The sequence below is a fragment of the Misgurnus anguillicaudatus genome, chromosome 3, assembly GCF_027580225.2.
Source record: "Misgurnus anguillicaudatus chromosome 3, ASM2758022v2, whole genome shotgun sequence".
NCBI lineage: Eukaryota > Metazoa > Chordata > Actinopteri > Cypriniformes > Cobitidae > Misgurnus > Misgurnus anguillicaudatus.
This window is the reverse complement of record NC_073339.2, coordinates 47,021,544-47,290,720: the sequence shown is the minus strand read 5'-3', so window position 1 is coordinate 47,290,720 and position 269,177 is coordinate 47,021,544. Positions and strand designations below refer to the sequence as shown.

General features: G+C 38.1%; 7 protein-coding genes, 1 long non-coding RNA gene and 1 other non-coding gene across 29 annotated transcripts; 6 read left to right on the top strand and 3 right to left on the bottom strand.

Moving 5' to 3' along the window:
• Nucleotides 1–12,340: 12,340 nt before the first annotated feature.
• LOC129445535 (2-oxoglutarate receptor 1-like) lies at nt 12,341–13,945 on the bottom strand. The gene has a single exon (XM_055206722.2). The coding sequence runs from the start codon at nt 13,784–13,786 to the stop codon at nt 12,866–12,868; it is 921 nt and encodes a 306-aa protein (XP_055062697.2). The 5' UTR covers nt 13,787–13,945; the 3' UTR covers nt 12,341–12,865.
• A 22,106-nt stretch (nt 13,946–36,051) lies between these two features.
• LOC129445089 (uncharacterized) lies at nt 36,052–37,259 on the bottom strand. Its single transcript, XR_008644707.2, has 2 exons — nt 37,123–37,259; nt 36,052–36,963 (listed from the first exon to the last, which is right to left on the bottom strand). It is a non-coding gene; the product is annotated as an uncharacterized lncRNA (long non-coding RNA).
• On the top strand, nt 37,194–104,037 carry mbnl2 (muscleblind-like splicing regulator 2). 15 transcript variants are annotated; one of them, XM_055206199.2, is made up of 10 exons: nt 37,194–37,394; nt 52,210–52,914; nt 81,362–81,526; nt 82,129–82,329; nt 84,820–85,074; nt 89,673–89,726; nt 90,102–90,252; nt 91,979–92,014; nt 92,866–92,918; nt 100,505–104,037. In XM_055206199.2, the coding sequence occupies exons 2-10, from the start codon at nt 52,741–52,743 to the stop codon at nt 100,517–100,519; spliced, it is 1,104 nt and encodes a 367-aa protein (XP_055062174.1). In that variant the 5' UTR covers nt 37,194–37,394; nt 52,210–52,740; the 3' UTR covers nt 100,520–104,037. The 15 variants fall into 15 exon arrangements, with proteins under 15 accessions (XP_055062174.1, XP_055062163.1, XP_055062169.1 ...); XM_055206194.2 differs by having other exon boundaries at nt 37,195–37,394; nt 92,827–92,918; XM_055206188.2 differs by lacking the exon at nt 92,866–92,918.
• Nucleotides 104,038–106,225: 2,188 nt separating this feature from the next.
• rap2ab (RAP2A, member of RAS oncogene family b) lies at nt 106,226–118,326 on the top strand. Its single transcript, XM_055206187.2, has 2 exons — nt 106,226–107,135; nt 116,618–118,326. The coding sequence occupies exons 1-2, from the start codon at nt 106,822–106,824 to the stop codon at nt 116,853–116,855; spliced, it is 552 nt and encodes a 183-aa protein (XP_055062162.1). The 5' UTR covers nt 106,226–106,821; the 3' UTR covers nt 116,856–118,326.
• A 3,959-nt stretch (nt 118,327–122,285) lies between these two features.
• kpnb3 (karyopherin (importin) beta 3) lies at nt 122,286–140,296 on the top strand. The gene is made up of 25 exons (XM_073866263.1): nt 122,286–122,445; nt 125,826–125,906; nt 127,564–127,756; nt 127,836–127,939; nt 128,083–128,178; nt 128,271–128,375; nt 129,384–129,506; nt 129,792–129,912; nt 131,045–131,132; nt 131,343–131,449; nt 131,855–131,979; nt 132,060–132,323; nt 132,697–132,915; nt 132,988–133,071; nt 133,148–133,280; nt 133,363–133,484; nt 135,972–136,068; nt 136,480–136,656; nt 136,752–136,859; nt 137,061–137,116; nt 137,198–137,320; nt 138,099–138,318; nt 138,857–139,085; nt 139,156–139,297; nt 139,380–140,296. Exons 1-25 carry the CDS (start codon nt 122,368–122,370, stop codon nt 139,464–139,466), a joined length of 3,282 nt encoding a protein of 1,093 aa, XP_073722364.1. The 5' UTR covers nt 122,286–122,367; the 3' UTR covers nt 139,467–140,296.
• Nucleotides 129,554–129,692, top strand: LOC129445555 (small nucleolar RNA SNORA84). The gene has a single exon (XR_008644823.2). It is a non-coding gene; the product is annotated as a small nucleolar RNA SNORA84 (small nucleolar RNA).
• A 2,580-nt stretch (nt 140,297–142,876) lies between the features above and the next one.
• Nucleotides 142,877–222,344, top strand: farp1 (FERM, RhoGEF (ARHGEF) and pleckstrin domain protein 1 (chondrocyte-derived)). Of its 6 annotated transcripts, none has more exons than XM_073866258.1 (27): nt 142,877–143,063; nt 155,389–155,578; nt 187,923–188,027; nt 189,115–189,157; nt 189,246–189,324; nt 193,478–193,575; nt 194,909–195,023; nt 195,204–195,351; nt 195,439–195,531; nt 196,577–196,743; nt 197,015–197,083; nt 197,319–197,394; nt 197,508–197,703; nt 202,791–202,954; nt 203,650–203,739; nt 206,217–206,350; nt 209,731–209,812; nt 210,450–210,687; nt 210,773–210,901; nt 211,169–211,236; nt 212,139–212,228; nt 212,855–212,937; nt 213,325–213,437; nt 215,028–215,191; nt 217,836–217,943; nt 218,032–218,183; nt 221,029–222,344. In XM_073866258.1, the coding sequence occupies exons 2-27, from the start codon at nt 155,405–155,407 to the stop codon at nt 221,105–221,107; spliced, it is 3,057 nt and encodes a 1,018-aa protein (XP_073722359.1). In that variant the 5' UTR covers nt 142,877–143,063; nt 155,389–155,404; the 3' UTR covers nt 221,108–222,344. The 6 variants fall into 6 exon arrangements, with proteins under 6 accessions (XP_073722359.1, XP_073722360.1, XP_073722356.1 ...); XM_073866259.1 differs by lacking the exon at nt 215,028–215,191 and adding an exon at nt 215,619–215,755 and having other exon boundaries at nt 202,791–202,966; XM_073866255.1 differs by having other exon boundaries at nt 202,791–202,966.
• On the top strand, nt 197,709–202,087 carry LOC141354546 (uncharacterized; the record flags this gene model as incomplete). The annotated part of the gene is made up of 1 exon (XM_073860040.1): nt 197,709–202,087. A coding segment is annotated over one exon (1,053 nt), but the record flags the coding sequence as incomplete, so codon positions are not given.
• A 45-nt stretch (nt 222,345–222,389) lies between the features above and the next one.
• Nucleotides 222,390–224,461, bottom strand: LOC129445085 (gamma-glutamylaminecyclotransferase C). Of its 2 annotated transcripts, XM_055206183.2 has the most exons (3): nt 224,298–224,461; nt 223,188–223,647; nt 222,390–222,708 (listed from the first exon to the last, which is right to left on the bottom strand). In XM_055206183.2, exons 2-3 carry the CDS (start codon nt 223,626–223,628, stop codon nt 222,667–222,669), a joined length of 483 nt encoding a protein of 160 aa, XP_055062158.2. In that variant the 5' UTR covers nt 223,629–223,647; nt 224,298–224,461; the 3' UTR covers nt 222,390–222,666. The 2 variants fall into 2 exon arrangements, with proteins under 2 accessions (XP_055062158.2, XP_055062159.2); XM_055206184.2 differs by having other exon boundaries at nt 222,390–223,647; nt 224,298–224,459.
• Nucleotides 224,462–269,177: the final 44,716 nt, after the last annotated feature.

Below are 269,177 nucleotides of genomic sequence, written 5' to 3'. Positions count from 1 at the left end.
TTTACAAATGTAGTTATACAGTAATGTCATGTAGATCACTGGGGTGGTGATGGCGCAGTGGATAAGAGACATGCCTTTGGTGTGAGAGACCCGGGTTCAAATCCACTGTGATACACCATGGTGTCCCTGAGCAAGATACTTAACTCCTAGTTGCTCCAGAGGTGGGCGACCGACACATGTAGCAATTGTAAGTTGCTTTGGATAAAAGCGTCAGCTAAATTAGTAAATGGAATAAATGTAGATCTCAGCATTTGTATCTGTACAGCATTTGGGCACACACTACTTGTTTTTAAATGTGCTATATAAATAAACTGACCTTGAAAAAGTTACACGAGACATTTAGAGATGGTGGCTACTTTTATTCAAACCAGTAAGCACAAATATCACCCAGAAACCCCATATGCTGAAAACCGTCCCTGATGTCAGTCTTTTACTGTCAGGTTATCTTATGCTTTCTGTTATAACAAAATAGAGTCATGTGAAGTAATAATACATTTATTAAATTGTTGGCATGTGATTCGGCAGTGTTGTGGAATTTTTACCTTGTTAAATGTCACGGCTAGGGGCTGGCTACTAAACCCTAAGCCACGCCCCTTCTCAATTTCCACCTCGAGGAGGTCCCCAAAGCCACACCCAATGACCAGACAACACGAGAGCAGGTAAGTATTAAAACAAATTTTATTTAAATATTTAAAATAACTGGGGGAAATGGGGAAAGGGGCAATTAAAACTAACTCCTCTCTGCCTTCCAGACAGGCCACAGCACGGGAGAGGGGCAGAAAGGGGGAAAGAACGACGGGGGCTCCGGGGACTGGTGACCCAAGTGTAGGGGGAAGGGGACGGGGGAACACAGGCTCCTGCCAATCCCACTATCCGTGGCGCCCTCCTCTTCTCTCCTGGAGGCAAAAGACAAGCAGTATGAATTTTGGGGTTGTATCTCTTTCTCTCTATTGTGATACCTGCGCCACGTCGAGCCGATACTCCTCCGCTCACTCCACTGGGTGTTTCTCTCCACAGGGTTTGACTGGGACGTGAAGACTCGTCCAACCTGGGCTAGGGTCGCCTTCGCCGGTTGGCCTGCTGGTAACTCGTGGTAAGTATGGTCTTCCTTCCACCGGTCACTCTCCTGACCTTCGCTCTCGCCTTGTCTCTTTCCTCACAGGTCACTTAGACACAAGGACACAGTTAGTGCAACTTAATTACTTCTCACCTCTCTGCAGTTTACAGCTCAGGCTTGTGTGTCTGCCCACAGTTCGTTCTACTGACGTTCACTCTTGTTCTCTCTTCCTTTGCAGGCAGCTTGGATGCGATAACACAGTTAGTGCAACTTGGGTACTTCTCACCTCTCTGCTGTTTACAGCTCAGGCGTGTGTGACTGTCCACAGTTCGTTCTACTGACGTTCACTCTTGTTCTCTCTTCCTTTACAGGCAGCTTGAATACAATAACACAGTTAGTGCAACTTGGGTTCTTCTCACCTCTCTGCTGTTTACAGCTCAGGCGTGTGTGACTGTCCACAGTTCGTTCTACTGACGTTCACTCTTGTTCTCTCTTCCTTTACAGGCAGCTTGAATACAATAACACAGTTAGTGCAACTTGGGTACTTCTCACCTCTCTGCTGTTTACAACTCAGGGTAGCGCAGCTTTTCCTCAGCCCGCTATACAGTGTTTTGGTCGACAGTACTCAGGGCGGCTTACGACAACTGGCATACACAGAAGGCAAACGGCGACGAGCTTCCTAAGGGGGCGCCGGGGGCAAAAACCCTCTCGGCGAATCCACTGGTCCGCAGGGGGGCGAATCGTCACACCGTCTCACCGGGCCGAGCGCTGCCCTGTCCTCAATGCCCGTAGGCCGATCGAATACCAGACAGGGGCGCCCCTTTGTAGAGACCACGGGGCGGCGGAGCTTCTTCGCCCTTCACTCTGCCACAGATGGAACACACAGGTAAAGTAGTAATATACAGGTACGTGTTTGTACTCACACACACACACTGCCAGCTTCCAGGTTTCCACCGCCGCACTCTGCAACTGTCAACACACCGACGGGGCGACTTCCACGGCCCGCACCTCACTGTTCACTTAAATCGCACACAGCATACAATAGTTAGTGTTCACCAGCCGTCAGCCCCTCCGTCTCTTCCTCAGTGGAGGGGATGATGCGGGGTACGTCTGACAAGACACACAGCACTTGCACAGCAACCCACAGCAAATTCACAGCACCACTTCAACGTGAAAGGTTTTCAAAAGGACATAAACTCACCCACCACTCTACAGGTGCACACACGCTACGCCCAGCGTCTTCCACTTCGCTAAGGGCCGATGGGGGCGATGACACTACGGCCGGAGCTTTTAGGTCTGCTGCTATGGCGATATAATCCACTTGTTCCTGCGGCTCGCCCACCACGCTCGATCGGGGGTAGGGCCGCTTTTCCTCTTCCTAGAGCGTTCAATAACACAGAAGTTGGCAGCTATGGCTTCAGATCAAAACTAGAGTCGATACTCACAGCGATCTCCTTGGTAAACAGTTTACAACCAGTTTCGTTTCCTTAATCCTTGGTTACTCCAAACGTGTCACATTTACCGTTGTCTTCTTCTACCCACAGGGTTTCTGCTTACGGTAACATCCACTGAGAACTATGAGAGGGAAAGAGAGAAAGTGCAACCAACTGCCAATACGTAACGGACGAGCACAGCTCCGTACTTCAACTCAACACTAACACACAAACTGTGGTTTACACTGTCCTAATATACTCCTCTGTAGGCTGTAATCCTCCAATCAACCGGCGATTTCCTTAAACGCCCACAGCTGCGCTCCATTTCGCTGATTACAGCCCTTGTGATGCTACCGGATGTCCGGTGTTTCCTCTTCCCGGTCTGGGCGGAAACATCCGGGCGGAACCAAAGTTTCCCGACTTTCGGTTCCGCCCAAAAGATCGTCACCTTGTGACATTAAACACATGAATAATTATAATAAGAACCCAATACAGGTTAACATTATTTTAATATCTTGCAAGAGGCACTTCCGTCTGCACAATTCAGATGTGCAGAGAAAGGGCAAACCAGCTCTACACCTATATGTTTTATATTCAGCTGCTTCCGTTTTGCTAAACACATATACATCCTGTTTATTGGCAGCTCTTTCTATTTTTACCTCTATACAGAACATTAAGTCTGAACACTAAGAGAGCCATATTACATCGCTATATATCACGTCCTAAAATTAAAGGTCAAGACAGAAAAATTTAGCTTTGTTAACTTATGCAGCTTATACCATAAAACTCTTAACAAATGGAGGGGTTACTTGAGTGTAACCTTGTTCCCTGGAAAAGCTACTCTCGATGCTGCACTTTTATTTCTTTATTTGTTGACCAGCTGAATAAAGTGTGTAAACACGTCAATGGAATTGACCCGGAGGTATATAGCCTTGGTTGATGACGACATCCTTTGTTTGAAGACCTGCTGGGACATCTACTGTAGGGCAAGACAGTGCAGCATCTCGTTCCGCTTTTTCAGGGAACAAGGTTATACTCAAGTAACCCCTCCGTTCCCTATCAAAAGCTTTACTCGATGCTGCGCTGCTAAGCACTATGGGGAATGACAATACCCACGATGCCGTGCTTGGAGATGTCTGTACGCCTTACGGATGTGTAAGTGTGTGCACAAGGACCGCAAGGAAATCTCAGACATAAATATCCAAGCTAAAAATAGTGGATGTGTGTGGAAAGGATGCTCCTACCGCCTCACAGACACCTATAAGCAGGCACCCCTCACTAATAGTAGCAGTGGGGGATACCCCTTTGTGGAACAAATGGTTTAGACATCAGCTTGAGATGTTGACTCGAGGACATGAGATCCTGAAGTGACATGAGCATCCAAGCTATAAAATCGTATGAATGTATTACAAACGCTCTGTAAGGAGGCCCCTTTTACTAAAGCTATAGAGGAGGCTACTCCCCTGGTGGAGTGAGCTCTCAGACCTGCTGGCGAGACTTGACTGCGCGCCTCATAGGCAAGAGCAATAGCATCCCTAACCCAATGTGATAAGGACTTCCCAAAACAGACAAACAATTGCTCTGACTTACGCCACTGGCTAGTGCAGTAGACATAAGCCTGAAGAGCACGGACTGGACACAATCTGTGGCTTAACTCCTGCTCCGGCGTGCCGAACGGCGGAGGGCAGAAAATCTCAAGAATGACTGGATGTGCAGTCGAAAAGTGAACCTTAGGCAAGTAATCAGGATAAGGATGCAGAATCACCTTCACCATTCCTGGGGCAATATCTAGACAGGATGGCAAGACCGCCAGAGCCTGCATATCCCCAATTCTTTTTAAAGAAGTTATCACCATTAGAAAAAACATCTTTAGTGTCAGAAGTCTATCAGACGCTGACTCTAGAGGTTCAAAGGGGGTCTGAACCAGACCCCCAAGGACTATAGCTAGGTCTAAGAACTAAGAAGGAATCTTAGTTCTTGCTGGGGGCCTCAATTGTTTTGCCCCACGAATAAAGCGAGCAAGCAGAGGATGGCTCCCAAGCGGCTCCCCCTCCACCAAAGCGTGGCAAGCCGAAAGAGCGGTTACGTTAGACCCAAGGCAAGAAACCGGGGTGTTATCCACATTGGCAGAAGTTTCCACGCTGCCAGACTCTCTGGTAATGGTATTTATTTTGTTATTTTCTCTTGGGGGAATGTTCAAAAACCCTGCACCCTGAATGACAGCAGGAAGACGGGGGGGCCTTTAACATTCCGCTGGAAACCACCGCCCCCCGCAAGCCCAGAGGCGGTGGAGGTGGAGAGGCTTCGTAAAAGGCAGCAGGACAGAGCAATCTGATGTAATATGATATGCCCCGCCCTTCCGGCGAGACCTACTGTAAAGAGTGGAACCGTCAGGATTGTTACTTTCTATAAATGAAAGTGCTGAGGTCCGCACTTGGGGCTGCTGAATGTGACGAGTCGATCCCCAAGCTCTTCGCGGAGGAGCACGATTCGCTACGCTATCCTTTTTAATGTTCTTTGGCTTTAAAGGACCAGGAAGAGGTCAGGTGACCGCGCGTGACAGCCCCTCCCCTTGCGTGTGGCGAGGCAAAAACTGTGTGAATGTTTCCTCATACTGTTTAACTTCAGTCAATTTCATGACAATGGAGTCAACTGCATCACCAAATAAACCCAATGGGGAAACAGGGGCAACTAAAAGTTAAGTTTTATCCTTCTCATTTATGCCTGACAGATTTAGCCATAAATGCCTCTCTGTGCTTACCAGAGCAGACATAGATCGGCCAATAGCGCGAGCAGTTTGTTTAATGGCACGGAGAGACAGATCTGTAGCCCTATGCACCTCGTCAAATGTCTTTTTGTCTATCGTCTCCCCTGCACTCAAATCCTTTAACAGATCAGCCTGGTATGCCTGTAATATCGCCATAGCTTGATAAGCTTTGCCCACGAGAGCTGACGTTATTTCACACAGCTTCGTGGGCAGGGTAGGCTTCTTTAATGAGGATGCCAAGCCAGGCAAGAGATAACTCGCGAGCGTCTCTTCCACCTGTGGCATTTCGATATATCCGCGCATCTTCGCACCCATGATAATCGAATAAATTGACGCCGTAGGCATGAAAACACGCAATGAGTATGGTCTTTCCTATGATTTATTTAATTCCCCATGGAGATCCTCAAAGAAGGGGAGAGGCTCATGTTTCGTCCTATCCCCTAGTCTGCTTTGTTTGGGGTTCTCTGGCTCGCGAGGCCAGTCAACCTGCAACCTGGCCACCGCGGTTGTTACCACCTTGATAAGCTTCTCGACCGACTTTTGATCGTGAGAGGAACACTCGGAGGCTAATTTATCAAAGTCCGCAGAATCGAAAGGGATATCATCATGTCATCATTATAATTATCCCCCACATGACCCGAAGAAACACCGGAGTGAGCTTCGGGATCACGCAAAGAAACATATCTTAAGTTTGACGGTGCGGCCAGAAAATAGTCACGGCGAGCACGAAGCACTTTTATTGTGAATGATTCACAATGCTTGCATTCATCAGACTGTACACGAGATGTGTTTATTTGAGAGTATGTAATGCGCGTTTGTTTTACATGCAGATATAGACTCTGTAAAGCAGCAGTGCTTTGGTGATATGGTGCGTTGGGCTAAGCGCTGTATTGTGCATTTTCTTTCTACGTATCTACTACATGTAGGCTTGGATGATGTATTGGGTAGGTGGCATTCATGATGTAAAGTGTGTTTGTATGAGCTGGCAAAGGACCCAATAAGGGCCTGTAAGAACTTACTCCGCTATGCAGATGATATCATACTTTTTGTTAATAGCAAGAGCGGAGAAAATAACTAAGACACTGTAAGCTTCGGCAAATGACTGTTACGAAGCTACCTTTCCAATGTAATGGATGGGAATTTAGGTAATTTAATGCTTGCCATTTTTTATAATTATTTTTGTATGGAAGTGTTTATATAATAAAAAAGGATGTTTTAAATGCAGTGTATTAATTATGTAAAAGTGTGTTTGACACAGTAACTTGTTTATCAGTATTAATCTTGTGAAATTGTTTGGCAGAGCTAACTTGCTTATCAGTATTAATCATGTGAAATTGTGTTTGACAGAGCTAACTTGCTTACCAGTGCTAACCATGTGACATAGTGTTTGGCAGAGCTAACTCGCTTGCCAGCTTGTAATGAAATGACCAATAATCCTGATGTATTCTTTCTAAAATTAAGGTCAAGAGAGAAACATTTAACTTTGTTATCTTATGCAGCTTATACCATAAAACTCTTAACAAACAACAATAAATGCTCAAGTTAGAAATTAGTAAAGATAAAATAAGTAAAGATAAAATTTTCCATGACAGTAGCCATGTGGTTCAACTGAGTCGGTTCGCGGTTCAGTTTGAGTCATTCTAACAGTGCATGCACAATTTAAATGGTTTGCAGCGTTTTCTCCCTCATTAAAGCAATAACTGAAAGGAAATGCAATACTGATACTTAATATATTAAAAAGAAGTCTGCAGATACCTGTCGTTTGTCAGCCATGAAGATCATCTTTAAGTCATTTAATGGAACACAGAAGCATTTTTTCTTTTTTTGCTGAAAAATGTCATAAAATGTTTGATACAATATTATAACATATACCGTATAATGGCCATGCAAATACATTGAATTTAGTAATTAGCATAGCATGGTATTTCTGTAGCTTATTTTTGCAATGTCAGCACAGTCGTCTCGTCTGCTTCAGTATGTCAGCTCCATTGCAAAGTTTAGCTAGCACTGCAGTAGCCTACTTAGTTTATTAACACCAGAAGTATATACTTTTTTGAAATGGTGCTTTATGCCCAGCTGCACTACTTCCTGAACTTCAGCCAGCTCCTTGTTTCCTGTCTGCCATTATTGGACAAACTGATTAATCCAAGTGTGCCTGACCTCAGTAGTCACAACAACAATAATCAGACACACCTGGATTAATCAGTTTGTCCAATAATGGCAGACAGGAAACAAGGAGCTGGCTGAAGTTCAGGAAGTAGTGAAGCTGGGCATAAAGCCTATTGAGTCAGATTACAGCATATATATTTCCACGGCTTTCTGTTTACCAAGCGGGGTTTGCTGCCCTCTAAAGGTCCATGGTGGTACTATAGGGTGGGGTTGTGATATGAATGTCCATTTTAAATGTTTAAAATCTAGTTTATTTAAAAGATGAACAACACAGATTCATACAATGAAAATATATGAATTTAAAATATATATATATTATACAAAGGTCCCGTTTTATTTATAAAAGGTCTTGCTTCAGGACCCAAATTGTGAAGACTAACCAAACACAGTATAAGTATATATTTATTTACTTATTAAATGTCCTTAAAATTTAAGCGCAGTTCTATATTGGTGAGTGATCTCCGCTTCAGAGTGGATATTTAATGAGCTCCCTGATCTCTGATTTAATCCAGTTTGCAGTTATGCATTTAAAACCCCCGTTTTGAGGAACTGAACGATATATCTTGTTGGGATGACGCGCGGGCATTTTTGTTTATTATAAGTTATTATTTTATGCTGCTGAATGATCTCCGCTTCAGCGCGGTAAGTGGCGAGCTAACTTACCTGATATCTGCTTCAGTCCAGTTTGCTGACATTTCTCATCATGAATGTTGATCTGCATGTAAATCCCTGATTTTAAAGAGTTGAACTAACTTAATGGGGTGGTTTCCCGGACAGAGATTAGCTTAAGCCAGGACTAGACTTCAGTTTAATTAGGAAATCTAACTAGTTTTAACAAACATGCCTTACTAAAAACATTACTTGTGTGCAGTTTTAGGCAAAACAAAGGGCATCGATGTATTTTAAGATATGTTAGTGCAAGCTGTTTTCAGTTTGGACAGCTCTTACATTTATTTTAGTCTAGGACTAGTCTAATCCCTGTCTGGGAAACCGCCCCAATGTGTTGGTTTGACAGACAATGCTTACGGTTAGTCCTAGATTGAAACACATGTTTGAGCTGTCTCAACTGAAAATAACCTGCACTGACAGATTTTAAAATATGCCATTCGTCTCAAGATACGCACAATTAAAGCGTTTTTTCAATAAACATGTTAATTTATTTAAAGCATAGTGCTGGCTTTATCTAAGCCTTTTCTATGAAACCAGGATTTTATGTAATGTAGTTTGCAATGCAGAAACATCATTCAGTTCATTCATTGTTTTTTTTTTGTATGTGGAATGATAATAAACATGAAAATGAAAATCATTCAACTTCAGTTTCCCACAGTTTAAATCCTACACTTTTAGGAAGTTACTCACTTTCATTTTGTTTTCTAGGTTAATTCAACTTTTTTTACACTTTAAATGAATATGCAGAAGTATTTTCTTCCTTCTCGTTCAGGCTCAATAGTAAGTAATAGCTTCCTTGAGAAGAAATGTTTTGCTGAGAAAATTTACATTCAGAAGTTATCATGATGTGCATTGCTTGAGAGACTTAATGCTGTTTTACATGCTGTTGAAACTTTCTTTTAAACTTTTTAAACTTTATTTTTATGAAAATATGTTAATTTTCAAGCTAATTTGATTCTTACCGTTTTGGAATCCAGAGATAAAGAGTTTAGCTGATCTCCGGGTCTGGCGCTAGCACTTTTAGCATAGCTTAACACAATCCATTGAATCTGATAAGACCATTAGTATCGCGCTAAAAAATAACCAAAGAGTTTCGATATTTTCCTATTTAAAACTTGACTCTCTTCTGTAGTCATCGTGTACTAAGACGGACGGAAAATTAAAATTTGTGATTTTCTAGGCAGATATGGCTAGGAACTATACTCTCATTTTGGTGTAATAATCAAGGACTTTGCTGCCGTAACGTGGCTGCAGCAGGCGCAATGATATTACGCAGCTCCCGGAAATAGTCCCTCTGGTAACTATCAATAGCAGGAGACTATTTTCGGGCACATATATGAAACTTTTTGCAGTCAATTTGACCCCAAACATTAAAATTGTTGGTAAAATTTGAACATACTGCAACAGTAGGGTTAAAATGGGCATTAAAGCGTGTTAAATTGAAGAATGAATGTATATTTGGTATGAAATAAAGGGCGTGGTAACTTTAATTATCTTCTCAGTTTTACATTTATTGAAGATTCACACAAGTTTAGCAATTTTTCAAACATTATCGTTTAATATAATTTTATCTTTTTACTAATGTACAGCAGTGTAAGTCATTAATCTTCACTAACAGTTTAATAAGAAAATAAACTTTACACTAAACATTTGGATGGCATATCAGCGAAGCCTCATAGATTAACATCAGACTATGATGAAAGAGCTGTCACTTAATGCCTCTATTTATTTTTATTTATGTATTTTATTAATGGATAACCCCTTAAGATGCAGCATCTAATTTTCAAGAGGGCCCAAATACACATAGACATACAACAACAACAACATCAAAAAAGTGCTCAAAAGAGTTGAGCTACTAGACAGCCTACACCAATACCCCAAACCACACAACATATGCCTGACATGTTTTAACTGTCACAAAAAGCACATCACCTTTACCACAATACACAATTGGAACCCATATTATATGAAATATTAATAAGATGTTTAACTTCTTCATTCAGACAGCTGTAAGAACAACAGATTCAGGCAGGTGTGACCAAAATAAAATTTTGATTTGTACGTTATTACACAGTACAGTCTTTACACAGTCCACTGCAATTCTATCTTAAATTGTTACACATTTTTATACACAAATTATTTGATCATTTAGGTCTTAGTGTATAAAGCAAAGATACAAACAAAAAGTGCATGTGAGTATTTTTTAAACAACTTTATAAATATTACTATTTTATGCATTTCAACAGTTTTGCTTAGCAAAAAGCCACATTTCGTATATGAAAGCATGTATATTTTTTGTTTTGTTTTGCTTAATCAACTCAGATCAAGTCATTTTAACTTACTAGAATATTTATATTGACAAGAGATGAGTTGTTATAACATAAAATATAGTTGAAATAAGTTAAATTATTATTTTTTAAAACTCATCTCGTCAAGATAAATAGTAAGTTGACTTGATCTGAGTTCACTCTATAGGCCCTATTTTAACGATCTAAGTGCATTGTCTAAAGCGCACAGCGCGCAGTCTAACGGGCATGTCCGATTCCACTTTTGCTATTTAACGACAGGAAAAATGGTTCATGTGCCAAGCGCACGGCCTAAAGGGTTGTTCCTATTCTCATAATGAGTAATGGGTTGTTTTGGACATAACGTGCAATAAACCAGTGAGAGTCTCAGCTCTCATCCTCTTTAAAAGCCAGTGCCATGCCCAATCCCTATTTTTTTGTTTCAGTCATAGACTTAAAAATAGCAGGCTTTTAATTGCTGTAAATCTATTGATATCCTACATAACATAATCATTGTAATCTCATAATATATTTTGCAAATATACAAAAAAAGGTTTGTAATCTAAAAACACTTCACTGAAAAAAATGATTCATTCAATTTACTCAATTTGTTTAAGGTAAGTGGTCGCAATCAATTTATTTAAGCTACATTTAAACAAAACAAATTAGAAATGTATTAGTAAAATTAGTAAATTTAATTAATAATTTTTTTCAGTGTTGTAGCAAACAAGAGATAAAGAATTTACAAATGTGCGGAGAGCTGTTTCAGCAGTCGGACAGCGCCATGGGTTTTTAAAAAAGCATTACTTAAAAATGTTTTTCATCTCACCATGGGTAGCATTTAAAAAAACATTTAAAAATAGATGCATTTGTTTGAAGCAAATCATTACTTACCAGACTACAGGTGAAGCAGCTCTTTACACCTTCTAACTCATAATCTCATAATCATTCCTTATTTATGTCCAAGAGACTCAATAATAATCTTTTACATTTTAATCCGTTTTTGTGCTGCTGCGCATTCATGTATGTGATAAGCAAACCCGTGTTGTCACTCGTCCCGTTTATAGGCGCATATTACTAACGTGCTCTTTAAATAACAAAAAGAATATTGTGGCATTGACTTCAAACCAGATTTTTGTTGCTCAATGTTGCATTAAAATAGCAACATGCCAAATCCAAATGGGTGCAAATGCATTTGCTATTAAAACAACGTGGTGCTAAACGTGAAAATTATCATTGCGTCGAGTTGAAACTAGCAAAAGACACTTGCGTCATGCATTGCGCTGTGCGGCGCTGGGTGTATGTTAGTTAGAGCCCTATGTGTTACAACAACACATCAGTGCACAACTTGTGTTTTATTTTTGACCAAAAATCAACACAAAATGAATCATTTTTGTGTTCATCCTTACAGCCTACACTGTAAAAAATTGTCAAATCAAGAGTTTGGTTCCAAAACGCGATTAACGTCATTTTTTATGGATTTATTGCATTTTGTGGAAAAAATAATTAGTTTTTATAATAAATATTTGAAAATCAAGTTATGGATTTGAATTTTTTATGTTTTTATAATCTAAAGATGCTATGTGACAGTTTGTAACAGAAAATAGTTGTTTTCATCTTGTCACTTTCTTGGTATAGAAAACAAGTTTTTACCGAAATTTGTCAAAATGGATTTATTGTGTTTTGGAACCAAACTCTTCATATATTTTTTACGTTACTTTAACTTAATAAATTTATTTAATCAATTTCAACTTATTTTTTAAGTTATGTCAACTTATCAAAAAATGACTTTCTTACTTACAAATACAAATATCAAAAAATTCTTGAATTAAGATGCATTTTCTTGATGAACAAGATGACCAAAGAAAATAAATCTAGCTTTAAAAATATATATATAAAATTTAAGTCAATTTGTGCATAAAAAATTGTGCCCAGTGGATAAGGATAACTTTTTTCTTCAATAGTTCATTCAAGAAAAATGTAAGAAAAATTAGCTTATTTTCTTAGGTCAAGAATTTTTTGATATTTGTACTGAAAAAAGACTTGACTACTAAGTAAGGAAATCATTTTTGCAGTGAAATGGTAGATTGAATTGACTTGCAAAACCAAGGTTATTTTTACAGTGTAGATTAAAGAGTGAATGATGATTGGTCATTTTACTGTCTTTCAAATGTTGGCTTTAGTGAGTGACTTTTCATTACCAACAGCTCATTTAAGGAAATATTTATGCCGATAATTAAATATAAAAACATATATATGCATTTGGTTTTAGGAACATGAACATTTCACTTCTTTTAATCATACACTTTAAAAACAAGTCAATTTAACCTGTTTTAAGTTTTGGCTTTTGTTGACATAACTTATAAATTCAAGTTAAAATTATTTAACTTCAAATGATGTGACGTTTTTACAGTGTACGCTACTCTAAGTCGGATGAGGATTTGTTGATCACAGCCACCTTAAAAATCTCTTCTTTTCCTTAAATCTATTTCAACTTGTAGAAATCCATGAAGGCCTGTTTAAAGGAATCCCCAGACAATGTGTACAGCATCATGTTAAAAACTGTGTTAGAAACAGCGATCGGTCTTGATACTGTATATGCAGCTTGCACACCGTGGTCCAACCTGCAGGTGACTTTCGGCATGATCCTTGTGTAAATTCTCAAAGCTCGTAGTACGTGAAAAGGCAAGTAACACACAAAAAAGCAGGTCCATATCAACACAATAACTCTTCTTGCCTTTATTCTTGCCCTGCTCTTTGTGTGAGCACCCTTTCCTAACTTTCTCATGATACGCCAGTAACACAAACAGATCACGATTAGAGGCGATATATATCCCACTATAGTCATCACCCAGCTAAACGGCCAGATGAAGTCTATATTACTGCTGGCGAGGTCCGGACATACGGTTTTGTTGTTTTGGAATTTTAATTCAAAGTTATTAAAGATTGGAGATATCATGGCCACCACATCAACCCAGACTAACACACAGGCCAGCAAACCCCAGTGCACCTTCTTAATTTGCTCCTCCTGCGACGGATGAACGACTCCAATGTAGCGGAAGATGGACAGACAGGTGAGGAAGAGGATGCTGCCGTATAAGTTAAAATGATAAATGAAGCGTGTGAAGCGACACATTCCAAGTCCCAGCGTCCAGGTGTCATTGAGAGTATAGTAGTAAACTAAGAAGGGCAGGGAGGACATGAGTAGGAGGTCACTGACGAGAAGATTTACCATGATGATGGTCGTGTTGGTCCAAGGCCGTACTTTAAACAAGTACACCACCAGAGCTGAGATGTTCCCCACCGTACCCACGATAAAGATGACGCTGTACATAACCGGCAGATAGTAGCGCTTTACAAAATTTTCCACATGGACGCAGTTGTCTGTTGAACTGTTCTGCGACATGATTCTCACTGCAGAAATAGAAAAGGAAATGGAGAACACAGATAAAGGGTTAAATCCAAATTATATTACAAAAATGGTTCTGGGTCACATGAATCACAGAGATAGCTTTTAGTTGTAACTGATTTCATGCAATAATTCCTTTCTCAATTCAGACAGTCATTAACCTGCATCCAGTCTTCAGTCCATATTAAAATCATTTTGTCCCCGATATCACTTGAGGGATAATATAATATTATCCTATTATTTTATACACTTTTGTTTTACTAAATATGTTAATATTCATGAAAAAATACCATATCGAGAGTAGTCACTATATCACATTTATTTTGTAAACATAAATGTATTTTTAAAATTCAAAACTTATTAAACATAACGTCTCGGTTACGTATGGAACCCTCGAAGGGAACGGAGACGTCACGTCGTGACCGCGTCTTGCGGGACCAATCTACTTCGAGAAACTACTAACACACCAATGAACTTGGCATGCAGATATTTGCATCTGATAGCGCCGGACCGCCGCTCAGGTTTTTAAACAAGGATCAGGTGCAAAATCATTAGCTTGATTTTTCGCTGAGAAAGCTGGCAACAGTGCATGGCCTAATTCAGCAATGGAACAGAACTGTGGCGACGGGACGTGACGTCTCTGTTCCCTTCCTTCAGGGAACATATTCATGAAAAAATTTTGTTCCCTTCCTTCAGGGAACAAGGGTTACATTTCGTTCCCTTTCAGTCGGTCACTACGACGCCAAAATAGAGGCTGCAAGCCGACACGAGCCGACCTAGTGGTCTTTACTGATTAGAAGAAAGAACCCGGGAGGATACCGGCTCAACACGAACACTGTAAAACCTGAACGTGTAGGGTCGCCCAGCCAGCAGCTCTGCAGATGTCTGTTAGCGAGGAACCACGAGCCAATGCCCAAGATGATGCCACACTTCTTGTAAAATTTGCACGCAGATTAAACGGGTGTCCACAATCCATTGGGACATCCTCTGCTTGGTGACACCATTCCCTTTCTGCTGACCACGGTAACAGACAAAGAGCTGTTCTGAGGTTCTAAAGCTTTGAGTCCGAGTTACATACACAGGTAGCGCATGCACCGGACATAATAAAGCCATGGCTGGGTCTGCCTCCTCCGAGGGCAGCGCTTGCAAGTTCACCACTTGGTCTCTGAAAGGAGTAGTGGGAACTTTGGGCACATAGCCGGCCAGGGTCTCAGTGTTACGCTGGATTCAGGGGGCTTGAACTGTAGGCACGAATCGTTCACCGAAAATGCATGAAGATCTCCTATCCTCTTAACCGAAGCCAAAGCAAGGAGTGTTAAAGTTTTCAAAGTGTGAAACTTTACACTCACAGAATGCAGAGGATTGAAAAGGAGCGTCCTGTAAGGCTTTCAGCACCCAGACAGGTCCCAAGGAGGAATAGAGGGAGGATGAGAAGGATGCAGCTGCGATATAATGGTAGAGGGAGACAGCCTTCTGTCCAAGGGATGTTGGAGATAAATAAGCACAACTCTGATTGAGCATTCTCGGGGGTCTTCTCGTTAAAAAGCACACCAGTCAACAAACAGATTCCATTTTAGCGTGTAGACTCGCGCTGCAGAGATGGTGTTAGATACCAAGTGTGGTAAATCACCTAGAACCTCTGCGCCCCGTCCAGAGACCACACATGGAGTTTCCACAGATCGGGGCGCGGGTGCCTGTTCCTTTCTCAGGGGAATAAGCCAGGGAGGGGCTGTCATGAGGAGAGTGAGCTCTGGAAAACAATTCCTGGTTGTCCAGTACGGCGCAACTAATAGAATGCGCTCCTCATCCTCCCTGACTTTGCACAGTGTCTGCGCAATAAGGCTTACTGGGGGAAAACCCTGCGGCCAGCTGTGTGCCAGTGCATCCACGCCGAGGGTTTCCACAGTTCCCTAGGTTGTCTCTGGAGAAGCAAACAGATCTAACTGTGCTCTGCCGAAACGTTTCCAAATCAGCTGAACCGACGGGGGGTGGAGTAGCCACTCACCGGGGCGCACTGCTCGTGTGAGCGCCTCTGCCGTTGTGTTCAGCGCCCCCGAGATGTGAATGGCACGAAGAGACCTCAGATTCTTCGGACTCCAAAGGAGTAGATGACGGGCGAGATTCGACAGGTGACGAGAGCCCAGACCACCTTGGCGATTGATATAAGCTACAGCTGCAGTGTTGTCGGTGCGCACTAATACTCTGAGCTCAGTGCCTTAGCCTGGCGGACCTGACGCGAACCGTGTCAACCAACATGCACCTCGGGAATGAAAGGCACAGAAGGTTGTGGCTGTTCTTGCAGTCCTGAAGTACCAATCATCTAGGCGGGACAGTGTGGGTGGGGGAGGAGTTCTCCACTCCACACAGACCGTCTTTGCGGCCCGAGCGTACATGGCCCTCACTCTTGGTCGAGCACGGGAGCCCCTATCCGAAGACGGGAGTGGGTCCAAGTCGGCCACCGAATAGACGACCCCCTCTCCGATGCTGTGACAGACATAGAATCCTCGTGAGGACTGAAAGAGGATGAGAGCGCGTAGAACACGTGCCACCCGTCTCTAATGGCACCTCTGGCTGTGGATGGGGGTGCTGAGAGTTACTGGACGAACCAGCTAACTGATTCAGCACTTTATATACGAAGATAAGACTTCCGGAGTTTTGCCACCGCACCTTAAAAGGGGCTCCGCAACGGAAAGGGGGAGTGACGTACCCGGAGGTACGAAACCTGTCTCCGCCATCCAAGAGGGTCACGCTCTCTTAGGAGTATCAACCCTCCACGAACGCAGCCTCAGCATGCACTCCTGCGCACGAGAGAGAACGATCGGGGCCACCCGGGGACCCATACATTTGCCGCATCCAGAAACACGGACGGAAAGAAAAAATGGTGTAATTTATTCAGGGACTACTACATAAACAATAAACTTTAATAAATCTACATGCACAAAATGGTCACGTGGAAAAGTGACGGCAATGCATAAGGGGCATATATGGGGAGTGTCTACCTCTACAATGCCAGTCTTGCTACTTTTGACCTTATAAAAGATTTTAAGGTTAAAAAAATCGTGGTAAGCATATGCTTAATAACTTTTATAATATGCGGGGGTCCTTGAAAGGGTTCTCCCCTGTAAGTAGTCCCTGACACCAAATAGTTTGAGAACCACTGGTTTAGACTACTGGGACGAAAATATAAGTCATAAACTCATAATACAGTTAGTACACAGTTTAATAGGCCTAGTTAATACTAAGTGTGAAATACATACAAGCTGTGTGCATACAACCACAGGGTTTGACGATCCATCTTTCGGGAAGATCTCCTGTTTAACCACTAGAGGGCGGAAAACTCATATTCAATTGTATTTTCTTAAAGGAAAAGCACTTTATTGGCTTGTTTGTGTTTGGTTACAATATTGCTAAATCACTATACATAACACAAATTATAAGAAATATACATTAAAATGTTAAAATTAAAGAACATTCTTGGTAAAGAATAAAAAACTTAAATATTTTGAATAAAAAAAAATTGTGAGCAACTACAAGAGACAGACAGGCAGATGGATGGATAGGTAGTCAGGACAGACCGACAAGACAAAACAAAACAGAAAATTGAGATAAATTATAGAAAATACATTCTTTAAAAACATCAGAAACCAAAACTCTTTGCACACTCCTGCAGTCATAAAATTGTACTTTCAACTTTTTCTAAAAATCATTTGTAAAATTCAGACCTTGTATTGAATAATTCAGGCGTTTCGCTTTGATTGATAGATTCTTAGCGGTCTGACGCACATCCGCAGACAGTATAGTATAAAATATGTCCATTGTCAGACTGAAAATCAAGTCATCCCTAAATCTAAATCCTCAGGGTCTGATGGAGAGTCTGTGCCTTTGACTAAAATTGGATCTGATGGCCTAATTTAGTGGATTGAAATGAGAGCAGATTCAAAAGCAGGCCAGACTGAAGGCCGGGCAGGCGTGGCACATTAGAGGACTGCAGATCTATATATCTGATCTCAGATCAGAATGAATCCTCTCGGTTGTAAACTGTGATGCTGGCTGGTTGATTTACTCGGCTCAGGAGGAACTCGTATTAGCGCTGCATGCCGCTCGCTTTGAGTTTTTAGATTTTCACACGCAGACAGAAGGTGGAGACGCAACGAACGATGAAGCTCGCTCTAAACAGCACTTATCTTGGCATGGCAACATATCATCATCTTGCTGTGATCTTCCACCCACAGATAGTGTGTGTGGCTACCTGCTGTCCAGCTGGCCCTTTTGTGCCCTGCATCCACAAACAATGATAAACCATTGGTAAACTGTATTTGGGGTTATTTCAGCTCCTAGTACCATCTGAATAATACATGCTCAAAATACATAAATACAGAATATGAATGTAAAAGGTAAATGTGTAAAGACCCGTTCACACCAAGGATGATATAATGAAAACTTACATTTGACAAATGCTTTTATCCAAAGTGACTAACAATGCATTCAATCTATACGTTTCATCACTATGTGTGTTCTTGGGATCGAACCCTCAAGGCTTTGTGCTGCTAACCAATCAAGCTGTTAATTCAGCTTCATCAGCTATTAAGGTTGCAAAATAATTTAAAAACAAATAATTTCCATAAATTCCCATTAAGTTTTCAATTTGGAATATTTCCAAAATTCCCCAGATTCAGTTCCTATGGAAAGTTTACCTACAACTTTCCGCCCCTTTGCAACCATATCAGATAAAAGCATTAAGTTCAAACTTGTGAAACTGTATCGTGCAAGCTTCAAATAAACATAACACTGTCTGTTGGTTTAGACTCAAGGTATTTTATTAACTTAGTTTACCTAGTTCCCTTTCGAGGGAACTTCAACGCTGCATCAGAGCTGACGCTGCGTCTTTCTGTGTGTCAGCTCTGACCCAGCGTCTCGTTCCCTTCTCAGGGAACAAGGGTTACATACGTAACTTGAGACGTTCCCTTTCGAGGGAACTTTAACACTGCGTCAGAGCTGACGCTATAGGGAGACGCAGCATTTCGTTCCCTTCTCAGGGAACAAGGGTTACATAAGTAACCTGAGACATTCCCTTTCGAGGGAACTTCAACGCTGCGTCAGAACTGACGCTATAGACGTTCCCCATAGCGTCAGAGCTGACGCTGCGTCTTTCTATGTGTCAGCTCTGGCCCAGTGTCTCTTTCCCTTCTCAGGGAACAAGGGTTACATACGTAATCTGAGACATTCCATTTCAAGGGAACTTTAACACTGCGTCAGAGCTGATGCTTTAGGGAGACACAGCGTCTCGTTCCCTTCTCAGGGAACAAGGGTTACATAAGTAACCTGAGACATTCCCTTTCGAGGGAACTTCAACGCTGCGTCAGAGCTGACGCTATAGACGTTCCCCATAGCGTCAGAGCTGACGCTGCGTCTTTCTATGTGTCAGCTCTGACCCAGTGTCTCTTTCCCTTCTCAGGGAACAAGGGTTACATACGTAATCTGAGACATTCCATTTCAAGGGAACTTTAACACTGCGTCAGAGCTGACGCTATAGGGAGACGCAGCGTCTCGTTCCCTTCTCAGGGAACAAAGGTTACATAAGTAACCTGAGACATTCCCTTTCGAGGGAACTTCAACGCTGCGTCAGAGCTGACGCTATAGACGTTCCCCATAGCGTCAGAGCTGACGCTGCGTCTTTCTATGTGTCAGCTCTGACCCAGTGTCTCTTTCCCTTCTCAGGGAACAAGGGTTACATACGTAATCTGAGACATTCCATTTCAAGGGAACTTTAACACTGCGTCAGAGCTGACGCTATAGGGAGACGCAGCGTCTTGTTTCCTTCTCAGGGAACAAGGGTTACATAAGTAACCTGAGACATTCCCTTTCGAGGGAACTTCAACGCTGCGTCAGAGCTGACGCTATAGACGTTCCCCATAGCGTCAGAGCTGACGCTGCGTCTTTCTATGTGTCAGCTCTGACCCAGTGTCTCTTTCCCTTCTCAGGGAACAAGGGTTACATACGTAATCTGAGACATTCCATTTCAAGGGAACTTTAACACTGCGTCAGAGCTGACGCTATAGGGAGACACAGCGTCTCGTTCCCTTCTCAGGGAACAAAGGTTACATAAGTAACCTGAGACATTCCCTTTCGAGGGAACTTCAACGCTGCGTCAGAACTGACGCTATAGACGTTCCCCATAGCGTCAGAGCTGACGCTGCGTCTTTCTATGTGTCAGCTCTGGCCCAGTGTCTCTTTCCCTTCTCAGGGAACAAGGGTTACATACGTAACCTGAGACGTTCCCTTTCAAGGGAACTTCAACGCTGCGTCAGAGCTGACACTATAGGGAGACGCAACATTTCGTTCCCTTCTCAGGGAACAAGGGTTACATGAATAGACATTCCCTTTCCAGGGAACTTCAACACTGCGTCAGAGCTGACGCTATAGACGTTCCCCATAGCGTCAGAGCTGACGCTGCATCTTTCTATGTGTCAGCTCTGACCCAGTGTCTCTTTCTCTTCTCAGGGAACAAGGGTTACATACGTAACCTGAGACGTTCCCTTTTGAGAGATCGAGACGCTGCGTCAGAGCTGAAGCTATAGGCCTTCCCCATACTGTCAGAGCTGATGCTGCGTCTTTCTATACCATCAGCTATGACGCAGCGTCTCGTTCCCTTATCAGGGAACCAGGGTTAGATACGTAACCTGAGACATTTTCTTTCAAGGGAACTTTAACACTGCGTCAGAGCTGATGCTTTAGGGAGACACAGCGTCTTGTTTCCTTCTCAGGGAACAAGGGTTACATACGTAACCTGAGACATTCCCTTTTGAGGGAACTTCAACGCTGCGTCAGAGCTGACGCTATAGGGAGCCACAGCGTTTCGTTCCCTTCTCAGGGAACAAGGGTTACATACGTAACCTGAGACATTCCCTTTCGAGGGAACTTCATCGCTGCGTCAGAGCTGACGCTATAGGGAGACGCAGCGTTTCGTTCCCTTCTCAGGGAACAAGGGTTACATATGTAACCTGAGACGTTCCCTTTCGAGGGATCGAGAAGCTGCCTCAGAGCTGACGCTATAGGCCTTCCCCATACTGTCAGAGCTGACGCTGCATCTTTCTATACCATCAGCTCTGACGCAGCGTCTCGTTCCCTTATCAGGGAACAAGGGTTACATATGTAACCTGAGACATTCCCCCTCAAGGGAACTTCAACGCTGCGCCAGAGCTGACGCTATAGGGAGACGCAGCGTCTCGTTCCCTTCTCAGGGAACAAGGGTTACATACGTAACCTGAGACATTCCCTTTCGAGGGAACTTCAACGCTGCGTCAGAGCTGACGCTATAGGGAGACGCAGCGTTTCGTTCCCTTCTCAGGGAACAAGGGTTACATATGTAACCTGAGACGTTCCCTTTCGAGGGATCGAGATGCTGTGTCAGAGCTGACGCTATAGGGAGCCACAGCTTTTCGTTCCCTTCTCAGGGAACAAGGGTTACATATGTAACCTGAGACGTTCCCTTTTGAGGGATCGAGGCGCTGCGTCAGAGCTGAAGCTATAGGCCTTCCCCATACTGTCAGAGCTGACGCTGCGTCTTTCTATACCATCAGCTCTGACACAGCGTCTCGTTCCCTTATCAGGGAACAAGGGTTAGATACTTAACCTGAGACATTCCCTTTCAAGGGAACTTCAACGCTGCGCCAGATCTGACGCTATAGGGAGACACAGTGTCTCGTTCCCTTCTCAGGGAACAAGGGTTACATACGTAACCTGAGACATTCCCTTTCGAGGGAACTTCAACGCTGCGTCAGAGCTGACGCTATAGGGAGACACAGTGTCTCGTTCCCTTCTCAGGGAACAAGGGTTACATACGTAACCTGAGACATTCCCTTTCGAGGGAACTTCAACGCTGCGTCAGAGCTGACGCTATAGGGAGACGCAGCGTTTCGTTCCCTTCTCAGGGAACAAGGGTTACATATGTAACCTGAGACGTTCCCTTTCGAGGGATCGAGACGCTGTGTCAGAGCTGACGCTATAGGGAGACGCAGCGTTTCATTCCCTTCTCAGGGAACAAGGGTTACATATGTAACCTGAGACATTCCCTTTTGAGGGAACTTCAACGCTGCGTCAGAGCTGACGCTATAGGGAGACGCAGCGTTTCGTTCCCTTCTCAGGGAACAAGGGTTACATATGTAACCTGAGACATTCCCTTTCGAGGGAACTTCAATGCTGCGTCAGAGCTGACGCTATAGGGAGACGCAGCGTTTCGTTCCCTTCTCAGGGAACAAGGGTTACATATGTAACCTGAGACCTTCCCTTTCGAGGGATCGAGACGCTGCGTCAGAGCTGACGCTATAGGGAGACACAGCGTCTCGTTCCCTTCTCAGGGAACAAGGGTTACATACGTAACCTGAGACATTCCCTTTCGAGGGAACTTCAACGCTGCGTCGGAGCTGGTGCTGTAGGGAGACGCAGCGTATCGTTCCCTTCTCAGGCAACAAGGGTTACATATGTAACCTGAGACATTCCCTTTTCGAGGGAACTTCAACGCTGCGTCAGAGCTGACGCTATAGGGAGACACAGCGTTTCATTCCCTTCTCAGGGAACAAGGGTTACATACGTAACCTGAGACATTCCCTTTCGAGGGATCGAGACGCTGCGTCAGAGCTGACGCTATAGGGAGACACAGCGTCTCGTTCCCTTCTCAGGGAACAAGGGTTACAAACGTAACCTGAGACATTCCCTTTCGAGGGAACTTCAACGCTGCGTCAGAGCTGACGCTATAGGGAGACGCAGCGTTTCGTTCCCTTCTCAGGGAACAAGGGTTACATATGTAACCTGAGACATTCCCTTTCGAGGGATCGAGACGCTGCGTCAGAGCTGATGCTATAGGGAGACACAGCGTTTTGCTCCCTTCTCAGGCAACAAGGGTTACATATGTAACCTGAGACGTTCCCTTTTGAGGGATCGAGACACTGCGTCAGAGCTGACGCTATAGGCCTTCCCCATACTGTCAGAGCTGACGCTGCGTCTTTCTATACCGTCAGCTCTGACGCAGCGTCTCGTTCCCTTATCAGGGAACAAGGGTTAGATACGTAACCTGAGACATTCCCTTTCGAGGGAACTTCAACACTGCGTCAGAGACACTATAGTGGGTGATAAAATTAAACGGTCGGTCTTTAAGTTGATAAATACAGTAGCTTGATGATTTGTGGTTTGTAGCTTTACAGGTTTATTGCTTAAAAACATTATTTATAATTATATTTATAATTTATAATTACTATTTATAAGATAAGCAGGGGGTTTACACCAAATATCCATAAGCAGAATTGATGCTGTGATCTATACATTTTTTAATAAGTTCATAGACATATAAAAATAACTACAGTTTCTTTTAGGTTTGTTTGCGTGACATTAAGTGCGTTAGATTTACAATAATGTGTTTTGTATCTTTGTGCTGTTAGTATTAATATGTAAGTGGCTCTTTCTCGATGTGCCGATATTCATGGTTTATATATGCATTTGTCTTGTAGGAGATGTAGGTGTTGCGTGGGCTGGCTTGCCATTGGCTTTTCTCCCCATTTCACTAAGTCTCTTTCTCTCTTTTTTTCATTCTCACGCCCTCGCTGTTGCCAACCACAGGAAAATATCTTCTGTTAACCATCTCCATTTACCTTTAACTGTGTGTTCTGTTCATGTTTGTGCTTTTCTGTGTTTTATTCTCTTCCTGTCACGTAAGGGTCAGACACTTTACATGCATTATTGTACTGCGTATGCAGGAGTCCACTCACATTCATACCTGTAGTGTTTCATTTATTTAAATCGTGCTGGTAAAATCCTGTGGACAACATATTTATCCATATGTGCATTGTCTGTATACATATTTTGTGAATGTTTCGCTGGAAATAAACAAAAACAATCAGATTTATCAAATATTAAAGATTTGAAACAATTACCATAGCAACAGCAGGGAAATGATGTGAGATAGCAATGAATGATGACTTGTATATTATATAAAAATGTATAATATTTAGTACTGTTTTAAGTGTAGATGTATATGAATGTCAGAGTAACCTCTGTAACCTTACATTGCAGCTACTATATTGTAACATTTTTGTACTTAAAGTAATAAAATCATATTTTCTAGGCATTGAGTTTATTGAATATAGCTGAATGATCTTTACTGCATGTATGTATGTATGTATGTATGCAGTTACACACATGTATGCAGATATAACAGATATGTGTCTGTCTGTGTTTCTGCAGTAAACTGCATTAATATTTCGCACAGACACTACCGAGCTCACGCTGGACTTTAAAGACACTCATATTCTCACATCCAGACACATAAATGGTTCAGGGTTCTGAATTTAGGACATGCACATTCATTTGAAATCGTTTTCAAACGCTAAATTCATGCTTTCCGTCGACGTTATATTCATGTCCAAAAGATAGTTTTGCAATGACCAATGACCTTTAAATTCAGTGATTTGTTGTCTCTATTGCAGAAGTGGGGCATGGGTTGATATGTGTTTTGGGTGTCTCTGAGGGATTTATAGATTTCTTAATATTTGTTTATCAGTCACTGGCATTTGAAGCCTTTAAAGTCTATTGAATTATACTCTTCAAAGATATAAACACAAAGGGCTAATGAGCAAGTATACTGTGGTCCGAATCCACTTTTGCTAATTTAATGACGGGAAAATGGTTTGTGCGCCTGGCCCACAGTCTAAAAGAGTTGTTCCTATTCTTATAATGAGTAATGGGTGTGTTTTGGGCGTAATGTGCAATTATCTCCCATCCCCTTTCAAAGCCAGTAGCGCTCATGCCATGCAGAATAAAGTAAAAAATATATATTTAATTTTAACCTTATTAAAACTGTTATGTTACAGGTTCGTAACAAGTTTTTTGTCCAATGCAACATGAATATATTTCCTTGGATTTAAATATTTGGAGGTCTAAATATATTTTTAATGCTTTAAAATGTATTTATTTCAAAATATAAAAAATGGCCAAAAGATATTGGTAAAAATATTTTATATTTTTATTTTCAGCAAATATATTTTTTGGCCATTTTTTGTATATTTTAAAATATATTTAAAAAAGTATATTTTTTCTACATGGGCTGTGTATTAAGGGGTGTCGCCCATTTATAGCTCTTTAAATAACAAAAACAATATTGTGCCATTGACTTTAGACCAGGTTTTAGTTGGTCAATGGCGTAGTCTATTTTAGTTGCCTTAAAATAACAACGTGCCAACAATGCACCTGAACACACCTGGTTTTCAGCACGCCCTTGCATTTGCTATTTAAACATGGCGCTGTATGTGAAAATGATAACTGCGTCATGTTAAAACTAGCAAAAAACACTTTCGTCGCACCTTGCGCCGGGTGTATGATAGGGCCCAAAGTGTTTTATAATGGTGTAATGCATTACCGTTGTGGTTGAAATGATTTTTGAATAGATATAATTTGCATCCGTTCTGGATCCTGCCTCCATCAGATGACCCAACACATATGGAAAGATGGAATAATCACCATATATAATTATGTCTCAGTCTCTCTATTACCAGCAAATAGAGGAAATTTGTATGCAGTATTAATAAACAGAATAAATATAAGCTAAAGTGTGATCTCCTCTTACACTTGATCAATAGTAGGAACCGGCAATCTAAATGAAATCAAATCCTAATTTCTAATTCTAATCAAATAACTTCAGACTCCTTAAAAGAGTTCAAGATGTCTTTAGTACCAAGAGAGATCAGACTAAACACTGACTTTTACATGAAGGAGACACTTTGTTCTGAAAATTGGTCAATTTGTGTTCATATTTTCTGTTGGTATCGTTATAATCCCATTGATTCCGATGAAAGCATTATGAGTAAATCCGTGATTTCCACCTCTGTGTGCTCAACAATTCTGCAATATTGCATTGAAAGTCTGTTAAGTGTTAATCCGGTTGAAACAGGCCATTGACAGTAACGGGAAATACTACCATCCATCAGCAAATGGGTGATTGTAATACTCCAGGGAGGAGAAACACAGGGGTTAAATGCACAGGTGGAGCATTTTCAATCAATCTAATCGACTCATCTGACATACACTATAAAGCTTCACTATCCCTCATTTACTGGTCATTTTCTATTACTAGGTTAACAGTTTGCCTTTAGTCAGTGACCCTCATGTATGACATTAATGACATGATGTACAACATCAATGTTTAATCATACACTGTATTAATACATTAAGCTACCAACAAATGTTTATAAATAATTTGAGGTTCACAGAATATTAAATCAATGATAATAATAGATTGATTTTATTGTATTTCTAATAAATAACTATGTATTAAGTTACACTATATCTTTTTTTGACATATTCTTAACATCGCATTAAAGATCTAGAGGTCTCTTCCCAGCATCTCCGTTCAACACTGTCACATGATCCTGTCCTGTATTATGTTTCATATAATAATATAAAGTCTCCATTCATGTTGGACGGAAACAAATAATCACTGTAAAAATTAAGTTTCATTGGCTTGTCAGAGGATAGTTGAATTAGAGACTGTAAATGTAGAAAGCGGAAATCTGTCAATTTCATCTCTTCCTAACTTTACAATACATACAGTATACACATACTGATGTGATCCACAGTGTGAAATATTTAGAGGCAAGATTTGTCCATCCGCAAATAATGCACATCATTAAAACTAAACACATCTGACCTAAAGGATGCATATTTACTGTCAGCGTGCGTGGGTTAAGGCATTGCAGTAGTTCTGGTTTTAAGGCTGTTGAAATGGTTTTGTTTATAACGCTCACAGCTAGATCTGAATGTTCAAGCTGCTATTCCCAAAGTAGTTGAAATCAAGAATATTTATGATTTAGCAATGCTCTTTTTAATGGCTGCAATCCACAACTGCCAATCTACTTTTCAGATTTAAAAGTCATTATCAATCAGTTATCTTTATATTGCTTCAGCATACAGTACCTGTATATATATTGGATGAACTGCTCCTTTTATGTTTTACTTGAATCTTTCTCCGTTCACTTTCACTTCTGCAGGCCTATCGATTTGTTCGTCTCATGAGATTCAACCCTGAGTCAGCCTGCAGATGACGCTCATTAAACCTTTAGTGATAAGTGCGTTTTACGTTCAGAGAGTTTTTGTGTCTTTCAGCTAGTAACACACCCAACAGAAATCCAGAAAGTATATTGGCATGATGTTTAAGTTCTTATTTTAATGAATACCATTCAGGGTATCAGTTATTTGGAGAGCTTCATGTCGACACTGCAGTGATGTTGTGCCATTTTTTCTTGGATGCGTTCGGGTGTCGTTGTGCCACGAGAGGTTATATAGAGATTACACACAGCCTCTCTCGTCTGTTCCTTCTCTTTCCCATGAATTATACAACACAAACAATAAAGTTTATTGCATTTTGTACCCTAATGGGTTGAATGTATTCAAAGACTTTCCGTAAATCCATTCCCTGAAATAAACATTTTCCTAACATGATTTCCATCTCATTAGAGTCAAATTGATAGGTAAACATAACTCAGGTGTTGTTTGTATTTAATATTGTTGATTTGGCTAACAATGTAAATTTATATCATTATGCTGCGTTTACACGCCGCGGTAGAGGGGTCAAGCGCAAGTGATTTCAATGTTAAGTCAATGTGAAGACGCGTTGACGCGCGTCTGGAGGTCTCGCGGTGCGAATGAGGCATTTAGTGAGGCGCGGTAGACGCCATTCTGCCTCATTAGTGCGTCTAGTTAGCGTGAATTGCGCGTTGTGAAAAAATTGAACTTTGGCGGAAAAACGTGCCGCGTTAACCAATCAGGAGCTTGCTTTAGTAGTGACGTGATTACAGAAAGCGAGCGGAGTCTCGATGACTAGAATTTCACGCACGGCTTTAACAAGCGAATGAAGAGAGTACACTCAAACTGTTTAAGCTACAAACTAGGCGCGGTAGACGTGATGTTGACGCCTAAAACGCGGCTGGTGTAAACTAACGTTTATGCTGCGTTTACACCAACTGCGTTTGAGGTGTCAAAATCGCGTCCACTGCGCCTAGTTTGCTGCTTGAACAGTTTGAATACTTTCGCGTGTCTACAGCAAGGTAGAAGCGCGGAAAAAGCAAGCATTTGACACGCACGGATAGAGGGAAAATAGTTAAAAAACGGCGGGAATGCCGCGGGTCGTAAACATCACGTGACTCAAAAGTGAAATCTGTAAAACTTACCAGGTTGCCCAATGTCCTCAATGACACTCTTCCAAGCGAGGTCCTTTTTATTCCTGTCTTCTCTATAGAAATAAGAACTTGTGTCGTATAGCTCCTGGTGACTGCTCACGGACAATATCAAGCATTTCTTCAGGTTGAATGAGTGACGCCAGGCGAGGCTGCCGCCACAGCAGCAAGCAGGCTCCTGATTGGTTAACGCGGCGCGAAAATCCACCAAAGTTCGGCAGCCGCAAATTAGTGTCAAACGCAAAAATCACAATTCACACATACCGCGACAGACACTCAATTCGCGGCATTTGCACGAACTACATGAGCAAATGAAGCGGAACCACGTCCACCACGCCAAACACCTCATTCTCGTCGCGAGACATCCACGTCTCACATTGACTTAGCATTAATATCACTCACGCTTGACGCCTCTACCGCGGCTGGTGTAAACGCAGCATTAGGCCTACTTAAAGGTGCTGTGTGTAGATTTCATGGACATCTAGTGGTGAGATTGCGAATTGCAACTAACGGCTCAGTCCACCACTCACCCCTCTTTTTTTAAATGCATAGAGAAGCTACGGGAGCTGCCACAAGACAAACATGTCGTCATCTGAGACAAAAGTTTGGCTAAATATGGCTCATTCTATGGAAATAAAAGCAATACAGCTCATTTTGTAAGATCTTCACTGATAATATAATTATGTATATTATATTGCATTTCTGTGAAGAGATCCTTCTAAAAGTCCCACAAATAAAGAAAATGAAATGACTGAAGAAATTATGTTTTTTGGGGAAAACATTCCAGGATTTTTCTTATTTAAAGGACCTTTATGGATCCCAACACCTCTTGACGTGATGACATATTACATGAGGTCGCGCTGGCGCGTCACATGATCGGAGATATACGAAAAGTTGTGGTTTAAAAAATGACAATCGTTTAGCTAGATAAGACCCTTATGCCTTGTTTGGGATCGTTTAGAGTCCTTTGAAACTCAGTTAAAACTGCGATTTTAAAAATTAAGTTTCTGCATTAAAACGGTTCACGTATGCGAAACTACGCCCCAGTGTTTACAAATGTGGAGAAAGAGGACTGTTCCGACGTTGTTGTATGTGGAATGATACTAATTCATGTCTTTGTGTCAGTTTATTGTTTAAAATGGTCCGCGAATGTGCGTTTCATATATGTAACACGTGACCTTTCCACGGCATTACGCAATTACGTAAGGTCACAGGACTGGAGATAGACGAGAAGTTGTGGTTTAAAAGTGCATTTTTTTTTTTCTTGTCAAAAATGACAATCGTTTCACTAGATAGGACCCTTGTGCCTCGTTTGGGATCGTTTAGAGTCCTTTAAAGCTGCAATTTTAAACTGCATTAAAACTGTTAAATGTTGGTGTCCATTAAAGTCCATTATAATGAGAAACATCCTGGAATGTTTTCCTCAAAAAACATAATTTCTTCTTGACTGAACAAAGAAAGACATCAACAGTTTGGATAACATGGTGGTGAGTAAATTATCTTGAAATTTTTAAAGAAAATTGACTAATCCTTTAAAGATAAACATATTTGCGCTAAATGCTGCACAAAATGCTTCCACTAGAAAACAGAGCTGCGACTATTATGAAAGTCTTTCTATAAAAGATTTCTAAAGGCTTTCAGAGAGCATTAATAGACAGGTGGATTTACATTCACATACAGGTTATAGTTGATATTTTATAAATCTGTGTGCTTGTGTGTGTTTTTGGGGTTGTATGGTATCACGAAAGCTGACCTTTCCACAGCAGAGCTCAACCAGTGGCTCTTTGTCTTTCTCTCCAGCCGTGAACCTTTGACTCACATCAAAACGATCCTCAAAATGGCGGTTTGAATACGATTCCCAATTTGTCACAGACGGATATTTATTCTGAGATGTTTTTCTACTCGTCTGTGCTGGCTTCAAATTGAACGGAGATTAAATTTAGAGGCCGATGTTATTCAAGGTGGGGCGTCTCATGTCGTGATGATGTAAAAGTCTGGAATTAGCAGTTGTCTCCGGAGGTCTATTTAGGCGGTTACTCAACATAATAGGTCGCAGTACATTTCTCTCCACCTTCACGAACAACACTATTTCACATGACTGTGTGAGACCACACTTATGTCATTATAGGCACATTCAACAGCTCTATACCACCACTGGGGTAAATAGCAGGAATGTTTTGATGGGAAATCTACACAGCAATGCTTTTCTTTGTAAAATGGTTTCTTTTCGGCCAGTCACGATGTACATAACATCGTCTCAGAGGCACAGCTGCGTAACCTGTGTTGTTTGTTCTTATGTAATGCATTTAATCCCCGAGGAGATCTGTTTGTGGAGGACTGGTGAACTCTGGGGAGGGTTTGGGAGGACGTCTCACTCAGCACTTATGGCTTTGAGGAATGCTGATTGAAATCTTTTTGGCATTGCGCTGCTTTTGTTGCACAAGTTTAAAATAAGCATTGACATATTTACACCCAACACTCCAGAATAACGTGCTAATTGCGCAGATGTTATGAAATATTGGAGGCTTGACATAAATTGAAGATCCTCCCTTGTTGAGAACATGCAGGGTATTTTAACCATCCACAAGTTTGTACCTAACTATATAAAGGAATTAATTTCAGTGTTGGGCAACTAAATATCACATATTGTACCTAATTATGTACCTAAAATGTACCTATAACACATTATTTATCTAAAAAAGCAGCTATAACACATTATGTACCTAAAAAATGTAGGCCTACCTACAGTATAACCAGGGCCGAACGGAATCCGCGCCCGCAGAATTTAATCCCCGTGATTGACAAGCACCCATACCGCGCGCTTGAGCGCGTGTTTAGTGACCAGTAACCGTCATTAGCAACAATTGTGAGCGGCATTGACAAGTACATAAAACTTGCGCGTGCTGTTTGATGTGATTGATTTTAATGATAGAGAGCACGAACCATTTGATAGGCTATTTGAGATGAAATAATAAAACTTACCGCTGAATTAAGCAGATCTTACCTGTCTCTGTCGTCTATGTCAGGGGTCCCCAACCTTTTTTTTTTTTTTTACCCCGCGGACCGGCTTCACCTTTTGGGGTTGGGTGTTGATTGCTGAGTTGCTGTTCAAACCAAGTGCTGAAAAACCTCCTTTTCGAAATGTAGCCTATAACGGTTTAAAAGGGAGGCAAAGAACCATGCGTGAGGAAAATTAATAACGGCTTTAATTTAATAGACGTGTAAAACTATATTTTGGCGGATTACTTTTTATTGTTTAACAAAATGGCTCGCCCAATTTAGTCTTAATAATTAACAGTAAATTAACGTCACTTGCTATTCTAGAAGACAGCTCGAACCTTAGGTCAGGCTCGTGCCAAAAGTTCAAGTAACAGAATAGACGAAAAAAATGAGCACTTATAAGGAGAAGATGAGAAGGAGGAGGGATGCCAGAAGAATCCCAGCAAACACAGAACGTTACCCTAACGTTGGTTTTTGGTTATCTTTTGGTTATTTTTTGGGGACCCAAATAATAACGATGCGGGAACGTTCTCTTTAGGCAGTTTTGGACAGTGAAGTAAATGAAATTCGTTACTGTACTTAAGTCGTTTTTTTTCGTATCTGTACTTTACTCAAGTACTTTTATTTTGGGAGACTTTTACTTTACTACATTTTAAAGTCAAATATTTTACTTTTTACTCTACAACATTTTGAAAAATCGACCGTTTCTTTTTATTTATCACTGGATAAAAAGTTTACTGGGCAAACTCAGAGCCATTAGAGATAGATAGATGGCTCTGGGCAAACTAAGATGACGTGTCAAACCACCAATCAGGGTACTACACGCGCTTCGTTTTGAACTTGTTTTGGTTGCTGCTGGGGGTTCAAGTAAGTTAAGAGACACAAGTGCAGCAGCCAGACGAAACTGCATTCATAAACAACGGAGGAAATAACTCGCCACAATAACAATGGCCTTATTTATACGAGTTTTTAAAGTCCTTGAATAAAAAGAACGAGTCCTTCGTGTCTTCTCTGTCTGCATTGAAACTGTGCTATTTCTTTTTACAAGAATACTCCTTCAAATCTAAGGAAACATGTACAGGTAAGACATTTTTATTCTGGTGATATTTTAAATGAGTAATCTTAACAGTAGCTTGCATAAAACTGTTTCATTGTGTTGCTAAAAAAATATATAGCCTACATATGACATGCTAAAGCACATTAAATGTTTCTTAAATTATATTCTGTAAGGCTTGTTGTATTTTTTTTAATGAAGGGAGATTGATTTCTAGATCTTTTCTTTTGCAGAGAAAGCATGGTAGCCAACATTAAAAGGTAGGTTGCTGTAACATCATGAAGGAAAGGAAACAAGAGACGAGGCTCCATCAACCTCCAGATAGTAAAAGAAAATTCCTATGAATCTGTGCCTTAAGTTTTTACTACACTTAAACTGTTAAATTATTTAACAAATAAATCTTGAAATGAGACTAACTGCTCTCAAATCCTGTTATTTCATTTGGTGTAAAAGGAATTTTTTTGGCTTTAAGGTTTTATGCTTATGATAATTTTAATAGACATCAGTGTCTGATTAATTAATGTCCTTCTATGAATAGATTGGTGAGCCAATCGAATTATGATACAGACATAAATCACAGTACTTTTTAAGTACATTTTGAGGCAAATACTTTTACTCAAGTAAAAATTTTAAGCAAGTAGGCCTACTTCTACTTTTACTGGAGTAATATTTTGTATCTTTACTTTTACTCAAGTACAATATATTTTAATGATTTCCATGAAGAAATGTGATGCTAGAAGCTTTTGATTGTTGTAAAAAAAAACTGAGAGCTATTCGGCTAACGTTAAACTGATCTGTTAACCTAAAGTGAATGAAATGTTTATTTATTTGTCCAATAGGTTTAACCGCAGTCTCACAGTTATTCTAGAGGTTTCTATTTTCTTTCTTCACTTAGTAACTTATATGTGAGAATTTAAATATATTTTAGTGATTTCCGTCTATATGAAGAGATGATGTTATTAATTGTTGTAACTTAATAATGGAATAATAGAAATATCAGTTATAAGTCGTCTTTATTGTGTTGAACTCATTTGTTATTTATATATTTGATAAAATACAATGTTATCTAAATACAATGTCTGATGTGTTGAGGTATTTTTATTTAAAATAACCTGTGTTATAATACATTCATATAATATTTCAATAGGCAATTTTTCCAGTAATAAAATAATTTAATTATTATAGATTTTGTTATTAATATATTGTTTTATTCCTCCTTATATAGAAATGTGTTTTACTTATTTTAGATTGATATGATAGATAAAAACACAACATGGAATGTAGCCACTAATAGACGTGCCGTACTTTAGTAATCCATACTTCACTGCAGCTGGAGGCTTGAGCTCTGCGCGCTCTTTTAGTGCGTGCACGGAGCCACGGCAACGCGCACTGTCCTGTAGATCATTGAACTGTTTTTTTCCATGTCAACTGTGCATATCAAAGCAAACAATTTTTGGTTCCCAAAACGTCCCCCTAACGTTAGAATAACGTTAGTTTTAGGTTCCAGGATATTCTTTGTTTTTGTTTAGCCAGGAAAGTTACGGTAACGTTAGAATAACGTTGGGGAACGTTATTTTTAGGTTAGTTTAACGTTCCCCTAAGGTTAGAAAAACGTTAAACTAACCTAAAAATAACGTTCTATTTCTGTAAAGAAAACTTCCCTGGCTTTTAAATTGTATTGTTTTCATTTTTACTAAAATTGTTATTTTTGGATTAAAACTTTTAAATGCGGTTTTCTTTCAGACATAGAAGTAAAAATAGCAGGCTTTTAATTGCTGTAATTGTATCGATATCCTACATAATCATTGTAATCTCATAAAATAATGAGCAGTTATAAGTTTGTACTCTAAAAATACTTTTATTTGTAACAAACAAGAGATAAAGAATTTACAAACGTGCGGAGAGCCATTTCAGCACTCGGACAGCACCATGTTTTTTTAAAAAAGCATTACTTAAACATGTTTCTCATCTAACCATATCCACAGGTACAAAGTCATCATATACAATAAATCCGTGAGGTAGCATTTAAAAAGACATTTAAAAATAGATGCATTTGTTCAAAGCAAAACATTTATTTACTTACCAAGCTGTGAAGCAGCTCTTTACGCCTTCTAACGTCTCATAATCGGTCTTCATTTATGTCCAAGAGACTCAATAATCTTTTACATTTCAATCCTTTAGTTTTTCATATTTAAAAGCGTTTTAGTGCTGCTGCGCATCCATGTATGTGATAAGCAAACCCGCGTTGTCATCCGGTTTATAGGCGCATATTACTAACGTGCTCTTTAAATAACAAAAACACTATTGCACCATAGACTTTAGACCAGGTTTTAGTTGGTCAATGACGTTGTCAATTTTAGTTGCCTAAGCAGGTACATATAACACATCACATTATGTACCTATAACACATTATGTACCCAAGAATGTACCTATAACACATTATGTTCCTAAAAATGTACATATAACACATCACATAATGTACCTATAACACATTATGTAGCTAACAATGTACACATTATGTACACTATAACACATTATGTACCCAAGAATGTACCTATAACACATTATGTACCTAAAAATGTACCTATAACACATTATGTACCTAAAAATATACCTATAACACATTATGTACCTAAAAATGTCCCTATAACACATTATATAGCAAAAATGCAACACATTCTATACCTATAACACATTATGTACCTATAACACATTATGTACCTAAGAATGTACATATAACACATTACATTATGTACCTATAACACATTATGTACCTAAGAATGTACCTATAACACATTATATAGCAAAAATGCAACACATTCTGTACCTATAAAACATTATGTACCTATAACACATTATGTACCTAAGAATGTACATATAACACATCACATAATGTACCTATAACACATTATGTAGCTAACAATGTACACATTATGTACACTATAACACATTATGTACCTAAAATGTACCTATAACACATTATATAGCAAAAACGCAATACATTATGTACCTATAACACATTATGTACTTAAGAATGTACATATAAAACATCACATTATGTACCTATAACACATTATGTACCTAAGAATGTACATATAACACATCACATTATGTACCTATAACACATTATGTACCCAAGAATGTACCTATAACAGCTATAGCTATAAGACAACACACTAAATTTGTAAAAAAAAATAGTTTTATTTTGATATAGCTTGCCGCAAATTCCTGAAATGGCATAATTTGTAAGTCTTTAACACTGATAGTATTTACATACTTCACATTACTAATTGGAATTTAAGAATCAGCTTATTGTTTGTGATACAACATAAGAGTCATCTGATCTCGCAAACATGGAGCCACACTGTAAAAAGTGAAAGACTGTACAGTACAGTATATAAGGTCAAGGTTGAAGTAATTCAATGTTGTGATTTTAAATAATCGAAGAGGTCACTCATTGCACGGGCAGTGCATTAACAATATTATCATTAAACTCTAGGTAATTTTAGGAATGTTTTGACAAACTCCCACAAACATTTTTATATCAACCATCTTCAGACTTACATCTAGAAATGGGATTTAAACATGCTTTCAAGACGAATAACAGTTGTTGAGTTTCATTATAGGTTATTTGATGCATTTACTGTACATATTTGATATAAGGTTATAATGGTCTTTATAACAAACTACTATCCTTAAAAGACCTATTAGTATATATTGGGAATTATATATTTCTTTAAAGTACTTATTTAATCACCTTTAGGTCAATGTTAATTGATGATCTGCTAGCCTAATGAGTTCCCTTAGGAACGAGAATGCTGACACATCGATTTTTCTGGAGAAAGTCTGGATTAAAGGGTTATCCGTAGGTTAATACATCACAATTCCTCATACAAATGCCTTGTTGCATGACATCATATTCATTATGTATGTTTTTCTTAATTTTTTTTGTTTTTTCATGCTAACCTAGATTACTTTTTCAATACACACAAAATCTGTTTCATCAAAAGCAAAATCTTGGACAGTGATAAAGTCTTGCTCTCGCAGGCATTGTATTGTTCTGTCATAACTCTAATCAAAGTAACCACAAACATTTGCCCTCATCTCAAAGTGTAACAGAGCGAATTGCAAAAGAAAAACAAAGACACAGAGCAGGAGAAAATGTTAAAGGATTTGGATGCTCGGTAGGCAATCGTTGTAACAAGCCTCTTGATAACCCGTGATGTATCATATTTGCCTAGCTTGCATCTATTTTCACTATCCAACAGGGAATGTGAACAGTACACAAGGCTGTTTGTAATATGCAGTCACCATATTCATTAATGATGTTATTATCTTTCCCTAGTACTTTCATATGAGACTATACAGTACCATTTACAGCATTGCCTTCTTTTTTTACAGTGTAACTTAAATGTGAAATGTTTTATTACTATTTCTTTTTACAGCAGTATAAAACATTTTATTAAAGTGCAAGTAGTTATGTATGTTTTATTTCTTAAATATTACTTTCTGTTATGTATTTTTATATTACTTTTGTGTGACAATGTGTGTGTTACAAAACCTGTATCTGTATTTGTATACATTTACCTGTGCCCGTAACAAATCTTCCCAAACAAATATTAACTAGCCTACAGTGAAAAGTCATGACAACATAACCCCTACACCTTATCTCTTTCTCTAGCTATGATGGGTACAGTGGTGCCACTCAGCTAACTCGACATGTAAACTGTTGCTGGTTAAGCCATCACTAGTGTATCTATGATGTACATCATGTTGATTTACCAGCACTGTAGCCCACATCCATTGTGCCCGCGGGAGATTCACTGTTGTTTCCACGGCAACAAGCAGACCCTTGCCCTTCCCAGGGCTCCTGACATTCATTTGGACCGTACCACCTCACACTGTAAACAGGGGGTTTATAAAACGAGTGTCATGGCAAAATGTTTTACTACATTAAACTGACATATCAATAACATCGTTTTAACGTGTTAAATACGTATATGTGATTAAAATAAAGGAAAATATACGTTAAAAGATGCATTTAAACATTAGTACATAACCGCCCCCCCGGCCCTGTCACATGACTTGGTCCCTCCTCCCACGAGCTGTCAGAGCAGCTTGTTGCACGACCAGCTTCTTGGTAAACTAACTTGAGTTGGGTGTAAAATCTAAACCAGTCGCCTGACCAGTGGACCGACGAGAATGTTCGCTTCGCTTAGAAAACAAACGTCAACTCATCTGACCTAACGCGTCGTTCGCGCCGGATTTTCATCGGGAATTTGCGCTGGCTGCGCGATTTGGTCAAGAAGCAGAAGCAGGTCACGTTTACCAGGTAAGCTGCATGAACACTAGTCATTTAACCTTTCAAAAAAAGCTGACCAGGCTTTGCCCGGTTTAAAATGACCGTGTCATTGCACGCGGAAAGCGCGTTAAGAAATCGTCGCTCTGTGATGTCGACATGGCTCCAGTAAACCGAGCGAGAGCGAAAGAAGTGCGCGACAACTTTCCACGTTTGCGCGGATTGCCCGCGATCCCGGCCGCCCTATAAATCACCGTTAACGTGACAGAGGATGGTGAAGTTGACGCAGCGTTCGTGTATAACTAGCTGAAATAACCTAACGTATGATGTTTGTTTGTTTTGAGTGTTTAAGTTGAAGATGATTGCCTGTTTTTTTTCCGCGTCATGTCTTCGTGAAGAGAATTAAACAGATTTCTGCGTGCTTCTGTCAGAAAGGAGCAGCGCTGCGATTTCTGTCAAGTTCAAGTTGAGTAGGAGTTTATATTTTGACGGAAAAACATGTGTACATGTAAACGGAGTGGGTGAGTCGCTCAAAATCGTACTTAGTCTGTATTAGTTTAAGTTAGTGACGCCTTTTCCCCGCGTCATCCCTCCGTGAGGAGAATTTAACGGAATAAATCACGTCAGTGTATAAATCTCGCGCGATTAGTCAGTGTAATCTTTCCTGTCAAATATATGAGTTTGTGTCTGAGTATGCAGTCTGAGGAAGCTTATTTATGTAAATGTTGACATAAGTTACATATTGTGTGGTTTAAAACGCACAGTTTATATTTTAGGTTTAGACGCGTGTTTAGAATAAATCCCGTCACTTTATACATCGCATCTGGTAAATGCAGTAATGTCTTCATAATACCCAAACATTTACATTCAAGACTCGGGTCACACGCCGTTCCCCAAACTAGTCCGGTCACGAAACCGCTCCCAAATCCCGCGCCACACCCTGTGCGCGCGCCGAGCGCGTGAGACCCATAACAACCAGTGCATTAAAGAGATAGTTCACCCAAAAATTTAAATTCTGTCATAATTTAGTCACTTTCATGTTGTTACAAACCTGTATAGATTTCTTTGTTCTGATGACCACAAAATAAGACATTAAGGAATGTTTGTAACCAAACCGATCATGAGCCCCATTCACTTCCATAGTATTCTTTTATCCTACTATGGAAGTCAGGGGGCTTCATGATCGTTTGGTTTCAAACATTCCTCATAATAGCTTTCTTTTTGGTCACCTGAACAAATAAATGTATACAGGTTTGTAACAACATGAGGGTGAGTATATGAAGACAGAATTTTTATTTTGGGGTGAACTATCCCTTTAACACACTGTTATCATCACCACCGTTTCCAACACAAGCAACGGGCGTGTGATACCGTCTACCCGGGATGCAATCGACGCCAGATGTCCATAACGCTTCACGTGGCAGTCTACGCGTCGAATCATGGTGGATCTAGTTGTAGATGGGACTTGACCCAAAAGTGCTGCGTTGTGTACCACGATATGCTGATGGTATCAGATAGTAATACCATGGGACTTTGATAAGCATATCCGAGTTAGCTTAAAGAAGAACCTGAAAATGATCTGATAATAAATATGGTTTTACTACAGTAACTAACCATAGTTTAACTGTATAATTTGTGGTAACCATAAAAGTTTGTTTTAACTAGCCACAGTTTATTTGTAGTTAAACTATAATGGTACAAATATTTCAAAACACCTTTACTATAATAAGACCATTGTTAATAACCCTAAGGGGTGAGTTACTTGAGAAACTGCTGAGAGAGATGTGATATATGCTAAGATGCTTTTCTTAATCTCAATAAGCATAATGCAGGTATGACCTGAATCGGAATCTAATTCCATGATCTCATTTTAATTTGCCCTCGCAGCAGGTATTGCAACTTTCTTGTTAAGTGATTTAAATGTTAGTTTTGTATTTAAATTAGGATCTAATAGGCATTTCACTTGGGGGTGTAAATCGGACAGTTCATTGCGATATGATACAATGTCGACAACATTTACGTTACTTTTTTAAAAACTTACGGATGCAATTAAAATATATAACATGAACGTTTCACTAAAAAGGCACAATCTCTGGCCCAATTGGGACATTAATAACAACAAACTAAGAAAAAATACACTTTTTTTAAATATAGAAAAAAAATGATAAGGGAAAAATGTCATAAAATTAAGCTTATGATGGCAACAGTCAAAGTCTTTAGCGTTTCAGCTGGTGCTAACAAAGGTTTTTTGCCAATCTGTGTTTCCAATCAATTTTTCAAATACAAAATATTTCCAAACCCACAATTTGCGTCTAATAGCAGTCATCGCGTCTTCTGCGTCTTTCGCTGTGTTTTCGCTGCTTCAACCGCTTTGTTGCTGGATTGCATTCACTTGCTGACACTAGCACACGAAAATAAATGAAAACGTGCGCGTTAGCGGAAATGCGTGGATGGACGTTAGGTCAAGGAAAGTGTCAAAATAAAGATACCTCATATCGATATTTTATGTGTGGCATCAATGCATCGATCCATATCTAATTTTACTGCAGTAATATCTTACAGAAGCGTCTGTTTTAAATTGTTTTTGCTTGTCAGTGTCATGGAGTTTATATCTAGCAGTTGTCATTGGATCAGTCCTCTCTCATGCAAATACGTTTTCTTATTGAAGTATCCAATTCTGAATGTTACGCTAACCAATCAGAAATAGGTCGCATAATGTGTCTTTCAATTTCCATTTATTTACATTAATTCGTTTAGCAGAGGCTTTTATTCTTATTCACCCAAAAGCACTTTACAAGGAAAAATACAAATAGAAGTGATTCATTGTAAAGAGGCATTACATGGTGCACTGTTGCAAATCATAATAATAGTTTGAGGATGTACGCAGAAATCTTTATTTACTCGAGTCACTTTTAACATAAGGTGATCTTGATGGATCTGCATGCTGCTAAGAATCGATTACAGTCTGAAACAGAAAACTTGGAGGTGGTTTACATTTCTGTAGAACATTAACAATATAACACATTCGATAAAGTAATCATTAACCTATGCTCCACGAGAACTTATAATTGATGTTTGTAATATAATAGCTCTGTTAGTCAGAGCAATTAAACACGGAAAAGCAAGAACCTGGAAGTAAAATATTTAGACTTGATGTCTCTGTCAATAAATGATTTGGTGTCTAAAAGGATGAGTCAGATTCCATGCATTATATTGAAGATTAAATCATTTATCTTAGACAGCAAGGGATGCCGAACCCCAGTGGTGGCCGGTAACTTGAAAATATGTGTTTGGAGTGTCGTGTGTTGCTCGTCATGTCAAAATATGTGTTATTTGAGTAATGTGAACCTATGTGCATCATTTGTCTTGTCAAAATACGTGCCTGCTGCACACGCGTCGAAAGGGTTTATGATAAGACATACGCTCACGTTCACAAGATACTCGCAAGACACTCACTTAACACTAAACTCTGATTACACATGAGATTAAACGAGTATCTGGTAAACGCCAGCGTGTTTTTATCATAAACCACTTAGAAGCGTCTGCAGCAGGCTCGTATTTTGACATGACGCGTGATGAACATAAGTTAACATGACGTACCGAACACATATTTTGACATGATGAGCCACACACGACGGGCCAAATACATGTTGTGACGAGCTTCGCATCATGAGCCCTCGAAAAAAGTCACCGGCCGCCACTGACGACCCCTAAATTAATTTCGTATTAAAACATTGTACGTGTTATTTTCTTCAACAAAAGTTGCATGCATGCACATGCACTAAAATGCATGTTTAGCTTAGTTAATTTCTTAAAGGTATAGTTCGGGTAAAAATTATGTTAAACTCATACATTTTTTACTCACCCCTAGGCCGTCCGAGATGCATATGTCCATCATTTTTCAGACGAACACATTTTCAGTTATTTTAGAAAATGTCTTATAAACAGTAAAGTAATGGGGTCCAGCTCCTTTAAGTCCAAAAAATGTGCATATATCCTTCCCCAAAGAAATCCAAACGGCTCCAGGATGATCAACAAAGGTCTTCTGAGGCTAATCTGCGCGGTGTTGTTGTAGAAATATCCATATTTAAAACTTTATAAAACAACTAGCTTTCGTTAGCGCCGCCATCTTAGACTCCTCTGTATTCAGGAGAGACTATTAGCGTAGTGTACGCACTTTTCTTAGTGACGTATGACAAATGCGGAGGGCGTGGAAACCTCCGTAAACTGCGTATGCTCTCATCTTGAATGCGGACGCGACTAAGATGGCGGCGCTACTGGAAGCTAGTTTTTTTTCGTTTATAAAGTTTTTAAATTTGGATATTTCTACAACAAAATAGCGCGGATTACCCTCAGAACGCCTTTGTTTATTATCCTGGAGCCGTTTGGATTTATTTTGTGAAGGATGGATGCATATTTTTTGGACTTGAAGGATGTGGACCTCGTAACTTTACATTTAATTAACTGAAAGATCTAAAACATTTTGTAAAATAACTGAAAATGTGTACGTCTGAAAAATGATGGACATATGCATCTCGGACGCTTCGGGGTGAGTAAATCATGGGTTTAATATCGTTTTTGGCCGAACTATCCCTTTAAGCCAGATGCAAATGTTTTTCAAAGCATGCAGTATATGACCTCATTTTTATATGTTAAATCATCTCAATATTCGCAATTTCTTAGTAAATTTAAGTAAACCAACTTAATCAAATTGATAGTTGACAGTCGGGTTACCACCAGGGTTACTCGGCAGTCGCATTAGTGAGTGAGTGTCTCACTCCATTGACGTCTAAGCAGCGCATTGTTTTAACATCATTTGCCGTAGCTTTTGTAAAAGCACTTTGGCTGTCACATAATTGCAGTGCGGCTGCAGGATTGAGAGCCCCTGAAAGCAGGAGGCTACAGCTGTTGTATTGATTTCCATAGAAACATCGTGAAGCGGGTCTGACTCATCACTTCTTCCCCACTGCATCATCCCTCACGTGACGCCAAGAGGCTTCCTGTCACGAAGGTAGGGGAGGAGATGTGTCCTCGTTGCCCTACGGTAACGATGCTCATTGTCATAGCGATGGGTTGCCAGGGGATGCAGAGACCTTGGAGGGAGGCAGAGATGCTGGGTTCGATGGAGGTGTTAGACTTAATAATTTAGTCGCTGTGTGATTATACAAACACTGCCTTGAGGGCGAATGTATTGCTTTCTGTTTATAAGGCAGTTTCATGTGTAATTGAGTACAGTTGATAATAAAAAAATAACAAAACTGCAGAATTAAGATGTGACGTCTGAAGTTGCCATTTGTAATATCTAAAGCTTTCCGCATCTGGCACCATAATGCAATGTCATTATCATATTGATATGTGATTCATTTGTTAGTGTCTTGTAACACCAAATTTATTTTTAAAAGATAAAAGGCTTTTTTGTGATAGATTTCACATCTCAAAAACGCAGTATGTGATTCGGGGAGACTTTAAATTCTCTGTTGCTATGCTGCAAAATCGGGGAAATACCTTTTAAGATCAGCATTTAGAAATGTGTGAGGAGGCGGTCGTCTGAAGCTCTGAGGTCAGCCTGCCAGTTGAGGGAAACTCGTCCAACAACAGAGCCTTAGACAGGGAATGCGGAATGCTATTGGCTGGATCACGGATGGGCGGCCCGTAGCCGGAGGCAGTCTGGCAGGAGGAGGGGGGTGGGAATGGCTGGAAATGTTTCAGCCAGATAGTTCAGCAGCAGGACGTGCTGGTGCTTTCTGCACTGTATCCCCGTCTCGGCATGGGCCTTCAGCTCACGACTGCACACGGGCAATGACAGAGATTCACGAGGCCGTTATATCTGGAGAGGGTGAAGTGAATGAGTCCGATCGTCGCACCAGGTGCCTCTTTGCGTAAACCAAGAGAGGAAACGCGGAGGAGGCTCAGTTATTCCGACAAGGTGGGAGGACTCTTTCTCTTTTAATTTCGTTTTTTTTCCCACCATAAGGAATTTTGCTGCAATATGCTGCATGCAGGCAGGGGTGTGTGTGTGTGTGGTGGGGAGGGGGGTTAGGACGAGGTGTGGAGTTGTGTCAGTAAGTTGTCCTATTCCTGTCTTTGTCCCATGTGTATCCCATTTCCCATGCCTTTCCGGTTTGTTTTCAGTATTGTAGTTTTGATTTTAGTAATGCTTTCCATATTCTGTAGTTGGAGTGACTAATTGGTTTGCATTCGACCGCAAACCAAATGCATGTTTGTGTGAAGGTTTGAAGTTTTGTTTTCTTTGGCAAACGTTTTTTATCGCACTTGAAATCAATCCAAAGTTTTCTGCTTTAGTGCTGGGCAAGCACGTCTGTAAAATAGTCTAATCTGTGGATTTTATTTCAACGTTATAAACTTCATATACGCAAGCTCAAATCCGACTAGTCATGCAGTACAGACTTTAGAGAGCAGGACTTGCGCCGTGGCAGGAAAAGGCCGCATTTGTGTCGAACAGTTGGCAAATGTTTTAGGAGGAAGAACGTGTTTTTTTTATAGTCAGACTGACTCTGCCCTTCCCGTTTAAAAAAAAAAAAACTCATGAAAACAGTCCAGACAGCCACTGACTCTATATTTGCAGTGAGAGAAGCAGCAGTCTTCTAAATCGATCTGAAATGCGTTGAGACATACATGGAAAGGTAATTAGGTCTCACCTTTTAACGCTTAACAGCTGCTAGGCATTTTTCGTGAACAAATTACCCTTTCTTATGAGCTGATTTTAGTCGGGCTGTCGTATTGCGCACTTAAGAAGAGAAGCCTGACTTCGTGCCAACATTTTCCTAGCGTACTGTCAACATTTATGTTATGTCAAATGAATGTTTATTTTAGACTGAAGGGAATATTTGAACATAGGTTGTGATTTTATAAAGGGGGCAGAAATATGTCTACCTGTCAAACCTTTATTTAAAAGTAAGTTGGCAGTCTCGTTTTTCTAAGTAAAACCTGCTTTTATCATGCAATAGCTTTTTGAAAGACGGTGCATAATGTCTGTCTTTTGCCAAGTACTGTAGATCAGATTAGTGCCTAAATGATCTTCTTAATTAAATTGTACATCAGTTTCACACAGCCTGAGGATAGGAGCGCAGTACCAGCACGACACGTCTGTCGTTCACACGGCTATAAATATCTGGAGACGATGATCTGGGGGATAAAAGTGGCCTTGGCGTTATGAAGATAATAACTTAGGTCACCCAGATTTAGTTTTAGATTAAGGCTATTATCTTATGACACACCTGGTTTTGCTGACCACATCGAATAAGTGCTGTGTGTACCTCTATAGCATTAGATTTTGTCTTTATATACTGCGTTGGATTCAGTACCAACATTGTGTCAGTTCTGTTTTGGGAAATTAGAAATTTTAACTATGTTTGATGCATTGGTAGATAGTAAGGCATTAAGGGCGATTTATAGTCGTGCGTAGATCCTACGTAGCCTGACGCGCACCTCACAAAATTTTTAACAGTGCGTCAGATCTACGCGGACCGCAAGCGCTGTGATTGGTCCACCAGAACCCCTTCCGTCAGGTAAAAAAAACTGCGTCATACTGTAGGTATTTCCGTTTGTGACGGTGAAAACAAAGATGAGCCAAGTTGAGGAGTGATTTAACTCAAACTACATCAAAAATCGCTGTTTATTTACTTCCATCATTGCTGGTCTTCTCAAATTATACACAAAAAGTTGCTGTTTCTTCTTCGTTTGCGGGTTAACTTGCTTAGCTTCTTCTTCTGTGACTTCTTCTGCTGCTACTGTGGTTACACGCGTGGATACTGCCTACCAGCGGTCGCGCGTGTGTTTGCACGTCGACGTGGACGACGACGCAAAAGTATAAATGAAAACCGACACGGAACCTACGCCGTCACTGCTACGCCGTAGGACCTACGCACGACTATAACGAGCCCTTAAGTCAAGGAGGACCGGATTGTTTTAAATTTGGCATTTATTCTCTCTTTATAGTTTTCATAATGATTATTGTAGTATGTGGACATGAATGATGCCCAGAGTGTGCTGCTTGCTAGTGGGTGAAAGATGTCTTTCAAGTTCATGTGAACGCAAATGGCCTGCAGACTCGGATTTAGTGCGCTATTTGCAAGGGGAGGCAACTGATATCAGTGATGACCCGCAGGCTTGGGGGCGGAACAATGAGCCAAGATATTCTCTCTTGGTCAACGTTGTGAAAAAATATCAATCTGCGTTACCAGTACACCATCTACGCATTTATTGGAAGACTGGAAACATTATAATCCAAAACAGGTTCCTAAATTGAACCGTGTGTTGTTTCACGGATGGAAGTGCTACAATAAACACGAACATAGGGCATCGTTCCCGTTGGATCTCCAGGGGTCGGCTCGAGCAAGATGACCAAGCACATCTGTTCAATAATTTTAATAAAATACACTTTTGAAATTTGGGAGTCTCTCTGATTGGTAGATCTCACGAGTTGCAATATCTGCAGTGCTTGGATAAATTCAGATTTTGCATCTAAAACCATGCCGAAAACGTGACTGTGCCACTTTATTCCTTCTTTTCCAAGTACTTGTGCTCTCCAGAGCGTCTGCCATTGCTAAGTTACCTGAGCATTGCTTGATGTTGTGACGAGCACCCGCTAGCGAAAATAAATCGCTGCCTATGAACATGCATGTTTGTTAAGATACAAATATCTGATTCTCATTTACATTTTATATTTCAAAATATATGTATGCCCACACGCACACATTCTATAACCACCGCCCCAACCATGAATTGATGCATTACTATCGCGGTGGTAAAATACTGCCAAAAAATACATTCAGTCTATAGGCCTGCACAAGAATAACCAAAACAACAGTGGTGGTCTGCAGCACTGTATTTCGTGCTGCTCAAGATACTGAGTTTGTTAACATTTCCCCAACAAAGTTAACTACATTTTGTCACTTTATAGTCCAGGGTCACTTGTAGTAATAAATCTACCTCACTGTCCATTTAAACCAAGCTGCTTGATGCTGTTGCCATCTTGATGGTTTGTATTTATCGCTATGTAGAAGACTGTGCGCAGGCATGTAGGATTTCTTTGCGTGGTAACATCGCCATCTACTGGCCTGGCACGCATAATACAGCGTTCTAAGTTGTCCTTAAGGGCTCGTTATAGTTGTGCGTTGGTCCTACGGCGTAGGTTCTGCGTTGGTTTTCATTTATACTTTTGCATCGTTGTCCTCGTCAAAGTGCAAACACAAGCGCAGAACGCTTGTAGGCAGTATCCACGCCTGTAAGATCAGTTTTTTTTTACCTGACGGGAGGGGTTCTGGTGGACCAATCACAGCGCTTGCGGTCCGCGTAGAACTGACATGCTGTTAAAAATTTTGCGAGGTGCATGTCATGCTACGCAGAGCTACACACAGGCTACGGATAACTTACGGCCTAGAGCTTATGCACGACTATAAATCAGGCTTTACGGATTATCAGAAGTTCTTGTTGTTTTTGTTGTTGTTCATTTAGATCTTAAGAGATCCATTGGTTAGTCTGCAGACACCTTTAATAAAGAGGTCGGATGATCTCCTCAAGGGAATCTCACTGACTCGATCTGTTGTTGGTTCAGCTCTGCTTGGGATTGAAGCTAAAATGTTTGTATTAGCAGCTTAGCTACTTTGCCAAAGCAACTTACAAATGGGAAAGCATCAAACAACATAACAATAAGCTACATTTGGGTTAAGGTGCACTCTCAGAGAAATGGTACGAGAAGGTACAAAAGTTGTCACTGGGACAGTACCTTTTCAAAAGGTCCTAGTATGTACCATTTTGGCACAGATATGTACCTTTGAGGTACCAATATTCACCATTTGGGTACAAAGGAGTACTTTTTAAAAAAGGTACCACCCCAGGGCTAGGATATGTCTTTTAGGTGAATTTAAAGAGTGCTTGTCTGGTCTTGGTTTAGGTGTTCTTGACTTATCATTATATGGAGGACAGAGCACACAGACACTGCTAATTTCTGCAGGTCGCAACAAGAAACAATTGCAGACACCTTCCTTCCATGCACATTATCTGTCTGTCAATGCAATAAGTTAACTATTACAGTCATTTCAGTAACGGTCACCAAGTGATCATACATATGACCCGAACCAATTTAAACATGCATCATTCACAAAATCTTACAGCTTCTCAACTCTTTGTTTATTTGGTTATGATTTTATTTACAGCTTTTATTTTATGTCTTGCAGTCTTGTGGCCACTCTTGTATAAACATAAGTTGTCACTGAACGCCCTAACCAGATATTATCATGTCATGTGGAGTTAACCAGCCCTCGTCTTTGCTCAATGCTGTCCTCAGTTGAACGGTCAGCTGATGTGGAGCCATTTGCATCGATTTGCCTGGAACGGCGGTAGCTCCAACGAATAAAGCAAATGTTGGTTCGCAGCTGTGCTTTCATGGTTCGTCTTTTACTGCTGTTTCGTTTTAACTTCAACGTTCTGGGTTGATTTTAACCAATACCGTATGTTTGCCGGGTGAACTTGTGGTTGCTTCATTGTAGAGATGCACCGATTGCAAATTTCTTGCCGATTTTCCTGTAGGTGTGACCTGCTGATTCAGATTTTTTCTAAAAGGCCCAAAAACTTTATTTTTATCATGAAATGAAAAATGAAACATTGCACTTTCACCCAAACTGCATTAAATTACAGGATCTTTTGAGCAGATCTCAATGGATCACTGACAATATGTTAGATGTTCAAATATCAGGGTCTTAAACCCAAGACCATTTCGACTTGTTTTCGTACTGAAAGGCAAGTGTTTTTAAAAGTCTTATTTGTGTTAACAGTCTGAAGGTTTGTAATTATGGTGCGATTTGTGGGGGCGGTCCGTCTTTGTCAAACGAATCACTTTTCCAGGTACGGAATTAAATTAATGCTGCTGTTGGATAACGGGTCGGATGCTGCTTCCACTGCGAGTGTGACGTTATTGCTTGGGTCACTGGCAACAAAAGGACCGATCGGAATCGGAATGTCGTGGGAATGACTGACCGGATCATCGGCCATTTAAGGTCTCTGGTCGGATGATCAATGCATATATATACTTCATTGCACCTTGAACGGAGAGCTGATAGTAACGGTCCTCACTTTTTGGTGGTCTATTATGTCAGTTTACAAGCTTTAAGCACTTCTAGCTGACAGATTGTATTACCAAAGAACCCTTTAACTGTCATTCACCTCATAAATTAGACCATCGGGTTTCTGACTTCTAAAAATACATGAGGATTAATTGCACGAGGTCACATCTGACATGGTTTCTATCCCATTTTTTATGGGTGACTCTCCGGGGGTAAGGCTATGAAATTAAATCTTTCCGTAGAGACCGTGTGCGTGACGAGTATTGCAGGCCGTTTCATTTAATGATGGAAAGATTGAAATGAATGCGACAATGGAGCGTAGATTGAAAAATTAAAAATTCTGTCATCCAACACTGGGATTTTTTTTCATTTTAAGGCTATCTGCCCTTTTCCTATGAAGTCTCCTTTAAAGTTTTGCCAAGGTGAAAGCTTTGCTAATGTGTTTTCAAGAGCTCAAATGATGTTTCACACAAGAATCTCACGTTACAGCTGTACCAGAAAGCTTTGTATAATGAAGAAATAGCTAGTTGACAGTTTGAACCTCAGTTGTTTGACTTGTCATCTTGACTTATCTTAAAGTGACTGAGCTTTAGCTTTTGCTGTCTTATAACTCACAAAGCTCACGCATGTTGTTTTGGTAAAGCACGTGTTTATTTTAATGTCGTGTTTCGTCATTGCATAACGCTTTCTGGGTTGTGCACATCTGCTCGTGTTTCTGTTGCGCTACACCTGTTGTACTTTTTTGAAAGGGTCGATTTCTCTCATTACAGCTCAATTAGATTTTCTTTGAGTCTGCGATCTTGTGGTTGCTAGGCATTATGGGAAATAGATGGAGGAAAAAGACCCTTGGCAACAAGAGTGGAAAATGAAAGACACACTCGAGTTCATTAGATTTGTCTGATGCTCGATTTGTGTTATTGGTGAAAGACAAAAAATGGATCTGGATTACTACGAGCGAAATAATGAAGTGAATCAATCCTAGTGGCTATGACAGGAATGGAATACTACACTGCATAGTGCACACTGAACACCATATGATTAATAGGACCTACTTATTTTTTAAGTAGGTGAGTGGTGCATAGTATGCAACAATAAATCTCCATGTTGCTTGGTTGTGTCCATGACATTTCAACATTATTCATCATTTTTTATTTTAATATCTGTAAACATGTCTCAAATTTTGTCAGCCATAGCAAATTAAAGGGTTGTTATTGATTTATTCAGTACAATAAACAAGGAATGGAAAGGTCCGTCAAAATGTAGAAAACCATGTATCATTGTGCTCAATTGTATGCACCATTTTTGGCAATGTATGTCAAGTATTTTACACTTACAATCTGCATATCACAAAATGAGTATGAGTACTACTAAATACTACTGAATTTAGATCAAACCAAGTTTAAACAGGTTTTATGCATACTAAACCTCACCACAATAATTGTATTCTACCTAATCTGAAGGTTTGGGCAGGTGTTTGGTTGTCTGTTGGGTTTGGAATAAGCGTTGGGGATGTGTCTGTCATTACACGGCAAACAGTTTCTTAAGGGGCAGCTATGGGTTTTACAGCCCCGTTTCATCTGACTTCACCACCCCCTCCTGTTCTCCTCTCCCTTAGTTTGCACAAGAAAATATTTCCAGATGTTCCGAGAAAAGCGCTTTATTTCAGGTTCATGCGTCATGCCAGAGCCGGTGTGTTTTGGAGTCTAGGTATGCTTTTTCAAAATCTGCCAAAAATGATTTGGGGTTGATAGTTTCCTCCTGATAGTTTGATATGTGTCTGTCTGGGTTTGTATTTCTCTCTCCCTATGTCTGTGTATTTTTGGTGGCACAGTGTTTGAACCGTGTTGTTGGGTGGAGGTCTTGTGGCACACATTGGCTGCGGTCGTCGCGGCTGGGATACGCATCTGTTTTACTTGTTTTCATGCAGTTGGGTGGCTGCCAGGAACATTGCGACGCTGCGTGTTTTCTGTTGGCTAAATGATCAGTGTGCATTACTCAACAGGTTAGGCAGTCTTTAAAACTTTGTTTGGGTGGGTTGGTGCTACTGTGTACCTGGGTTCGTGCCAGTTACTAGACTTTACCACATGTTCTGTTCTTCTGTGATCTGATGGTTACCATGGAGCTAGTTTGAGATTCGAGTTTAAGTTACAGCAATGGTTTAAGAAAATACATGTTAATTATATTTCTTTTAAGTGTATATTGCTCTGTGCTGTTGAACTATCTGACTGCATCGGAACTGAAAATTTAGTCCAACATTGTGTGGTCTTTTACTATCGTACTAGGGCTATGCAACACTATTATCACATTATTAAAAAAAATCATTTGGTCTATAAAGTAGTGATGCACCGATATATATGCCTATGATTGATATCGGCAGATTAAAGCATTTTTCCCAGATAGTGTTGCAAAGGGGTGGAATGTTTCCAATACATTTCTGGAAACTTTACATAGGAACTTAATCTGGGGAATTTTTAAAAATCCGCTCCCCTTCTCCCTCTCATAATGAGGGAGAGTGTTACTGAGTCGAAGTACTCCCAAAAGTGCTATACAATATTACCCTTTTAAATCCGCTTAGAAAAGCGCCACGTTTTATTTTGTGCCACCATACTTGCTCGTATAACTACTAGACTATTCCTTTAAACAAAATTATGCTTCAAGATTTTTTTATAAAATACATTTAAATAGGCTTTATGCCCAGCTGCACTACTTCCTGAACTTCAGCCAGCTTCTTGTTTCCTGTCTGCCATTATTGGACAAACTGATTGATCCAGGTGTGTCTGATTATTGTTGTTGTGACTACTGAGGTCAGGCACACCTGGATTAATCAGTTTGTCCAACAATGGCAGACAAGAAACAAGGAGCTGGCCGAAGTTCAGGAAGCAGTGCAGCTGGGCACAAAGCCTATTCCATGTTATAGACACCTTTGCAATTTTTTTCAAATTCCCAGTTTATTCCATAGACTGTAAAAAAAAGATGGACCACGCCCGTTCACTCTCTTCCATTGGTGAAAAGTGAAGAAGTGGAGTTTGTATACTCTTCCCTTCTACGATTTCTAACAAGAAGTAGGCTAAAGCTAGTAGTATAGTTCTGTTTTTACGCATACGCGAGGGTCGGCGTACAGTGCAGGTACACCGCCAGACTTTGTATGTGCAGCTCACATATGCACGTAAAGGATAATGCATTACGCAGCCAGAAGATGCATTGCGTTTTGTTGCAATACGCATGCGTCGAATGTCTGTGTACATAGAAGTAGTTTTTTAAAACGTAGAACGTAAAAACTATGCTTGACAAGGCTTTGCGCATACATTCTTGTACACGTAAAAAACAAACTATACTCTGGACTTCAGTATCTATAGGAAAACTATCAGTATCGATATGTCAATGTAAGTAATCGAATATTGGTATCGGCACATACATTTTGTATCGGTGCATCCCTAATATAAAAATGTAATCTCCACATAAATATTTATATATATCATGATAAAATTTTGTTTAAAAAAATTATGAATAGCAGCGATTTTGTACAAAAGAGCCACAAATAACCTTTTGGAGACTAAATATAGAAGCTAAATATAAATGCATAGTTAATCCAGATGTGTTGTCCTGAAATGATTCATTCATTTTGATTGCTTCAGCGTCCACATATGACAGTACAAAGGCTTGTTGGAAAGCTTTCTGCTGTTTAATCAATACTTTTAGTCATATTTATGTAAGCGTCTGAATGACCTGAATCAAACTTTCCTCTGTGCTCTTTTATTTTCCAGATCCCGGACAGAAGTGCCTTCTATGACGATGTTTCTACTTGAAGCTGCTCACATCCCACACTGTAAACAACACTAGCTTAGCCTCCGTCTCGTCCGACCCTATGTAGTGTCAACACGGCGAAAAGATCTCATTTCCTCCGTCTTGCCAAAGCACAAGGAAACGTCACGCTTCATTCATTTACAGACCGTCATTAGATATTATTCCAAGGAGAGTCATTGCCTTCAAATAGCATTATCCACATCTCGCAGAAAAAAAGGACATCAGTGCTGCGAATGTCCCGGAGCATGTTCTTATTGTTGCGTCCATGTTGTGCACCTGGGACTAAGTGACTGATGAGCGACTCGGCAGAGATTGACAGCTTTCCTGGTAGCGGCCATCTCCAATGCTATTGCTACAGGGGCTTTCAATGTGACATCTCTTTTTAAAGGCCCCAGCAAGAAATAAAAACAACATACTGTACAGGTAGATTCTGACTGCTCGAAACTATCCCTGACACCTTTCACCAAAGCGGCCGAAGGTTCAGTTTTGCCATGGCGTTAAACATCGCTTCAATAAGAGACACAAAATGGCTGACGCTGGAGGTGTGCCGGCAGTTTCAGAGAGGCACGTGCTCGCGTAGCGACGAGGAATGCAAATTCGCGCATCCGCCCAAGAGCTGCCAGGTGGAGAATGGAAGGGTGATCGCCTGCTTTGACTCACTGAAGGTAAGTCACACCTAACGTCATGTTTTCGGGGTGTATGTAAATCTGGCACGATGAACGCTTTACAATGTCTTAATTGTTGTTGGGCGTAACCATTGTCAAACTTGTTTTATAAAACAATAGCAAAAGCAAGGTAATAAAAAGGTTTTGCGAACAATTTCTAGAAATTGTACTGATGCAAACCAAATTTAAAATAGATTTTACATGTAAGTGCACTTTTGTTCATATAAACATCAAATAAATAACATTAATCATTGCACATTTGTTAATCTAGTTCAGATAAGACACAAGTGAGTATATCATATTTTCTCATAAACACAAGACAAATCAGCATGTCATCTGTCTGTGTATGTTGTGAGAAATCAGGTGATCTGTATGACCCAGGAGTAAACTACACGACACCTGCGCTCACCAATCACATAAGAAACAAACAGAGCTTTAAACCCATCAGATCGCATCATTTAATGGAAAATGAATAGAAAAGATGGATCTGTCTAAAGAAATATTAAGCAAACATGTAACAGTTCAACTAGAGTTCCTTAAATGTGAATATTTTTTGGATGTAAATTCAGTCATTACAAACATGAGAGCAGAAATGAATGAATGTGTTTGTCTCACTTTATTGCTTAAAATGGTTGATGCTGGCAAGAGTTTTCAAACTGTGACATTGGTATGAGTAAACGGTTCTTAAATAATGACGCGGTAATACTAACCGTAGGACATTTTTATTGCGGTTAACCATTAAACCGGTAATTGTTACATCTCTAAAAGACACTATTGTTCAATAAATTAACCCTTTATTTAATAACAGTAGACTCTAAAAAAAACAAACAAACGGTGCTATATTGCACCAAAACTGTTGCTTTGGATCGTAATCATAGAAGAACCGTTTTTGGTGCCATATAGCACCGGTGGGGCGCCTGTGTGGAACCATATAGAGGCCGTATAGCACCACTATAGCACCACATATGGTTCTACAGGGCACTATATGGTTCTGCACAGGTGCTTCACTGGTGCTTCACTGGTGCTTCACCGGGGCCACATGGCACCAAAAACGGTTCTTCTATGATTACGATCCAAAGCAACAGTTTTGGTGCTATATAGCACCGTTTGTTTTTTTAGAGTGTATTCATTAAAGACATGTTTTCCACCAAATAGTATAGGTCAGTAGTAGTCTGAAAGGAACTGTATGTAAGAAATTTATATCAATTAATCATATATGTCCCTAGACATTAAAATAATTTTCATTTCAAATACTTATATCACTGACAACAGTGGTCTGGTCAGGATATTGTCATTTAAAAAGTGAAGTTGCAGCCCTCAACTGATGTTTATGTTGTCATTTTGTGTATTGGCCACCAGTTGTGTGATTGCAGTACCAGTTTTGGCCACAAAACTGTTCCTACATACTGTTCCTTTAACTTTTTGGTTGCCAAGGTAAAGCACAACATGTACGACTTTTTTAAAAGTACGAAGATGGTTACGCCATTTTAAAATCAAAAACAAATAAAGTGAATTGAACTCAAAAATGCACAACATGATCCAAATTTTTGAGATTCTCGTAAATGAAAGAAGAGTTGAAAAAGTTGGATTCAAGGATTCATAGCTTGTCATAATAACTCGTGTCTAGTCACTCTATTTCTTCCGTGTAATGTTTAATTTCACATCGATCATTGTGGAAGAAGACGTTTATGACTGCTGTCGCGATACAATACAATACGTTGCATGTTGCGATACAGTGCAATACTTTTTCTTTTTTTAATCAAAAATGTAAAAAAAAGAGCTGATTTTTTTTTTATGCCGAAGTGCTTCCACACGTCGGCTTCGAAAGCTGCAGGCGTTTTTAAATTTTCTGCCGTTTTCTCACTCCCGCTAACTTCTGAGACATTAGACAAATGGTCGTATATGACAGACTACTGGACTGCGACAACTACAGCAGCGGCGGAGGAGGTCGTCTGACACACAGAGGGATTTGATCGATTTTTTTATCGATATTTTAATATTACGTGCCTAGTTAAGCAGTTACATTTTTAATAACTCACAAATGCAACCAAAATATATAACAACAATGTTTAATTAAACTCTTTAAAAAGGCACAATCTCTGCCCCAATTGGGACATTTACTGTCTGTTTGTTCAATCCATTTTCCAAATTCAAAATATTTCCAAACCCACGATTTGCGTCCGATAGCGGTCACAACTTTCTCTGCTACAACCGCTTTGTTGCTGCATTGCATTCACTTGCTGACACTAGCAGATGAAAATAAATGAAAATGTGCACTTTGGTGTAAATGTGTAAATGGACGTTACGTCAAGGAATGGGGACGCGGACAGTGTCAAAATAAAGGTACCTCATACCGATATTTTATGTGTGGCACATGGATCCACATCGATGTATTGTTATCCCCTTAATAATTATGCATGTAGGACTTTCGAGCTTTCAAGACTCTGTAATTGACTAAGTGAATTGGTGCATCAACAGATTTTTGAAGATACGTTTTGTGTTGCAAGCAAATAGGTTGTGTTAGTGCAGCGCTCTTAAATTAGAGTGCATGCGTCAGCTCAGCCACCCTGCATACTGCACACTTCAAATACAGCTGACCTATAGACAGATCACGCGTCTGTCCAGCTTTATATCTTACCATCTAACGTTACCATGCCATTTATTTTTGCAATCAAATTCTGTTCTGTTTTTGGACGGGTGAGAAACCTTGACCACGTTCAAAATGAATAACACTGAGATTAATGCAGTAAATCATAGTTAAAGCTTGGGTGTACTGTGTTATACACTTGTGACTAGACATCAGATGAATATTACATGAATACTAAATCTCTTAGTTTAATCTAACGAGGCCTTTTTAATAAACATTGCTGTCGTTTATTATATTGCTGTTGCTAATGTTTTATAAAAGCAATAAGCTGAATTGCAATTATTTTACCGGAGTTATGTATTAACCCAAGTAAAATGTGACTACTTCCATGTTGTTTTAATCCAACGATGCCGTAACGCAAACACAAAGGTGTTTCTGTTCGATTCATCTGGGTCACCTGATGTATCCCGACACAGATGGTGGTAGAGACGTGAGCGATACTGCAGCATGCATGCGTCCTGCAAATGCAGCTTTGGTGACATTGACAAATGCGCCGTAAAACTGGAGCAGCTCGCTTCTCGCATGGGAATAAAAGACTTGAGATGGTTTTTACCTGCAGTCAGAGTCTACAAAAAGCTCTTGAACCGCTCGGACGGGTCTTTATCTGTGTGTTTATCTCACACGTTAGGCAAGGTCACTATGTAGGTCACTCTTTTAGGAGGCCGAGTGATATTAATACAGTAAAGCTGCGAGACGTTGTCACTGTAGAAGTTGTCATAAAGCTAAATATATAAAAATAAAGCTAAAACTATTGTAAGTGCACTGAATTGGATGACTGCCGATGTTTGTTAGTTTACCGCAGGGCAAGTGTGATGTTTGACAGTTTTGGAGGATTTGCCATAGCAGTCTAACTTGTTTTATCTGTATTTGAATAGACGAAGACTTCTTAAATCATATTAACTCATGGCATGACTCAGGCTTTCATTGTTGTTTATTTATTTTGGTAATGTGCTACAAAACTATTTTTGGCATGATGATGTTTCTGTTAAACGGTAAGGAGGTGTGCTTCAGTCAAAGGTTGACAGATTTACTGCAATTATACAGCAGTATGGTTTTGTCAGAGCTATAAACTCCCTGATGGTTAACAGTTGCCTCCGGTTTGTAGTGATTGTCTCTTATGGTCAGCCAGAAGAACATTGACCCGTCCATCTTTGTCAGGTCTTCATCTGCTAACATGTTTACCCTGCTGCCAAAGTACCGAATGAGATCAATCCTACAGCTTAAACCTAAATTATCACCTTTATGTTTTGCAGCTTTAAAAACAGAAGCCTTTGAGAGTATCTATAAATATAATATTACCAATAAACTAAATAAAAATAACATTTGTGCCATTTGCAAGCTGTCAATTTTGGCGTCTCTTATAAACGTTCCCAAACCCACCACCATACTGTTTATACGGTCCTTTCAAACACAAGTAGGATAGCAGATTAAACTAAACACATAATAAATCTTCAGGATGTCGTGTCGTGTTGTTATACAGGTCTTATCTCAAACACAGCACCCATTGAGTTGTTGTTTTTGTCCCATGGGATACTACAGTCATGAGATTTTCTTGCTTGTGAGGGAACCTGAGCTGCCCGAGGTTTTGCATGGACCCGTGAGTCGCCCTGACTGCGATGACCTTGCGAAGATGCACAAAAGCCCGTGTTGTTTTTTCAATCAGCCATGCGCTCTGCATTAAAAGATAATGAATATGGTCAGCGGCCTCATTTGTAATGTTCACTGTTTCATTGTGCCATAGTGCTGCTCTCAGCGTTTGCACGCCGTCCGCGAGCTTCTGCTGTTTGTCCTTTTAAATGCAGGTGTGTGCTGCATTGTGCTGCACTTCCTGTCCAGACCTGCAGAAAGAGATGCAGCGAGTAAAGCACAGACAGTTTCTGACTGCTCGACTGCAGTGAGAGTTGTTAAACGCTGTGACATCTACTAAAGTAGGGCTGTCACAATTATGAAATTTGGCTGACGGTTAATTGTCTAATTAATTGTGATGATCATGAGGATTTATTGCCTGTTTTAGGGCTTTGACCTTTAATTCTCATAGATTTTTTTGTTTGTTCATGAAAACATTTTTAACCATTGTTTTAATTATTTAAATTAAATCTTTTGCAAAGTTTGCAATTCATACTGCTTATCAAAGTTTTGCAGCATTACTTTAAATGCTGTTTTCCACTGTATTAAATGGCTTTGCAATATATTGCTTTACACTGTCAGTCAAGGAGCGGCATTATATACTGTCTCGTTTATGCAGGCACTGCAGCTCCCCCTTGTGTTTTTATAGAGATATGCAATCATTGCGGTGATCTGAAATCATTGCGATGACGTCAAACAATCGCAATGAGATGATTATTTAATAAATGTGACAGCTCTAATCTAAAGAAGTACCATTTGTTTATTTTAAACAAACTAAAAGCGCACTTTTTTACTTAACTTTAAAGTGTTCACATGCAAATAAATCTTTCTTAAATTGTTAGTGCTGAATAATATGGTTGTGATTAGGGTAAGTATAAGAAACGTGTGTTTTTTTTATTTTGCATAATTAGTTAAATGTGTAATGTGTTAATGTAATAGAGCCATAATAGTTAAAATCCTTGTTGTTTGTGTGAAATAAACATCGCTGTGCTTATTAAATAAATGATAAAATATTTTTATAATGTAGGGCTGTAAAATGATTAATCGCGACTAATCGTTTGCAGAATAAAAGTTTGCAGAATAAACATTTCTGTTTACATCATGTGTGTGTACTACGTATAATAATTATATATAAATAAATAAATAAACGCAGATGCAACTATATATTTAAGAAATATTTATGTGTATGTTTATATTTATATATTTATGTATAATTTATATTATATATAATTATAAATACTTGATATATAGACCGTTTCATCGGGCGCACGTGCAGTGATGCGATAAGTGTCTGGTCCAAACTTTATTTCCGGTTTCTGTTTGTTTAATGATCTGACTAGTTGCTGAAACTGAACTCTTGAAAATAATTTTTTTTGCGTTCCTGTCTATGTATTGTTTATTTTGCTTGTTTTATAAATAAACTATTTTAAAAAGACTTTGTTGTTAGTTATTCTTCGCAGAGTTTACCGGAAGTTACGTGATGACCACGAAAGCCGCGTGTTTATGTTGTTACTGCTGAAACCGTCTATAAGTAGATTTTTCTTAAAATTATACATGCATGTGTGTGTGTATATACATATATATATAATTATGATACACAGTACACACACAGATATATTATGTAAACAAAAACTTTTATTCTGTAAGCGACTAGTCGCGATTAATCGTTTTGCAGCCCTACAATAATAGCAAGATTAAACTTTAATAGTTAACTACTTTCCGTTAGTAACTCGCAGTGTAGCGAATGATATTTCAGATGGAAAACCTTGGTTTCTGTTTAGCGTTTCTAAATATTTTGTCGCTTGGCACGCTAAGGTTCAACCATCTCAATTCTGTGCTCATAACCTAGTTAGTCGTAAGCTGGTTAAACAGCAGCTATTGACAGAGGGCAGGAAGCACACGCAGAGGTTTGGGGGAGGGAAAGTAGAAACGTTTCTGTCTTCCCAGATAATGTACAAATAACAGAGTCATGTGGTGTGGCTGACACTGAATAGCCCTCTGTGTTTCTGTCACCCTGTCTCGGCTCTTAAGTGATGCCTGCGCTTGACAAGCCACTATGACTTTCACCCATCGCAGCCGTCAGCTAGACTGCACATGCAGAAATCAACAGCATACGTTTGTCAGCTTACACATAGAGGCTTTGTCTAGTCAGCTGCCTAGCTGGTTTTGTCAGTTTTGTCCCTGAATAATAAACAGCATTGGTTGTGTCTCTTGCATGATCATTGCTATATCTGCATCTAGGCTCATTCACTCATACAAGAGATTTGTAAATTATGCTATTTTTTGGACAAACATGAATTCATTTTTCCAATTGCATGAGCTTAGTTAGTGTTTGAAGCACAGCAGTCTGAATCCGGAAGGGAAAATCACATTTATTTTTATCGTTAACTTGGAAACCTCTGAAGACCGACCTGCTGTGAGCTATGTGGTTATTAATCAATGGCATTTTCTTTTGATGAAGGCATCAGTATTGTCAATCAAATTTACCATCTGACAATGAAGTCGAGTCTCCCTACATTAATTTATTTGATTTGACCTTAAATATATTGTTTCTATACTAATAATTACCAACTTCATAATTAATGTTGTATTTCCTTATTGTTTTTAAATTGTTTACATCATTTGCTGTGCTTCATGGGATTTGTTAATTTTCTTATTGAAGACGTCCAATTGTGCGTGCACACTGCCAGAAACTTTGTCTCTAGCTGTGTCCAAAATTCGAAGGCTGCGAACTCCGAAGGCTGCAAGATAATGGGGCGTACACACCAAACACAAATTTAACGATTTGCGCAAGTAGATTACATAGAAACTCAATGCAAAGACATGAATAGACACAAATTTTCCCCAGGGGCAATGCGAAGTACCAAATTGGATGGCGCACTTGATGCGAAAACATGCGCTATTCACCTCAAATGCGTTTTCGCGCAAGTTGACATTTTTTAATTTAAGCAAAAATTTGCCTGAAACAAAGTTACATTTTGTGAGTAGTCTGGAGCGAGGAACGCGATGCTTCGCGACAGGCACGGTGGGCGCGTAATGCAAGTGGCGCAAATTATTGATCCTTTGAAGGCTAGATCAATTTATTTCAGTCCTCTTCGTAGGCTTCAGAGGCTGTGACCTTCAAAGACCCATCCTGGCCTTTAAAGGATGCGTCCTTCAAAGATTCTAGCATTCGAATTGGGACACAGCTATCGTGTGTCACTCTTCTTTTTTAATGAGGCCGTTAAGAGGCATTCCTACTTCTGGTTGTCTTAGTAAAAAAAAAAAAAATGAGTAACCGTCCTCTCATAAATGACGAAAGACGGATGACGTGAAATACACTGCTTTACTCTCATTGGTTGTCGCTTCTGAAAGTGTCTTGTCATTTGCATAAAGTTAAACTGTTCTGAACCTTGTTGTGTAGCTGGACACACCCACTTCCTGTTACCAATGGTCGCTGTCGTTCGTGTAGGCAGAAATCACCAAACTTCCATTTTTTTAAAATCCTTGTTGAAAATTAAATTGGTATAATACTTTTGAAACCTAAATATTGCCAAGACACAGAAAACGCTTTTATTCTTGCCTCAAGGCCGATGAAACTGTCGCTTGTAAGCTGCTAGCAAAAAATCCTTTCATTTAGAAAAGTGATGTTTCCCGCACCTGTCCACAAATTCACTTCTGTTTGAAGGATATTTTTAAAAATATAATGTAATATAGAAATGTGCAGGTCTTTCTGTACTTTTGTCTTACATTTATCTATATGTACAGTTTGAATATATGTGCTACTGTGACAGTACTGAAATAAAATTCTAGTGCCAACCTAAAATAAAACCTATTCATAGACAATATTTACTGTACACTCAATAATATGATGTTTATTTGTTTTCTATTGTTTAATGATGCAATTTTAATCACAGAGCTGCAAAGGATGCTGTAATTTCCAGTTATGAAATAGTGTCTGCAGAGACATTTTAACAAAATGTATCACAATGAACTCAAATGGTTGTATGTTTTTAAGGCATCGGGCATGTTGGACATTTTTCGTGTGTAATCCCACAGCAGGCCACACCCTCGCCAGAGTAAACATGTGGGGGAATGTGTGCCGATCCCCCAGCTCATTCACAAAACAATGAAACGCTGACTTGGGCTTAATGTCAGACCGCTGGTGTGGAGTGACTTTATGTTGTACAGCTGTCTCTCTCTCTCTCTCTCTCTCTCTGTCTCTCTCTCTCTGTCTCTCTCTCTCATATTCCCAACCAGGGCCTCACTTTACCCCCCTACTGCAACGCATCCAACTTGATTTTGTCCATGTGACTTCATTTTTAGGGGCAGGGTCTTGTCTGTTGTAGTGCTGTGCAGTAGCCGTATGTTGCAGCTGCAGTCGATAAGCTGTGCTTACTGGCAGGTCAATGCTGCTGTGCACCTGTGTGCATTATTTTCACTCGACTTTATCAAACGTACATACCGATTTCTGAGAAGTCAGGAATCTGTTATGGAAAAATATGATATTAGAAACAGACCTCTTGGCCACTGCGAGCACATTCTTTCAAGTGGGTGCAGCTACTGTTTTTAATAACACGCATCTGATATCACTTAAACAAATTTAACTTGGTATAGTTGATAAATATTGAGAAATGGAAGGATTTTCCAACCCACTTTTAGGTTAAAGGGATAAGCCCAGCGGTTGGGTAAAATTAACAATGGGTTAAAACAACCTAGCATACGTTAAAGCAACAGGTTGGGTCCATCCCCTTTTGACCCAACGTTGGTTTGAAAGCCTATAATTTTTTATTGTACATAAACGTAGAAATAATACTAGCATGACATTGTCAAAATAATTTTCAGTAGCAGTTGATATTATGCCACAGATACTATCAACTGATTTAATTGTGTGATTGCACTGTGAATACATTGTGAGAAATTATTAGATTATTTTTATTTTAGGGAATTTTGCATGGTGTGTTGTAGGGCTGCATCTAAATCGATCAAATACAAAGCTTTTAGTATTGTACAAACTAGGGCTGGTACTGTATTTTCCGGACTATAAGTCGCACTCTTTTCATAGTTTGGCTGGTCCTGCGACTTATAGTCAGGTGCGACTTATATGTCAAAATTAATTCATACTGACTAACATGAACCAAAGGAAAACATTACTGTCTACAGCCATGAGAGGGCGCTATATGTTGCTCCTGTAGCCTACCCCTGAAAAAAACTGTTAACTGAAACATTATCTTAAAGACAACGGAGAAAGACTTAAGAAACAAAATGTCCCCCAAGAGAATAATAATATAATAATTTTCTAAATAAATGCGACTTATAGTCCAGTGCGACTTATATATGTTTTTTTCTTCTTCATGATGCATTTTTTGACTGATGCGACTTATACTCTGGAGCGACTTATAGTCTGGAAAATACGGTAAATATAATTTTTTACGATGCATTGCATGCAATGCTACTTTGAACGATTACGTGCCTCTGTAGCAGAGTTTAAATTTGGGTCTTTGACAAGAAAAACGAGAAAGAGCCGCAACAGTAAAAGTGTGAGCTGGACAGATTTACTAGTTCAGCAGTGTAAGGATGCAACAAGATATTGGATTGAAACGAGTCAGTGACAATAATCATAATCGAATCCAAGACCAGTGACGATTCACACCCCTAGTGCGGAAAGAAAAGATTTGTACCAGAAAAATAAAATCACTTCAATTTAGATTTGTTTTGGAGGATTTTCAACACATCCGAAATTCGTAATACTATGACTGTGTAGACATTGAAAAGTGAGAGATTTGTAAATCTGCTTCTGACACTTGGATTTCCTTCTGTTTGCTATTTACGTTAAACCCTCAATTCATGATGAACTTGCAAAATATTCCTGAATGTTTATATTTCAGTGACCATCAAATCCATAAGCATTTATTCCAAAACATTACAGCAATTTCCCAGCAGTGCTCCACCGATACTAAAATAGTGCCAAACCGCACCATTTTGTTCCCAAACCTCAATAGAGAAAACCCTTCCCCATTCAATTAAATCACTGATCGTTTTGCATCAGCGTTGATTTCCCAATGTATTCCCATTTTATTTAAGAACCATAATGAAGCAGAGCAGGAAAACAGGCCATTAGGTTGATTTGAATGTTCCAGTGATGGATCCGCTCCTGTTCCCTGGTTCCCCTGGCAATGACTTCAACCACCAGAGACTAAGAGGGATAGACAGGGAGACCACAGCTGGTGTTGGAAGGCTAAAATGCATTAATGAGCTGCGAGACTTTGAAATCAGAACCCTTGTCTAATTAGGCTGTAACCTTTAAGTTACCGTTGGACTCCCAATTGGAGGGCCGCTTCGTAAATATCGTTTAGCCCGCACGAGTGCCAGTATTTCAGTTCAGCTTCCAATGGTCCGATGCATCTGCATTAGTCATTGATGTTTAGACTGAGAGGAGAGCAAACAGCATCTAGTTCAGTAGTGAGAAGCCAATAATGGAGCTCAAGACGGCAAACAACATTGTTAGTCCTGGTCGAACGTTGTGTTAAAAATGCAAAGGTCATCGGTTCGATCCCTGAAAACACACATAGCCTACTGGTAAAATGTTCACTTTTAATGCAATGATAGTCACTTTGGATAAAAGCGTCTCTTAAAGTCTAAATGTAAGACAGTGAAACATGCAAAAATATATCTTGCATATTATATATTTTAATGCAGGGTTTCCCAAATTAGGGTCCGTGAACCCCTGGTGGTTCGAAAAGGAATTGCAGTTCGTGAGTTGATAAAATAAATAATCAATGAAAGTTAGGCGCTGTTTCTTTATATAGCACAAGCTGCATGCTCATAGTCACGCAGTTTTTTTCATACAACGCGAGCTGCACGTTTATCAGGCGCTTCTTCTCACTGTGCGACCAAGCAAAAGCACAAGAGAACCCTGGTTAATAAAGGTTTTTATTTCGGCTAAATGTATTCCTCAGCACATCCCTGTAGACTCAATATGTTTTGTTTATTATTATTTTGACATTTATAGATGTTTTACTACTTAAAATCTACAAAAACTTTTTATTCAAGGCTTAAAATATCAAAGTTCAAAGATTATAGTAGTAAAACTCTGTAATAGTTGTGTGGCTTTTGGACTTTTAAAAGTACATTTTTACATGTGAATACCCTAATTTACTGCCTTATTTCTTGCGCTATAGTGAAAATTCAAACTGAGTAATATTTATGTTTTTATCCGATTAGTCGATTAATCTGGAAAATTATTTCCCGATTAAACGATTATGGAAGAAACATTAGTTGCAGCCCTAAAATACTACTAAAAAAACGTCAAATCGGATGGAAAATAATTGATTTTGACGTTAAACATGCAAATGTGCTATTCAATTATTTAAATTTTTACTTAAAATCTCAGGGGGTACTTCAAGTAAATAATTTAGGTCAAGGGGGTTTGGGTGAAAAAAAAAGTTTGAAATCCCTAACCCTGTTTTAGTTTAATGTATAACCTTTTAAACAATCCACATTACCTCTAACTATTAATGTATTTTGGTATGTTTACCTCTGGAGTCTGATCATGCCTTAGTTTTTAAACATATTGTAAAATCTTTTGTTGTTTGTTATAGTTTATTTTGGTTTTATTTTATTCATAATTTTCTATTGATTTCCCTGATGTTGTACATCTCTTAAATAATATATTTGGTAATATACCTTGTTCTAAATACAAATTTAAGGGCTTTTAAAAAGTGTCAATGTTATAATTAGGTAGTATTGTCAACAATAATGTCCATATGGCAAAATGTACAGCTGTAAGATAATACAACGTGTTTAGTTAACATTTTGTTTAAATCTACATTTAAGCAGAGACTGTTTTTTATGAACGTGCTGACAGGGCCCCCTCATAAAGTTGCATAGGGCCCCCAGAAGTCCAGGATCGGCTCTGCATAGCACAAAACCCCTCATGTGAAAAAATGCTTTGACTTCTGGACTGATGGTTCGATATACTTTAGGGTCGGATGGCTGTTGTTTATAATGCCATAACTATGAGGTGTTCATGATTGGTTAGTATATCAACCTCAGATATCTGTCAAATTGAAATGTGTTGCGCTCGAAATGGTGAACATTTTCTTTTCGGCAAGAAAGCAAACCTCAGCTAGGAACAAGCCTGTCATTTGAACGGCCATGTGAGAGATGACTGGAAGTCTTTATGTAGTTCGTCGTTGAACCGTTTCGCTGTCAGCTCTACTCTACGAGCCAAACGCAGACATTTATAGATTGCTTATTTCACACGACAATTGTAGCTGTCAGCATGGCCGGCCTAATATCCTCCTTCTCTGGAAAGAATTTTTCAGATCATTTTCGTCAAACAAAATAAAAAACATCAGACTTGCCGTAATTAAAAGTAGTTGTCTTGTACTACTGAAAAAACAAAGTACTAAATTTAGGATTTTATTGGTATGAAAGATCTTGATACAAGTGTGTCCTTCATAAAAAAACACCACACGAGGCCTGTGAAACACAACATTTCAGTGGCGTCATTTCATTAAAAACGTGTCACATCCATTGAAGAATTATTAGTAACACAGACAGATGCGGTTCAAAAATAGCACAGTGCCCTCTCTTCCAGCATTAATATTGCATTGCCCATAGATATTGAGTTTTTTTAACATTTTACACTTCGTGAAACCACTACTATTGTTTTGTGATATTTCTGTGTCTATTATCGGCTTTTTGCAAACTGCATATCACGAATCATCGTCCATAAACAAGCTGAAACGGGAACCGTTGAGACTAGGTGTGGTTCGGCAGAGACCGCAAATCTCTCCATCCCTACGTCTGGCAGAGGTCACGGCCGGCCGATGGTGGGACGCAGCAGGGGTCTGGCAGGGTTCACGAATTGAAAGAGAGTTTCACACCCAGCAGATGCTGGCTTCACTGAACTGGCACGACAGGTGGGGAAGAGACTAATTGGCAGTGTGTGTATGATACAGAGAGTCTGGATCTGACGCAGAGCTGTCAGCGTGATGGGGAATTTAACTGAGAGAAAAGAGTCGTCACCATAACTATAAAAGTATGAGTTCGCTTTGCAATTAATGTTTTGAGGGTGGCTGTTATGACAATATCTAGTATCACTGCATGTGTAATGTTATGTAACAGTATGCGTTGAAATTGTAATACAAAATAATGGTGTTTGAAAGGAATACGCCCTAACTGGGCCATCAATTGTAGTGATTTTTACCATTTAATAAAGGTCCCAGAATCCCTCTACTGTTTAATAAATGTTTGATTATGAATTGCAATTATAATGCACAAATCTGCCACCAAGTAATTTAGTTTAAAAGCATTAGTAAAGTTTATGAGTATTATACAAGAAATTTCTATTACCTATTATTTATCAGTAAGGTAAGGTAGGGTATTGAAGTCTGTAACGGAGATTAATAGGTATGATTCTGAAATGAAGTGGGTGAGTCATGCATTCGCACATGGCCTGTTGCACAGTCGCTATCATTTGTAGGCACTTCAGCGTTTGTTAAGTGACTGTCATATGTGTGACGTCACCGGATAAACACGACAAAATACATCGATAAAGGCCACAAAATGTCAAGAGGTGGAGTGGAAGCAGGAATTGTTTATGCCGCTGATGCTGGGCAGAAGCACTGCTTTGTAATCAGGGATGTTGTTTTTCAGGGATAGAGTATCGGTCGGATGTGTGTGGGATGGACGTTATGCGAATACATTAACTGCTGCAGAGTCGTGAAAACATGTATGAGATTCACAGTTTTTTAACTTCTTCCACCCTGAAGCTATTATGGGGATTTTCGCCTGGATTTGGCCTACCCAATTTCAAAAGCTTCCCATACCCACATGCAGAGGTTTACATACAAATGTTTGGTATCATTTTACAGGAAACCCTTTGAAATTACAAAAAACACTGTTGAAAGTGCTAAACATGGTTGTATGTGATGTCAGTCCTCTAATAAACACAAAAATAAATAGGCGCTTTTTGATGTTTTTTTTCTAAAGTTTTTATTTAAAAGTGTATAACTCTGGCCCTGAGTGCCTCAGCTCCCTGCAGACAGTTTTGTTTGATTCCAGCAATTGCCAGCTTACAGAGGAAAAAAGATTTTTTTCTCTATCATAATCTATGCAAAAGTTATTTTACTCCAACTGATGGGAGGAATAATACCCTTTTTGTATACAATTTCTGCCTAAAAACATTTAAAGTGCTCCCATAACCACATACAGTGGAATAAATGCAATTTCTTTATATAATTTTAAAGAAAACCCTTTGAAGTTACATAAAAAGCTGCTGTTTGTGACAAATAGTGTTATTTATGTTGTTTTCCATATGATGAAACACCAAATTTTCTTTTTTTTATGTTGTAAATACTGCCTTTGATAGTGTATAACTCTGGTTCTGTGTGCTCTAGCAGACTGCAGACAGTTCTGGTTGTTACCAGCAGCAGACAGTAAACACCCAAAAAAAGAATGATCTCTTTAGCATTTCGCATTCAAAAGTTATTTTCATTTTACTGAAGTGTCCGAAAATACATTTTTCATATAAATATTAATTTTTTGTTTTGGACATATAATAAATAACAAGGGATTATTCATGCACACAACCTAAGAAAATGCTGTGAATGGACTCATTTTTTAGAGTAGGACCTAAGAGAAAAGATGGTGTATTATTTGTGGCTATCTGTGCTATCTGAGGCAGTCCACACTCAATTTTCCCATATGTTTACAAAAGACGATTTTTTACATCATTATTCATTCAACTATTGTTGGATATGTGTTAATAATAGAACAAAAATAACGCTGTAGCCTTATTCCTGAGAGTGAGAGCTTTCATTTGATATAAGACTTGCCCATGTTTGTCATACTTGAAAAATATGAAATATGTGAATATTAAATCATATACAAAATTATGGGGGGGGTGATAGTGTAAATTAAGTGTAAATAACTTTCTTACAGTAAAAGATTTCTCAAAGTGATGCATATCTGGAGAAAGTAGAGAGTCTAAGCTTTCAAACAGTATCTCATATGTGTTACTGGGGTCCATGATGGACCATTAAAGATTAAAAGAATATTTTATTTGAGTCAAAATACGAAATTTTGTCCCCGGGACTGGGTCCTCAGGGTTTAAGAGGTTAATATAGATAAATTTAATCATGTGTCACCTTCTGTGATGAATATTAGTGTGCTTAGGCTGCGTTTGCATGGAAACGATCTGAAGAGAAAACGCAAAAGTGCCGTTGAATTATCACTTTTTATTCCGCATTTATAAGAGCGTTTTGGGGGGAAAATATGGTGACGCAAAAGTGTGTGATATTAGATGAAGTATGCACTCCAGGTGGCTAGGTGGCAATGTGAAGCACTGACACACAACAACACCAAGTCCTGCGTACAGCCTTTTTGCTTGTTCCCCCAGGTCTCGTCCAAAGCCGTCTGGTTTGCCTCCCACGAATTAACGCATCAACAATTTGATAGAGGTAATTAATGCACTTTCTCTGATCGGTAATACTAGCTGTGAATATTTCATACAACTGCTGGAAAGACTATTTATATTTGTATATTTATCAGAGCTGCTATGGCAACATGAAGGTCCGACGTATGGAAATAATCCGCCATGTTTGTTGTTATTTTCCTGATCTGGTGCATGCCTGTGACGTAAACGCGTACACGACGAGATCCACTGTGAGCAGACTTTTGCGTTTTTACCCTTTAGACGGGAACGCAACGGTAGAGCGTTTTTAAGATTTCCACTTTGGAGGGTGGTTTCACTTTTTTGCGTTTTTAAGCCCCAAAAACGCAGTTGCCGTGTAAACAAAAGGCACATCCGATAAAATATTTTTATGTTTTCCCCCTTGAGCATTCTCGTTGTTTGCAGAGTTTTAGCTTAAAGGGGACAGAGAATGAAAAAAACATTTTTACCTTGTCTTTGTTGAATAATGGTAGTCTACCCACATTCACAAACATACAAAAAGTGTTAAACATGCTAAACATCTCAGTCTCATAGAAATTCCTCTTTTAGAAATGTCAGCCAGAAAACAGCCCAATCTGAAAAACTGATGCTTATGACATCACAGGCATCTAACTGCCCCTCCACTTTAAAATAATTGGCTACATTTTTTGAGTGGCAGCAAAGTCAGCCAATCAGTAATGAGATTGCAAGTTAAGCCAGTAGGGGGAGCCAAATAGGTGCAAAACCACTTGTTTAAAATCCCCCACCCTAATAGAGCTATCTGAGAGAGGTTTTTAGGAAGCTTCTAAGGCATTACAGACCCAAACAAAAAAATTTTTGTCTACATGTCACATCACAGAACAAGGATAAATACTCTGTTCAATCATTCTATGTCACCTTGAATGTCAAGTCAAATGAAGTCAAACTGAGATTACCAATAAATCGTACCTGACAGCTCAACTTACAGGTCATTATTATAAATTTACATAAAAATGTTTTTTTTTGTGTTTATGTGTGTATTTTTAACATTGATTGCAGTTTTAAAGAAAGTATATTTGATATTTTGATTAAACCTTACTGACCTGTTGGAGGGTTTTAAGGCACTTAAAAAAAATGTAATAGTCGCAAACCTAGTGACTCCTAAGACGTATAAGATACGTTATTAGGGGGCTTTCACACTGGCAGTTTATTTTAAAACAGGGCACAGTTCGCATAAAAAAAACCTTTTCATTTGAAAACCGTCATGCAAAGCCAGGTGCACACTGGGCGCACGAAGCAAAGTAAACCTGTGCATGAATTTTTTTATTAATTTCTGGGAACATTAGCACTAGGGCAGCAGCAAATAAGCCCAGTGTAAAAACGACCTTAGATTACTTTTTCGGTCATTGTTTAAAATATATATTTTTTCGTGTGTGTGTGTTGAAATGAGAGTGTGTGTGTAGGGTGAATTAATGTGTGTCAGATTAACAGTGCTGGATCAGACATGATACTGTGCACTGTCACTTTGTGCGCTGGTGATTTATAAATACGCTCCTTCATTTATTAATTTGTGGATTAATTTATCCATGAATGATTAATTAATTCATTTATTGAGTCATGCATTCATTTATTAATTCACTGAGTCATGCATTTATTCATTTAGGAATTGATATATTCATAAATTGGGTTAAATACGGGGTTTTTGCCATGGTGAAGCGCTGTTTTCTTGTGTGAAACGTCGACTGCAGCGGCGTTATTCTAAGATGGTTTTGTTTAAGTTGGTATCTTGTGCTTTGATAGGTTTGTTAAGGTGACAGTGGCTTAAAACCTGTATTCAGAGTTAATATTCTCGATCTGGACTGTCTTCAGAACTTCACGCATGTGTTTTTCAGACCTTGATCCTTCAGTATCCTCAGTGAAGCTTCAGCTGTGTGGCAGATGAACATGATGTGAGGACACTCATGAATCTGTTACTCTTTTTCTTTTATTCGGTGTTTCACTGCACCTCCACTGTTTGCATTGAAACTCCCACACAGGCCATGAGCTCGGTCTACACTTACAATGTCTGTGGTAATGGTGGAGGAAGATCTCTGGAATAGATTTAAAGGAATAGCACTCAAAAATAAAAATCACATTTATGATACTTATTTTGCCGTTTTGGGTTGACAGTCTCACCAGTATTTATCTTTATTGTATGAAAAAGAACAGCTCCTGACATTTTCCAAAACTTGAAGAAAGTGTTTTGCAAGGGTTTGGAAAGGTATGAGGGTGAGTAATAAGGCTGTATAACAAGTAATCGCAACTAATCGTTTACTAGGGGTGTAACGGTACGTGTATTCGAACTGGACCGTTTCGGTTCAGGGCTTTCGGCACGGTGCGCACATGCACCGAAAGCCCGAATGCATTTTTGTGTGCGCCTGTGCGGAACATAATACGTGCGTTTCCGCACGAACATATTAAGTGGCAGAAGTCTCCGCGTTCAGCGCAAGTCTTCTGTCAAACATATAACATAATTCGGCCCACAGAAAGATTTTTATTTACTTAGTTGTATATCCGTTTGATTATTGATGTAAACGTTTACGTGTCGTATCTAAAAGCGCATGTTAAACGCGTGTCAACGCGCTGCTTTGTTCTTTCAAAAGTGCGTGAGAGGATGCACGTCTTTCGTTGCTACGCATTCATGAGACGCACTTTCTGTGACAGCAAGAATAAGGAATGCGTGATCAGATTTTTCATCTGCATATCACGTCAATCATATCATTGTCACAATGCGATCAGCTGGTCGGGACAGAGAAGAGCTGTAACCCGGGCTTACTCAGCTGTTACTCCGGTGCTGCGGAGGGGTTCGTAAGTAAAGTCACAGCTTACATTGATGACACAAGCAAAGATTAGGAGAAACGTGCAAAAGATCAAAGATGCTATGTATGCAGCTCACTAATCTCAAAATGAGTGTATAATAAGTATATCATCATGTTGCTTGCTATGCAGTTACACATAGAGCAGTAATATTATTTTTATACAGAGATGGTACATAGCCAATTCAATTCTGTGAGTTAAACAATCCAAAATAAATCAAAACAGAAAATTTTTAGTGGCAAAAATGTAGGCTAATAGTTCATAAATGTATTCAGGAATTGAATTTGTTAGTTCAAGGTTTTAGTAGAAAAAGTTTAAGGGGCTGTTTACACTTGGTATTAAGATGTGTTTTCATCGATCGGATCACAAGTGGACGAGAGAGACACATTACGTTTACACCTGGTATTTAAATCCGTCTCTTCTCCACTTTCGACCGCTTCTGTGCTGAATACTATGAGGGGGTGGTCTGTGAGACGGTGGGCGAGTCTCTCTGCTGTCATTCAAACCCGAGCGTGAGTAATTATGAGTTTATATGGACGTGAACTAATATTATGTCGGAGTGCACTGCTTGTTTAGCAAGTAAACATGCTGCACAGTGTTTTGTACATGAGTATGTAAGAGCTTTCTCTGAATTTTTAGCGCAATTGATGAAATAGGATCGCGCAACTTTCACACGCTTTCAAAACGAAACTATGGAGATCAGCTGCTTAGTTTTATCAATGAAAGGCTATAAATAGCGCTATTCACTGTATGTTCATGCCAGAAGTCAAAAAAAGACGTAAAACTTGTGTTTAATACCTCAGATTAGATAAATAGGCAGAGAGAAGGCGGTCGTGTGTGGCTGTTCGAACGCATTCAACCACATGTGCGTTCCGCAACTTCAAAGCGATCTGATCGAAAGTGGTTTCGACCACCTCTGGATGTGGTTGAAAGTGGTCGAAAGTGGACGAGCTCAAAACGTTTTGAACACCGTTTACACCTGGCATTAACGTCGTCCACTTGTGATCCGATCGACGAAAACACATGTTAATGCCAAGTGTAAACAGCCTCTAAGAGAAGGTTAAGATAAGAGTTACCTTCTGTTATAAAATAATGTAAAAAATAACTTTGCAGTAGTATTTTATTTATTATTTTTTCATTTTATATATATTTTATCTGTTAAAGTGTAAACAAATTGTAAAAAAAAGTTTAAAGTAATAAACAACCTGCAGTTTAATGTTTGCATTTCTCCCTTACTGTACCGAAAATGAACCGAACCGTGGCTTCAAAACCGGGGTTCGCACCGAACCGTGATTTTTGCGTACCGTTACACCCCTATCGTTTACAGAATAAAACTTTTTGTTTACATAATATATGTGTGTGTACTGTGTATAATACTTATGTATATATAAATACACACACTTGCATGTATATATTTGAGAAATACTTTATTTATGTGTATATATAAATGTGTATTTATATATATATACATAATAGGGCTGCAAAACGATTAATCGCAACTAATCCATTGCAGCATAAATGTTTTTGTTTACATCGTATATGTGTATTGTGTAAAATTGTATATACACATATAAATATATAATGGCATCTGTGTGTATTTATATATACATAATTCTTATATAAAAACACACATATGATGTAAACAAAAACTTTTATTCAACAAACGATTAGTTGCGATTAGCTGTTAGGCAGCCCCAGAGTAATGATGACTATTTTTTATGAAATGTCCCTTATATTATGGTATAGTCTGTTAAATGGTGCAGAAAGTACTGAACTCTTATTGTTTGCTAAAACCATCATAATGTCAGCTAAAATAATCAATAAACAAACATGCTTTTGCATCGAGTGTACAGGATAGCCTACGCATAGCCGCATACCCTATGTCAAAAAATGTAAGAATGCGTCAATTCTGTCTGTGTGATTATTGACCGTGTGTTTCTTTGCAATAGAAGAAGGTATTTTAACACTGATTTAAAATTAGATGTGTATAAAATAAATATGCATGCGCTGAATGTGAAGCCGTTCGTATATATATAGCACTGCAGACCATTACGTAAGCGTAGAAATAGATATAAGATTTACTCGTATGTGTGATAGTTATATTACCTAAACCTGATTCAGGCAATATTTCCTCATACGTCTCTCTGAGCTCATTATATGTAATTGGCTTTTCTGCGCAGTAAAACCCACCATGGGCAAGCAGTCATGTGAAAGCAGCTGTATCAGTCAAACCCAAGCGCTGAGTCTGATAAACTTGCCCCTCTCGTGCCTGGAGATAACCAGCAGCTAACAAAACTCAATCTTAATCTGTCAGTGAGGAGCTTTCTTTCAGGTCCCATGAAAACAAACTAAATGCCAAAAGCAAAAAGGTCAATAAGAATTGAATTATGAAGTCAACATGAAATGGAAAAAAATATACTATTTACTTTTTTAATAAGCCTGCAGATTCCAGTTCTCATTAATTTATTTGACAATTTAATGATGGTAAACTTTAGTGCTGCACGATAAACCAGGAAAATTATCGTTAATGTGATAACAGTGTATGCGTTATCCATATCGCTGAGAGTTGCGCTAACTACAATTTATTTTACGTGTCTATCATTTTTGTTTTGCATGCTTAGATTGTCCAAATTAGACCAATCAGAAGGGGCCTTACTAAATACCTGCCAATTAGGTCTTATACTGTAATACTATTGGCTAGACTGCAGGCGAAATGTGAACCTAGCGGCTCAAAGCAGAGCGCGGAAAATAAATATGGCAGGAGTATAGACGAACGAGGAAAACTACAACGATGAACTTGTGCCTAAAAAGAATTGGAATAGTTTTTTTTTCTGAATTAGATTTAACTGTAGATTTTTCTGTCTTATTTAAATTTACTGTAAGCCACTTAAGATTAGTTTTTACATGCGTATATTCAGCATTCAGCAAATATTCATGAGGACTTGTTCATAAACACAAGAGGAATGCAAGATCATTCATATGTCAAAGAATTAAGATCTGTGCGTGTGAAATAAATTTTATGTTGCTGTAAAGACGTTTGAGAGCCATCACCACCGCCTTCATCAGAAGTAATGCAGCCAGCCGACTGCCGCGCTGGAATAGAAGCCCATTGAGATTGAAATGCAAATGGGTGTTTGGGTGTTGGAGGCCACAACTGAGGCTGAATTCTCTATCGGCTCTGAAAGTGGTCCCTGTTTGTCTCCCACCCACAGCACAGTCACATTACTCTCGACTGGAAGCCCGGAACATCAAGGAAACCGAAGTAGAGGAGCGTGGCCATAGATGTAACCTGGATATTCAGCTTCGGTTTAAGGAAGCATTTTAATAGCTGGTCGAATTGTATAATGGTGTAACGTTCAGTAAAAATCTGTGAATGTTATGTAAATGACAATGAGATTTTATTCTGCTGGGAAAATCACTTTGTAAGTCTATTAATAGTTATAAGAAATTAATTTCGCTTTCATAATGGTTTGACCTCAGTTTTACCCTAATTAATATGTTCACAAAGTTACATTTACATGAGCGGGGAATGGGAATTCTGTCACTGGGATGTCTGAGGCAGAAATATTAATTGGGTTAAGTGGTTATAATCCTAATCTCTCCGTGTTATTAGTGACATTGTGCCCAGCCCCCTTTGAGATCGGTTTGTGAAGTGTATATGTAATACTTGCACTCGTTTATTGTGGTATTTGTGTTTGAATCAGGTGTTATTACAGCACTTGTAAGAAGTGAGTGCTTCTAGGGGTTCACACAAGTCATTCAAAGTTCATTTGTCTGAAAGCCTTTTGGTTATCTGATAGCAAAGTGATGCTTACAGATTCAAATGCACTAAAACTAACTGCTTGTTGTCGAAGCTGTGGTGCGTTGGTAGTGAATGTGCTTTTTACAGGGTTGGGTTTAGGTCGAATCCAGACTCCACTGTGATCTCTCTCTACTTGGTTGATATGGGAACTTTGTCCTCTTACCTCTTTGGCTGATGTAACGGTTCAAGTCCAATGAAAGATGTAGCATGATGACAAGGACACTGATGTCAGAAGAGTCTTTGTCAGCAGTTCACCGGCTCATCCTGTTAGACTCTGTGATCTCTCTTTCACTGTGGCAGACTCGCGTTATGATCAAGCCTGTTTATTTAAGTGCCAACCTATGGAGATGAAACCGATTGTAACCCAATCTATTTTCAATCGGTGCAGAAACTGGCCGGTCTGCTCGGCTCCGTGATGTTCTGCTGAATCATTGAGAAGTTCTGGTTCCTTTCATGTCACAACTTGCTTATTTTTTTATGTCAGTTCAGAGAGATTGCATCAGGTAATCATGTGCCAAACATGTTCAGTTTCCAGTAAATCCATTTCTTGACTTAGTGGTGTGGCCTCTTGAGCTCAATGGATTGTGACAATTTTCACTTATGGCACTTCCAATGGATAGTACGGCCCAGTACAGCTTACTTTTGGGAGTTTTCCACTGTACAGTAGCCAATACTTTTTTTAGTACCATCTTATGGTGCTTTTCCATTGCATAGAACCCCATGGGTTAAGTCAAGACCTAGTTTAGGTCCACCTTAGAGAGGCAGGGAATGTAGGCGTGTCGTTACATTTGCGCTGTCTATTGCGGTAACATCATACAAAAAGTGGTAGCGAGCGTCGTTGGAATGCAGTGTTTCTCATATATTCATTCATTTGTCAATTTGCTAAATTAAAATTGATCACCACAAATAGATGTTTGCATGTCACGTTTAGCACTACCTCTGTCTCACATGACAGTTTTTGTAGAAACACCCGTGGCATGCTAACATGCACGTTGCGGATGTACCGCCACAAACTGCAAGGAAAACACTGGTAGTATGATGTTCTTGATTCTCAGCCTGTGGATGTTTTTCACCGCTAAAAGGGAGTTTGGGAACATACAATAGCACAGATGACAACAGGTTTGCTCAAGACAGCACAAGCACGAAGGTAAAAGTGTGGGGTACTATGCATTGAGAGCACTATAATTAGTTGAGGTTCCAGGCGAGCCATACTGATACTAAAACGTGATGTATAACACTGCAGATAACTGATTGGTCAGAGAGAATTGTAACTCCAAGATTAGCTTACCCTTGTGCTCCGTCGAGCAAACAAAGTAATTTCGTCATCTGTGCTTTGTTGTACAAGTTCCCAAACTCCCTTTTACTTTGGGTTCACACTAGCCGCGTTTGAGGCATCAAATTCGCATCTAGTTTGCCGCTTGAACATTTTGAGTTTACTCGCTTCATTCACGCAAAAATTTGCGTCATGGCAGGGGCTTCTGCGACTCCGCTCGCTTCCTGTACTCACGTCACTACTAGAGCAAGCTCTTGATTGGTTAACACGGCGCATTTTTCTGCCAAAGTTGAACCTGACGCGCAAATTAGGCGAAATCGCGTCTGCCGTGCTAAACACCTCATCGCGCCACGAGACCTCACCCCCTTTACGTTGACTTAACATTGAAATCCCTCGCTCTTGACGCCTCTACCGCGGCTGGTCTGAACGCAGCATTAGGGGTGAAAAACATCAGCATGCCAACAATTAAGAACATGATTTCACCGATATGTTCCATTGCTCCAGTGTTGAGCGTTTGTTTGTATTGCGTTTTTACGATGATGTCACAGCAGTAGAGGCAGCGCAACTGTAGCCATAAAAGGACGTGTACACCAAAGCATTTAGACGCCAGGCAACGCCAACGTATTTCAGCTGAGCGCTTTGGTTGCTATAATACTTTGTTTATCATGTCGAACATGATTGTTGTCATATTTGTCCCGCCCCTCTTCCACTGTGATTAGACGGCCGAGGGAGAAGTGACATTAACGAGCTGAGCGTTTCACCCAAAGTTGAACATTTGCAAGAGGGCTGGCGCTCAGCATGGACAAAACCCGCTAGCTGCTGCCGTTTATGAAAAGCACAGCACTTCCATTGGAAACAATTGAAAACATATGCCGGCCGCCGGCGTAAATGCCTTGATGTGCACCCTTCCTAAGTCTTTAATCCCACCCACTTTGAAGCAGCACTAAACTTTAGTGAAAAAGTTTGACTATGACATTTTTGCCTACTACTGTTTAATGCGTGTGATCCACAAATGTAGAAACCCAAAAAAAATTTTTCCTACGAGCTATTTTCTTTCTTGTTAGGTATTTGAAATCACAACATTAAGTCATACTGTTTGTTAAGAGTGTTGAACCAGTTAGGTGAAATTAGAGAAACTAGAATTAATCGTGTTTTTACACTGCCTTGAAAAAATAACTACATCTGGAGTAACTTTGACCTCTCTGTTAAACAATTGAGGTTATTGATGCACTCGCAGTACCTGAATGTTGACATCTGGCTAGTGTTTTACTTTTACATTTTGCTACGGGGAGGCTGGTTTTAAAAATCTTTAACCATGTGCTAACCCAATTGACCTGACAAAATCAACCTGTCAAAACATATTTAAAATTTATTATGCAGCACAGTTTTTAATCAAAGTCAAATTCCTTTCCTTTCAAGACATAACATGCATGAAATTAAACTTGACTGATCATTAACCAGGCAATGGTAGCGATGGTGTGAAATGCTTAGAACCGTTTGCCACGAGCGATGTTTAAAAAAACAGAGGTATTTGCGTGATAATGGAAGTTTGCCATGATCCTCACACCCATTTTTTTTTTTTTTTGCATCACACAAACTCTTCTTTTCATAATGTCCGAGTTTGTTATCAGCTCAGATTTCTAAATCTGGTGCCTCTGTAATTGCAGGATTGCAGTATTGTGTAGCATTACAAGGTTGGGACATCTGATACAGCCTATAGGAAAAGCTTCCTGTGGTCTTCTGTCAGCACCGATCTTGCCTTGTTCGTCGGTAAAAATAGACGTCCCCTGCTTATTATTGAATCAGCACTCTTCTCTCAATAAGGGCAAACTGGGCTTTGCACATCAAACATCTCATACATTTTCCAGTAGAAACCTTTCCCAGTGTCTCAATACTGGTGGATGTCTAAATGTCTTTCACATCTCCTTCCCATCAGTCATTCAGTGGGAAGCAGCGAGAGAGACACTGATTGGCTTTGACATCTCTCAGGTTTTGGCTGGAAGGTCGAACGCTGTTCTTCCGGCAGGGATATTGATAGCCCGTCCACACCATTACCCTGATCCTGTAGATTACTACACTGCAAATTTGGGAATTGTTTAGACCTGTCTTCAGCTCAGTATATGATTGATTATGTATTTATAATGATTAATAATAAACATGTGCAGTTATTTATAATACACTGATAATAGCCTGATAATTCTTCGGTGGATTAGGTAAGTAATATGGTGAAATCTTTAAAAAGAGATGCCAGATGCTTCAGTGACTAGCTTTGCATTCATATAAAATAATGAATAATTGGGGGTAGGGATGGACCGATACACAATTTTTGTGCCAATACCAATATTCGATTACTTGGCATGATACCGATAGATACCTAGGGCCCTATAAAATTAGCTTTTCCCAAATTCTGTTTTATTTTTTTCTAAAATTTAGTTTTTTCTGTTTTAGTTTTCTTAGGTTTTTTGTAACTTTTTTCCATTTAGTTTTGTTTTAATTTTTCTTAATTATATTTATCAGAATGATGAATGATTAATGATTAAACTTATTATACAATTCAACAACAGTTTTTTGGGTTTTTGTCAGACAAATTTAGTGAACAGTAATAAAAACGAGATAAAAACTGCTTGATTGTATGTGAGGAGGGTCTTACATTTAAATTTCTCTGTTTTTTTTTCAAGACTTTGTGGTCTCAAATGGTCTCTTTGACATGTTATTTTTCTACAAAATTTACCAAATTCCGCACTATAGAGTAAATTCCATTTTCATGTCTCGATTCCGTGATTTTGTCCGTGTTTTCTGCATCATAGGGCCCTAGATACCGATAGTTTTTACTCCTTGTTCTGAAATCTGCCCTGATCATCATCTGATTGTTTAAAAAGCAATGGCTGATGTATCGGTGCATCTCTAATGATTGGTAAAGCAAATAACAAAGCTAAATTATTATTAAACACAATGCATTTTGGGTCTCTAAAAGAGAACTGTCAGGCATAGTGCATTTACAAAAGTCAAGTATTACAGTTTGTGTTGTTTTATTGATGAAACGCTCATGTGGAGAGCACTGAAAGTCAAAGAGCTGATTCAGCAATGTAATGCTCTGCGTTTTGGGATCATTAAAGACGACAGCGATGCCAGGTTAAGATCTAGTTTCACATTATTTTAAGCACACCATCATATTGTTCTCTGTTGTAACCTGAGCCTTGCGCTTATCCTTGTTTTCATAAACCACTGTGTGCAGTAAGCAAGTGAAACCTCGGATAAGCTGACCATGCAAATTTCTGCAAAAGATATTTTAATGAAAATTATGATTAAGTCTGCTTAAAATCAGTTCATTTGAATATTGTAAAATGCCTAAGCTTTTAAGCCCATTTTGAATATTTGCATTTTGATTTATGAAAGAGTAGTATGTGCTTTTAAAATTTTACAGCAATAGTATTATTTGCTTTGTGTTTATAGGAAAGTGAGGTCATTATAAGATTTGTTATTTGTGTTTTTTTTATGCTGGATGTGTTGCAGTACTATGAAACGGTAAAGCATGATGCTGTATTTGTGGTCCAGGTTACCGTGAAGATCTCGCACTTAGAGCTCACGTCGAGTGAAGCATCATCTGCAGTTCATGAAATTTTCTCTGTGTGTCTGCAGTATGTGCGATCACTGCGTTTTTTAACCCCTCCTCCTCTGTTTCTCACATCTCTGCCTCTCTATTGTGGTCCTGGATATCCCGCAGTGGAAGTTTAATGCCAAAACATATTTGACCTTGTACAGAACCTACTTTTAACTTTGTCCTCCTTGATGAGTATCGCAGTATGAAGGAGCCATCTGCACTGCCACATGCCTTATGCCAGGGGTCTCAAACTTAAACTGGCTTGGGGCCATTTCTGAGATCGACATTTCGCCGGAGGGCCACAGAGCTATTTTAACGCTCAAAAAAGTACAATATTTCTGTAAATATACTGTTGTTAAAATTCTATTATTTAACGTATAATAGTGCTGTGATAGATCGCCAAACGGAACACGACCCACTGTTGGGCTCACATGCGATTCGCGGATTAATACGCAAATTTAAATAGGGAAAGTGTATCCTTTTCACGTGTTTCAAAAGCTTGCAAATGTTAACATTCAAGTAGTTTTAAACAATTTAACCGCAACAAGGTGTTTAAGTGAGCAGTTTTTACGCAAAGACGCACATGCGGTTGAATGTGTCTGGTCCAGCTCCAGTCAGACGTGAACATCCCTATGCCCTTCAAAGATCAGAACTCTTGATGTGTAAACTTTAGAGAGATACTCATACTGTAGTTCATTGACATCCGAATAGAGCAATGAAAAACAATGTAACGTTTTTATGTGGGGCAACTGTTTATGCTGCACTGTTTGGAATTCGCCCTCCATCTGTTTAAGTGCACTCAAAAGTGCACACACGTAGAGACGCGTTTCAAAAAGCTAGCAAACTTTTTGAATGGGTGTTGTTAGATGCTGCAAGTGCATGAACCCTTTTACCTAAAAAATTGAATGAATACGAAACAAAGTGAAAAAAAATGCTGATATATTTTTGACAGCAGACGCGGGCCGCAGAGAAGGGGGAAGGCAGGCCGCAAATGACTCGCGGGCCGGGTTTTGAGACTACTGCCTTATGCTTAATCTTACTACTCAGGAATCACTCTTTTATAGCTCAGGAAACTTTAAGGAGTAGTTTACTCAAAAAAAAAATAATAGTAAGATCTCTGGTATATATATATATATATATTTTTTTTTTTTTGCAAATCTGAGCACAGTTTGAGACCTCGAGTTTGGGGTTTCAGAAGAAACAGCTAAGATGTTAATGAGATGTTTCTGTTTTTTCTGTTTTAGGGTCGATGTTCGCGTGAGAACTGTAAGTATCTTCACCCGCCAGCCCATCTGAAGACCCAGCTGGAAATCAACGGACGCAACAATCTCATCCAGCAGAAGACTGCAGCGGCAATGCTCGCCCAGCAAATGCAGTTCATGATACCCGGCACCACCATGCAACCAGTGGTAAGTACCATCTAGAACAATGCACACTGTTTTCTAAGCAAAGTCCTTTATTGTCATATTGTAGTACTGTGTACAAGTATAGTGTACAAAAATAAACATTTACTGCTAAAATTAAAGTATACATGTCCAAGAACTGCAAAAGACCAGGCACGACATGACAAAGATCCAGTTACATACTTTTTTTTGACTTCACAAAGGCCAAATTTTTCTAAACATTTCATGTTGGATTTACTGTGAGTTCTCCGACTATGGTGCCAAGTTTGAATCCCGGCTTGCTGATCCTGTACCCTTCTTTCCGTCCTGTACTGTACTTTCCTGTCCTCTCCTTCGATACTGTCTGTCAAATAAAGGCAAAAATGCTTTTAATGGTATTTTACTGGCATCATAGGTGGAAAGGTCATAATAAACTTCCTTAGTACCAATTTCATTTAAATTCTTATTGTAATGTACCCTTTGTGGAGAACGCAATCCCATAATGCATTACGGCAAGAAAATGTTAGATATGCAGTAATTTGTTCAAATCTGTACTGATAAGTTTAAATCTATTTGAAAATAGCTTGTGTTATATTAAAATTTCTAATTAATAAATTCTTCCTTTACAGCCTACATTTTCCGTCAATCAAGGTCTGGGCTCGAACCATGGTCTCAGCTACGCACCGTACCTGACTCCTATGAGTCACAGCATGGGTCTCGTCCCCACCGAAATGCTCCCCAGCACCCCTGTGATCGTCCCGGGTAGCCCACCCGTCAGCATGCCCAGTTCCTCCTCTACACAGAAACTACTGCGCACAGACAAACTGGAGGTAAATCACGCTTCTATTTTCAGCATGAGGGGTCTTGAGATGAATCAAATCATATCTGAACCAAAGATCTACTAAGCTCAGTATTAATCTCATTGTAATTATTGAAAGTGATTGAAAGTAAATCCAGAAGATATGCAATTGTAGAGGAAAGCACCAGATCTTGCAAGGCAGCAAAAGGATGAAAATGATATAAATGTACAGTAATATCAACAATAATAGTAATTGATCTGGAGACGCAGGAACATTAACTCCTGATAACATCAATAACCTGAGCTTTTTATTAGTAGCGTCTTCAATAGTGATGTCAAAAGAAACAAAAGATATTTGTTTGAAAAAGTCTTTTTGCAATTTTGAGACAAACAGGAGATAAAAACATCTAATTCTACTGGCTATATCATGAAATATTTAAGATGAATATGTTTTGGAAATGCAAATATATGCAAGAAAGATCAAAAGCAAATTAGTATATAAATATTAAATGGCTTTTTTTAATACTAAATTTTCGAACAATGTCGAGGTCAGTGCGAGATAAAAGGTGCCTCTCAATTCTTATTTGTGCATTCTCGTTTCTATTCCTTGTTTTCCTTCCTCACGTCTTAGCTTCACCCCTCCTTAGGATGCTAGAAAAAAAAAAAGTGAAATGCATTCTCACTTACATTAAGTTCCCTATTATCAAATAACAAGTACATTAAATACTAAAAAAGGTAAATAATCAAAATTAAGTAAAACATACTCAAGTTCATAGGCCACTATGTTAAAATCAAATACATTCTTAAAAGATTACTCCACTTTCATAAAATAAAAATTCTGATAATTTACTCACCCCCATGTCATGTTTATGTCTTTCTTTGTTCAGTCGAGAAGATGTAATGTTTTTTGTAGAAAACATTCCAGAATTTTTCCAGACTTTATTGGACCTCAACAGTTTACAGTTTCAATGCAGCTTTAAAGGACTCTAAGGGGTGGTTTCCCAGACAGGGATTAGCTTAATCCAGGACTAGGCCTTAGTTTAATTAGGAAATATAACTAGTTTTAACAAACATGCCTTACTAAAAACATTACCTGTGTGCATTTTGAGGCTAAACAAAGTGCACTGATGTATTTTAAGAGACAGCTCTTACATTTATTTTAGTCTAGGACTAGTCTAATCCCTGTTCAGGAAACCACCCCTAAATGATCCCAAACAAGGCATAAGGGTCTTATCTAGAAAAACAATTGTAATTTTTGGAAAGAAAAATAAAAAATATGCACTTGTTTTAAACCACAACTTCTCGTCTTGCACTAGTCTTGTGGCGCGCCAGCGCGACCTTAGGTATTGCGTGATCATGCCGAAAGGTCACGTGTTACATATGTAAAACACACACTTGCAGACCATTTTAAACAATAAACTGACACAAAGACATGAATTAGTATTATCTACAAACAACAATGTCGGATACGTTGTTTTGCATACTTCATGCATGACCTTTCAACTTGTTAACGCAATACGTGAGGTCACGCTTGCACGTCACATGCTTAGCGCAAGACGAGAAGTTGTGGTTAAAAAGTACTTTTTTTGCAAAAATGACGATCGATTCACTAAATAAGACCTCGGTTGGGATCATTTAGAGCGATGTTGAAACTGCGATTTTAAACTGCATTGAAACTGTTGATGTCCAAAAAAGTCTAATAAATTAAGAAAAATCCTCAAAAAAAAAAAATTTCTTCTCAACTGAACAAAGAAAGACGTAAACATCTTGGATGAAATGGGGGTGAGTAAATTATCTGGATTTTTTTTAAGTAAAGTGAAGTAATCCTTTAAAAATGCTCTTAGCTAAATATTGTATGTGTCTAAGCATCAATATTAAATATACTATCTGAAATGAATCTTCATTTACAATAACTTAATGATAAATGCTAACATTTATGCGTGTTGGAATGTGATTTGAAGAAATTACGATGTAAAGGGGGAGAAGAATTTATGCGTGCGTCATCTGTAGTCGATACACTTGTGTATCCTCTCTCATGACTTCTTTGAAAGCCTCCTCGTTCCTCACGGTGCATTTAAATAATTGTGATCCTACAAGATGGAGGATTTGATCAGTTTCGGTGTCACGGGATGGAGGAGCAAGAAATCAAGGATGCATGAATTTGAGTATCGAGAAGCAACCAAAGTTTAGTAGTAATGTAAATGCATGGCATACCTTATTCTGAAATGATCCACAGAATAAAGTTTGGGGTCTAGAATTTCAATACATATCTGCCTTGCAAGGACATTACTGGTGCCATTAAAACAATAACAGTTGAAGGTTGTTTTTGTGCTGGTAAATGTGCTATCACTTAGCAACTGAGTGATCTGATAATGAGAGAGTCTGATTCCTCCGAGACCCTCCTACACCAACTGTGTCATTTCGTCATTATTATTCTGCTCTCTGTGTTTAGCAAACCTTCAACGACTCATCTGTATGTTTGCATATGTCTTGTTTTCTGTCACGCACACGTGCGAACCAGGTGTGTCGTGAGTTTCAGCGGGGCAACTGTGCCCGCGGCGAGACCGACTGCCGCTTTGCCCATCCCAGCGACAGCCCCATGATCGACACGAGCGACAACACGGTCACCGTGTGCATGGACTACATCAAGAGTCGATGCTCGCGCGAAAAGTGCAAGTACTTCCACCCTCCGGCGCATCTGCAGGCCAAGATCAAAGCAGCCCAGCACCAGGCCAACCAGACGGCCGTCGCAGCACACGCGGCCGCTGCAGCTATGGTGAGCTACATGCAATCGCAGACAAACTACGAGTAGAGTTCGTATTGCAGTACGTGCAGTCAACTCATTAGTGAACTGATGATGCTAGTTCATACAACTAGTTTCAGTTAAGCGCATTGTCACAACACATTTAATCGTAAGCAAGGCAGTGCTTGAAATTGTGAAATCTTCAGTTCTGTGTACGATAAAATCAATTGATAACACATGTTAAGATCCGCAGAGGCACAGATTGAGATATCTGATGATGTTAGCACATTAAATGTGGAGCACTGCTTTATTATTATATAGCCATGACCCATCTCCAGAATCTGGGCGGGGTTGCTTGCCAAATCTATGTCAACTCCCTTATCTCGTCCCGGGAGGATTTTAGTCCTATTAAAGAGGGTGTGTAGAGAGAGAGAGAGGTTGGCCACGTGAGGATACATCTTCCCCTTTTTATGCATCTAGTGTTATTGATGCTATAATTATTAGCAGTAGTATATATTAATATAATAAGCATGATGGCTTAAAAGCTTTTTGCTCGCACCCTTGACTACCCAAGGTCACGGGTGACTCCCACCTCCATCTCTCTGCCCACCATGAGGTCTGATTCCTTAAAAATCATTCAAGATTAAATTAAAGAGATGGATGAGATCTTCATGCCAAACTGACATGAATGTACAGATTCATCCATTACTCGAGTGAACGTTACCTGTTGACGCATACCAGGCTGCAACGCGTGTCCACGCTGCAAGCGATTGCGATGCGACAAAACTTGATCGTAAGTGCGAAATAAATTTCAATTTGAGCGATCTAGTTTTTGTGTGCTTGCTTTGTAGTGTAGACAAAACTACATCGCTCTTATTCAAATTTGTAAAGCTGTCTACACAAGCAAAGCAATGTGGTGTTAAAAATGCATTATTTTAATTAATCGGTTTCTTTATTGCATTTGAATGCATTGATCGCTTGCAGTTAGGATGCGATATTTGGCAGCTTCGTGTGTTGCTCTCATAACTCTGGTGTGCTTTTACTTTTTTGCGTTTACTCTCATGGCACTCACCAGCTTGGCCTCATTCGTTTGGCTGTTTATTTTGTCTTTTTTGTTTTATCCTTAACTCCCCTTTTATTTCTCCATTCTGGTGTCTGGGTAAGAGGGCGACTCAAGTACAGTCAAGTACCGCTCGCAAGCCTTAACCAGACAATCATGGATGAAAATAAAGCCTGTGTTACTCAAGCTTCCCGAGATAAACCCTTCAGCTTTGGCTACTGGGTAAACCAATGTTAGCCTTCAGGGACATTGTCACAGATGTTGCTGTAATAACCAGGCAGATAACAAAGCAGGAATTTTCTCAGGAATGCCGAATCAAGCCCCACACCCGGCAAACAGGCGACCCCAGAGAAGGGTTTTTAAAGTCAGAAGTCTTTGTTTTCTCACCTCTGTCAGATTGTTTTGTTTTCTCTTGGTGGAATATTATGTAATTCTGTATTATAATAAACCCATGTGGGTGGTGTATTTATTTTAATGGTTCTCTATGTTGGCGGCGGGGAGAAAAGCATGAAGCTCAGGAACGCTTTTATCCTGTTCCACCCCTTCCTAATGTATATTAAAAGCACAAGTATAAGCTTGAGTAAGCGCCCTTCCTACATAGACGTTTAAGTATTGTTTGATCTCCTTACTCAAAGACTATTGAGAAGTTAGATGGCATAAATATGCAGTTTTATCATTTGCCTATTGTAGAGAAAGCAATCCCAGAATGCAATAAGCTCTCAGAATGGCAGATGAAAGTTTCAGTATGTATGTATATGATGGTAAAAAGTATGCACTGCAAAAAATGACTTTCTTTCGTAGTATTCTTGTCTTGTTTTCAGTACAAATATCTAAAAATTCTTAAGTTAAGATGCATTTCTTGATAAGCAAAATGACCTAGTTTTTAGACAAAAAACAAACATTAAATTTGGGTGAATTTGTGTTTAAAACAAGCTTAAGAAAATCTGCCAATGGAGTAAGAAAAAATCGTAAACTTTTTCTTATACACTTAATTCAATATTTTTTTTACCCCATTGGCAGATTTAAATAAAATCACTTAAATTGTATTTTTTTTGTCTAAAAGGCTATTTCTTAGGTCATTTTGCTCATCAAGAAAATACTAAGAAAGTAATTTTTTGCAGTGTGGACATGATAGAAATTTAATGTGCTGTGTGTTTATGCTAAGAGGATCAGAGTCGAAGTATTGTTCTGACTGTCAGTAAAATGTATTCCACTTTTCCTGAAGTTGACTTAAATTATCTATCACCAGTCCAGTTCATATGTCTGGTAAAGATCGAAACATTTTCTCCTTGTTATGTTCACACCATGACGATAACAATAACTATAGTAGTAGAAAAAATTCTTAGTATTTTTGTCTTGTTTTCAGTAAAAATATCTAAAAATTCTTAAATTAAGATGCTTTTTCTTGATAAGCAAAACGACACAAAATAATTTTAGTTTTTAGACCAAAATATCAAATTAAAGTAATTTTGTGCATAAAACAAGCAAAAAAAATTGAAATTTTTTCTTAAACACTAAATTCGAGAAAAATTTGCTTACCCCATTGGCAGATTTTTTTTTGCTTGTTTTAAGAATAAAATCACTTAAATTGTATTTTTTCCTAAAAAGCTATTTTCTTAGGTCATTTTGCTCAAAATCACCGCAAATGCAAAAATCACTGATTTTTATGCACAAAATCACAAAATAGGTCTAAAAACTAGACTTATTTTCTTGAGTCGTTTTGCTTATCAAGAAAAAGCATCTTAATTTAGGAATTTTTAGATATTTTTACTGAAAACAAAACAAAAATACTAAGATTTTTTTTTCTTGAAAATTATTTTTTGCAGTGCACATTTAACAGACAATAACGATAACTTTGTTCTTTCTAACCTCACCTTAAACGAACATAAAAATGGATGGAGACTTTTTGTTTACATTTTCAATGCCAAACATTTTTGGACTGCAAAACTTCTATTATATCTCACTCTAAAAACACTTTTCCCGACTGCTACCGTCATTTTCGGACGTTAAATCCCTTGACGCATTTAACCATAGCTAAGCAACATTTGGAATCTGTCAGAGATTACATTTGGCAGTATCGATATCGTTTGTTATATCTTTATCGTTATAGTTATGTTGTGAACTTTACTATTCTCTTTCACATATAATTATTTTTTAAAACTATATAGTTATTGTTATCGTCTATAGTGACTCTTTATTCGTCATAGTTGTTTTTAATGAATATTTTATTTAAAACTTTTTGCATGGCCCTGTGACTTCATTTCAAGCGTTGTGTATTCTTCATATTTCGCTGCCTGTGACTTTCCATTCCATCCAAGTCATATCTTTATCTTTAATTATTAGCAATACTTTTGCATGCCGCTTTTCAAGTGATCGATTGTCTGTATTGAAATATAAAAATGTATATATACTGACTTTAAATATTTATCTTTAAACACAGAATAAGTTAGCAGATTAGTTTGTTTACCATCCAGATGGGCCAAACAATACAACAATAAAATACATTTAAATACTACTACTGCAAATTAACAAAACCTAAATTGGAATATAAAAATAAACAGAGCTCCACATCTTGTAATTATTTATACCAGATGTTTTTTTTATTTGATGAACATTACAATTTATATCTGGAGTCGACTCGGTTTAAAACAATTGCAACATGCTGTGACAGAAACGAATGTAAAGGAAGGCATTTCTTACAGGCCATCTCACTTCCTTGTGCTGGCGTGCCTTTGCTTTTTTCGCTAAGTGGTGGTAAATGTCAAAGCATTTTCGCTGCGCGCGTTTAAATGACCTGACGTGTGCTTCGGATCGCGACTTCTATTGGCAGAAGCGTGAGGCGAGGCAAGTGTATTCCCACTCAGCAATGATCAATCACGGCACCGTTCGACAGACGGCGTGCTGTCAATCCCCACATCAGACAGAGAAGTTAATGTTGCATCAGTATTGACCGGTCTGACTGACCCGAGCCATTAAAGCTGTTTCTCGTGGCCCGGCCGCCGAGCTCTCAGTTCAAAGAGCACATCAAGGACGTTTAATGTCCCTGAAAAGAAATGCCTACCTTACATTTTGCTCTGCTAAAAGCGTCGGCCGTGCAAAACATCATTGGATTTTAAGTTACCACACACCGCAGAACAAACTCGTATGCCGCTAGGGTGTCTGGATATGATCGTTGTGTTTTTATACAATATGGTGTTTGTTGAATGCTAAAGACAATTCAATGCGCTTTCATAACTAATATCTACAACCCCATTAGTGTGTTTGATCTGTTATTGGTAAATGGTGAAGATCTTTACTTCTATACGCTTTTAACAAAAGTACTGTAGATGCTTTTGCTTTCGTACTAATTCAAACCGTAGCGATAAGGAGTTTTTGCGTTTATGTGCATGCCTATTGTTTTGTATGTGGTATACTGCATTCAGATTATTTTTTTGTTTTGTTTTTTCCTTCTCACCTATCCACAATGCAATGCTGTCCCATGATGCACCTCTGCTTGCTGTTACCTGTATGTTAATACGCTTGAATCCCATTGGCCCACTGCCATCATGTGCTCGCTGCCTGCTATTTAAAGACTCAGTCGACTGCCAAAGCAATGAAGCGACCCTTCGAGGCATCTGTAGATCTGGTACTATGACCTTTCACCTTTTGCTTTGCATGTAGCTTTTTAATGTACTGTAGCAACTCACAGAATTTAATTTTGGCTTCTTTGTGTTTTGTTAAAAAACAGTAAAAGTCACCATATATACAGTAAATAATACCATAAGTCAGTACTGAAGAATCTGTGTCGTCATTCAAAGTAAAGTAAAGCTTTATTTGAAGCCTAGTTGTGATGTAAACTGTCTAAGTATTCAGTGACGGTTGTGACGTCATCCATGTGTAAAACAGATCGATGTACCTTGACGTCTCTCGAGTCAGCAGTATGTAATGTGTGACAGGAGTGCGTGGTTTAACACGCGTGTGTCTTCCTCTGCTCTTCTTCCTCACATCTGTCCACGTCCAGGCGTTTCCTCACGGAGTCCTGCAGCCTCTACCAAAGAGACAAGCGCTGGAGAAAAGTAACGGGGCGAGCACGCTCTTCAACCCCAGCGTCCTGCATTACCAGCAGGCTCTTGCCAACGCTCAGCTTCAACAACCCACCTTCTTTCCCACAGGTAAAAACGCAAAGCCACACGACAACGCACACACCACTTTTGTATTAATCCCTGGGTTGCCCTTTAAACGTCACGCCCCTTTTCCTCCTGTCAGCCCAGTGTAATGTCGTAACCGAGGCTGTGTGTACCTTTTGCATGTAGCGCGTTTGTTATTAACACTAATGCATAATGGACACGGTTTGATTTTTGACACTGTAAAGTTTGGGTGATGGTTGAGGTGTTGTGCAACATTTTATTCAATGTTAAGGGACGGTCACACTACACTTTGCGCATGCAAATAATTTCTGGACGTTACTGCAAATTTTGCGTGCGTCGTCAATATTCGGTTTTTGGCTTCGTCCATCTTTGCTTTTTAGTAGGGAGAAAAGGTTTTCTACTGGTCACATATCGCCACGTGATATGAATTTGCAGGTCAGAGTTCACAAGACTTGAACTTTCGTACGCAACGAAATATCTTCGCATGAGCTTGAGTTCGTCTGACGCATTTGCATGCATATGAATTGAAGTCAGTGTAACGAAAACTGTAGTGTGACTGGCCCTTTAAGGATGCCACAAAATGTAGACTTTACGTAGAGTTTGGCTGATGGTTGGGGTGTTGCGCAACATTTTCTTCAATGTTAAGGGCCCGTCACACTACACTTTGCGCATGCAAATAATTTCTGGACGTTACTGCAAAAATTGCATGAGTCGTCAATATACATTTTTTATTGCTTTTCAGTAGGGAGAAAAGTTACGCTATAATATACCAGTTTTCAACTGGTCACATATCTCCACGTGATACGAATTCGCAGGTCAGAGTTCACTGGACTTGAACTTTGGTACCCAGTGAAATATGAAATATTTTCGCACGAGCTTGCGCAGTCGCATGCATATAAATTGAAGTCATTGTGTAACGAAAACTGTAGTGTGACCGGCCCTTTAGGGATACCCCAAAATAGACTACAACTAAATTTACAGATAATGTGGTACAAACTAGGTTTGCACGAAATATCGGCGTCAACATACAGAGAAATTTAAGGCACAAGTTGAAACACTTTTTCGTTTTACACTTAATTATGCCTTCTTGTATTATTTATATCGCAATATACATAATACCGAAATATCGTGCAGCCCTGCTATTGATCGGGATTGCAAAACTTTAAAACATGTCAAATCTTTAGTGATAGCATAGAAATTAGCTTTAAGCATTCAGACACAGAAAATGCTCATTATTTAAGGAAAGCTAGACTTTGCAACACTTACTTTGATATATTGCTATAGCCAACAATAACGTTAAACGCTATGTTACCGCATTAAAGCATCCAGTGACTACTACTGTGGTATTTCTGTACATAGAGTCTCTCGGCTGTCTAATCCCGTGTAGGTGTATTATACCATCACACGCCCACACGTTGTATTTCTTGTAGCTTTCCTCCCAAAAGATAACAGCGGTCCGTAGGAATGTCCTCTCCCTCACCGCATGACTGTGTGTATGTTTGACCTCTTCTTCTGATCTTACACTGTCTCCCCTACGCTCTAATTTCACAAAGCTAAGCTCCTGTCCTCGTCAATATCGATCCACTTTTCTTCCTGGAACACACTTAGTTTTTTACGGGAATGACGACACGGCGAACGGTCCGTGACGAGGGATTTGTATGGCATGCTGAATACAGATTCTCTGGCTGTGTGTCTAATATATTTTTCTTCCCTATTAACCTTCTCTTCGATCTTCACTGCATGGTCACAGGGTCAGTTCTGTGCATGGCTCCTGCTAGCAGCATTGGTAGGTTCCTCCTCTATCTGTCTGTCTGTCTGTCTGTCTGTCTGTCCTTCCTCACCTCACGTAGAGAACCAGCTGCTCTTACAGGTGACCTGAAGCTCATTGGATGATGGCTGTCACGTCGCATTAGCTACCAGATCATATTTGCACAGTTGTTTTGTAATGCATTGGGCTTATGTTCACCTGTAAGAGCGTAGACTGTCCAAATTTCTCTCTCTCTGGGGTTTTTGCGATTTGCAATATTTATTTTTATTATTTACAGTGTTTTAAAGCATCACTTGATATTCAGTATTTAAATATGCATATTATTCATAAATTATTTACGTGGCACGTGTTATTATAATGATGAATAATTTAGTGGTTTTCAGGTAAGCAGGTTGTTAAATTCAGCTTCTTGCATCATGTTGATTTGGTCATTTGATCAGTTTTCTTAGAGAAACAATGTCCCATTTTTGATCATAGTAGGTTAACGTAGATCGTAGGATCGATTTTCTCGCCCCTGGTCTGGGCGGCAGTTAACTCACTGCACGAGTAAATGCTCATGCCAGACTTGGTGATAAATTTTCTTAAGGTGATTATAATCAGCATTTTTTGTATTTTTTTGTTTCCCATGCTTCTCTTGCTTTGCATTGTGGTTGCATGCCATCTGCTGGTCTAACCGAACGATGGCTCGCTGCTCTGTAATATACACCATGCAAAATACTTAAAACTTAACCAAAAACCCTATCAACCAACCAACCAAACACCTGTTGCCATGGTTTCCATAATGCTCCACCTACCTTTTCATTGCTTCCATGGTTCCCTTCCTGAAAAAGTACCCATGATGTACAGTGCTACGCCTGCTGTCTCTGCAGCTACAACTCCTGCCACAAGTGTCCCCTACGCAACAACAGCACCAGCCAATCAGGTTTGCTCCTTTTAAAAGCTTTCTTTCATGAATCCCTGAGCTCTGAACAAGCACTCGGCTGCAGTCGCCATGGCGACCCCTCATTTCACACCATTGTCTTTGCGCAAGCATTTGCGACCGATCATTAATGCGGTTTGCCGCATCTGTGTTTTTCGACTGTTTGGTGCTTATTCAGAGCTCGCCCATTGGCAAATAGTAGTTGTGTTGTGTTGCATTATTTCTTATTTTGATCTGCATGTCCTTGCTTTATTGTCAAGATATCCTTTCTCATCCGCACGCGTAAAAACACAGCCCTCACACTCTTTACGTACCTCGCTCGCTCATATTAGAAGTAAGAGATACATCAAATTATTTTCCTTTCCAGTGCCATGAGCTTCATTTTAGTCCGGCCTTTTCTGCGTCTCTGGGTTGGTTTTGGGATGGAGGGTGTGTCCAAATGGCAGGAAGGACACTTTTAATGGCATGCCAATGAAGATCAGACCCTTGGAAATCTAACGATGTCACCGGTCAACCACAGACTTTCACACAAACTCCTGCTTTGAGATAGATTTAAATGAAAGTGAATTCACAAGTTTAGTTTTCTGATAGCTGTGAAAAGAATCATGTTAAAAGTATGTCTCATGGACCACTCCCTTTCTTCATTATTGTTTAGCAGGGGTCAAATAAAGAGACTTGAAGGGCTTTCCTTCTTCCGTTGTTCTTAAATGGACCCTTCCTGTAACCGAGCGTCCTTTTCCTGTTGTTTCAGAGGACCTGAATATACTCTGAAGTCAGGAACTGGGACATTGAGGGTTATTTGTAGTCTTATCACGTAAAATTGAACCCGTTTCCTGAGGGTCTATATTCAAATGGTTCAAGGCTCTTCAGCGCCCCCTGCTTGAAATATAAGGTATAGCATCTTAAATGGAAATAAACATTCAACACCTTAGATGAACTTTATATGCAATTTAATATTTCAAAACCAACTTTGTTTCATCTTCCAAGGCACAAATCTTGAAATATCATGTTTTTATAGAACAAGCAAATAAACCAAGTAGCAAAATGTTATGTTTTTACAGAATATTCAGTGACAAAATAAAGAGAGAATTGTGAGCACTCCTTGTGAAAAATGAAAGATTAATGAAGTGAATGAAACAAGATGATTTTATTTCTTCAGGATCATGCACAAATAAAACAGAGTATTTATCAATGTGCATTTACACGGCCATAAATGTCAACACTTCTTTACACAGATAATTCTGCATTAGATAGATCATGAGACCTTTCTTTTAGATGATTATGGAATACAAAAGCATTCTCGATCTCATGTTTGCTTGCGTCAGAACCAGACAGACAGACAGAACCTCCTGTGGTGTCTGACTCATCGCTGCCAGCAGTAATCTAGCATTAATAATGCAGTGAGAGAGAGTGAGACACAGAGATTGAAACAAAGATATATAATAGAGTGAGACACAGAGAAAGTAAGACAGAGAGCTAGAGAGAGAGTGAGACATTGAAAGAGGCAAAGGGTGATAAAGACACAGAGAATGTGAGACAGACATCAACAAAGAGAGAAAGAGAGTGACACGCTGACTAGACAAAGAGTGAGAGGCTGAGAGAACATAAGACATACATCAACAGAGAAAGTGTCACACTGATGAGACAAAGATTGAGATAATGAGACGAAGAGTGAGAGACTGAGAGAACATAAGACATACATCAACAAAGAGAAAGTGACACGCTGATGAGACAAAGAGTGAGATTCTGAGAGAAAGAGTGCAAGATTGAGAGAAAGTGAGACAGACATCAACAAAGAGAGAGTGACACGCTGATGATTGAGATACTGAGACAAAGAGTGAGACATTGAGAAAAAGAGTGAGAGACTAAGACAAAGTAAGACAGACATCAACAAAGAGAGTGTGACACGCTGATGAGACAAAGAGTGAGATACTGAGAAAAAGAGTGAGAGACTGAGACAAAGTGAGACAGACATCAACAAATAGTGACACGCTGACGAGACAAAGAGTGAGAGACTGAGAGAAATAGTGCGAGATTGAGAGAAAGTGAGACAGACCTCAACAAAGAGTGACACGCTGACGAGACAAAGAGTGAGAGACTGAGAGACAGATTCCAAAAGAGAGAGTGACACGCTGACGAGACAGAGTAAGATACTGAGAGAAAGAGTGAGATACTGAAAGAAAGAGTGAGAGACTGAGAGAAAGCAAGACACACATCAACAGAGAGAGTGACACACTGAGAAGACAAAGAGTAAGAGACTGAGAGAACATGAAACAGACATCAACAGAGAGACACACAGAGGAGACAAAGAGTGAGATATTGAGACAAAGTGAGACAGACATCAACAGAGAGAGTGTCACACTGATGAGACAAAGATTGAGATAATGAGACGAAGAGTGAGAGACTGAGAGAACATAAGACAGACATCAACAAAGAGAGAGTGACACGCTGATGAGACAAAGAGTGAGATACTGAGACAAAGAGTGAGACATTGAGACAAAGTGAGACAGACATCAACAAAAAGAGAGTGACACGCTGATGAGACAAAGAGTGAGATACTGAGAGAAAGAGTGCAAGATTGAGAGAAAGTGAGACAGGCATCAACAAAGAGAGAGTGACACACCGATGAGACAAAGAGTGAGATATTGAGAAAAAGAGTGAGAGACTGAGACAAATTGAGACTGACATCAACAGATAGAGTGATACACTGATGAGACAAAGAGTGAGATACTGAGAGAAAGAGTGCTAGATTGAGAGAAAGTGAGACAGACATTAACAGAGAGAGTGACACTGAGAAGACAAAGAGTGAGAGACTGAGAGAAAGCGTGAGAGAACATGGGACAGACATCAACAAAGAGTAACACACTGATGAGACAAAAAGTTAGAGACTGAGAGTAAATGAGACAGACATCAACAGAGAGAGAGACACACTGAGGAGACAAAGAGTGAGACACTGAGAAAAAGAGTGAGAGACTGAGACAAAGTGAGACAGGCATCAACAGATAGAGTGAAACACTGACGAGACAAAAAGAGAGATACTAAGAGAAAGAGTGCGAGATTGAGAGAAAGTGAGACAGACATTGACAAAGAGTAACACACTGATGAGACAAAAAGTTAGAGACTGAGAGTAAATGAGACAGACATCAACAGAGAGAGTGACACGCTGACGAGACAGAGTAAGATACTGAGAAAAAGAGTGAGACACTGAGACAAAGTGAGACAGGCATCAACAGATAGAGTGAAACACTGACGAGACAAAAAGAGAGATACTAAGAGAAAGAGTGCGAGATTGAGAGAAAGCAAGACACACATCAACAGAGAGAGTGACACACTGATGAGACAAAAAGTTAGAGACTGAGAGAACATGAAACAGACATCAACAGAGAGAGAGACACACTGAGGAGACAAAGAGTGAGACACTGAGAAAAAGAGTGAGAGACTGAGACAAAGTGAGACAGGCATCAACAGATAGAGTGAAACACTGACGAGACAAAGATTGAGATAATGAGACAAAGAGTGCGAGATTGAGAGAAAGTGAGACAGACATTGACAAAGAGTAACACACTGATGAGACAAAAAGTTAGAGACTGAGAGTAAATGAGAAAGACATCAACAAAGAGAGAGTGACACGCTGATGAGACAAAGAGTGAGACACTGAGAAAAAGAGTGAGAGACTGAGACAAAGTGAGACAGGCATCAACAGATAGAGTGAAACACTGACGAGACAAAGAGTGAGATACTAAGAGAAAGAGTGCGAGATTGAGAGAAAGTGAGACAGACATTGACAAAGAGTAACACACTGATGAGACAAAAAGTTAGAGACTGAGAGTAAATGAGACAGACATCAACAGAGAGAGAGACACACTGAGGAGACAAAGAGTGAGATACTGAGAAAAAGAGTGAGAGACTGAGACAAAGTGAGACAGGCATCAACAGATGGAGTGAAACACTGACGAGACAAAAAGAGAGATACTAAGAGAAAGAGTGAGAGACTGAGAGAACATGAGACAGACATCAACAAAGAGTAACACACTGATGAGACAAAAAGTTAGAGACTGAGAGTAAATGAGACAGACATCAACAGAGAGAGACACACTGAGGAGACAAAGAGTGAGACACTGAGAAAAAGAGTGAGAGATTGAGAGAAAGTGAGACAGGCATCAACAGATAGAGTGAAACACTGACGAGACAAAAAGAGAGATACTAAGAGAAAGAGTGCGAGATTGAGAGAAAGTGAGACAGACATTGACAAAGAGTGACACGCTGATGAGACAAAGAATGAGATATTGAGAGAAAGAGTAAGTGAAAGTAAGGAAGACATCAACAGAGAGACAAAGAGTGAGAGACTGAGAGAAAAAGTGAGAGAAAGATATCAACAAAGAGTGACACGTTGATGAGACAAATAGTGAGATACTGAGAGAAAGAGTGATACTGAGACAAAGTGAGACAGACATCCACAAAGAGAGAGAGAGAGTGACATGCTGGTGAGACAAAGATACTGACGGAAAGAGTGATTGTGAGACAGACATCAAAAGACAGAGTAACACTTATGAGGCAGAGTGAAAGACTGAGAGAAAGTGAGACAGACATCAACAGAGAGAGTAACACGCTGATGAGACAAAGAGTGAGAGACTGAGAGAACATAAAACAGATATCAAGAAAGAGAGAGTGACAAGCTGATGAGACAAAGAGTGAGATACTGAGAGAAAGAGTGAGAGACTGAAAGAAAGTTAGACAGACATCAACAGAGAGAGTGACACTGAATGAGACAAAGAAGAGAGACAGAAGGAGACAGAGAAAGTGAGACACTGATGAGACAAGAGTGAGAGATACAGAGAATGAGAGAGAGACAGTGTTAGGCGTTTAGACAAAGAGTGAGAGACTAATGAGAACATGACAGACACCAACAAAGAGTGAGGCAGAGAGACAGAGAGACCTATGCACTACACAGAAGGAGGGATAAACAAACCCTAGACTGCCGTAATAATCTGAACTTTACAGTGATTGCTCAAACGTAAGTGCTATTGTTAGTGTTTGTAAAGACTCACCAGAAAGAATCTGCTGCTCACAAAACTGTTGCATCTCATAATGCTAAAGGTTACATGATGATGGTTGGTTGTTTTGGGTCAGCACAGATGTAAGGGAGTAGCTCCCCCTGCTGGACAGAAATATGCATATACGCATTCATGCATCATATATTATGTTTTGCATAATACTGTAGTTTTATTTTGTTAGTTATACTTACCTAATCACATAAAACAGCACGATTTAACAAAACAGATAAAAGTTTCTGTCCTGACACAGCATCATCGCTCATTGGCTCATTGGTGTAACCTGCATGTCTGCACTCTCTCGCATTGCTTTCCCATCATGCCGCGATGCCTCAAGCTATCACTCGCAACATTATCACCTCGCCTTACCGCTCACAGCGCTAGTGGTGTTTATTATGATTTTACACATCTTACCAAATAATGTATGTTTGCTGACTAAGCTTGGATGAAGGCTTGGGTGCCACACTGCCTATCTTTGTTTCATACTGCACTTTCATTTATTTTATTTTTTTGCTCTGGCAAGTATAACGGTACATTTTAAAATGTTTGGGATCCAGAAAAAAACTTTTGTTTACTTTTCAGAAAAACTATTAACTATTAATGAAACCCAGAAGGGAAATAAAACATGACATGGTGCAATATCACAAAAAAAATTTTTTTCATTTCCTATGGTTGGTGGGATTTGCGTTCTGGTGTTTATATTAAATGAATTTGCAGTTAAATGTTAAAATCCTGTTGGTGAACCTCATGTCCCTCTTGCAATATGTCACAGTCTATTATAATGCACCACAACACAACAGGACTTGTAATATTGTATTGTGAACACAAGGCCTTGTTGATTCCCACCTTTAATAAGCGCTATTACAAAACTGAATGAAATGTATAAGTCATGTCCCTAACAGTGCTAACAGTACACACACAGGTGTGACGCCATTATATCATAAGAAATGCAGAGTTTATTGACCCTGGCTAAGTTTGGAATAGCACACTATCATACTACACTTATTATTTCTTTAGTATATGCAGCATTCATTGAGACTACGGATGCACCAATGTATCGGCCTATAATCGGTATCGACAGATAAAATTACTAGTACGTGTGTTATATTACTAGTATTTGTGCCATTATTTAACACAGAAAAAGCATGTCTTAAATCATTTTGCGCTTGAAATGGCTGCAATTATTGCTGATAGTAGGAGGCATCACGGAGATCAGAGAGCGTGTGGTTCAAGGCAAAGTTTTTTTGGAATGAGGAACGTATTATTCAAAAATATTGTTTGCCAAGCCATGTTATGTTTAGTTTGCTGGAGCAAATAAAAGAGGAGTCACTAGAAGTCGTCACACAATACCAGATGTTTCAAAACATCTTGTAACCCTTAAATTTTTTGTATTTCGGTTCTTTTCAGTGTACTATGGCACTTCGTTAGCTGGTATTTCACACCCCAAATTTTCACCTGAGATGTTCGTGGTGGTGAACCCAAGCGCATCAGGTGTTAGTAGATGACCGGTACCTGCAGGAGCATCAGCTTACCGTGGGTTCACACCATCCACGTTTGAGGCGTCAAATTCGCGTCTACCCCGTCTAGTTTGCCGCTTGAACATTTTGAGTTTACGCACTTTATTCACGCGTGAAAGCCACGCATGAAATTCTACTCATCAAGAGATTCATGTGGAAATTCACGTCACTCTGCGACTCCGCTCGCATCATGTTATCACGTCACTACTAGAGCAAACTCCTGATTATTTTACGCTGCGATTTTTTTCCGCCAAAGTTCAACATTTTCAACGAATGAGGTGGAATTGCGTCTACCGTGCCGCGCTAAACGCCTCATTCGCGCCGCAAGACCACCAGACGTGCGCCAACGCGTCTTTACATTGACTTAACATTGAAATCATTTAAGCATTAGTAGATTGCGTTGGTCATTATGGAAATCAGCTGTTATTTAATTTGTGCCTTTTTAGTAAATAATATTCCCACTCCCATTGACGCTTTTTTGAAATTGCGCTCTTGCATAATTAGCCGCGTTTAGTAAATCTGGCCTTAAATGTTTTAGAGTTACTGGATATAACTCGCTGAATTGAACATGCACGCAATGAGGTGCTGTCACAATGGTGTATACATACAGTTTCACATACTGGTTTTTAAAAATCAAGAGGTGGTATGCATTATATATTGTGCAATATGCTAGTGTCATATTCCAAACATTACAAACCTTTACATTTGCAATACTGTATTGGGTAAAAAAACAAACATACAAGACATCTGCTACTTTTATAAAACCGACCTTGAGAGATTTTTGAATCTACCGCACTGCATACGAGTTATTTTGCTACTACATCACAATCTATGATCCATAACAATCCCTACATTAACATTCATAAGTTCAGTAATTAGCATGCACATCCAGCGCTCATGTTCCCATATCACAACAAAGGGAACATTTACACGTCACGCAGTTTTTAACTCGGTAGTCAAGAAGTAAAAATGATGGGTCTTTACTAACGTTTGCTGTTCTCTGCTTGTTTTGTTTGCACAGATCATCTTGAAATAAGCCACAGAAGAGGATTGGGGTGTCAGGAAACTGCTTGGAGAAACCCAAAAAGATCCCACTGTAAATACAGCCTGCCCTCCCCCTTAGAAGTACAGCAACCTGCATGCTAAAGAGTATACCAATCACCAATCAACTACACACTGAGAGCTGGTGTGCTATTTACACACAAAAAACACACACACACACACAATATGCCTGTTATGCTCGGAAAAATAACACATCCGACTTCTGAATAGATTATAAACAAAAGATGTAAAAAACGAAGAATATATATAAATATAGATATATATATAGATACATGTTAATGTACAGCACGTTTCATAGAAGCATAAGTGAGGAGTCATTCGACTGATCAGTCACTTGTCAGATAATGTGTATTTTTTCTCCCATATTTGTTGAAAACAAATGCACAACATACACCCAAACGGGAGACGATTAAGAAACATTTCGTTTGCACTGTTGGAAATAGTGCTTCTTGAATCCTTCAGACTATGTCTTAAACATCCCGACACACCCTTAAAGCGGGGAAGCGGGATTGCTTTCATTTGTAAACAAACAAGAATGTCACGGCAGACGAAAAGATGTCTGCGGATTGATTGATCGATTGATTGTCCACCGGTCAAAATGCGCTCCCTCGACCTCAAAGTCGCCAGTTCTCATTCCTGGACGTCACCTTTCGTCTTCGAAACGGATCGATTGACGGAGAGAAACTGCAACGATTGGAGAAGACGTTAATATTTGACTTTTTATCCCCAATGGCCAAAGAATGGTTTACAACGTAAGCGCAATGGTGTCAGAAGTGAGAATGTGGCAAACGACGGTGCCATGAAAACGTTTCTGCGAAGAACTGTGTTTTATTCCTACTTGATTTTTATTTTATTTTATTGTTTTAACGGACGGTGAATGATTTTGATGCGTCAGTGGTAACGCTGGCCATCCGGGAGTCAAGCGTGGCTTCTGTACCGTGCCAAGGGCTTCATATTAAACTCGGAGAGCTGCTGTAATCTCACAAACCGAACAGACTTCGTCAACCAATCGGAGGCCTGTTCGCCGTACCATTCACACGGTGCCCAGTAAACGGTGATGAATGAAGAGGAGGAGGAGGGGGCGCAGGACCTGAATGGAGGGCTAACTACGCCCTCACCGGTAATCCTGTTTTATTTGATAAACAGTAGAAGTGCCTAAAAAATATATTTTACACAGCAAGCATCTTGAAAAGATTGACTTTATGTGCGGTCGGAGTATGGCGAGAAAAGCAAAGCTCCCAATTTTGAAAAAAAAGAAAACATGCACGCCATGGGTCTTGTTTCATTAAATATCGTTTTCACACCAATAGCTTGAAATAGCTTGACGGCGAGGGCAAGATTGTTCGTTTTGTTGTGCAACCTTTACCATGGTTTTTTGAAGTAGTTTACAGAGTTTCATCAGAACAAGCTAAATGTCTGTAACGTGATGTTTGAGTTTGACAAACGATTGTCGTTGCGATGTGTTTTAGATGAACCTTCGATGTCAAAACATCTCACAGCGTTCTTTAATCCATCAATTTTTATTTCAAATACATACACCGCTTTCTTAATCACCCTTATTTCTGATTTACGACTGTATGTGCATGTTTGAATGCATTGGTGTGAGCGCGCGTGTGCATGCGCTAATGTATGTTACCAATCCAATCAGAACCATCATGTATTTCATGGTGCTCGATTAACACAGACAATCCACGGAGATGTTTGGTTTAAAGCAGGAATATGGCACTGGTCTTAGCATTTTGTTTGTTTGTTTGTTTTTACTTCATCATTTTCTTAAAAGTTTTGCAAAAGTTACAGTTTTAATGTAATTTTTGAAGTGGAAAGTGATTTAAATTTATTTTATTGTTTCGTTAAATACTAGTCACAGAACAACGGTGTAACCTATTTTAAAATGAATGTAATTTATTAAGCCGCGCTTTGGCTACGTGCGATGGCGGAAGCTCAGCCAATCGGGAGCCGCGTCTAAATCTCAAATTCGAACACGACAGGACATCGCATTGTAGTGTAAGCGAGGCTATAGATCTGCTTGTGTTATGTAAAAACGTTTATTGTATAGGTAATGTTTTACCAAAAAAATGTAAAATTTAAAAAAAGGGTAAAAATATATATACGACAAAAATCTCAGTAGTATGATAGTAATTTCATAATAATATTAAGTTGTTGCTGTGGCAACCTTAAAAGTTGCAAATACTACATTTTTGGTATTTTTGTAAATGATGTAATTGTTTTACGTTTTTTTTTTTTTTTAGAGCACTGTACAATGTTAGATTGTAAAGCAAGAACATTTCCTATTTTATGTCAAGAATATATTACCAGGAAATTTTCGGTAGCATTTATCGGCCTCTTTATTGGTGTAACGTTTAAGATAATAGTAGTAAATACTTAACAGTTACAATTAGTGTGACGTAACTTAAGTAACAGTCCGAATATATTATACAAGTATGAATAATTGCCCCAACCCCACCCACTTTTTCTTTTTTAAGATTGATGGATCTCAAGCACTGGTGATGATCGGTTTTATATTATTTATGAAAGTTGTCCTGGTTTGTTCAACAAATAACGATTGCACTTTTGATTTATTGTAATTTTTCGGATGTTCATTTCAAACGGATGCACAATGAAAATGGTATGGCGACAAAAATCGGTAATGGCTCTTTTATTTTTTATTTTTTTGTTATACCAGAGAACTAAATATTCAGTAAGCATCTTGCATGGTATTTTATGTCAAATTAAGAAGTTATTTTCAATTTAATCTAAGAAAAAAAAAACTATTGAATGTTTCTATGTACACTCGAGAACTAAAAACAACTGCACATTTTGATGAAAGTAACATTTTGTCCTTAATTTGGGATTTCTTACGGCCCAAATGAATAGAAATGTACAGAAATGGAGGACAAACACTGTTGACTGATGGTGAACAAGCACTTTCTAATCAGTTCTTATACTGAGCAGACAGCGTATCCAAACACTTTGCCTTACCTTTAGTCCATCGTTCTTACGCTTTTGTGTTCTTAATATGTACTAGGGTGTCTACAGAACTTACTTCTCACCATCATTTATAAATATAAATATATATATATAAAATACTATACCTATGATAAAGAAGTGTAAGAGTTTTATTCTTTCTCAACATTTCCACTGAGAGGCCGATGAGTTTGAATGCTTTTTAAAGCTGTTTTCTGGTTGAGACGGCACCTGACGCCCAACTGAAGCGCGCTCAAAGGATTGTGGGTTATTACGCTGTGCTGCTTGATTTCCATCAGGAATGCAGGAGCTCATCTACATAGACACACATTCACAAAGTTAATATGAGAAAATATTATTAAGCGAGCCCTCTTTGGATAATATTAGTTTTCATGTAACCATTTTCAATGTTTTGTTTGTGCATATATATTATGTGCTATTTTATGTCATATAGTCAAATGTTTTTGGTTCCGGAAAAGTAGTGTAAAATCTATTGAGACGAAACAAATAAATAAAAAAAGACTTGGGTGTCTGTCTGTTGTTTTGTTCATTTTTATGACATTTAAAGAGATGTTGTTATTCAATTACTATCAATTATAACGTTAATTGACATGTAATCATCTCATAGAAAGCTCTTAGTAATAACAATTCTTACTGTGTTATTTAAGATAATTTACTGCTTTATACACTTCTTTTTTTATATTTATACCCAGTGAACTGCTGATGCATAATAGATATGATTTATCCTTGAGCAATTGCATGCAAATGTCAATCTTACCTTTAGAGATTTTTTCAGTAAGCACAATTTAAGAATTGTCACGTCCATAACAGAGAAACGGCACATTCATTTTCCTTATAAATCACACATAAAAATTTAAATAAATATTATTTGTTCTTTGAAGAGCCATCCCTTTATCATTTCTTGAATATTATTGCTACTGACTTTTTTTGTTGTCTTTACATCCATAGCACATGTATATTTCTCTCATCTAAAAGATGTGTATAGACCACTTTTTTAAAGGTGCCGTAGTATGCAAAACTGTATTTATGTAGTCATAGATGAATAATAAGAGTCTTGTACAAGATAATGACATATCGTAAACCCCAAACACATTTGTTTCCTCCTTCTTATGTAAACCTTGTGCATCTCAACATAACACCAACTGTGATGTTACAGTCGAGATGTATACCCCCATACCAAGCCCTTAAGGTGACATTGGAGTAGGAAAAATCTAAGGTTTGGTTTCATGTGCACACGTGAATGCGAAAGTTTCACGTGCGCATGCGATAGTTTCAGGTGTGCACGCGAAACTAAACTTTATTTAATTTTTGCTCCATGTCCCCTTATGGGCTCTGTACTCCCAACATTAAATTAAGTACGATGTTGTTACAATGCTAAAAACAAATTTCTGACTGCCAAGTTAGCCCTAGTTAATGCTATATGCTAACATTTAGGCTGAAGTTCTACTATTGATAAGTTTTGCAGGTCCATACTGAAAAAACACAAACTTACCACTCAGAAACGTCCATTAACAATCTCCAAACAATTGATTATTCTTCAAATTCTGAATCTTCATCTGATACAGACTCAAACAAAAGATCTGTTTACACACACACAGAGCTACTGAAGGAGAAACACCCAATCAAAGCAGAGCTCAACATTATTATTCATGAACCTTTTAAATAAGGTAATAATAGACCATTTCATTCTAAATGCAAATCTTAGGGTTTTAAATGGACATGTAAAACTGTCTCTGGATCATTTAGACACTTTATAAAGACACATCACTTCTATGTAGATATCAGCGAACAAGTTAACAGATTATTACAATGCATTCTTTGGCACCTTTAAACTGTGGTCCGGGAACCCCTGGACAATTAAAGAGAAAATTTTTACTTTCTGTCTTTTTTATCTCACTCATTGGGGGTTGTTATATTCTTGTAAAGCTGCTAAGACAAAAGGTTTATTGTTAAAGTTAATGCAGTACAAATGAATTGAATTGAAAATGTTTCTCTTTAGGTTTATACATCCAACATAACTCTAAGTGTAGTCAATTATATTCCTTATACATAAAAATATATAAATTGATATATGTATTATTAGGGAGTGGTTCATCCAATTTGGGGCTTCTTGGCATTATAAAGTTTAGAAACCCCGACTGATATCTGATGTCTCAAATATGTCATCAGGAGTTTAGGAATACATAAACAATCTATTGGCAATAAATATATTCTTAGATAAATTATTGTTTTTTACAGAAAATGACACATCCATAAAGCTGGAATTGCTCCACTGATAAAATAACACAACATTACAGCTTCCAGATTACATACAGAGGCTCCAAAAGATATTTGGATGTTTAATGACTGCATATATCACCCTAAAGTTGTTTCCCAAATAAAGCACTGTCATGATTTCTTTCCAGACACTAATTTTGATGATGTGTTATTTAATGCAATGACATTTAAACATTCACTGCGAGTCAAACTCATGCGTTACCCTAAACTACACAACAGTCAGCTATACAAACATCTTTATTCAGTGCACACAATGGCCGCAGCCCTGTTGCTTTCTATTTCAGGTGCTAAGGCAGGCGCTGTTGCCATAGAAACAGCATCCTCAGCCATCACGCTTCTGACAGCCGCCCTTTGATTGGTCGCCTACCATCACACGTAACCACTTACATCAAAGTCAATCGCGGAAGTCCGGCCCAGCAAAGTGAATAATGTCATATGAACGATTCACAGGAGTGGCTTATTGTAAATCCTCGCATCCTATTGGACATCCCGGCCATCATTTATGATGGAGAATCCCTATCCTGGAGCGCAAGCTGTGTGGTTTGGCTTCAATAGGTCTCCACCCGAGAGTATGGCGGTTGGAGACGCTGTGAGATGTGGATGCGGGGATATTTTAAGGCAGAATGGATCAAATAATGCGCCAAGTCGGTAATTTGCGTATTATGTGCTAAAACGCACTGGCGTCTCCAAATAATCTTTGCTTAACGCCTTGCGCCGCCGCCTTTACAGAATGCAAGGCTTTATTACAACCTAAAAAGTCCTTTCACAAGATTTTCAAAGCAGATGTTGGGAAGCTACAACAGTAAGTTGTAAATGCGCCGGTGGATGTTGCGCCATGAAGCTCTTTGTGCGCTTTTGTTATTTATCTCTCTGGTGAGCGTTTCGACACAGCCAGCCATGGCTCAGTCTCTCCTTGACTTCTGCGATATTCAATCCAAGTTTGCCGTTGCATTTGGACGCTGGTAGCTGGTTCAGTCAAACGCGCGCAGTACGTCGGTTGCGGGTCGGTGCGCAATGCGCGAGTATAAGGTGGTGGTTCTCGGCAGCGGTGGGGTCGGGAAGTCCGCCCTCACGGTTCAGTTCGTGACCGGGACCTTCATCGAGAAGTACGACCCGACCATTGAAGACTTCTACCGCAAGGAGATCGAGGTGGATTCGTCCCCGTCCGTGTTGGAGATCCTGGACACCGCTGGCACAGAGCAGTTCGCGTCTATGCGGGATCTTTACATAAAGAACGGCCAAGGTTTCATCCTGGTGTACAGTTTGGTCAACCAGCAGAGCTTCCAAGATATAAAGCCCATGCGAGATCAGATCATCAGAGTAAAGAGGTATGTATATGTAGGCCTATCAGTAAAATGCAATGGTTTGGGGACATTATGGGAATAGCATTATATTTTTCCAAGCAATAATAAACCATGGAGTGTTAATATTGCCATCATTCAGAACCATTGGATGTGTCAAACCTGAGATCTTATGCTATAATGGCAATATCATGGTGGGCTGTACACTTCCTTACAAAAAAGTATGGTAGAAATGAGTACCTTGGTATTACCACCCTATACCAGGATGAAATAATTCTTCAGCTTTGGTGTACTTTAATAACAACTCAAATGGGAGTTATCTTCTATTATTATCATTTAACCCCAGGCTCAGAAACAGATGGTGCATTGTTTGGTTTTTCCATGTTGACTCTTTAAAATGGTTTGGACGCATATTGCTTTCATTAATATTATCTAAGGAACCATTTAAGCCAGAAAACAGAAGTAAACTAAACATTAAGCAATTATCATGTCAGAATATTTAATATAAATGCCTTTTAGCTGTGGAAAGGTGTTTTGCATTTTCTTTGTTTTTTTTAGGTCACCTGGTTCATTATGAGTAGTGCCTTGGAAATACAGTACCTGTTGAATTTGGTAGTGCACACCCCTTTAGTTTTGTAGCATGATGTCACTGATGACAGTATTGCTGTAATTGACATATTGAAGTGATGTCACAATAGCTCATGAGGCAGCTTGACATCATCAGTGCACATCATTAAAAAAAATGTAACCATTTACTGTGCTCGGTGATGAGGTCAGCATCTTTGTGATGACCAGCTGATTTGACTCAGTGTTATCAGCCATGTTAGAAATAACTTTACAGTTGTACCGTTTAGTGGTCACACAACAACATTCTGTGATTGACCAATCACAATCAAGTATTTTATATATAGTAAAAAATGATGCATTGGGGAATTTCCCATTCTCAGGTTTACACTTCATGACTCTATATTTCTATTCTCCCGAGGCCTAAAATGCTCCAGCGAGCCAAAATGCTCTCAGAAGTGAATTGGCACAGTTATATGCAGTAAATATCTAAACGTCTGGCACAGGCTTTGAATCTGCAGGGGCAGTTTTAAAGAAGGGGGGCAAATACACACTGAGACAGCAAACACTAACAATGCTAATGATGTCAGGATTTGCACACTCACCAAAATATAAATGAGATCTTGTTGTTGTACGCCAAGAAAACATGAGAACCGCATTAGCTTACATTGACCCAAAGGCGCACTTCACTTCTGGCAATGAGAGACAGAAAAGAGGAAATTTGTGTTTGTGTCCAGGACTTGGTTATCTGCTTTCTATCTAATGCTAAATCCAGGTAGTGGATCATAATTAGTTTAGCCAGCTAAGCAAGCTGCAAAACAGTTTTGTGTTTTTAAAAGAATAGATACAACCCTTTTGGATCATGCGCCTGGCACACCGACTATTTTCCCCATGGTTAAACTATAGCAAAAGTGGATTCGGACACGTCCTAAATGCACGCGTGCCATGCGCTTCAGACCATGTGCTTATATCCTTAAAATAGGGCCCTTTGACTTTACTTTGTTTAAGGTTATCAGTTAAACATGCAATTTGGGTCTTTTAGAATTATCAGTGGTGTATAAAGACCTTACATAATGAACTGTTTAATTTTTATTACCTTTGAATGAGACGTTTTTATCTACACACTGCAAAAAAATTCGGTAACACTTTACAGTAAGGTTTATTAGTTAACTACATTAGTTAACATGAACTAATAATAAACTGCTGTTAATTTCTAATACTTTTTAAAAATCTTGTTAACATTAGTTAATGCACTGTGAACTAACATAAACAAACAATTAAAAGCTTTATTTCTGTTAACTAACATTAACAACAATTAATAAATACTGTAATAAATGTATTGCTCATGGTTTCTTCATGTTAGTTAATACATCAACTAATGTTAACTAATGAACCTTATTGTAAAGTGGTACCAAAATTTCTTAGTATTTTGCCTTGTTTTCAGTAAAAATATCTAAAAAGTCTTAAATTAAGATGCTTTTTCTTTATTAGCAAAACAACCCAAGAAAATAAGTTTAGTTTTTAGACAAAGTGAATTTGTGCATTAAACAAGCAAAAAATCTGCCAATGGGGTAAGCAAAATTTTCTTGCATTTTTTTGCTTGTTTTATGCACAAAATCACTTAAATTTGATATTTTTGGTCTAAAAACTAGACTCATTTTTTCTGGGTTGTGAGAATTTTTAGATATTTTTACTGAAAACAAGACAAACATACTAAGAGATTTTTTTCTTGAAAATCATTTTTTTACAGTGCATACACTACACTACAGAAGCCCTAAAAGGACAAACGGTTCCTGTGGCAGCTCCCGTAGCTTCTCTATGCGTTTTGAAATTGAGGTTGGTTGCAATTCGCAATCTCACCTCTAGATGCCGCTAAACACCCACACTGATCCTTTAAACAATGACTTTTAGATAATATGATGCTAATCTTAGATAACACTAAAGTTTCCTTGTAACTTTCTTCAGCACATTAAATGTAACACCTGGTGATCAAAATCTGTAAATGAGATGATGTTTCATAGTGACCTCAGTGAATGGGTGGTGGTCAGATTTTACTTCTCAGAACTCGATGTGAGACTGCGTTTGATCCATGAGGGTGAACCACGGGAAACCCCCGTGTTTATGTTGATAAAAATAGATGTGTTACTCTGATCTGAGATCAGTTTTGCAGGATGGCTTGTGATGACTCTGTAGGGATTTACAGGACTTGCGAGGGGCTTTCCAAGGATGTGCAAAATGAATTCCAGTGGAGCGGCTGTTGAAACGTGATGATTGTTTTTTTTTTTAACCGGGTCTGATGTGATACTCACTGTACTGCATTGTCGTGACCGGGAGCAAAACTGAGGCTTATTTACATAAAGACATTAATCTTCATTTGTGTTTGTTTCTGAAGGGATTGTTTTTATATTATTGGTTGGCATTGCGCTGTAATATTGGCTTTTCTTCATACTTGTACATGATGTGACCTTTAGTTTAACATCACCACACAGTTCTTGTATTTTATAGGTCAGCGGTGTGCGGTATATTATCGAGCATCTGTAGAGTAATTCACTTTACATATTATTTTCTGTATAGTTTCATATTTTTCTGTTCAGTCAAAGAAACAGTTCACCCCAAAAAATAAAAAATGTAATTCTTTCTTTAACTTACTTTCACATTGTTTTAAAACTTTTTTATTTCATTCTTCTGTGAAGCACAAAATGAGATGAAAGCAAATCAGACATTGCTGAGCTCCAAAAGGTAAAAACACACCATTATATAATATCTGGTTTATAAATCTATACTTTTTTTTTTAAATATGCAAAATTTAAAAATATATATTTTATGCCAAAAAGAAAAATCAGGATTATATTTTGTAAATTTCCTACAGTAAATATATATCAAAAATATATTTATCATTAGTAATATGTTTTGCTAAGGACGTGATTTGGACAACTTTAAAGTTGATTTTCTCAATATTTGGATTTTTTGCACCCTCAGATTCCAGATTTTTAAGTAGTTGCATCTCTGCCAAATATTGTCCTATCATAACAAACCATACATCACTCGAAAGTGTATTTATTCAACTTTTTAGATGATATATGTATAACTCTCAATTTAAATGTGACTGGTTTTGTGGTCCAGGGTCACATTTTAAGAGTAAGTATATACCGACAGGAGTTTTGCTTATAGTCAAACTGTTATTCTTCATATGAATCCTTTGGCTTTGTTATACGTTTACTCGAAATCTTGCCTGCTGTTTTTTGATTTTGGACTTCATTTGGCCACTTCTGCTTTTAATTTCTGACATTTTGGAGAGAAAAAAACATTCCCCTATTCTGTTTTCACTAAGAACTAGGTTTCCAGTTGTGGTCCATACCAGCATTTCTAGCCAAAAGCATCCCAGCATGCCTTGCGTCCAGCAGGGTCTCTGGAGACGAAACATCTGTTTTTGTGTTTCTAGACTCTGGGGGTTGAAGCGTTACTGGGCAACAGTGGGGATGAAGCCTTTCAATGCATTGGACGAGAGAGGAGAACAAATGCTTTTTGACATATGAAATCGATGTTGTGTTAGATTCTTCAATTATTGCATTTCTTGCAAATTACACCCTGCGGTCAGTTCACTAAAACTGCTTTGTCTTATTCACTAACCACCTGTAATTTACCAACACTGCACTGTTTAAATATAAATCAAATCGTTTAGCACAAACATGCTAATGCAAAATAATCAAATATACTCTTAAATGTATAGCATGCAGATTGTGTAGGGCAAATTTTTTGTGCAGCGGTTGCATTACAAGTCAATTCTTTCATTAATCTCTGAATTAATATTTGCAGTTAGTTATACTGTAAATAATGAATTGCATTTGTCTATCTGTACTATTAAACCCGTTGTGGTCCATTTCACTTTTGCTCGTGCCGGTGTTGTGGTTTGTGGCAAAAGCTGTAGATGTGCACCAAGGCACAAAATGAAATCCATCATGCAAACTAAATGAATAAATCCACGATGTCATGCAGACAGTGTATGACATCAGTAACATCAACTTGATGAGTTTTTAGTAGATGTTTTGGGTCCCATTTGACTTGAGGGGAGTAACATTCATTCAAACAGAGCTTCAGTGTTTTATCTCATCCCCATACTCACACTTTAATTGCAGAGACATTAATATGATAATGTATGAAATATCAATTAAACCAGTAATAAATCGACTGTTTTGCCTGGCTGGTTTAAGCAAAGTCACCTTGCAATTGCTAAGAGAGAGAGAGAGAGAGAGAGGACAAAAATAAATAAATAAATTTATTTATTTATTTATTTATTTATTTATTTATTTATTTATTTATTTATTTATTTATTTATTTATTAATTATTTGTGCTGGAAATGCAATGACATTATTTTTATATATAATATACAGTGTGGTAATACCTTTAGTTTTATAATTCAATGAATGTAACCAATAAATTGCTAACATTTATAAAGAGAAGAGATGATGCCCATCCATACTACATAGCAATAAATTACTTTCTTACTTAGTATTTTTGTCTTGTTTTTAGTACAAATATCTAAAAAAAAAAAAAGATTCTTTATCATTTCTTGATGAGCAAAATGACCTGAGACAATAAATCTAGTTTTTAGACCAAAAATATAAAATTTAAGTGAATTTGTGCTAAAACAAGCAAAAAAACTGCCAATGGGGTAAGAAAAAAATCTTAAAATAATTTTACTTTTTTTTTAAACACCTAATTCAAGAAAAAAATATCTTTACCACATTTTATTCTAAATTTTAGTTAAAATCTTAGTTAATTTTCATCTAAAACCTAGACTTATTTTCTTAGTTCATTTTGCTTATCAAGAAAATGCATCTTGATTTAAGAATTTTTTTGATATTTCTACTAAAAACAAGACAAAAATACTAAGTCATTTTTTGCAATGTACAATCCTTCAAACTGTCAAATATAACATATATAATACACTTTATTATCACCTATCATTGCTATAATATACACACTCTGCTAACTAATCATTTATACAGACTTAAATTATTAGCATTGTATTTAAATTTCCGCAAAGTCTGATCAGTTTTTTTTATAAGCTCCCACCTCAATAAATCATAATGAAACTGTAGTTACACTATTTCAGCTGTTTGATCACACATGCCAAAACGTCTCCCACTTTGGTTAGCAAAGAAAAATTCTCCACAAAATACTTAATAAAATAAGATATCATAATTACACTTTTCAATACATATGTTTTTATATGAATAAGTTCTTGAAAAAATACTGGGGTTGTGTCCTCTGTTGGATCTGAAACCACGCCCACTCGCAGGAAAGCTGTCTTCTCTCTCAACTTCCAAATACAGCTACAACCTGAATGCATGTTTGTGATTGTGTTAGGGGCGGGGCCATGCTCAGTGGCCCCAGTGCATCATCAAGCCACCGTTTTAGCCCCGCCCAAATGATCCTGAACACAGAAATGTGAAAAAACTGTTTAACAGTGTAACTCCACAATTCACATAGTTTACAGTCTTTGTGCTGTGTTTCAGCCATGCATTTTCTTTCTGAATACTTTTTACGGGTAAAGCAATTCAATAACATCAATTAGTTACGTTGTAATGCATTACACCCTTTTTTCTTTCTAGAACAGAAACCCTCTTTCATTATTCTGTCTCTGACTAATACTCAAAAGTATGCACTTTCCCATCAGCAGCATAAAAATAAGTATGCAACCATGGTCACAGAAGTACAGACACATCCACAGGTGCACAAATAAGCATCAAGTGTAACTGTAGACTCCTCCTGGTGTCACTCTGGATATAAATAACAACTTCTCACAGCCTGTAAATGACATTTCAAACCTCCCACTTACAATTCACAGCTCTCTCTCTCTCTTCACACTGAACACACACACACATCAATAACATCGATCTTTAGTTCATGTGATGCTGAACATCATCTGAGATGAGCTGCTTAATGTCACACATGATGTTATTGATGCTTGTGAAAGTACAGCGGGATGTTATTGTCTGGGCTAGAAATAATAACACGCCACCTAAATGCCTTAAGCGTTTTTCACACATTTGCATTCAAAAACAGCCGGATGCATCTGACTGCAACAGAGCACACAGGTGTGAGAGACGCATTTTACCTTCTTTAAACTTCATGCTGTTCACTCGTTGTTTTACACATATACGTGTTTTTAGCTTATTCACAACAAAAGTTTTGTTATTACTCTTAAATGCGATCTCTGTGAGAAGAAAATGAGCCGCTGAAAGTCTCCCGCAGACATTCATATTCTTCAGTTATCCTGGAGCTCAGCTGAGCATTACATTAGCATGGGTTTGTGGGTTTGATGTCATACTGAAAACACGTATAGTCCATTTATAGTAAAATGTATGTCAAATGCATAAATGTAAACGTAAAGCCAATTGTTTGTTCTCTAAATTTTTTTTATTTTGCTCAAACCAATCCCTGTTTTTGCAGCGTTTTACAGGTTGTGAATCTGTAGCTGGTGTCCATGACTCAGCTGATTCACTGTGATGAGCGGTGGGCCGGTGGTTTTTCACCAGCATCTGACAGATCAATACCCCTGACTCAGAGACTGTGGAGGAAATGATTCACACATTACATGAATCCCTTAGCCTCTTATTGGATGTCTGGGATCTCTATAGCCAACAGAGAGCAACAGAGTCTGTGCACCGGCCGTGCCGCAGGGATTAAGACTAATAAATCTGCTTTGGCTTTAATGATTTTAATTCTGGATATTGGAGATGTGCTCTTTTGTTTTAACTCGGTAAAACAACATACTGAACCGTTTCATAGGATTATGTATTAATTAGTTATTGTTAGAGTATTGATAAACATGACTGCACTGTAAAATAGTTAATATGCATTTATATGTACATTTGTGACGCACAGGAGTTGAATTTTGTCTTAAAGTCGCCATGAAACTGGATGTAGCGATTGCCTTATTTTCCACATAGTGACGTATTTCTGAATAAAACCCGATTCTGAAATGAAATAAGGTCAAGCTGGATTTGAATTTGTCCTTCGAGATCTGATTGGATCGCTTGAAGTTGAGTCGGGTTGCTAATTGCTAATCACAGCGATCTTCTCCCGGACCCCGCCCACCTGCCATAACATATGACCGGAAGTAAAAAGAGATTGTTTTGTGGACAGGAGGAGATTTGTGTTTTTGATTAAAGATTATGGCGGCACATTAATTTTTGTTTAAATAAGGAAACTCACAGATAAGTCATTTGTAAAAAACACAACAATATTCAAAAAAAATAACAGTTTTTAATTATATTTTCATGGCGACTTAAATCTGCCATCCGTAACGTTTGCCTCTTTAGCACCATCTCTGTTTGAAGCATAAAATTGCAGGTTACCTTACACACATATCTTTCCATAAAATCTGACCTAACCCCTCAAACTTGATTTTTGTTTATTTTATATTTAAAAAAAGTTACAGATTGATCCTTTAACTAATGATGTAATGCATTCTAGCTTTTCAGGTTGTTAAACTCAAGTTTTAAATATTACATTTGCTTTCCCTGCCAAAAAACATTTCCTTGCCAATGACGCTTTTCTGATGAATTTTACGGTAATCTTTAATTCCGCTATTATCCACTAGATGGCGCTCTTACCCAATTTCTAAAAAAACTGAAGCAAAAACAAATTTAAAACTCAGTGTATGTTTTGATAATTATTCTGAATCTGATCTCTATCACAGTAAAAAAAATTCCGTAGAAATTGCAGCTGGGTTGCCGGTAACTTATCGTAGATTTAAATTTATGTTTTTTACTGGCAACATTTTAAATGAACATTAAACATTTACAAGTCTTTGTCTTTACAAGGTAAAACTAAAATAACAGCATCAAGCAAAGCATTCTGGGAAACAAAATCTGAAGCAAAAAACTGAAAAAGTTTGTTGATGATTTCTGGTTCCCAGAATGCTTTGCATGAGGCTGTTATTGTTTAGTTTTACTCTGTGAAGATAAAGACTTGTTAATATTTAAAATTTATTTAACTTTAAAAAAACTCTTGCCAGTAAATAACATACATTTAAATCTACAGTAAATTACCGGCAACCCAGCTGCAATAGCATTATAATTTCTATGGAATTTTTTTACAGTGTAACAAAATTCCTTTACAAAAATGCAATTAGTTTAGCTTTTTGCTCAAAATATATTTTTTGAAGAAACCTACCCATATTTAAGAGGTTAAAAAAAGAACAAATGAAGATAGGAAAAAACTTTTTTTCACGTTTTGTTTGTTTGAAAACAGAGGGCCTGTTCTTTCATTTGGTATATTTGTATGTTTATATATTTATATAAAAAAAAATCCGGCATTTTGTAAAAATTCTGTGATAATCACAAAAAATGCTGGCGGGCAACTTGGTTAAAAAAGGCTGGTGGGGAATGAATTAATATAAAGTTTACATTGTGTTGTAAAAATGATGAAATGATCTTGATACGTGCTAAATTCATAATGACAATGTATTAACACAAGCTTTTTTATTCTGCTATAATATAACACTATAAAGAATAATATATGTCATTTTATATACAAAATATAATTCTATCTTGACATGCGCATTATATGGTTCATGTTGGTCCAGTTTAAGTCAGAGGATTCACTGGTTTAGTGTATTCATTTTCATTGTAAGCTTTTAAAAAGTTATTATTTTAGATGCAATTTTGTAATATTTACAGCTAACATTTAAAATCATTCCACAGATTTTTCCACAAAATTTCCACAGAAAAAGCACAAAACGTCTGCAGATTCCTTCTGGCCCTTCTCATGAACAATGAGATGACCAATTGAGCTACAGGAAATAGCCAATATGCATATACATCTGTGGCGCACATGAGTTGATAATACATAATTTTCCCTCTTTATCGCCAACTTTTCAACAGAAATGTCCATAAAAAGCTGTCATTGAGTTTGTGGTCATGTTTCCTCACAGGTATGAACGTGTGCCGGTGATATTAGTGGGAAATAAAGTGGACCTGGACAACGAGCGTGAGGTTTCGTCGAATGAAGGCCAGGCTCTTGCTGAAGAATGGGGTTGTCCTTTCATGGAGACCTCAGCCAAGAGTAAGACTATGGTGGATGAACTGTTCTCAGAGATCGTTCGACAGATGGACTACGCTTCTCAGCCTGATAAAGAAGACCCGTGCTGTTCCTCCTGCAATATACAATAACCCACCGACCGCGGTGTGGATTCAGCATTATACGTTGTCATACTCTTTCTACTGTATGAAGAAAACAGTGATCACGAACACACACACACACATGTAGCTGATGTGTTTTTCTGTTTCAAAAATAGTTGCATTTCAGATTTGCATTTAGGATCATCTCTGCTGTCTGCAACTTTATAAAAAAGATCATAAAAGGTTATAAAGAAAATGCAACAAAAAGATGCAGAGTTTCTTTCACCTTAACACTTTTTAGAGCTGTTTGCTTTTCTCTTGCTGTTTAGTTTGCACATACAGAACCTGATGTCTTAAACTGCCATTAGAAAAATGACCCAGATTTGTTCTTCCAAACGGCCGCTGTCATGTAACCCACGGCGAAGATGAAGTTTCCTCCGTTCACGAGTGGATTGATTTGTGTGCGGGTGACTTGTTTCAATGACCGGACGCTTTACTGATGTGCGTTTGAGGAAACCAAATAGTTTGCAGCACTTTGCTTTGTACTCTTGTGTTTCTTTTCATTTCTTGAAAATATCAGCTGTGATTTTTGGAAATCGCAGCTCAGTACAGAATGTTGCAGATATTGAATGGTGTATTTTGATAATGTAGTAAAACAATCAACTAAAGATTTGCTTTAGGATAGACTTTTCTTCAGCTGGGAGGAGGAATTGTTTTGAATCTCATGATCATTGGCACTTTCCACAGATGGGATACAAACCGGTGTCTTTATAAAGCAATAAATACACAAATAAGCCTATATCTTCTGTTTGATTTTTCATATTTAAGTCCAATTTTATTTTAATCTCTATTTAGACCAAATTTCTGTAACAGGGTTGCGTGAATATAAAATCCACCCTGTTTGTGGAAAGTGCTTCTTCACATCTGACTGTATTTGTGTGATTTTTATTGAATGATATTTTAAAACAGGAATCTTCTGAATGCTTTGAGCTTCATAGTTGTACAAACACGCAAGAAGTAGTCGCTTTTTAGCCAAATGACAAAATTGTTTTTATTACATCTTACTCAGGAGTTACAGGCCACCAAATCAGTTTTTATTGTTTTATCCTTCTTATTCTTGTCTTTGGTATTACAGCAATTCTTACTCCAACCATCATGTCTGTGACTCTTTAGGTTCACAATGAGTTCATCCGGAAATGTATAAAAAATTGTATAGGTAAAAATCAAGATGGTTGTGTGTAGTTTAATAAACAAGGCCATCTTGCAGTGTTGATTTAGCAGACAATATGCATGGCTACAACCTTATTGTGAAATGAAATAGACACAAAACACATGAAGACTTCTCTGGATGATCATTTATGGGTGAATCTGCCTTGCCATGCAGACCTTCGGTTTGCCTTTTTAACTTTCGTCATCGATCTTATATTTTTTTAAGTGACATTTACCCTCTTCCTCGCGGTAAATGGTTTGTGGATATGGTTTCATTTCGACACGACAATAAAGAATCTTATTCACAAATCTAGATTTGAGTTTGCGCTTCTTGTATGAATCTGTTTCCGTGTGTGTTTGACAATTTTTTTTGCTTTGTTGAATTGAAACCTCGGATGTGAATATTTGCAATAATTCAAAATTGTGGAGTTTCCACTGATATCACATTTATTAAATATGTGTTCATCTGAAAAAAAAAATCCAGGTTTTTATAGCATAATTTGCTAATTGCTTTTGGTAAAAAGAGTCCATTGTAAAAAATTGCTGTAATTATGCAGCTGGTTGCCAGTAATTTACTGTAGAAGATGAAGACATAAAGACTTATTGAACATATTGTTTCCAGTAAATAACATAAATGTAAAATCTACAGTAAGTTACTGGCAACCAGCTGCCAGTAATACTGTAATTTCTACAGGTTTTTTTACAGTTCATTCTACAAAGCATTTTATTGGACAATGACATGGACACGCCCCCGTGTGCAACATAAGTCATCAATGTTGTTTTACCTGAAAGTGAAAACCTTAGTAGTACACTTCTGATGGTTTTAACCTCCAAAGTTGCCAGATATTAACTAAAAGCAACAGAACACAATCTTCTTCAGGATGCAACATTTAAACATTGGGATAGTTCACCCAAAAAGTAAACATCTATGAGTTTCTTTATTCTGATGAACACAAAAACGATATTTTGATAAAGGATTGTAACCGCACAGCTGACGGTATCCGTTTACATCCACAGTATTTGCTTTTCCTACTATGGAAGTCAATGGGTGCTTACCATCATTTATCAAAATATCTTTATTTGTGTTCATCAAAACAAAGAAACTCATACAGGTTTAAAACAACATGAGGGTGAGGATATTATTAGATAATTTTTGGCTGAAATCTCCCTTTAATGCAGTTAGGTTTATAAAATAATATACATTTCTTTGACTTTAAGATTATTATAAACATGTGCATGTTGCCACACAAAATAATCTACATAAAAGAGAGTTTATTGATGATTTGAATAATAAGCCTATCCTTCACTTCAGAGCTGATGAATATCAGTTAAGACGCAGATTCAGTTCTCCAGACCTGAATATAAATGACAGGTCTTAATAATATATTGGTGAAATGTGATGGAGACGTTTCACAGGAGATTTCACACACCACCCACTACAGCTTCATCTGAGACTTTGCATTGAAAAGCATGCGACAAACAAGTCTACAGAGGAGAAGATTTACTGGAGGATGATAATGTAACATAAAATATAATCTGTTTCTATTTATGATTAATTGGGTTTTGTAGAAGATTTGTTGGAAACGCTCTTTGATTTGTTCAAGTGTCTTAAAGGGGACATTTCACAAGACTTTTTTTTAAATGTTAAATAAATCTTTGGTGTCCCCAGAGTACATATGTAAAGTTTTAGCTCAAAATACCCCACAGATAATTTATTAACATGTTCAAATTGGGTGTGTCCTTTTAAATTCAAATGAGCTCTGCACTAAATGGCAGTGCTGTGGTTGGATAGTGCAGATTAAGGGGCGGTATTATCCCCTTCTGACATCACAAGGGCAGCCAAATTTCAATTATCTATTTTTTCACATGTTTGCAGAGAAAGGTTTACCAAAACTAAGTTACTGGGTTGATCTTTTTAACATTTTTAGGTTTATAGAAGCACTGTGGACACAATTATAGCACTTAAACATGAAAAAAGTCTGATTTTCATGATTTGTCCCCTTTAAAGTCACGATATGTAAGAAAAACCACGTGCACAGTGTGATATATTTAATGCGGTTGTTTACTTGCCTTATCCCAAAAGTTCCCAAGGATTTGTAAATGCAAAGAAATTCATGTTTGATTGTGATTGTATCTGGATGTTGTTTAGTAAATCAGTGATGCTGGAACAGTAACAGCCTGACAACGCTGGAAGACGAGCAAGGACACAAGACGGGATGAGAAAGCCGCAGTTTATTCAATCACAGACACAAGAAACAACTGCAGTGTGATAGATTTCTAATAAGCATGGTGGTTTATGAGAACATTCATCATATTCAAAGAAAAACAACAAAACCATATTTGTTAGTATCATTAATGCAGAAATGACTGGTAGCATTTGTGTTATGACAGAATATCAAGGTTTAAATGCATCTTTGTATACATTAAATGCTCTTTACTTCTATACGAAAGGACAATGCAATAATTTGTACGATGTGAATCTCATTGAAACCTCTTAGTTTAAGTGTTTTGGGCTTTTGAAGGTAAAGTAACACTTCTTTCAGTATTTTTAGTGTATTTATATACATACGGTCTTAGTGTGCTATAAATTGTTCAAGTGTATTTGTTTTACATCATTTTACTTTTGTAATAACCACTGCACATCTATAAATACTTCTGTTCTTCAGAATACACCCACATACATTGCACACACTTGACTTTATATGATACACATAAGAGAGCGTCTCCTCTGAGCAGCTGTGGACTCAACATATCAAACCCCAACATATAAAAATGACAAGCTGGATTTTCACATTTACTGACTGATGCTGTGTGCAAAACTCACTGGCATGATGCTGGGTGGTTGCCAAGGCGATGCTATGCTGTTGCTAAGGTGTTCTGACTGGTAACCAGCATTGTTGCTTTACCACCCATATTTTCTACTAAATGTAAGGTGTTAAAGTACAGAGCTAATTCATGCAAATTTGTAGATTTATAAAATATACATTTTTTTTAATAACTTCTATTGACGGGTATTTTAATCAAACGCATGTCTCTCTTTTCCAGTGCTGCTATTTCCACTCCGTCCTGGTTCCCCTCCAAAGCACCCCAGAGGGACTCGACTATACTGCCAAAAAAATCATGGCAATTTCCACATCTCATTTCTCATCCCACAGGTTCGTGGGAGACCCAAGCGTTCCCCTGTCTTTCAGTTGATGTGGCCTACCTCCAAATCCTTTCAGTACCCATAAAAACAATCTTTTATATAATATGTGAATTTGATTTGGACGTTTTATTAAAATACATGCAGGATCTGGCTTGTCTCTGTTTGCACTTCAGTCTGAACACATAGCACAGGGCTCTTTGATCAATAATATCAATAGATTTGTTCCAAAATATTAAAGCAATATAAATATCTATCGACAATAATAAAAAACATTTGGTGTTTTTTATTTAATCCAATGATGAGCAGACATGTTTAAATATGACTTAAGTGTTCATACATGACTAAGGTCACTGTGTAGTGTACTCTATGAGTGTACTGTATGAATAAGTTTCTCTAGTGTCCTCTAGTGGTCAACTGAAGCTATGTCTTCAACGTGATGATCATACATGGAGCTGCATAAGATACATATTTGTTTTATTTTATACTTCCAAATAGAGCCTCAATGGACACAACTGTTAACACAAACCCTTATGAAAAAAGTGTTTAGTATTTACTGTGTTAAACTGTAAAATTCGTAGATACGATCGTTTTTTACTATAGTTTAATTCACTACAGAATAGTATAGTACAAGTGTAGTAACTAATTACTATATTATTATACAGTATGCTGCAATTTGCTACAGTTTACTATTAAATACTAAGGTATTATTAATGCTACTGTATTTTAATGTGGGAATATATCTTGTAAAATAACTTATTTATCCAAACATTTAAATTAAAGTTTTAACTTTTATGGTATTTCCAGATTTCCCATGACTGCTGAAACCCAAATCAGTCCAAAATGAAAAAAAAAAATCCAATACATAATTTAAAACTAGCAAACATTTCCCGCGTTTCTTTCGTTATTTTGCAATGACATCATCGCGCTCGACAGCGTCCGCGCCCACTGTGATTTTACCCGCGTTCCACAAGAAACATCCGCCAATAGAAAAAAGAAAAGTGAAATTATTCGTGCGTCACCATGACTGACGTCGCAAGAAACCAATCAGAGCGCTCGTTTAATCCCATTCACTACCGTCATCAAATCAGCGGCGCCGTCAGAAGACACAACGAGCCAATCACTTCCATAGGCCTATGTCAGAGGTCGCTTCCCCTGCCGGCTTTCATTTGCTCGTTTCTCCGGTACTGCTCTCTTTCGAACCGAACAGCGATGGCGGAGCAGCAGCAGTTCTACCTCTTGCTGAGCAACCTGATGAGCCCTGACAACACCGTCAGGAAGCAGTCAGAGGTACGAAATTTGGTTGTGTCATGTTTTCAGTGTGAATCTGTGAGGAGAAATGTGACGTGGTCGTGAGGAGTTTTAGCGCGGGCCGCTTAGCTCGCTGTGGCCCAGCACATGTGTGAAGCGCGCGCTACTGCTGCTATCCGGATCCGAGTCTTTTCAGCGAATCGGTTCTTTCGGACGCGTCCTGCTAACGAACAAGTGTTGAAAACAGATTCGCTCATCTATTAAAGTAGTCATTTTAGAGTATTATAGAATGCTGGGTGTAGTATTTATGATCAATTCTGTTAAAATATTTACTGTTTTATTTAGATTTTATCGAAGATTTTGTTTGTCGAGTTGTTGTTTTACAACAACTGTGAATATCTAGATATGAATCGATGTTTATTCTAAATATTAGTAAAACTGGTCCTAAATAATGTTTACAATTCTTTCCGACTTCAATGATTTTCTACACACGTTGAGAAAATTACAAGTGCTTGGTGAATCGGTTCGCCCAAATCTTTTTAAAGAACCGGCTCGAATGATTCACTCCCAGCTACAGATCAACGTGGCCTAACTATCGTTTGAAACAGGCAATAATACACGTATATATTGCTTATTTTTCAAACCGTACGTTGGTTCTCCATTTGGTTAAGTTTTTGTTAACAGGAGCTTTGCCGGGTTTTATTTCTATGCACGCGCCGTTGTTTGCGTGACGCGGCTAACCGTTGCAGGTGTTGCTAAAGTCGGCTTCTCCTCGGACCGGTCGGCTAATCGTTGTTCTAGATGTTTATACTTCGTGTTATTTCCTAAACAGGCCACGATTTCAGTTGTGCCATATAACAACAGCTGATTCATGATTTGTGTGTATTCATAGAAACACATTGGTAGTTTGTGTACACGCCGTATACAGTGGCATCTCTTTCCACAGGCAACATCATTAAACTTCATTTCCCTGAATAACGATGAATATTTAATAACTCTTTATCTTTACTTTTGTGGCGTGTCTTGTATTACAGTCATTTAACAGTAACGTTACACCCATCTTCACGCGCTGAGGACAGCTTCTCACAAAAGATGTTCATTCATGCTGTCATGTCATGGAAAGACTTTGGGTTGGGATCAGGGATGTGCATTTACTTACTCTTTCTTGCAGGTTATATGCACGTCTTATGATTTTTGCTTGAATTGTTCTGCTGGAAACTTGAATTTCCCCCCAAAACTGGGATCTTCTGGCACATGTCTTTTGTTGGGAGCTTCTTTATCGGCTCCAAAGCCACATAGGAGGTTAAAACCCGAGCTCATGTGGCTCAAAATGGGACATTGGGTCTTATCACGCTCATCTTCCATTGGTCAGCACTTTCCTTTAATATAGACAATGCACAGCCAGTACGCTGCTAATGCTGACGCGGGATCTGATTCAGACAGACACGGGGGATGGATGAGGGCTAGCCAACCCCCCCAAAATCAGCAGGGTTATTTTAAAGAATGATGTCCAACAGTCTGTGTCAATTCAAGCAACTTTGGGTGCTAACATCTTAAACGGACCCCTGAAGCATCATGTGACTCATTTTGGGTGAACTATTACACGGGTCCTTGAAAGTTTGAATCTGGTGAAAAAAATTCAAGGCCCTGGGAAGTTTTTAAAAATACATGCATAGATACAGGTCATTGGAAGTGCTTAAATCTTTTTTATGCAGGACGTTTTCTGGAAAAAATATTCCCTGTGTAGTGTAGGATAATATCATAAAAATTCTAGACACACGTGCTTAACTGTTCACTTTAAATGCTTATATCTTCTGTATGCGAATGTTGATTCATACCAAAATGCTTTTTTGCATAGTTGTGTTTGACACACAATAACGTCTCTGGTTACGTATGTAACTGTTGTTCCCTGAGAAGGGAACGAGACCCTGCGTCTCCCTTGCCATACCTTCTGTGTCCCTGTAATGCCGTCTTTGCCAATATTTTAGATAGAGATATACTTCTTGGCTGCCGCGTCACACTGTCTTTGTCGTTAAGCCTCACCATTGGTTGAATTTGATATACACATTCAGACGCACTTACCCCTGGAGGCGTCCCCAAAGTGTCATTGCAGTGACGCAGCGCGAGTTCCCTCGAAAGGGAACTGTAACAATGTATCTTAAAAGGTAACACGATGTACCCTTGCTCTTACTCGAAATGTATTACCACATTTAGTCCTTGAATTTGAGGGAATTTGGACCTGTAAAGTTCTTGAAAGATCCTTGAATTTGAGGTTAACTAAGGTGTGGGAATCCTGTATCTATGCGACATAAAATATCGATATAAAATGTTTATTTTGACACACACTGCATCCTCATTCCTTGACGTAACATTCATGTACGTATTTCCGCCAAAGTGTGCATTTTCGTTTATTTTCATCTGCTAATGTCAGCAAGTGAATGCATTACCTTCATAAGATTGATTTTATTTTACATTTTTTCCTCATTATTTATTTTTCTTTATTTAAAAGGTTGTTGTTGTTGTTAAGGTCTCAATTACGACAGATTGTGCCATTTTCAAAGAGTTGAATTAAACATTCATGTTGTAAATTTTGGGTGCATTCGAGAGTTACTTAAAATGTAACCATTTAACTAGGCACGTAATATTAAAGTATTGAAGTAATAAATTATAATCAAAGAAATGTTTGTTTCTGCAAATATAGCATCACTGGCAGAGATAATTTATACTCTGATTTACACCCCTAGTGTCTTTGTTGTGATAGATCCTGAATTTGTACACATGTGAAATCCTCTCATTGAGATATGTTTAGGATACATGATCGTCGTCTCTTCACTGGCTAGGCATTCCTGATATGTTATGCATAAACATTTGTCATCTGCAGTCTGACTCTAAAGGCGGTCGCACACCGGATGCCCAGCGTCGAGTTGCGTCTAGGACAACTCGGAGGTATCGTAAACCGGAAGTGCACATTAAATACCATGAGCTTAGTCAGATAGCGTCTACTTCAAAATGCAAAATATACGTTAGCAGCAAATGTTAATCTTTAATGATTTGGGACAAATATGATGTTTAATGTTAAACTATGTGGGTGGCGCTCTGTGGCGTGGCAGGGATTTGAGCAACTTCCTGAGTCAAAGCTGGGCGCCGTGGACAGGTGCCACCTGTCGGCGCAGGTGTGCGTATACTTATAGAAAACAATGTGTTCTTTTTTTTTAAGAATGCAGCTGAGCTGCGCGTCCGGTGTGCGACCCCCTTTAGAATCACTTTGACTCACTTACATAAAAAAATCGTTTTTCTGCATAAAACAGATGGAGCCTGCTTTGATTTTTAAAGCTGAAATACACTTTTAAGAGTGGTGAAGTAATTGGGTGTCTTGTAAAATACAACCATTTAGTAATTGTTTGTCTCTGCTCGTTTAGGAAACGTACGACACCATCCCTGGACAGACGAAGATCACATTTTTACTGCAGGCCGTCCGTGATGCATCTGCTGCTGAAGAGGTATGTTAAACTCTCTGTTTACGGTCATGTGGGATTTTACTTTTATTTTGCTCATCCATCAAGACCTGCAGGCTGTTTATACTTTATTTATACTCTATATAAATACCATTAAGTGCTCTTAATACACTGTCTATTGTGTTTTCTAAGATGCTGTTGTCTTGTAGCATTTAAGACTCCGTGTTAAGTGTTTTTCCATTTTATAGTATGGATTGGTACAGCTCACTTTTAGGTGTTACAGTACCTTGTACCTGATACTTTATTTTGTACCACTTCCTAGTGTGCTGTACTGATACTGAAAGTGAGGTTTGTACCACTACCAGCGTTATTGCTAAAGGCAAGATTCACTTAACCTCATGTGCCGTTGAGCAAACAAAGTGATGTCGTCATCTGTGCTTTGTTATACGAGTTTACAAACTCCCTTTCAGCTGTTGAGGATTTGTTTGTATCACGTTTACGATGAGGTCACTTGGGCTGCAAAAACTAATCGATAAAAACGAGAAGGAAATTCTTTGTCCACAAATTTTTTTATCTATTAGTTGGTCTGTGACATCACATGCTTCCGCACCACTGTCGGATAGCACGGACGCGCGTCCGCTTCATACAGCGCCAGCTGCGCACTTACAATTAAAGCCAGGTGCTGTTTCTTCATACAGCGCAAGTTGCACGTTTATCATGCGCTGCTGCTTCTCTCAGCGCAACCACCTTTAAAAAAAAAAAAAAAGCAGCGTTGCCTGGTCCCCAGGGTTGCCAGGTCCTCTGCCTTTTCATGGATTTCTGAATTGGACTACTTTTAAACAGTTTCTGCAGGTTAATGTTTTTCTGCAAGATAGAGATTGAAGTATTGGGTTCATTAGTTGTTGGTATTTGGGCTGTGAGTAGTCATAGGGATGCTTTTGGATTTATTTAGCCAGGATTACTCAACAAGAGTTTCCCTTCAATGCATTTAATTTGTTTGCTTTGCCTGGTGTCACAGTTCGCTCTCCTGACCCAAGATATTTATAGAGGCGTGTAATTGGAGTGGGACGGTGAACTTGAAGTCTTCTAAATCACTCTTTATAAACTTGTAGGTTTCTTTAATGTGCGTACCAGCTCTGGATGCATTGAGTTTTATCTCCTATGTAGGGGATTTGACTGTAGGCAGTGTTTACTGTTTTTAAAGGGGACATATCACGAAAATCTGTTTAAGTGCTATAATTGGGTCCCTGGTGCTTCCATCAACCTAGAAAATGTGAAAGATCAACCCAGTAACTGGTTTACCCAAAACCAATTCTCTGCAAGCATGTGAAAAAATGGCTCCCCTTTTGATGTCAGAAAGAGATAATACCACCCCTTAACCTAACCACAGCACTGCCATTTAGTTCAGGGATCAGTTCATTTGCATTTTGAAAGACACACCCAAAATGGCACATTTTTGCTCACATCTACAAGGTGGCAAATTTAACATGCTAACATATGTATGTTGTATTTTGAGCTAGAACTTCACGTATGTACTCTGGTGACACCAAAGATTCCTTTCACATCTTAAATTTTTGTGAAATGTCCCCTTTTAAGAAAGCTGCAGACCACATTATTCTCACATTCATATTGTCAGGTTATATTCATCTCAAAAAGGAAATGATAAGAAGTGTTTGCATCACCACGTTGCTTGTGTTTTAAGGTTAAGCAGATGGCGGCCGTACTGTTGCGGAGACTGCTGTCGTCATCTTTCGAGGAGGTCTACCCCAGCCTCCCCCTCGACGTACAGACGGCCGTCAAGACGGAGCTGCTCGCTGGAATCCAATCCGAAGCTTCCTCCAACATCCGCAAGAAGATCTGCGACATCGCTGCCGAGCTCTCTCGCAATCTCAGTGGTTGGTTTGCACATCGTCAGTCCATTAAATAAAAAATAGATTAGACGTGTGCGTCTAACGTCTTCTGTTTCATCTTAAGATGATGATGGAAATAATCAGTGGCCGGAGATCCTGAAGTTTCTCTTTGATTCTGTGAACTCGCAGGACGTCAACCTCAGAGAATCGGCGCTGCATATTTTCTGGTAAATATTTCTGCATTTAAGATTTATTTTCGTCTTGAACTGAACACTTGACACTTCTCTTTTCACAATTTATCTTTCCTTTTATAAATACTCAGCTTTTATAAACTAAAACATGTAATTTTGTTTGTTTCTGGTGTTTTCTGGAATTTTCCAGGTATCTTTGGGAACCAGCAGCAACATTACATGGAGGTCATCAAGCGCATGTTAGTGCAGTGCATGCAGGATCAGGAAAACCCGCAGGTCAGCGCCTTACATGTCCTCATTTTAACATCTTTAATGATGATGAGAGAATTTTATCCACATGAATCTCATCTTTTTTTTTTCGTTTTCAGATTCGAACCCTGTCTGCGCGTGCAGCGGCGTCTTTCATCCTGTCCAATGAGGGCAACGCACCCCTCTTAAAACACTTTTCAGACCTTCTTCCTGGCGTTCTGCAGGTGACGATCTTTTAGCTTCGGCTTTTCTCACTGCTGTCTTCACCTTCGCCACCATGTCATCCAAAATGTTGATGTTTTTCTTTGTTCAGTCGAGAAGAAATTATATTTTTTGAGGAAGCCATTCCAGGATTTAACGTAACAGTTTTAATGCAGTTTAAAATTGCAGTTTCAAAAAACTCTAAATGATCCTGGATGAGGCATAAGGGTCTTATCTAGTGAAATGATAAAAAATATGCACTTTTAAACCACAACTTCTCGTCTTCCTCTGGTCATGTGAAGCGCTAGCGCAACCTCACGTAATACATCATCACATTAAGAGGTCACGGATGACGTATGCGAAACTATGCCCCAGTGTTTACAAGTGTGGAGAAAGAGGACTGTTCAGATGTTGTTGTATGAGGAATTATACTAATTAATGTCTTTGTGTCAGTTTATTGTTTAAAATGGTCCACAAATGTGCGTTTCATATATGTAACCTGTGACCTTTCCACGTCATTACGCATTTACGCGAGGTTGCGCTGGCGTGTCACACAGCCGAAGGAGAAGAAAAGTTGTTTTTGAAAGTGCATATTTTTATTTTTATTGCCAAAAATGACAATAATTTCACTAGATAAGACCCTTATGCCTCGGTTCAGATCGTTTAGAGTCTTTTGAAACTGCAATTTTAAACTGCATTAAAACTGTTAGGTGTTGGGGTCCATTAAAGTCCATTAAAATGAGAAAAATCTTGGAATGATTTCCTAAAAACAACAACTTCTTGACTGAACAAAGAAAGACGTCAACATTTTGGATGACATGGTGGTGAGTAAATTATCTGGATTTTTTTAAGGAAATGGACTAATCCTTTAAGTTTGAAGTCTTTTGGCCCCAGTGGTTGTCTTTTTCATGTTTTAATTTGTTATTATGGTTTCCTAAGATGGTCCTCTTTTGTTCATTATTTGAATTTTGTATAATGATTTAGTTTTATATTAAAGTGATTTTATAATCACTCATTTTTTTTGTTATCAGGCGGTGAATGAATCCTGTTACCGTGGTGATGACTCTGTCCTGAAGTCATTGGTGGAGATCGCAGACACCGCTCCTAAATACCTGAGACCCAATCTGGAGGCCACGCTGCAGCTCAGTCTAAAGGTGCATTGAAACATCTCATGACCTGAAGATCAAGTAGTTGAAGTTTTGCCTGGTGGTTCCTTAAGGCGGCTCATCCGTGCTGGACCTTGAGGTTATGATAAACAGGCAAACATTGATCTCTGCGATTTAATGCGTGGAAGTTGACGTTTTCTATGCACCTTCCACAGCCCGGTTGCAGAAACACGGCTTAAATCTTTGTCACAAGCATGTAGCTGAAATAAGTTCACATGCACATTTTAGGTGGCAAAGTGATGGTTAAATAGTTTGTTTGTTTTCTTCATTCAGTTATGTGCAGATACAAACCTGACAAACATGCAGAGACAGCTGGCACTGGAGGTGATCGTGACGTTGTCAGAGACTGCCGCTGCCATGTTGAGGAAACACACCAACATCGTCGCTCAGAGCGGTGAGATGTGCTTTGTGTATTTAAACCAAAATGCCCTAAATGGACAAACACTTCTCAGGTGACGTTGTGTTTGTCCTCTGGTGGCTACTGTAGCTTCTCTATGCTTTTTCAAAAAGGAAGTGGTGATCAGTGGACTGAGCAGTTGGTTGCAATTCACCACTAGATGGCGCTATAAATCAGGGTTCCCACAGGTCCTTGAAATCCTTGAAAGTTTGTGAATCTTGGGGGAAAATTCAAGGCCCTGAGCAGTTTTGGAAAATCTACATTCATAGATACAGGTCATTGAAAGTCCTTGGATCTACTTTATGCAAGAAGTTTTATAGGAAAAAAATCTATATTATTCCCTGATTAGTGTAGGATAATATCATAAAAATTATAGACTTTAAGCACACCTGCTAAACTGTTCACTTTAAATGCTTATGGGGCGGTTTCCCGGACAGTGATTAGATTAGTCCTAGACTAAAATAAATGTAAGAGCTGTCTAAACTGACAACAACTTGCACTGACATATCTTAAAATACATCAGGGCCCTTTGTTTTGCCTCAAAATGCACACGGGTAATGTTTTTAGTAAGGCATGTTTGTTAAAACTAGTTATATTTCCTAATTAAACTAAGGCCTAGTCCTGGATTAAGCTAATCCCGGTCCGGGAAACCGCCCCTATATCTTCTATATGCGAATGTTGATTCATACCAAAAGAGAAGGGAACGAGATGCTGCGTCTCCCTTGCCATACTTTCTGCGTCCCTGTAAAGCATCTTTGGCAATATTTTAGATAACAATATACTTCCTGGCTCTCGGCACAGCAGTGACGCAGCACGAGTTCCCTCGAATGGGAACTGTAACAATGTATCTTAAAAAGTAACACGATGTAACATTGCTCTCACTTGAAATGTGTCCCCACATTTAGTCCTTGAATTTGAAGCTATTGGACCTGGAAAGTCTTTGAAAGGTCCTTGATTTTGAAGTTAACTAAGGTGTGGGAATCCTGAAAAATCTACACAACACCTTTATATGAAATCTGGTACATTGTTACAGATGTTATTTTGTCATCTCATTCACTGATTGGTTTTCCACAAGTCATGTGGTTGTAGCATCACAGGAGGCTTTGTTTTGAATGTTTTGTTTGTTTAGTGCCACAGATGTTGAGTATGATGGTGGATCTGGAGGAAGATGAGGACTGGGCTTTGGCTGATGAACTGGAGGACGATGACTTTGACAGGTCAGTATCATTGTCATGAAAACCTGCCTCGCTTTCTGCTGTCTATATTGGCAGAGCGACTTAAGTGACTAGTGTAGATTTTTTTTTTTTTGCCAAATTGTAATGCAAAGTGTTTTTTATCAGAGATCTTGTTTCATTGCCTGTCACTGGTTGTAACAGAATATTGGATATTTTTCAAGGTTGACAATGTTTTTTTTCTCTGATCTTTAGTAATGCAGTGGCAGGTGAAAGTGCTCTGGACCGAATCGCTTGTGGCCTTGGTGGAAAAATTGTCCTACCCATGATTAAACAACACATCATGCAGATGCTACAGAACCGTAAGTAACATGTTATGAAGTGAATTACAAAGAAAATACATGTCATGCTTAAACACTTGGTGTCCTGTTCCTCAATGTTTTTTTTATTTAGCAATAGCTTTTATCCAAAGTAACTACGTGTAAACAAAGCCAAATTCTATTTCAAATAAGGGCGATAACTTTAATTGGCCATTGGTTGCTATTCACAATCTCACCATTAGATGCTGCTAAAAGTTGACACACAACACCTTTTAATGCTGTATTTAATTAAAATAAATGCTAATATGGTTCTTGTATTTATTCTTCTTGGTGTGAATGGGCCTTTATGTGGTTACCTGGTTAGTCATAAACTTAAGATATCAACAGCGATCATCTTTGTCTGTTTATCAATGGTCTTATTTTACAAATCTGACATTTTCCTTGTAGCCGATTGGAAGTACAGGCACGCTGGTTTGATGGCTCTGTCTGCTATCGGCGAGGGCTGCCACCAACAGATGGAGGCCATTTTGAATGAGATCGTCAGCTTTGTCCTTCTCTTCTGCCAGGATCCTGTACGAACCCTTTATATGATCTCCATTTCTGACGGTGAAGTCGCATGCATATTAATTGTCCTTTCTTGCAAACCCAACAGCATCCGAGGGTTCGATACGCTGCCTGCAATGCTATCGGACAGATGGCCACAGACTTTGCGCCCACCTTCCAAAAGAAATTCCACGACAAGGTGATCTCTGCGCTCCTGCAGACGATGGAGGATCAGACGAACCCGCGCGTTCAGGCCCACGCAGCCGCCGCTCTCATAAACTTTACAGAGGACTGTCCGAAAACCCTGCTGGTGCCGTATCTAGACAGCCTCGTCCAACATCTGCACGTCATCATGGTGGCCAAACTTCAGGAGGTAGTGCACCTATACACATTCATTGCTTTGGTTTAAGAGCATTTGTATGTGTCCCATGATGCTTCGCTGTTTATGAGTTGCATTCAGTTACAGTGTCTTCGTTTTGTATTTTTTGTCTTCTGCTAGGTGCACAAAGTAAACGTGGTGAGATTAGTTTGATCTGGATTGGGGTCTATTCAACTTCAATTTCCTATCGATTAGCTTTCTTTCTTTTAATGTGATATTGAATTGACCCTCAATTTAGATGCTGTTCCAGTTTTGAGTTCATCTGTTGTGGAGTTTGTGTGCTCAACATAATGTGCATGTGAAAAGCCTTTCTGTTTTTAATATTGCTTTGTAAGCCAAAGAGTTAATTTTGGGTTTTCTCCTCTAGCTGATCCAGAAGGGTACCAAACTGGTGCTGGAACAGGTGGTGACCTCTATCGCATCTGTGGCTGACACTGCGGAGGAGAAGTTTGTACCCTACTATGATCTCTTTATGCCCTCTCTCAAACATATCGTAGAGAACGCCATTCAAAAAGAGCTCCGCCTCCTCAGAGGAAAGACCATCGAATGCATCAGTCTGATTGGTCTGGCTGTGGGTAAAGAGAAGGTGAGTTTAAACGAAACATCTCTGATGGTTGTTGCATCTGCCAACCTGTGACACTAATTTTTTTGTCTGTAGTTCATGCCTGACGCTTCAGCCGTGATGCAGTTACTTCTGAAGACACAGACTGATTTCAATGACCTGGAGGATGATGACCCACAGGTAACCCTTCAGATAAATTGTGTGTGTCACGTTCGCGTGTCAGCAGCAAACCTTCATGTATCTGTTACGCCCTTAGATCTCGTACATGATCTCGGCTTGGGCTCGCATGTGTAAGATTTTGGGGAAGGAGTTTCAGCAGTACCTGCCTGTGGTGATGGGACCTCTCATGAAGACGGCATCTATTAAACCTGAAGTGGCTCTTCTAGACAGTAAGAGATGTAACATGTTGAAAACCTGCGTGCATGTTTTCTGCCTATAGTCCTGGTTTAAATGTCCTTTCTTTTCCTACAGCACAGGACATGGAGAACATGTGTGAAGATGATGGTTGGGAGTTTGTAAATCTTGGAGACCAGCAGAGTTTTGGTATCAAGACCGCAGGACTGGAGGAGAAGGCCACAGCCTGTCAGATGCTGGTGAGACCATCTCAACATACACTGTTAATCCATCTTTTTTTTTAAGTTGCCAGCTGATGTAACTATGTTGATAGGTGCTGTAAGTAATTCTCAGGGTTCCCTTGAAAGTATGAATCTGGGGGAATAATTTAAGGCCCTGGGAAGTTTTTAAAAATATACATGCGTAGATACAGGTCACTGAAAGTTTTCTGTAAAAAAATCCATATTCCCTGTATAGTGTAGGATAATATCATAAAAATTCTAGACACACCTGCTAAACTGTTCACTTTAAATGCTTTTATCTTCTGGATGCGAATGTTGATTCATACCAAAATGCTTTTTTGCATAGTTGTGTTTGACACATGAAAACGTCTCGTTTTACGTATGTAACAGTTGTTCACTGAGAAGGGAACGAGACGCTGCGTCTCTCTTAGGGATGGGCACCGAACTCGGTACTTTTATAGGCACCGACCGAATTGCGTCGGTACTACCCAGTATCGATTCATATAAAATCAATCGGTGCTCAATTTCGGTACCTGAGAGAACATGTCAGCGCGCCGCGTCTGGTACGCGCGCGCGAGAGAGAGAGAGACCGTGTGGGAACTTGGAGACACCCCTTTGCAACTTGCTTAATGGCTAACAAAAAGCGATCTAACTTGTGGTTAAATTTCACAAAGGATGATGCAGACAATGCTACCTGCAATATTTGTAACAGTAAGTGCAAGGCAGGCAGTGGTAATACATCCAACCTGAGGAAGCACTTACACAATGTGTATTTAAAAGCACAAGAGGGCTTATTAAGATGCGTTTTCGTCGATTGGATCACAAGTGGACGAGAGAGACAAATTTTGTAAACACCTGGTATTTATCAACACCAGTCCGTCTCTTTTGTCCACTTTCGACCGCTTCTGATTACTTTGAGTGGTGGTCCGTGGAGACTGCGGGGAAGTCCCTCTGCTTTCGTTTTAACGCGAGCTGGAGCTGACTGTTTAAATGGACGCGAACTAATATGGCGCTGCTTGTGTTTGAAGTAAACATGCTGCACAGTGTTTTGTACATGAATATGTTGGCGCTTTCTCGGATTTTTCAGCGCAATTAATGAAATAAGATCGCGCAAATTTCATGCGCTCGCAAAATGAAACTGCGGAGATCAGCCGCTTTTAGTTTTATCAATGAAAGCCTAAAAGACTGTGTGTTCACGCTAAAAGTCAGAAATGACGTAAAACTTTGTGCTCAATACCTCAGATTAGATAAATGGACGGAGAGAAGGCGGTCCGTGTGGCTGTTCCAACACATTAAACCACATGCAGACCAAATGCCAATGCTGGCCAGCTTGGCAAAAAAGTATCTGTGTCCAGTCCTCTTCTACATCCTCACTGTGTCCCTTGCTGTAGAGAACACCCGCTCTGTATTGTTTTCTACATAAAAGTTTACTTTTATGTTGCTTTTATGACGTTTATGTTCATTGATCATTTGTCTTGCTTATATATTTTATTTATTTATTTATATGTAAGACATAGGCTATGCCCTGGATGTTATAGGGATTTTTTTGTAAAGATTGTGTGTATTATTAAACATTTTGAAATAAATAACAAAATGTTGAAAATGAGAGGTTTGGGCTTATTATGTCCACTGAAAGTCACTTAAAGGTGCAGTGTGTAATTTTTAGAAGGATCTTTTGACAGAAATGCAAAATAATATCCAAAACTATATAATCAGGGGTGTATAAAGACCTTACGTAATGAACCGTTATGTGTTTATTACCTTAAAACGAGACCTTTTTATGTACATATTCTGAGGGTCCCCTTACATGGAAGTCACCATTTTGTGCTGCCAGTTTTCTACAGAAGCCCTAAAGGACACTTTCTTTTACTAAGGTGTCTCCAACAATGAAATGTTTGTCCAGTGGCGGCTACCGTAGCTTTTTTATGTGTTTCAAAAGCGAGGGGTGAGACATGGACTAAGCCGTTGGTTGCAGTTCGCAACCTCACCACTAGATGCCGCAAAAATGTAAACACTGCACCTTTAAGTCAGAGTAAAGTACCAAAAAAGGTACGGCTGGGTACCGGCATCGAATTTCAGGTATCGGAACCGGTACCGGTAAAAATGTGAACGGTACCCAACCCTAGTCTCTCTTGCCATACATCATGGGTCTCTGTAATGGCGTCTTTGGCAATATTTCAGATAGCGATATACTTCCTGGCTCTCGCGTCACCCTGTCTTTGTCGTTAAGCCTCACCATTGGTTGAATTTGATATACACATTCAGACGCACTTACCCCTGGAGGCGTCCTAAAAGTGTTACCGCAGTGACGCAGCGCGAGTTACCTCGAAAGGGAACTGTAACAATGTATCTTAAAAGGTAACGCAATGTAACCTTGTTCTCACTTGAAATGTGTCCCCACAATTTAGTCCTTGAATTTGAGGGTATTGGACCTGGAAAGTCCTTGAAAGGTCTTTGAATTTGGAGTTAACCCTGAATTTTGTCTGTCTATGCTTTAATCTTCAGGTGTGTTACGCTAAAGAGCTGAAGGAAGGTTTCGTCGAGTACACAGAGCAGGTTGTCAAGCTGATGGTTCCTCTGCTGAAGTTCTACTTCCATGATGATATCCTTCATCCGTCATTTTGAATACCTTAGTGTCTACGATTCAACACCCTTCTCTCAGTATCTAGGTCAGGGGTCACCAACGTGGTGCCCGCGGGCACCAGGTAGCCCGCACAGAGTCTGTGAGGTGCCCGCCAAAGCACATTCTATTAATAGTCTCAACTGTAATATTTATTTATTACATATTTTTTTATATTAGCTTGGCTTGATTTACATATGTTAAAATTTTATAACATATAAACAAGTCAAATAAAATAAAATAAACAAGTAAAACAAAAAAAGTTTTAAGTAGACTATATCAAAAAGTAGCCCTCCAGATTGTTTTATCCATTGTGGCATAAAAAGGTTGGAGACCCCTGATCTAGGTCATAATGTTAATGTTTCATTGGTTGTTCTTTAACGTGATATCTACGCGTGCGTGTTGCCGCTGCGGAGTCTATGCCTCTCCTGCTGGAGTGCGCTCGTGTCAGAGGTCCAGAGTACCTCACGCAGATGTGGCTCTTCATGTGTGACGCCCTTATCAAAGCCATCGGGACCGAGCCCGACTCGGATGTGCTGTCAGAAATCATGCATTCATTTGCCAAGTGTAACTAACTTCACAAACTACTAGACATGCACAGAGTTATTTATTGATTTGGTGATTGAAATTGTGCACTGTTGTAATGAAATCTCCCTCCTAGTGTATTGAGCTGATGGGAGACGGCTGCCTGAACAATGAGCATTTTGAAGAACTGGGAGGAATTATTAAAGCCAAATTGGAGGAGCACTTCAAAAACCAGGAGCTCAGACAGGGTGAGTGACATCAGAACCTGACCTGCACGTCACATGATCATTAGCAGCCGATGGATGTTTCTGATTGGCAAACCTTGGATTTGATTTTAATTTGTCTTCTAGCTTTGAGGACACAACAAATTGCTAGTATTTGTTCATCTAATTTCTCTGAAGTCAGATTGTAGATGATACGGATTTAAAACCGATCATTGTTTTCTGCAGCCAAGCGACAAGATGAAGATTACGATGAGCAGGTGGAGGAAACATTACAAGATGAAGTGAGTCTCATCATCAGGTGCTCTTCACTGAGGTGTGTTCATGTTTGAAGAGTTTGTTTTATCTCTCTGTCTGTGTTTCAGGATGAGAACGACGTCTACATCCTGACCAAAGTGTCGGACATCTTGCACTCGATCTTCAGCAGTTACAGAGAGAAAGTTCTTCCTTGGTTTGAGCAGTTGCTGCAGCTGATCGTCAATCTGATCGTGAGTGTAACCACACCATAACCTAGACTCTCTGTACTGCATATAGTGCACTATTTAAGACGCAGACATTTTATAGTTGTATCGGACATTACACTGGACATTATGGTGCATACAACCCTAAAAATGCACTGTAATAGTAAATGTACATTCAGTGGCTAGAGAATACCCATAATGCACAGAAGTTTACACTTACTGAATCTTAAACCCTTAACTGGTGAAAAAGTGATGTACACCTTCAAATTAATATAACTCTAGCATTTTTGTTTGTTTGTTTTTTGTCAAGAAGCCTAATCTTGGTCTTGTTTTAAAGACACTAATATTTTCACCTCCAGACACTTCCGTGAAAAACTTTGAGTAAAAAAAGTTGTAGCAGTTTACATTTTTGTAATAAAAATAATGCTATAAAATATATGTTTGATACATAAAATTATCACAAAAATGAGCTTTGTTACACTTTTAGTGGTTTTACCAAAAACGGCCACTAGGTGTCAACGGTTTTCTGCATACTCCTGTCACAAATTAATAAATTACTGTCACTGTAATTTTCATTATTCAAAACCTAATAATATTGCATTCTTGAACCTTTCCAACAATATAAATTTTTTGTTTGCCGTGATAGATTTAAAAGTTTCATGCAAAATATTGAAGTAAACTTGGGTGTCCCGCTCACTGAATAATAGTGTATATACTTTTTTATATTTATAGTATGCTGTATTGCCATAGAATTAATATTTATTTTGCCTGTAAGTGCTGTAATTTTCTTGTCTCGTGTTTTCAGTGTCCGCACAGACCTTGGGCAGACAGGCAGTGGGGTTTGTGTATTTTCGATGACATCGTTGAGCATTGCAGCCCCTCTTCCTTCAAATACGCCGAATACTTCTTGCGGCCCATGATGCAGTCCCTATGTGACTCGAGCCCAGAGGTCAGGCAAGCAGCTGCGTATGGCGTCGGTGTCATGGCTCAGTTCGGAGGAGAAAGCTACAGGCCTGCCTTCACGGGTGATGTGTATTTCAAGATGATTTTAGTTCTTGTGACTTTGGGTTTTGTTAGCTTAAAAGGATTGGTCATTAGAACGAAGACCCGACCCTACGAGTTTAACTTTGTTGTGTAACTTTGTGTTACTGTTTGTGTTATGGGCAAATATTTTGCTATTATGTGTAGAGTGCCAACAAAAACGATAATGAAATTCGTTGTCAACGTGTTTATTTATATTTTCACATTTAAATATGTTTTACTACTTAATTTTGATATTTTAAGCCTTAAATAATAAAGTTTCTGCAGTCTTAATTGAGTAAATACTTGTTTTTATCCGATTAGTCAATTAATCGATTATGAAAATAATCATTAGTTGCAGCCCAAATTACGTCACTAAACCACCAGATGAGTTTGAGAGTGTATTTTGACTTTTTAGCAAGTGTTCAGCACATTAGCATATTAAGCCATATTCTTGTAACAACATCCAACTTTTGTAAAAGTAAGTGTCTTTCCAGTACAGATGTTTTCAGTCGCGTTTAATAATGTCATACCTGTCTTCAGAGGCCGTCCCTCTTCTGGTGGGTGTGATTCAAGCCGCAGAGTCCAGAGCGAAAGAAAACGCCAACGCTACCGAGAACTGCATTTCTGCTGTGGGTAAAGTCATGAAGTATCGACCCGAGTGCGTCAACGTTAACGAAGTCCTTCCTCATTGGCTGTCGTGGCTGCCGCTCAACGAGGATAAAGAGGAAGCGGTCCACACGTTTAACTATCTGTGCGACCTTATCGAAAGGTGAGGTATGAAATAATCGACTCTGGAGGATGTTGTGATTTCTAGCGCTAATGAATTGTTTTTCTAACAGCAACAATCCCATTGTTCTCGGACCGGACAACGCAAACCTTCCCAAGATTTTTAGCATCATCGCCGACGGTGTTGTAAACGAATCGATCAAAAGTGAAGACGGCTGCAGTAAACGATTGGCTAACGTTATCCGTCAAGTACAAGTAAGTTTTACGTTGCTGCTTTGTAAAATCGTACTGAATGAATCTGTTGAGTTGTAAATGTCTGACTGTGTGTTGTTTCCAGGTGTCTGGAGGACTGTGGACGCAGTGTGTATCAGCTCTCAATGAGAACCAACAGAAGGCCATCCAGGATCTTCTGAACACGGCTTGAGTCGACGCCTTAACCCTGTAGGATCAGCCCATCTACTGAGGAAAAACTTTACACCTGGAATTCCTAAAAATCTAGATTTTGGCCCTTTCCCTGTTTTTGAGCGAAGAACTGTTTTTGTCTGGCCTCTTAAGATCTTCAAGTCTTCTCTATCCACTCGACAGTAGGGCGGAGGGTCCGGCGTGTGTTTGTGTCTCATCCCAAAAAGTGCTGGCCAACCCTCATCAATGCATATGGGAGTAGGAAAACTAAACTAACAGTCATCAATCTTAGATTTAAGAAATTCTGGTGTAGAAATTGTGCTTTTTCTCCCTGATGAGGGTTTGTCTCATTCATTTTGTCACAGTTTAATGTGTCTGTCTGATCCTTGTGAAACTGATTTAGGGGTCGGTCCAACTCCCCGTAGGGCTTTTCTTCCAATTTAGGAGATGGATCAGTCTGATGTAGACTTAAATGTTGGGAGATGGACTGGAACGGCAGCGGCCACACCTTCACTTTTTCGCTCTACTTTCCAGGTTTTGGTTTGTTTTGTTTAGCACCGGTCTCAGTGGCTGGTTGTGATGTTTGGGAGCGAGGCCGTGTGTTCTGATGCTATCTGTGTGATCTGTTATTGGCTCATGCAATGAAATAAAAATAGGACAAACAGGAGTCTTGATATGTGGGAGTCTTAAGCCAGTTGGTTTATGGGTCGTTACTTGTCCACGTTACATCTGTATGATATGCAATCTATCCTGGTTAATCATTTTAAATCATTTTCAGTATTAAAGCTGCAAGATCTGATGAACTTTGTTTCAGAATGTTCCATTAAACTTTGCATATGCTGATAACATGTAGCCGTGCTGTCCGGTTTGGTTCTTTAAATCTGATTGCTGTGCCTCCCAATTTAAACATGATCTCATTAAACGGATTTCTTTAGGTTTAGCAAAATAACAAAAACTGCTTGTTTCTATCAAAATATAGAGTTTGTAATACAAATATATGCTCACTTTGTCACTGACTTAACAAAAGCAAATAATGGAGATGAGATTCTCTAACAACATGTTAATGTGAAAGTTCAACATTTCTAGAGTTTACTTAAAAAGCTCTGAAGTCTGTTTGCACAAGATTTTTCTGAAGTGGCTGGACAAACTCAACAAGGTGTTTAGGACAGGTGCACGTTCGCATATCCCCAGTCAAAAATCTTCTCTGTCATAATGACATTCGTAAGCAGGAGCCAATCCTAATGTGAACAAATATGATTTGCTGAATAAAATAATTCCTTTAAAACAGTTTTGTGTGGATTTTTAATTTTTGGTTATTTAATTTGAATGGTGTCGTTTATGGTCGTTAATGTCTTGATAGAGGGGGTGAGATGGTGCAGGGGGCCCCCATTTTTATATAAAAAAAACATTAATTTATCAAATTGTGTGTAATTAAACCTCACAAAAATAAGGTTACTATCCAACAACACTGCATTGTATCATTTAATGTCTTCTTGTTTGAGATTGTTTTATGTTGCAAAGGAATGCATGGCGGTGCACACCAAAAAGTTTTTAAGAACTGGTTTAAATGGACATATGGGGGTGATTTCCTAGGCAGGGATTATCTTAAACCAGGACTAGGGTTTAGTTTAATTTGGAAATTTAACTAATTTTAACGAACATTTTTTTATTGTATTGTAAAAGTAAATGAGCTTTTATCCAAAGTAGGGTTGCAACAATTCTGGGAATTTTTAACACTGGAAACCTTCCATGGGAATAAACTGGGAATTTAGCAGAGTTGCCTATAACAGGGTACTTAAATTAGTAAATCTTGCTGCATAATTTTGTTTAAAACAAGTTTTAATGCAATTTCAATTGTATGTACTCTGCACATTCTTCAGTCACATGCACACTGATTACTGAAGAGCCACTGAGGCCACACATTTCCAAATAATTCCCATAAATTTCTGTTAAATTTCCAATTTGGAATATTTCCAAAATTCCCCAGATTAAGTTTTCTTGGAAAATTGCCGGAAATTTACTGGAAACTACATCCTTTTGCCACCCTAATCCAAAGCAATTTACTGTGCATTATAAAAGGTGTACACTTTAACAGTATTTTCCCTTGGTTTGAACCAATGTTTTCATTTACAGTAGACGCAGCCTGCATTTTTGCAGTAATTGGTTACTATTATAATCCCAAAAAACAGTGATATTGTATATCATGTATACCTTCAGTGGTCATTTGGATAAAAGTAAAGTCATTTTGCATCTGGCTAATGTGTAAATGTAATTAATTAATCTTAAAGAGTTCACACGAAAAATATTACTAGAGACTGGTTTTCACTGAAGGCAAAAAAAAACCCTTAGTTTAAAGGGACAGTTCACCCAAAAAGGAAAATTCTGTCATTGTTTACTCACCCTTGTGTTGTTACAAACCTGAATACATGTCTTTGTTCAGCTGAGCACAAAGGAATGTTGTAAAAAATGCTTTTTTTTGTTACTTCAACTTAAAAAATATAGTTAAACAATTTCAATTGATCAATTTTTTTATTGATTTGCAAAACCAAGTTGTTTTAACTTTATGCTGCATTTTGTTTTTGTTTTTACAGTGAAGATATTTGTAATGAAGCAAGAAACAGAAGCACCATTGACTTCCATAGTGGAAAAAAAATTATGTAAAGTAAATGGTGCTCCAAAACATTTCAGTTACAAACACTGCTCAAAATATCCTTCTTTGTGTTCAGCACAACAAATACATTTATTCAGGTTTGCAAATGATGACAGAATTTTACTTTTTTTTGGTGAACTGACCCTTTAAGTTTTATTATTCACATGAGCATTATTTCAATTCAAGATTCATCACAAAAAAAGAGTCTATTATAGAAAGTGAAAAGTTAAATTTTTTGTTTACTCATAAATTCACAGTTGTATTATTCATAAAATGTATTTTTACCTTTTATAAACAAACCTGTAATATTTTCCCATACTAAATAATCCAACTAAGACCACCATAAGGTTTAAGATATCATGAGCTGGTTTAAGATGGTCCTCCCAGTCCCAGCCTTGCAAAGCTGGTCAAGCTGGTCGGTCAGCTATAAGTCCAGCTAAACATATTAAAAAGTGACCAAAACAGTTTGCTAATACCAGCAAAACCAGCTAATACAAAGTTGGGAGACCAACTTTGATGCCATACAGCCCTTACAATGAGGTACAGTTGTATTTTGGTATATAACCATGTTATGTTTGATGGTATGCTTATCCCATCTAGTGTTATTTTTGAGTTTTGTTAAGAGTCGACGAACGTGATCCAAAAAAAAATGTCACCAGAAGTCCTTGTTGATTTTTTAACCGCGTATTAAATCCGCCGCTGGGTGTCGCTGTGTTGCAGTGTCGCTGTACTGAAGGCTGGTGGCAGTGTTTTATAATCTGGAATGAGTCTGAGGTTTCAGTCCGGGATCAATCGCTCAGTCATGGCGACCGGGAGGGCGGAATATCGCAGCGCTTCCCGCGATTAACCAGCAACAAACCGACTAATCTCCATTTCAGCTCGTGCACATCGGCGTTTATTCGCGGATTACCGTCGTGAAAGACTTTACGGGCACACGCGCTCACGTGAAATCGTATTTCAGGAGTAAAGGTGAGTGCATCGCTTATTTGCTTGGATCTCAATGCCGGTTAACAAGTTACAGAGTAAATAAGAGTTCGTGTGACTTCAGCAAACGCCGTTTCGGCGTTACATTGTAGCGATCTCCATGGTTACGCGATCAGATCTTTGCTGTTGCCACGCGTCATATCGAACGCTGAGTGTTACAATGTTTCCATTGCTCACCTTTACTGTAGTGCTTTACTATGTTATTCGTTCATCTACTGTAGTAGTGCTGGGAATCTTTTACTAACTAAGAGTATAATGGTACTACCTTGTTTTTAGTCTACTATGGTACGATGGTATGTGTTAATTTTACATGGTAATAGCATGGTTTATAGACTTTTTAAGTGTTAGCTTGGAGAACCATCACTGCACCATGGTAAGAGTCTATTAGGGCCACTGGTGCAAGTCATATAGATTTACTAATGTGAACTTCCATCTGCATGATCTATGCATTTACTACTCAATGTATAGCTCTTATATAAAATGCATATGTAAGTATGGTGTGCAGGTATAGAAGAAGGAGATCATTGCATGATTTTTGTAGACATTTGGATCTTATGGATTTTCCTGTGGCATGAATTCCTGATTCTGCTAGTTCACTACAGCTTAACCTACTAACATCTGAAGCTCAGGGATTACTCGACTAACCTACATCTGCTGTTCTACTGTAAGCACACGCCACCGCATGGCACACCGCCAGTCTCCTACTGCATATAAACATGTCCATTTATGCATTTGGTAAATAATTTTATCCAAAAAGGCGATGAGTATGTGTTTCCTGGGACCGAACCCATGACCTTGGTGTTGCTGGCGTGCGTGCCTGTGAAATATTCAGTGCCATAATGCTAGGGTTGTTTTTTAGGGCATTTTAATGTGGCTGAGTTTAGAGCTCCTCCCACAATCTGTGTGATGTTCTGGTTTATGTGACTCGGGTCCCTCCCTCGATGTACTGTGGGATTTTTTCACCCTTTAAATAAACCACATGCCATAATTCATAAATCGTGTCGCCTCGGTGAACTGCATCGGCGGTATTTAATCCCTTAGTTATTAGGGGTTTGCTCAAATTACTTCACTGAAGTATAAACAGTAATAATACAGATGCTTACCTACTTCAGCAAGAACCTCCAATTAGACCGTGCCTTAGTTGGGTTTGAGCCCTGGCTTTACCAAATAAAGCTTCACACTTTTCAGTTTCAGTCGTTCATAACTTTCACCCCAAATTTCTTCATCTGGGTATTTATAAAGTAAGTGTTTTGTTTGTATTTGTAGTGTTGTCTATTTTGTGGCAGCACACTTCTCATCATGGCATCGGTGTTGATGTGTTCAGATGTGTACAGAACAGTTTGTGCACGTCTGTCTCTCAGAACGCCCACTGTTTAACGTCATCCGCTTCAACCCAACGCATCCATGGGAAATTTCTGGCAGACAAGTTGAAAGGCAGGTTGGCATTAACCCCCACACCGCAACAGCTATTGTGCTCTTCCATCTCTGTTGGGTGTGTGTTTGTATATCGTGGAAAAAGATGTTTGCTTTATGGGGTTTTAAAAGAGTAACTGTTTGGGAGGAAGCACAATAGGCCATAAAATGCTTAAAGCCGTGGTTTATTGTGGCCGTTCTTTGAAACAGGCATTACCTGAATTCTTGGTTTTCTAAAGCAGATTTTTACGGTAGAGGTAGATGGACCATGAAGCTGAATGTTTACCATGCTTGTGTATTATAAACTTGTTTGTGTATATGGTTTTGTGAAGTAGTCCTGGAGCTAAATTGGTAAAGTTTTGCATTAGCAACCCACATTCCCAGTTTGATTCCCAGTGAAATGTACAGTTTAAGGTCACTTTTGTTAAAACCCAAAAGCATGTTAGTCCTCAAGTACTTAAAAATACAATTTTACAATATTTACTCTAGGAACTATGTCAAAAGTTATGGTACAATGGACAAAGACTGTGTAAAGGCAATTCAGAGAATTGTTTCTAAACACATTATAAATGTTAGAAATGTATCGCTGAAAAACATTGCAAAGACAATCAGCTGTTTTTCCACATTTCTGTGTTCAGGATTATTTGGGCGGGGCTAAGACGGTGACTCGATGATGCACTGGAGCCACTGAGCATGGTCTCGCCCCAACACAATCGTGAACATCCATTCAGGTTGTAGTTGTATTTGAAAGTTGAGCGAGACGGCAGCTTTCCCATGAATTGGTGTGGTTTCAGCGAAGGGTGGGGACGCGCCCCCAGCATTTGAGGGCAGAGAATCCTGCCTGTTTTTCCATGATTTTGATGTGGTGTGACAAACTGAGAAGTGAGAACATATTTAATTTCATATTTTACATGGACTTGTTTTGAAATTGAACTTTGTGTGTGTGTGTGTTTTTGGAAACACTTCCTGTTGTGTGGTTCTGATGAGTTGTTTGTAGTTCTGTATTTGCATGTTTCTGGCTCGACTGATTTTCAACGTTTTAAGTTTAAGGGATTTCTGCAGCTTTCCCTTTCACTTATTTTAGCCACCACATTATTCACGGTCGCTGTGATTTGCATGATCTTCTTTCCTTGATGACCAAATATAGAAAGAGAATCTGACACGCATCACAAAACAACATCTCAATAAAATGACATAATGATCACTTTACTGAGGAGAAAGTTTCCCTGCCTCGAGCTCTGCTAACATTATTTAAAGCACAGACATTTATAATTGTAGCAACATGATAAAAATCGCTCGAAATACTTTACTAACTGCATCGCAACATTCTAACAATGGCATAGCAACCACCCACAGGACCCTAGCAACCATTTAGTGACACCGTGGTGACCACACACAGTATGTTATTGATGAGTTTTTCTCAGTTTACATTTTTCTTCAGAAGAGCGTTTTGATCACAAAACTCTTTAATGTTCACAGTAACATTTGAAGGGCCCCCTTATCACACTTTCTATCAAAAAATATGATAAAGCTTGACATAAATACAAAGATGTTTATTTGTTACTAAAAAAAGTACCGAACACTGAGAAATATCTTAATATGTAGGGGTTTTAAATTATTTTAATACTTGTTTTGTGTAGGGCTGCATAATGATTAATGGCAACTAATCTTTTAGAGAATAAAAGTTTTTGTATATATGTGTTTACTGTGTATAATAATGATGTGTATTTAAATGCATATAAATGCATAAAGAAATATTTACATGTGTATATAAATTTTATAATTTATATATTAAAATACATGATGTATGTGTGTATTTATATATACATAATAATTATACAAAGTAAACACACATATGATGTTAACAAAAAAATGTATTTTGCAAACGATTAGTTGTGATCAATTGTTATGCAACCGTGTTTGTGTATTTAAATTATTTTAAATCACTTTAATGTTCCTTTAGAAGTTTATTAAGAGCCCCGGGACCCTGTTTGACACCCAGTGAGGAAGATTACATTTGTGGACGCTTCTTAATTTCTTAGTAGGTCTCAGATGAGATTAGAAGATGGTCTGCATATGTTTTTGGGAATATGATCTCGTGTGTGTGTGTGTGTGTGTGTGTGTGTTTTCTCCTTTGGGAAAGATTAAGTGTGGTATTAGACATGAGTGCTTATATTAAGTGTGTGTGAGAAAATCTGTTGTGTTGGATCTGTTGGTCGATAAACCTGCTCAACCTGTATCCTGCATATCGTGTGTTTGTTTCCAACCACAATCCAGCATTAGGATGTTATTAAATCAACAGAGGAGCAGTACTGTATGCCAAATAACATAATTAATTTTTTAACATGCTTTTTATTTTACCGTTACATTTTTGTCAGACTTGTTTTGCAATATTTTATTGTCTTGGTTCATAGAAGTGTTATTACCCGCCCACATCACTTTTATAAAATGTGCTCCTAGCCGATGGGAACTTAAAAAATGTTTAAACTAAACACAAAAGCTCATGAGCAGACATTTATCCTAAAGTATCTGTATATTAATGTATTTAAGTCTGCCGCTTGTATTTTCATTGTTAAAATCATCAGTCTGTGTGTTTGTAATGCTGTAATGTTGGTTTGCTAACAGAACATCAGACATTAAGTGGTTAACGCACAAATGAAAACTCTGTTGTGTTCCTGAAGCCTCTGCCCTGAACACGAGAGGTTCGGTCGGGTAATGAAACTGCCAAGCGGGGGGATTAAAGGTCCCAGAGGAGCCGCTTCTCAATTACTCATTCAGTTTAAATGTGTGTAACCAGTAACTTCGGCCCTGGACAGGAAAGAATGGAGCCATTTATTGCCGTGTTTGCTCTTGTGGACGGCCCCTAAAGACAGAGAGACACTGTTGGGCATTTACTCAAAGTTTTCACTTAATCACTACTTTATCTGCAATCTTGATTCCTGTCTGCTCTTGCTCTCTCTCTCTCTCTCGCTGTTATTTCTTTTGTTAAAGGGATAGTTCACCCAAAAATGAATATTCTGTCTTCATTATCTCAGCCTCGTGTTGTGTCTGTATGAGTTTCTTTTGTTGAATACAAAAGAAGATATTTTGATAAATGATGGTAAGCAGACTGTTGATGGTACCCATTGACTTCTAAAGTGGGAAAAACAAATACTATGAAAGTTAATGGGTACTGTTAACTGTGTGCTTCCCATCATGAGTAAATGATGACAGGATTTCCATTTTTGGGTAAACTATCCCCTTAAACGCTGGGCTATTTTTAACCCAGCGTTGGGTTAAATGAACCCTATATATATATATATATATATATATATATATGACCCAACAAAAGGCATGGACCGGTATGAGATTTTGGTGGTAAAATAACCTTAAGCAAAAATACAATGGTTTCACTGTGTTAATCCAGGCCTTCCTTAAAGGTGCAGTGTGTAATTAAAAAAAAATCTCTTGATGTGTTTATTACCTTAGAATGAGACGTTTTTTATACATGCACTGAGGGTCCCCTTACATGGAAGTCGCCATTTTGTGCCGCCATGTTTCTACAGAAGCCCTTAATGGACAAACTTTTTTACTAAGTTGTCTCCGACGATGACATGTTTGTCCGGTGGCGGCTACCGAAACCTGTCTGTGTGTTTCAAAAGCAAGGGGTGAGCAGTGGACTGAGCCGTTGGTTGCAATTCGCGACCTCACCACTAGATGCTGCTAAAATTTGCACACTGCACCTTTAAGTTATAATATTCTTTCAAAAAATTATAAAAAATTATCAAATTATAATATAATATTAAATGTAAACATCAAATCAATCACATGACTTAATTATTGAAGTAATTTTGTGTAAACACTTATTTTGTAATTTTGTGTAAAGCTTATACCTTAAAAACGGTATTACATAAATTTTTGGTGGTTTTGAAACCTTGACTCTTTAAAACCTCGTTATACCTTGAAACCAGTAACTTCCCAACAATAGATTGAAACAACCTAGTATAGGTTAAATTTTAACCCAATGGGCTGGGTTCGCTGGATAATTAATTTAATTTAATTTTGTCCTTTAATATAAGTGAGTTTGTATTTGTTGAATTGTTGCACCACATGAACTACAAACTAAGCATCTGTTTTAAAGTAAGGGGGAAATCAAGGTTTTTATTACTGTAACATCGCATGTATATCACTTTCATATCATATGGCTCTATTATTTTGTTTTGTTAATAATTAATAATGTTAATACTCATCAAGGTCTAAAGTTGAAGATTAAAATGAGTTTATTCAACTGTGACAAAATAAATTCAGCACCAAATTCCTGTGGACTCGATACGTTTTGTTTATAAATATTTTGACATTAAAAGATGTTTTACTATTTTTTTTTTATTAATTTTCTTTTATTTAAGGCTTAAAGGGATAGTTAACCCAAAAATGAAAATTCTGTTTCTCACCCTCATGTTGTTATAAACCTGTATGATTTTTTTTCTGTTGAACACAAAAGAAGATATTTTGATAAATGATGGTAAACACACAGCTGATTGTAAACATTGACTTCCATAGTAGGAAAAACAAATCCTATGGAATTCAATGGGTACCATCATCAACTGTGTGCTTACCGTCATTTATCACTATAGACCCCTTCAAGGTTTGTAAACATTGAATGACTATCGGGTGCGCGCGCAGCACGGGGTCGAACTGTTCATACCATTTAGGCTTTATAATTTAATCTAACAGGGCTGAAAAATGATGACTTACCTGAAATGAAGTGAGCACTACAAACACAAGCCTCTTTGATCTTTGCATTGTCCCAGTCTGCACGTTAATTGCTTGCAGACGCAGATGTTGTATTTTTTTGTTTTTGAGATTCTGCATGACTCGCAAAAACTTAACGGAAGACCTGGTGCGATTTTCACAGCCCACGACGTAAGTAGGCATTTTTGACGATACCGAATAATACGCAACTCAATCTGCTGTAATGACTCTTCTGACCCTGACATGTGCAGTGGGAACAGCCTGTGACGTGAACCGTGAAGGGGTCTATATCTTCTTTATCATTTATCACAATACTTCCATCGTATTTGTTTTCCTACTATGGAAGTTAATGGTTTTCATCAGATGTGTGCTTACAATCATTTATCAAAATATCTTCTTTTGTGTTCATCAGAAAAAAAATCATACAGGTTCATAACAACATGAGGGTGAGAAAATGATGACAGAATTTTCATTTTTGGGTGAACTATGCTTTTAAATATCAGAAAATATTAACTCTGAAACTCTAGTAGTGTGTGGCTTTTTGCAATTTTAAAAGTATTCTTCCACATGGGAATACCCTAATTTAGTGCCTTATTTAGTTTTAATAAGTGAAAATTCAAAGTGAGTAAATATGTAGGTTTTTATCCGATTAGTCGATTAATAAAAAAAATAATCGGGTGATTAATCGATTATGAAAATAATGGTTAGTTGCAGCCCTAGTATGATCTGAGATATCCCTTTTTCTTGAAGCTCTGATACAAATATTTATGAGACAGAGGTCAGATGATAGCTTTTTAACCAACTTAAATGCTTTTAATAAAGGTGAATTTGACTTTCACTTGCATGTAAACATTGATTCTGCTTTGTAGAAAATACAGAGTAATCAATCGCACATCGCCATTCATCATGGCCAATATTACCCAGCCCTAAATATAATGCTATCATACTGCGCATTTTCACTGTCTGTATTGGTCTGTCATACAAAGTATCAAACAGGTGATGAAAATCAATATCAAAATGACATTTTTATCATCACAAGAAAACTCAAATCACTGTTTCATTACATTCCTGTCTACTGTAGGAACATCATGATAAGCAAATCCTTGCTGACAGCTGATAAGCTGTATTGATCAGATCTAAACAAACTAACCTCAGGTCCACTGAATATACCCATAATACACCTAGACAGACTTCCATATACAAGAGCTTTCACAGTATTCAGGGGATTATTGACCCTGTTAGTAACGCAGATCCCTTTGAGGATCTCCAGAAGGAGGTCAGTGAGGTCCGGGATCAATTATGTGTGATAATCCTACTGCTGGACTCTGAATTTACGGTCGAATTAGCAAAGGCTGACAAAATTCCCAAGGTTGAGTGCACAGCTGCAGAAACCCCCTGCGCTCTTGACCTGTCGAGACTTGTGTTTGATGCTCATGTGTCTGAGTACGGATGATGAAGGGAATTCTGTGGGAATGTTCAGCGTGTGCTGGATGTGAGATTAGAGATCGTGTGGAGGAATGTGGGCCGTATCTGGGATCAGAATGTGATGTTTGTTTACTACAGATGGGAATGCTACCTTAAAACGTGCGACGTGTCGAGGAGCATTGTACTGCTATGGGCTGGACTTATCCAGCTGATGAAATGAGCTAGCCTGGGTGCCAGCCGATCTTAGCCCCGCCCACCACTATTTGAAAATCGGGGAAGATCGGTCTGGGGATTCACCGTTGAGGAGCTACTATGCGAATACCAAAACCGGACGACGAATCAAATTGTGAGGGCGGGCTTTATACGATGATGGACAGATGATCAACAGTAACGTATGAACCACGTCACCAAAGAGCGCGTGTGTTCAATCTGTTTACAATGAAATGGCTGCCGCTAGTGAATTCAGTTGTGTGGATTCTGCCATCGAGTCTGTTCTAGAAGATATCGATAGATATTGACATTGATTTTAAAAGAGGAACAGAGAAACGCGATCAAGGCATTTGTTTATGTTTTCGCCGTCCTTCCTATGGAGGACAAAGTTAAAGAAGCAACTGAAATGGGTATCACGGCGATGCAACTCGGCGTGCACGACGAGATGGATATAATTAGCGGTCGTTGCCAGCTTCTTTTCGGAAGCCTGGAATCGTGACTGCTGAATAAGTGGAGGGACATGCTAGGCTCCGATATTTTTCAAGCCAACGTAATGGGTAGCTATCATCGTGGATGAAGTTCACCTAACGTACAAATGGTAAGAGATAGTCTTACTGTATGACTTAGTAAATACTTCATGTTGTGATATAAATGAAATGTTGTAAACATAGTAGGTGTTGATGTACCTTCGCTAACTCAGACTTAGTATAATTACAATGATGTTAGTATCATTGTAGCAAAATTACTAGCAGTTCGGTCAGGCTGCTAAAGACGCCATTTCAACATAAGTTACACACTCCGTTGCTCTGATTGGTCGTATGTCTATCCAATTGAGTGCAGAGGCATTTTTCGGTTGAGACACGCCTCATAATTTTAGCTCAATGGAGCGGTATCAGACTCAAATTCTGACTAGAATTGAGTATGACAACGTCAGGCTAAAAATGAGCGTGAAATTGGTGAAATATCCTATAGATGTAGATTGCAGGAGTCGTAGCTAGAAACCTGAATAGACTTGGAGTGGACTGTGGGTGGATGCTTTATTGAAACTAGTAAGTATGAGTCTGCAGTAGCAGGATGATGTGTTTCAGGTTCTGACTGATTAATTTATATTGATTAAGTTTGATTTATATTCATAGGTATGCATAATATTGATAGGAAATGCGGTATGCGATAACTTGCTAAATAATGCGATATAAAATAAGAGCTGCGGTAATGTTTGTAAAGTGCATGTACATTATAATAAAATGTGACCCGTGTCGGCAAAACGAGTCGGAGTGTGCACTCTTTGTAATTTTGAGCTAGAAGCAAAATAAAGTATAAATGTCGATTTTGGACGAAATTAGGGGTGCACCAATAAATGACAATAATTTTACGTGATTGATAGTATTATGCTTCTATTGATTAAATTAACATTTAATAAGCATCTGTTGCGGTAATGATAATCAAAATGTCGTGTAAGCATTCTGACAAGACAATATTTCAAATTAACTGTAAAAAAAATGATCTTACCTGGTAGCCATCTTGAAGTAACTGGTCCATGTGCTTGGTCACTCAAAATCAAACTTTATTAAAATTCTGTATGTGTGCTTAAACTGTTCTCAAAAAGTGTTGCGGAGGATGAGAACATCAGGCATGGACACATCATTTTCCTAATTTTTCTTCATTATTATTATACATGAATATTCAGTAAATATTTTTTCTGTCATCTAAAGTAGTCTAGCAAAACATCCATTTATTATTTTTCTTAATATTTTTGTGTTAATTTGATTAAATTACAACATAACGCATGTTCAAACACAGCCGGACACATTGCGGTAATGAGAATTTCAGCAGAAAATGAGATAAAATTTCCAATGATAAATTCTTATGTTGAAATCACACATTGTGCAAGGTAGAACACAGTATTGTGTTAATTCTGATGCTTTTTAATGTTACTATATTACACATTTTAAAGCTAAAATCATTAGTGCCGTGGTGTTTCAATGGTTTCGTGAGAATCACCCATAAATATTCGTTATTATCATGAAAATACCTGAAAAGGTTTGAAGAACAGCAATATAAATATATCCTTAGACATTTGCGGAGATCCGTGTGTATGGTTCTTCGTCTACAGCGCATATTGAGTTTCTGCACGAGAGCGCCCTCTGGCTTTTGAATGTAGCGGCATTTCACCGTAATTCATTGAGAAGCATAGCAAGCATCATCGGCCGATATATTTGTGCAACCCTAGTTGAAATAGAGGTTTTCATAAAAATAAGTACATTAAGCCATGGTCTAGCAATCCCATTGCTCTAAACAGTCATTTAACAGCTAAAATTATCTTTATTTGTACTTTATCTGAAAGGTGTACCGTACTAAACGCTTTACCTATACAAAGATGCATCTCCATCCACATGCACGTCTGACATTTTGGTTTCCGTTTTAAAACATGCAGGAATAAGAAAATAAAGTGCAGGACTTGCTTAATGTTAAAAGAGTTATTAAGAGCGATAAGATATGAAAACGATCTTCCTTGCGCTGACTGAGATATCCAAAGCATGCACACAGATGCACGAGCATGCAACCCCGATATATAGACATATGCACAGAATTATAGTTTTTAAAAAATTTTTTTGACAAGAATTCACACAGATATAAGTTTTTAAATCATTTGGTTATTACAAACCATAATTAGGATTGCATAATTCTGGGATTTTTAAAAAATCTATAAAAATACATTGGAATTATGGCCGCAGTTGAAGATGAGTCAGATGTTCAGGAAGCTAATATGTTTGCATGTGATACAGTATATACATTTCCCCAGATTTACAAAGAATTTCCTTAAATAAACTAAGAGTAATGGCGCTGTACCCTTTCATGTCATCTTTCTAGTGTACTTTTAGAGTCCCTGCTGAGGAATTGAAAGTGTCATCTCCATGGCAACCGTTTTATGCTATTATAGCAACAGCTCTTTAGTGAATAATTGGTCTGAGGATCTGAACTCTCTCTCTCTCTCTCTCTCTCTCTCTCTCTCTCTCTCTTTCTTTCTTTCTGATAGAGTTAGGACTGTGAGGTGTATAATTTTCTTCAGTTTCATCAGAGCATTGTTGTATTGCTCTATCGTTTTGGCCCATTTCCTGCCTGTGTCCATGGCAACTGCCTCGTGACGTTCATTCTAGTGAACGGTCGAGTGATATGGACCTCATAGCGGTCCATACTGGTATTTACAGATGAATTTATATTGAGAGTTGCATGCTAGTTGGGTTAATCTGCTTTGCAACTTAATGAAACGGACAACACATTTTTAACCGGGTCTGTTACTTGCACATCCTCTATTAACAGATGGGTTGGTTTGAATTTAACCATAGACTCAAAATGTTCACAAGCTTAAACCATTTGTCTTATTAGAGCTGTGACACAATGTTAAATCACTTTAGGGTCCGACATCTGCAGGTTTAATCCTCCTTCCATAAATCCTGCATTACACATGTGCATAACTGAGGATTTGAAGGCCTATTGTTTGTCTTTAATCCTTTAAAACTGAATTAAAGACCTTGTTGAGTTCATCAGACGTGACGTGTTGTGTTTCCAGCACTGTTGTTTAGAACAAACATGACACCAGTTAGATGATAAAAGTAGCCATTTTTAATGCATGATTCCCTAAAAAGAATGTGAAAATCATAATTTGAAGTCTTTAAATAGGGATGCACAATAATTTGCATGCGATATCATGCACATCTGGTCAGTAAAGCTGGTTCATTGTGTAGTATATGCCCATCTGAAAGCAGGTGATGGTGATTTACTACTTCTCAAAGTCTTAGTTCACAGAGAAATTTCACATTAATTATCGCGGACGCATTGCATGCAATATGTATGCGATATGGCCCAGCTTGTCATTGAACTACAGCTTTGTGTAGTAAATGCCGCTCCATCTGAATAGCAAGTGAAGGCGATTTACTACTTATCAAGGAACCGGCTTTACTAAACAGATGCGCATGATATCGCATGCAAATTATCACGCATCCCTATTTTTAAATATATTTTATTATCATTTAAGTTGATTTTACAAGCATAAAGCATTATTGTGTCCTATGTTGTTGAATTATTTTGCAAGTTGGATATCACATTTTGTAAGGCCTGCAAGATATATCAAAATTAAAGAATTATCACAAATGTGCATATATTGCAATCGTTTCCAATAACCAAATGTTTTTAATAGTTTAAAATAGTGTTAGGGTTAGGTAATATAATTCATCTCTGTATGTATGTGTGATGCTTAAAATAACAGGGCAGTGGGCAGTGCCCCTACATGTGGCATAGACACCCTTTCAGCAAGCTGAATTTGATTCCCAACTCAAGATAATTTGCCGGTCCCGCACCCCTATCGTGTACTTTCCTGTCATCTATTAAAACTACTGTCTGTATAATAAAGGCAAAAATTTCCACAAAAAAACTTAACTTAAAAAAAAATCAAAAGTATAGCCGTTGATAATAAACATGGTTCATCAGTGAATTACAACTAATTTTCAACTAAATTTCAATTCATCTCCAGGTGGGTTTTCGTCAGTATGGTGGAGCCAGAGGAGCGGCCCTCAGTGGCAGGCCAGAGGCTCGGGGCGCCTGAGAGTATGGGCATCAGTACTCTGGAGCCCGGCCAGCGGCCCCCGGTCATGCCTCCAGGCAGACAGGTGTCCATCCGAGTTCAGATGCTGGACGATGCTACGGAAGTCTTTAATGTGTCGGTAAGTCGCTGGTATTGATTAACTCTGTTTACTTACTGGTGTACTACTCTTACTGGTTCTGCAGTATGTATATTGTCCATGGCATGTATGTTTTTTGAAAAGTAGACGTACCGGGGGGAAAAACCTGCATGGTTTGATCTTGATTCGTGTGCCCCTGCAGTCCGGCATGTATACAGTAAAGCGTCTGCTGTCTTTCCTCTCAAGTTTAGACACTATTGTGCTCACTTGCCCTCCCTTCTGGTCCCTTCAGTTCCCTGGGGAATGGTAATGATGTTGAAAAGCTTCAGCCTTGTTCACTAATGAGAAAATGCCCTCATTGAACGGCACCAAGGGAGCCTTAAGCTCCTCAGGCGTGTTGGGAAACTGGAGGGAAGAAAATAACTTCTCAAATTCCTGCTATTTAGCGAGAGCCCGTCTGAGGGATCTATTATTATCAAACTGAAGATCTCTTTTAGAAACCCAGTGAACATATCGACAGCATGGATAAAGAGGTTAAGTCTTTGTTACGGGTTTGCGAAATCTATCCTGCCCACTGGTGCCACACCCATCGCTCCTGTGGTGCCCCAAAGGCTGCCTGATGACATTTAGGCACCGCCCGATGCAGGTTTAGCTATTAGTAAGATAAGGGATTTGAAAGTCCCGTGCTGCTCCGGTATGGAGGACAGTGTTGTAAAATGCCTGCAGGTAGCCCAGCAAACGCTGTCAGTCTCGTTTAAATTGATCTCGGGTTTCCTGAGGCGATCATCAATCGGTCTTTCAGCCGTGACAGTCGTGGAGAATAAATCAACTGCAGTGATGTCGCATTTGTTTTGCTTTTTGGTGGCTGTAATGTTTGGCAGTTTTGTTAAGTTAGCGTTTCTTTTCCTGCTTACATATAGTTATGTTAGTTAATTATTAATTATACAAGTCTTTTATTTTCCATGTTAAATACTGAAACGAGATTTTATCCATCTTGCCAGCCTGATCTCCCCAAACTGAATCAGACAGTCTGATCTTTGTTGAAATATTGAAATTAGCTGCATCTCATTTCGAAGGCTTTTGATTGCATACGTTACCAAATTTTAGGAAAAAATCTTGAAAGACATAATCAGTCTAGTTTCATTCTTACTTAAAAAATAAAAATAAAATAATAAACCTTGATAACGTATGCAACCTTCAAAGGATGTTGTCTTCGAAATGAGACGCAGGCATTGATAAAAAATTGATGTCAGTACTCCTCTCTCCTTGAATCATAAATATTATATTAGTGTTAGTGGCTTTATTGAATTCATTACAATCTTTGGGTTTGTAAATGTCATGTGGATGCATATAAAGGGCAGATTTCCTGTGAGGACCCAGAGGTTTAGATGAGAATAAATGCATCTATTTCATTTAATACTTGACTAGATTTGATGTCCATTTCAGTGGCTATTCTGTTGATTGCCAGCAGCTATTTTTGCGGTTTTGTGTGCTGAGGATATTGAAATGAACTTGAAACACTTCTTCTGTCAGAAAGAAAATAAAGTAGTACGAATCATTTACAGTATTCGTGTGAATTTGTGCATCTCAGCCCAGACTTGCATACACACCTAATATCTTTGAATCTGTGTTTATTTAACCAGAGGAATCGCTCACAGATTTCAATTTCCCAATTGAAAGTTTTTCTAGAGTCGTGCAGAATCTGTGCTGCTTACAAATCCATTTTTTCCTTAAAGTCTGTGTAAAGTCTTTTCAGAGAATTGTTTGGAAACACTTTAAAAATGTATTGCAGAAACGTGTTGCAAAGACTGTGAACTATGTTTAAATTGTGGAGTTACACCATTTTTCACCATTTCTGTGTTCAGGATTATTTGGGCAGGGCTAAAAAGGTGACTCGATGATGCACTGGAGTCACCGATCAAGGCTCCGCCCCTAACACAATCGTGAGCATCCATTATGTTGTAGCCGTATTTGAAAGTTAAGAGAGATGGCAGCTTTTCCACGAATGGGCGTGGTTTCAACACCAACAGGGACACGCCCCCAGCATTTAAAGGACAAGTTCGGGATTTTACACTTAAAGCCCTGTTTTCAGATTGTTTTGATGAAATAGAACGGTTTTGACTGAAATTTCGACATATGCGGCTGCCCCGAGAATTTTCAGGTGTTTGTTGTTTCACCTCCCACCTCTATATAATGGCTGTATAGGTGCACAGGAACAATCCTTCCTAAAATGCATTAAACTTTCATTTACAAAGACGTGAAACTCACAGAGTGGTCACTGGTCAGGGGTGTTCACTGATATGCCCCCACAAAAGATGCTTTTCAACAGCTGTTTTAGCATTCGTTGTTAACTTGTGGACCTATTTTTCCAAACGCCTCACACCCGTATATATTCTTCCGCTGAGTGCTTGAATAATAGACACTCCAGCCCAGGTGGTGGCAATAATCCGCCTTTGCCAATTGCAAGAATAGAAACAAAGTTCCCGGTGCGGAGTAATACCGTACCTCACAGCACATCTAATACAAGTCAATGGAGTTGGCAAAAACTACAATAAAACCTGTTAGAAAGCATCTTTTGCAGCGATTTTTGTGTGAGCATATAAGTGAACACCCCTGACCACTCGGTGAGTTTCACGTCTTTGTAAACGAAAGTTTAATGCAGTTTAGGAAACATTGTTCCTGTGCACCTATAAACCCATTATAGAGGTGGGAGGTGATACAAGAAACACACGAAAATTCTCGGGACAGCCGCATATGTCGAAATTTCAGTCAAAACTGTTCTATTTCATCATAAACAATCTGAAAACAGGGCTTTAAGTGTAAAATACCCAACTTGTCCTTTAATACCAGACAATCCTGCCTGTTCTGAGATTTTGATAACTTATTTTATTTATTTGCCATTTTTTATCATTAACCACCAAGCCAAATTTGTATGATATAACACATTTGTCTGTGGACACATTTAATATTGGACTTTACACAGACATTAAAGAGAAGTTGAATGTGTGTGTGTGTGTGTGTGTGTGTGTGTGTGTTTTCTGTGTCTAAATTCATCACGACATCTCAACAAAACATTTGTGATATTTTTAAACATTCTGCTTTGCAGTTTCTCATATTTAATTCTCTATTTTCATTCGAGTCGGCAGTTACAAGCCCACAGTCGAGCAACTGCTTATTGTCTAAATTGGCTTAATGAGGGTTTATAGCAAAACTGCAGCTTTTAAAGTGAGCGTTTATTCATATACAGAAGCTTGCCAGTCTGCTTTCATAGTGGAGTTTAATAATGAAGTTGAGTTTAACCAGAAGTTTTGTCCGTTTTATTCCAGATGTACACGTATCTTTGGTCAAGTAGTTGCATTTTAGATAAAGCTTTGGTTTGTTTGGACAGAAAATGTAAAGTATTCATATAATGAAGGGTGTGTCGTGATGCTTGGAGATGTTATTGGACGCCTGGAGTCTGTGGTTTACCTCTAAATGAAAGACTGTCATTTAAAATTGGAAAAAACACAGTGTCCTTTATTTCAAACAATATACAACACATCAGATATTGCTGGGAATCTCACAAAAAGCATCAAGATTCTTTGTTCATAACTGTACTGATAATAAAGTTTTTTTTAACCAAAGGTAAGCATTTATGACCGATTAAAAGGATCCGTTAAAAATAAAAAAAGGTAAAGCATGGTGCGCTATTTCGGTGCGCTATTTATTTCGGTGCGCTATTTATTTCGGTGCGCTATTTATTTCGGTGCGCTATTTATTTCGGTGCGCTATTTATTTCGGTGCGCTATTTATTTCGGTGCGCTATTTATTTCGGTGCGCTATTTATTTCGGTGCGCTATTTCGGTGCGCTATTTCGGTGCGCTATGGGCATGTATGCGCAAGATGTGGTCCATCTCGCACGCGTCCAGAAAGACCTTTCCTGATCGCCTCTGTCCTAAACCCTGACCATAAACATTAGTGCTGTGTTCAAAATATCGATACGACGATACATCGTCATGGACGCCTGACGATGCGTGCATCGATACAGCACCTTCCGTATCGATTCGGATGCACTTTTAAAAGTAACGTGACGAATCACTGTTGATCCGTGATCTATATGGAAAGGACGCATGTGTCCTGCGGTGTAGGCAACGTAGAGTTAAAGGTAGCAGGGTATACTTTCACTTTGCGTGTCTGTCTTGCTGGCGCACGTGCCTGCATAGCGAGCCGCGTACTTGCGCGCTCTCTCTCTCGCGCGCGCATTCAGTATGAAAGCGCAGATATCTTAGCCTATACTACTGCAAAGGGCTTTATTAGCCACTCTCTTATAAAACAGTACTAATGCATTAGAGAAGAAATACGACACAGATTTGCATGTGAAAACTGTACGTCTAGAGAAGAGATACAGAACTACTTCAAACTATAGCTGTCACATTAATAATCTGATTTCTATTAAGTCTGGCTGCATGTTTATAGATATATTCATAGATATAGAATAATGAGAGACAAATATAATGCCTAGAGTAAGGCACCATCTTTGTAAAACTGCTTTAAAAAAACATAAGTTAAGTACTAACTCTGGGATTGTAAGTATTTCTATGAGTTACCCCAGAAGCTAATAAATTAATGGCAAAAACACAATGTTACAACACTGCTTTTTCAATGTACAATAACCAGATGATAATAATAATAATAATAATGTTACTAAATTCAGAACAAAAATGTAATTCAAAATAGTCTTGTATCGTGATGCGCATCGTATCGGGGCCCTTGTATCGGGATACGTATCGTATCGGGAAATTGTTGCCGATACACAGCCCTAATAAACATCTCTCTTTTTGAATAAAACTTAGAAAGAAGACGCAAAACTTTTTTAAATGTGTCCTGCTTGGCCACTGTGGTAGATGAAAAAGAGACAACCCACCGTCTTTTGATATTAATCCTCTGGACTGACCGCGTGCACTTGATAATGTAATGTTGCGTGAAAATTTTACAGTGTATGAATCCTGGTTCTGTTGTTGATCTGTTGCTGCTGTTTGCACGTTCAAATAAAATCTTTGTATTGTTTTTTTTACCGGGTCACAGACAACCGTCAACTGTATTTTCACTCCATGACAATTTTATATTAACGTCTTTTTAGTTAACAATTAATGTTCAGTTAACAGACTTGGGTTGTTAGGAAAATTAACTGAAATAAACATCTGTATTTGTAATGCAATGTGATCCTCTGAATCGATAACAATCTAGACTCAAACATTTCAAGCAGGATTCAGACGTTATAAAGAGGATTTCTGTTCAGTACTTGTCTGTAAGCAACACTTTACTGTGAAGATTTCTGGTAACGCCTCTTTGGTGGTCTTACAGGAAGAACTGTGGATGAAAACATCTCTCCATACAGGCTTGAACTCATAGTGTTTGTCCCTAAATTAGTTTTGAGTTATTTGCATATCCAGATTGTCATGCTATCTGACTGTGTTGTTGTGCCAACATTATTTACCTCCACCCAGCGTAGCAGATGCTTTACTTGACCGATTTTCAATTTGACATTTGTGAGCGAGCGTCCTTTCAAAGTCTCTGAAGCTTCTCTTGGGTTCTGGTCCATTTGTCAAGGCCTATTTCTTATTTAAAGAATTCATTTATTTAATCTAAGAATAACTTTCCTGTCATATCTTAAGTGCATCATTCATCATACAATGTGCACTTTTGGCCTTCAGTACTTTTAGAAGTTAGATTGCCTTGGGCATTTTTGGCTTAATAGATATTTCTTCAGAATGTTTAGTAATAAAGTATTTCTAATAACTTTAGTGGTGTGGTTACAGTACTGAAATAAATTCATTGTTTTTAAGATCAGTGTAGTTTGTGTATTTTAAATTGTGTTCCTGGATGCCCGCAGTCTCGGATCTCGCACACAGATACGCTGATGTTTTCTAGATTCTTTACTCTTTAAAATGCATCTCAACATGGTTTGTGTTTGTTTATACCCACATGTTGTTCACTTTGTCAGTCCTCTGTTGGCAGTGATGTACCCGGTGGATTCTCTGTAGTAATGGCATCTGTCCAGGGTTGTTACCTGATCATCTTTGTGTGCGTGTGTGCTTATGTAGACAGCAGACACTGAGAGTAAACCTCTGTACCAGCAGCATCTCACAGCTTTAATAATTCACATGGGTACATCTAATGTTATCCGGTCACGGGTCACACGGCTCAATCCACACAGGATTTTAGTGTTAGTACATGAACAAAACATGTTTCTGTGGTAAAAAAAATACTGTGTTTGTGTACAGAATGTTTAGATCGAAAACATTACCCTAGATAATAATGTTTGCTCAATGTTAAATCATGCTAACGTCATGTTAAATCATGCTAATGTCACACTAGTTAGGCTACATGTTAAACCATACTAACTTCATGTTAAATATATAATAATGTTAGCTTCATGTTAAATCATGTTAATGCTATGCTAGCTACGATTAATCATGCTAATGTCATGTTAGCTACATGTTAAATCAATCACACCATTTAGCCTACATGTTAAATCATATTTACTTCATGTTAAATATATAATAATGTCATAGATATGTACACTAGATGTCGCCTTGGCTACGGCAGTTCATTGGACCAAATGCGTCAAATAGAGCCGCCATCTTGAAACAGGCGAGCCCCGCATCAGCATCATTGTAGGCAATGGTCTAATGGAAATAAAATCACCATAAAAAGTCATGAATGCGATTTTTCTTGGTTTTCTTTTGGTTCTTTTCAACAGTCAGACATGTATTTGGCATTGAATTTAGAGTTTTGAAGTTTTGATATTATGAAAATCTACTTTTTCTAACTATAACGCATAGTGCTAGTAGCCCTAACATCCATACGCAGCACAAAGTCCGGCATTGCCCATGAATTCGAAGTACAGGCGGAGATAGCAGCTTTACCTAGATACTTCCTATGACAAGACCCCTGTTCTAAGATGGCGGCGGTTTTGACGCATGCTTAGATCCCCAAAGCAACATCTAGTGTATCTATGTAATAATGTTAGCTCAATGTTAAATCATGCTAATGTCATGCTAGCTGCATGTTTAATCATGCTAATGTCATGCTAGCTGCATGTTAAATCATGCTAATGTCATGCTAACTGCATGTTAAATCATATTAACTTCATGTTAAATATATAACAATGTTAGCTCAATGTTAAATCATGCTTATGCTATGTTAGCTTCATGCTAAGTCATGCTAGCTGCATGTTAAATCATGCTAATGTCATGCTAGCTTCATGTTAAGTCATGTTAGCATTATGATAATTTTAATATATGTTAGCTAGATATTTGTCATTCATTTAACTTTCAAACTTCCAACTTTAAAAATTACAACAATCTTAACTTCTACAAAGTTACAGCTTTTAAAACTAGTTTGAACTTGTAGACTAGGCTTTCTCAAACCAACATAGAGTTTGTCCTGAAATGTTCTAGTTTTATTTGCTGCATAATTATTGCCTTGTCTGTCTGTAGCTCTGTTGAAATCTTTATTTTATCTTAATGCAAAGCAAATGGGTTAAATCCCCAGGGACTGATAAAAATGTAAAGTGTTTACTGTTGATAGTGTAAAATTGCGTAGTGTTGTTGGTAGAGCATTATGCTAGCCTCATGAAGGTCATGAGTTCAATTCCTAGGGAACACACAACTGATAAAAATGTAGATCGAATGCACTATGCATACATTTAAATGCATACTTACAATAATTTATTATAATGAATCATTAAATCAGTAAGAAATTAATGTTTCTTTCTTAAAATGGCAAACACTTGATTTCATGTTGACTGAAAGGATTGCTTTTAGAGTATTACACAAAAAGTAGTAATTAATTATACTGTAAAGATGCACATGTGCACACTACAGTATTTTTATATAAATGGATATATTGGATTTTGTGTTTGTGTACCTATATGATGTTTCCCCCAATTCTACTCACAATCAGCCCTAGAGATCTTTCATAGATAAGAAATGCGTCTCCCCCCTGAATGGTCTTCAGTACAGGGAGGGGCTTCTGTTCATGAATTTGTGCTAAGACCCCCGCTGTGACTCCCTACGGAGCGAACAGACTGTGTTTGGCGTCACCTTCATCAATCCCCGGGGAAACAGACGAGGGACGTGACCAAATGTGGGTTATCGCTATCAACACCCTTTTCTAAAGATGTCTTTAAATTTCTCCCGAGCTTTAGGGTTGTTTGCAGGGTGGTCCGGGATAGCAGTGACAGTGTAAAGCATTGCTTTGTGCAGATGGGTCATATCTCATGTGTTTGGCATCTGTTCATTTTTCACTCTCATTATTGGCCGACGTTTTAAAGGATGGATCGAGCCGAACAGTCTCTGGATGCTTTTGTTTAAAACCTCTTCACAAAACGTTAACATCTTTCGATGCAAGTCTTTCTTGTCTAACGAATGCAGAAATTGATTATGCTTGCATTTTATTACATTTTTCTCAAATTCGAACACTAGTTTAGTAGTTATTATTAGGGCTGTCACGATTATGATTTAGCTGACGATTAATTGTTTAATAAATTGTGACAATTATGGCTTTGACATTTAATTCTCATACTGAACAGAATGAAATATTTTGCAAGGTTTATCTGACAGTAAATATTAATACACTTAACACATATTTAAAAGTAATCTGATATGGTCTCGTTTATACAGGCGCTGCAGCTCCCCTTGTGTTTTTAAGAAAGATATGCAATCATTGCGGTGATCTGAAATCATCGAGATGAGGTCAAACAATGCGATGAGACGATTATTTAATCATTGTGACAGCCCTAGTTATTATACATTTTAGTAGTATTGTATTGTTTACTATTTCCCAAAACTAATATGAGAAACTTGCAATGATTTACATTTCAAACCGTAGAACGCTACAGTGTTAAATGACTCCAACCATGATGTATTTTTTAAGTTATATTTTTTGGCCATTTTTGCCTTTATTTTACAGTGAGTAAGGAGAGGACAGGAAAGTACAGGGAGGAGAGAGGGGGGTATGTGATCGGCAAATGATCACGAGCTAGATATCGAATTCGGGTCGCCGAAAGTGCGAAAGCGCCACGTGTCGGAGTGCTGCCCACTACACCATCGGCTCCAACACCCTGATGTATTTTATGCCAATTTATGAATAATTAAGTTTTACGAACAATTTGCATAGATGTAATATTTTTTTAGTATTGCGTTAGCAGCCCAAAAGGTCACAATTCCAGGGAACAGGCATACTGATAAAATGTTTACCTTGTAATGCATTGTAAGTCACCTTGAATTTAAGCATCGGCGTACTGCATGAAAATGTAAAAAAAATTGTCCTGCTTGTGTTTCATGCATAAGACTCAACCCTTAGAATGCATACTTTTATATACTGCATGCCATTTTCTGAAAGTATTATGCAAGGAATAATTGATGTCGGGCCATTGAATTATCCGAAAATAATGCACACCCCAGGTCGTAATGCAATGCAATGCAAAGCAGAGTGCCGTTACACCGGAGGTGTGCATTATTATTATTTTTTGATTCAAAGGACACCAATCCGAATAAAGCATTCAACCGCCCCATGTTATTAATTGTTCTAAATGTCTAGAAGAACTGCTCCTCTGCGGCTTAGATGATCGGATAGCTTTCATAAAAAACGTTTTCATAGCTATTATGATGATTCGTTCAAACCTAAGTACTGATATCATGGCACAGATTTTCAGCTTAACTCTAATCATCTTTTTCCCTCAAAAATCATACTTGTGCCAAACCCGCTATCTCATTACGCTAAAGCTAACGTAATGCATGCTGATTAGCAGCGGCTAATGATAAACCAGCTAGTTTTTTCGGTGAATCTTTGATGCATAATGCAAAAGTGCGGTCTTATGAATACACTGATCATTTCTGCTGGAGAAGCCCAAGGCTTCAGACTTCATGGGTTAATCCTCTCATCAATCCCACAATCCCGTCTGTTTCCTGCTCCTGCTGTATTTCCTCATACAGGATCACTGGAGGCGGGTCTGTGTTGATTCTGGATGGAATAGTGCTCAAGCATTTGAGATTATACTTAATCCTCACGAAGGGTTGGGATTGTGGGAGTGTTTCCAGTCGTGAACGTTTGTGATATTTGTTTGAATCAGCACTAAAACCTTTAGTGAAACCAAATGTGTGCTTTTGGAAGAAGCTTTTATACGAAGCGACTCAGAGTTTCCTGGGAATCGAACCTTTGAACTTTGCATGGCTAACGTGGTGCTCTACAAAAACATTTACTCCAAAGGAGTGGTGACTGATGATGTTTAATTAATGGTGGATATGCTAATGAACATGTTGACCGTTTAACTTGCTCGACAAGTTAACCTGCCACGACCTGAGAAAGAAAACTGATTTTTTCCCTGTAGTGACTGTAGTGTGGTATTTCGGTGGAAACTGTAATTACGGTGGTAAATTGTTAGGGTGGTTTTCTTATTTTAGAAGGTAAATTTAAGACTGCGAACTTGACAGAAATAATCGCCCTCGAGCGTGTGTTGTGATGTCCGCACGGCATCCGTTCCCGAGGAGAACAATATAGAGGTTTAGTGCCAATGTTTATTTAACCCTTATTAACAATTTCCTTTGTTTCTATTTAAGATAAGCTCCCGTCTAGCAGCTTCAGTCAACATTTCCTGAACGTCCTGTTGCTTTACAGAACACAACGCATTAAACCAGCAGTTTTTGGCCTGATATTCGTGGTTAGGTAGCCCACCTCATGCTTTTAAACTGTAGGACTTGTAATTGCAGTTTTCCTGCAGTAATCATAGCAGTCTGACCGCAGAAGAACCTCTCGACCCTCCTTCAATCTTTCATCTTTTATTCAACCCCACAGGAAACATCAACCGACCTATTAAACTCTACTACAAGACCAACCCAGTTCCTGGACTCTCTTATTGTGGAAAATCTGCTTTGATAGGTGGTCAATATATCCACCCCAAATGTCTGCTATTTCAAAGTATTTCATTTTAGACAAAAATCTGTGTCGTGGCCGTCTCATGCTGGATATATTGGTTTCATTCATCACATCTAAACAAGGAAACTCCCTTACTGCATTTTGATTTATCTGCAGGAAATGACATTCCTTTTGGATTGATGCTATCTCTCCATTCGAATGCATGAATGTGTTTTGGGTGGATCTGTGACTGCATGTCTTTGTCCTGAAGATCTACTGTAGACTGCAAACTACCGTAAAGCTTTCTGTAACGAAGGATCATTTGGAGAACGAGGAAACCAATAGGGTAGTTTAGTTTGAAATACAGCCAACAGGCTACATGTTATTTGTTATGAATGATTAATTGGCGCATATCATACGTATATACCATTGCGACAGAAAAGACCTCTTCACAGTTCACGTCACAGGCGGATCCCACTGCGCATGTCGGGGTCCTACTTACGACGTGGGCTGTGAAAATCGCACCAGGTCTTCCGTTAAAGGGATACTTCACCGATTTAGCATTCAGCTTTGTATCTGTAGAAACCCGGCAGTATTACTGAATGACCATGTTTCCCTCCCTCATTTCCCCCTGAGAGGAGAGATATCTGCATTTTGGTTCTGCAAAAAAGTCCTCCGATGATGTAATATGACGATTTTTGCATCATCGGAGGACTTTTTTGCAGAACCAAAATGCAGATATCTCTCCTCTCAGGGGGAAATGATGGAGGGAAACATGGTCATTCAGTAATACTGCCGGGTTTCTACAGATACAAAGCTGAATGCTAAATCGGTGAAGTATCCCTTTAAGTTTTCGCGATTCATGCAGAATCTCAAAAAAAAAAAAAAAATACAACATCTGCGGCTGCAAGCAATTAACGTCAAATATCAAAGAGGCTTGTGTTTGTAGTGATTAAATTATAAAGCCTGGATGGTATGAACAGTTGGACCAATGCTGCGCGCGCACCCGATAGTCATTCAATGTTTACAAACCTTGAAGGGGTCTATAAAACGCAGTCTAACTGCAATATGTAAATAAGTGGGTGGGGCTAACTGGGTGTGATGAATATGCATTGACAAAGTTGACTCATCAATATTTTTGATATACATTAGCATATAAATAGCTAACAGACATGAATTATAAATCACAAAGCTCAATGTTTCATAAAGTTTTGCCGTCAAATGAAAACCTCAGTGAACTTTAGGTTTGTTAGCACGTGTCTTTTTCAAGAGTGATTTTCTTCCGTTTTAATAGATGATGTTTTCCTGTCTCCAGGCTGAGCCTTTGCATTTTTCCTGTTGTGAACCAAATGTTCTCCATTATTTTCTCGAGCTGTTGTCACACATCATTACGCTAAAGCGTTTTTGTTTCATTTCTTACATTCGTCTTTTTCCTGCATGTACATTTTATTGCGTTAGATTAATTGCTTCTCATTTTTGAGTCTGTTAAAGGTCTTGTGGGACATAATAGGCCTATATGTTGGCCGGCTGTAAAACTCCATTGACAGCGGGCCGTGGGCTCCCATTAAAGTCCATAATAACAGCCTTCAGTGAGTGGCTGATTATTAAGGTGGTTGAAAACAGCAGTATGTCTTCCAGTTCACAGTCAAACCTTGTTTGTGTATTTGAGAAGTCATGCGGGGAGAATTAGTTTAGTGCCACTTAGTCAATATGAAATGGCATTTGCTACATTTTTCTATAATGTAATCATTAAAAGTATATTGATTGAGTGCTGTAATGTGGGACAGATATAAATGTAAGTTTGCAATGGATTGTGGGGATTTAACTCTCCTTTAAAATCTGTTGGCAACTTTAGGTGAGATTTTTGAAATAGTAGCCTGAAACAGTGACTTAAATTTATGGCATAAAAGCCTTGTTGGTGTTCCCGATCACACAAACACCAACATTCGAAGTTCGCTGGTGAGATTAAGAGGAAGTTTGCAGGCATTTGTCCGATAAGTATGAATTTAGCTAACTGGTTAGCTTAGCCAAAAGGTCAGTCCTTCCAGAAAAATGCAGAGTTTTTTTGTGATTGTTGCGGGCAAAAATCCTTGATCTTGCAGCACGTTTTCTTAAAAAATGCAATGTAATAAGCGTGATATTTATGCAATTTTATTTTATGCAACTTTCGGGAACTTTGCAGCTTTTCATTGATGTTCATGTCACATAATCACGTCACTTCCTAACATTCCCATGGCAACAGGGGACATGGCTGCGCATGTGTGAAGTAAATGCAACTTTTTTCAACTTTCGGCTAAGATATATATATATATATGACTTTTTGCTACGAAAATGGCGGGGATTATGAAATCATGTAAGCCCTGCATATTTTGCGAGCAGAAATCTGCAATTTATGTGGTGAAAGTGCGCCGTATTTAAAAAATGCGGCCCCCGGATAAATACAGACTTTGGCTGATTATGCATTGAATCATGCGATCGCATAATCGTGTTTTTCTGGAAGAACTGAAAGGTGATGCCTTTTTTTACATCCTTGCTTAACCAAAAAGCAACTCAACATGGCCTCAGCCCTTTGTTGCTGTTCCTGAGGGCAGGGTTTTTGTAAATTTTTGGGGTCACTAACCCAGGAAGAACCTCACTGTAGTCCATCCAGCCGTTCGTTTGTAGTTTTTGAAAAGTAATTCTGTTAAAGAAAATATATCCCATTGCATTAAACTTTGAGCGTTGAAACTTTGCAAATGTTGTTAATGTGCAAAACGCAACTAACTGAAGTAAAAAAAAGTGAAATCATCATAATCAAGCAATAAAATGCAGTCTCTAACTTTTGACTCTCTATCGCCATCTCTGTTACTTCGTGTGCTTTTATTTATGTATTGAAAAACGGACGTTTCCCACAAAAATAAAACTTTGAACACTGATTGTCTGTATATTTGCTCAATAACTGATTTTTTAAGTGAAAGTTATGGGTGGCAGCTTCAAGATACAGAAAAACTAATTTAGTTTTTATTTATATATATTTATATATATATTTAACATATTTAATTTATGTAGTATACAATATATCACAAACAAAATTAGATCACTTTTAATTTAATTTTGACTGTAAATCAACAGTGAATGAAGTAATAATGTTGTTTAAATTTGCCAGGTGTTACTGTAGTACAGCATCATTCAGTAGCCACACAGACACCTGCTTTAGCTGTTCCTATGGAAACTGAAGAGATTTTTCTGGTCCTGATGAGAGACGGTGACCGACAGTTGTTGCTATTGGAAGAATCGCAAATTTATGCAGCGTGCCAGACTACCTGTGTGTGCCCGAGCCAGCGGGGAGGTTATTAATATTCACATTTACAGCACGTCTGGTTGACAGTGTCTGGGTGCTTTCACGGGTTATTTTTATTCTCAGAGGAGTTTCATCCTTTTAAGTGGACCTGTTTGTGCCTTTAAAGTCAGGTAGACTAATGAGCAAAGCAAATCACTGCCAGATGTCAAACCCATGATGAAAGACAGCGTACGGCCGGTTCACAGACTACTTAGACTTTTAATCTACCACCGGTAAACTACCTGTTAGAGTCTTGTGAATGTTTAAAGCAGGTGTTACCAGCATCTTTTGCTGATTTAAAGAACAGTGTGATTTATGCTAATCTGATGCTTTTATTTCATTTGTGAATTTTACTACTGAAGTTGTAAGAAATCATGTTTTTGCACACGAGGAATATAAGACATAACAAGAATGAACTGGTTGCTATCTTGAACATCGTCTCTGCATTAATATCTTTTGAATTCTTCATGAATTATGAATGATTCTCTGAGGTCATTAATGAATCGGAAATGTAGGACACTTCATCTTCTGCCAGTTTTCTTCAACACCATCCGTCTTCAACAAAATTTTTTATTTTTTATTTTAAAGAATGGTTACACTTATAAAGTACGGAGCCCCTAAGGCACATGGAGCAAAATGTAAATAAAGTTTCACATGAGGACGTGAAACTAAACTTTAAGAAAAATTTTGCACATGAAGGTTTTGCGTGAGCACATGAAACTAAACTATAGATTTTTTTACTCCAATGTCACCTTAGGGGCTCTGTAATATAAAGGACAGCAGTTTGGCAGTAAAATCTTATTTTTTGTATAATAATAATTCTGCAAAAATAAATGCACACACATGCATGTATAATTTTAAGAAAAAAAAATATTTATTTATTAAGTATTCATATTTATATAAAATATAAATTATATATAAATATAAAAATGTATATACCCATGTAAATATTTTGTATGCGTATACCTGCATGTTTGTTTGTTTGTTTGTTTATTTATATAAACAGAATTATTATACACATTACACGCACATAAATGATGTAAACAAAAACTTTTATCCTGAAAACGATTAATCGTTATGCAGCCCTAGCGTGCACTTAAATTCAAATAGATTTGATTGGCTCTCATTGGTTTATTGTTAATCGGTTTGAAAAAAAAAAACGTTCAGCGAGTGACCCCAAGATATCGTGCCTGGCATCTTCAATTTTTAAAACTATATATTTTATATTTATTATTATAATGTGATTGGCCCTTATAGGTATTGATAATACATTAATAGACAAACATACAATCAAAAATATTGATTTTTATTATCTAATCATTGTATAATTCAACAATGTCCATAGTTTTGTGACTTTATCAATATTTTTATGTAATTACTCTCATACAGTCAAAATTTTTAATGCTTTACTTTTAATTCCTATGTAGAAAATCAAAATATTCGCCTCTGAAAAACCCTCTTTTACCCTTTATACAAATCTTAACAAACGCTCAGATAAGCACAAACCCTCCTACAGTATATATACAAAGCTCTTTTGATAAACACCAGGCATCGCTTACAGTCGTCCGTGCCTGTGGTGAATTTTTGCCCCTGTAAATGATGGCTGAAGTGTTTTTACCTGAGGAATGTGATGGAGGTGCCAGCCAAACCATCTGTTATGTGTCGGGCGGCCGTGCGAAGGCTCTCGGCCGTTATAGGCGAGCCAAAAACTTCCTAAACTAAACACTCTAGCGTGAAAGTTGAGCTGATAGCTGCACAAATGCTCTATTCACAGATGGGTGGGTTTAGTGTTCAACCCCTCGCACCCCTCTGCACCTCAATAACCTTCATCGTCCACCACTAGTTGCTTCGCTTTGTTCTTATTTATTGAAATATGGAATTTTTTTTAGGTTTTTTTGTTTAATAGAAAAGCGTATTTGTTTTTCATACATGCTATATTTGTGCTATAGTGCACTTTTTTATGGATGAAATTCTGGATGGGTACGCAGTTTATAAATGCAACCACAGTGCAATGCGTTTCACTTAACGTTTAATGGTTGTTTTCCATCTTTTTGACTCATATTATTAATGATTAGGCTTATATTTGATTTGTTATATTATATAAATTGTCATCCCATTAGTGTTGTTCCTAGAAATACTTGTAAATGAGGAAATCTCCTAATTTTAATACTTTATGTTCAATATTTCTTCGTTTCTTTTTCACAATTGACCCTGACATGTTTTATAAAAAATTGAAGACTACATATTGTACATTATACAATCAGTACTGTATAATATGCATAGCATGCAATATATTTATATTTAAACCCTGACATAGTATACATAGCAAGCATACTGTACGATATACATGCATTAAATATTTCTGAACATAGCCATGCTCTTTTATTACATAAGATAAATGGTGAGTTGTATGAAGCTGTGAAGTAAAACCAAAAATCCCATTTGGCTTCATGTTTGAGAGCCTGTGCCCAGATCTTGGTGTTTTCCTTTATGAATGACCCTCTGATGGAGGCGTTTGTTTTTTCGGGTGAAGAGACGTCCTTCCTGTTCCTTGCTGTGGGTTCTTTGGAGAACTTATGTAACGGCTTCATTAATGGTTGCTATGGTAGCAAAGAGGAATTCAATCTCAGCTCTTAACCTCAAGTATTAGTTTGCGCTTTCAGAGTTAAATTAGAAACTGCTGTGTTAAGTTTAAACTAATAATCCTAATGAAGTGCAGACTGCAAGTCAGAAGTGATGTCACATGATTCTTGGGGCCAGATTTACTAAACGGGGCAAAGTAACGCAAGAGCGCAATTAGAAAAATGTGCAGATGGGAGTGGTAATATCTGCAAGTTATTTACTAAAAAGCCACAAATTAAATAAAACGTATATATAAATAAAACATTATGATTTCCACAATGACCAATGCAACTAAATGCACTAGAGCTCTTCTACTAAGAGAAGCGCAAATTATGGCGCTTTTCCATTGCATAGTACCCCACGCTTTGGTTTAGTTTGTGTCGGGTCAGCTATACTTTTGGGAGCTTTTCCACTGGGTGCAGTTTATAGTACCCGATACTTTTCTTCATACCACCTCGGTTGGAGTTCCAAGCGACCCGAGCTGATACCAAATGTGACGCAAAAACACAATAGATTACTGATTGGTCTGAGAGAATCGTCATCAGCATCATCGCTATAATGTAAAAGATTAGCTTTAGCTTACTGCTAGCTTGCGCTGTCCCGAGCAAACATGTTGATATCTGTGCTCTGCTATAAGTTTCCAAACACCCTTTTAGTGATGAAAAACATCCCCAGGTTGAGAATCCGGGACACCATAACACCTTTTTTCCAGACTTGCAGTTTGTGGAGGCACATTTGTTACGTGCACGTCCGCATTATATATGCTTAAATGCAACTTCAATGAGGCTCAGCAAAGCACCGTCGACTGACGGGTGTTTGAACGGAAACTGTTATGTGAGACAGAGGTAGTTATAAACGCAATGGAAAAGCGCCATTAGTTCAGGGTCACAAATAGGCAGAGCTGATGAGGTGCAGGTGATCTACTAACACCTGATGTGCTTGAGTTCAGCACCACAGACATTGCAGCGGAAAATTCTGGGTGTGAAATCCCAGCTAATAAAGCCATGGTACACTGAAAAGGACAAACATTTTTTGCAAGAAGTTTTAAAACGCATACTATTGTATGACCTCTCGTCCTGTGACTCAAAAAACATAATAATAACATGGCTTGGCAAACAATATTTTTGAATAATTTCTTCTTCTGGCATTACAAATAAACTTTTATGTGTGCAAAAAATCCTCCGCCTTGTCATTGCCAAGCCTCATCTTATCAGCTACAATTGCAGTCATTTCAAGCGCAAAATGATTTAAAGGTGCAAAAGAGGATGTTTGTTTTATAAATTTTTGCAATATTACTTGAAACTGTCTTTACTAAACGACAAAAGACTATTTATTAGGTGCACTGAAAATTATAATATTAATATACGTCATCTGTGCACAAGATAGGGCCTTAAAAACATCAGCCAATTGCTCATGCTGTCATCGCATCAGCGATTGGCCCTCTGGCTTGTCAATCACTGCCATTAAGATCCTTGTGAGAGATGTGCGCGCTCCAGTAACTTTACACAGGCGACGCATGCTCATAGCGAATAAAACTTCGTCTGAAGTTTTGGTTTGTTTTCATTGTCGATCCTGCTTTCCTCCTCGAATTTGCACCATGGTAGAGAAGAAACCCGGAAGGAGGACGCAAAAGACTTTTTTTAAGCCGCTGGGAATAGGAGAAAATTGTCAGAAGAACGTAATGTAACCAGAGTCGTTATTGGAGAAACATTTCAACGCTGGAGAGCAATGAAGGAACAGAGAGGTATCAGAGGTAACAGTGATTATTCTTTCTTTGTGGAATAATTATTGTTGTACTGTTATTCAGGTATATTGACGTTGTTCTTGTACTGTAGTTTTAAAGCAGTGACCATTCTGCTACATGCTAGTTGAAATGGGAGTAGCGTCAACTGATCTAACGTTTTTATGTCTTATGTGTTTATTATCATAGCACTTCACATAATGAATCCACTGACGCGACACAGCATATGCTGGTGGTAAACAAACACTTGTGTCGTGCACGAGTTTTGGAAGGCGTTCCCTAGAAATGAGCTGTGAAGGCGGGAGGCTGTTCTTACGCATGCGCTCATTTAACCGTTTTTGGATTCTCAGTCGGCGAAAAACATCCTCTTTTGCACCTTTAAGACATGTTTTTTTTCTGCGTTAAATAATGGCATAAATAGTAATATAACACGTGCAAACATTAGTAAGTCATGTTGCATAAATCATTTAAATAAACGCCTCCTATAAATTTTGCATCTGAAAGGGAAACTCCTTACAACTTGATTACAACTTGTATTTAAAGTGTTTAAGTGATTATTTAGTGTATAAACTTCTTCTATGAGCTCTCCAGTTTTTGAGAGTGGTTACAAATGCCTTGTGAAAAACTTCCCATAATGCATACAAGGTATACGGTTATTATTTTTTTTCTCAGTATGTGTGTTCTGTGAGATTCGAACCCATGACCTTCGTGCCACTTATTCAATGCGTTACCAGTTGAGCCACAAGAACTCATCGTGTAGGTTTTTATGTTTCTGTATTTCCTGTAGTTGTTTGAGTCTTCAGTGCATGGAGTTCCTCATTTATTCACCAGCTTCATGCTTCACACAGATCATGTATCTTTCTGTCAGATCTTCCATTATGGTTCCCAATTTAAATTTTCGGAAGGCCTCATTTGACGTACTCAAATAGCCACAAGTAATTCAGTCTCGAAATAACTGAGCCAAATTCGGGAGATGAGCCAGTTTCTTCTGTGTAGTCTGGCAGAGATTCAGAGCTTCAGATTTGGACGTGTTCTTGGCTTACGACACGACTGAAGCAACGTGAGAAGCTTCCTCTCTCACAGCTACAGATTCATGAGCAAATAAAAGAAATATTTTCAAGATAAAAGCTGTGTTTTATTTGAATAAGTCACAAGTATGCTTTGGACGTCTTGGTTCGCTTTCACATTTCTCTGTCAATTCAACCACAGCCAGAGAATTTTTATTTTATTTTTTTACATTTTTGAATTTTTTAAGCAATTTACTGTGCATTCACCTATAAACTCTCTCTCTCTCTATATATATATAACGTTTAAATGGTATTTGATTTTTGTAAGGTTATGCTCATTCAGTGACGATTCACCAATTTACCACATAAAAAATAAAGTCAGCGATCACGTTTCATGAACAGTTGATATGGTGTAATTATTTATGATCGTTCAATAGCATTGTTTGAATCTCTCATGTGTAATGTACCTCAGATGGATTCAACAAAGCTTTGCTGGATGTTTCAGCAGATGGAGAGCACAGGGAACAGTGGAGTCTCGTGACACACGCCCTCAACTAAGAAGATTAAGTTATAGGTCAGATTCGAGATCGTGTTACATGCTTTGTGTGATTTCTAAACTGGTATTGTAGGAAGTGTAAGATCACCTATGTTGGAGCTTTAATCCCAAAGGGTCGTGATGACCTCGACTACATTGAGTACTGTGAGATCATTGGACTTTGTTGCTCTTGAAGATACAGGGTTGAGAAACCTTCAGACAAGTCAAGAATAAGCCAGAGGTTTTATTTTGGTTCCCTGCATGTGTTGTCTCTCAATACCTGATGAAAGATATCCAGGATATATTTTACATCAAATAGAATAAAAAAGCGTAATTTGTATTTTGCATGAAGAAAACGAAATGTAAACATGTACAGTATTGAGTATAGGAACAACATGTAATTTTCCCCACTTAAGGGTCACTAAACAATAGCCGCAGCTTGATGGCGCTGTTAAAGAGTGTGTAATGATGCAAGTTTTTTTTTTTTTTTGTAATGATGCAAGTTGTAGTGTTTATCTTCACTGTCGCTATATATTTTGATCTGACAGAATAAAAAAATTTGGTTGCATTATAATTACAGTGTGGATTGATAGAAGCAATGACAGTGTGATGTGTTGGGGTGGAGCGCTGGTTAAAACGGCAAATTCTCTAAATTCAAACATTGTTTAAAACATTTTGGATAAAGCCGAAAGTATACTAGGGACGTCCGCGTATGGGCGTCGTCCGCATGACGTCATTTTCGTCGTCAGGAGTGTCCGCGGCCGGCCGCACGTACCGTCCGCGTGCAGCCCAAAATTTGAGACCGCGCGGACAGTACGCGTACAGTCCGCGTACAACAGCGCATGCGTGTGAAAATATTTAGACAGGACACTCCACTATTAACAATTATACAAAGGAAATAGACAGCATTTGCACACACACTATCATTTTTCTTCTTTAACTTTTACTTCTTCCAAGAACAGAAAGCTCTGGAGCATGTTTGTTACCATAATCTTTGATTCCTGTTCTTTGTTGTTTGCTAAACTGTGTTTGCGATGGTGGATCGGTTACTTTTATTCACCTATCCTAATGTTTTAATGTACTGTAAATGTCACCAAATCAGTGCTGCCCTGACGGCCTGGTAGAGTAATAATTTGAATAAGAAATCATTTGTATTGCGTATGTGTCGAACGCGGCCATCCGCGTGTAGCCGTGGGGAGTATACTCGAAAAGCTGCGCGGAGCCGCGGACACGGAAAAAAGTATACCCCGGCCTTAATACATGTGAACAAAATATATAACACTGTGCTAGAGATTTTTTGGATATTTTAACTCTTTCCCCATCAGCGTGTTTAAAAAAAGTTGCCAGCCAATGCCAACCTTTTTTATGATTTTGACAAAAGTTTAATGTCTTCCAGAAAATGTTCTTCTTTAAATATATAAAAATAAAATATATCAAATAAAAGAACAGACCCTCTGCTTGCAAAAAAAGTCCATTCCTATCTTTATTTGCTCTCTTTTTATAACCTCTCAAATTTGGGTTGGCTTTTTCAAAAATTCCACATTTTGAGCAAAAAGCTGAGATAATTGCATTTTAGTAAGGGACTTTTGTTAGAGATGAGATTCAGAACGATGATCAAAACATTGACAGAGTTTTTACGATTTCTGAATCCATGGATACTTTATTGTTTTAGTTGGGTAAGACCGCCACCTAGTGGATAATAACAGAAAAATGGATTGCCGTAAAAACTTGTCATTGGCAGGGAAAGAGTTAATACAGAATTCTTACATATTGTGCCTTTAAAGGTCCAAAGTGTAGATTTTAACCGCATCTAGTGGTGAGGATGTGAATTGCAACCACAGCTCATCCCTCCCTTTCGAAACGCATAGAGAAGCGCTGTAGAGCAGTTTGTCCATTTAGGGCTACTGTAGAAACATGACGACGACTTCCATAAGGAGACCCGCACTGTATGTAGATAAAAACGACTCATTATAAGGTAATAAAAACAATACGGTTCATTTTGATGATGTCACCACATAAAACTCTTAATAGGCTTCATTTTATTTATGCAAATTTCATAATTTATATAATTGATAGATTTTACTATTTTGTAGTGAAAAATAATCTTCATTAGTTTCACTCATTCAACAAATTCCTGACCATTGATTTATTCATATTTTCTTACTCCAACCCTTTAAATGCATTTAGGACAAGTACCAAGGATGTTTGACCATACAATAAATACTTTTTAATTTTCTTTACCTCATACAGTATGTTATGTAAAATGTAAAGTTTTGTCTGCATTTGTTTTTGCATTGTCAAACATCTCGCATGCACCTCACACACAGTTGCACTATCATGGTCCCATCTGCATCTTAATAGCTGATAATAAGCAAGTTCCTCGAGAGTCCACAGAGACCCCTTTAGTTAAAGTGCTGTAATGCAATATAGACTAGATTGGGTTTGTCATGCTGTAGGTTAAAATTTCCCAGATTTTGCCAGGATTTTAAAGTGGATGGGGCGTTGTCCTCCACCCTGATCTGTTATCACCAAAACAGACCTTTGCTAAGTTTCTTCTCATTAAACCTTCATGTTTGTTTTATAAATTGTATGGAAACAGTCAGGATTGTAAAATCATTACCAAGCTTAGCAATGACCTGCTACTTGCCTCAAAGATTTGGTTAAAAGCACAGATAAGTTCCTCTGCAGCTGTGACAATATAAGCAAGCTGGGCACTGGACATGTGCATGCTGGCGATGGATTTTTCAGCAACTATATCACAGTAGTACATCTTGATCAAAAGACTAACATGTGTCTAAATGAAAAAGCAGATTCGACTGAGAATCAAGATGAGTGCTGATGATAGACAGCAGCTAGCTTTGATAGCGCTGCATCTTATTTGATAATGTTGAGACAATAATGTGGGATTTCCCATGAGACTTTTCATGTCTAATCCTTTAACTCCACTTTGGTTGAGAGCATGGCTTCATTCGACGCTCTGCTGTGTTTCTCATTATTGTATACATGATTAGCGTAACCTCAGAGGTGCGGTGACGACCGCTGCATTTTAATGATGTGACCGTGATGTTTAATAACGCCCAGGTTTAAAATTTAATCAAACGCCTCTCACCCGTATATCTCATGGGAATAGACCGTTGGGTGCATGAACAGTTTGTCAGATCTTATTAGGAGGATCCACGTTACCCGCGACTTTATTTAATAATGCCAGCGTGGGACAAATTATAAGGTTGAATCTTGAAGCTAGGGACAGGTGGTATTTACTTACATTTAATTTAATGCAATTTCACCTTTTAATACATAGAAACTCCAATAAGAAAAATTGGTAGAAATGAGTCACTCTCTAATATGCATTTTTGCTACCGAGGTTTAAATCGATATGTATATGCATGTAATGTGTATTCGTACCATATTTTTGTATTATTAACCGTATTATAAATATTCACTACTATCATTCATCCTTACTTCATGAACCCCATTTTCACAACACTTTGTTCCCAGAAAATTTCTGTAAAATTGTCGGAGAGGCTTCTGCGTGAACACAAACACGTGCTGTGAATGTTCTTTTTCTCGAGAGAAAAATCACGGATAATTAGCAAACTTAAGACGCTTTGAAATAAAAACTACCAAGTGCAGGACTTTACATATGTCACATGTCTTTACGGGAGCTTTACGGTATGAATGCATGCACAGATTCTGGAAAATCATTGGCAGTGTGAATGAACCAAAAATCTGACACGGAAAATGCATCCGGGATTGTATTTTCCGTAATCTCCTTGTGAAAAGGGCTATACTAACCCGTGTCTGTCTGGATCAAAATGAAATAAAATCCATTTAATTTCTATTTGTATGCTTCTAGTTGTTTCATTAAAAGTGAATGCCAAACATTTCTTTCATCTGCCATTGGTCAAGCAGGAAGCCATGCCTCAATCTCACGCCATTGGAAATGCAAAAAAAAAGAGTTTTTATGTAGTATTGTTTAATACTGTTGAACTTCATTTGGTTGTTAAAGCTAAATACTTTTTATTTATCAAGTCTCAAGTATCTGTCCCAACATGTTTCATTGGAATTTGTCATGAATTACTGCCTTCAGATAGTTTTCTTCTTCTTATAAACCCATGACATACTGAATTATGCATTCAGGGGTTAACATTAACATTAAGGAGCATAAGACCGCTGTCTTTTTTCAATTCTGATTTATTTAATTTAAAAAAAGGCTTATGCTTTCAGTACAGTTTTTTATTATTAGCAAGTCTTATCACAAGATGCATCCAGCGGTTGTCAGGTCCTGCGCATCTCTTTAGATATAAGAAATGGTGCTATAAAAGAGGTCAGCGGGAGAGAAACTCTTTCAGAAGTCTGAATGAATGGATCATTGTGACTCGACTGAATGCTGCCAAGCCATCTACTGCTGCACAGACCTGCTGTTTCCAAGAGTCTGCTAATCTGATCTTTATAAAAGGCCTTCAGAGAAGCAGCGTTTATCCAGACACCACAGGCCTGTGTTTGTCTGATGGCCCAGTTGAAGAGGTGGCAGATATTTGGGTGATCTCTGAAAGCTAATGAATGCAGTTCATTGTGAGTCACCAGCAGCTGATGAATGAGAAGCTCATAGCAAGAGATGATGTATCGTTGTCTGTACAGTGTGAAAAGAGTATTACTTTTCCTGCAGCATAGTTGTCATATTTTGAGAGTTTAAAGGGATGCGGGCAGTTGCTAGGTGGTTGTTAAGGCATGCTGTATGATTGGCATTAGCTTGTGTGTTCTGGTTGGTTGCTAGGGAATTATAAGGTACTTTCTGGGTGGGTTGCAAGAAAAAGATGGACAGACAGAATGATGGACACCTGAGATACAGACAAACTGATAAATAGACAGGAAGACAGACCATTGGAAAAATAGACCAACAGACAGATAAATTGACAGAGATACAGAAAGATAGACAGACAGATAAATAGTAGAGACCCAGATGGACAGATAAATAGATAGACAGGTAGACAGAGAAATAAATAGACAGACAGGCAGAGAGACAGATAAATAGACAGACAGACAGACCGAAAAAAAGAGACAGACAGACAGACAGACAGACGGATAAAGAGACCGACGGACAGCCAAATGGATAAAGAGACTGACGGACAGACAGACGGATATAGAGACAGACAGACGGGCAAACACACAATTAAATAGACAGGCAGGCAGACAGATAAATAGATAGACAGAAAGACAGACGGATAAAGAGACTGACAGAAAGACAGACGGATAAAGAGACTGACAGAAAGACAGACGGATAAAGAGACTGACAGAAAGACAGACGGATAAAGAGACTGACAGACAGACAGGCGGATAAAGAGACTGACAGACAGACAGGGGGATAAAGAGACTGACAGACAGACAGGCGGATAAAGAGACTGACAGACAGACAGGCGGATAAAGAGACCGACAGACAGACAGGCGGATAAAGAGACCGACAGACAGACAGGCGGATAAAGAGACTGACAGACTGACAGGCGGATAAAGAGACTGACAGACTGACAGGCGGATAAAGAGACTGACATACTGACAGGCGGATAAAGATACTGACAGACAGACAGGCGGATAAATAGACTGACAGGCAGACAGACAGATAAAGAGACTGACAGACAGACAGATAAACAGACCGACCAACAGACAGACGAATAAAGAGACAGACAGGCAGACGGATAAAGAGACAGACGGACAGACAGATGGATAAAGAAACAGACGGACAGACAGATGGATAAAGAAACAGACAGACAGACAGACGGATGGACGGACAGACGGATGGACGGACAGACAGACAGACAGACAGACAGACAGACGGACAAAGGGACAGACGGACAAAGGGACAGACGGACAAAGGGACAGACGGACAAAGGGACAGACGGACAAAGGGACAGACGGACAAAGGGACAGACGGACAAAGGGACAGACGGACAAAGGGACAGACAGATAGACGGACAAAGAGACAGACGGACAAAGAGACAGACGGACAAAGAGACAGACGGACAAAGAGACAGACGGACAAAGAGACAGACGGACAAAGAGACAGACGGACAAAGAGACAGACGGACAAAGAGACAGACAGACAGCAGACAGACGGGGAGACAGACAGCAGACATACGGGGAGACAGACAGCAGACAGACGGGGAGACAGACAAATAGACGGGGAGACAGACAAATAGACAAATAAATAGACAAGACATACACCCTGATGGATAAATGGGTAGGTAGACAGACAGACAGACAGACAGACAGATAAAAACACAGACAGACAGACGGGCAGAGATAGACAGACCATACAAAATTATCTTATATATATCTCAGATGTCTTTGTTTAGCAGACAGACAGACAGACAGACAGACCAATAAATTCAGTATGTGTTTAAAATGAAATACACTGCTAAATGTTTGGAGCATGAAGTATTTAATCTTTCTCTTAATATGCAGCCAACAGAGTTTAGTCAACAGTTATTTTAAGTCTATATAAACTGCATGTGCCAGAAGAGCTATCAAATGAAATGACACTAACATGCTTTTGCTGTAAATTTGCTTTACCCTTTTGTTTTCTTGTGATATTTTCGGGTCTTTGATGACCCTTCAGAGTTCTGTTTGCTTTAAATAAAAAGTTTTGACAAAATCCCATACCGAGTATTATCAGACCTTATATCTATGATAAAGTGATTTTCCAGGCTTGTGTGATGTTTCTTAATGTTTTTCATTTTTACATCATTAACAGCACACGGGTGCCCAGAATATAAGTTCACACAATTCACAAATAACACACAATATATACACAAAAGATACATAGAAGATCTTTTCAAAACGGCTGTCGCTTCAGTCGCATCTTTTCTGTTTGAGCTGATCAGAATATCAATGAGAGCGCGTCTGTATGTCTCCCGCTGGCTGGAATTCTGTGCGCTCAGGATTAATGGCTGGATTGTGTTTTACATTCATTTGGAGTCTTGACACATTGTTTGATAGTGTGAGATCTGTTTTAGATGAAGGTCGCCAATAACATGCAGCTGCTTTAATTTCCTGTGGACATTGTAGTTGCGCAGCTTAGTGGTCGAGATTCGTTCATCTCTTAGTTAGTCTGCTAACATTTAAAGTTTAATTACATCACTGATGCATTCAACTATGTTACAGGATCATGAATTAAACTTTTGAATGCAACATTTGTCTTCTGGATCAGAACATCTGGATCTAATATATCGTAAGCAGCACACACGAGGCCTCAAGAAGGGAGGGACGCGGCTACTGTGCTGCATCCACCGCTGGGACCCAATGGAGTCGCGGCTCTCGGGCTTTAACGATAATAAATTTACTTGAGACGCCAGCGTTATTTTTTTCTCGTTTCTCATGGTATCTTTGACCTGCTCTTGTGATGATGTGGTCAGCAGTGTCCAGTTTACAGCTGACTTGGAGTCAGTCATGAGACTGTTTTTCTTCTGTTGGTGTTGCTAAGTCAGGCATCTCTGTTGCTATTGTAGTTTTTTTAGACAAAGCCGCAATGCAAAACTAAATGTGTAATTCATCTTGCACTGTTTGTGCTGCAGTCTGCTTGATTCATACAGAAAACTTAAAGGGATAGTTCACCCAAAATTGATCACACAGTTGATGGTACCCAGGTTTTTGTTTTTCCTACTATGGAAGCCAATGGGTAACGTAAAATGTTTGGTTACCTGTGTGATGCACTAAAATACCCTGATAACACCTTAGTAACGGCATAATTTTATATTCTGATAGTAACTTTATGTAAACATAATTTTAGAGAAGTCTTAATCAGCTTAATCAGCTAGCAACAAGCAAATGATTTTTATCGCTGCCAGTCTGGATATACATTTAACAAAGGGTAGTTTTTTTATTGTGTTTAGTTGTTTTTACATTAACTCTTTCTCCACCATTGATAAGTTCTCACGTCAATTAAAAGAAAACGCTTCTCTGCCAATGATGAGTTTTTACAGCAATCTAAATTTCTGCTATTATCCACTAGGAGGCTCTCTTACCCTACTTATAAAACACTGAAGCATTTATGGTTCCAAAAACAGTAAAAGCTCTGTGTATGTTTTGATCATCGCTCTGAATCTGATCTCTAAAAAAAGTCCTTAACAGAAATGCAATAATCTCAGCTTTTTGCTCAATATGTAAGCAATAAGGTACGAGAGGCTGTGCTGTATCGTGAATAAGTAACGGCTGAAGGGCGTTGTTAGGCACGACGCGAAGCGGAGTTAAATCCTAAAAGCATTCATTCCGCTAGAAAAAATAGTCCCTGACTGCGAACAACAACATGAAAGCTCAAATAAAAACAACAAACTGTTCTCAGACTTTATGTGTTGCTAAGGGTGTTGCTAAGGGCGCAGTGATATTAAATAGAACCGTTGGGTGAAGCGGTCATAGCAGTGTTTTATTGTGAATAAAGCACACCTATTGACCAATCAGAATCAAGGATTGGAACTAACCGTTTTATAATTGGTATTTTTGAAGAAACCTACCCATATTTAAGATGTGACCCCTTATGAAAATTAGCCATGTTTTTTTGTGGTAAAAGTGTAGTAACCATGTTTTTTATTCGGTGTATTGATTACTATTATCAAAACCATGGTTTTACTACAGTAAGCATGGTGTAACTATGGTTTTTGAAAACCATTGTTGTCAAAACCATGGTAATTTTGTGGTAAGCATGATTTTACTACAGTAACCATGTTTTCTTTGTTTTAACTGTAGTAAAACTATGCTTAATTTTCGAGATACAAAGAGAACAAATAAAGAGAGAATGAAATTGTATTTTTGGTTTGAAATTAGAGGTTTTGTTCTCTCATTGGGTATATTGTATGTTTATAGGAAGAATTTTTTGTTAGAGATTAAACTTTTGTGAAAATTAAAAACATGCTGGAGAGGAAAGAGTTAATGAAGAATTGTGGCTCTTTAGTTCGCACCAATGCATTTGTGTTTTATTGTCAACATGAAAGAGAATCCGGAATTTTATACATTTCGGAATAAAACAGAATGTTCATGAGGAAAAATATAGGATGAAACTTGCTTTTGGGATTTTTTTGTAAAATGGCCACTCCAAAATGAAGCCAGACCTGAATGTTTAGCCTCAGTTCACCAGAATCCGTACATATTTTACAAGTTGGCTAATTTGTACGATTATTATAAAAAACAATGACGAAACCCCACCCCAAACCAAACGTCACTGGGGCAAATCGTACAAAATGTACAAATGTGGTCTAACGAATCAATACGAATTAGCCACCTTGTAGAATGCGTACGAATGGAATGTTGGGTGCTAAAATAATCCAAAAATACTTTTTATGGCCATTTGTTTTTAACAGCCCCTATTGTTTTTTTTTTGTATTTTGGTTTAGTTTGATTACACGGGAATTTGCACATATTTTACGATTTTGCTAATTTGTATGAATTCGTACAAAGTTAATTGTGCAAAAATGTATGATTGTCATAAAAACAACAATGACGAAACCCCACCCTTAACCCCAATGTCACTGGGGCAGTGTTCAAAAATGTATGAATGTGGTTGTGGTCTAACGAATCAATACGAATTAGCCCCCTTGTAAAATGCGTACGAATGGCCTGAGACTGGAATGTTGGATGCTAAAATAATCCCAAAATACTTTTTATGGCCATTTGTTTTTAACAGCGCCTTTTTTGTGTATTTTGGTTTAGCTTGATTACACGGGAAAATATTTTACGATTTTGCTAATTTGTATGAATTCGTACAAAGTTAATTGTGCAAAAATTTATGATTGTCATAAAAACAACAATGACGAAACCCCTCCCCTAACCCCAATGTCACTGGGGCAGTGTTCAAAAATGTATGAATGTGGTCTAACAAATAAATACGAATTAGCCACCTTGTTAAAATACGTACAAATTGCCATGAGACTGCTTTGGGATGTTAGATGCTAAAATAATCCCTAAATACTTTTTTAGCTATTGGTTTTTAACATTGGCTATTGTTTTTTTTCTTTCTGTAATTACAATAAGAACAAATATGTTTAACTGGAAAGTAAATCGGGTCTTTTCTGTTGATTTTAACATTGCTAAGCAGTCAGTCATTGGACAGTTTCTCGCTGGTCTTAATCCGCCCGAGATCTAACCGTCTAACCACCGTTATCTCAGCTTGTATTTCAAGGCAAATATGTCATGCTGGGGAGAGATTTCCTGGCTTTCCTGAGCTCAGCTGTTTACTCTAGGGGTCAGATTTCTATTGACCCCATGCAGTCAACTCTCTTCCCACATCACATCGGCCTCCAGCTGTAAAGACTCGCGTCATTGTGCAGCCTGCAGTCGTATCGCACAGGCAAACGTTGAGCACATGGATCTGTCGCCTGTGCCAGCGGTTGGTGTTGGCAGCAGATGGAGGGTGCGCGATTTGGCAGCTCTCTCTGCCTCTTCTGCTTGTACCACATGGAAACAGCTGGTACCCAGCAGGTCTGGAGACTGCCGCCGGGGAAAACTGTTGAAGAGATGTTCTCGAGAGGTTCTAGAAAAGCATCCCTGGTGGGCCTTTCAAACATTTTTGGATATTGTTGCATTTGGCAGATGCTTTTATCCAATAGTGCATTCAAGCCTTTTTTTATCAAAATGTCAGTATGTGTGTTTCCTTGGAATCGAACCCTTGACCTTTAACACAATCATTTCATAGACATTACTGTGCAGTTATACATGCGGATGTCTAATTTGCACAGTTATTATGGATACAAAGTACAAAATAACATGTAGTAAATATCGTTTGGAAACATGCTTTCATGTTTTCCTGAGAGACTATCATTCATTGGGAGTGGCCAGACTGTCGTTACTGTAAATATGCACATGCTTGAAGTGCCGAGGGACGCTGATATATCGGGTCATTTATCTTTTAGGGGGTGACGTACCGTAATGGAAGTTCTCCATATATCATATGAATGCCTGCTTCCCAAAATCCTCTGCAGTACTGCTTACTTTAACCTCAGGCTGGCCTCCATGTGCCATATTTAACGGCGTTTTACTGGACCCGTGTTGGCAGATGTTGGACGTTTTCATTGGCAGCCACGCGAGGCGATGAAGTCAAGATTAGCTGCTGAGAGACTAACAGTGGGTTTTAGGTTAACCTTTTCCTGTATTTAGCTCAGAGTGAAAGAATTAGACATCCGCAATTTCCTACGATTTGAAATAATTTGCTTATCCTATTGAAGTGCATTGTGTAACTTTAAGAAAGATCTCTTGACAGAAATGCAATATAATCTACAGTGGTGTATAAAGACATTATATAATGAACTGTATTGTTTTTATTACCTCAGAATGAGACCTTTTTATCAACATACATCATTGATCCCCTTACGTGGAAGTCACTGTCATGTTTCTACAGTAGCCCTAAACGGACAGACTGCTCTATAGGGCGCATTTTGTCACTACACTGTCTCATACAAAAAGCGAGGCGCTAGAGAGCACTGTTCCTTTGAATGCAAAATACAATTTCACCAATAGATGGGGTAAATCTTACTTATTGTCCCTTTAAGTGGGAATTCATGATATTCAAGGGAAGATATGTTTTGCTATATATATATATATATATATATATATATATATATATATATATATATATAATGCAATAATGCTTCAAGTTTATATAATTAAATATATTTAAATGCTAAATTTTTTAGGCAACATACATTTTAAGTTTTGTTTTGCCAGTTTCCCTGCCATCTGCTGTATTTTACAAATATTTTTGAAGAATTAAAATCGTTTAGTTATCGCAAACCATTGCGATATTTCACTGCATCTTGGCTTGGTATATTGCGATATATTAAGATTCCTGTATGGTCGCCTGCATTATTATTTTGACTCCTGGTGACACTTGAGATACTCGCAGTACGCTGTAACTCTCAAAGAGCCGTCTGTGTTTTGGGTGACCCACTGCTGTGTTTTCATACCTCACGTCTGTGACTTCAGCTGTGCTGCACATGTGTTTGTGTTGTTTAAACAGTGAGGTCATAGTTCACCTGTGTCTTGTGTTGTGTTTAAACTGTTTTTAGTGACAAACTCGCTGTTGTTGCCTTTGATGTTTGTTTACCATAATAACACAAAGTTTTTGATCTCTACTGTGGTATAAATGGAAAGCAAGAAAGTTGATGCATGACTCATGACTTTTGCCTGGTTTGCATATCAGCAGAAACAATGCAATGTAGTTTTTAAAAGGTTTATTTTAATGTTTAGTCAGTTTCCTGAGCAGATTTATTTTGTTTCAACAGAACCGAGCTTCAGGGAAGGCTCTGTTTGATTTGGTGTGCAGTCATCTGAACCTCATCGAGGGCGATTACTTCGGCTTGGAGTTCCAGGACCACCGTAAGATGACGGTGAGCAGTGCTTGTGTTTTATATTGTAATGTCTGTGGTATATTTAATTGGACGTGATGAAAATGAGGTGGGGCGACAGTGTTCAGTGAGCTGTGTTATTTAAGGTCTGAATTCTCATTTTCACAACCCATATATTTCACTTTTTCCACTGGAAATTTTTTGCAGAGAAAGGTTGACATTCAATGTTTTGTCAGCTGAATAATCCACATAGCTGTACAATATCCTTTGTGTGATATAATATGCCATCTAGTAAGCTGACTAATGTTGATTTGTAAATGTTAGCCATTGATATTTTGTCTACACAAAACATTGTGTTTAGTTTGTAACAACAAGAAAGTTACTTGAACTACCAACATACCATTTAATACCATGTTGCTATGTTTTTATAGACATTTATAACCTAATGTTATTGTATTGTTTAAACCACCTTAAAAACCATATAGTAATGATCTATTATCATGTAATCAAAGTACTATGGTATTACCATTTATTGTATCATTATAACTGTACTATGGTTTTACCACAGTATTTTTACAAGGGTGTGTGCTAGTAAAATTATCCTACCCTACTGAAAAGACCTGCAAAAACCATCATAAGCTGGTTGTCCTATTTTAGCTGGTCTCCCAGCTTGGTTTTACCTGGTTAAGCTGGCCACTTTTTTAGCTGGTCTTAGCTGGTCAGGCTGGAAGACAAGTTGACCCACCAAATAAAACCAGCTGACCCACTAGCTTGACCATGCTTGAAGACCAGCTTAACCAGCTTTCCTAGGCTGGGAGGACCAGCCTAAACCAGCTACTTTCATCTTAAAGCAGCAAAGACCAGCCAAAGAGCTTAGCCAAGCTGGTTTAGGCTGTCACTTTGACCAGCTAAAATGTATCATCACGTATCTTAATAAGCTAAAATCAGGCTGGGAGACAAGCTAAAACCAGCCAACCAGCTTTTGCTGGTTTTGTCAGTAGGGTAATGTTTCAATATTTATTTTTTGTACTATTTCAATTAATATGTGTAATATATATTAACACTTCTTATGAATAAACCCTTGTCTGCTGAATTTAAGTGTATTTGTTGTTTGCTTTGCTTTATTCAGGTTTGGTTAGACCTGCTCAAGCCAATTCTAAAGCAAATCAGACGTATGTATCCAAATGTCATTGATATACTCTAAATCTGTATAACTCATCTGACTGGACGTCAACAGTGATAATGTCTCTCTTTATGCAGGGCCCAAAAACACCATCCTGCGATTTGTGGTGAAGTTTTTCCCTCCAGATCACACACAGCTGTTAGAAGAACTCACCAGGTCAGATTTCGGTTATTTGTTTAAAACCTTGCAGCTTTATTTTGTATGATTTCTGTATAGTTTCTATTCAGCTGTAAATATAAATGCGTTGAACGAGTCAAATTAAGTGTACCGTACTTTGCAAGGCTGTGCATTAGGTCACGTACACTTTACGTACCATATTTTCCGCACTACAAGCCGCACCGGAGTATAAGCCGCATCATTCAAAAATGCGTCATTAAGAAGAAATAACATATATAAGTCATATACGTCACATTTATTTAGAAAATTATTTCACAAAATCCAAGCCGAAGAACAGACATTTAATCTGGAAAGGCGAGTTATTCAACTAAACAATAGCAGACAGAACAGCAGGCTGAATAGATGCCTGTACGTTAAAGTAATATTATCAGTTATTAAAAAGATAAACCATAGCATAAAGAACTTACCTGGAAGGTTGAATAGTCTAAATTAACCAAACAAGCCAACTAGCATCAACTAGCATTCCGCATCACTGAATCCATTGTATTACATAAGTACAGGAGCAGCATATAGCGGACTCACGCGGCTGTAGACGGTAATGATGTCTCTTGCCTCATAAATGTCAAAATTAATTCATACTGACTTACAAGGCGCACCTGAATATAAGACGCAGCACCAGCCAAGTTATGAAAAAAAAAATGCGGCTTATAGTCCGAAAACTACGGTACGTACGTATGTACTCTTTCCCCGCCATTGACGAGTTATCTCCTCAATTAAGAAAAAATGATGCCCTGCCAATGACGCTCCTCTGACAAGTTTTTATGGCAATCTGTATTTCTGCTATTATCCACTAGGTGGTGCTCTTACCCAACTTATAAAACACTGAAGCATCCACTGATTCAGAAACAGTAAAAACTCAGTGTATGTTTTGATCGTTCTCAATCTGATCTCTGAACTAAAGTCCTTTACAGAAATGCCATTATTTTAGCTTTTTGCTCAAAATTTTGTATTTTTAAAGAATCCTACTTATATTTGAGAGGTGATAAAATATAACAAATGAAGATAGGATGAAAAACTTTTGAATTGAATGTCTATATTAAGGTAAATTTGGTGTCTGTACATCATGTAACAACATTCGGCCTCTCAGTACAGCCTGTAATGTTTTTTATGGTCAAACTGTTTGTTGACACATGACTATTTTTGGCACATTCATGCAGTCGCGTCTGACAGAAAGACAATAGTGATAAGCTGTCTTTTTATGTCAGGGAACAGTTTGTACTCTTAACAGCAGAAGATAAACACTTTCTTTTGTTTGGGTGTCCCAGGTTTCCTGAAGGGTCTGTAAATTCTCTTCACCAAAGCTTCTCTGTGTCCTGGCTTGACTTTTAGTTGCTGCTTGGCAGCGGGCAAAGAGTTTCTGTTTCTTGACACCGCTGTATATTATATTTCCCAAAATGTTTTATCCAAAAGTGAACTAAGCTGTTCAACTCTGTGTGATGGATTATTTCAATACGGTTGACAAACCTCCATGGTTAAGAACAATTCGACTGTTCAGAGAGGTTTTACTTTAGATGTTTTATAGATTTGGGCAGGGTGGTTTTAACTATAAAAACACTAGAGAAAATAAAATGTTTATTGCATTTAATAAAAAACTTTTGTCCTTGTAAAGGAAAAGTAAAGGACATAAAGTAAACAGTGTTTGTTTTAGTTGAATAAACATGTGTCGCTTGAGTCCAGATAAACTTTGCCAAGCTACATGCCTCTCGTCTCAGTTCACTTCTGCTGTTAGTTTCTGAAGTATGGACTGAACATTTAAGCTGATTTTATGAAAATAACTCTAAATGTATCTGTTTCTGAAATGCACTATAAAAAAATTGTATCAACTTAAAAAATTGCTTCAATTGGTAAAGCCTACGAATTTAAGTTTTTTGTTTTGTTTTAATATTTTCTGCGTTATAAATTGAAGTAGTTTATGAAGTTGATCTTTTACTTTTTACAGTGTACATACTTTATGTGACAGTATGTACTGTATGTAAATGTTGACCAATAGATGGTTTCAGCAGTAACAACATAAACAGGCGGCTTTCGCGGAACAAATGTAATGTCTGGTAAACTCCGCTAAGACTCAATAACAACAAAGTCATTTTATGCTGCGTTCACAACAGCCGCGGTAGAGGCGTTAAGTGCGAGTGATTTCAATGTTAAGTCAATGTAAAGACGCGTTGACGTGCGTCTGGAGGTCTTGCAGCGCGAATGAGGCGTTTAGCGTGGCGCGGTAGACGCGATTCCGCCTCATTTGCGCATTGCAGCAGGAAACATGCGAGTTGAAAAATTTGAACTTTGGTGGAAAAACACGCCGTGTTAACCAATCAGGAGCTTGCTCTAGTGACGTGATTACAGGAAGCGAGCGGAGTTGCAGAAGCCCCTCCCATGACGTGAATTTCCGCGTGAATGTCTCGATGACTAGAATTTCATGCGCGAATGAAGCGAGTACGCTCACAATGTTCAAGAGTCCAACTACGTGCGGTAGATACGAATTTGACGCCTCAAACGCTTCTGTTGTGAACCCACGGTTAGAGTAGTTTATTTCCGATAACAAGCTAAAAAACAACAAGTAGATAACCTTAGTTCAAATTACCTACACTGTTAGTGTGTATAATGTGTACTATACAATGCATACAATGTTAAAGGGACACTCCACTTTTTTTATAGGCTCATTTTCCAGTTAAACATTTGATTCTTACCTTTTTGGATTCCATTCAGCCGATCTCCGGGTCTGGCGGTACAACTTTTAGCATAGCTTAGCACAATCCATTGAATCTGATTAGACCATTAGCATCGCGCTCAAAAATATCCAAAGAGTTTTGATATTTTTACTATTTAAAACTTGACTCTTCTGTAGTCATTGTGTACTAAGACCAACACAAAATTAAAAGTCGCAATTTTTTTAGGCTGATATGGCTATGAACTATACTTTAATCTTGGCTTAATAATCAAGGACTTTGCTACTGTACTATTAATGGAGGAGGCACAAAAAGATATTATGCACTGCCCAAAAATAGTCCCCTGCTATTGAAAGTTACCAATGGGGACTATTTTTGGGCAGCACTCGCACACTGCTTTTTACATACTGAGGTTTAAGACATACTACTCCTGATTTTAGCAGGATGTATTGCATGGAAATAGGAGATTTTAAATGCAGGATGTGTGTCATTAACAGTGAAAAGGCAATACCAGAATGCACTGAGATTAGATTAGTAATAAACCATCTGACAATTAAAAGCAAACATGTTTTTTCCTCATTTATTTGAATAGATTTCTTGCAGATGTAATCAGCTTGTCAGTCAAAGCCTCACCTGAGTTTGTTTTGCTCTGTTTAAACATGCTTTAATAGATACCAGCGGCTTTCATAAACCAGTAAAATTATATTTAATGGAGATGAAAACAAGGGTGTGTGTCTACAAAGATGCTTAAGGGACACTATAACCTTTTGAAAGAGTTTTTATGACCACTTTGAAATCAAACACTGCCATGTACGCTGCTAACTTTAATTAAACAGAAAACTCCTTGGGGAATTTTGCAGGGTTAGTGTTATTACAACTGAGTTAAACATTGCAAATGCAAAGGAAACTAAAACTTTATATTTAGAGCCCTATGTGCGAGGACCCTATTGTTATTCAAGGAGTTATTATTATTGTCAGATTAAAATTATACTCAGATAACCTCAAATAAGGTGAAACTGCCAATTATAAATTAACGTTTTAATAATATTTTATTCTAGTTAATTTTATTCATCAGTATTTATAGACGTTTTCATTGGACGCGCTGTTTGTTTAATGGTCGGACTTGTGGCTAAACTGAACTTTGTAACAAATACCTAATCGAAAATAACAAATGTTTTGGTTTCCTAAAGTGAAGAGAGGTTTGGCAGCCGATCTATAGTTAAGATTACATTAATTTGAAGTAATTATTTACTTCATTTGGACAATTTTAAAGGCGATTTTCTCAATATTTAGATTTTTTTCACCGTATGTTTTTACTTGTGTTTTGTTGGAGTCTTTCTGTGCCGTAAGGTTCTGTACTTTTTTATAAAACTCTTTACTGTACCCTTTACATTGACATTGGTGGTGTCTGTAAATTTCATTTAGTTCTCATTAATTGTACTAATTATACCCCTGTTGTCTGTCCACAGGTATCTTTTTGCCCTGCAGATCAAACATGACCTGGCGTGTGGACGCTTGACGTGCAATGAAAGCAGCGCCGCTCAGCTGGTCTCACATATAGTGCAATGTAAGAAATCTTTCTGTCAAACTTAAAATAATGCCACTTATTTCAGGAATCCCACTATATAAATCTCTTTGTTTGGTTTCATTCTTTAAGATCTCCATTGTGAAAGCATGAAATGTTTAGTATGTAAATCTTGCCCTAGTTTTCATTGTCACGCTAATGCAAAATTTAAATGCACACCATGGCACAGACAGAGTGGACGGATGCGATTATGTGCGGTGTCATCGCTCATGCAAAACCATGTTCAGATCATGTCAAACAAGCTTTGCTTCCACAACGCTAAATCATTGGCTGTTTAGTTGCCATGGAAACCAGTCAGAGCTGAAGACTAGTGTAGCATAAGTAATAGACTTGATATACTGACCACAGGTACAAACCAAAGGGACGTTAACAGTTGACTGACTGATCAAAAAATATACCACTACAAAAATACTGTAGTACGCTTTAGTGTTTACTATAGTAAATTGTAGTATACTGTATCCTACACACGAAAATGCTGGGTAGAATAAATATTTGACAAAACATTGATGGCTTAAAAATGACCCAACGCTGGGATTTTACCTAACCACTGGTTGAAACAACTCAACATAGGGTCATTTTAAAGGTGCAATGTGTAAATTTTAGCGGCATCTAGTGATGAGGTTGTGAATTGCAACCAACGGATCAGCCCACTGCACACCCCTTGCTTTTAAAAAAACACAGAGAAGCTACAGTAGCCGCCACTGGAAAAACATGTCATCGTCGGAGACAACTTGGTAAAAAAAGTTTGTCCGTTAAGGGCTTCTGTAGAAACATGGCGGCCCAAAATGGCGACTTCCATGTAAGGGGACCCTCTGTGTTTGTAGAAAAAAACATCTCATTCTAAGATAATAAACACATAACATTGTTCATTATGAAAGGTCTTTATACACTCCCGATAATATAGTTTTGTATATTATTTTGCATTTCTGTCAAGAGATCCTTCTAAAAATCACACACTCCACCTTTAACCCAACACTGTATTTTGTCCAATATTTATTTACCCAATCATTGGTAACAACAATCCGGCATTTTTTTAGAAAACTATTCTGTAGTATTAACAAACCCTAGTATATAGTAAATACTATAGCTTACTTTAATATTCACTATGGTCAAGTTAAAAAACACTAAAGTATATTACATTTTTCATGTGGGAATTGACATGAATTTCAACATCTATTTTAAAGAACATTGTTTATTATTTAGGGTTGTAAAGCATCACATTATTTAGATACATTATTTTCAAGTTGGGTGATAAGATTTTGTGAAAATTTGGGTGTCTGGCATATAAAAGGTATGTGTGTGTGTCTGTTTATAGCTGAGATTGGAGATTTTGATGAAGTCCAGTGTAAACAACATCTGCTCCATAACAAATACATACCTGACCAGGACGTCCTGATGGACCGAATCATGGAGTATCATCAGAATCACATGTGGGTGACGCTCTTCAGTTCTGCTCATTTGTTTAAATGATAATGCTTTTTATGTTTAAAGCCAAAGTAAACTTAATAACATGATGATCATTATTCGTATTAACCACTCCATAGCCTCAGCATCAAATAATGCCTAAAAACACTTTTAAAATCTAACCAACCTTTGTGGCTTTTTCACATCGGACAGACGCCAGCCATATCAGACTATGAACTCTTGGAGATTGCCCGAAAACTGGAAATGTATGGAGTGCGTCTTCACCCCGCAAAAGATCGAGAGGGCACTAAATTGAACCTCGCCGTGGCCCATTCTGGTGTTTTGGTCTTTCAGGTAATGTTAACTTATGTTAGTGAAACATATTAGATGTGAGATATCATTAGATTTTTTTCTAATGTACTTGAATTTCTTCCTGTAAAGGGCCACACCAAGATAAATTCATTTAACTGGGCTAAAGTCCGAAAGTTGAGCTTCAAGAGGAAGCGCTTTCTAATAAAACTACGCGACTTAAACGTAAGTGCTTGCTTTTGCATGTTTGATCATTTATCAGCAGTAGGACAATGTGGTATAACCACAATTATTATTATTGAATGTATTATTTGTAGTACTCGACAATTTATGATTTGGAAAAATTATATGGTGTTTTCAAGCTGTATTTTTTCTTGTAAATTAGACTAAAACACCACAGGTAGGAATCCGGTGGAAAATGCTCAATTAATTTCCAAAAACGCTTGGTTAATCTTGTTTATTGATTGGTAGATCTCGTGAGGGGCTTTTCACATTTTGCACATAAATCTGCATGGAAATCGCGATTGTGTCGCTTTCCTCCTTTTTTCTAAAGTGCATGGGTGCTCCTGTAGCGTCTGCCGTTACTAAGCAACCTAAGTGTTGCATGATGTTTTGCCGAGCTACCACCTGTGAAAAAAACTGGTGCCTATGACCACAGGTGTCAATATTAAACGGTGAATAAATGTTCTCACATTTAAAATTGTTATTTTGTACTTTTATAAAGTTACCAGATCTAGGAACCACAAAAAAATTATTTTCTGTCTAGTGTCATCGGAAGTTTATGCATTTATGAATAGGCATGGGCCGGTATAAGATTCTGGGGTTATGATAACCTTTAGCAAAAATACCACGGCTTCACGGTGTTGCGATATTGCCATTGAAACACAAAAATGTGTTATTTTCAAATGATAGGTAAAATAAAGCCTTTAAATTATAATATGCTCCCAAATATATATATATATATATATATATATATATATATATATATATATATATATATATATATATATATATATATATAATATTTTCGTAATATAATAATGTAAACATCAAATCAATCACATGACTAAATTTTTTTATGAATTTTGTATAAACACGGCTTATACCTTGGAGACGGTATCACAGAACATTTTAGTGGCTTTGAAACCTTGACTGTTTAAAATCTCGGTATAACTGGTAACCGGCCCATGCCTATTTATGAACCAGTTATTAGTTAAAAGCGCACTCTGTGTTTAAATCCAGAAATAAATTTGTTCACCGCTCTCTCTAGCAAAGCAATTGTCAGGACACTTTAGAGTTTATGATGGGAAGCAGGGACTGCTGTAAAGTCTTCTGGAAGATCTGTGTGGAATATCACGCCTTCTTCCGACTCCTTGAAGAGCCTAAACCCAAACCCAAGCCGGTTCTCTTCACCAGGGGTTCCTCCTTCAGATTCAGGTAACAGAGCATAAAAAAAACTAAGGTTTAAACTTTACAGCTTTTGTTATATATTAGGAAAGCTCTGGTGTTGATTTTGATATTAAATGTAAAGGGGTTGTTGTTCAGTAGTGTGTGTAGGTTACCATCTGAAGACTCATTTCTAACCAGCATGTATAGCTGAATGTAATAATTTTCCCATAAAGTAATTTCTGGCTCGATGGTTTTGATAAACACATTTTTCTACTTTTTTTTAAACCTGTGTATCATTTGTCATCTTCTGTCTTGTTAGTGGTCGCACACAACGGCAGGTGATCGATTATGTAAAGGATTCTGAATATAAAAAGGTCCCTTTTGAAAGGTGAGCTTCTTCTCTTGACCTTTGTCTAAATGTCATTTTATTTCTTTTCCCTTTTAAGCCCATTTATATGCCACATTTTGTTGTAGTTTGCATTACAGTTAGTGTGTTGTGTTTACTTGGCCTTTTCATTATCCGATTGCATTGTTGTGTGGAAATGGGGCCACCAGACTGAACATCTTTGATGGGTTGCTTCGAATAAACTCCTTAATGCCAACCTTTTAATTTGTGTCTTCAGAAAACACAGTAAAATCCAGTCCAACAGCGGTCCTCCTTCATTTACACCCAAGCTGGGTGCTGTGGATCATGGAGAGGTGAGTATAACACAGCTTTGTATACCAGCATACTCCTAGTATCCTAAAACTGTACAAACTTAAAGCAGCCATCTCTCTCATCACTTTCCTCGTATTCTTCGCTGATGTTGCAGAAGATAGCTTGTGCTTCTGGACACCAGGTGGACTCGCCTCATCATACCCAAGTGACCGTCGAAAACCCGTCTCTCCAACGTTTCACGGGGAGCCTAACCTCACAGACCAACGGATGCCGGAACGGGACCCTCGACGAGACGGACGCTCGGTTGAAGCCGTCCCCATCCAAGCAGCAGGCCGAGCATCTGAGCACAGGTCTAGCATCACTGGCTGCCAAGGGTAGCAGCTCCTCGATACCTTACATAGACTGCAGCGATATAGATAGCGAATATGATTTGGTCAAAGGTTGCATCACCACACCTCGCTCTCGCACACATGACAATGATGAGGTTGAGCCAGTCGGGCGTATAGCGGGAAAAAGTAACGGTTATGGAAGCAGTCCGCAAATTGGCAACGGAGCGATCAGGTCTAGATTTAGGGAATCTCCTTTGACCAGCCATCGGTTGGTGCAGAGTTCAGACACTTTCAATGGTAGCCAGTCGTCTAATGGGTCATTTTGCGGAAACGGATCACCACGGGTTCTTCCCTTCAGCAGTACACTGGTTGACGAAATGTTTCAAGGTTCAGACAGACACGGGCCCAAGTCACCTACAGGCCACGTTGTAGCTTCCAGAAGTGCAAATTGTAGCCCAGTGTTGAGCAGTTTTCACAAAACCAGCAACTGTCCAGAGCAGATTGGCTGTAGTGGTCGTCGCTTTTGGGATGATGGTAGCCGTTATCTTTCGAAAGGCCGGTCTGGGGGAGAGGCCCAACATTATGGGAGCTACTCCCCAATTGTCAGTCGGTCACCGCATTTGCAGAAACTGCATAACGGTATGCGTAACCGCTCCGACACTGACCCCATGATTCTGAGCCAACTGAGTTCTACTCCGGCTAATAAACAACGACCGGCAGGCTCGAGGGCCAAACGTATTGCTACCGTAGAGCAGCGTGTGTCTACTAACGGCCACGGTCAAGCTCCATCCAACATTTTTCAACAACACTATGGAAGTCGACCGAGTGCTAATGACCACAACAGCCCGGTCCAAATGATAGATGGTTCCACTAGCAGTGGAACAGAGTCTAGTGATACCGAATCTGATGCGGGCAGCCATTCTTACAGTCAGCCTTTGGTGTTTAGTAACCCTGCGGCAGCTGGTTCCTCCCGAAGCAAGTTCTTATTCGGTAGTTTGGCGGATGAAGGCCAAGGGAGGGAGGATGACTATCTTCATCCTGTCAATAATGAGAAGGGGGCACAATTCTTCAATTGCTAGAAAGAATGGCAGGTGCCTTTGGTTATTGGTTGAATGTAGATCAGGGATGGTCAACTTCGGTCCTGGAGGGCCGGTGTCCTGCAGAGTTTAGCTCCAACCATAATTAAACACACCTGAAGCAGCCAATTAAGGTCTTACTAGGCATACTAGAAACCTTTAGGCAGGTGTGCTGAGGCAAGTTGAGGCTAAACTCTGCAGGACGCCGGCCCTCCGGGACCGAAGTTGTCCATCCCTGATGTAGATGCATTTTGTCAATTGGCAAGGAAGTTACTTGGCAAGCGTTGCTCTAAATGGAATTGGTGTCTGTTTGTTTCAGTGGTCAAACAGTAGAGTTACTGACCGTTTGCTGAACAGTGTTTTTCCTGAAATTCCGCTTAGTGAGGTATAAACTACACACTAAACTGATGATGTCATCATGCAAGTTTTATATGTTTGTGTCTTAAATATAGAGAATTTTCAACCATTAATCTTAGAAGATAAACTTGTACCGTACTTGTAAATGCTAAACTGGATTATCACTGACCAGTTGACTAGTCAATAGGTGTTGCCAAAAGTGTGGTACTGTAAAATATTAGGTTGGGTCAGTCTTTAAATTACACAATTACAGAATATAAATAAAAAGATGCCATGCCTTTACATAACCTGTACTGTTTATACAAAAACAAATCTTATAGTCAATATTCTGAGTAGTACAACGTTGAACCGTTTTTTCATTTGGAAGATTTTCAGAGGGATAGCTACTGTACATAAGCTAGTTTACTAATGTGACTCATCTTTGGTGACAAGAGGTCAAACTACGATTGAACATACTGACTGGTTTTGTGTTGTAATAGATGAACTACACTAAGCTCGTCTTTTGCTCTGTCATGAGCTTTTGTAGACAAAAGTTGAAAACAACAAGGTTTCCTACCTAGTCTTCCCACGCTTCAGATGGTTTTATAGTTTTTGCTTTGTAAATGTAGACAGAAAGTCTTTGTTAATGGTTTAACAGCTAATGGGTTTTATTATTAGTGTTACTTGTTGCGTGTCGAAGGCTTCTATCCGACCGTGATGGCTTCACGCTTGCTTTGTTCAGATTTTGTTTTTTTGCTTGTTGAAGCTCCTACTGTTTTTCTTCGATGGTTTCACTTGGGCGCCAATCTGATGGCACTGTCATGTACGCTTGCCCATTTTCCCAGCATGCATCTCTCCTTTAAAAACACAAAAACATTTATGTTTTGCTTTGCTGCTCGATTTCCTTTTTCTAAGCAAACCGCCGTATCTCTGGCACTCCTCGTCACTGTCATCTGTTTGCGGCTCATTGGCGATGCTTTCTGAACAATTAACCTGTGCTCGGTTTGCATTGCTTATAAGATCCCCCTGCACAATGACAGCATATGTATTTCTGGAATGCTTCACCTTTCTCATCTTCTCTGGAAGCATGTTGACCTGTCTTTGTCTCAACAATTTGCTGCCCTTCCTTTTCATGTGTGTAAAACTTGGGACTCTTAAAATGCAGTGGTCTTTTGAAATGGAAATAGACACAGGTGAGCTTTAGACAGACTGTAAGAAATGCGGTTTTATGCGGTTTGGCTGTTTGCTTGCTCTTTAGGGTCCTAAAAAAGTAAACTTTTAAAGACTCAAGGTTTCAAAGTGCAAGTTTTCAAAAACGACTCATTGTCGTAAACTATGTTAACATGAATCTGTGATAACGGTGACGTCATGCGCATGCATTAATTCAGTTTGTAGGCAGACTAAAGGACTTTGTTTGTTCTGCTGAGTTTATTAACGCTTCTCCAATAAAGTTGACAAAACTTTTGCATCTATATACTAAAGAAACATTTCGAACATCGCCATCTACTGGCCTGGCATGCATAATACAGTGTCGTTTTTATAGATTCATGTAAACGTGGATCTTTTTGACAATGTTATGATGCGAAAAACGAAACGTAGCTTAAATGGAGTCTTTGTTTTAGGGTGGAAACTTTACATAATGCGGCACATTGATAGCACATGTTTAGATTGCACATGTTACTATGGTGGGAACAAACCTCTGTACTGAAAGTCTGGATAAAGTTTTCATCAATCTTGATTAAACCGAACGAGTTATTATCGCTAGCTGTAAACACCATCAACTATTTAACACGTTCAGTATGATGCTGTTTACGTTAACGGCGGCAAGAATTACGTCAGTGAAAAGTTTTGGAAAGTGTTAGCACAGCCATTCACAAGACCACTGCAGTTTTTCGAGTTAGATTGATGATATTTATTCGAAAGAATTGGTTTATGCCATTGTTCATATGAATGTGTATAATCCTTACCCAGCCAGATTGTAATTTGTGTCCAAAGTAGATTCTTGACCTTTTATGTAGCTACTTTGTAAATGATACTAAATGTGATATCACTTCTTACTTATAGGTTTTATTATGGAGAGAAAGTAATTGAACGATTGATGCTTTTCAACTTGTGATCTTCTAATTGTTTGAATGTACATTTCTGAGGTATACAATATGTTTCTGATATATTTGTGTCGTATATTGTAATTGTAATATTTACAGTTAACAGTGTAATCACTGTGGCACATATGCAAAACTACTAACCATACGTGCATGTGTTTACAAACGTTCTGTACTAAATGAAAAATAACCAGGTAAGCATGGAAACGGTCAACAATCGGAGCCTTAGTTTTATTTTCTTATAATCATGTAGCACCTGCAAACTTAAAGGGGCCATGTCACAAGACTTTTTTAAGATGTAAAATAAATCTTTGTCGTCCCCAGAGTGCGTATGTGAAGTTTTAGCTCAAAATACCATATAGATAATTTATTATAATGTTTTTGGGCGTGTCCTTTAAAATGCAAATGGCTGATGAAATGCAAACACTGATCACCATAATGGTGGTTTGTCGAAATTGAAACTCAATTGTCCTGTCAATTTTTTTTCTCTCTGCACTAAATGGCAGTGTCGTGGTTGGATAGTGCAGTTTAAGGGGTGGTATTATCCCCTTCTGACATCACAAGGGGAGCCAAACTTCAATTAGCTATTTTTCATGTTCTTGCAGAGAATAATTTGCCAAAAGTAAGTTTCTGGGTTGATCTTTTTCACATTTTTTAGGTTGATAGAAGCACTGGGGACCCAATTATAGCACTTAAACATGCATACATTTTCGTGATATGTCTGCTTTAAGATTGTTAATTTTTTGGACACCTGTTTACAGGTTCTGTACGATGTTTTTAATACTCCGATCCTTACTTCTCAATACTCCTCCTCTTGTCTTACTCATTTTTGGTACACTTTTTAACATTGTAAATGATTGTATTGGTAGCAATAAAATTGGTTCTTGTAAAGCAGGACTCCAGATGTTTGCGTCGATGTTCCCCGTAGATGTTAGAGCCCCACACCTCTGTCTTGTTTTGTGGTAGTTTTAGTCGTTTGTGTCGCATGTTTGACGAACGTCCAATCGAAGACGTTCTTGCATGTGTGAGCGTTCCACCATCAGGCCTTTGTCACCAGCTTTTCGGCTCTTCCATCCTCCTCTGTAATGGCTGCATTGCGGATCCTCGGTACATTTGAAATGTCCCGGTTCCCATGTCACATCCGAGGCCCGGGATTTTGTCGGGCAAGTATGTGTATGTACTTGTGTAGTGCTTGTGCAGTCGTAGATGTAGTCATCTTCAAAAGCGAAGATGAAACATGTTTCGCTCCAGCGGGGAATGTGTGAAATATGATTTGTCAGTGTGTCCTCGGGGCTGAATTTTTAGACTGGGATGGAGTGACTCACTTATGTCTGGATCCCAATGTGATGCTGTCAGCCATCGTCTGTTTATGAGGACCGACTAAAATATCTCTTAAAAGCATTTTTATACCTCCCTGCTGAAAGGTCAAGCATGAATTTCCAAACTAGTCTGAAACATCTCTTTTGAACCATGCTATACTAGTCTGTTCAGCAGGGTACCTTTTGTAAAGTAATATGAACTAGATTGATTTGAGCTATATTAACGAATTATTCTTATGGCAAGGCTTTAGCATAACCTGCATGTTCTCCTTTAGGTCCCGTTACCAGCAGCGAGTCTCCATCGGCTGTCAGGGTGATGGTGAACGGCCAGAAACAGAGTCTCAGCCTCGGCCAAAGTCCAGATGGACGACAGCCATCTCCTCTCACCAGCCCATTACTGACCGACGGTGGCTACGTCCGCACAGACGACGAGGACGAGGTTCGGAGGAAGGTTTGTCTTTTGGGGAGAGGAAGTGTTAGATGTCCTACGTTGGTCTTCATTTGGAGAAATTATTAGATTAACTTGTTTTAGTCAAAATGTGTTGGGAAAGCGAGTCATTTTCTCCTCAGAAATAAATTTCAAGGACCCTTTTAATTTCGTGGCTCCTCAGCCTGAGGAAGGAAGAGGATGTTTTTTTTCCACTACATTTTGGTCAAGTGTCTCTGTGGACTTCTCAGAATAGGAGACCCAGATAAACCCAACCTAAATTCCTGTCTATTTAGGGCAGATTATGTAGCGTAGACAAACCAGCATGTGGTTCAGCCAACATCTGTTTTACCTTACTGGGTATTTCATGACGTTCTGTGCATGTGCATGGACAACGGTCAAGTTTTGTTTATTTGAGTATTCCTTGTTGCTTTGCAGTGAATTTTTTTTCCAGAAACACTAACATATTATGTAACTTATTGCAATACCTAATTCTCAGTGAAGTTTAAATGCTAAACCTTTTTTATCAATGCATCACATTTTTTAATGGATGTAGTAGCGATTTAATCACAGCGTAAATATACAAACACACAGACATGCACGAAAATTTATGCCATGGGTTTTTTTTTTAAATAACAAAGTGTCTCTTACACTCTTGTGTTTAGTTTCTGTTTATATTAAAGTCTTGATTTCTGTTCTCCTGACAGCGGTTCCCGACTGACCGAGCTTATTTTATTGCCAAAGAGCTTCTGACCACCGAGAGGACGTTTCTGAAGGATCTGGAGGTCATTACTGTGGTAAGCCTGTGTAAATTCCCAACATGTAGTCAGTATGTGTCACCATCATGTGGTCTGTGTTTACGGTGTATTTATGAACTTTAGCTTTCTCAAAAATATATTTCACACTGTACGCAGCAGTCATGAGTATCTAATACATTTTCAATAAGAGACGTGCAAAACCTGGGCGGCTACAGAGGTGGACCGGAGTCTGTCCGCACGTCTTGCTTGTGCACCCAAAATCTTGCCCCTACCGCGTACACGGCTCTTCACTCTTTAACTCTTACCATGCCAGCATTTTTTTAAAAAGTTTGCAGCCAGTGCCAGCATTTATTATTATTTTCACAAAGTTTGATGCCTTCCAGATATTTTTTCAAATATATAAGTATTAGGGGTGGGCCGATCCGATATTCTGTATCGTTATTAGTCCGAAAATGGTTGGATCAAATATTATAGAAGGCGGGGGGTACAATACGATCCGATACCAATACGGACCTTAACTGTCATGGAAAGTCGACTTACTGAGCAACATGCCGTAAAAGCGTGACATAAGCAACATGCTGTAAAGCGTGGCAAGTAGAAACATAGCTAAGCGTAAGCAATAGATGGGCCTTGTCCGGAGGTACTTTTTTTTCATACTTAAGTTATGGTTTACTTCCCAAATTTACTTGACTTTTTATAGCTAACAAATGTGTTATTTGCAGCTTAATTGATTAAAAGGGCGATAGAGATAGTATTGGATCAGGATCGGTATCGACAGATACTCAAGGTTGTGGTATCGATATCGGTATCAGACATGAAAAAGTGGTATCGGCCCAGCCCTAATAAATATACAATATATCAAATGAATATAAAAAACTTTTATCCTTTTTGATCAGTGAATGCTTCAGTGTTTTATAAGGTGGTTAAGAGCGCCACCTAGTGGATAATTATGGAAATAGCGGAAAAACTCATCATCCCGGGAAGCGTTTTGTCTTGATTTATGAGTTAACTTGTCAAAGGCGGGAAAGGGTTAAATGAGAGATGTAATTTTTTATTAATACTTTCTCCTATGTATAGTTTTATGTGCAGACACATACAACATTTTTTGATAAACATGTTAAATGTTTTTTTTAGGTGGTTGCTAGACCATCGCTAGTGTGTTCTTAATGGATAACAGGACAATGCTGAGTGGTTTCTGGGTTGAGCTGGTTGGTTAATGTGGCGTAAGAAAAATACTGAATTATTCAGGAAGTGTGTTTTTTTAGTAATAATGGTTAACTGGTTCAGAAGATATATATATATTTTTTTCCGGTTCTTCTCTGTTCTTGTTGTTACTTTGTGTCTCTCTGGTGATGGCAAATCGTCGCTTTGATGTTTACAGGTTAGTGGAAAAATAGCAGCAGGACTTTTACAGGATATTTTCTTTGGCTTTTGGATCCGAGACCACCACACCCAACGTGTTATTACATCTGTACAGCAGCTTCTGCGTGAATCGAGAAACTTCACTTCAAAACCCCCATATGACAAATTTTTTTTTAAAATAGAAATATATTCATGTGGCATTGGAAGAAAAACATTGTATGTTACAAACCTGTAAAAATAACAGGTTTAAAGAGATTAAAATAAGATATATTTTCAACTGCAAAAATATACTTATTATTTTATATTTTAAACAAACCTTTACATTTTATACAAACTTTTATATTTTTGCCAGGAAACTTATATTTTTTGCCACATAGGTTGTAAAAATTGGATATGTATTTTTTGCTCCTGAAATAACTTTTGAAATATAATATATGTTAATATATGAATATAAAACTAAATATATTTTCAAAGCTTTACTTACTACAAAATGTATTTAGGATATATTTAAAACATTTTTGGCCAAAGAAATGTATTTATTTTGCCATATGGGACCATTACATTTTAACATGAAAATTAAGAAGTTTGACAATTCATCCCACAAATTCTTTATTTTTTATTTGATATCTTTCGTATCATTTTTTTAGGAAGCAGATTGCACATCACCCTGATCTCTCAGATGAGTTACTTAAAACACAAATACTCTTTATTCAGTCACAGATGATGTTTAAAGTCATCATGAAACAACAATTGTTTTTATTTGCTCATCGTGACATATATCTGACGAGTGAAACGGCTTCTGACATGAGGAAAGGGGGTGGGGGTTAACATTTTTAAATAAAGATTATGAGGGCATGGGAATTAAAAAATAACGACGAAGTGCACCTAAAACTACAATACTTCATAAAATAAGAATTGTGCATTTTGATTTCATGGCGAGTCCTGTTCAATGATTTAGTGTTGATGTTCAGGGCCTGGTAACCACGTACCCAACAGCACTCGCTTTCAGTGAGGTTATGTACATTCAGAAGTCATATAAATGTCCAATCCTAACGATAAGATAATCATAAGTTAAATGACTGTATGTGTGTTTACTGTATAGTGATAAAATGATAAAAGCTAAATCACTGTTGTGTATTTGTGATTGTTTTCAGCACTTTCAGACATTTGTGGGGAAAGATGAAGCCATGCCACAATCATTAAAGAATCTCATTTTTGCCAATTTTGAACCTGTGTACAAGTTTCACGAGAGCTTCCTGAAAGACATGGAGCAGAGATTAGCACAGTGGTGAGTACTTCACATAAATCTGTGTCTGTTTGTTTGTGTACTTCATTTAATGTGTTGTCCCTAACTAGACACATCTCTGTGTTATTATTGGAACAACACATCTTGTTATTTATTTGAAAACAAAATCAACACATGATGTGTTAAATAGGATAACAGAACAGTGTGTAAAAACATTAACACATCCTTTCTTAAAGGGGATCGCACACCGGCCACGCAGCTCAGCGCCGCGTTGCGCCTAGAAGAACTTGGAGGTATTGTAAACCGGAAGTGCACATTAAATAGCGCGGGCTGCTAACGTATATTTTACATTTTGAAGTAGACACTATATGACGAAGCTCGCGCTATTTAATGTGCACTTCCGGTTTACAATACCTCCGAGTTGTCCTAGACGCGACACGGCGCTGAGTTGCGCAGCCGGTGTGCGATCCCCTTAAGAGTGTACCAAAAGATTTTGTTGAAAAAAAATTTATATGCTCAGCGCCGAGATTGACACATGCAGTACAAATGATGTTAAAATGTGTGGTAAAATAAACAAACAGCTCTCATACACACACTGTGAAACAACTGTAGTTGAAAACCATAGAAAAACATCTAGTCTCTGATTTTAAACATCCTCTCCATTCTGACTGTTACTCCTGACACAAAATTAACCATGGTTTTACTACAGTTAAAACCAAAAAAGCATGGTTACTATAGTTAGACCATGGTTACTACAAAATAACCATGGTTCTGCTGCCAAAACCATTGGTTAAACCAGTGGTATTAAACACTTTCAAACTATAAAAATTAAAACATCTTATTCCACTTTCATAAAAAATCCTGATCATTTACTCACCCCCATGCCATCCAAGATGGGTTTTTTTTTTTGTTCAGTCGAGAAGAAATTAAGTTTGTTGAGGAAAACATTCAAGGATTTTTTCCAAATAGTGGACCTGAACAGATTCCAAACAAGGCATAAGGATCTTATCTAAACCCCATTCACACAGACCTTTTCCCAGAAAATACCCGTAAAATTGCCAGACAAGCGTCTGTGTGAACACAAACTCGTCCCGTTAATCTTCTGGGATCGTTGCCGGAAAGATGACCTAGTCAGATACACGGATAACCCTCTGTGTGAACAAGAAGCCAGACGAATGCCGTAAAGGGCGTGTCGAAGTGAGGACGCGCGCATCATCAAAACAAAAGTTATGGTTCAGCTCTTTAAAACGAGAGATAACATGCATATAAACATTCACCGCGAGAAATGTTGCAAACTATATTGACGCAGTTATCAGGAAATGATAAATGAGACGCATAAACAATAACGCACGTGCCGTAGTGAGGACGCGCGTGTCATGGCAACATGAAGTTGGTTCAACTCTTTAAAATGAGGGATTTACAACATTCACGATGAGAAATGTCAGCAAACTGGACTGAAGCAGATATCAGGTAAGTTAGCTCTTTACTTGCTGCGTTGAAACGGAGATCATTCAGCAGCATAAAAGAATATCACGTCACATGCTCATTTGAGCTATAATAAACGAAAATACCAGCGAGTCATCCCAACAAGATATATCGTTCAGCTCCTCAAAATGCGGGTTGTTAATGCATATAAACAATCACGATGAGAAATGTCTGAAAGCAGAGATCAGGGAGCTCGTCAAATATCCACTCAGAAGCTGAGATCATTCACCAGCATTAGAACTGTGCGTCACGCGCTCCTTTATAATTTTATCATAAACAAAAATGCACGCGATTCTGGAGAGAGAAATAATAAATAATATGCAAACTTCGGACGGTGCGTAGAAGAGAGGGCAGGACTTTCAACAGGTCACGTGTCTTTCCGGTGGATCCCGGAAAAATTCCGGATGCCTTTCCCGTGTATTTTACGGAATGTCTGTGTGAAAAGGGCTCTAGAGAAACCATCCTCATTTTCACCAAAAAAGTACTTTTAAATCACAACTTAGTGTTAATTTTGTCATATTTTTAATTTAGTCTTAGTCTTGTGCCAGATGTCCTTGTTAGTTTTAGTTTAGTCAACTAAAAGTCTTGTAGTTTTAGTCAAAAGAAAACTCTATATATCTTAGTCAAGTTTTAGTTAAAACATTATTGTCAAATTATTTCTGAGATTATTTCTGATAACCATTTCAGTTAAATAGTGTTTTACACATCTCAGATATTGGTTAAATGTCATAATCACCTTACAAAATACAATTGTTGAATGATTTTTGTTGAATGCAACTTTGTTAAATGTGTCTGGTTTTCTGATTTAAGAGACACGTTCACAAATGATGTCAGCGCTCGTTGCTCGTGTTCGCTATCTATGTGTGTTGTGTTCTTGCTCGATGTACAGGCTGACAGTAACAGGAGTATGAGACCTGTACTAACTTCAGCAACAGCGCAAACTCATTCAGTGTATTTTGAAGGCGTAACGTAACGGCTGAATATTCTATCTCTAGTAGAGACGATTGTAAACGAAAATGAAGAGAGATTTTATCATAGTTTTTATTTTATGCAAAACATTTTAGTCTCGTCTTTTTCGCCAACAATTATGCATGTTCATTTAGTTTTAGTCAGCGTTTTTGGACATCTGCGCAGTCTCGTCATCGTCTCGTCTTAGTCATGGAAAAAAGGTCGTTGATGAACATATTTAGTTTCGTCTCGTCTGACGAAATTAACACTACGAGTTCTCGTCTTGCACTAGCCGTGTGATGCGCCAGTGCGACCTTACGTATTACGTAATTATGTGGAAGGTCATGCGTTACATTTGTGAAACTACCGCTGCAGTGTTTACAAGTGTGGAGAAAGAGGAGCGTTACGATGTTGTTGTATGTGGAATGATACTAATTAATGTCTTTGTGTCAGTTTATTATTTTACACATATGTAACGCGTGACGTTTCCAGGTGATTACGTAATGGGTAAGGTTGCACTGGCGCACCACAAAATCATAGTAACTATAGTAAAACCATGTTTTTGGTAATGGTAATACACACAAAAAATATGGTTACTACAAAAACCATTGGGGAGATTCGATAGAGAGAAATCTTCTTCTGTGATGTCTAATGCTCAGCTCTCTGCGGTTTGTATCTGTGTTCAAAGGCAAAAAGATAAATATGTGCAGTGTTTGGTGTGACAGATCTGTGTGATAGTGCAGGATTTAACTGTCTGATAGATGAGATTAAATATGAAGAGATGATCAACAGAGACATCTAATGGATCATCTGAGAATTTCAGCTAAATCTCAAGAAATACTTCAGAAAGACTTGTGACGTTGTTTGTTGAACACAGAATGACATTTTAAAGTTTCGAGAATGTTTTTCACACAATAAAAGTATAAATAAGGATATAAAATAGTACTTAAGTAATGTGGCACAAGTGATGAATCTGTTGTGTGTTTTAGGGAAGGCAGATCCAACGCACACATCAAAGGAGATTATCAACGTGTCGGAGATGTAATGCTGACGAACATTCAGGGTTTGAAGGTCAGAACATAATTTTTCTTCTTTAATATCAGTTTAATAAGAAAAAATATATAGGTATATTTTTTCTGTAAAGCTAGATTGATGCTATTGAATTAAAACAATGAACAATCTGGTGACACTTATAGACATTTAAGGCAGTGGTTTTCAAACTTTTTCCGCATGCGGCCCCCCTTGTGTACGGTGCACTTCTTCGCAGCCTCCCCAAAGAAAATTTAGGACAAAAAACTGTTCTAATATTTAACATTTTAATTAAACAAAACATATTAAGTTATACAAAGTAGTGCTGTTGGCTAGTAGCCTTACTTTTTTTAGGTTTAATTACACAGAATTCATGTTAAGTGAATGTATTTTATAAAATGTCATAAAACTGGGGCCCCCCTGGCACCATCTCGCGGCCCTCCAGTTTGAGAACCACTGATTTAAGGTATTCAGCTAACCTAGCTAGTGTTTTTATTTGTTGCATTTATTCTATTTTACTATTCAAATTTTAATGAGAAGATGAAAAACAATATATGTACCATGATATAAAACAAAGTGCCATGATTTTGTATGTAGCACAGTAGCATGCTCATGCTTTTTTGTAAATGTATGATTGCAGTACTGGTTAGTACTTATGTTATTTTGTTGTCATCCTCAGCTGCTAACCCCTCACCTTCAGAAGCATTCAGAGGCGTTGCTGGAGCTGGAGAGGACGTGCCGCTCTTCCCGAAAACTGGAGGCTTTCTGTCGAGACTTTGAGCTCCAGAAGGTTTGTTACCTGCCGCTCAACATCTTCTTCCTGCGAGCGCTGCATCGCCTCATGCATTACAAACAGATACTGGAGCGCCTCTGTAAACACTACCCACCGACGCACGAAGACTTCAGAGACTCGCGAGGTACGAGAGAGATGAAGAAGAGTCACGTCTGTCGACTTTCTCCAGAGATTTGTGTTCGAGTGAATGTTGCTTCTTTCTGTTTCAGCTGCGCTGGCTGATGTTTCGGAGATGGTCGTGCAACTCCACGGGACTCTCATCAAGATGGAAAACTTTCAGAAACTTCTTGAGCTGGAGAAAGATCTTGTCGGCATGCATCTTGCTACTCCTGGACGGGTAGGTTTGAGGGATATTAACTTTACAAATAAATATGATAAATTTACTGTATGTCTCATCTTCTGATTGAATTTCATGTTTCTGTTTTATTTAAAAATAAATTACATCACAAATGAGATGTGAACCCAGACGACCGGATCTGCTGTCTGGGAACATTCTTTCATTGATTAAAACAAGCCATAAAACTTGCTTAAGTTTGTCCTGAAGACTCTTTTGTTGATGTTTTGTTTGTTTCTGTTGTTGATGTAGTTTTGTTTGTTTCGACGGGAGTTCATCAGACTCGGCTGTCTCAGTAAACTCTCTGGTAAAGGTCTTCAGCAGAGAATGTTCTTCCTGGTAAGATCCGTCTGCTCTTGCATCAGGTCGACTGATTCACTTAAAGTACTGTCTGTGTGACATGGTGTCTCACGAATGACATGGTGGTACCAATTAATTCTACGGGTGCAACGATAATTTGCCGATTTTGAATCACAAAGGCGATATTATGCACATCTCTTTCATGTACTGCGGCTCAGTATGAAGTAGGGATGTCAATTTTTGCAATTTCTCATATTTGATGATAGTTTAAATGAATGCATTATTATGTATATTATATACATCTCAAATTTTGGGCTGCATGAAAATGACGTCATGCGGACGGCGCGGATGTCCCTTGTATATTTTCGGCTTTAGGTTGTTCGAGTGAATGACAGTGATACTGGCAACCTAGTAACCAACAGTAAATAAAACAAGGCACGCTTAGAAAATAGAGACAGGACTGCATTTAGTTACGAAATTGGGCATTATAAATTTACTAGCAGTGCAGCTTTACATTATCAAACTAAATGTTGTGCACATAAGAAGAAATAGCAGCAAGCCCTATATATGGTAAAGACAATGACCGAGCAAACAGCTAGATGGTCAGTCTCGTGAGGAATCAGAATTTATTCAACAAATGCGTTTCCATTGAGTTTTTTATTTTGTTTTTTGATAAGTTAAAAACCACCTCAAGCGAGCGTAAAAACTTTTTTGCGTATTAAGGGATTTTTATTGCAAATTTGCTATCACTCATTACTTATGTGATACTTCAAAATGCACATAAAATTGGGGTGATGGATACCCAGCCGGTCTAAGCTACAGTATTGTAAATAGATTACATTGTAAAATCATTGTATAATTGTAATCATGAGAATAAAGTGCACCTTTAAATGATCTTTTAGCGTAATGATTCTTCTTTTTTCTTTTCGGTGTGGTCACAGTTCAATGACGTCCTGATGTACACGAGTCGAGGCATGACGCCCTCCAACCAGTTCAAAGTTCACGGACAGTTTCCTCTCTACGGGATGACTGTGAGTTAATCAAATCTATAACGACCATAAACTTCATATGTTGAGAATTTAAATGACATCATTTGCATATAATTTCATGCATAAACTTTCCATACAAGCGAAACAGATGCTGTATTTATAGACGGAGAGTTTTCTCTCTAGTGACTTATTGTGCATTCACGCAAACAGCCGCTGTATTGTTTCGCAGGACGCAGCTCCAGCGCATCTCCATTCATTCTGCATTGCACGTAAACGTAATTATTTGCAAACAAAGAATGGAGACGTTTGATTTGTGTCTTTATGGGGTTGTAACTGAACAACTCACATCTTCATGCATTGCTTTATACAAAGCATACAAAGTATTTCTGTAAACGTTTTAATGCCAGTGATGACGTTATTAATCTTTAAACCAGAAGAACTTCATTATTCCCATAAAATACATTTATTCATGAAATAAAACCCTTTTAATGCTACAGATTGTACATTGATGTTATGCAAAGTGACTTACATTGCATTACATTTGGATTAGTATGTGTGTTTTCTGGGAATCGAACCCACAACCTTTGCTGTACCAATTAAGCTACATGAACCCACATAATTCCTCCTTCAGTTGTGATGTATAATGCACGTCTCTTGTGTTTTTGTAGATCCGTGAGAGCGAGGACGAATGGGGCGTTCCTCATTCTTTTACTCTGTCTGGACAGCGTCAGTCTGTTGTCGTGGCCGCCAGGTAAACCAACCATCCTTGTAACTAACATGATCAGAGTCTAACTAGTCGGTTACTACTCAAGTGTGAAATCAGGTTTACCTACATTTCAAGATAAAGTCAAATATCTTCTAAATGTAGTTAATATGAGACTGGGACCGGTTGTCTTCTTTCACTCCAGTGAATATAAGTTATTGTTAATATGAATTAATAGTTATTAATAATATTACGTGTATTATAAATCCTTCGGGACACTTCACGTATAGACTTTAGTGGTGGTCTACACAAATGTAGTCGTCTGAACCCAGAACAACATTCTTAAAATCCTTAAAATTCATAATTGTGTGTTTGTTTGATCTTTAGTAATAATGGATGTATCTTACACTTAATTGGTCCTGTTTTCCTCCACAGTTCAGCGTCAGAGATGAAGAAATGGGTAGAGGACATAAAAATGGCGATTGAACTGGCAGACGTCTGTAATGGGTCTTCAGCAGAGATTCTGTCCAGCAGTTTTACGGACAGCAGTAAGTCGAACAATTTTGATTCAGATTGATCTGATATGACCAAGCAGATGCCTGATGAAAGGGCACATATTATGTCCATTTTACAAGATGTAATATAAGTTTCAGGTGTGCCAAAATTGTGTCTGTGAAGTTTCAGATCATCAGGAATACACAATCGACCACACGCACGTTTTTGGCTACCTCTGGATGTGGTCGAAAGCGGACGAGCTCAAAACGTTTACACCTATCGTTAGCATCGTCTACTTGTGATCCAATCGACCAAAATGCATTTTAATACCAGGTGTAAACAGCCTCTTAGAAAAGATTTTGGATAAAATTAACCAGTCAGTCAGTGGCTGTGGGTGGGGCTTTATCAGTGTGACATCACATTAACAAGAGGATTAAAACGGCATGTCTAATGAGACTGCTTTGGTTTAATGGGGATTACATTTTTTTTTATTATGGGGTTTTTGTGCCACCACACATTTATCTCCAAACACCTTGTTAAGTGGATTTTGCATAATATGTGCCCTTTAAAGGCGGGGTGCATGATCTCTGATAGCTACATTTGCAAAGAGAGTCGGGCTGAGTACCAAAACACATTTGTAGCCAATCAGCAGTAAGGGGCATGTCTACTAACCAACTTTGTTGCCTGGGTTGCGTATGTTTGGGGCTGGTCTATTGAGGTAGGGGCGTGTTTGTTTAGGTGATTTCAAATGTCAACATTGGCTTTCAGAGATCATGCACCCCGCCTTTAAGGGAAATTAAATAGTGCCCAAAAACTATATCTAAAGCCTTTTTTTAAATGTTATCCTTTCAAATATACTAGGGTCGCTTTGATATTTGGACACTGAGGCGGTATGAGTTATGAGTTAATCGTCTTGAAGATATTTCTCACAGGGTTCCAGCTCTGGTGTATATCTAACATATTTTCTCCTCAGGTGTTGACTGTGATCTGATAAACACACATCCTCTTTATTTACAGTAACTTACTCTCTTCTGCTTTTCTACAGTAATGTCATTGTGATGGGCTGATTAATGCTTTGTTTGGTGTATGGTTTACTATTACAGTGGTAACACTTCACAATCCGATTAAATTAGTTAACTTTAACTAAAATTTAATAATACTTCTCTACAGCAATACCTCTAATAAATGATGTATTGCTCATTATTCGTGTTAAATAATGCATTTATTAGAGCTGTGTGATATTAAGGGCAGTTTTGATATTCATATTAAAATATGAATATTATGATATTTTGATATATTGTGTAGCCCTAGCATTTACTAAATGTTATTGAATAAGAATTTAAGAACCCTGTTACTGTTGTCATGTTGCAAATATCTGATTGACTACATTTATCTTCTTTTATCAAAATAATCAAAGAATATAATTTAATTTCTTTTTATAATGAATTTTGCAATTAACATCTATGAATTCTTATTATTTTGAAAAAAGAAGTGGAATCTTGAATCCGTCATTCCTTCTTGCTACCATATGATGGTACTGCAATTCATTTACACAGTTTACCAAGGAACATAAATAACATTGTCCTACAATAATCCATCAAACTAATAAGTTTGTTTCACTATTAAATGGCTGTTCTTCCCAGAATTCCCAGAGGAGTCTAGCGCAGACCAGGAATCAGAGGACGACCTGAGCGCCTCACGCACATCTCTGGAACGTCAGTCGCCTCACCGTGGTAATACCACGGTTCACGTGTGCTGGCATCGCAACACCAGCGTATCCATGGTGGATTTTAGCGTAGCTTTAGAGGTACCTGAGCGTAGTCAATGTTTCATGTCTCTTATCGCTGTTGTGTGTCTTTAACTTTCCTCTCTCCTCCATGAACTTCAACTCGTCGTTTCTCAACGTCAATCATTTCAAGATGTGGCCGGTGTGGAATTTGTGCACATTTTCTGGATTTTAAATACAAATACATACAATTATTGTACAATAAAGTACAATAAATAAATAGTAATGTCAAAATATGTGGCTATATTGTGCTGGCACAGATTCTGCGCAGGTCTATTTATAAACCTCTTTGCTATTTTTCTTGTGTGGTTCTCTCCTCTTTAGATCGTGACCTTTGTTCACGTCCCTTTCAAAACCACTGTCTGTCCTCATGTCTGTGTTGACTATCTATGTCCTTTTTTCCTTTCTGTTTCTCGTCTGTCTCCGTCCTAATTTCCTGCTCTGATAGAGGACCCAAGTCCAGTCAGTGTCTCAGAGGCGTCTATTTCGGGCCCTCTGAAGGCTCAGGGGCCAGTGGCCCTGTCTGTGGTGTGTTGGTACCGTGTCCAAAGCCTCTCCTTTAGTGACACCTGCAGGAATCGAGAGGTAAAACAAGGCGACTTTTGCACTGCAATAAACTTGTGTTGGTTTTGATGAACATCATTCATTTAACCAGAAGGTGCAAAGTTACAACAAGAGCCTTTAACTCAAGAAAATATTAACACACGATTATCACAGTATAACGTTTCAGGATTACTCAGAGAAGCATAAGTTAGTACAAATGTGCAGGTGAGATATATGAGAAAGTGTTTTTATAAGAATAATTGTGAGTTTAAGGCATGAGTTTCCTCTGAATACTGACTGAGCTTTGGGTTTGTGATGTGTTGTGTAGTTTCACTTCTATATTTTCCTCTTTGTGTTGTTGAATGTTATGATGTTACGACTACTGTACAAATGTAAAGTTATGCAATAGTTTCTGGGGATATTCACACATGATATCGTCACACAAAAGGCGTCGTGACACCGTGTTTTCAAAACGCAGCATTTAAATCACAAGACCCTGAAGAAAACCATGACAAATGCAAGAACTCAGTAGTCATTTTGTTCACATCTGCGTTTGTCATTGGTTAAACGTTTACAGCAATCTTAAACATATTTGTGTTGTCAGTAGTTTTGTACTTTCTCTGAAAGGATGTGTTAATCTTTAACACATTGTTTTGTGTTATTCTATTTAACACATTATTTGTCATTTCGTGTTGATTTTGGCTTCAAATAAATAAAAGGGACAAGACAAGATGTTAAAACAACACAGAGTGTGTTGTTCCAGTAATAACAAAGATATGTGTCAAGTTAAGAACAACACATTCAATTTGTTACTATAAAAACTTGTTACTATAATAAAAATGCAATGTGTACATTTTAGGAGGATCTCTCGACAAAAATGCAATATAAACAGGGGTGTAATTTCCATTGGTGACAGGGGGACATGTCCCCCCACTTTTCAAAATCACATTCGTTTTTCCTTTCAAAGTCATTTGTCATGATTTTTTTTAACCGCACGTCGTCACTTTTAAAGCACAAAAATATATATAAAAATGGCATTATAATTAAATAATGTTTTTTTCACGGTGTAAGAATGATACTCACCCTTGGTGAAAATATTCAAATAAATGATCTTCAAACATCAAATTTAAAGTTTTTGTAACTCCAGCAGTGTCCCATACGGCAAAAATTATATTTTCAAATATCATTTAAAATATGTTTCAAAATATAAAAAAAAATTTAACCAATATATTATTTATATTTTGAAATATATTTTAAAGGATTTATATTTGCATTGCATGGGAAGAAAACTTTGTATGTTACAAACCTGTAAACATAACAGGTTTAAAAGATTAAAATCAAATATATTTTCAACTGCAAAAATAATTTTACGTTTTATGCTTTATACAATTTATATAAACTTTTATATTCTGGCCAGGAAAATTGTTTTGCTATATGGGTTGTAAAATTAGAAATGTATTTGTTGCTCCGAAATACATTTTGAAATATATTTTAATAGATGAAAGTTAAACTAAATGGTAATACCTTTTTGAATTTGAAAATATATTTAGTTGGTAACACTTTACAATAAGATTCATTAGTTAACATTAGCTAATGTATTAACTTGCATGAACAAACCATGAGCAATACATTTATTACAGTATTTATTCATTATTAGTTCATGTTAACTATTGTATTTAACTAATGTTAACTAATGAACCTTATTGTAAAGTGGGTCACGCTTTATTTTACGGTATCACAGTATTACAGAGTACTTAAATGTAAAATTACAAAGTAATAATCATTAACAACATGTACTTACTATAGGGTTGGGGTTAGGATTAGGGTCTGGTTCAGGGTTAGTTGCATGTAATTATGCATAATTAACTGTTATTACTATAATAATTACATGTAACATGTGTAACAAAGACACCGTAAAATAAAGTGTTACCGTAAAGTGTTACTAACTAATATATTTTCAAATTCAAAAATATATTTAATTAAGCATTACTTGATTCTACAAAATGTATTTGGCATGTATTTAAACATATTTTTGACCAAAGAAAAATAATTTTTTTGCCGAAGTTTTTGTTCCTGTAGTTTTGTCAGTCTTTCTTATTTGGTTTATTTTTTTATTCTTCAGAATCAGTTGTCGGGAAATCTGCTAAGAAAGTTCAAAAACAGCAACGGTTGGCAGAAGCTATGGGTGGTTTTCACCAACTTCAGTTTGTTCTTTTACAAAACACACCAGGTGAGAAATATCCAGAGACATTCACACTTTACACGGTTTTTAATCTATTCCTTAACCGAATGCGTCATTTTTATGTTGTCTCTTGCAGGATGAATATCCTCTTGCCAGCCTTCCATTGCTGGGATACTCCATCACGATTCCCTCAGAGTCGGAAAACATCCATAAAGACTACGTCTTCAAGCTTCATTTCAAATCTCACGTGTATTACTTCAGATCAGAGAGCGAGTACACGTTTGAGAGGTACTGTATGACCATCATCTTCTGAAATGAAATGCGATTCTCTTTTGAATGGTTTTAAATCTCATAACATCATTTGAATCATTGAAGTTTTGCACTACTGTGTGTAGTAAATTCTCATGGAAAACCCAAAAATGTCAGTAAATTTTCCATACCTGAAAAAAAACGTCTACATAGCCAGACAGCAGATGACTCCAGGCCAGATCCATGCCAAATTCAGCAGCTCTGGTGCAGATCCGGCCCAGAGTCATCTGCATTATTTTTTTTCTAATTAGGGCCCGAGCACCGAGGAGCAGGCCAGAATGGCCTGCACCGAAAGGTGCGAAGCCCTATTGGTTTTGCTCGAATTTATTATTTTTTTTTTTATTTTTATTTTTATTTTTTTTAACACTTTTGGGCATTTTGGGTGCCTTAACATACTCGAAAACTCTTGAAATTTGGCACAGACGTCAGAGTCGTCCGTCATTGCGAACGGGCAAAGGCGGGAACACGGGCGTGGCACGGGGGCTCTGTAGCGCCCCCTGTAATGCAAAAACAAACATTGATGCACAGATCATGCAAACATGTACGCACATGTATGAGAGTTGGTACGCATATAGATCTCATCGACCCGAACAACTTTCGCCCTCTAACATTTAAGCTCCGCCCAACAGGAAGTCAGCTATTTTGGATTGTTTAAAAAATGCATGCGTTGAACTTTTGAATACTCCTCCTAGAGGAATCATGCGATTGACACCAAAAGTGGTGAACATGATGTCGAGACATTGGACTTGCTAAATTGCGAAGGGATTTTTGATATCTCGAACGGTTCTGCCATGGCGAGCCGACAAAGTTGTGGCGAAATCAGAGAAACAGGAAGTGTCTAATATCTAAGGCAAAAAATGTCTTATTGTAATGACACGCGGGGTGTTTGTTCATCTGAAGATTCCGATCGCATCGATGTGCCTATTGTGACTCCCGGGTATAGCGCCACCAGCAGGCACCAGGAAGTGTGTCAGTCACAAAGCTGGATTTTTTTGAAAGTTCCATGCAATGTTCTTTTAAATACTCCTTCTAGGATTTTCATACGATTGACACCAAAAGTGGTCACCATGATGCCGAGACATTGTAGATGATAAATTGCGAAGGGATTTTTGATATCTCAAACGGTATTCCCATGGCAACCTGTCAAACTTTACTTTCATTTTAAAGGCATATTTAAGCCTTTCATTTGCATACAGTTAACTTTTAAATACTCCTTCTAGGATTTTCATGCGATTGACACGAGAAGTGGTCAACATGATGCCGAGACATTGTAGATGATAAATTGCGAAGGGATTTTTGATATCTCAAACGCTGTTCCCATGGCAATGCATCAAACTTTACTTTCATTTTTACACATATTTAAGGCTGACAGTTACATGCTGTGAACCTTTAAATACTCCTCGTATGGGATTCATGCGATTGACACCAGAAGTGGTCAACATGATGCCGAGACATTGTAGATGATAAATTGCGAAGGAATTTTAGACATCTTGAACGCTGTTCCCATGGCAACTCGTCAAACTTTACTTTAATTTCAGGCATGTTTAAGGCTCTTGGCGTGCTTAGTTGAACTTTAAATTTGCACACACATCCAGAGATGTATAAAGTACTAGGGACCCAGACTTGAGTAAAAGTACAAGTGCTCTACCAAAAAGTGAGCACACCACTTAAGTGGAAGTACTGAAGTATTAAACATGTTTTGTCCTTAAGTATTGCAAGTAGTTTATTTTAAAATATACTACTCAAGTACTGAAATTAAAAGTTCAATTATTGTGTAATGTAGTTATTAAAGAAAACAGTCAAAAGTTTGAATATAATATTGTTTATATTATTTCAAATGTTTAAGCTAAAGGACACTCACAATTGCTTTGGCTGTAGCAGGAGTACAAGGACAGGAATGTTCAGATTAATTTAACTAATATGGCAATAGAGAATTCAGAATTAATAAAATATTAGTCGATGTAATGGTAATAGGTAAAGGTACAAGATGTTTCAATGTATTTAGGCTTCATTCTTTCGCGCACACTCGCCCTTTCTCGTGAATTCTCTCTCTCTATCGGTCTCTCTCGTGCACTTTGGTTCTCACTTCACATTTGTCCACAACCGCGGCTCATATTTGTGAGTGAGAGGGAGGGAGGGGTCCGCTCTTCACTATCTCCTATTGGTTTAGACCACAATCTGTGTATGTTTCTAATGTGTATCACCGCTCCGGCAGTGATAATGTGGGTTTGGAATGATTCGTAACATTTGAGTGTAACGAGTAACTATGCAGCACATAAAAAATGTATTGAAGTAAAAGTATTAAACTCATCGAAAATATGTACTGAAGTAAAAGTGGAAGTAGGAGAAAAAAATAATACTTCAGTAGAGTACAGATACTGCCTTTTAGTACTTAAGTACAGTAGTGAAGTAGTTCTACTGCGTTACTATACATCTCTGCACACATCAGAGTTTTCGGCTGTTAAGTGTTGACAAAAAGGTCAGACATAGGCGTGTCTCTTAAGTGGCTCACTAGTGCACCTGTTTGTCTAAAATGTGGGGTTTCTTTTACCTACAGTCCCCAAATGGCTCAGAAACAACATTAAATAGCCCACTGATATTTTACCCACTTGATGCCCTTGCCCACCGTGCATCGTTTTCTCGGACGCACCGTGTAGCGGTAAAAAAACGTGCGAGGGCCCGCCATTGCTGCTTGCAGCTATATTTATGCTTGATTCTGTAATATTTAATTTTAAGTGAACAGCTTAACTTTAATTTTTAAAAGTATTTATCCATGTGATACTACATTTCAAACAAGTTTATTTCAATATCTCTCCTCTCATAGGTGGATGGAGGTCATTCGCAGTGCCACCTGTTCATCCAGCCAAATGCGCACAAGCCGCAAAGAGCCACACATCTACTAACCAAAGAGATAAAGAGCAGTTAATACACAAACACACTGCCTGAAACAGCCAGACAATATAGGGCATCAGGTTCTCCATCAGGTTTTCAGACATCGTTCTTCAAGATTTTGCAACATTTTTAACAAGTAACTGTTTCGTGTGCTGCATTTTATCATCGATTCAGATTTGAATGGGTTTAGGTGTAAAACATTAAACTACGATAATGATTTCGAGGTTAGCAACAATCCCAGGGTCCAAAAGTCAACAGGTGCATTACCATAACCGATCAGGTCAAAGTGAAAGACTTTGATGTTTTTTTTAGATACAATATCCTAGCCTAGTACACAATGGGTCTAGTTTGTAAAAACAAGTTGAACTAATGTGTAATTTGTTTTTAAAACCAATGTTAAGCATGAATTAATACTGTACTGTATGTATGGTATTAAATGGAAATGCAGAATGGTTTTACAAACGGTTTACACTAAAACATTAGATAAAATGATAAAAAATAGAGAGAGCTTTTATAACTAACTCCAGGTCTGATTTTTAATGTGTAAGGATGAAAAACTTTTGTCAACATTTGGGTGAATCTCAGTTTGTCACTCCAAAACTTTATTTCATTGCAGACTGTTTTAATCTTTAATATTTTGTGTGTGTTGACATTACAGTGACAATTTCCCACATCTCCCCTCTTATGCTTATTACTGTATAACAGTCATGCAAAAATCTTTATGGTACTCAAATAGCCTTCTGCTTCCTTATGCAAACTATAATGTCTTATTTCTTTTTGATATCGGGGTGAAATATGACCCACATCCCTCACACCAATAGACCGACGTCTATGCACAGCCTGGATTTGTAAAGTTTCTCTGCTGGCCTGAGACTGCCGAACCTTTCAAGCGTTGCACTCAGTATCGTTTCTTTTGTAGGACGTCATTTTTATACAACTTTTGATACTAACTGTGAACCACACTCACGTCGTCTCCTGCGAGGGCTTTTGACACAGGTCCTCATCACTCTGTAACGGTGCAAACATCTTTCTGAAGAAACCCAGCTGCCTTTGTCTAACTGCTCGAGTGCCAAACACTTTCATATTTACTTTCTCTTCAATCTTCTTTGTATGATTTTTGTTATTGATCCATTTGGAGCATTTTAAATTCTTTTTTGCAGATATAAGATAAATGTGGATTATTTGTCAGCAAAAAATATTTCATGGTAACTGAATATGTTGAGAATAAATCCATATATATAAATGGGATGCATTTTGTTTCTTGTCAATTTGCTTTGAAGCAGTGAGCCTGAAGCCATTCAAATTTATTTTATTCAAGTATTAGTCGTCATATCAACAGATATTGGAATGTATACACTACACAGTATATTGCATTACAGTACGTGTGTCAGGTTTTGTCAAGTATTTTCTTACAAAGTAAAAACCAAGTTAATCAACATTGATCATTAAAAACAAACATAGAACATCAGAATATATTTTCTTAAACATTTACATACAGTACTATATTACTATGGTATACTTTACAGTAAAAACCACCTAGGGAGTGGGCCGGGCCGGATCTGTGCCGAAGTCAGCAGCTCTGGTGCGGATCCGATATGGAGTCGTCATCTGTCTGGGAATGGTATATGCAAAGTCATTTCTGTGCTTCTGTATAGCTCATTGATAGCATCAGGGCAAAAGGTTTTGGGTTTGAACCCACCCTACTGAAAAATCCAGATAAGACCAGCATAAGCTGGTAGCTGGTTTAAGGTGGCAGTAGCTGGATAAAGCTGGTCCTTCCAGCCTGGCAAAGCTGGTCAATCAGCTAGACCATCTTAAAAGTGACCAAAACACAGCTAGACCAGCTTAAAAAGTGACCAAAATACAGCAATACCAGCTAAAACCAAGCTGGATTTATGCTGGTTTTAGCTGGATTTTTCAGCAGGGAAGACGCAATGTACTAGCCTAATATAACATGTATAGATTGTAATGCACTGTAAGTTGCTTTGGATCATTTTAGGAAGCTTGATGTGCTAAATACTCTCAAATTTATATTTAATTTTAATGATATCACAACACTTCTTAATCTGGGCATCTGTCTTCACGACATACATATTTGAGCCCGTGGTCACCATACGAGTCGTAGCTCTCATATGTTGGGTTTCGAAGCCATTCGGGTTGGTATGTTGTTGTGCTGTACACAAACGCCTCGACAAGACTTCCAACCTTCGGAGTATTTTCATCTCTACCGACCCACTCGTTCACCTCAAGCTTGACTGGGGTACGCTGGTACATTTTGGGGCAACTTTCAAACCAGTCCAAGAACTTGAGCATCTTATCATCCACTTCATAGATTTCACCTTGGACACGATGACCCTCCCCAGGGACGTTCAGCAAGAAGGGTACATTGTTTTTTGTAGCGATCACAAGGGGATATTTGTCCACGGTTCGAGCTCTGGCGAGGAACTTTGCGGTCCCATTGGTGGCATCCAGCATCCTGTAGTAGTTGGGCTGGCCCGTCTTCAACGTGCCGTACACGAATACACAAGTCATTTTTAATTCTGCGTATGACCTGATGGGGAAAAAAATGATAAAAGTCACTGTAATGCAAAACATCTTAAGGCTTCTTGGAGCCATAGGAATGAATGGGGCTAGGCTAAATGCTAACACATTCAAGAAGCGCTGTACAAAGATTAAAAGGACATGCATTGAAAAAAGATAGGTATATATTAATTAAAATAAGTTGAGGTAAGAACATATTAAAATATTGAAAAACGGTGGTGTTTTCCTTTAAAAGCCTGCAAAATAATCTAGATATAATGACAGGTTCTTGGGGCATAAAGCATTTTGGCATTGACTCCACAAAATGTAGCATTTTATAACCAAACTTAATTCAAAAGTTCTTTACTACATATTGTAGGGTACTTGTAAACGTCCATGCGAAACTTTTCACGCATTAATCTGATAATCTGTACATTCTGACCATTTCCACTTGTGATACCAAGACTGGTGTTACTGTAATTTGTGACATGTAAATACAGTAAGGTGCAAGTATAGTACAGCCACAATATGACAAATAATTTGAAAATAACTTAAAAAAAAAATCACGAGCTCCCATGTCATATTCCACGTGACCTCATTCACTTCAGAATTATGAAATACAGGTAAAAACAGGCAACAAATACGAAAAACGCATGTTCTTACTTTACATTAGTTACTTACTGTGTCAGTAATAGAGATGAATGCAAATGAAGTTGAGTGTTTAATGATCCAGTATCAGTCTTTGAGCTTTGAACGAATCTTCATCTTCTGTTCATTCAATGAAGCTAAAGTACAGTACAGACTTTCCGCCGTAGGCTACTTCCGTACGCGTTCATATAAGGCAGCATAAGGAAGTGACGTTTACTATGACGGTAACGAGTGTAAACTTGAATAAAATAAATGTCACGCAAAATGAATTCATTTTTAAATGCTTTTACGTGTGTTAATTCTAGGATTTAATTTAAATGCTCAATCAACATACAACAACGAAAATATTTTCTAATATGAAAATTCTTTAGTTCAGAATATGCACATAATGCTGTTAAGCAGAAATTAATTTATTTGTAGTTTTCAGACCCCCTTAAACTTACTGTATTTTAAAAAACTGTGATCTCTATCATGGGGCAGATCCCATTGGGTGCTCGAGGGCTCAAGTACCCCCCAAAAAAGAATGCGCTTGATACGTGAAGTATAATTTTATGTGTTCAACTTTATACGGCGCTGCGCATCCCGACCCTCCTATGACATCAAACTACCGCGAGAGCAAACAGCTCCGTTTATTCTCATGTTCTCGGGTTGCTCTCGCGGTGCTTTGATGTCATCTGCCGATCGTTCTACACAGACCCCACATGACGTCAAAAACACTTTTTTTTGAGCAATTAACGTGATACAAAAGTAAATGAGTAGCCTACAAACATGATTATAACATCTTAAATCCCCAGATAAGTATTTTGGATAATGCTCAATGCGTTTGATTGGCATTCAGTATTTAGCTAGTTAGGTCTCAGTCTGTGAGCTTGTGGTAGACCATTCGTTCTTTTCGATTATGTTACTTGAGTACTTATAAAATACGTTTAAGCAAAATTCAGTGAAACGTTAAAAAACCGCGCGATGATCCCGGAGAGAAGCCATCCGCAGGTGCAGCTCAGGTAAGCACGTTTGCTACGCCCGCCGTGGCACGTCATGTCTTTCTTATGTTATGTGGAAGCTGTCAGTTGTGCTTTTGTGTGTTGAATATCGATGTTGTACAAGTTTTTATTGACATTTTTTGAACAAACGTACATTAGTGACCTGACTAAAGCAGTTTTGCTTTAGCTTAGTATTTGCAACAGTAGAAAGTATAGTGTTTGGACTATTGTATGTGTACATATAATACATATATTTAAAATTTGACCTCTGCTTATAAAAGATAATACAGCCACAATAAAACACATTTTATTATCCAAGAATCCAGTCACAACAGTGAGAGTGAAATGGCGCCATCTAGAGAATAAACTGTGTATGAGCAGCACACCTAACACAACTACAGTACTGTCAGAAATTAAACAGAGAAAACTTTGAAAATAAAGATATGTGTTATTGTACTAAGGCAGCATTTAATATATATATATATATATATATATATATATAATTTTTTCACATTATTCATATTTTAATCATTTTAAACTTTAGCTCACATTGGGGCAGTTTAGGACAGGTCTTATCCTAGTCCCAGACTAAAATTCAAGTTTCAGCTGCCTTAATTAAAAAAAATCTTGCCCTGACAAATCTTAACATATATCAGTGCCATTGTTTTGTCTTAAGGTGCACACCTCTATTGTTTTTTGTAAGGTATGTTTGTAAAAATGATTTAAATGTCCTAAAATAACTAAAGCCTACAGAAACTCACTGCATGAGTTTTCGGCTGTCCCAGATGAAAGATTATCGTCATGAAACAATCGTGGTGATTTCTGTGATCGTGGCGTTTCATGTCGTCCAGTGAGAGACGACCAAAGATCGCCTACGATAGTTTTCTGACAGTGTTTACTACTAGTGCATGTGATGACGTTGCGCTAACGTGTGTGTCGCAGCCTTCAAAGCCTACAATTCAATAGGTGTCATCATAGTACAGTCTACATGCTAGTCGTACCCAAGTTTAAATGATCCATGTCGCACAGTGTGATAACGTTTTGATCTTATAGGAGAACAAAAATCCTGCAGTGTATCCCAGGCAGGGCTGGGTATTGGCAAGGGCCTCACGATACGTATCACGATACATGGATCATGATACAATACAATCCATTGCATGTTGCAATACATTGCAATACATTTTCTTTTTTATCAAAAATGTTTAAAAAAAAGTTTTTACTTTTTTAAGCCAAAATGCTTCCACACGTCGGCTTTGAAGGCTGCAGGTGTTTTTAAATTTTCTGCCATTTTCTCACTCCCGCTAACTGGCCGTATATGACAGACAACTGGACAGCGAAACTACAGCAGCGGTGGAGGAGGTCGTTTGACGCACACAGAGGGATTTGATGGGTTTTTAAAAATATCGATAGTAGAGATTGAAATACCGATACACTATCCTGGAAAAATGTATCACGATAGTAAGCTGTATCGATATTTTTGCACAGCCCTACTAATTGGCTAGTCCTGGAATCTAAACCCTGTCCGGGAAACCGGCCCAAGGTTACTTTAGGCCCTTTGCTATAATGAAACATTTAGCATAATATCATTTGTGAATTTTGGTGAACCCAACCAATTAACCAGTTAAGATATTGCATTACGTGATAGTCATTTAAAACTGTATTTTTTTCAAGTCCTAATGTGTTAATTGCGAACTTTTTTGCATTGACAATTATGTCCTCCAAATGAAATGCTTTGCATTAAAAAGTGCACTGAAGCTTAGCTTTAATGAAGCCTACAAACTGTTTTGCATTCTGACCTTATTTTCATGACATTTTCCCTCAAGATCTCATTAATGTAAGACATCCTGATGTTTTACTTCTGTGTGCCATGACTTGCAAAAATGCCACAGCACTACCGACATTACTATAGATGAGATATGTACCCTGAATATACATTAAGTCATTTTAATAAAAGTCTACATACAGATGAACCGTGCATATATTATAATAAACCAGCATTACAAGTGTGCAATAAGCCATTTGGTGTATATGTGCAAACCATTCATCCATCCAGCATGTGTACAGTACGTAGCAAATGTCAAAATTTGACACACCTATGATTTATTTAAAATACTGTACTTGTATCTTGTGTGTTTACACCTTCACAGAGTAGCTTTAATGTTAAGCATTTAAAGGTGCAGTGTGTAAATTTTAGCGGCATCTAGTGGTGAGGTTGCGAATTGCAACCAATGGCTCAGTCCACTGCTCACCCCTCACTTTTGAAACACATACAGTAGCCACCACAAAAAAACATGTCATTGTCGCAGACAACTTAGTAAAAAAGTTTGTCCGTTAAGGGTTTCTGTAGGAACATGGCGGCACAAAATGGCGACTTCCATTTATGGAGACCCTCGGTGTATGTAGATAAAAACGTCTCTTTCTTAGGTTATAAAAGCATAACGGTTAATTATAAAAAGGTCTTTGTACACCCCTAATAATATAGTTTTGTGTATTATTTTGCATTTCGGTCAGGAGATCCTTGTGAAAATTGCATACTGCGCCTTTAAGTTACATGTCACTGAGAAACTGCAGGGTGTTTCGTTGACAGATGCCATTTTATTTCAAATTGCATGAACAACAGACCATCTTTTCTGACACTGTATGCCAATGCACACATCATTCAACAATGGGTAGCAGTATTGAGACAGACAAAAACACACATGCCTCACTTTATATGACCCAGACAGTGCTTTCTTTATGCACCACCTAGTATAGCTGTCCTGGAGGGAGGGAAGCTCACCTCCTACGACATGGCGGGCATTTCATACCACCCTCTGCAGTGCTTTTCATTTGCCAACAGTGCTGTTCCCATACCAAAATGCTCTCCACTGTGCAAGTGTAAAACATCTGAGGATCCTGGGGCTCATCCCGAACTTCCTCAGGCGCCTGAGGAAAAAGATGTGCATTTTTCAGACCATGTAAGATCCGTAGTGATGTGGACACCAAGGAGCTTGAAGCTGTTGACCCGATCCATCTATGGTGATGGGGGTCTTTGTCGTGTCTCCCGAAATCCACCTCCAGCTCTTTGGTCTTATTGATGTTAAGTGAGAGGTGCTGCTCCTGACAGCAGTGTGTCAAAACGCGTACCTCTTCTCTGTATGCCGTCTCATTATGTTACATTTTAATGAAGACGACAGGCACACATTGGAGATGAAATATAATAATTGTGCAGCTCTGCTGCTTAATCAGAAGATACACCAAGAGCAAAATAAAAGTCTGGGTATTCCAGAAACAGCAGTGCTTCCGTATTCCATCAGCCTGACCAGATGACTTGTTTAGCGGGGAATTTTAATGTGCAACTAAAATGAAATTGCACCATGAAATACCCCTTAAATGATTCAGAAATGTGATTCAAAAATGACATTTCACACATTTTATCTTCACCCCAGCATGAGAACAGGATAGAAACAATTACTGTAGTGTTATGATGATACACGCTGAATGATTATAACTGCCCATAAACATGAGCGCAAAGCTCGATGCTGAAATAGATGGCAAACATCTTAAAAGCAGGAGGAAATTCAAACAAAGTGTAAAAAAGAAAGAGACAATTTTCTACCATCTGGTGAAATTGTGTTTCAGGGGGTATGGAGGGTGAGATGGTGCATGGCATGATGTTAAAGTCATTATTACCCACATGCAGCCAGATGTTTTAGAGTTTAACCGGCAAGGACATAATCGCACCATCAGATACACTGACAATTACATTACACCATTTTTATTCATTAATTTACCTTGCACATGCAGACCTGGCTGCCGTGATGCTGTGGGTGGTTGCTAGGTGGTTGCTTAATGTCCAAAAGTGTCAAAAGAGCCCATCCCAAAAAGCCACTAAGCAATGCATTGGAAACTAACCAGAACATCCTATCCAGACAGCAGACGATTCTGGGCCGGATTCGCACCGGATCCATGCCGAAGACAGCAGCTCTGGTGCGGATCCGGCCCGGAGTCATCTGCCGACTAGCAACCACTTAGAAAACTTTGGTATTCACATAGCAACAGCTGCTCCACTAAAATCTAGCTGCCAGGACACAGGATTTGTTCTATAACCTAATTTTGATTTGAATTATGGTAATTTATAATGTGCTGTATTTTAATGACTGTCGACAAACAAATCTTACATCTAAATTTGTTTTATTACTCATTTGTGAAATCATGAGTTAATTTCCTCGTGTTTACTAGACGAGTAAAAGGCTTTCACCTTCAAACAAACAAAACTCCTCAATCAATCCTTAAACATCTTTAATGAGCGCTGGATTATTTCAAACAATCCTCTCAGGAAATAAAAGATTCAGGGAAAATCCTATCAGGTTTCTTCTTTTCCTTTGTGAAATGAGGGGAAATTAGAAATAATTTATAGTTTGGCTTTCCGTATCAAAGTCATTCATCTTTCTCTGCTCATTCGTTTCATCACAGGGGATCAGGTGAACTTATCAGCTCAGCTCATTTACTGTTTGTGCGTCTTTGTATACAGTAGGTGTAATATAGTTTCATCAGCAAAATTAAGACTTCATAAAACCACAATAACAACATTTCTCCTCACATGCAAACAAGCTTTAGATCTGGTAGAAATGCATAACTAGAAGAGACATATATAATAAGTCCTGTTTTGTTGTAATGCTCTAGCACATAGGTCTTTAACCGGGGATCCGCAGCCCACAGGGGGTCCTCCAATCCTCATCTAAGGGGTCCCTGCCCCGAAAAATGTTGAAGACCCCTGCTCTAGCGTGATTAGTAATGTCAGAAATATATCATTCTTTGAATGAACCCTGCTGGAAACGCCAGTTTATATCATTAGTTTTCATGTTGGTTAGTGCCGTGTTAGGACTGGTCTAGTTGGTGGTTGCAATCCCAGAACAGCACCTAAACCCAGTACATTTTTGCTTTGGATAATGTGCCAAATGCATAAATGTGAAGGAAGTTTAAAATTATTTTGGGCTCAAGAAGGGTTAAGATCCAAAATAGTGCATGTTTACTTTGCACGACAACGAAGAAAAGCAAATGCTAGCCGAAACTTGAGAAGGGTATAACTACAGCCTGGAGACCTCCAAATGGGGGGACTCCGAAATATGGCAGAAGCTTTAATGGGGGGTGTGGCCCTAGCATTGCGAGATAGGCACACCACCCAAACCCTATCCCTTTTGGAAGTACCACAGACTTTTGGAGTCTCATTTGGAGAGCTCCGATTTTGCATCTAGAGAATGCTATACGTGTGCCAGGCCAGTAGTTGGTGATGTTACTTTGTAAAGAAGTTTTCTAAACTTTTTTTGGAGAAGTGTTCAGTTATGTACATGACATCATTGTTTTTTATTTCAGATTCCTGTTTTAGTAGCTACGCAGAAACAAGTGTCGTTTTAAAAAATGTGTACTTGTTTATAAAAGTTTGCATATTAAGACATCAAACATTTCTTCGTCAGACATCTGGTTGCACCAAAATTTGTAAAACTGTGACTATCAAAAAACAAGATTACAAGTACCGTATTTTCCGGACTATAATTCGCACTTTTTTTCATAGCTTGGCTGGTCCTGCGACTTCTAGTCAGGTGTGACTTGTAAGTCAGTATGAATTAATTTTGACATTTATGAATTAAGAGACAACATTATCGTCTACAGCTGCGAGAGTCCGCTATATGCTGCTCCTGTATTTATGTATTTCAATGGATTCAGCGATGTGGAATGACGAGCCTGCGAAAGTGATGCTTGTTCAGATAATTTAGCCTATGAGGTTTCCAGGTATGTTCTGTATGCTCTTGTTTATCGTTTAAATAACTGATAATGTTAGGTTAACCTATGGACACCTATTCAGCCTGCTGTTCTGTGTGCTATTGTTTAGTTGTATAACTTGCCTTTCCAGATTAAATGTTTGTTCTTCGGCTTGGATTTTAGGAAATCATTTTCTAAATAAATGTGACATGTAGTCCATTGCGACTTGTATATGTTTTTTCGTCTTCATGACGCATCTTTGATTGATGCGATTTATACTCTAAAGCGACTTATAGTCCAGAAAATACGGTATGAACTGAAATCAGATGACAGGCTGTCAAATAGTACATTGAGGTTTTCTTAGAGAGCAAAAGCAGACTGAAATTTACACCCCACTGATATAAATCAATACACAGTTATGATTTGATTTTATTAATTAAGACAAACAGACTAATAGCTATCAAGTAGACAATGAGATGATGTAAGGTTTAAGGTCATGTCAGTCTGCTGGCATGCAGTATGAGGACTCGATGATGATACAGTAACTGAATGACAATACCAACACAAGCGTTAATTTACACAAATTTGCAGCTTTACAGTAGCTACTGTAAAACATTTCTACAGCTTGACAGATCTTGACTTTGTATGGCAAGTGCTACAGAACAATTTTAAAAAAATCTCATCTTCTATTACAACAACACAACCGCATAGATGACCCTGGTCATATATTGCATGGGTATATAATATTTGTATTTGGCAAATGCCTTTATTCCCAGTGATATACAGTCCATTCAAGCTATACATTTGATCAGATTGTGTGTTTGCTGGAAACTAAACCCATAACCTTTGCGCTGCTAAAGCAATGCTACCAATTGAGCTACAGGAACACTGAAACGGAAAACATGAACCAATATCTCAGGATCACTAATGTCAAACATCTCATTCGATTTTTGTCATTCTACTTTTTGATTTTGGGGTTAAAGACAGCATAAGAGATATTTTCTTTACTTTATATATTTTAGATTTACCTTAAATCTATATTTTTCACAAAATGAATTGTGATTTGAATATGAATACAAAATACATAACATGTCCATGCCTCTCAATGCAACACTTTCTGCGTGACCGATTGATCAAGCAATTACATTCAAAGCACAGCGACCGGATCTTCTTCATGTTTAGAGACAAGAAATTAATTTCCCTCTGAATCAAAGCGGCAAGACATTTCAAACTACACAACACACATCATTGTGCATTAGATGCCGCAGTCCAGGATACAGCGAAGAGCTCACATCTCACGCACTGTAAATGCAATTTGTTTTCCTTATGCTTTGAGCTGTTGCTCCGCCTTGTTTTGAATTTCTATGAATATCTAAACAGAACAAGCGCAAACATTGCATACATTAACCGAAGGAGGCTTTTAACCAGTTAAACCTCTAGATGGAGCCGGACATCTTTGTTAGCAGATGAAGAGCGACAGAGGGTTTGTGCTCTCAAAAAAATCACAACAAATTATTAATTAAACTCAAAGGCTTCCCCTGAGGACTGGACAAACAAACATGGCTAACCATCAGCCTCGACAATTGTGATGAGGATTCAGGCTGTGTGGAGTTGTGTTTATAACATCATTATCAGCAGGGTGAAAACAACAAAAGATACTTGTACAGTTGCATAAAATTGAATCTGAATTGGGCTGAGGCCTGAATGACTTTTCAACATGAAACGAATAGATGCGAATGGGCCGGACTGCAGATGGGTTATGATTAATACATTAAACGTAGTGAAAATCAATAGCAATTGAGCAAAGGGTGCTTAAAATGAAGGGCACGCTCCATCATTATATATTTTTATCTGCAGACACTTTTCATTTCAGTGGAGCTGCTAACACAAGCACTAAAGTCCTGCATAACACATTATAGCTTAATATTAAATGAGGAAAAACTCAAATATTCCTGGATGAGAAATATTTAAAGCCGTCATAAAGAAACAGATGTATGTCCATACAGCAAAAAATACATTTCTCTGGCCAAAAATATGTTTTAAATATATACTAAATACTTTTTGTAGAAAGTATGGCTTTATTAAATATATTTTTAATTTTGATAATATATTTAGTTTTAACCTTTATATATTAACATATACTTCAAAATGTATTTCAGGGGCAAAAATACATTTCTAATTTTACAACTCATTTGGCAAAAAAAAAAAAAAAAAAAAATTTCCTGGTCAAATAAAAGTTTGTATAAAATGTATAAACTAAAAGTATAAAATGTATAAGTATGTATAAAATATAAAATTATAAGTATGTTTTACATTTATAAATATACATTTATTTTTAACTTTATTAAACTTATTATGTTTACATGTTTGTAACAAACAAAGTTTTTCTTTAATGCGATGTTAATATAACTGCTTTTAAATATATATATTTTTTAAAATATATTTCAACATAAACAAAAAAAGTTTTTTGTAAACATATTTTAAAATATATTTTACCACATATTATACTGTATATTTTTGTCCATTTTTAAAATATATATATATATATTTAAAAATATAATTTTTTTTGCAGTATGGGTGCATACCTGCCAAACCAAAGCATTATGCTAAACAGTCTACAATGATACTAATGAACGGCATTATTTAGTAAAAAACATTATGAATTTATTATTGATTATATTATGAAACTATTATGAAATTGCTTAAAGTACTGTATTGTTATTTATATTAAACCAATTTATTAAAAACCAAAAAGTTTACCTTTTTCTATTTTCATGTAAAGCTGCTTTGAAACAATGTAACATTGTACAAAATTGCTATATAAAACATTTATTGATTATATGATTTTATTATTGCATAATTTGTTGTTTATAAACATCTGTTTAAAAATACGCTGATTTGACTTATTGGACGAGATTATTAAACAGAGACTTGAATGTGATTGGATGAGCTGATATATTCTGTTCACCTCTTTCCACACATCCATCCATCACAGTCCAGCTCTTCTCGTCACCTTAAGGTCAAATCTGACAGCAAAGCCCCTAATTTTCTACTTAAAACTCAGTGGATTTGACACCTGCATGCGCCCGAAGGGTCACAGGGGTACAGGTGCACAGACAGAGTGCAAGCCATCCCAATCTCCCACAATCCCCTGAGACGTTATGAGAGTATCCGCACACAAGGTCTCACTAATTGACGCAAACATTGTAAAGCTGAGTCAGATGTTTAAGGCATAGGGCTGACGTGAAGGTGTGCATGTAATGAGGAGTTTCATTATGTTTGTGTATGTTTCTCCACAATCCCATGGGTGGGTTCCTTGAATTAATGTCAGGTTTTTCTCGCTCGCTATTTTCACATTTGCTAATTAGATATGAGACTGGAGAAATGTAATTAGAATATCCAAATCAATTAAGCCACTGTATTTCCATCATATCAAAACGCTTTGCAGGTTTATCGTAATGCTATTACGCATGTCATACACAAGCACCAACGCTTATTTCCAATTTCCCTTAATGTCTGTAGTCATTAAAATGCTACGAGGAGCCGTATTATCTTTAAAGCTGTAAATTCTTCAGCTTATGAAATGAAACGCAACACTTGTTAATTAGTCGTAGTCTTCAGGATAAACTCATTAATAGATCTGTCAGTTTTTCATGTTAGCGGCTGTCAGACCAGACATTTCAAGGTGTTTATAACTACAGCACTTCATGTCAAGATTGTTCACTGCAATAATTTTGTATCTATCAAAGCAATGGCACATTTTTACTGCAAAACTGCTAAAAAATTGGTTTTGGTGTAATATTAGAGCAAGTATATGATAAGAGATTTACACAAATGCATGCACAGCCATCTCAATTTAAATAATTCTTTACTCAATAATATTTGGACATACAGAAACACTCGTAATAATAATAAAATGTCCAAAAGTGGCTCTTCAATGGCATCGTTGTGAAATACGCTTAGTAGTAAGTGTACATGTTACTATTTTAGATAAACTTCCTAAACAACACACCAAAACAAATATTTGTAATTTTTATATATCTCTTTCTGTCAGGTCTTAAAAAGCTTAAAGCATAGACTGTAAAAAAAGATGTACGTAGTGTCCGTGACATCACCCATATGTTTCTAAAGATCCTTTTTGAAGCTTAAAGCTTTAAAGTCTGTATAAAGTCATTTCAGAGATCGTTTTTTAAACACATAAAAAATCGTTTAAATGTATTGCTGACATACATTACAAAGACTTTGAATTATGTACTACTAAATTGTGGAGTTACACCGTTAAACAGTTTTTCCACATTTCTGTGTTCAGGATTATTTGGGCGGGGCTAAAATGGTGGCTTGATGATCCACTGGAGCCACCGCGCATGACTCCGCCCCTAACACAATCACGACGCGAACATCTATTCAGGTTGTAATAGTATTTAAAAGTTGAGCGAGACGGCAGCTTTCCCGCAAGTGGGTGTGGTTTTAATGCCGACGGCAGACACGCCCCCACCGCTCGAGATCAGAGGGTCTGTTTTTCCAAGATTTTGACAACTTATTTTATTTACTTGGCAGTTTTTTAATTATTCAAATTTTCTGGGCGGTTAATAACACATTTTTCTGTGGTTTGACAAACTGAGAACACATTAAATATTGGACTTTACACAGACTTTAAGATGCGAGCTGGACCCGACTGTGCTAACAGCAAATAACACAGAGGATGAATTTCTCCCGGCACTGTCAATGTGGTATTTAGGGTCAATTCCTCACTGTATTCTGTTCCTGGCAGATTTAACCACACTCACACAGATATCAATGCTGATTAGAAGCTCAAATCTAAAGGGATGGAGTTTGAATAATTGGTCTGGGAATAACAGAGAATCGGCCCACACACCTTTACTTCAGCTGTGAAGGAGCTGTCAAAGAGCACTGGTAAAGTTCAGGGTGCGTTTGACAGCAAACACCAAATGTTTTAGTCTATAAGAACAGATTCAATAAGGTCTGGACTGAATTAAAAGCTGTACATTTCCTTTAGCTTTAAAAATCCCACTATTTTTCTCCCTTGGTAGCAGATGGAGAATGTTGAAAAGTTAAATCACTGTGCATAAAACATTATAACTGTTTCCTTTAACTTTATTTTCATTACGGAATATTAGGCAGAATCCTCTTGAAAGTTCAGTTTAACTGGTTTCTCATTAACTGATTAGCACTGCTAAAATAACCTGTGTAGATTAGAATTTCAGGATCTTGAGTTTTTGACTGAGACTTTTTTTAACTAGTTGGCAACCATTTATAAGATTGCAAAACACCTGCAAATGACTTAGTTACATCATGGCAATGCTCTTTAAACCACACACAACATCATAGCAACCGAATATCAAACACTAAATGTATCTAAGCAACTGCATTTTAACGCTCCAGAAACCATTTAGAACATCTTAGCAACTGTACAGCAACACTCCAGCAACAACTAGGAGCATCTTAGCAACCACATAGCATCACTTCAGCAACAACTAAGAAAATCTTAGCACCACATAGCAACACTCTTGCAACAGCTCAAAGTAACCGCATAGCAACATTTCAGCAACAACTAAAATCATCTTAGCAACTGTATAGCAACACTCCAGCAACCACACAGAACATCTTAGCAACCACATAGCAACACTCCAACAACAACTAAGAGCATCTTAGCAACCCCAGAGCAACACTCCAGCAACAACACAGAACATCTTAGCAACCACACAGCAACACTCCAGCAACCGCACAGAGCATCTTAGCAACCGCAGAGCAACACCCGAGCAACCGCACAGAGCATCTTAGCAACCACACACACAGCAACACTCCAGCAACAACTAAGAGCATCTTAGCAACCACACAGTAACTTTCAAGAAATCATTCAAAGCATCTTAGCAACCACAGAGTTACACTCTAGCAACAGCTCAAAGAAACCGCATAGCAACACTCCAGCAACAACTAAAAACATCTTAGCAACCACACAGCAACATTCCAGCAACAACTAAGAGCATCTTAGCAACCGCATAGCAACACTTCAGCAACAACTAAGAAAATCTTTGCAACCACAGAGCAACACTCTAGCAACAGCTCAAAGTAACCGCATAGCAACATTTCAGCAACAACTAAAATCATCATAGCAACTGTATAGCAACACTCCAGCAACCACACAGAACATCTTAGCAACCACATAGCAACACTCCAGCAACAACTAAGAGCATCTTAGCAACCGCAGAGCAACACTCCAGCAACAACACAGAACATCTTAGCAACCACACAGCAACCCTCCAGCAACCGCACATTGCATCTTAGCAACCGCAGAGCAACACCCCAGCAACCGCACAGAGCATCTTAGCAACCACACAGCAACACTCCAGCAACAACTAAGAGCATCTTAGCAACCACACAGTAACTTTCCAGAAATCATTCAAAGCATCTTAGCAACCACAGAGTTACACTCTAGCAACAGCTCAAAGTAACCGCACAGCAACACTCCAGCAACAACTAAAAACATCTTAGAAACCACACAGCAACACTCCAGCAACAACTAAGAGCATCTTAGCAACCGCATAGCAACACTCCAGCAACAACTCAGAGCATCTTAGCAACCAAACAGCAACACTCCAGCAACAACTAAGAGCATCTTAGCAACCGCATAGCAACACTCCAGTAGCCACTCAGAGCATCTTAGCAACCAAACAGCAACACTCCAGCAACAACTAAGAGCATTTTAGCAACCGCATAGCAACACTTCAACAACCACACAGAACATCTTAGCAACCACAAAGCATCACTCCAGCAACAACTAAGAGCATCTTAGCAACCGCATAGCAACAACAAAGAGCATCTTAGCAACTGTATAGCAACACTCCAGCAACCACACAGAACATTTTGGCAACCACACAGCAACAACCAGCAACCGCACAGAGCATCTTAGCAAACGCATAGCAACACTTTAGCAACCACATAGAACATCTTAGCAACCACAAAGCATCACTTCAGCAACAACTAAGAGCATCTTAGCAACCGCATAGCAACAACAAAGAGCATCTTAGCAACCGCATAGCAACACTCCAGCAACAACACAGAACATCTTAGCAACCACACAGCAACACTCCAGCAACCACACAGAACATCTTAGCAACTACAAAGCATCACTCCAGCAACAACTAAGAGCATCTTAGCAACCGCATAGCAACAACAAAAGCATCTTAGCAACTGTATAGCAACACTCCAGCAACCACACAGAACATCTTAGCAACCACAAAGCATCACTCCAGCAACAACTAAGAGCATCTTAGCAACCGCATAGCAACAACACAGAACATCTTAGCAACTGCATAGCAACATTCCAGCAACAACTAAAATCATCTTAGCAAGCACACAACAACACTCCAGCAACAACTAAGAACATCTTAGTAACTGCATAGCAACAACACAGAGCATCTTAGCAACTGCATAGCAACATTCCAGCAACAACAAAGGCCCTGTCCCAAATGGCACACTCTGGGCTTGTGGTCCTCCTCAGAGTCCACACTTTGATGACATCATGTAGTCCAGACTTTAGGGACCCTTGATGCGAGTCCACGTATTTTGGGACAGACTCGAGCGTCACACCGGAAATAGGTAGAGAAGTTGCCCGTCAGTGTGAACTCCTCCCTTTTGTCATCTGATTGGTCTGATTGCTCTTTCGCAAGGACTTCTGGGTTGGTAAAGTGCGCGAAGCCTGCTGCAGTGCGGGCTTCTCGGAAGATCGCATCAAGGGCGCAAAAGAAGGCGCTGAGGAGCACACTTCAAAGCGTAAAAATAACAGATGGGACACCCTACGGACTAGTAGACTAAGCGAGCACGCGCAATTTAAGACCACGAGTCCACATGAAGTGCGCCATTTGGGACAGGGCCTAAGAGTATCTTAGCAACCACAAAGCAACACCCCAGCAACAACTAAGAGCATCTTCTAACTAAAGCATCTAGGATCAACTTAGCAACTAAAGCAACTAAGAGCATCTTCGCAATGGCATAGCAACACTTCGGCAACCACACAGAGCATCTTAGCAACTGCATAGTCCAGCAACAACTAGCAACTTGTTTCCACAATAACATTGTTTAACAAATGAAACTCACCATATGAACAGAAAGACGACCTTCAGGTTCAGAGGCCAGGAAGAGCTGAAGAGATTTAGATCTGAAAACTCCTGCAATGTAAGAAGATCTATAGATACAAACTGAATTACAAACTAAAGCAAAACAAACTGAAGGACAAGTGGATTGAGAGAGAAACCTTCATCAGTTACATGGGAGCTGAAAACTGTCTAGTGCCGCTGTAATAACAATTCATCTGCAGCTTCTTATTTAGTCCAAACATCATATACAGTAATTCAACATATGCTTGAAAGGACAGAGAGAAATTACAGCTCACTGTGTTATCAACTTTATTTCAAAAAATTTTGAGACATTTTACAATAATGCATTTATGTTTAATCTAATGTTATTATTGCTTCTGTAATATTCTGTTTCTTCGAAGGTGTTTTTGGTTCAGACCCACCACCAAACTGTAAAGAGAAATGCTGCTGCAATGTAGCTTAGTTTTTAGATATTCATCATATCTGCATGGATAAACATATAAAATCCAAAACAAATGTAATGGAAAAGGAAGAGATGCTCAAACGTTTATTTTTACAGGTTAGAATAAACACCTTTCACTGGGGTTAGTGAGGTGTTCAGTGAAGTTGTGGTTGTTGTGCATTTTTATTACGCATAAATCAATAAATAAACCACCACATTTATACAAGTATTTTTTTTCTTACACTTATAATTAATTCAATTATGCATCATAATCAAGTTGACTGCATTTATATTCAGCATTCTCACCATTAGGATCGTTGTGGCTGTTGTGTAACATCTATGCATTCATATTTAAGATGATTATACAAATCTTCATAAATAAGGCCCCAGGATATTTCGACAGGGATAATGAGAGATCTCCTTAGACAGGGATAAGGAGTTCATAGTGAGACTCTTTCACCATGTGGTTTCCGGTGAGGGTTCTTGATATCTTAATCTCTTAATCACCTGCTGAAGGTCTTTAACCTTTCTGAGACTTCAATGATCCCTGTGCTATAGATGAGTCATATTTACAGTACATAGAAATAACCTCCTAACACGGTGATTTTATATCGTAAGCTGGACTGTTTTAAGAGGAAATTTCAATTTTCGATTTCCAACTCATAAAGAATTCAGCAATACCTTCAGTGAGTCTTTCACCCCCTACAGAGTCCTGATCTCAACATCAGAGACAGTCTGGATTCCATGAAAGTGAATTAGAAAAACTTCTTCAAGAAGTATGGGAAAACTTCAATATTATATATGGCCGTACAGAATTTACTGCTTTCATCTGCTCTCATCTTGAAGAGCTTTAATGCACTTTCTTAAGTTCCTGTTTACTGACATAAAATGGATCTTCAGACTTTAGTCATTGTGTTGAGACATCAACAGGACTTTCGAAAGTTGAGCAAAGTTTATGGACTTGGTGATACATTTGCTTTATTTAGTGTGAGGATATCTGAGGATCACTTAGCAAGTCTTTCTTCTATTTAATAAGTTTTAGGTCCTAGTATTTCTGTGCTGCAGAAACAACTGCTGTAAGGTATTTTTTCTCCATTTCTGTGTCACCAGGTTGTCACCAAACACCATTTGTTCACATGCAGCAATGTACTTAAAGTATGCAGTCACTTTTAGGTTGGATTTACACAGCAAATCTTGATGCCCAATTCCGATTTGTTTCTTGTATCCCATTTTTCTGACAACCTGCTTACATCATCTTTTAAACCAACTTGTATCCGATATCAGCATTTTCACTAAACACTTTGCAAAACAATTCAAGGTAGACATACTGACGCAGAACTATAGAGAAAGTAAAATGTTGTGATGAAATGATTATACAAGATTATAGAGCTTTATTTGGGCGCCAGCAACCTTCCAGAAGCTGATGGACCAAGTACTACAAGGCTGTGAGGGATGGTCTGCTGCCTATTTGGATGATGTGGTCATCTACAGCAACTCCTGTGGTGAGCATCTGCAACACTAATGCAGGATTGACCCTAAATGTGGACAAATGTGAGTGGGTAAGGCAGGAGGCATAATACTTAGGGTACCACCTGTGAAATGGACAGCTGCGTCCTCAGGTGGACAAAGTGGAAGCCATAAGGAGTAGCCCCAGACCCACGACAAAGAAGGAGGTGAGGTCTTTCTTGGGACTGATCGGCTGGTACCGAATATTTGTGTCAGACTTCGTTAGTCACAAACCTGCTTGCAAAAGGAACAAGAATCCAATACCTTGGACGGAGGTCTGCGAGACTAGGCTTGTTCGACTTCATGCGGCGCCACAAGAACTGACAGTCGGATGACGTCAAAGTACCGTGAGAATGATTCAAGAAATCATATTTCGTCTCGCTCTTGCCATCCGGCTGTCGGTTTTCTTGCAGCGCCGCGTGAATTCGAACAAGCCTTATGCCTTTGTCAAGTTGAAGGAGAGGATATGTGCTGATCCTGTGCTGCAAAGTCTAGACTTTAAAACTTTAACATTACTCCACTAAGTGGAGCTGTCGTCCTCCATTGCGCTGCTAAGAAGAGTCATGTGATCGCGGGTGGTGTCCACCTGAGTTGACGTCATTTGCCAGCGTTGCATTTTCAATGACACACGACATGTCTTGACATGGGATTATCCAATATCTCCTCTTACAATGTGGACGCAAATGCATGTATCCGATTCATTTTTCCCCCATATATGAATAAGGCCTGGAACCGATCGGAGAAAATAGGAATCTATGCGCTTTTTTCCTGCTTAAACGTTCGTGAGCCATATCCGATTTGTGCCACTTGGGGCATTAAGATGGCTGTATTCTATGGTTTATAATGATGACAGATTAGTGCTGGGTGATAATTCGGGGGAAAAACCAGGATACAATATTCACAGTAAACTATACTGACGGTTCAATAACTGATTGTTAGGCATTTTGCAAACTGTACTTCTGGATTCCGCACACAGTCTCGGTTTACACTGAGTGTCACTCAGTTAGACTTGGAGTAAGAAAAATGAGCGACAGTAGCTGGGTTTCCATCCAAACTTGAAGCAAATCTTTTCAAAATGTGCCGAAAAAGAAAAACAAACAAATGCGAATTATGTGCGTTTCCATCAAGTTGTTAAAGTGAACGATGGTGGTATCGGTAACTTAGCAGGGTTTCCCGCAGCACATTGCAGTTAAGGCGGCCCGCCTTAGCTTGGAAACCCTACCGCTTAACTAGGTCATCAAAAAAAAAAAAAATCGCTGCACAAAAGGCCGCCAAGTGCATCTCGGAGAATAGCATGTACGCACACCACACCGCGAGCGGAGACGCGCGCCATACGGCCGAAATGAGAAAGACGTGGTCCGGACCGTCACTGTCTGGAGTATAACTAGCCAGTTGATAAAACATCTCGGAGAATAGCGCGGACGCGCTTCACACCGCGAGTGTGCACGCGCACCACATGGCAAAAATGAGATAAAGACGTGATTTGTCATGTCTGGAGGATAGCCAGTTGATAAAACGCGTGTCCGTGAGAACTGTAAGTGGACTTATGTTTTGGGTTTATTTAAGTCTGTTATTGTATTAGTCTATAGTTCTTGTAATTTTAAAGGGGTGGTTTAATGGTATTTCAAGCATTCTGACTTATTAACACGGTTATAGAGTTGTTTCCTCATGCTACACGTAGACAAAGTGTCAAAAAAGCATTTGGGCGTGTTACAGAGTATTTCTGTGCCGAATGCACTTCGCCAGGGTTCGTACAAGTTTCGGAAAGTTTTTTCGATTACGGGTCCAACTGATGTTTCAGAGGTTTTCTATACGTATCACTTCTTTATATGGGCACTTCCCCCAGAAAACCCCGCCCACCCGTCGATCAGCGGGAGACACTCCAACTTGGAAACATCTTATCACGCGACACAGCTTTGATTAGTTTCAAAACTCAACAATGGCACGAATGAAGAAGTGTGTTTTTGGATGTAAAGAAATCCAGCCTTAGGAAAACAATGGAAAAAGTTTATTATCCGGGGTAGCAGCGGAGTTTTGCGTATGTGTTTGATGCGCTGGATTTTCCCAACCGGGTCATGGAGTTGCATGCGGTAAGTAAGACTTCTGTCTTACAGTCTTGTTCAAAATAATAGCAGTACAATGTGACTAACCAGAATAATCAAGGTTTTTAGTATATTTTTTTATTGCTACGTGGCAAACAAGTTACCAGTAGGTTCAGTAGATTCTCAGAAAACAAATGAGACCCAGCATTCATGATATGCACGCTCTTAAGGCTGTGCAATTGGGCAATTAGTTGAATTAGTTGAAAGGGGTGTGTTCAAAAAAATAGCAGTGTGGCATTCAATCACTGAGGTCATCAATTTTGTGAAGAAACAGGTGTGAATCAGGTAGCCCTATTTAAGGATGAAGCCAACACTTGTTGAACATGCATTTGAAAGCTGAGGAAAATGGGTCGTTCAAGACATTGTTCAGAAGAACAGCGTACTTTGATTAAAAAGTTGATTGGAGAGGGAAAAACCTATAAAGAGGTGCAAAATATGATAGGCTGTTCAGCTAAAATGATCTCCAATGCCTTAAAATGGAGAGCAAAACCAGAGAGACGTGGAAGAAAACGGAAGACAACCATCAAAATGGATAGAAGAATAACCAGAATGGCAAAGGCTCAGCCAATGATCACCTCCAGGATGATCAAAGACAGTCTGGAGTTACCTGTAAGTACTGTGACAGTTAGAAGACTTCTGTGTGATTTTCAAGAATCCCCCGCAAAGTCCCTCTGTTAAAAAAAAGGCATGTGCAGAAGAGGTTACAATTTGCCAAAGAACACATCAACTGGCCTAAAGAGAAATGGAGGAACATTTTTGGACTGATGAGAGTAAAATTGTTCTTTTTGGGTCCAAGGGCCACAGGCAGTTTGTGAGACGACCCCCAAACTCTGAATTCAAGTCACAGTACACAGTGAAGACAGTGAAGCATGGAGGTGCAAGCATCATGATATGGGCATGTTTCTCCTACTATGGGGTTGGGCCTATTTATCACATACCAGGGATCATGGATCAGTTTGCATATGTTAAAATACTTGAAGAGGTCATGTTGCCCTATGCTGAAGAGGACATGCCCTTGAAATGGTTGTTTCAACAAGACAATGACCCAAAACACACTAGTAAACGGGCAAAGTCTTGGTTCCAAACCAACAAAATTAATGTTATGGAGTGGCCAGCCCAATCTCCAGACCTTAATCCAATTGAGAACTTGTGGGGTGATATCAAAAATGCTGTTTCTGAAGCAAAACCAAGAAATGTGAATGAATTGTGGAATGTTGTTAAAGAATCATGGAGTGGAATAACAGCTGAGAGGTGCCACAAGTTGGTTGACTCCATGCCACACAGATGTCAAGCAGTTTTAAAAAACTGTGGTCATACAACTAAATATTAGTTTAGTGATTCACAGGATTGCTAAATCCCAGAAAAAAAAATGTTTGTACAAAATAGTTTTGAGTTTGTACAGTCAAAGGTAGACACTGCTATTTTTTTGAACACACCCCTTTCAACTAATTGCCCAATTGCACAGCCTTAAGAGCGTGCATCTCATGAATGCTGGGTCTTGTTTGTTTTCTTAGAATATACTGAACCTACTGGTAACTTGTTTGCCACGTAGCAATAAAAAATATACTAAAAACCTTGATTATTCTGGTTAGTCACATTGTACTGCTATTATTTTGAACAAGACTGTATGTTGGAAATAGTCGCGTGCATATTAGGGATGGGCATTCGATTAAGTTTTCTTTGTCGATCGTCGGGAGAATTAACGATCGACTATCGATTAATCATTAAGATTTTTATAATAAAATTTGTTATTTAACTTTTATACTTAAAAAATGCAATGAATACAAATATACAGCGTGCTTTTCCTCGATGAGACCTTTATTACAAGATCAACTTGTGGCAGACAGTTAAACTATGTTTCAAACATATATGTGCGTGCATGTGCGGTGCTCTAAAGCAGCGGAACCTGCAGCTGCGAGCCAGAGTTCTTAAACAGAGACTTCATTAGTTCCAAAATAAAAAAAACAGATTCATGTTTAACATTAAATTAAACAAAAAACATAATACTTAGATCTGAAAGGTTTTGTCAAAATGTAACTCAAAATTATTCAAGCCAGAAGAAAGTGCAAGATATTAGCCTTCCTAACATTAGGCTATAACAAATTAGGCATTACAGCCTCGTGAAAAATAACTAACTTTGGTAACTCGCATAAAACTTCTGCACCAGTCTACTGATTTTTTTTTTGAGAAATAAAAGCATGTTTTGGAGTCAGACGCGACCGTAACCCATGGTGACCGTCAGTCCAGCCGCCGCCGAAAACAGCCGCTCCGAGGAGACTGACCGGGATGCACAGGTACCTCAGCGCTAACTTGGCTTATTCCGCATACAGAGTATGTGTGAAACAGCGTGCGTTTTGTGAGCCCCATTCACCATTGTTTAATTATACTAACATAGTCTTTTAGTTTTTATTTGTTGTAAAACAACAGTAGACACAAATTTACTATGGTCTCCAACTCCACAATATACCATAACCATGGTATTTGTAGTAAAATTGCGGAAATACAAATAGTTTTTAATCTGCAAAAAAAACCAAAAAAACATTTTCACATTGATAAAATCATGGCTAATTTTCCTAAGGTAGTAATTACAAAATTATATATGTTTGAAAGACGGAGATGCGCACCTGTCAATCTATTACATAACAGAGCGAGGCCAGAGACAAACTTGCTCATAAACGGGAGTAATATGGAATAATGTGTGCATCTTTGAATAACTGTAAGTATACATTTCTTTAAAATATATTTTGTCATATAAAGTTTTGAGACATGGCCTAATAATGCTTTTTTCACTTTTATTGCTCATTTAGACTTATTGTGCGGGTAACAGCGTTTTTGACGCATTTACCTCAGAGATTATTTTAGCAATATTGCTTTTTTCCGGTAATAATAATACAATTTATATTTCAATCCTGTTTCATTGTCTGTTTATTCATTTCATTAGGCTGTTATGTTAATGTGAGGATATTTATTTGCCATATGAGACGTGCCGTTATATGAATACTTTTGTATAATATTCAAATATATGCGGAATAATGTCTGCATCTTTGAATAACTGTAGGAATACAGTTGCTTATTTTTGTCAAAGTTTTGAGAAATAATAATATTGTGAGGATTTATTTCCATATGAGACGCTTTTTGTCGTTGAATACTCTCGTTTATTATTTGGAAATCATATACATACATAGTAGGAAATATATAATGTGGAATGGTAGACTTGCAAAGTTACTCTGCTTATTTTTATTTATGATATATGTGGAGATAAATAAAGCATTGCAAAACTGCAACGGGTGCTTGACTGATTCGCCGCACACATATGCAAACGCACTGCATACGGAGTATTTGTGAAACAGGAGTTAGATAAAAAAATGCATTCGATTCATTGATAACAAATTAACGTCATCGACGAAATTCTTAACAATCAATTATCGATCGTCGATTAATTATGCCCATCCCTAGTGCATATTATATAAATGACATGCACATGTAGTGAATCATAAGTTAAAACAGTGTTGTATAGTGTTGCATGACTCGTACTCGCTCCACCCGCGGTAGTAACTCCTCCTTCTTCATTTTTTCGTACGTTATTGGAAAGATTCGGTAAAGCTAATCTTTCTTTTATAAATCTGATTAAACTAAAGATTCTCCGGCGATATAAAGGATGTCATACTACTCTATAGGTACTCCAGATTAACATCAGAAATGCAGAAACAGCATGTGTTACGTAAGCTTTAAAGTAAGTTAGCTGGTGATTTTGTTGTTTGAGCAACCTGCTAGCTAGGTTTCACATGCCTGTTGATTAGATATAATTGTTGAGCGCTCTTGCTTAAACTGAATGCTGCGCACAGAAGAAGGAATGCAGCATTTTTGATGCAGGCACTAGCAGCAAGGGCATTAAGACGATAATGTAATATTGAGATCTAATTTGTATTCTACCTCAATTGATCACTTGTTTGGAAAGTATTTGTCATGTCTAGTTTTTACAACTTTCATTCAGAAGCAAAAATCTGCCTTTAAATTTGATAAAAAAAAAGATTTGTCATTTATTATGATAATTATCGATATTAACTGATATGTAAAAAGATTTTATGATAATTGCTTGGCCATATCTGCCCTAGTGTTGATACAGTGGTGGCCATCATTAGGAGATTTAGGTCATTTACTGGCCCAAACTTCAACGCTCACATTCGAAAAAAAAAATGTTGAGAACCACTGCTATAAAGATCCTGTTATGTTTCCATTGCACAACAGCTGCATTATAGAGGATAAAGCTTCTTCAGACTATAAAATGATAAGAGAGACACGTTTCTTTTAAGAACCCTTGGCGTTAACAGGTTTGAAGAACCAAAATGGTTCTTTTATGGCTTGAAGAGCCCTTTTAGCACTATTATTTGGAGAGTAACCACACCTCTTGATTCATTTAACACTATACATTTTCCTTCACCTGTAGTTATATTCGGTAATGAGAGACTTGACGACTCATTTCTGCTCCATTGTCCAAATGCTTTATTCTAACAATGAGGCTACAAATGATAATCAATTGGTATTCATCTCTGCACAAATGTTGCTCTGATGCTAATACCATCACTCGGAGATAAAATGAAAAAGCAAGTCACATTTTGTCTCAGTGCTCACCAGCCAACATATTTGGTATTTTTATTTAATGCATTGCACTTTAAATTCACATCTTAACATACTTGTTATTAAAATGTTAAAGGATATTAAAATGAAATCTTCTGTTATTTATAAGTTGGTGATATTAGCATTATGCAGCTACATGAACAATCTTTGCGTTCTTTTCAATGATTTGCGACAGCTCTATTCACTTTGACCAGAAGTTATTAACCAAAAAAGTCTAGATAGGAACCATCAGGTGTTAGACAAATGTGTCCTCATATGTATAACTATTGGTTGAGATTTGGCGTTTATCGTCTCTATAAACCAAAGTATTTTATGGCAGAATAATGAAACAGAAGGAAATGGGAACAAAGAGATTTGTGATTCAGCAGCTTCACTAATGAATACCACGTGATTTGAAAAAGACAAAACATAAAGTCCACAGCGGCTCAGTGAATAGTTTCATTAGTGCGACTCATTATAAAACAGCTCTTAGATAACACACACGCTCACCTACAGTCACATATCAAAGCAAATGTTACGGCATTTAATGCTCTTCAATTGCTTTGAATTTATGCTTCAATAACCTTACATGACTCAATAATAAGGATGTCTCACTGGACCAGGGTCAGATGACTAATACACATTCACTGTTAAAAGGTTTTATTTATATTTTTAAATAATAGTAAACTTTGCATGACTCAAATGTAGCTATGGGAATTAAGATGTGACTAAAAACATCCAAAATAAATCAAAATAATCTTCAGTGTTATCACCCTTTATCTAGAATTTGCAAAAATCTTTTCTTGCATTGTAAGTGGCTGACAATGCATTCAAGCTATACATTTTTCTCATTATGTGTGTTCTCCAATTTAAACCCACAGCTTTTGCTCTGCTATACAGTGCTGATCTACTGTACGGGGACACAGGTGCCTTTTTTCTATGGAATAAAAATAGGATAAATATATAAAACACATATAAACAAATAAAATTTATATCTGTAGTATATACTAGTTGGCGCAGCAGGTGAAAATCTAAACTACTGTGCCAGCAAAAAAGAAAAAAGCATTCATGAACCCAACCTTGGTTTACAGAAAAAAGAAGCAAATAAAAGATAACTTGAAAGTCGGCAGGAATTCTTTACCGCAAATATCATCTTCATCCACAAATTGACAGCATCTGACTGGTGTGAAGACACCACAGGAGAGACTTTAATTACAATCAATGATTAAAAGATTGGTGGATTTCCAAATCTTATATCAATCAATAAGTAAAGAAGAAGAGAGAAAGAGAAATCTGGACAACTAACTGAGAAGTTAGTTTTGTGTTTCCCAAAAGCATCATTAGATAACTATGGTACTAAAAACCTTTGAACTCTTGGTAATGACAGAACTTGGGACTATCGTTTCTTTTGGGAAGCTCACCCCCCAGATCGTTGACTGAAGACCACTGAAATAGACATAAGAAGGTTGTTGGTAATTAGATGTAATTAGTTTCATTGGGAGAATGGCAGTCGTTTCAGATTAGTGTGTAGCGGTGATCTACTGAATATCCACCTGTCAGAGCTCACAGCTTGAGAAATCTCAATTACACCCGTCTGCAGTGACACACTTCAAAAAGACAATGAGATATTGATTATAGAGTGGCAAGTTTGCGTCTTAATTACACATCAAAAATACTTGGAGAAATGCTCAAAACAAAATAAAGGTGATAAAAACGCATTTTGAAAATAAACTTTAAGTCCAAGGCTTAAGCTTTTGTGCAACATTTGTGCCTTTTTATACTGATTTTATACTGGTTTTAAATAGGATGAGTGTTTCTTTTTTGTGATTGTAATGTTTATTTTTTTAACAAATTGCTAGAAAGATCCTTTGAAAAATGTTTTGAAATATTGTACTCCCAGCAGACACTAAACTGATTAAAGTTGCATTTTCATTACAATTCAAATTGCGATTCAAACTAAAAATGCAAATTGAAAATACACCCCCCATATATTGTAAAAAAGTTTTTGTGCTCACGAGGTGATTTTCTTAGCAATTTGAAAAAGCAAAAGGGAAACAGTTTATGCGCATTTACAGGTCACATGATTTGTGTAAAAGTTCACTGTTTATAAATGATATGAATACATAACTTTCAAAAACACACAAAAATATTTTTTTTGTATGTTTAAATAGATGCTGAAGCATACAATGTAAATTTATTTGCAACATTTAATCGTAGCTTTATTGCATTTTTAGATTAATCGTGATTAATTTCATACAAAATAAAAGTTAGTTTTTACATGTGGTTGTGCCGTGTGTAATTATGTATATTTAAACACACACACATATACATATGTACATTTCAGAATTTTTTTATTTATATATATATATTTTTTATTTATACATAATATAGAATATATACAATATAAAAAAATATATAAACACATGTAAATGTTTCTTGAACACGTACACGAATGTGTGTGTATTCATATATACAATTATTACACACAGCACACACTTGCATATTATGCTAAAATTATGCTATCACTTTTATTTTGTATGCAATTAATCTTTGCCCAGCATAGTTTTTACTTCTTCATAACAAATCTTTCATACCATAAACATTGCTGTATAATTCCGCTTCTAATTTTCCAGTTTTTATCTGTCAAGGCGCGCATTTCAAATTTCAAAAGTACATCGACTGAAAGACGGCAATGTCACAAATCTGTGATGTACCATGCAAGAGGCAATGAGCGTTTGATATCACTGCCATAAAGCAATGTGTCGTAAAGCTTTTTGAGCCGCAATATAATTTGAATTCATAACGAACATGAGATTTGACATTTACGCTTGCTGATGAGAACTGGGATCAAGATCGCTAGATAAGATTGCTAGGTTACAACGAATAAATAAAATGAACATCTTTTGTGAATTTATGTTGTGTTTTGGTGTAATTATTGTTGAGAACGCATTAATATGAGAAAAAACCCCAAGACACCGCAATTTTAATATTTATGAATAGGAATTCATACAAATGTACGTCTGTAAAGATGTTAATAATACACAAATAATTAACGTATTATTCCTGTCAACATGTTGATATTGGTACAACCGCACTTTACGTAAAAATTCACACATATTCTCATGAGATCATTTTGAAAAGTCACATGATCAAAATTGCATATAACCTCACAGATCACCTCATATGTCGCCGCTTCAAAGTGTAAAGGGCTTTCCTTGCCATTTATGGTTGGATAACACGCCTGTGTCTTCTTTGATTAAAAATGATGGCTATTGCGGTGACTGAAGTAAATGCACATCCATTGCCGTGGCTTTCGAAATGACATCACAATAATTTTTTTCCAGTCTTATATAGCAGGTTGATGAAAATACTCAACATTGTCATTTATCAACATTGCAAATTATTTTTTAAATCTGCAGTTAAAACCAGGCTTGCGATGGTTTGCAGGTATTCCTGTCTAACTAGTTGACAAGTCCCATCAGCCTATTAAAGACCATCTTAACCAGTATGCTCAGTCTGGGAGACCAAATAACCACCATCAGCTCTCAGTAATGATGCTGTCTGTCTGGCAAAACTAACATCAAAATATTTTGAGCACCGGTTTACTAATTTGGCCCAACTCAAGGTCATTTAAAAAAGAGGCAAAACTTTAGAGCCAATGATCTTTCTCAAGTCAATATAAGTTCATGGTGTGATTGAGGCCAACTGAACTACCTTTATCCCTTTAAAAGTATTGAAACCCATCCAGTTCACAACTGTTAAAAAGCAATGAAATATAAAGCCACTGTAATACCAACAATTTTGTGCCTGGATACTAAACTTGACGGGATTGTATTAAGCGTCTCTCCTGAATCTCGCCGGCAGTGACAGTCTAAGACTCAGTTAGTGCGACTGATCCCCCGGTGAGATCTTTGATTTTCTCTGTCACTATACGACGCTAACCTGACTTCCTATGGGGACCGCGGCCATCATACGATGGTGTAATAAACCTCTCAGATTGACACAGAGTAGATAAATGATTCAACCTGAATACAACTTGAGTGGAGAATATGAAATGCATGGAGCTTCATTTAAACTGGTCACAGGGTTTGAGAGAGAGAGAGAGAGAGAGAGAGAGAGAGAGAGAGAGAGATGGTAAAAAGATTTTAAATGGTTAAAAATCTGTGGTTTAGTATTACACACATGGTAGAAATGCAGCAGAGATGATCTATCACTCCACAGATATTACAACCGTATAAACAATCAGTTCTGATGATGGAATGATAATATAAAATTTCACCTGAACGCACTGCTCACTTCAGCTCAGTCAAACCAGGACTAAAAACATCCATTGAATGAAGTGTTTAAAGAACATTTTGCATCAGTTATAATGATACCGAGTAAAGGAGACAAAGGTGTCTTGGAGAAGTTACCTGTCAAACGTTTTAAGTCAGAATTCTCTAACACAAAAGCACCCTACAGTTCTTTTGTTTCTTGGTTTCACCATGTTTAGTCTTAAATGTTTTATAATATTCATCAACCAGATGTCTGTCTGTGTGAGATTAACATAATGCTTATTCAGCATACAATATGTTAAAGGTGCCGTAGAATATAAAACTGTAATTACCTAGGCATGGATGAATAATAAGAGTTGTGTACATGGTAATGTCATATCATGAGCCTTAAACATGATTGTTTCCTTCTTTTTATGTAAACCTCATGCATGCAAAAGAAAAACTGGAAAACAGACCAATCTCAACATAACACCAACTGTGATGTTACAGTCGAGATACACACCCCGTCCCCAACATTAAATTACACATTAAATTAAGTACAATGTTGTTACAATGCTAAAAACAAAGTTGTAACTGCTGAGTCAGTGCTACATGCTAGTTAATGTGATATGCTAACATTTAGGCTGAAGTTCTATTATTGACATTACAGTTACGTTTTGCAGGTCCATACTGAAAAAAACACAAACTTACCACTCAGAAACGTTCATTAACAATCTCCAAACAATTGATTATTCCTCAAAATCTGTCTCTTCATCTGATACAGACTCAAACATAAGATCTGTTTACACACACAGAGAGCTACTAAAGGAGAAACAGCCAATCAGAGCAGAGCTCATCATTATTATTTATGACCCTTTCAAATAAGGTAATAATAGACCATTTCATTCTAAATGCAAATCCTAGGGTTGTAAATGGACATGCAACCGTATTTTGCACTTAATAAAGCCACAAACCTTCTATTTAGATATCCGAGAACAATTTAACAGATTATTTCAATGCATTCTTTGGCACCTTTATCTCTATTAAAGGGATAGTTCACCCAAAAATGAAAATTCTGAAATAATTTATTCATCCTCAAGTTGTTAAAAACCTGTATACATTTCTTTTTTCTACTGAACACAAAGGAAAATATTTGTAATCCCCCAGGAAAAATTGACTTCCATAGTAGGAATCTTAAAATGGCAACTCAGGTCGTGGGTTCGATTCATAGGGAACACACATACAATTTTATAATGTAGCGTCATTGTAAATCACTTTAGATTATGTAAAAAGTGAAAAGTCGGATTAACTTAAAAAAAAATAACTTAAATTGGTAACACCTTAAAAAAATAAGCTGAACTTGTATGTTTAAGTGAAAGTTGAAAAAACATGCATTTTTCAAGTGATGCCTATTTAAGTATCCAACTTTTTACACCGTAATTTGTAAAGTTCAGTATTTAACTTTATTTATATATTTTATTTATTTATTTATTTTACTTTTTCACATTTTTATCCACCCATGGCTTATAGGGGACATTTCATGAAAATCAGACTTTTAATAAATAAATTTGCACTATCAAACAATGGCACTGCCATTTAGTGCAGAAAGAAAGAAAAACAATCATTGACAGCATAGTTAGTTTCAATTTTAACAAACCACCAGTGTTTGCATTTTATCAACTCATTTGCATTTAAAAGGACACACCCAAAACGGCATGTTTTTGACAATTTTAACATGTTATAATAAGTTATTTCTGGGATATTTTGAGCTAAAACTTCACACATGCAATCTGGGGATACCAAAGACTTACATTTTTAAAAAATCTCATAATATGACTCCTTTAAGTTAACTACCTGAAAGCAGTTCACAGCTCGAACCAGCAACACTTCACCAACGGGCCTTGTACTTTAGGCAATACATCACTTCGCCCATCGCAGCAACCTGTGATTGTTAGAATGATTTTTAAAGAACGAAAAACTAAATCAAGCTTTTAAGAGCTAAAAGATTATATAAGCGCCTTAAAGGATTCATGAAACATGTAATTACCACAAAACTCGCTGAAGCAGTGTGCGTAATCACACGTATTACACCATTCGCCCATCATCAGTGAATATTGTTAAAGCTTGCAATGATTCTCCACGCCACAGTCAGTGTCCTCCAAAAACAAATAGCTTGGATGAACCTGAAACTATTTAAAGAGACACGATAACGATGCACCGTCGGCCCCTCAGAGGACTTTACCGGCATTTCACAACACTTCAATCAGTGTCAGACATTCACAGTGTGAAGGTATTAATATAGACCCGAGAAAAGTCTCCACAGGCGCACCTGCTGTCGTCCTATTCAACTGCAGCAAATCTCAATTAAATTAGTTTCAATAAGCTCAAAGTGCCATGAAAGAATGACAATTCAGTTCCCAATCCTTTATTTAAAGAAATATGTCGGCGGCGTGGTTACGGATTGCGTTCCTCAAGGTGCCACGTTCGCGCTGAGCTTGAGGGAATTTCGCCACCCAAATGTAATCACGGAGAAGCACATTTAATTTCCCCCAACACAAGTGAATTAAAGCTCAGCAGCTGGCGTACAAAGAAAAAGTGTGATAATGGCAGGGCGAAAAATCGTCCGAGGAACATTTTTAATGAGACGATTGTGCGAATAATTCCTTTAATAAACTTTATCTGAAGGTATGGTCTGACATTGTAAAATTACAGGCAAAGACATAATTACAGGCATGAGCCCTTTTTTTGAACAATTTAATCAACTTTATAGCTTTACAAATTTGTATAGAAAGGGGAGCAAAGATAAAGACATTGGCTGTTCTGGTGTTCCTAGTACTGAATCTCTCATATTTTGTTCATAACTCATATTGTCTACTTTAGCAATTTTGGCCTTTTTTAAATGTGTTGAATCAAGGGAACAGTACACTGCGAAAAATTACTTTCTTACTTACTATTTTTGTTTTGTTTTCAGTACAAATATCTAAAAAAAAATATGAAAAAATATTAATGTAAGATTTACAATTTTGGTTAAATAAATGCCTCATGAAGCTTCACCTACAACACTGTACATTTGAGTGATTCTGACGAAACCATTGAAACACCACGGCACTAATGATTTTAGCTTTAAAATGTGTAATATAGTAACATTAAAAAGCATCAGAATTAACACAATACTGTGTTCTACCTTGCACAATGTGTGATTTCAACATAAGAAATTATAATTGTAAATTTTATCTCATTTTCTGCTGAAATTCTCATTACCGCAATGTGTCCGGCTGTGTTTGAACATGCGTTATGTTGTAATTTAATCAAATGAACACAAAAATATTAAGAAAAAAAATAAATGGATGTTTTGCTAGACTACTTTAGATGACAGAAAAATATTTACTGAATATTCATGTATAATAATAATGAAGAAAAATTAGGAAAATGATGCGTCCATGCCTGATGTTCTCATCCTCCGCAACACTTTTTGAGAACAGTTTAAGCACACATACAGAATTTTAATAAAGTTTGATTTTGAGTGACCAAGCACATGGACCAGTTACTTCAAGATGGCTACCAGGTAAGATCATTTTTACAGTTAATTTGAAATATTGTCTTGTCAGAATGCTTACACGACATTTTAATTATCATTACCGCAACAGATGCTTATTAAATGTTAATTTAATTAATAGAAGCATAATACTTGGATTTTAAATGCATGTGCAGAATCTCCAAATTATGTTCTTTCAGGTTTGTCATGTCATTTTGAAAATATGTCAGTGTTGATGTTTTCTGACTGTTGCGGTAATGAGATTTTTTAGGAATAATTTTTTTAATTATGTTACAAAAAGTGTTAAATGATAAGTAAAAGTTTTTAAATAATGTTCCCATTTACTCCAGACTTTGTTTTTCAATGTCTGGTGGGAAAAAAGTAAATTTAAGCAATTTTTACATTTTCATGCTTGACATTTTTAAAACCAAGTTTTCGTGAGAATCACCCATTTACTGCCTTATACTGTCAGACAAAAAGGTTTTTCTTTCACTGCTGTGGTATCTTCACATTCCATCTTGTACCTTTACAGTTATATTGTACAAATCATAATACAATGTTGTACCTTTTTGGGTATTACTGTACCTTAAAGGGACACTCCACTTTTTTTGAAAATATGCTCATTTTTCAGCTCCCCTTAAACATTTGATTTTTACCGTTTTGGAATCCATTCAGCTGATCTCCGAGTCTGGCGGTACCACTTTTAGCATAGCTTAGCATAATCCATTGAATCTGATTAGACCATTAGCATTGTGCTAAAAATAACCAAAGAGTTTAGATGTTTTCCTATTTAAAACTTGACTCTTCTGTAGTTACATTGTGTGCTAAGATCGACAGAAAATTAAACGTTGTGATTTTCTAGGCAGATATGGCTAGGAACTTTACTCTTATTCTGCGTAATAATCAAAGACTTTGCTGATGTAACATGGCTGCAGCCATGATTTATGATAGTCTGGTTACTTTCAATAGCAGGGGACTATTTTCGGGCACTGCGTAATATTATAAAAAAAATCAATTCCCTGTGTAGTGTAGGATATCATAAAAATTCTAGACTTTTTAAGCACACGTGCGAAACTGTTCGCTTTAAATGCTTATATCTTCTGTATGTGAATGTTGATTTATACCAAAATGCTTTTTTGCATAGTTGTGTTTGACACATGAAAACATCTCGGGAAGGGAACGAGACGCTGCATCTCCCTTGCCATACTTCCTGCGTCACTGTAACGCCATTATTTTAGATAGCGATATACTTCCTGGCTCTTGCGTCACCCTGTCTTTGTCGTTAAGCCTCATCATTGGTTGAATTTGATATACACGTTCAGACGCACTTACCCCTGGAGGCGTCCCCAAATTGTCAAATGATGAAGATTGTTACTGCAGATACTACTCTGTAGTTTTCTGCGTCCTTCACATTTCAACCCTCAAGATGGAGAAATGCACAAAGCACATTACAATCAGATGCGGGTTTTTTTGGGCCGAATTCGTCTGATTTGCATAATTCCTTTAGCGAGTGGGGTGTTAAAACAACACAGTCAGTCACTGTACGAGTGGGCTCAATTCATTTTTAGTGACAATAACAGGAGGCCTGTGACATCGCTCAGATAAGCAATTCCCATGGTTGTCATTCTACACACAGATCCCGGATGCATGGCCTCGATCGGTGAAGAGTTTCATCACAAAACTTCACCTATAAGCTTCATCCTGCATCTAATGGAAGTGTCGAGGTGAAGCAAGACAATACACGAGACGAGCAAGAAAAATGACAAAGGGTCTGCGTGAAACATCTTTCATTGCATTCCGATCCCCTTCCCAGAATCCTTTCGGCACTGAAAGAAGAGACGAGGAAAGCACACAATACGTATGCATTAGAGAGGAAAGCAATATGCACTTTTACATTTGATGAATGACCCTGCTGTGATATCTAATCCTCTTTCTCCATCACCTCTATGAAAAAACTGATTAGCAAAGGCTCATTTTATATTTCACTGCCTTAGTCAACATCTATTTCATGCATGCAAAGGAGAGAAAATTAATAGCCAAACTACACTATTGCATTTGTAATGAAATGATATTTATGCTAGCAAGACGGTACAGCTTTTCTTTTAAAAGGCTACAGTATATGAAATTGGCTACAGTATTTGTACTGTAATTCCTCTTCTCGCACCAAAGGCCGATAGAGAAGTGTCAAAGTGCGGTTATATAATTTCCAGCATCATCTCATTGAAATGAAAAGAGAAAACTCAAGTTCCTCTTGAACATCCATCAAGGTCACGGTATTAAATTACAGTTTCAGACGTCATTAATATTACATCTGTAGTATTATAAAAGCAGACCACACTAAGTAAAGATGGTTTCCATAACAATGTGATATATAAGGAATGAAAGTTTGAACTTCTTCATTTGATATATGTCCCTGTTCTTATTGTGCTAATTCAAACATTTTTCAGCCACATCTGTGAACGGTACCCAATACTGTGGTATACTTTAGTATTTACTATTGTAAACTGTAGTAAATCATTATATATTACAGTTTTTATATTGTATTAACTAATTTTCAAAACCCCCCAAATTGTCCAAAAATGAACCTTTTTTAATGCAATGCAAATGTTAATGTGAAACTATGATGATGATAAAAAAGTGTAGCACTTTATTTTCAGTACGTGTACTTACCTTGTACATACTGTATAGTATATATAGTATATATCTTGTACTTACAGACAAATATTTGGTACTTACTTTTGAGTATCTACATGGTAATTAAATGATATCATCACTGTACTTATCATTGGTACATACCTGGTAGTTATTATGTAACTTTAGATAAGTACTGGGTAATACCAGATACATACTTATAGTGTAGGTATACTGTAATTAACAAGAAACACTACTGTACTTACAAATGAAAGAACAATATAACTTCTCCACAACAATGCATCTTATTTTATGATTTTAATAGTTAATATAACTTATAGAGGCATATGTATACTACGCTATATCTTAGGTGGTAGTTCCTGTAATAACTTTTTAAAATGCAGCACTTTATTTTAAAGCCCTGTTTCCATGCCTGTTTCCACGTATACCCAGTACTTATCTAGAGTTACATACTGTAATAACTATCAAGTATGTAACAATGGTAAGTACAGTAATAATACCATTTAATTACCATGTAGATACTCAAAAGTAAGTACCACACATTTGTCTGTAAGTACAACATATTTACAATATATGTACAAGTAAAAGTACTGTAAAATAAAGTGCTACCATAATAATAATTTTAAACCATAATGGGCAAACAAGCCAACTATTGTCATGAAGGCCCGCTATTTGCAATATGTCTGACTATGATAGTATTGTCTGTCGACACAACCCTACTGCATACATAAATAATAGTTCAAAAACCCATTTTTAATGCAGCACAACGTGATGTTTTATCATGCTGCTTGTTTCTTTTGTGAATGCTGGTTTAATGGTTAAACCTGTTGTGGGTGAATGAGGATCCAGAGGAGTCTGAATCATCCGCTGACGTCTGATCCCACGGCTCAATACAGGATTACTGGAAAGAGAGAGAAAGGTCGAGTGCAATTACTCCAATGTGAATCTACTAACTGCTTTGCATTAAAGCATCTCCTTACAAATCCAATTACGCCAAAACTGCTAACGTGCTTAAAATTGAAGTATTCGAAGGATGCAACTTTCACTTTGTGTGATTGCAATACAATGCTATAAAAGAAAACATTTAAATAATCGATGCAAGACAGCTTCAGTTCTCATTAATTTCATTGTGCTAACCTGGAAAAAGGTTTAAAACAAGAAACACATCAGAATTACAAGCGAGTGATAACTGCGGTGTGCGACGGGATATTGATGAAGTAATTATCTTGAATCTGTCAAAAACAAGTTATTTATACTGTACGTATTCGATTCTCCTACAGGCCACTGGACATAAATATCAGGCGACTGTGTTGAGGTTGAATGCAGGGTAGGAAATACATTTCGAGTCAGCTGGACTCTCAAGGGCCGTATTAGAAAGAACTGGCTGAAACAAATCAATACCAAGACAGACGCCTTACCCATTTTGTAATATTTTTTAAAACAATCTCTTATTCATTTGTGTTCACATAAAAGCTATTTTTCTGGACCGAGCTGTAACTATAGATTCTGTGAGCGGTGACCGGAGGCAATCAAATCTTGATCAAGTTCTGCCTCATATGTTGAAAAAACCTTGTACGGTATCAGACATAGCGTTTCTACAGCTTCCCTTTAGAGTCAGCCAGACAGACACATTTTAAACCATAATATCTGGCCTAAAATTCAATTCCGGTCTGTTCTGCTAAAACCTAAAGCCGCAGAATGGATTTTAAGGAAAGAGATGCCATGTTGATCTGTTCACGTCATCAGTCAGTCCAGAACCTTTTTTAAAAAAGAGCTTTCTGAAGAATATATGCATGAACAAATCCTGCTGCCTCAAGACCTATACACTTCTACAAATTAGGGTGCTAAAAGGATCTTTGGCTTGCTATATGGTCTCATAAAAAAGCTTTAACATCTGCTGATCCTTTGTGTTACACAAAAGCTTCTGTATCGTGTTAAAAGCTTTAAAAAGGAATAGTTCTTTAGGGCTCATTATAGTTGTGTGTATAGATCCTACGGTGTTGCCTTGATGCATCGATTTTTTATATATATACTTCTGCATCATCGTCCGCGTTGACATGCAATTACACATGAATGCCGCTAGTAGCCAGTATCCATGCGTGTAACCCAAAGTAGCAGTCAAAGAAGCAGCTAGTAAACCAACAAATGAAAAAGAAGCAGCAGCTTGTTGTGTACTAGCTTGTGGTGACTTTTGTTGCAGTTTGAGTTAAATCACTCCTCAACTTAGCAGAAATGCCTATAAAGAAATGCGACACAGATTTTTTTACCTGATGGGAGGGGTTATAGTAAACCAATCACAGCACTTGCCGTCAGCGTAAAACGAACAGGTTGTTAAAATTTTGGCGAGGTGCGCATCAGGCCACGCAAATTATGCGGCGTAGAATCTACACATGACTATAAATTACAGTTTATAAGGTCCATTCCACCGAATTAGTGCCATTTGCCAAGTTTTTAAAATAAAAAAATTAAAATTTATTTACACTAAATCTAATAACACACATATTTTACTTTTTAAAATGAGTATTGGTCAATCTCAGGTAACTAGTTTTTTTTATCAAGTTTCGACACAGAGGTTAACTGAGGCTGGAGGCATTTTGGTAACGGGACCGAAAGTAACAGGATTGAGGTTGTAGTACTGATTTAGCAAATATGTGAAATGTAGCTGAATTAAATATGTGCCAATAGCGTAAAAACACTGAGCAATTTCTAGTGATTTACCAAGTTATTATTTTATTTTAAAATAAACCGATAACATCAAAAAAAATAATATAGGTAAAAGGACTGAACATTAACATTGGCACTCACAGTCATAGCATCAATATCATAAAAAAATTATAAAATTAACTTTTGGTCTTCACATGGTCTTTAGAAAATCCAGATGATGTCACTTCCTTTTGAAAATGTGACTTGTGTAATATTCATAGATTTTCAGAGGGGGGAACGTGTTGGGTAACAGGACTGAACATTAAGATTGATATTCACAGTCATAGCGTCAATATCATAAAATATACAAGAAAAGTAAATGATAAAAGTGACTTTTGATCTTTACATGACCTTCAGTAGATCCAGATGATGTCACTTCCTTTTACAAATGTGACTTGTGGAATATTCCTAGATTTTCAGAGGGGTGAACACGTTAGGTAACAGGACTGAACATTAAGATTGATATTCACAGTCATAGCGTCAATATCATAAAATATACAAGAAAAGTAAAAGATAAAAGTGACTTTTGATATTTACATGACCTTCAGTATATCCAGATGATGTCACTTCCTTTTACAAATGTGAATTGTGTAATATTCCTAGATTTTCAGAGGGGGAAACGTGTTGGGTAACAGGACTGAAGGAGTGAAACCTTGGGGACATGACTAAAATGGTGATTTTTTCAATGGTAAAAAATATTTAAAGCAAATATGGACCTACACAAAAAAAAGATATTTTATGCTTTATATTTAAAGGTAAAGTATAGAGATAAAGAGCAGGGACAGATAAAAAATGCTGTTTTTTGATGTTCTATGTAGTTTTTTATAAATTTTTTAAATTACATAGTTTAAATTTGGTGTAAGATTACCATGCAAGACATTTAATAAGTAAGGAATAATTGACGACGGGGCGTTGAATTATTAGAAAGATAATGCACACCCGAGGTGGTGATGCAGCCATGGAGGGAAGCGGAGTGGCCTTACAACTCGAGCGTGCATTATTTTTCAATAATTCAATGGCCCAGAGTCAATTATTCTGCTTATACTACGGTTAGCAAACCTCAAGACATCGATCACATGATATATTTAAAGGGATTCGTCCAGTTTTTGTACTTAAATCGCTGTAGTGAGAAGGACTATTTCTTCCGCTCATCCAACGGCTCTTTTGCTTGTTCCAAAATGTCATTGGCTTGAGCCATTGATAGCATTCTAATGCAGTTATTAATGTTAAAGTTATTAGAAACAGAGCATCAGAGGCAGAAAGAAAGAAAGAGAGAGAGAGGGAGAGATTGTGTAAATGAGGCTACCTCTGTGCATCTCTAAACAGTGCTGTCATTGCCTCAGAAAATCGTCTGTCATGTTGTTTTTGTTAGTCTGTTATTACAGTTATGCAAAGTGATATCGAACTGTAATGCGGTTAAGAGAGCTGCCTGGAACTCCATTCGCCGTGCGTTTCCCAGAAAATAATTGCACACCTCTGTCAATCAGCCAATCAGATTTAAGCATTCAACAGACCCATAGTAAAATATTTATTAATAAATGCTTAATAATAAAATGTATTTGAGAGTTAGTTTTCTTGCATTGTCCTGGGGACAGAAATGGCACAGATTCGGTGGAATGGACCCTTTGACCTAAAATGTTCTTTGGAGAACCAAAAATGGTTCCTCTGTGACATCACCATGAAGAACCCTTGGCCTTGTGGTTTGTTCTGTATGAGAAATAGATTCTCAGTGAGAGAAAGAAAACTTAAAGCTCAATATTCCTCACACATTTCAACAGTGATGACCAACAGCACGGAAATTACAAGCTTCACTCATGAAGTGCTTATGTTGACACTTCTAATGAAAACTCAGCGAGTGATTGAGGATTGGGAGGATAAGAAAGGCAAACAGTGATGCCGGTGGTCCGAATCGCTTTGAGAAACGGCAATCAGCTGTGACACGCAGCGACTGCATTCAGAGATGAACGCGGCCTCTCCGTCACATCCACTTAAAGTGAAATAAAACCTCAGGACGGCTCTGTGCAACCGTTTAACCAGGCGGAGAGATAAAAAAGACTGACGAGTATGAAAGCATAACATTTATAGATGACTTTATGAAACTTTTACTCTCAAATGTTCAATGCTTAATTAACATCCATGCGTTTTTTTCTACAGATCAAAAACGTTGCATAGAGAGCACATGGAGATTTGGGTTTACAGTAGTATGCCATTACAGCAGCCTTTAAGGATATTGGGATTAATTATAGATGGTTTTAGCAGTAACAAACAGCTTTTGTGGAGCAAACGGTATGTTTTGTGTTTTGTTAAAAGAAGTGCCTGCTGCAGACGCGTCTATAGGGGTTTATGATAAAAGAGACGCTCATGCTTAATCTCATGTGTAATCAGAGTTTACTTTTAAGTGTCTTGCGAAAATTTTGTGAATGTGAGTGTCTCTTTTATCATAAACCCTTTCGATGCGTGTGGAGCAGGCACTTATTTTCAGAAGACGCATGATCAGGGCCGGTCCTTGAGGTTATGGGGCCCTAGGTGAGACCTTGAAAATGGGCCCCACTGATGTAAAAATTTCATAGCAATGCAATTTGACAAGTGAAATTTAAACAGACAAAAATTACAATGTATATATTTAAGTGTAGAAGTGCAACATATTAAGCAATGTAATTACTATAGGGTGATACAGTATTCTGTATACTGTTTTTGAACCCTACTATAGTATATTTTTAGTATCTAAGAATTTTACTATACAGTTTACTGCAGTAAATTATATAGTATAATAGTCTTTTTTCATGTGGGTTAATTTAGAAAGGGTGATGGACATTTTTCTAATGTTTTTAAATTAGCATAGGCACAAACAATGTAAAGCAGAAAATAGGCTTACCTTTACCTTGTGATTGCTTTTCTTTCTCTGCTTTTCTCTTTTTCTCTTTAGCTCCTAAAAGGTCTCGTTTTAATGCCATAGTTTGCCAAATCCTGCCACCGCAACCTCACTAAAATAAGTCTTGTTTTTACGATAATTGTTATACGATACTACATTACCCATAATCCAAAAAATTTCATTTCCACCTCCGCAAGCGCCATTGTGTCATTAACATTATGCAAATTAGGCCACTCTGTTCTTATTTTGTAATGTTTTACGTCTTTACTTATACTAAGGTTTTGTGTTTATTATCATTTTACTGTAGATTGTTGTGTGGGGAATTGATCCTGTTGTTTTCACCTACCGTCTTTGTGATCCCTATTTTAATCAATATGGTCCCTGCGCATGCAGCACGTACTGCCTGCTGATTGGTCTATGAGATTTGTGCAATGACAAAATCATTTTTATGCCTGGAAGGTCCTCGTCTTGTTGTGGGGTCCCAGGCAATCGCCTGTATTGCCTGTTGGATGGGGCGGACCTGCGCAAGATGCGCGTGGTTCACATGACGCAACGAACACATATTTTGACACATGAATTCGTTAGATCACCAGTGCCACTGTTTACAGACTGAAATAACAGCCTCATGCAAAGCATTCTGGGAACCAAAATCTGAAGGAAAAAACATGGGGTTGATAGGGTTGATAGGGTCATGCTTTGCATGAGGCTGTTATTTTAGTTTTATTGTGTAAACAGTGACAGCTGGTGACTTTGCGAATTCAAAAGTTCGGAGTGCCATGTGTGTTCCTCTTAATGTCAAAATATGTGCTCATTGCATCATGGGAACCATGTGCATCATGCATCTTGTCAACTTCATTTAACTTTGAACAAACTGTTGCCAGTAAATAACATCAATTTAATTTACAGTAAGTTACTGGCAAACAGCTACCTAACTACAGCATTTTTTTACAGTGTAGTGTGTGTACGGTAAAACAGGAAAAATGACACCTGTAATTTCAAACTGACCCTATACCTAAATGCGCTGTTTTTCCTTCTTGGACAACCAACCAATCACATTCTTTAAAAAATTGGGTCATACATAGCAATAGGGTCAGCTCCGCCTCCTTACTAAGATAAAAGTTTTTGCCTTTTCCTCACTAAGAGTTGCTCTCAGAATCGCTCTTCAGCTAAGACTCCCACATCGTTTATAAACTAAATTAGGAGCTTTCTGAGAGGATTCAAAGAAGCTTTAAAAATACAGGTCCTGAACTATAAGGAGTAAATTCAGCAACTGAAAATAATTTCAAAGTGCTGCCTTTACTTTTTATCTGTGATGCAATCTGTTCTTTTGAATGAACTGAAATTATGCTTCACACATTAATGCTAAAATCAATTTGAACTTTTATTTACAGTTCAAAATGTACTTCACTTGAGACTTCATGACGATCAGAGCTTTGACTATTCAATATGAGTCATCTGTAATGTGAATACACGGGTGAATCTAAAAATAACATGCATTAAGAAAATATCATCTAAAAGCATTTGTGGTCATTTATGGTGGTGGTCACAGTCGGATCTTCCTGAGGTCTCCACAGAACCTGCAGCGGTGTGGCGTCTCTCGGTTCGGGTCTCAGACTTTGAAGAGCACTTTTGTTTGTTTACTGTGTGAGGACTCAAAGTGCCCGCGATGCTCGGCTAGATTTCCATCAGGAGCTGGCTGGAGGTCAGAGTCGAGCGCTGACCTTGGGTCTGTGAGACTGGCGGTGCATTTTCACAGCTGCTGTCCGTGCGGTCGCAGAATTCAACATCGGCTGGAGAAACTCGATACTGGATTCGAATAGAGCCACTTTAGTTATCAAACCATTTGGGATTGTATTTGCATCGATGCTGTTTTGTGGATCTGCCCTGCTTTTAATGTATAGCTACTAAATTTAAAATCGATTCGTGTTAGCCGATCCTAGGTCGACGCTAATACACTATATGTATTAAAAACAGCAGGCTTATTTTAGAAAGGATACAGGATACATTTTTACTGCATTAAACTTTAAATAAAACAGCAACAAAGATGGCAGGGGATTATATATAAACTTTGTGAATGATTAATACACAAACTCCATACAGTATTTTAGCTAAAGAGGTGAGGAGTTGCTCTAATAAGGCTAAAGTAAAATCAAATCAAATCACAGTGTATGCATAAAATGTTTGTAAAGATCTGACCGTCAGAAAGACCTTAGCTCATGTCCAGAATGATGGATGAAATAAACGCTCCAGTCATTATGCTTTCCAATACACAGAGTAAAATGTTTGTCGGGAAAAGAGTTACTGTGGCGTGCGTGTCCCCTGCTTTCCCGTTCCTAATGGGGTCAGAATCCGACTTGTGGAAACCCTGTTGACATATCTGTAACATGACAAAAGACTTTATTCAAAAGAAAATGAATCAACAAGCAGGAAAGACAGCTGTCTATTAAACTGCCTGCAGTTCATGTTGACAATGTCAATTAACATTGATTAACATTTAAGAGAAGTACAATAGTTTGAATTGTTACTAATTAAAATATTTTTGTTAGTTCAAACTGTGAAGTAATAATAAACAGCAATTGTGTTGAATAAATACTAAGAATTAAGGTATATTAACTGCATAGTGCCTAATTTGAACTAGGGCTGTCAATTGATAAAAATATTAATCTAGATTAATCGCATGATTGTCGCACATGTTTATCTATATTTTCCTTAATTTAACACTTTTTAAGTTTTTAATACTCTAATCAACATTGGCGTGGACAAGTATTGATTTTTTTATCCAAATGTATGTTTATTATTAGTGACAAAGTCAGCCAAAACAATTTTGAAAAAAAATCCAGTTAAAGATTTTTGAAAGTTCAAAATCACGCACCCATACTTTAAAATCACTGGTAAAATGAATAGATTTGGCACACACAAAGTCAAAAAACAATATCAATATATGTTAAAGTTTATTCTTACTTTTATTGTTTGATTAAGATTGACTGTAATGTGGATGAGGATCTAATATAATGTTACACATCAGATATTTTTCCCCAACAGTTAATCAAACATTTACTTAAGTTATAACAGATTATATCTGCGTGAATTCTTGTCAAAACAGATATTTTTAAAACTGTAATTCATCTGTGTATGCATATACAGCCTGATCTTACGAGAAATCATACAAATTTTATGAGTTGGCTAATTTGTATCAATTCATACGAAGTTAATCGGGCAATATCGTAAAAACAACAACAAAACCGAAACCCTGCCCTTAGGGTGGCCATTCGTGCCAGTTCTACCGGACACATCCCGAACATGTTTTCGGGTTCGGTCTCTGGAAGTCGCTCAATTTATCCAACAGCGTGCTATTTCTCAAACAGAAATTGCGTGTTGCGTTAATCACAATAAATTATTACATTTTGACAGCCCTAATTTGAACACAGAGTCAAAAATTTTGAATTTTACACACAAAAAAACACGTGATCACATGTGAAATGTGTTTTCAAACGTTTTTTAATTAAAAAAAATTGTGTGAATCCTATGTAAATTCCCATGGGAAACCCATGTGGTCACGTGCTTAATGTGGTGATAACATGGGATTCACACAAAAATGTTCCAAAAACACATTTCACACGTGAAATTCATGGTTCTTTTCTTTAAGGCAAATCACAATAGAAACTGAATTGCAATAACGTAGCAGCCAACCCATAATCTTACCATGATTTAGATGTAAGATGAGTTTTCTACTTCAAAAAAATCGGGGGACTCCTAAACAAGAGATGTAATGCAACAAAAACTGAATTAGGGATGAGGCTTAATAAATAGCCTAAGTAAAAGTGACCCTAAAACTTTTAAATGGTAGAAGGCTATCTAATGTTACATAAGATAGTTGGACAGAAAAATTAATAATAAAACTCTAATTTTAATTGCATAGCAAGCTACATAATGATAGATACTAGCATACTAAATGATATTATACTCATAAAGACGAACGTCATAGCTGCAAAGCATAATTTTATCTTTTACAAGTTTTTCGTCTTTCCCCATTTCTTACATGGGCACCTGATGGCTTAAAGGGATAGTTCGGCCAAAAATGATATTAAACCCATGATTTACTCACCCCGAAGCCGTCCGAGATGCATATGTCCATCATTTTTCAGACAATGACATTTTCAGTTATTTTCGAAAATGTTTTAGATCTTTCAGTTAATCAAATGTGAAGTTATGGCATCCATGACCTTCAAGTCCAAAAAATGTGCATCCATCCTTCACAAAATAAATCCAAACGGCTCCACGATGATAAACAAATGCCTTCTTAGGGTAATGACGCACGTTTTAACACGTGTTTTTAGATGGCCACGTGACATGCAAACGTGAAGTTGTAATGTATATGGAAATATCGGAAATGTGTTTAGAAACCATATCACCGTTATTGAAAATATTTATACTGTGAAATATGTCGATATTGAATTATTGTCCAGTCCTACATGCAATTGGCTATATGCCCAGCTGCACTTCCTGAACTTCAGCCGGTTCCTTGTTTCCTGTCTGCCATTATTGGACAAACTGATTAATCCAGGTGTGCCTGATTATTGTTGTTGTGACTACTGAGGTCAGGCACACCTGGATTAATCAGTTTGTCCAATAATGGCAGACAGGAAACAAGGAACTGGCTGAAGTTCAGGAAGTAGTGCAGCTGGGCATAAAGCATATTAATATGTTTTTAATTATGGGCCCTCATAAACCTTAATCAAAATCTGACGTGAGCTAGACGGTTTGGGCGGGAGCTTTTGTTAAACCCGTTCCCTCCGACTGTCAGTATGCTACGAGTTCCATTTCTGAATGAAATTACTACTTTTCTTTATCCAATCAATTCAATGCAAGCCACACCCACTATTTTCTTTTTGTGACATTCTGTTTCACTCGACTATACGTCATTGACCTTACAAAAATAAAGTCAAATGCGGTTCCGGTTCATAGGGTCTTAAGAAATAAAGCTGCCACATGATGTCATTTAAGAAACATTTTTGGCATCCGAAAACCTTTCTTTTTCACAAAAAGTTTGCTGTTGACTATTAAAAGGTATGAAAGAAATGTTTCTTTAAAAACCTTTGACTGAATGGTTCTTTGGAGAACCAAACTTGATTCTTCTGTGGCATTAATTTGCAAATCTAGTTGATATCAAGTCTACAATTAGCTTGGGAAAACCCAGACAACTCTGCAAGTAATCTGGCAAATATTCAAGCCCGTTTTTAATGCCGAGAAATCGCGGCACCAATCAGAAACGTTGGGGCGGGCTTTACTTGATGGCGACAGCGCAGCAACAGTGAAGCAGATTCTATTACGAAAATGGATGCCACCGTGGAACATCACTCGTTCAATCAGCTATATCGTCTGTTTTAAGCAA

Bases quoted from the DNA above. Each gene is read 5' to 3' on its own strand.
- LOC129445535 (XM_055206722.2), bottom strand. From the start codon at position 13,786: ATGTCGCAGAACAGTTCAACAGACAACTGCGTCCATGTGGAAAATTTT.
- rap2ab (XM_055206187.2), top strand. From the start codon at position 106,822: ATGCGCGAGTATAAGGTGGTGGTTCTCGGCAGCGGTGGGGTCGGGAAG. The intron at 107,136-116,617 runs GTATGTATATGT...GTTTCCTCACAG, and splicing joins CAGATCATCAGAGTAAAGAG to GTATGAACGTGTGCCGGTGA.
- farp1 (XM_073866255.1), top strand. From the start codon at position 155,405: ATGGTGGAGCCAGAGGAGCGGCCCTCAGTGGCAGGCCAGAGGCTCGGG. The intron at 210,688-210,772 runs GTACGAGAGAGA...TTTCTGTTTCAG, and splicing joins AGACTTCAGAGACTCGCGAG to CTGCGCTGGCTGATGTTTCG. The intron at 211,237-212,138 runs GTAAGATCCGTC...GTGTGGTCACAG, and splicing joins AGCAGAGAATGTTCTTCCTG to TTCAATGACGTCCTGATGTA.
- kpnb3 (XM_073866263.1), top strand. From the start codon at position 122,368: ATGGCGGAGCAGCAGCAGTTCTACCTCTTGCTGAGCAACCTGATGAGC. The intron at 131,980-132,059 runs GTACGAACCCTT...CAAACCCAACAG, and splicing joins TTCTCTTCTGCCAGGATCCT to CATCCGAGGGTTCGATACGC. The intron at 132,916-132,987 runs GTGAGTTTAAAC...TTTTGTCTGTAG, and splicing joins TGGCTGTGGGTAAAGAGAAG to TTCATGCCTGACGCTTCAGC.
- LOC129445085 (XM_055206183.2), bottom strand. From the start codon at position 223,628: ATGACTTGTGTATTCGTGTACGGCACGTTGAAGACGGGCCAGCCCAAC. The intron at 222,709-223,187 runs GTATGTCGTGAA...TACCATTCCCAG, and splicing joins GTGACCACGGGCTCAAATAT to ACAGATGACGACTCCATATC.
- mbnl2 (XM_055206188.2), top strand. From the start codon at position 52,741: ATGGCGTTAAACATCGCTTCAATAAGAGACACAAAATGGCTGACGCTG. The intron at 82,330-84,819 runs GTAAATCACGCT...CGTGCGAACCAG, and splicing joins TGCGCACAGACAAACTGGAG to GTGTGTCGTGAGTTTCAGCG. The intron at 89,727-90,101 runs GTACTATGACCT...GTCCACGTCCAG, and splicing joins TCGAGGCATCTGTAGATCTG to GCGTTTCCTCACGGAGTCCT.